Source organism: Carassius gibelio, chromosome B16 (genome assembly GCF_023724105.1).
Source record: "Carassius gibelio isolate Cgi1373 ecotype wild population from Czech Republic chromosome B16, carGib1.2-hapl.c, whole genome shotgun sequence".
NCBI classification, from domain to species: Eukaryota; Metazoa; Chordata; class Actinopteri; order Cypriniformes; family Cyprinidae; genus Carassius; species Carassius gibelio.
Window position 1 is genome coordinate 24,660,333 of NC_068411.1, and position 282,198 is coordinate 24,942,530.

Genomic DNA, 282,198 nt, shown 5'->3' on the forward strand with positions numbered 1-282,198 from the left:
GATGTTTTTGCATGCTTTTTGAAGCTAGACAGCGTCAGTCAGGTATGGATAGTAACAGCACCACATTCGTATCGTTGACATTATTCAATTTGAATAATGTGAACAAAATAAAAATATAACAATTTTTTATTTTTATTTTTAGGGTGAACATTAGAAATTGGTCTTTAAGCTACTGGAAAGCTTTAGTAATGTGTGCGCTAAATCATACTTGGTCTCGCCTAATTTACATCTCAGTGCCATTGTAGGACTACATGTAATAAATAAATTATGAGCAAAACATAAAATTTTCTTCTAAGAGACCCACATTACTCCTTGACTGGCATCATAATGCCATATTTTGAATATTATTTGGAAATAATATTTTAAGTTAACGTTACCTGTTACGAAGAGCTGACGCTGGGTTTTGTGTTGCATTATCTATGACACACCGCCTCCTTGTGGTGTAGGATACTTTCATATATAGAAAATTTTTACTATTAATTTCGCATCAATAAATCTAACATTATATTGACATACACTAAGCAATTAGCTAACCTTCTAAAAATAAAAATAAATTCCCTGACTTTCTGTGGTAATTTAACTGTATTAGTACTGTTACCACAGCTGGCCTAAAGTCACTGCTCCGAGTGCCTTGTAAAATTATTTAATGAAAAATAATCGATTAATAGATTTCCTCTTGATAGATTTATTTTATATGACGAATCTACAACATGTCTTTCCAAATGCAGTCTAGTGAAAACGGTGTATTTTCTGAAGCACGGTTTCGGTCTTTCTCCACATAAATTTGGATAACCATGTCTTATTTTAACGTTACAAGTAACGTTACATTGTTTCAAAGACTATTAAAAACGTGAGTAGTAAAAAAAAAAAAAAGAAAAGAAAGAAAAAACATGTTAAGGACGCTTCTTCTCTGCTACTTGAAACAACGCCATACAGCCACAGCACATCGTAGGAACCATTAAGTTGGGAGGAACCTTCCATCGGCGAGAGTGTTCTGTAGGGAAGGTAAACGGTGTTCGGAACGTCTGCCTACAAACAACACCAGAGAGGTCCATATATACACGCCGATTAGAACATTATGCTTACTTTCTTCAGTGTTTGGTACGTTTATTACAATTCACATAATTTACAATTTTAATTGTAATAACGTTTACTTCATATGTACGCACGGGCCATAAAAGAGATACCCGTGATCGTTAGAGGCAAAGTGAGATTGGTAAAAGGGCATTTCGGTAAAAAAAACGTACGGATTGTTTGCTCATGTTTAATGTAAAAATAGTGTATATTGTGTTTTGTGAGTGGGCACACTCTTTGTCTATTGCACTGGCACTGCGAGCTCGATATTATGTCAAAATGTAATCGTTTTAAATTCTTGTTTCAGATTAATATAAGTAACGTAACGTTAAAGAATCACAAATGAGGGCCGCCATTAACCAGAAGTTAATTGAGATGGGTGAGAGGGAGAGGTAAGTGTCTATAATCATGATCTATGGGTCTCAAAACCCTGCATGTGTAACGTTAATGGTTTTGGGCATCGTATTTCTGAAAAGACATTTGTCATTTTTAGAATTACGCTGAGCTCTTAAGTATTTCACTGCCTACAAATGTTTTTGATAGTAGTCACAGATGCCTAAAAACTCTAAGAAATTATGTCTAGGTAGGGTTCTTGCAAAGTTTTTAGACTCATCCCATTAGTGCATGCTGCATTTCATTTCTGAAATAGTCTTTTTTTTCCCCCCTCAGGTTAAAGGAGTTGCTTCGAGCCAAGCTCATCGAGTGTGGCTGGAGAGATCAGCTCAAAGCCCTCTGTAAAGGTAAAAACACTGGATCCGATCTATCTCAAATCATTGCATACACTTCAGTGGTTGATTTTAGAAGAAGTATCATTGGTTGATTGCAGAGGTGATCAAGGAGAAAGGAATAGAGAATGTTACTGTAGAAGACTTGGTCGCTGGAGTAACTCCCAAAGGAAGAGGTTGGTGGTTCTTGCTCATAAATCCCTTATGATTGTTATACTGAAACCATTTTGGTGTTAACAATTGTCGTCAAGCATGAAATGGTTCAGATTTTTTTTATATGCATTCATTTGTGAGTGATCGACATCGATGCAACACAGAAAAAGCATGATCATCATCAATAACTCTTGTGTTCCTCAGCACTGGTGCCTGACAGTGTAAAGAAAGAGCTCCTGCAGAGAATAAGAGCCTTCCTCTCCCAGCACTCGACATGATGCTCAGCATATCTAAGAATACTCGGGAGTATGTCATTTATGTATTGACACAATGCCAGAAAGCTATGTTGAACTGTTTTCATGATGTGATTTCACTCTTCATTGTGTATTTTTGTTACTGCCAATAAAGGTTGATCATGTTTGTACATATATTACTTTGTAAAGCTTGAATCATTTAAGGAATTTATCTCTGATGTATTGAACTAATTTTAATTTTTTTTTTTTTTTTTTTAAAGTCAGAGTCTAGTACAATATGCAGAAACTCATTCACCAATACACCACTGCCCTCTGCTGGGCAAGGCTAGAAACGTAATGATAAATCTCTAATAACATAATCCAACTAAACTAAAAATTGAAAACAAATAGTGATTATCATAGGATGTAATTATTTAACATTTAAGGGTTTGACGTGGTAGGAACAATGGTTGTGTTTTTTCAGTCAAGGTTTTTTTTGTTTGCTTTTTTTTTTACTTGCAAATTTTCATTGTTGTATTTTTTTTTCTTAATTTCAAACCTAACTTCAAATCCTTTAATAATAGTCTGTTTTTTTATTTGAATATATATATATATATATATATATATATATATAATCTCAGTTCCTGTTTAAGCATCAATTCAGCACAGATAAAACAAACAAAAACATTAAATTGTCTAATTAATGTATAATCAATTCCTTCCAATTGTATTGGTTTATTAAAGCCAAACTGCTTATCATGATTTATTTTAATAATTTATATGTAAGTATTCCAATATTGTATTCTGATTCAAAGTATGTTTAAATATCATTTTGACATTCAAACTGTGTGCATTCTACTCCTCTATTAAAAAATAAATGTATGTTATATTGGCTTAATGAAAACTGATACCTCTTAAAAATTTGTTGAGCAGAACAGAGTCTGGAAATCTCATAATGTTTCAGACGAAAAACAACCCCTTTTTTGTCAGAGACTTAAAATGACAAATTGTTTAAACCTGATTTTGAAATTTCGCGGAACACAAACCACAAAAGATAATTTCAAACCTAGAGCTGATTTGTAATAATTTTTAGTTTTGTCTTTAAATCAAGAATAGACATTAAATGTATATCAGATTTCTAGGGTTCAGCTTTTTCAGCTTTCCCATGGTGTACGCTAAAATCGTCTGAATTCTTTTGCCTAAATTTATGAGACTTAAAACCCAAGGCTTCAGCTCTTATGGAGCTTACAGTTCAAGTCTACATCTGCATGGGTGTGCGTCTGGAGAATGAGTAGGGGAAAATTGGCTGTTCACTTCTGCCTCAGGACTGAGGAGGTTTAAACGTATTTACACCCTGTTGTGCCTCCAGGGAACTGTTTTCCACAAGCTAATGAGACTCTAGAGCAAGGGCAACTCTGTTATTACTGGCATGTGCCTGCCGGTCAAGCAGGCATCATTCTTTCTCTCTCTGTCCCTCCCTCTCTCTCTCCCTCTCCCTCATTTCTTCTCTAAGTAGCCCATTGCAAATTACAAATAAGAGGAAATACATCATCCCTTTTAATTTAAGAGCCAAGGCAAGGTCTGCCAAAGTTAACACAAGACAATCTTAGGTAATGATCAGTGAACATGTATAAAGTTTCATTGACCATGACTTCACATTTCTCTTGTTTATAAGTGTTACAATCAGAATTCACTGTAATTGAAACATATATGAAGTTGAATCTTACTGGGGTAACTACTACAGCAACATTTTATTTTTTTATGTACTAAATAACTAAAACCATAAAAAATTGAATCTAGTTAAATAAAAAAAATAAAAAACAAAACCCCATAAAATTACTAAAACGGAGTATAATTGAGAAGAACCAATTATAAAACTACTTCAAATTATGAATAAAAACTATAACAGTATCTCAATGACTTTAACACTGATCTGAGGTGCAGATTGTGGATCTTCTCATTGCTAACAGTGCAGGTGTCACGCAGGCTATATGATTACTTTGAAATTAAACTTCTTTCATCATTCACTCACCCACGTGTCATTCCAAACCATGTTATAGTTGTTTTTTTTTTCTGTGGAACAAATGTCTCTGGTCTGATTTAGACCACATTCACTTTCATTGCATGGACAAAAACTATTGAATCTTTCTTCTGGGGAACAAAAAAGTACATTAAAAAATGTAAAAAAAAAAAAAAAAAACATGGTTCTTGATCTGTGCATATTTCTCTCCTGTTTCAGGCAAGACAGCTATACTTTCCTGAGGAAAGCAATATCATGGATAGAAAACGAGCATTTACGTTCAGAATTAACTGATAGACTATACATGCTTGGATTTCTGAATGTTTTTCTTAGCTGAACTCTCATTTTAACTGCACCCATTCACAGTCGAGGATACATCGGTGAGCAAGTGATGCAATGCTAAATATCTCTAAATCTGTTCCAATGAAGAGACAAAGACACCTATATCTTCGATGGCCTGAGAGTGAGTACATTTTCAGCAAATTTTAATTTTGGGGTAAACTATTACTTTAATCAAATGCACTGAACTGACAAGTTTAATAATGACACTATTGTCTTTTAAGAGCTGCTTTACAGCAGAATTTGATTGAGCCTCATATTGATTCTTCTGTTTATTACTGTGAAGCTGCTTTTGAAATAAGCAGTGCTACAAATAGAGGTGACTTGACTTAAACAGGTGACAGGGAACACCTAAACAATCTAATTGAGCTGTCATCGGCTCACATCAACAACATTTCAATGAGCAATACCTACAGCGTAGCAGGGATCATCTGGTTTCTTGCTGTGTCCAATGCAGTGAAAGAGAGAAAGTAGGCAGTCAGTACAAAGCAGACATTGTTTATACTGTTTTGAATGCAAGGCCACTTATTGTCTTGGCTTAATTTGCCATTCCCCCCTTTGAAGTGCACTACACATTTATATTTCCTGACTCTAAAGCCCCGACTGTTGGTTTTTACCCACCGCCGCTGCAACTGGATAGCGCTTTTCCATGTGGTGATCTCTCGGGCCCTCCTCTTATGATCGGAAACACAAGCAGAGATCATTTCTCTGGTGGATGGGGCTGCAGAGAGGCCCCCGAGCGGGCCAGACACTGCTGCAGGGGCTTCTGGCACACCCTGGCAGCAGAATGGTTTCAGTTAAGAATTTCAGTAATCACTTTTAGGAGCGTAATATATAGCTGACCTTTGGCAGCGACACACGACCCCCACTCCCCCGGCGATTTGATCAAAGGAGGCGGTGGTGGCTGTGCAAACACTGCTATCAGTGAACTCCAATGGATTTACTGCCTGCTTCTTCTCTCTTGTCTCGGCCCGAGTTGTATCGCTGATACACGGAGGGAGAATGGTTTCATCTTACAGGATCTCACCCTCCCCACTTGAATTTACAGCCCCGATCGGGACCCCACCAACGACACCCCAGCCATCCCGAGACGGCCGCCTCTCTCATCAACCCCAGCGGTTTACTTGTGGGAACTCGGAACACACATGTGCTGTTGCACGCCCCACAAACTTAATGCTAGGTTAAACAGGAAGAATCCCAACAGGAAAAGAGAGAAAGAGAACAAGAATGAGAGAGTGGGAAAAAGAACAGCCGTTAATCATGTCTTGAAGAGCCCCGCTGCAGGAGGGAGAGAGAGTGCATGACCTGTGTATCGCAGCAACTGGCCAGCCCAAAAGCTGGCATGGAACCAGGTGTCATGCAAACCACTCATAACAGAGAGAACTTAATTAACTACATGACTCAGAGATGAACGAGGACACATGGCTTTCAGACAGTTATGTTCACATCCACATGGGTTTACAAAGATGCACTTGCAATTTTAAATGCAATAGTTTTCTTCATATTGTATGCATTCTTTATGAACTCTTTAATGGGCATATGCACTTACAGAATAAAACACCCATTGAAAAATCATTAATTTAACTTTGTAGTTTGAGGTTTCTGGGGTCAGTAATAAATACAATGTATTTTTATTATGTGATTTTTTATTATTATTATTATTTTGCTCTGCTTTCTATTATTTATACTGAAATAAAAAGCATCTTTCATATAACTTAACTATATCTCTTTTTGGGAAGTCGTGGCCTAATGGTTAGAGGGTTGGACTCCCAATCGAAGGGTTGTGGGTTCTAGTCTCGGGCCGGACGGAATTGTGGGTGGGGGGAGTGCATGAACAGCTCTCTCTCCACCTTCAATACCACGACTTAGGTGCCCTTGAGCAAGGCATCGAACCCCCAACTGCTCCCCGGGCGCTGCAGCATAAATGGCTGCCCACTGCTCCGGGTGTGTGCTCACAGTGTGTGTGTGTGTTCACTGCTCTGTGTGTGTGCATTTCGGATGGGTTAAATGCAGAGCACAAATTCTGAGTATGGGTCACCATACTTGGCTGAATGTCACTTCACCTCACCCTCACCTTTAATGAAAATATATGATGCAAACCAATCTGTATGTGGGTGAAGTCACACTGACTCATATGTTGTAATGATCACTAATAAAACACATTAGTATAACAAAATGCCAAAACAGATATACAAAATTAAAGAAAAAAAAAAAAAATGAAATTAATCTGAAAAAAAAAGATTAATAAAAAAAAAACATACACTGTGATCTATTTACAGTAAATGAAAATAAATAAATAAAAAATGAAAAACAAATTCTCAAAATGCTCTCAAATGAGTAGGAAAAGTCAATGTACTTTTGGTCTGTTGGAAATTTATTGTTGGATTTTGAGCATGTGTTCAGAGCATGAAAGGACTATTTATTAGTCATCTTAGTTATCACTATGATGCTCTTATCAAAGCCATTATCAACATAAATATTTATCAAAATCTGCTACCACGTGAAGTTATTTCATTGCATGCAATATTAATGCATGTTCAAGGCTGAAGTTAGAAATAAAAAACTTCATATATGCTGTATTCCCATTCTGTGATCCCATTCATTCTATCTGTGAAAAAGATTTGAGGAAATAGAAATACATGATCAAAACACATTTATCTGTCCTGTCAGTTTCTAATCTTGGCACAGCAGCAGCTCTTAATGCCACTGGATTGTCCGGCAAAATTCAGTTGAACTGCACTATAAATATTCCAGCGGGCAAAACATGAGCACTATACTAAGAAACATAACCATGAAAGGAAAAATGAAAGCCACTGCCTTATTTTTTACACTGCTTTTGTTTGGTGATAAAAAATAAAATAAAATAAAAAAATCCGTGGGAATCAAAAAACAAGTAAAATTCTTGTGATGTGGTCAAATGTTTTTCTTCAGAGATTTTATAAGTTGTGGTCATTTCAGATGTCTTTGCACCATCTGTTGTGTTCAAAATTCCACAGTAAAATATGTAACAGTAACTCATGCAAAAGAGCAATAATACAGATTAGCCACCTGGTGGCGGGGCAACACCAGTCTTCCTGGATCAAGTGTTACCCAGGCCAAACCCCACTGACAACAAAAGCACAGCCGCAGATCCGCGAACTAAAGCAGTTGGCACCGATGATAAAGTGAACCAGTAAGATGATTCAAACCCAAACCAAGTATTTATCATGCTTGGAAAATATCCCCAGGTGGGCCATTTAATAACCTTCGGTACAATGGGATGAACGATAAAGATATATAAAAACACCCATTCCCCAGGTCATGCTTGTTTATTGGTTGACATGACCGGGAGTGTTTATTTGACTCATTTCATTACAATGTGCACAGAGTCATTAAAAGTCCACAGGATGTCCTGTGTTTTTATGAGATTCTTGGGCAAAATGGGGGAAAAAAGGGAACTGCTTCCTGAATCTACCACGAGAGTGTAACCACCTAAGGTTATGACCATCCTGAAAAACAGCAGGAAAAAAGAAACAAAGTAGCTTTAGCGTTGATTCACTTTCCTTCCCAGAGGACACATCTAAAACCAACAACACAACACTAATGGACACACCTTTTTTATAAGGTTGGCCAGATGATGGAAAAGCTCACATATTTCTAATGAAGCTAATATTCTGTAATGATGCTAAGGTTGGAGTAATTATTAGCTAGCCGACACGTATACTACCAAAGAAGAAGGTATGTCAGAGCATTCCTGAAAGGCACAATTGTTTCCTGGTCGTCTTTCCTGTGGCAGCCTTGCTGATAAGCAGCAGTGTTTGGTCGGTAAACTAGAGTCAAGGTGCCTGCAATAAAGTACTTACGAAGGTGTGAAGGTTTTACAGCTTTGTGTGAGGTCATCTGTGTCATGCAATGGGGAAAAAACATGCAATATTGTTACGGTAACGCTGCAGGAACACGGCTTGTTTGGTACGCAGGTGCCAGGCGTGCAGTAAGAGTGATTCACCTTGCTCCTCGTTGAACTCTTCCAACTTAATTAGTCTATTCAACTTCACAGCTGTGAAAGAGCATGTCCCTTGCCAAGAAAAACAATAAAGCAATTATACCAATGATGCATCATGTGCAGCGCATAGAAAAAGCAGCTCTGGAGCTTGCAGAAATCCAACTCAACTCATTTCAGCTCTGTTGACCTGGATATAAGCAAGTTTATTGGCCCACTGCTTCTTTCTGCACTTTAACCAACATCTGGTTGATGTCAATTAAAGCGCAGTTATGTATTTTACACAAATTTTACTTTAAGATTAAATACTTCTGGATTTATACCTCCAATACGGAAATCCAAAGATGCACTATATGCACTCTTGGAAAAAAAGGTTCTTTATTAGTATCTACATTCATGGAAACTTTCAATTGCAAGTGGGAAATGTTCTTCAGACTCAGAAAACTATAATAAGTGTTCTCCAAAAAGTTATTTGGGGAACCCAAAATTGTATTTTGTGGCATTGCTGCTATCTCCCCTTGATACCACCAGAGTTGTGGTTAACACTGGGATCAGCTGAGACTCATGTGGCCGGCCAGGCCGTGCTCCCCGCAACCCAGAAAGGCTGAGCCGCCCGCCAGCCCCCACTTAGCCCACATTCCAGGTTTATTCCCAAAGCTTCATCCTTGCTGATGAGGGCAACGTGCAGTACTGTAACTTCAAGGCCATATGTCAGCAAATGATCACGCATATGTTCCACATCTCCACCCTGCCTATATATCATTGGTTTAACGTAAAGAAATTCGCATACACCTGATATCAAGCTTGCACACAAGTAAAGCACACGCCCTTTTCCCCCAGACCACCATCGGAGTGATCCAAACACAGCTGTCAAAACTCCGCCACTTCCAGTGCAGCAGAGGTGAGACAGGCGGGGTGAGAAGAAAAGGGGAGCACACACACATCAGACCGGTGCTATGTCATGGACAATATTTGAAATGACTCCCCAGGACCTCGCTACAGGCCAGGGACCCACTTTGCCGGGGCCTCTCTCCCCACCAACCAGTCACGATCAGCGGCCCGGGGTCCAGCTCCACCCTGCTCGTCTCACATATGCTGTATGTGCACTGCTGAAACCGCATACATGTTCTGAGCTGCAGACGCTCTTAAGAAAACCTTCTGCAATCAAAGGGAAAAACGCATTTGTGAAAATTTATATAGGCGTTTCTTCAACTATGGGCACTTTCGGGCCTGTGGGCTTAAAGAAACTAACTTAAAACACTTTTCACATGTTCATTAGTTGAATTTGTCTGCTAACAATGCTAACAATGGTTACAGGAGAATTCTGTCATTTTGTAAATTTGTTTTTGAGACATGAATGATCATTCCACCTGTGTAATTTATTTTACATCTCAAATTATGTATTTTATTTGCTTTGTGTCATGTAAATGTGTCATGTCATTTAAAAAAAAATGGCAGTTTGCTTTGTAAAGCTAATTTCATAGAATTTATCTGAAATACACAATTTAATCATGTTTTTATACTTTTTGCATAATTTGACCAAACCAGAGTTGGACTGGGTTAAATTATAAAAAAAAAAAATACTATTAACAAGTGACATTTACATTGATTATCTATAAGCACAATCTTTTGTCTCCATGGTTATCGGGAACACAAACAACCCTTTTTTTTTTTTTTTTTAAGTTTAGCTGTCTAACATAATTGAGATTAATAAAACTGAAAGAATTTAAAATGCTAATTTTTTTAAACTGGTTATGCAGTAACAATACTAGTAAAAAAAAAAAAAAAATCTAAGGCCATTTTAATTTGACAAATTTCTAAAACAGAAATGTTTCTTTTAATAATAACTCATGGTTCAACAACCATATACAGTAGGGCTTAAGAGGCATAGCAAAGTCCATATCGCCACGTGCTTTAAATGTTTTGTTTTAGTACAGACAATTTAGTGTTTGTTATGTCTTCAACGAGTCTTTTGAGAGAACTGAATTGCCCACTGTATATTTTGTTGCACACGTACATATACACACACACAGACAGCTATGGCTCATCAGGAACTACTACAGGAAATGTTGAATTTTATTCTTGTGCAATAACTAAAAGCTCCTCAGACTTGTCGAAAGTTGGACTGAATGTATAATTATCCACTACAGCAGTGAACCCAGTATAAGGTTTCTCAAGGTCACATTGACACTAAATCGTAATATTCATAACCTATACTCCATATGGTTGTGATAACATTTGGACCTTGCTTCCACTTACAGTTCATCAGAGTGTATCAACACAGAAGGTTCCTTAAGTGACTGCCTTGTTGTGCAACCGTGGCCTCAGAGTCAAATCCCTCCCATAAATTATCAGATTCTTCTTTAGGTCAGCGACATAAGTCTAATCCCAAGTAATGTTCCAGGAAGTTCTCGGGAGAGCTTTCTAGCCCGGAGAAGCTCCCGAGGACCACGCGTCATATTTTTTGGACAGTGTTTTATATGTTCTGTGGTTGTGTGATGGCTTGTCTCAAAAGTAGCCTTTAATCCTGCTCCATCCTGTTCTCTTAAACGAGGCGCGAGGAATGCGTCAGCCTCTTCAGCCTCGTTGCTATGCAGGTGAGCGACAAGGCGAAGGATTAGCTCTCAAACTCACACTCGATTTTATCAGATCCACCTGGAGATCAGGTCCAGCCCTCAGGGCTTCATCCTTGCGACAGTCACCGCTATATTTAAGTGCTAAGTGGCCCAAACCTGAGATGTTCTCATCTAAAGCTCTGTACTTTTCAGAGTCTCTTGCAGCCTTGCAAACTCAATGAGGTCAAGTACCTCTTTATGCCCCTGTGTGATTAGCTGCAAGTTTGGATGATGAGCTGGCATTCTCCTGACAGTATTGGATGGCTAGCGTTTAAGGGAAATGTGCTTTTTTCATGTTAGCTTCGGTGAGAGGAAACGGTGTGGTTTCACAATTTCAAGATTATTACGGAGATCTTCGGTTCCTCTACCACATTAAGTGGTTGTGGTGCACACTCAGGTCCATTGAGACCATAGAAACATACACAGTGGTTTAGAGCTGGGCAAACGCCAAGACAAATGGCTGCTTCAGGTGAAAACAAACCTTGGCCAGAGCTAGCTAGCTTTTTTCTGTTCCATCGGAGGGTGTTTCTTTCTGGAACGTTCTTACTGGAGCTCCTCCACCCTGTAGCACACTCAGGGCCTGTGAATTCATCAAAATGAGGAATTAATGTTGAAATGCCACTCTGCGAAAGAAGCGGTTTCACAGGTGCTCGAGGATTTAAAGGGAACAAGCTCTTCAAAGCCACTCGGCCGCACTCTTTGTGACATTAAATGATGGAAACTAACAGAAACTGAGTGAAGATTTGTCAACTATAAAATACGACTTCAGAGGGTTAAAAAAAAAAGAAATGGAAATTACACATCCACATTTCCCCCTCACAACCCCATAGTCTCCATTGCTCCTGGCATTCGTGTACAATTGACCATATCTGGCACAAGACCACAATAAAAGTATTGGCTATACCCTGAGCAGTCATAAATCCTGAAGAGGGAATTTTACCTCTGCTATTTCACAGGGTCATTTCCCTGTGTGCGGGTTCATATGCAAATATTCATATTTACGAGCAGCCAATTCATGTTATGGCCTATTATGGCAACAGCCAGTAAGATGAGGCCCTATATCATTTCTAGGTAAAAAATAAGACCACAAAAACTTTAGCTGGATGTTACTTACTTATTTTTATGTACTTCTTAAGTGTTAAAGGGAAAGCCAACATGAAAATTTCTATTCTCTCTTATGTTATTCCAAACCCGTATGACTTGTCTTCTTCTTCCTTAGAACATAAAAGCAGATGTTTTCCAGAACAACACTGGTCCCCATTGACTTCCATTGTATGACCAAGAAAGCTGAAAAATACACAGATATGTTATTTTGAACTACACAAGTCAAACATTTTTGGAATGATAAGATAGTGACACTTTTCGCTTTTGGTTAAACCCTACTTTACTATGTTTAATGTGTTAATCCTTTTAACAAATATAGAACTCATCACTCAAAAAACCAACCAGTCTGATTGGATGAACCAAGCTCATTATTGTACATTCTCAAGGAATGGCATTATCTCACAGCATAATCCACAGCGTTGCTATGCATCAGGTTCTGCATGGGACTCAGGGTAGTCACCTGTGGCACACCTGAGGGGAGCCTGTTGAAGAGGTTAAGTGGCGTCAATTAAGAAAACAATTGGTTTAGTCACACAATTAAGAGCCTAAGTCTTGCTGAATGCAAAAAAAAAAAAAAAAAGACCCTGAAGGACCACAGCCAAGGATCTCAAGCATTCACTCAATCTGAACAGCCCACCCCCCCTACCGACCAATGGAATACCAGCTTGGGGGCTAAGGGAGCAGCACTGTCCCACTGGGGGTGAATGGTTTGCACTGTGATTTAATGCTAATGAAACGGCCTTAGCTGTAACTTAACCTCCCTTCAACGAGGGCAATAAACAGTCTGTCTTTCAGCACCAGCTCATACAAAGCTGAGTGAAAGCATCATGGGAAAGACTGCCAAATCAACGCTGGTGACACCGCTGACTGATTTTTTTCAGGGATCTAGATGTCTAGCTGGCAGTCAGGAGTTCATCTAAAAAAGGAGAGGCTGAGAAGGGCTAATCGGTTCTTTACTCAACTTGCACAAAATCCCTTACTGAACAAGTTCTTAATCCAATTCAGATATATGTAACTGCATGTATACAGTTTGTTGAATTAATCATCAGATCTGCTTATGGCGAGAAATCCCCATCACATGCAGAGGAGACTCTTGGGTGAACACTTGCTGGCATTCCAGAAGACGCTCTGTAGTTCATGTAACATTACACAAGTCATATGCAACACTTCGTTCATTTAGACAAGGGCCAATGTGCACCAAATGTTCGTATAGCAATGCAGGTGGAACTCATTAACATTTGGCTTGGTGGATTTCTGCACGGCCCAGAGAGGAAGGGTTCTGATATGAAATAATATCAACACGTACATAGATTTAAAGACACACCTTCATTGCTCTCCTAAGGGTTATATGGAGCCAAACGGGCTATTAATTGACCAGCGTGTGCACCGTTATTTCACAGCGAATGAACTTGGGCGAATTTTCAGCGTGCCCTAAAGTTACTGGCCTTTTTGACAGATTTTCTTACAGTCATTTGGAATGTGCTTTATATGTTCAACAGATTTACTTGCACTTGTGTCCATTTTTATTATTGCAAAATATTATTGTTGCGTAAGGAATGGCTGTTTATAATGGCCCTGCTGTATTAGTACCACATCTATATGTTTATGCCGTAGCTTAGTCTAAATTATAACACGTTGTGTCCCTGCCAGCACATATGGGAAAGATATTAGCCAAACCAAGCAATTTATGTCTGTTTATCATGTTCACGGCTCTTAATTAAAGGAATAGTTCACCTAAAATTGAAAAGTTGTCATTTACTGTTCAAATCCCATATGACTTCCTTTCTCAACACAAGATGAGTTGTATAATGAAAGTGAATGAAGAATGGGGCTTTTAAACTTGAAAAAAGGATTCAAAAATCACCATACAAGTGTCCACGTGAGTCATGCAGCATATTCCAAGAATTCTGAATCTATATTATAGCTTTATGTGACAAATGGTTTAAGTCATTATTCACTCCACTATACTGTAAACTCTTGTGAACAGACCACTGAGAGAATCAGTCAGGAACAAATTAGCCATTTAAATTAAAAATGACATAAGGGTGATTAAAGGGTGACAAAATTTTCATCTTGAGATGAACTGTCTCTTTAAGGGGGGGGGGGGTACAATTGTGTTTCATGTATTCAGAGTTGTTCACAGAGTTAAAGAGATGCATTCTCATGCTAAACATGGACAAACTTTTGAAAAATAATTTAGAAGAATGAATTTCTGTGGTGAAAATCTTACTTCCGGGTTGCTACAAGTTTCGGGTGTTTTTTTAGATCGTGGATCTATAATGACCTAGACGAGAGCGGAACTCCTTATATGAGCATTTTTTATGGGAAAGCACACCTGTGCACACGTTGACCAGAGGAGAGCAAAACTGTGCATATCAGTGCGCTTCATCGGAAGCACATAAATGAATATAAACAACATGAAACATCAGTATTATAGCTCAGCCCACCGCACGCCTCCAGGAGCTCGACTTTTTCCATTGAGAATCAGAAAGCTCTATTTTTCTTTTATAAATATGATAAAATTAAAGACTTTTTGGATATATGAAGGATGCAGTACTACTCTATATGTACTCAAGATTAACATGAGATTATTTAAAACTGTGTATGTTATGTACCCTTTAAGCAAGGTTTTTTTTTAAATAATTTTATGTCTAGCTCTCTCTTTGTTCCTACTTCCACTTTTTGGCTCTCTTTCTCATTCATATACATATTCACAAGCACGCACACACAAATAAGATCAAATATCCACAGGGATTTTTGCAATCCCACTTCCTCTAAAACATATCTGTCAGTTGCATTAGTCTGACACTCGCATGCGGTGTACAGGAAACGGTACGAGTCTCCAAATGACCTGATTCCCAACGTTTCTTCTAAGCTAATTATTTCCAGTTGTAATTAGAATAACATGCTTTTTAATAACCCAGCAGGATCAGAGCTCTCCTGTTTGTCTGACACGGCTCATATAAACACTCTCCACCTGGTTGGAAGGGGGCCTTTGCATGGGGTATCAAAACCTAAATAAAAATCATGCTTGATGTGACACCCCTCGTGTTCATACTGCAGACAGATTCATGTTGGATAGGGTTTCCCTCCCTCCTGCCTGACTAGTCCTGGCTGCCTGATTGACTGTGATGGGCTTTTTTACACGCCACACGTGTTGTTTCGATTCCTCGCCTGGGCTGCATCGTCAGTCTTTTCAACACTTTTTTCCCTTCTTTTCTTTTTTTCTATTTGGCTGTGTGTGCAACTACCTCCCTCAGGGTTTATAAGATAATCATATTTTTTTTTATAAAATGAAACCGCTAGCTTGTTTCTTTGGAAACAGTGTTGAGTAGTATGTTATCACATAACACGGCCTCTCCGTTGGAAAATACATAACTTGAATTAAGTTTGGGAGGTAATAATTTGTGCGCTGTGCCGAGTGGAACAGCTTCATGTTGCTTATTGAAATTGTGCTTCTGTGACATCCGGAGCAGCTCCTTTTGTTCAACAACAGAACCTCACCTGAGTCAAAACCGCAAGCCAAAAGAGACCTTGTTAGCCCGTCTGACTGCACACACTCCTTCCAAAAGCGCTTTCCCTGCTGTCAAATATGCGTAAAGCTGCGTCTCATATGATTCATAATAGTATCGGTATACACATCCATACTGTTCTGCGGCTCACTGCGGTGTCAGGTGACCTCTGAAGGAGCGCTGCCATACAGCTGTGCTCTCACATAACCAAACGGAGTGTGAGGCTGAACTTTAACACCAGACACGGGTCCAAGTCGTTGTTTTGCAAGTATGAGTCCAGTCTCTACTCCCAGCAATTTGTGTCTCATGTAAAGTGTCATGACATGATGAAAAAAAAAAGACTTGAGGCAAGGCTGGTATAGTCAAGTTTTGAATTAGAGCCTCCAAAGTCGGCGAAAACAGTAATTTTATGACACGTTTGTACTTTAATATATTGTATTTATAAAATACTTTTTTTTTTTTCCTGTAATGCCAAAGTTGAATCATTACAGTGTCTTCGGTGTCACATGATCCTTCAGAAATCATTCCAATATGCTGATTTGGTGCTTTGTTATCACTGTTCCAAATAGTTGTGCTGCTTAATATTTTTGTGGGACAGGATTCTTTGATTAATAGAAAGTTTTAAAGAACAGTGTTTAGGATGCATTTACAATTTTGCATATTGTATGTATCATACCATTTCACAAATCTAACCAGACTTGATTGATTTGCTTGTACTTAATGAATATCAACTCCATATTCAGAATACAGTTGTCAGTTGTATATAAATAAATAAAACAGAATCTGAGTCAAACAAACAAAAGTCAAAATCGAGTCTCATGTTTTCAACATTTTGAGTCCACACTTACTTTGAACACAAACACACACACACAAACACACACGTTTGTTTTTGTGAAAAGTGGGGACATCCCATAGGCATAATGGTTTTTATACTGTACAAAATGTATTTTCTATCACCCTACACCAACCCTACACATAACCCTAACCCTCACAGGAAACTTTGTGTATTTTTACTTTCTCAGAAAAACTCATTCTGAATGGTTTATAAGCGTTTTGAAAAATGGGAACATGGGTTACGTCCTCATATGTCACCCTCTCCTTGTAATACCTGTGTCATACCCATGTCATTATACAAAGTGGTGTCCTGCAATGTCACAAAAACATGCACACACACACACACACACAGGCCTATAGGGGGCAGTGTATGCATTTAACAGCCCCCACTCAGGTAAGATCCATATTGGTTGGGGTGACCACAACAGCCACATACTTTCCACTCCACCACTTCAGCAACTCCTGCTCAATTACCATTCCTTTCCGTTCTCCCCTGCCCTAACGCAGCCATTACAGCCACTGCATAGGAGGACTTTCAAGTATTTAAAAACACCCAGCTTCAACTAGGCCAAGAGGCATTTGAAGGACACTAATGCAGGGGGCCTGAGTCCTAATATAAACAACATTTATCACATGAAAGTCCTGGTTGGCCCATTAGGAATGACTTGAAGAGCGGGCACTCCTGCCTCTGATCCCTAATGGAGCTGCTTTATTTAGCCAGGCTGTTCTTTGCACCTAACCATCTCCATGCTTCCCACGTGCCAATTTGAGCTTTTTCTGTCATCTTATCTTGATCATTCATCTCCAGCGATGTTTGTTCATTTAAAATTTCTCTTTTAGTCAAGAACATGGCGTTCTTGAATTTTAGAGCTGTGATCCAAGACAGATAATGCGAGTAAATGTTTCCAAGATGATAACAGGAAATAAATTTTAATGTAGCAAAGTTTTATGATGGTCTTTAACACAGGTTAATCGTTAACTAAACTGTTTTCAAGATGCTTTATTTTGCTGTACGAACAAGTTATATTTTTGTCATTTTTTAAACCATTACCTCAAGAAGTTTCACTCGGCCCAGGCCTAACATGGTCAAAAGCATTTTTCCTCATTTCTAGAAACATTTCTGTTTGGAAATATGAGCTTCTCCTTGAGAAAGTGTTGACATAGTGTCACAAACTCTAAATGATCATAGAGGCTACAAAACTTTCTGTACTTGTCCTTTTGAGACTGCATTACACTTAATGTTGCGCTCTAACTATCCCGTAACATGACAGCTGACAGTGATCGGTTGAAGTGTCACAGCAGCTGTTTAAACACATAGTCCAGTTGATTGGGAAATAGCTAAATTCTGTGAAATTTGTTACTGAGCATGTAATTTACAACGTCCAAGAGAATAGTGCTGGACGCAGGTCCAGATTTGACAAATTTATTAGTCCTGGATACACACAGGACAGATAAAATCCTGTATTGGGCCACATCTATCTAATCTATCTGTACTATGAGAAAATAACCTTAAATCTGGACATTTATTTGTTATTATTACAGCTTATATCGGAAAGTGATTTGCAGAGTTGTCACCTTGGGGAGGCACTGGGTTTCGTCAGGATGTCAGCATTTGTATTACTTTGACCGATAAGAGGAGACAAACACACACACACACACACACACACACACACACACACACACACACACACAGATACAGTTGGTGTAACTAAGACTACCAAACCAAAAGTGTTAATCATACAGACTGGACGAATCCTTGAAATAATTAGGCTTTTGCCCGGTATTTAATTGGCTTTAGTTTCTGAAATAGTTTCTATCAGTAGGGATAAAAATATATAAATACATAAAATAAAACTTAATGTTACTTCAAACAGAAAATTTACATTAATTATCATGTACTAATGCCTGAATTAATGCTTACTTCAACACTTAGCTACAACTGGACTACTATTGATTCATGAATGAACAATGCAGCCTTTACTACATATTGGTACAGTATATGTTTGATAGAGAATGCATTAATTAACAGAAGTAAACTAAACCGTCTCTAAAGGAAGGAATAATAAATCATTTGACACTTAAATGTAAACAATTTAATATTGTCATAATTTAAACTACTGATGTCTGCAGTTTCATCATTAACATTACTGATTCTGATTTTCAATGCTAAATGCACTAATAGTTGATATTGAAAGGTCATAATCTGTTTTGTGTTTTTCTCTTTCCTGTCAAACTCAACATTCTGCGACTTCTATACAAAAAATGTCAAATTAAAACCCACAAAGCATCCCAACATCCCTGACGAATTATGACTTTAAGATAAATGAATAGTATATTTAGCATTTTATAGATTTGATAAGGAGGAACAGTTGCAATTAATGTTTTAACGTTTCAAAAGGACAAACAAGTACCATACTTTACAAGTTCCATAAAAGTAGTATGTATGATATTCCAGCTGAAGCAAAACTACAGCTTTGTGTCACAAACAGACCAGAATTTAAGCCATTGTTAATTTATAATCCAGAAAAACTAAATAAACTATCTCTTCATTATCTCTAGAATGTGATCCGTCAGATTCATGGGTGAAGCATTCAGGTCGGTTTTGTACATTTAACCGTGTGGAAGTACACTGTCATTGTTATTCATGTTACAAACTTTTATGAACGCTTCAAAAAAGTTTCAGTCACACAGAGTCACATTATTGTATGGCTTCAGAAGTCTTGAAATATAGTGCACAAGTATTTTATGATAATAGTACTTTCAGTCTATGGGAAAAAGCCAGTTATGCAGTTTTGGAACAACATGAGGGTGAGTAAATAATATCAATTTCCCTTTCTAACTGAACTATTCTATTTAACACCAGCCTTTTTTTTCCTTTTATCTAACTTTATTTTTACTGTTTCTACTATGCCTTTCTGATACTTGTTTCCTGACTCTGACCAGCCAAAGGAGGAAATGCCTTGTGTTTGCCAGTGAGTGACACAATTTTACATGGGATTTCCATGGTGCATTGAGTCATCTGTGTTAAAGCCTGCAGTACCATTCTGTGACCCCTTCCCCAGTCAGTCACATCAGGGATTAAAGGTGAACAAGAGGGCAAATCGGCTATCAAGTCAGAAACACTGACCGTCAACTTTGTACTGTTTCTGTTCTCTCCTCCGTGCACAAACACTCTCCCATAGACACACATTCTCTGACACACACGGGCACAAACATATACACAATCCACCTTCTTAGCATGGGGTCACGGCCCACCGCAAGCAAAAGAATGAGCGAGGATACATAACTTCAAAAGCCATTACCACTCGGAAATCAGCTTATTGCTTCACGGTGACTTGCTTTTGCTAAAATACACTTGGGCAGAAACACAACAAATGAATTCTCCTTTAAGTAGGAAGAAAAGAGGCTGGGGGTTTGGGGCAGGTTATTACATTGTTTATTTAGTAAATATATTTCTCAGGTTAAGTTTATTTCTGGAGGTACATTTCTGTTAGGCACAAACTCAAGTTTGACTACCAAGTTCTAAGAAATAAAAGATAAATTGTCAATGAATTCTGCAATTAAACAGCCTATTACATGTTTTTCAGCAAAATGTATACGATTAGGGCAGAAAAAAAATGAATGAAACACCAAATATATACATATAAAGTAATATACAAAATAGCATATGAAATAAAATCAATTGCTTTGGACAAAAGATATTGCAATCCAATGCAATGTAATGTAATACAACTAAATAAACAAATAAATAAATAATTGAAATTAAGAATTTAATTAATAAAATCAAATCAATAAAATGTGAACCATACAACTTGCCCTGAACTGACATTTATGAAAAATTCACTTGCCTGAATGTATGCTAGTGCAGTTTTATTGTGTTCACTAGTTCATTTTAGAAAACAGAAAAATATGATGTATGGATTTCAGTTTTGAACGTGAAAGAAACGCTGCTAGATAAAACACATTTGTGTAATAGTACTTTTGACTTACAGTTACTGACATATAGTCATCATGTAATATTAAACTCCATTCCCTTTTATCCAAAAAATAAAATAAAACAACAACTTACAAATAATTGCAATAATTCATAAGGCTAAAACGATTCAAATATTTACAACCTTGAATGGCAAAAATGGCTGTATTTTGTTATATAGATTGTCCCAAAAAATGTGAGTCTACCAGCAGGCCTTTCAGTAGGACCTCAATACAAAATAGCCCTGACCTTTCGCCTGTCTCTGCAAGAGAAAAAAGATTGACAGAATATTTTCTTTATTACATTACTTCAGCTGTTGTCTTTGAAGTCCAGTCGTTCAAGATGAATGCGTACGCTTAACATTACTTGCATTTTCAATTTCAGTATGAAAGGTTGTCCTATTTACTGTTTGTATGAAATATGGTCTTTTAAACCAGGCAATAAAACAAGTTTTATGATGGCATTACCCAAACCCCCACAGGGAGAATGCTGCATTTGCTTTCTAAATGAAGCTTGCTGGAGATTTGGTGCAGGTTTGCTGACTCAGAATAATATACCACGTTAACCCTGGCCTGCTGGTCTATCAGGGATCAAGCTAACGTGGATTAGTGAAAAATAAATTCATATGGCAAAGTTTTTATTTTTTAAGACTTTGCTATACAGTACAGCAGACTTATCTGTGCTGTAAATTATAATATGAAAAATATATAATCTTGTCTTTAAACACACACACACATTAGGGATCGTAATTAAAAAGAAAAGAAATAATAATAAATGCAACAACATTTTAGTTTTAAGCTTGAAAGCAACACTTCTAGAGAAACTGACACATAGCCCTTTTGACAACATTTCCATGTGACAACTATCCCCATTCCCCTATATCTAAAAATAAAAATAACACTAAAATAATAATTGCAATAATTCTTCAGTTGAAAGTTCATAAGGGAAAGTCCCACCCTAGGCTCACGGGGAAACCTAATAACAAAATAAATAAGGACAAACAATCATAACCTGCAGGACATCAATGAAAAGGGCTACTTATGTTATTAACATTTGTAACACTGTATAACATTTCAATATATTTTAAAACAGAAACCTGCATCTATGTAAGCCCATGTATGCTTGATATCTCAATTGTCTGAAATGCTAAATCTGTCATAGGCATCAACTGATGATACCATAGGTAACATTTAATGATGGCAACTTTAATACCTAATGGTTTTAACCTCTAGCTAGCCATTCACTGAAGAGAGAAAGTGAGCCACATGCTTTGAGAGCATGCTAGTTGGATTAACGACCATTAGAGTCAAACCCCTCTACAAGCACCACAGAGCTGCTGTGGTACACTGACCTAATCAAGCTTTAGGTCACTCGCTCAGATCAGTTCCAGAGAAAATAGCGATAGAGATGGTGAGTTTGTGTACAGGAGAGAGGGAGGGAGGCTAATCCTTTATCTCTTTGTGTAATAAGTTGTAAGACATGACTCCATAAACCAATCTCTCCTCCTAAACATCTTTTCTTCTCTTGAGACCTTTCTGACATCCAGCGATTGTTAGTAAACACTAAGGAACCACTAACCCCAACAGCGCGCTTCCTCTCGACCTAATCCATGCTTGCACAATGACCCCCCCCCCCAACACACACACACACACACACACACACACAAACCCTTCAAACTCGCCCCTCCTGTACAGAGATGGGGCGCTCTGATAAGCCGTGTTGGAATTCCTGTCTGGGTGTTCTTGTGAGAGACCTGGGTGGCAATGAGGAGCCGATAAAAATCACTCAGCACCGGACTCAATAGTCACCCCACGCAGTCTCTTTTTCCTTATTCATCCACTTTTCCAATATTGTCTTTTCTGATTCTGGAATGAATAATGAAAACTGAACTTTTCACCCAGAATATAAAAAAACTGCAAAAACATGCCACCGGGTTCACCGTGTCTTATTCTCATTAATACTTGAGCGAGATTAACTGTAGAGCATGAAAAAATGAAAGCTCACAAAATCCTATTTCGTAGAAACATTAAAAGGATTATCTAAAAGGTCATATTTACTCACAACACAACGTGTTATTGTTAAGGTATGAATGAGAACATGGCTAAATGCACTATAGTCTCCCACACACCCAAACAAGAACTCAAGATGCATCTTTTCCATAGCACTTTAATCCTTTTAAGACTCCATGTTGCAAGCAGTGGATTTCAGAGAATGATATAAACAAACCATCCTGACAAAAATACTGTCTTTGCCAGGAGAGGCTATTACAGCAAAAGATTATGAAAACATGTTTTTGCCTCAAAGTTTAAAAAGAAGGTGGTGGCTGCAATTATGACTTTATATCTACCATTTTCCAATTTTAATTCTCACATTTGTACCTTCATATCTTCTAATTGTGAATAGTACATTTTGGTCACTTGTTTTATAATGCCGAAGTTAAGCGATTTAAAGTCACATTTTAAGATTTAGTCGCACTGCGAAATTATTTCACAATGTGATTTATTGCTATATTGCACATTGTAAAATATACATCACATATGAGAAAATACATTATACTTCAAATTTTGAAATGTGACATTCAATCCTACAATCTTGACTTTGTGAAACAAATTGCGAAATTTCAAAATATTGAATTTAAAAACACATTTCAACATTACTTACAATGCTAATTTCTTTTTCACAAAATGTGAGTTTACATTTGTTACATTATGACTTTTTGAGTCGCACTGTGAAATAAATAAACAATAAAAAAAAGATACTTCAGATCTTGAAATCTGACTTTAAATTTAAACTTGTGATTTTGTGGAACAAACAGTGATGAATTACAAAAAAAGTTGCGATAGTGCTATTGAAAGACCAAATTAGAAGTTATGCAATTACAAAATTTTGCCTAATTTTGACATTTAAAGTCACACTGTTAAATACAAAATCATGACTTAAAAAATCAAAGAGCAAATGTATACATCACAACATGACAAAGAAAGATCTAGTCACAGTGTGAAATAAATATACATAAACAATTAGATTTCAAATCTTGAAATGTGACTTAATCTTACACTCATGACTTTGTGGAACAAATGGTGAAAAATAATAATAATAATAATAATAATAAATGAATTACAAAAAAAATGTGAGATTGATTATGAGATTTAAAGAGCAAACTGGGAGTTATTCAAATGCAAAATTTTGCCTAATTGTGTCATTTAAGTGCAGACTGTAAAATACAAAGTTGTGACTTCAAGACTTAAAAGAGTGAATTTATATTTCACAGTATGTGACAATAAAAGATTTAGTCACACTGTGAAATAAATATAAATTCACAATTACAAAAACAATGAGATTTCAAATCTTGAACTATGACTAAATCTTACAATTGCGCCTTTGTAAATAAATTGTAAAATAAAATAAAAAAATACAACCATGAAAAAGTGAGATTTAAAGTCTCAATTTGTATATTTAGTCACATTGTGAAGTATAAACTTGCAATTTTAAACTTTCTTAAAAAATCTTGCAAATTCACCTTATATCACCTAATATTGATTTTATTTCCTATCTCAAAATGACCTTTTTTATCCTCTAACGGGCGTTGTTAAGGGGAAAATGAGAGTAAGTTCCATACTGACTGTGGTCTGCATGGCCACATGGCCAGTGTGCACCAGGAGAAGTGGGACCCTGACTGGTTGATAGCTCTCTTTGTTCAGCTCCTAGTCTTACTTTGGAGCAGCCATGAGACAAATGCCATTTAGGAGTACTTCACTTTCTATTATAAACAAATTGCAAGAATGATACATATTATATTTATGAAAGGAAACTGATACAACCTTTGGGCATTTGTGGCACACACTGACCCCCCTGTGTCAGATTCCAGGATTCAGGCACTCTGCCTTAAAAAGGAATAAAAATTTATTTATTTAGTTATTCTGATCATCACTGTACTGTTATATCTTGAGCAGGATATCATGATACACCAAATAAACTAGAGGGATTCTTTGTGTTTATTAATATATTTTTTTTATATTTATTTCAAATGTTTATAATCACATACAGATGTCAACGTGATCATGAACTGCAGAGTTTATTCCAGTCACAACTGTGTATACAAAAATATGAATTATGAAAACATGTGTTAAATGGTTGACTTCATGTAAGTCCGTCTAGGCCAACATTTTAATGGTTATAAATGTCAGCGTAACCCAACCTGGTTCATTCCCCACAAGCTTATTCTACAGGGTACAGCGTGAATGAATCACTATGAATCAAATGAGTATTACGACCATAGTAAGTACATTATATCAGTAGATGACTGCAATATAAATCATAACTTGCCACAATAATGAACCATGTAGGAAAGACTGGGGCTAGTTGTCACACAAGGATGTTATTTCAGTATTTTTTGAGTCAAAAGTTCAATTAAAAATGCTTTTCTCCTGCAGTGTTTTTGGATATTGGTTTCAAACAGCTACAGAGGGGAGGGAGGAATAGATACAGTAGACAGACAGACAGACAGATAGACAGATTGATTTGTTTGATATTTTGGTACATTGCCTTTTACTTTTCTTTGTTTCACCATTTGCTTAAAAAATTGCAGTTCATTTCTGAGGCATGTTTTATCCTCTGGGGCTTTGGCACTACTGAAATTAAAGTTAAGATGATCTTAAAGTACACAGATCATATCAGTAATGCTCACTTTGCCCATATTCACTGAGATTATGTCCATATATTACTTTGAATGCACTTAAATGTTGTCACAAAAGGTCAATTCATGGTTAAAATGGTCAAAAGGTTTTTTTTTTTTTTTTTTTTTACTACAACTTTAAGGTACATATCTATACAGAATCTGACTTTAAAAAATAAATCCTGGCCCTAAGAAATATTCACTGGAGTAAAAATTGTGACAACCTGCCTCAAGTGTTTTGTGGAGCCAAGGATTTAGTCTTCCATTCACCACCAAGCCTTTGCCTCTGACAGAAACTGCACACATCCCATAATGTCATGTACCTCTGCTATGTGTTGTGAGGCAGATGACAGTTTTAATGAAGTGGCACAAACCACAGCTGTGTCCGCCAGCCCATAATCAAGTGGCCTGTGAACCTTTTGGGTTCTCTTTCCACTCTTGCGTTCCTGGTTTGGGCTCATGTGATGGGGCCAAGGCGGCTGGCGGAGGGCATGACACCTGGAGCTCTCACATGTGTGGAGAGAAGGTGTGAAACCGGTGCAGTGTGCCGGTCATATAAAAAAACTCCATGATTACGGCACTGGTTACAAGTGCGCACGCAATTAACTGGGTCCACTCCCCTACGCAGTGGGACTGTAAAAGAGGCACAATGGGGAAGGAGAACTCTTTAATTATGCTCACAATAATATATGAACGTAATCTCAATGAAAATGCACTAAATCACAGAGGTGAGCTTTCTAGGCACACTGTGAGCGTTACTGATACGCTTTGTGTATATTTTATGAGCCCAGTTTGGTTTAAGCTTTAGAAACATGACATTCATTTTTAAGTGTATTTAAGCATGAGTGAGGAACGATTCTGTGCTGTTTGCAGTGCCAAAGGAAACGGATGGTAACAGTTGTGGAATTTAATCATTTTCCTCTCACTTTGTTTAGTAGTCTGTAGTAAAAAAAGACCTATTCAAACCAATTCAAAAATATATAAAAATATATGACCCAACATGACTTACACCAAAACTATGCATTATTATGAACGATGAGTGTTTTTGTGACATTTAGACTCAGGCCCCGTCCATACGGAGACGGAGCTTACCCCAATCCGATCTTTTTTTTCCTCGTCTCAAGAAATATCCGCGTCCACACGAAACCACATAATGATGCAGTATACATGCCAGACCAGTATGTGGTGCTGTAATTCTGCCACAGAGATACACTAAAAACAGAGAAGAAGACTTGGACTATGCTCATAAACCTTGCGCGTGGTAGACAAACGAACATGGAACAATACATTTATTAATCAGTGTTAATGTTAGTTAATAAAAAGACAATCGTTCAGTGTTTGTTCATGTTTTTGTTGCTTTTGAGGTGTCTGACTAGGGGGGAGACATGGGCTGATGACATCATCGTTTCAGAGAATATACGGATTAGCCGTCCAGACGAAATCGCAAAGACGGCATTTTCAAATTTATCCACTCTGGGACCCGGTTTCAAAAAATTGCGGTTTCACCTTCTGAAAATGCCGGATCCGTGTGGACGAAACGCCTATCCGATAAAAAATTTGTGCTTATTCACAGAAACGCGTCTCCGTGTGGACGGGGCCTCAATGGACCTTGAGTGAAAAGGCCTTTATACTTATCCAGAACAAAATAAGAGAATGGTAGAACAAATACGTATGATAGAATGAAGGATGGATAGATAGATCAACTGAACAAAAGATAGCACAATAGACAGAATGATAGATAGAATAGTAGAATGATACTGTATAAAAAATACATCGATGCACTGCATTTAATCGGATCAATGCATGCAAGGGTGCTGGCCCAGACGGCATTCATGGATGTGATAAACTTAGGGGATGTGCAGAGCAGCTTGCAGGGGTCTTCACAGACATTTTAAACCTGTCCCTCACCCAAGCAACTGTGCCAACATGCTTTAAGTCCACATCTGATGTGCCAGTGCCAAAACACTCCTCCCCGACGTGCCTGAATGACTACCGCCCTATAGAACTCTGTAGGACCTGGACATTAACACTTCCCTCTGCAACTGGATTATGGACTTTCTGACCAACAGACCTCAGCATGTTAGGTCAGGCCACACCTGCTCCACCACCATCACACTCAACACCGTCGTACCACAGGGCTTTGTGCTGAGCCCATTCCTCTACTCCCTCTACACCCACGAGTACAAGCCTGTGCATGGATCCAACTCCATCATCAAGTTTGCAGATGACACCACAGTAATTGGCCTCATCAGAGACAATGATGAGACTGGCTACAGGGAGGAGGTTCAGCACCTGCCACATGGTGTGCTGACAACAACCTGCTCCTCCACAACAGGAAGACAATATAGCTCATTGTGGACTTCAGGAAGAAGAAAGGAAGAATGCATGATCCCATCCACATTAACTGGATGGTTGTTGAATGTGTCTCCAGCTTCAAGTTCCTGGGAACCCACATCTTGGAGGACCTTTCCTGGACCACAAACACCTCCAGCCTGGTCAAGAAGGCTCACCAGTGCCTCTTCTTCCTTAGGACACTGAAGAAGAACCAGTTGTCTTCAGCCATCCTGGTGAATTTCTAATGGTGTGCGATCAAGAACATCTGACCAGTTGTATAACAGTCTGGAATGGGAACTGCTCAGATGCTGACAGCGAGGCACTGCAGAGGGTAGTGAAAACCGTCCAATGCATCACAGGGACACCACTTCCTGCTACTGAGGACATTCAGAGAAAACGCTGTCTACGTTGAGCTCACAGCATTCTTAAGGACTCCACACTCCTCATCCCTCTTCATCACACTGGAATATTTTTCTATAAACTTTTTAATGTCCACTGCACTAGTGTAAAAGATTTTCATATGTTCTTAGCTTCTGCTTATAGTGGACATACACTTATTACATAATCCATCTGTATAGTAGGCTCATAGTACATCTATCTCTATATCACACTGATAGTATTTAAAAATCTGTAAATTATGTCTATAGTACTGCCTTATCTATATATTTATTGTACATTTGTAACATTGTAGCCACTGTATATCCTGTACTTACTGCTTATTGAACTTCTGGTTAGATGCTAACTGCATTTTGTTGCCTTATACCTTACATGTGCAATGACAATAAAGTTGAATCTAATCTAATCTAATCTAAGGATGATAAACAGATAGAACAACTGAATTAGAGATAAAATATTAGACGCAACAAACATACAGACAGACATACAGATAGATAGAACAAAAGAATGAATGATAAAGGATAAAATGATGGATATAAAGATAAAGAGATAGAACAATCTAATTACATATAGAACGATAGATGCAATGATATATATAATGATAGATACAATGATAGATACAACGATAGATTGATAGATAGACAAAGCATATGTTCCATTCAGGTCTGCAGAACAATTTGTGGTTAGAGTTCTTAGTCAGTAGCTGCTCTGTATGAGAAAGTAATATCACAGCCAAAACCACATGTACAACAAATCTAATACGGGTTAGACAAATACGCAGTTCTGATGTCATGAACATCAATTACCACAACACTTCAGTGCTGGAAGGGCATGCGCTGGAAAAACTGGTGCCACAATGATTTAATTGGCAAGAACTTGGCCGCTTTTACCTGCACCCACCCAGTTCCTGCAGGTGTCTCAGAGGAGGCCTCCCAAACAAATTACAGTAGGTCAAACCATTACTTCTGACGCTGAGGCACAAACTCACAAGGCTGGATAAGCAGAGGTCCCTGCTTGACCTTTGAGTGAGAGGTCAGGCCACTTATGCCTGTTTTACACTATTATGTCATCAAATTATGAAGCTTAAACCATTGCCAATGCCACAGTCTGATCCAATACACACACACACACAAAAACACATTCACACCCACACTCTCACCCCAACACAAATACATCACAGTGCCCCAGTCTTCAGGCCGGTTCGACATTATGGGTGCCATACCCTGAATCATGCCAATGTGTGTCTGTCTGTCGACATTAAAGTGTATGTCAGTCAGCATGTGTGTGTGAGAATGTCAGGGGTAGTATTTGGCAAGAGAGCCCGTGTTTGATAATGAAGTCATCAGTTTAAGTAAACTCCAGATGGCTTGGTTAGAGAATAGAGCTGTGCCATCTGCAATGCATTCAGCTTCTTGGTCTCTCCCCCTCTTCTAGTTTGGCACGGCTGCTAGTGAAGTGCTCACAGTCTTAATGCCATTACTGAAAGGTTTCAGAAGTCACTGCCAAGCAACGTTCTCATTTCACAATTACCTGTGCTCTCTTAAAGGAATAGTTCATAGAAAAATGAAAATATTCACACCCTCGTGTCGTTCCAAGCTTGTACTATGTGTTAGTGGAACACAAAAGGCTTTTGGAAGAATATACTAGCTTTGTTTTTCAAAATAATGAGGAGGACTGTGGCTGTGAAACTTCTAAATGGCAAAAAAGCACTATAAAACTATTAATATGACTCGTGCCCTATGTTTTAAGTCTTTTGAAACCATATGGTTTTGTGTGAAAGATTGATTGAAAAGAAAGCTCATATGAGTTCTTGAAAGAATTAGCAGATTTGTGACCAATTCTTTCCCTTGAGTCAGATCTTTTCAAATGAATCAGTTCAGTTTACAAAACCAGTCTGAATGACTTAATCATGATTCACTGTCAGTCTTTCCTTCCAGTAAGTTTGAGTCAATGATTTTGGGCCTGTTTACACCTGGTCACTTCATGTGATTCCAGTGATCAGATATCTATCTGATTTGTTAAAATGTTTCCATTTACACTTGGCCAAATAAATGTGTCTTTGCAAAAGGGATATAAATCCGGTCTTCAATTCCTGCACTATACGAGTTAATGTCAATGAAAGATACTAAATACTTTTGATGAAGGTCACTGTGTGTTGAGCATTTGCGTCTTACTTTCGGTTTCATTTGCAACAGTTTTTGCGTCGGTTTGAGATACAGAGATCCGTGCCAATGCATGTTGCATTAGGGCAGTCATATCTGGCTATAACACCAAATAACCTATAACATGCTCTCACAGGATTATTATTTTAACATTTTGGGAGGAGTAAATTTCACATATGTGGTTTCAACAACCAGATGCATTTACACTCGTCCAGTTTTGTCTGGAATGTGGCCCAGTCCAATTCCTAAAGTAAAGTGATTAAAGTGATCAAATTTAAGTCTGTCTTGAAAGTGGTTCTGAGGAAATTTACACCTGGTCTTTTCATGATCGGATAGCTTTCTTATAAGAGAAAACGCATGAAATGACAAGATGTAAACAGGCCCAAATTATTCAGACCAGTTTTGTGTACTGATTCATTGAATTTATTCACAAATCGACTACTTCTCTCAAGAACTTTCGAGAAAGCTACTTTATTGTTTCAGAGCTTGGTATACACCTGAAACAAAACATATGGACTACTTTATGTATTTTTTTATTATACTTTTACTATTATTTTGCATTCTCTTTGAAGCTTCTAAGCTTTTACCCATTAGTTTGACATGGCTAATAATTACCTGCTCTCAACATTCCCATTTTTGTGTTCCACAGGAAAAAGTAAGTAGTTTTTCTATAACATGAGTAATCTTTAACATTTTAACTTAACCTTGCTGGCTATACAGTTTTCAATTTTTAGACTATGAAATCACACTATAAACTGCTGATCGTGACACATTAATGGTCCCGATGTAAGCCAATCCGTAGCAAGAGTTTGTGTGCATTGCAGAAAAACTCCCTGACAAATACCCCCACATCCCTATAATATTCTGGACACTAGATATGGCTCAAGTCTTTCCTATAAGTCTAGGTTTTTTTTTTTTTTTTTTTTTTTTTTGCTTTTTATCATTTGTCAGGAGAAAATACGTCTGATCGCTTAGAAAGGTAATTGCACACCTCTCTTCAATAATCTACACAACTTGAGATATCATTCATGTCTATAGCAAATGACGCAGGACGAATTATGATCATATCACTAATAAATATAATAGTTATACTTGCCTTAGCATGCAGCGCTAATAAAGCATATCCTTATCGACTAATCAAAAGCATATTTGAGTTTTGTGAAATGTATGGTTGGATGTATTGAGCATTAATATCCGATTCCTGAGCATTACTCCAGACCTCATTCGGTGCATTAAAACAATTCACTGGTGACAAAGAACAACACTTGAAAAATAGCATGTATCCACTCTCGCTAATGCATGGCTCAAACCCATTTGGGGAGCTCCTTCATCTTACTTAAAACATGTAAATGAAAAATCAGTTCAGCTGCGAGCCCCCTGAAGAAAAACAGCCCCCGTCTTCTTCAGTGGTGCTGTAATTACCATCACAGCTGGCAGTTCCCATTACGCCATCTCGGCCAGCTAAGAGAATGGCACAGGCCTCTCTACCACTCCACACTCTGCAAGCAACACCTGTACATTGTAAAGGAGAAGTGTGTGGAGGAGCACACACTCTCTCTCTCTCTCTCTTTTCCTTATTCTACATATCTTTCTTCTCCATCACTTTTTCTTGCCTCTTGTTATTTGCTATGTTCTTTTTGTCTTGACCCCCCACAGTTCTTTCACACTCATGCATATTTCACTCAAAAATAGCTTAAAATGCGAACTATTAGGAGGAGTGTCTGTTATCAGGTGGACAGAGGAACAGATTTAGCGCCTTATGAAGATGATCCAAGGTAAATAGTCTGAAACTTCAGTCAACCTCCTCTTTCTGTACCAAGATAAGCCAAGCGACCTCTGAGCCTGCTTTAACAACAGACAGTGACAGTGATAAAACAGATAAACATGACTTGTAAAGAAGAAAAAGTTTACTTTTTGCTTCTCTGCAGCCTCAGTTTGGATGTCATGTTGGTTTTAATATTCTAGAGAGAGAACATGGAATCTGATTCTGCACCTACTTAGGCTGCACACTTCATCATGTAGACGGGCAGCTGAGCACGCTCAGACATACAGATGGGGGAAAGTTGAAGCTGAACCTATATATATATATATATATATATATATATATATATATATATATATATATATATATATATATATATATGTAATTTAATTTAATTTTAATATATATATATATATATATATATATATATATATATATATATATAAATGTAATTTAATTTAATTTAATTTTAATATATATATATATATAAGTTATTTGCTTGCAAAGTGTATGACTATCTTATTTAATTTTGTTTTGTTATTTTCAATTGGTAATATTTATAATATAACCATATTTTTTCAAAATATAATATCAAACTGATAAATTATGTTTGCATGCATTTATGTATAATATCAAACTGATAAAGTATGTATGTATCTATTTATATATTTATTTACATGACATCACTGATTAGATCAGTGGGCAACCCTGTTGCAATTAAATTTTAATTGAATTTCAGTCTTTAAAATTGTATGAGTATCTGACTCTTTCTGACAAACAGGAGACTAAAGGATTTACGTGACTAACAATCATGTGATACAATGAGTAACACATGGTTGATGGGAAGCAACAAAAGAAATGCAGCATTTAAAAGGGAACTAGGCCTACATGTTTTTTTGTTCTTATCTAGTTCTGAAACAACAAAACAACACATCCTGCCCAGAGGGACTGTTGAACCTCACTATCAGAGCCAAATCTCAAGTGAGATCTCTTTTTAGGAGAGGCCTTCATCCGTTTTTAATTCCAATCTTCTAACACAAGGAAAAAGGACAAATTTTTAACTGCATATCTCACATTAATTAAATGTTTAGAAGTACACTAGCATGGATAGTCAAAGTTAACAGCCATGGACTAAAATCCACAAAAGTCTAATTTTGACTTTATAGGGCCTTTCAGGTTCATCCGTTTAATCTGTTGTTATGTAATTACAGTCCTTGCAGGTGCTGCTGATATGACCTCACCGATGAAACACAGCAACCCATTACAGTCCGAAACGGCACAGCAAGGTCACCTTTGTTTTTGTTCCTAGTGGCTCTGTCAAACATAAAAATGAGCTTGCTTTGTGTGTCTGTCTCTCTTTGTGCTGTATGTTTATGTAAGAAATTCTGTCAAAACATGGAAAAAAAGATAAATGTGGCTAATTAAAAGAACATTTCTTTGGTAGTCAGTGTAATAGATCCCTCATTGTGAGGTCTGGGGCCGCAGATTTCTTTAACATCTCAGAGCCCCATCCGAGATTGAATTTGACTCCTGTGAAAGCAGTTGATTTTTTACAGTTTCACAAAATGAGCGTAAGCTTTATGCAGCCAAGGTGAACGCTCTAACACAAACACATCCGCACAGATGAATGCTAACTCTGCTCTTACTTTCATCATGATTTCAGTGTATTTTTTCCCAAATGTTACGTGTCAAAGACAGTTAGGGATGCCTATGGAGGGAGAACACAGCAGTGAAGTATATAGACATTCAGCAAAATTCCAGCATGGAGTGGAAAGTGTGAGGCAGAGGAGCACTGTAGAGAAAAAGACCACCACACCACACACCTGCTGTACCTTCATATACTGGTGAGCGCGAGAGAGGGGATATTCCAAGCATGCTTCTCCTTTCATCAAAACATGACACGCTCCAGCTGAATGCAATTAAACGGTAAACTGGAATTAATGACCGTTGATTTAGTAGTACATAAATTGTTCAGCACACAGTTACAGGGAGGAATCCATCACCGTAGTAAGCAATGAGTGGATTAATCAGGAAATAACTATGTTCTGGCTATGTTCAAAATGGAATACTGGCATACTGTGTAGTGCTGCATGCTGCCTATACCAAAAAAAAAAAAAAATAAATAAAAAAAAAAAAAATATATATATATATATATATATATATAAATATATATATATATATATATATATATATATATATATATATATATATATATATATATATATATATACAGTATATATGTGAAACAAGTGCTTTTAACATGCAAAGCTAAATGTAGTTAGCTACACAATAAAAAGTAGCTGTAAACTTGATTGAAACCATTAAAGGGGACAATTTCTTTACACTAGTTACACTAAACACTTTATTAGGCTATATGCAATTTTATTGTATTGAACTGTAACAAACAACAATATTGAACATTTTGCTATGCCAAAAATAAGTTGTTATATACTACAATGTTATTCAAATCACTTAATGTTTTTTTTTTGTTGTTGTTGTTGTTTTTTTCACATTAACTGAATATATACTGTTGAAAAGTTTGGGATGGGTTCATTACGATTTTTTATACTATTTAAAAAGGACACGTTATATTAGAAAAAAGTGGCTTTTACATTTTTAACTAAATAAATGCTTTTCTTTTGAACATATCTGCTTGTCTAAGAATCCTGAAATATGACACGTTTCCAGAATTACTGTTTATTGAAAACATAAGCTGTTTTCAATTGTAATAATAATAAAAAAAAATTTAAGCACTTAAAAATGTTCCTTTTTTTACCTTACCAAATCGTACCAAATTGAACTTTTCAACTCTAAAAAGAAAAGAGAAAGGAAGATAGTTTAGAGACTGCACACTAAGAAAAGATGTTTTTTTTTTTATTATTTTTTTTTTAACAGTACAAGTTTGATTATTGTCAGAATGTGTGACAATAAAAAAAGCAATAGAAGTGTGTCAGATTAGTTTGTGTTAATTTTGTGTAATAATTTTAGCAGTACCTTCAAAAAACTAGAAAATATAGTGCTTACTTCCAACTCATTTATCATTTGGTGCCTTTGTCAAATTTTGGAAAATGCATATACAGAAAATGTATTTACTGTCCACAGTATGCATCACGCTATAGTACGAGTAGTGTGAAGTTTGTTATTTAGAACATAGCCATCATGTCTGTCTCATTCTCTTTTTCCAAATCTTTCTTTCTCAGAGTAATACTAACCTCATCTAGAAAAACAGGCTGACTCTCACAAATCCAAAGCTGAACAGTTAATCAGGATCTGGGCCGTGAACAGCACTGGGCTTGCTCAAAACAGACCATGAAGAGAAACTTTGAAACGCACAATTTCATAAGTTTTGTTTTCTCTTTTTTCTCTATTTGTATCTGTTGAACATCATTTCACTGGATCAGTGTGAGACTGTGGACCAGACAGCCACCAGCAGAGATTTATTCATGTTCCCAGAAATAATTCATTTTTAAATTCAGGAGTGCAGCCTCAGCTATTTAACACATATCGCACACACACACACACACACACACACACACACACACACACACACACACACACACACACACACACACACACACTAGACTCCTCCACAGCATTAAAAAAAAAAAAAGAAAAAAAAAAAGAATTTGCTGTTGAGGGAGACAAACTGTTAGGATCTGACCTGAGGTTGATGTCTGGAGTGAGAAGATTCAGACCTTTCCCACCCTGGACAGACAATCCGTGGCTTGTGCTGCCCAACTACACTGACAAGGGGGGAATGAAAACAAACATGTTTAGAAAGTACACAGAACAAGAGCAATATTGAGGGGTGAAGAAGGGAGGAAATCCCAAAAGGGGTCAACCTCACATCCACTGACTTCAAAAACAGTGTAAAAGCCTGTTCATAACATGTCTGATGTGATTAATGGAAGCATGTGTTCACAAAGGTTTTTTCATCTCAAAAATAAACATCAAGCCCAATGCCAAATAATTCAAATTGTAGTACAATATCTTTAATATTAATAATTGAGAGATTTTACTGGAAAAATAATCTAACTAGTGTTTAAATGTTAAAAGGACAACCCAGACTGGGGCATCCCAACTTACCGGGAATGATCACAGAACGTTTATTTATTTTATTTTTTTTGAAAAGTTTTAGTTGAACATTTTTAAAACTTTACTAACCACTGTACTAGTATCAGAGCATTCAGAATTATGATTGTGTTCATAAAATTGGACATATCCTTAATGTTTTCTGTAACGTTCACACAACCAAGACAAAAAACTGGACATTTAAATGTTCAAACAACTTTCAGATATAACATTTTCATAGATAAAAGGGGAATGATGAAAAAGCTTGTCTTTTTTGCAAGCTAGGATCATAGTGATGCATTGTTTCTTATTAAAACTGTGCATGTTTTCATGCCATCATTTTAGACTTAGCCTTTTCTGTGATCCTTTATGGGTCAAACAGTTATAGTATCTTGGGCCAAATGGCCAAATACAAAAGATACAACTTTGTATCTGCAAAAATTATGCACAGAAATAATATTTTACTCTGAAGATAACTATGATGGGCGATCTGACAACAGAACCATCTGACATCTATATCAATGTCTCTGCATGTGTGTGTGTGTGTGTGTATATGTGTTTATATACATATGCATATATATACATATAGAGAGAGAGAGAGAGAGAATCCTCCATATTATATCAGTGTACAACTTGTGCAATGTAACTGACTCTCAACTGTGCAATGTTATCATTTGCATTACTAAAACAAATTATTTTACTGAAAACTTTTTTTTAAAGGAACGTAACCCTTGTGGGATGCGTATATAAACTGCCGCTCTATGGTGAGAAAATACCTTACTGGGATTACAGTTCATACCTGCAAATATCATTCATTTTCAGTCCACCCCCAGACATATGAAATTGAGGTGGGAAAAAATAGACAGCACAGTTCGATATAGCTCAGCGGGAGAGAAAACTGGCCAGACCCTGCCTCTAACCACATTAACTGCAGCAAACTTGGATGGAAATCAAGAAAGGCAAGAGTGGGCACCCCCTCACCCCCCACCTTTTCCCACATTCTGTTGTTTTAGGCAAGGGAAAGATTTCACACAATGAAACTCCTCTCAAAACAATCAGCACGCCAGACAATATCCCAAAGTGTACACTCCTCCCGAAGGAAAATAAATGAAAGCTCTTGTTTGGGTTAAGTCTTCAAAGAAAATAAAGTTGAAATCCATCGGAACAGACGGTCACCGTAGGGTTTGCGCGATTGGATAAGGATCGTTTTTGGAGTGTTGCCATTCAGTGCATTTGTAATTTCAAATCCACTGAAACGGAGGATGAAATCCGACCTTAAACTTCAGACAGACTTAAGTCTCTACAACAGAGAGGGAACTTTGCAACTTTGCAATAGTGGTAAAGCGGATCACGAACAAGCCACATCAAAGAGATTCATTCAGAATGGAAATAAATAGGTATAAACTACAATTTCCACAGCTGCAACTTTGCGATACCATTGTACATTACTTATGATATTGAGATTTCATTACCAGGCCAGTGGAAAGTCAGAGAGTGCGCTTTTCGAGCGAGCGAGAAGTCACGCACAGGAGGCAGAATTTAGCGGTCGTTCTCATGTGGTCTTTTCTAGAATGTTTTCTTTTAAATGTCATGTTCTAAAGAAAGTTACAAGCAGTGTGGAATTTCCAGCAGCTGTTTTTCCCTAGTGACTCAGGTTGTTGCAATCGATAGCCCACAAAACTGGGCATTTGTAAATACACCCATAACCACAAAGCTGAGCCAAAGCTAAAACTGGCATATCACAGTCAATTAAACAATTTAAACAATCTGAACAAGAGCAACACTGTACCAGTGTTTCCAACTCAACATACTGAAAATTCAGAGCACAGGAAGACCTTTTTCAGAATGACAGGATTTGTCTGTTTAAAATGGATGGAATTCTGGTTTCGATTCTGCTTACGTAAAACGATTTTTTTATGATACTATTAATGATTCTTTTAGTACTTTTGAAGGAGCAATAAACTGTCTATACACAGAACAAAAGTACAATGCAAAAACAATATTTGTGTCTGCATGTCTAAACATTCGTTTAAAATTAAAATAATAATAATAATATTAAAGAATTAATACATGTAGTCATGTGAAAAATCGGTTTATATAACATTGATTTAAGTCAGATATATATATATATATATATATATACATATATATATATATATATATATATATATATATATATATATTATATATATATATTAAACAGTTTTCTGTAATTTAAATGAAGCTAAAAACCTTAATTTATGAAATAATGTTAAGTACTAAAATAGCTAAAACTAAATCTGACATAGAAATAAATAGGAAAATTTTAAATAACAAAATAGCAAATAACAAAAAAAAAAAAAAACAAGTAAAAAAAGGTTTAAAACATTAAAATATTATTAAAAACATATAAATAACACCAAAAGAGACCTGCTCATGATTAGATAATAACTTGACTTATTTTCTGTGTTCAAGTGACTCATTAGATTGAATCAAAGTTAGTCTTTTTGACCAGTTTTATTAAAAGAACTGGCTTGTTCTCAAAGCAGACTTTACTGCAGATAGTTATTTAGTGTTCCATCCGCATTGCTAGAGAAATCTGCATTGGTTTGAGAAGCGTTAATCAAGTTGAGCATAACGAATGGAATGGAACTGGTTTTAAATAAGAACCAGATCCTAGCTCCAAATCCTAACACTATTAAAACAAATCCAAGAACTTTAATAACACCTCTACTAAATCTGCATGGGGTTAATCGATCTGTGAGGACGTCAAACATGCAGAGGTGGGTGGAGCACAAGGTAAGCAGCAGTGGGGCATGATGGGAAGAGAGTGATGGAGCTGTGCCGTATTGCCTGCAGGGCAGTAGAAGGTCTCTGACCGCGGAGGACCAGGCTAGCAGGAGGCCCAATCTATCTCACAGGCTTCAGTGCTGGTATGCATCTCATTAGGAGAACAGCTTGCCATTTGAAGGCAAGGAGGAAGTTTACTGTTGTTGGATGATGAATAATCTTTCACGCTGTATGTCCTGAGGGCTAATCACCACTCCTACTGTAACACATCAAGGCACAAAATTACAGAAAAGTAAATAGAGATTTAAACCAATTAGCCAACAGGAGGATTATGCATAGGCATTAAGTGTTATTATCTCTAGCTATCAAAAAATATAGGCAGAAAATAAGAAATTAACCAATAGACAAAAAATGCAGTGTTCATGTAATCTTACATTGTTATAATATACTGTAGGATCCCAGAGATAGTCGAATGATGCCGTCTTTAGAAAATTAAAAGCCATTAGCACAAAAAGTGTTTTGCAATTAGGTTGAGGCCATGCAATTTAATTGATTAATAAAGTCTAAAATGTAAGAGATTTTTGGACACTGAATAAAAAAATTATAAAAAATGTATGCTCATCATGGCCGCATTTACTTTATCAAAAATGCAGTAAAACAGTGATAATGTAGTCATATTTTTTTCCAATTTAAAACAACTTTTCTTTTTTATTATTTCAATAATACATTTTAACATGCAAGTGATTCCTTTGAAATAAAGCAAAGCTGAATTTTCAGCATCATTACTCCAGCCTCCAGTGTCACATGATCCTTCAGAAACATTTCAGTTATACTGATTTGGTGATCAACCTTGAAAAAGCTGTGCAGCTCATTATTTTTTGTGGAAACTATTATTTTATGTGATTATTCAAAAACTAGCCTGCACTTGTGTTGTTAAGTATAATTAACAATTCCTGATCATTTTTTTTTTTTTAATCCACTCTATTTTATTACCAAGTTCTTTGTATTGTGAATTGAACTCTCTGTGAATGTGAGCTGCTTTCTTAGGATCTCAGGAGACAGCAAATTTAAAAAATGACCTAACTTTTGGGGACAGCTTGTATCAGGAACACATTTATGATGCCTTTAAATACTCCCTCTGTGGGGTGCTCACTAGATTTTTTGGAACAGAGCAATTGTCTGAGCCTCTTTTGCATTTTTATTAAATGTGTGAATTGTTCCTTTGAATAACAGGTGAATTATGCCCAAAGTTCAAACCCTTGGCCTCTACCCAAACTCCAAAACTCCTTCAGTGTGGATTCCAGCTCCAGGTTTAGTCTGAGAGAAGGACCCTATCCAATCCCTCTGTACTTCACCACTAAAACCACAGGAACGAACCTGGGAAAGGAAATGAGCATAGTGAGCGCTGAAGTTTAATAAAAAATGAATGAATGGGGTGTCCCAGGGACAGAATGAGAGAGAGCACAAGAGAAACAGGCATTTTCTGAAAGAAAAATATCTTTTAGAAATTGTACCTATTACAGTGGGGTTCTGTACATCGCTAAAGCTGGTAAACTGAAACCAGCTGCTGCTTTGGCTTCACACAGGACCTTCTGGACGCTTTGAAACAATAATCTTCTTTCATTTATTGATCAGCTTCAAAACGGACAAACACTCATCTTGAGATAGGAACGTAGATCTCTTCCTAACGTTTTCTCTTCCTCCGACACAATGGGTCTGGATGTGGAGACAAACATTCCACACATGCCAAATGTCCAGGCTACAGGCAAATCATTAAACTCAAGGGAAAAAAGAGACTCCAGGACCTCCTTTCTTCTCTGTGTCTTCCCTTTGTTGCTATTAGCCTGTTAATTGATCCAAAACATTTGAGAGGGTGATCTGTGAGCATTAAACCATGTTGGGAACACTACATTATATCTTCCAAAAACGCATAATAGAGCTATAAATTAGACAGATTAGCATCAAGCGGTGCCACCTGTTTACAGACTCATAGTTACTCATACAGACTCTTTAGAAACACAAAGTATAGGGAAACACATAAATAATCTTGACAGAGAGAAAATAAGAGCTGTTATCTTTTACAAACAACTGAAGGATATTGGAAAAGCTAGCTACATGCTAATATAAACTCCAATCAAGCTACACTTAAAAGTAGATTAAAAGCTTAAAAGCTGCAAGTTAATAGCATATTAAAGCATACATGTACAATAGTAAAAGTACATTGAAGCTATTTGTTATAGGGAAAGTGTGTAAATCAGACTAGAATTTATTTTGACAATTATCAGAGTATTTTTCTCAAAAAAAAGGCTATTAAAGTTAGCATGGTAGCATTGACTAAAATTGTTATATAATCCTTATAATGAATAAATACATTAATACTAAATGCAACTAAAAGACTATAAACACTAAAACTAGCTAAAACAATAACTAAAAAGTGGTGGAAAGAACAGCATTAAAATGAATCAGATGTCACAATGAAGCAGCTTTTTTTGTTGGTCAGCATGGCAAATTCAAGTGAACAACTTAAACCTGTTGCAAACTGTGCATAAAGAAATCTTCAACTCAAACCTAACTCAAAATTCCCAGTTGCGTACTCATGTATATGATGACTGGATTCCCCCTGTGACAATTTGTCGAACAGCAGTAAATGTGACTGCACCTTACACATTAGTCAAAGAGATAGTTCACACAAAAAGCCATCTTTTACTCATCCTCACTGAAGTCTGTTCAGCATATAAAGTGATTGTACCTTTTTAGAAGAATTAGATTAAACTTCTTGATTCATATGATGATTCATATAATTAATATTATGATACCTTTACAAAATTTTGGTTACTGGAAGGAACAGAAACCACTCAGGTTTTACAAAAAAAAAAAATCTCTTTCAGTATGTAGCATTGCTTCTTTCCGTTAGTCACACTGCAACCTAATGTCTGTTAGCATATTCTTGTCTTGTTCTCAATGCAATGCTGCCAAAGAAATAGAAGCCCCAACAAGCTGAGCAGCGGGAGTTAAGCGAGAAAATTCACTACTTTCAGGAGAGTGGAGATCACCCCTGAGCCCTCTTCACCCTCAAGGCATGGGGGTTTCGCCTCTGACATCTAAGCACTTGAAGTGTGAGGACAAGCTACCTATTTAGAGGCAGGTGATCTAGAGAACAAAGGGAGGATTCAGGGCCCTGCTGACACGCTGGGAGAGAAATGAGCGGTTATTAGCTCCCGATGGGACTTGACAGAGTATTTAAAGTCTGTTTCCTTTGATTGTGACAGTGTAATTGTTCGGGAAGATACCATCAACTCACCAAGTTACCTTAAGGCAAGGGAAACTGGACTTTCATTAAAGCGTGGGACAGGAGAGCTGGTTTTCTCTGCCTGTGGTTCCTAATGGGATGTAGATGAGTGAGTTCTTAAGCCAGTGGTGTGAATTGGTTTCTTTAATGATTAATAAGGGCCGTGTTAACACGAAGGCAACTAGTAGGGACTCCTGTTGAAAGTGCGGTGTGACTGATTAGGCTGTCACTTCATTATTCACAGCAGAGATGATCTGCTGACGGTTCAGTGGTCTGAAGATGATGAACTTCAAAACAAGACCACAAACTAAATGCAAAAGTAACACTGACTTGCAGACACATGCATGTCCTTAACTAGACGGCGCTGGATTATCCATAATAATATCCAGGAAATTAACCGTATCAAAACAGTGAATTAAGAGACGGGCACAGCTGAAAGACTCTATCAGTACTCCAATTTCTGAAGCAAATCTTCAGTGATCTCAGTCCTGCTAATAGCACAGTCGACATCAAACACAACTTCGGAACGTGTGCAACAAGCCCAAACAAGAAATCCCAAATTAAGGTCTTCACAGAAGCACAATCGCAATCTCTGATCCCAGAGTGCAACAAAAAGAAATGGAAAACACCGAACCCCTGTTTCCCCTCCTGGTTTCGGTCATACAGTTCATGTCTTTTAAGAGGCAGATTGTAGAAGAAATAAATAGAGCCGTGGATAAGAGCACATTTCACTTGACCTCTGCGCTCCGAGCTCGGCTGCGTACACTCTCACCCTCCCCACCATCTCGGTCGTGGCAGAAAAGCAACAAGAGTGTTTGTTTTTGATTGTGGGGGTTGAGATGACACAGTTTGTTGGGCACTCTATTGGCCATGTCGCTAGGGTCCATTGGCCATGGCTGGCTCTCAAAAGCCTTCTGTGATTATATAATAAACTATACTACGGGACATGAGATCTCCACCATTCAAAATGCTCGTTGCCATTGGCCAAAAGACTGTGCTTTACTGAGAGCCCCAGAACGGCCAGGTCTGATACAAACCAGAGATGGAAATGTAACCAATTATTAAAGCAGATTGCAGTCGAGGTATTTTGTGTAATATCTTCACAGAAGGGCAAACTAATGTGGAATTTATGAAGGCAAGCCATTTTGCCTGGGTCTAATATCAGATTAAATAACAAACATTGGCCTCAGACAGTGTAGATCATAGTAGTGTAATATTATTGAACATTTAAACATTTCTTTTAAATCCACCAGAGGATGTTTATACGCTTTGGCATTTTTATGGCTTACGCTGAAGAAATGTAATTTTGCAAAAGCTCGTGCTGGCCCGCTGCTTTTGCAATTTAGAAGAAATATTGCACAAATCATTGGTACTTATACATTTTTTCCCCTCCGAGGATGTTTGTTTTTAAGGAATGTGTTACAACAAAATGGAAATAAACTGAATGTGCAATTACAGACTGCAGTGTGCTGACAGGAAGAAATGTGGAGACTTACAGCTGAAAATTTAAACAGTGATTCTCCTGACATCTCTGTGTGGGTTGTTTACTTCAACCATACGGGCCTGGTGTGAAGATTTTTCCTCGTAGGAAAACAAATGATTATTAAACTGTTTACATCATTCATGCATTTACACTGGCTTAGCAAAATTATATTTTTTACCTGCAGCTTTTGTGGTATCTCGATCAGTTCAAATGGGGTATGTTTGTTGTGAAAAAAATATATAACAGAAATATATTTTCCAGAAAGAAATATTCTCTGAAAAGCACCCAGGCCATTTCTGCTATGCAGTAAATTTCATATATATCAAGAAACTATAATGTCTGTGTTAATATATTGGATCAAATATTCAACCAAAAGTTTTTGAGATCAAAATCATGCTGGTTAGTTTGCTGTAATCCCAATATCTCAGTTAAGTAAATATATTGGTGAATTTAAAAATAAAAATCACTTTTTTAAACTTTTTAAAAAAACTTTTTTTTTTCACTTTTTTTTTCTGTACATATATATATATATATATATATATATATATATATATATATATATATATATATATATATATATATATATATATATATACACACAAATAATTAGAATATATAATTACATGTATTATTGGCCCCTCCTGTTCATTTTTGAATTCTAATAAACTATATAATTTCTAATCTTTAAATGCTTGAGCGAGAATGTTTGGTACAACCAACCATTATAATACAGACATATTAATTTCTTAGCATTGCAGAGTTGCATAATTAAAGTGCTGTATAATGGCCTGCCACATAAAAGTGAAGCTACATTCATTAGTAAAGGAGTGAATGTGATGGATGGGAAAGACAGAGATAGAGCCCTGTTTATTTGAGTTGTGAAGGTCTGAGTAGACACTTGCCCCGGGTGAGATGCTTTCTCCAGATCAGACCCAAGAAGTTTCCCATCTAATAGTGTCGATCGAGAGCTACAGAGGGCCCTGGGGTCAGCAATGTAGACTTCCTTTCACCTTGAAGGGGTCAACACACAGTCAACATTCTTTAGACTATTTCTATAATTAAAAATTCCAAAATAATAATAATAATACAAATTTTAGTCTTACAAAGTTAAAAGTGGGCATGTCTGCTTTATACCCCCGGGATCTACGCCCCTTGCTGGGGCAGGCAAAAGGGTCAGCTGGTCAGCCGATGAGTAAAAAGACCCCCAGAGCTGTTTAGCTGGAGGCTGATGAGCCTGTCTCAGTGGGGAGATCAGGTCTGCTCTTTATTGGGCCCCGGGCCCCTATCCGCCACCAACCCCTCGTTCGACGACTCTCACATTTGCCATATCAGATTCTCCACCATTCCACTGTGAAGCTAAGGAGCACTTGATCGACAGTAATTACTGCTTCTCTAAGTCAGCGACTGATAGCTGGGATGTGTGTCCTAAGGGGGGCTTGGGTCATGAGAAAGCAGGATGTACATATCTGCGTTTCGAGCATATGAGCAAGTATGTCAGAGAAAGAGAGAGATGGGCCACAATGCAGTGAAGCTACAAGAACCCCCCCACCTCAGTCTCCAACCCTCACAAAATCACTGTCAAACTTAGAGGTCTTTATTCTCTCCCCTTTTTCTCGTTTTCTCTTTCCATGTCCGTGTATAAGTGCCTGAGTCTCAGAATTTAAAATAATAAGATCAGGTTTCTGGACCGATAAGTGCATCCAGACATGTTATCTGTACTATCACAGGAGCTCAAGACCTCACAATCCCTTTCTCTCTCTCTCTCTCTCTCTCTCTCTGTCCTTACTCTCTCTACTGTACAATGATACACTATTCTCTACGTAATATACTTCATGAAAGGTGGTGTATGGTGCATCTTGTCATCATTTTGTATCGCGGGGCTTTTTGAAGCGCTCTCAGGTTAGGAGCGCTGTGCGTAGGAGCTATGTATCCATTCCACAACACCGTATTATTTACCCAGATGGGGTTAATTGCTGAATAAAAGAATGGTTCCTTTCAGTTAACCATTATACAGCCTTTCTCCACCCACCCAACTCACCTCTCAACTCAATCCCACAATGTCCTCTAATGCAGGGGTTTTCAAACCTTTTGATGCCAAGGACCCCCAAATATGATGCTCCTCTTGCAGGGAATGTCCTTTCTAAAATTATTGATGTTTAAAAATGTTTTTAAATAATAATAATACAATTTAAAATAACTGTTTTGTACTTTAATGTGGTGAGGTGTTTAATATGTTATGTTTAATGTGTTTATGAATAAAAAAATATTATTATTATTATTATTATTATTATTATTATTATTATTATTATATAAAATACCTGTAATAGCAAAACATGATCCCTCAAAAATCATTCTAATATGCTGATTTGGAGCTAAAATATTTCTTATCATTATCAATGTTTAAAAAAAAAAAACTAGTTGTGTTGGGCTGCTTACCAGTTTTATGGAAACCAAGACACATTGTTTATCATTTGATGAATAGAAAGTTCAAAATATATCTTTATTTGAAACAGAACTCGTTTGAAATATTATACATTTCTTTACAGTCACTTTTGGTCAAATCATCCTTGTGGAATAAAAGTTCTTTCATTTAAAAATACAATTCACAGACTTCAAACATTTGAAGGGTATTGTTGATATAAATTAAAATAATTTTACAATTAAATATTATACACAATATCTATGTTTTTTTTTCACAACAAGCATTTCTTTGCTCATGCTGTTAAATCACAATTAAATGCTTTATTTCTTATAAGTCTTAAAAAGAAAAAGAGAAATTGATAGTTAATATAACACAATTTCATATTTCAGTAATATGTGCATGTTAACCTTAATATTTTTTTTTTGTAGACTTTATGAACTCCTTGCAGGCCTGGCATTTTAATGGACTACATTTTGTATCATAATGTGCTTATTAAAGTTCCACAATATTGCCTTTTTTTTAAGTGCATTGAAACATCAATTTAGGTTCAGCTAGTCAAACAAATGCACGCACAAAAACCCTTGAGAATCCTGCCCTAAAACCTTGCAGTCCAGGCCTGAATTACTTCTTCAGGAATTACAAAGGACAAAGTTGTTATCGTCACTTTGATTCTTGTTTAGCAGCGTTTCTGAGGTACTGAGGGCTGCTTTGTGTACCTCAAGCCTTGTGAACCTGTGCAATCTCCATGCTGTTCTGATTCGTTTAACCGGTACGGGTTCAGCGCTGAAGCGTTTGCTTTGAGGACGAAAGAGGAGCTCGGTGATATGCATCAAACTCCTCGGGCAGAAGAAAGAGCCTACTAGGCCACTTGTAACTCCACTGAGCGTGGAAAACAGTTCAGCTACTACCCCCCACCTTCTCTCCTGACCTGGCCTTTTTTTAAATTGTTCCTCACAAAGTGCATTGTCTTGCTAAGCTCCAGCAACCCCCCCAACCTCACAGCCACCCCCCAAACACACATGCATTCAGATACAGAAGCGCACACACACGTCTTGGGTTGTATAGCATCTGAGAGGTTTGAGATACAAGTACTGGCTTAGATTTTGGTTACATGAATCCTACAGGGCTCTGAACCAAAGCTTACCATATAATTGCACATCTGAGATTATCTATTGCCTTATTTAGTTCACAAATAGGTCTTGCTAGGTGACATATTGAGCTTTATTTTCAAGGAGATAAATGTGATGTAGTCAGTATTCCCATCCAGCAAGATATTAAAGAGTGTGACAAATGAGAAAACAGCCAAAAAGAGGAGATCGAAAAAGATGAATAACTAGGTTAACTGGATAGGGCATGGCCCTAAACAGTTACTTCCTTCTGTCAAAATAAACGTCCAATCAGCAATGGTGTTGATATGGTGCAAATTTGAGTTTCCGGTGCCATTCTCTTCTTTTTATCTAATTCATTTTCTGTCATCATTCCGCTATCCTGTCAAGAAAGATAGAGAAGAAAGTGTCATGACATGTGGCCAAGTATGGTGACCCATACTTGGAATTATTGCTCTATATTTATTCCATCCAAATTGCACACACACACACTGAACACACACCCGGAGCAGTGGGCAGGCATTTTTTCCTGCAACACCCTGGGAGCAGTTGGGGGCTCAGTGCCTTGCTCAAGGGCACCTCAGTCGTGGTATTTAAGGTGGAGAGAGAACTGTACATTCACTCCCCCCACCTACAATCCCTGCTGGTACAAGACTCAAACCCACAACCTTTGGGTTATGAATCCAACTCTCTAACCAATAGGCCACAACTTCCCAATACAGAATAGAAAAAGACAAAATGTTATTAATGCACCTTTGAAGAAAATTTATTCAGCAATGGTGCTCTTATAAATCCAGCATGTGTCCATTTCCAATTAACAAATCCTTTTCTGTCATCTTTCATCTTGTCAGTGAAGAATGAAAACAAAAGGCAAAAACGCAATTAACAACAATGTACATAAAAACACGACTACAATACAAGTGAAGGCAAGGCTGGCTCATTAATAGATGTGTATAAAATTTTTGTTATCCATTAGCGAGTGAGCACCAAAGAATGAAATTAAATGAAATGAAAATATAGTATGCATACACACAAAAAGCCCTTTAAAATCTTGTCCTAAAACATTTGCGATGCAGGCCTGAATTACTTCGATAAAAAATGCAAAGGATAAAGTTTCATTGTCACTATTTTTAGTAAATAAAATAACAAAACAGTCTTTCTGGAGTACCGAAGATCTGTTTACTTCTAATAATGATGTTAATAGAACTGACTACTAAAACCTATTTGATAACAGATTTGAATCATGGCCATAAACGCTGAGGTGGAAACATTCAACCCAATATTCAGAATAGTGGTCAAATGATATGCTTTAAATTTATGCATAAGCTTTTACATTTGGTCTCCCTAATCTTAAATATATGGTTACACCCTGGCTTAGGGTTTGTGACCGCATCAAAATGGTCTATGCTTGAATAAACAAAGATAACTCAACACCTTGGGAAAAATCCAAACCAAGATGGCCCTCAGATTCCCAGCAACCAAACTATCCCACACAAAAGACCCGACTTGCCTCGACCCCTGAATTCCTCCCTAGAGGCCAGCATCCCATGCCCCCCTCCCCCCCCCCCCCATCCCATAGCCTGCCACTTCAAACAGGACCAGGACTTGCACTGATTAACTGGCTTTCTCTGCCACCCACCTATTAATGCTCCAACCTTCATTAACACTGGGCTGATGAATGGTGGAGTGTTGAGAGGAGGTGTTAACACAGCACCTGCCTGCACTCATGTGGCCATTTATTAACCAACAATGACCTTCCACATCATAAAGCTGCTGGCCCTCTATTTGCTGTCTAATAAACAGAGGGTTGCCCCTCCACCCCACCCCAAACTTTTTCAACACTTCAACCCACTCTAATTATTTATTGTGCTTTAAAGGACAGAAAATGTCTGTAAACTCAGAACACCTGGAATGCAGTAGGGGACAAGGATGAGACTGCAGGTGGTTCAAAGAGGTCATCTGAGCACACAAGCATACGTTACTGCAAAAATATATCCAGGTATGGACGTTCATACATTGTCTGAGATGTCTAAGGGTGTATTCACATTTGTAGTTTGGCCCTCTTGGTCCGTACCATAAATATATATATATATATTCCAAGTACAGTCATGAAACTCTAGATGGCGCAAGCTGAAGGGTTCTTTCCACAAACTGCTGATATTCACAGCGTTAAACTACTTGGCACAATCTGATTGGTTCATGTTGCATATGCCTCCAATAAGCTTGCTGCTTTACATTTAAATGGCTGGTTAAAATTCACTAGAGCATTTTGTAGCATGCTTTCAGAGTTCTTCTGAAACCCTTCACCTTCCCCAGCTCCACCTGTATAGATCTTCCACGGGATATTATATATGCTATTTGTGCAACAGCATATAACACATATTCTTGAATACTCACAGCACCATATCATCGTATTTATTGGCAGTAGTTCCTGTACTTGCTTTGCACCAGCTGCAATAATGAACAACAGCAATAACCAACAGCAGCAGCATTTCAGCAGATTAGCAGATCTACACCACCAAGACCAATTACACATTGTCATAACCATTACCATGCAAAAATCATAGAGCTGTCATGATAGAAAAAATATCTAAAATAGAGCTTCTAAAATATCAAAACATTGCCAGGAATTCCCCTGTTGCACATACAAACAAAGATCTGCTACAAGAAGATGAGGTTTCCGAAGCCTTCACTGAACTGTAGTAGGCAACATAAGGCTCCTATGATGGAGAACCAAATTTTTGTTCCATTTAAATGTATTTATTGCATTCACATTTCAGTTAAACAGCACCAGAGTTTGTTTGGAAGTACCTGTTGGATGTATACCAAGGTTCGAATGCCAGTGTTCACACTTACCCAAATGAACCTCACTAAAAGAGTAACTGGAGTTCATTGTGTTCAAACCAACCCTTCCAAGTGTTGTTTTTTCAATACAAAAAAAGCACAATTTAAGGCCTCATATGGGGAAAAGTAAGTTGATGTGGAGGTTTTCATTCTTTTCACCATTCTTTTGATTAAGAGCAATAGAAGAAAGTGGGAAAGATTGGATCAGAACATAACGCTAATCTCCCACGTGAGCGGCACAACTTATTGTACCAGAGCATTTACGCAAATCACCAGGCCACAGAGGCAATAATAGTCTAAATAACTTTAATATTAGACCCTATGGGTTTCATAAAATGAAAATATGATGGACGGATCACATCTCGCATCTTACCATAGAAGTAAGCCACTTCTGGGCTGCTTCTTTCGAGCTATTAAGTTTGGACTCGGAGCACCATTCCAGTCTCCCCTCTGCGGTGGATCGCAGGGAAACAGGAGAGAGTGAGGGAGATCATAATGGGCCCTAATGTGAGGACATATTTATTTCATTCATTAGAAGGAGTAATTGGGCCCCTTTTTCAGTGTGGCCTAGGTTAAACAGCCGAGTGATGGATGGTGCTTTTGACAGAGGTTAGCCGGCTTCCGCTCTCACTGCCATTCTTTTCTTTGAGAGATGGCTCCTGTCACGGCGTTCGAAGAGAGAGATCAACTGGGAGAGCGGCATTCTGGCCAAAAATCGTCAAAACTAATTTGGGGAAAAGTCAATGAACAGCATAGAATAACACACCGGAGCCCACCGCAACACTTAAAAACCGCCCACCCAAAATGGCCGCGCTATTAAGAAACGACCAAAATTGTCATTCTTTACGATTGCTGGAAACATTTTCCTTGGTATCAAAAAAATAACCTGTTACACAAACACAGTTCCTGTCATTATGCGCACTCCAAACCACAGAGTATCGGGGAGGCATAAAAATACGTCCAGTGACCACAGCGAAACATTTAGTGGACTCAAAAAGATGGATAAACATTTGCATGAGGAGATATTGGCTAATAAAAGTATTTAAATAAATTTTTCCAGCTGAGCAGTGCTGTAAAAAGGAAACCATATTCATCATTCAAGGTTCAGTAACAATACCACAGCTAGTCAGTCGCAATCACAAACTTTCACAGAAGCGGTAATTACTGTAAAATGGATTTAAAGTAAGACTACATTTTAATAATGGCTGTAATTTGAACTTAATTAGCGGTGCTTGCTAAGGCATGAATTATGATAAAACAATATCATAAAATAGACTTGCGGTTAGGCTTGTTTGATTTGAGTAAGCAGGAGTTTTGCATTACTCACAATTTCTTTAATAAATATAAAATCAAGTCGTTAAGTTGCAGTCTTACATGCATAAAGTAGATTAATCCCAAATTTATTTTACACACAATAATGGCTTTTATGAAAACCATTCAGGTACACCTGACTGTATTCACTGTTGCTTTTTAATTCTGTGAACTGACGATCCACTGTACACCCTCCCCATCTGTCTATGATCCTTTCTTTTGGCAGAGTCCCATCTCTGGCAGGTGGATCAAACCATCATCCGAGCAGAGGTGGGACGGGTTCTTAAATTAAAGCGGGGGTGAAGCATGGTTTCACAGCTCCCTCGCCACAATGCACTGCCAGCAAAATAAATGCCATTTTATGCGTTTCCATAAATCCTTTCAAATGAGTACTTTTCCTTGTTTTTTCCTCCATTTGATTTGCCAGAGCTGCTTCCTGCCACAGAGCTGGTCGAATGCCTGCCCAATTGCACAGGCATCAGCTTACTATCATTAACTCTAAAAACACTATAAGAATGTGCTTCAAGATATTAGACATTTTACAACTCAGAAACTTCAGGTAGAACTTTATTTCGATACGGACATTCTGATGACTGTAATTAACTTTACAATTACTGTACATGTCATTAAAGTATTAGCAGAGTGTCTGCTTAATATCTGCTAACACTTTATTTTGATGGTCCCCCAAGAGACATCCTACTGACAATAATTAAATCTGCAAGTACATGTCAACTTATTTGACTAACCACAACTAACTAACAGTCTACTAATATTCTAATGAGGAAACTAGCATGTGGTTGCAAAGTTCCTTAAAGTTAAAAAGTGTAAACAAGCTCTAGGTTTATAGAATAAAATAATAATGAATCAAATGTTTGTACACACACACACAAAGTCATCAGTCATGCATTTATATAAACATCAATATAAATATATAATTCTCAATTAAAAATGTATGTATAAGCACAGATGCACTGAAGACTAAATTTTACATTGCACTTAAAAATACAGTAAAAATAGCAATGTTGTGAAATATTATTACTGTTAAAAATATAAACTTTTGAATTTATTGTACTTTTAAATGTTATTTATTCCAGTGATGGCAAAGCTGAATTTTCAGCAGCCATTACTCCAGTTTTCAGTGTCAAATGATCCTTCTGAAATTATTATAATATGCTAATGTGGTGCTCAAGAAATAATAATTATTGTTGTTATTATTATTATTATTATTATTATTATTATTAAAGTTGAAAACAGTTTTGCTGCTTAATATTTTTTAGTGAAACAGTCATACATTTTATAGTCATAAATTTATATACACATAAATATAAATATATTCTCAATATATTCATTTTATATATTTAATATAACACATTCTCAATTAAAATGTATATGTACAAACACAGATACACTGAAGACAATTTCATTTTGCATTGCACTTAAAAAATTGTAATATTGTGAAATATAGTTTTACTATTTATCATAAATATTTTCTATTTTATTATATTTGAAAATGTAATTTTTTTCCTGTAATGGCAAATATCAATTGAAAAAAAAAAAAAAAAAAAAAAAAAAAATATATATATATATATATATATATATATATATATATATATATATATATATATATATATATATATATATATATATATATAATGCTAATTTAGTGCTCATAAAACATTTACTGAATTATTATCATCATCATCATCATCATCAATGTTGAAAACCGTTGTGCTTTTTAATATTTTTGGTGAAACAGTCCTAAATTTTTCAGCATTCTATTCAGATCAAAAGAAAATGTAATTGAATTTTTGTGTTGTAACAATATAAAAATCTGTCACTTTTGATCAATTTAATGAGTCGCTCCTAAATAAAAGTATTAATTTATTTCAAAAAATGATTTATATACACATACATATACTGATGTAAACGAGTTCAGCTGGCCACAGCATTAACATTTCCAAATGTTCAAAATAAATGAAAGCTAAACAAACTCATAAGTGTGCTTTTGTGTAAGAGCTCTGGTGTGCAGACTGGGGTAACGGTTTTGTCTCTATACCTCTTCCAGGCCTGTTTCACTATATTAGTCAGGACAGGCAATAGTGTTGATTACTCATTGGCCATTAGATTGCTTTCACTGCCATGGCTAAGCCCTCTGCATCATGAGATTGCTTGGCTGAGCACAAGATTAGAACGTACTTCAGCCAAATCCCCCCCTTTTCTGCACCATTCTCTCTCTCCTTTCCTCTTCCCCTCCAGAGTTCATGTGGCTACCCTCAGGTCAACACAGCACACACACATTTACAAGTGCACACACTGAGTTTCAGACAGTTTGACTAGCTGTACAATCACTATTACCTCATTTCCTGTGACCAATTCTTTACCCCCACATATGGCCAAAACATGTTTAATGATAGCTATTACGACTTTCAATCAAATACAAATATCAATTTAAATAAATATGTCATTTAACATTTACACATGCTTTTATCCTAAGTGACATATATTTAAGCAAACATTTTATAAGTTCATGCATTCCTTGGAAATCAAACCCATGACCTAGCACATTGCTCTACTGTTAATGAATCAATCAAACTGACTGCAATTAATTGCAATTAATCAAGTAAAGCAGGGTTATAAGACTTAACTGAAACCATCTGAAACTAAAACTAACACCACTTAAAAAACATCTCTGGGTAACATTTTAGTGTCTCTTAACTACTTGCTTATTAGCATGAATATTACTAGAATATTGGCCATTTATTAGTAGTAATTAAGCACATATTAATGCCTTTTTCGACATCCCTAATCCTACCCAATTCCTAAACTTAACAACTACCTTACTAACTATTAATAAGCAGCATATTAGGAATTTGTTGAGGGAAAAGGTGTAGTAATTAGTGAATAAGTGTTCCCTATTCTAAAGTGTTACCCATTTCTGCTATCTGAAAAAATAAAATAATATTTATGAATATAATTTATGAAAATGAAACTTATTTCAGTTACTTGTCAAGACACTATTTCTTTATTTTAATTTAGTTTAGGGTTAGGGTTAGGGTTAGGGTTAGGGTTAGAAAACTACAAAAAATGACAAAAACAAATTACAACATTACTAAAAATAACACAAAATGAACATGAACATGAAAATGGAAAATATAAAAATAAAATTACACAAATTTGCTTCAAAACCTTAAAAGCTATAATAGTCTCAGGCCTATTCATTAAATCTATTAAAAAGTAATTAAATATGAAATAGTTTTTATTAAATTTATTTATATATTTAATGCCAGTATAATGTGATCATTTATAGATTTTCTTAGAGAGGAGCTAAAATAATTTTTCATAGATTTTTTTTTCACAAATAGCTAACAAAACTAGTTGAGAACCACTGACTTAACATTATTTATATACGTGCAAAATAAGACAACTGCAAAAACAACTCATAAAACTGCAGATTATGAAATAACCCTGAGCAAAACAAGTAGTCAGACAAGAAAAACCTTGTCTTTTTTCATCTCACGCTCACAAAAAGCCCTTTCCCTGAAAAACAGCCGCCCTTTTAAAAGCCTTTCAACATCTCAGTAGATTTAACAGGTGTAAAAACACTGAGCTGGCCGATCATGTGGTGAGCTGAGCACTGGGAAATTCAGAATAACCTACAACATGAAAGTTAGAGGGAGAGAGAGCGAGCGAGCGTAGCATAGCATTGCAGCTTAAAGCTCATTAACTTCCCTCTCTGGCACCTTGCTGAGTTTAAAAGGGCCGGCTGCCTGGCAAAGACACGTCCACTGGCCGATAATCAGGTCAACAGCAGCATTGAGCATTCTTTTAAATTTGGTCACTGATGCTTGCAGGTTGTAAAAATACTTGCTTTTGAGTGTCATTGTAGCTTAATGTGATAAAGTAGCCATCTGTCATGTAGAACAATGGGGGATCTTTTAGACAAGGCCAGCCAACAAAGAAGATGTGGTAGCTTTATTTAGACAAGCCAATGTTAGTTATGAACGTAGTGCAAAATATGTCTTTTAAAAGTCTATTCAGACTATATAGACTACAGGCTCAAATGAGAGAGACACAAATCTTTCTCTATGCAAACAAACTAAAGGTGACATTTTAGCGTGCAGCCCTTTTGATTAATGCTCGAAATAAAGCCATCTCCCGCTGATTCCAGAAACAGCGTAGGCATATAGCAACGATAAAGCGCTTACGGGAAGACCACCGCAAGTATACACAACGAACATAAAGCGAACTCAATCCGGGCCAATTTCCAGCAAACAAAAACAAACCCATCCAGACAAAATAATTTGTCTTATAATTGGATTTGTCAGTAGAGTATGGAAAAAGAGAGACTATGGATTTACCACATGTGTCAATGTGTTCACACACACAAACTCATCTCCGGCAGAGGGCCGCTGGCAGGTTCTCCAACATTAATCTGTCACAGTTAACGCTGTGCCAAAGGTCTGCCATAAACTGATCAAACATAGTAGGATGTGTATGTGCAGTTGTCTATGTGGATGTGTGAAGGAATTTTTACTGAGCTTTGCATCTGGGCACAAATGCACCCCTAATGCAAACACACACACACACATAAACTGACATTTCTTTGACTTATAAAACTGTCACTTCACACCTGCATGCATGAGCTGTTGTTCTGGCTGTCGATCGAGACGCTTCCTTTTCCCATAAGTCTTTGCACCCGGGCAGAAGGCTTTGGATTTATGGCGGACGTGATTGAATTTATTTGTAAATTTGTTCATTAATTCATTAAAATGTATGAATAACAAAATAAGTCCAAAAAAGAACACATATTTCAAATGACGCAAGGCTGAACATACAATGGTGCCGTGTTTAGCGTAGTCCATCGCTGAAAGCTCTGTGTGTGTGTGTGTGTGTGTGTGTGTGTACGGGCACTTACATCCTAACTGTGTGCCACACACCTGATCTCCAGTTTCATGGGCTGAATACCAATGGCCATTTACCAACAGTGATACTGATATACATCATATCCATGACAAGGGGGCTGCTTTGAGTTTTAAGAACGCACACACACAAACACACACACACACACACACACACACACACACACTCACACACACATTATACATACACTCTTATTCCCTCTCTCTTTTTGTCTCAAACCTGGGGCCTTTTCCTTTCTGCAGTCATGCGCATATTAAAAGGGAAGATACACTGGGAATATGGCTCTGTGTTTATGCTTGTATCTGCCATGTTATTGCTTAGTAACCAGAAATCTACAAATCCAGAGTCTTCCACACCAAATAGCACTGGGAAAACTTAACATAGAAGATGATCTACCTGACAGACGTGTTCCTCAAGTCGAAGCTGTGGCCTTGTGGTGGTGCTTATGTAGCGAGTTTGAATCTAGCTTACAGACTCGTTCTCAGGTGATGTTTATGATTTAATATTTAATTCTGTTTATAGTCTAAAAACAACATTTAAAATGATTTTTTTAATGAAACATTTATTTATTTATTTACTTACTAAATATAAGTCAATATATTCCTGTTCATCATATTACCATTAATTCGTTTGAATGGGTTAATGAAGAGTTAAAAAAAATATCTTTAAGGCTGAGGATGAATAAAACTTTCTTTAAATATACTCCAAAAGTATTAGTTACCCAAAAAATGTACTCAAGTAAATGTAACTCGTTACTACCCACCTCTGCACATGATGTAGGTGGTAATACCGACCAAGAGTTTTACAAAGTGAATGTGCATAAAGAGTCGAACGGCCGTTACAAAAAAAAAGGTAAACCAATGATGTCGGACGATTTTGATCCGAAGTATACAGACCAAGAACTAACCGCGTGTAATTTTTCTAATGTGGTAACGTTGTACGTGAAGATGTGCATGCACATCGCAGAGCTAGTGCAAGACAATTTTTTTTTTTTTTTTTAATGACCTGTTGTTTTACTAGGTTAGAGCAGGGGTCTCCAACCTTTTGACATGACACAGGTGTGAGTAAATTATCTGGATATTTTTATTCTGGAGTTGAACTTATCTTTTAAGATGGCGAGTACAGGGTGTTGAGTGAGCTGGGTGAGACACAGCTCAGGAAAGAAAGAAAGAAAGAAAGAAAGAAAGAAAGAAAGAAAGAAAGAAAGAAAGAAAGAAAGAAAGAAAGATAGAAAGAAAGAGACAGAAAAGGGATTCTCCCTCTGCGGTTCTCCCTCATGAACGCACACCTAGCGAGTTCATTCCTAGCATTCCAGTTCAAGGCAGGCACAAGCCCACCAGATTTGTTTGTTTGTTTATTTCTTTACACCATTCCAGCATATATGGTTATCATCAGAGAACCAGTCAATCCATACACAAGTCGATCCATACAAGTCTTGTCTTTACACACACATCCGGGGACATTTTAGAATGTTCAGTTAACCTAACCTGCATGTCTTTGGTCTGTGGCAGGAAACCCTAGCACCCAGCATAACCCACATAGACACACGGAGAACATGCAAACTCCTTGCCCCTTACCTTCTTGCTATGAGACAACAGTGCTAACCACCGAGCCACTTTGCCGCCCTCTCACCATCGGGTCATTTGACATGATTGACATTATTTGCTACCATTAGCCACCACTATATTGTTGCCCTCTAACCTCTGGCGAGCATGTTGTTTGACAGAACTTTAAACAGTACGGTTTAATCTCCATGGGAAAAAAGCCCCTGAATCCAGACAGAGCCACTCAGATCAATCAACTATTAGAGGTGAGATAATAGGGCTCTAATCTCCAAGGTCAATGATTTATCTTTCTCTCTCCTTCTGCTTTCACAATATCATAACACACCCAAAGCATGACCTGCTACCAGTGATGAGTATGTTATTTCACTAATGTTTGTGTTGTGAGGTCTGGGATGTTGTCTGTCGTTTGACAGAGTCTGACATTCCAGGGAAAACTTTTACAAAAAGAGCTTTTAAAGACTGATGCAAGAATAAATCAAAAAGTGAAATGAAGATGAATGCTTTGCAGCCCCGAGCACATACGGCTGATTAAATCAGAGACAATTTCAACATTCATTTTAGCTCCGAGTTTAGAAATATCGAGGAGCTTGACAAAATGTGCTGATTTAAAGGACAGGCTGCTTATACTGGGATGAAATGTAAACATGACAAGATGACTTGTTCAATTTATAATATTTCACTAAAAATATAGACACAGCTGCTCCATAGAAAATAAGACAATACCAATGTTAAAAAGTGAGGAAAAAAAGTCAAATAAAACACTACATTGTACATTGTAAATATTAAGAGCAGGAAACTTTTTTGTCATGACATTAGCCAAGAACCTAGTGCAAATAGTCACTCATTATTGAAATAAATTGAAATGCACATATTTGGTACACACTTGCTGAAAGTGCAAGCTTGTACAGCATAGTTAAAATCATACCAATCAGTCCTTAATTTTTGTCTGGTGGTCATTAGAAATTCTCTATATTCTCTACATGTGTCTCTTTGATGAAAAAGCCTCTTCTGCTGCACACCTTGAGTGAAAGCATTGTGAGGCAAGCGGCCAAAAATTGCTTTTCACAGCTCCTCAGAGGACCGAAAGCTAATATAAAATTGTGAATAATGTTTATGATAAACTAATATTCAATTCAAAATTGCTCCTTCCTCTCACAAACCCCTTGAAAGTTTTCAGTGCTGGAGCCAAGTGCTTTGGCAACTTGGCTGCTACCCTTTGGTTAGATTCAGGGCAGTGGAGGCCTGGTACAGGCACCAAAACACCTGAAGTAAATTAAACTCAGGAGTAGCCTGAACTGTGACCCCCCCACACTGAGCAGCAGGTGTGAAACACAGGTTAACAACAGCACAAATTCCCCAATAGAAGTCGTACCCTGAAGAACTGAGGGGAAGAGAAGAGAAGTCAGGGGCCAAAATAGTTGGTGGGAGTAGGCCTCAGACCTGGTGATAGGGTGACAATGGCTCTGTAGCACGCACCGCAGTCCCCACACTGGGATGTGATTGGAAGTGACTTCTTACAATAAGCAACTGCTTGGGCTCAGGCATGGCCATACATCTTTAAAATAAATACCTTTAATAGAAAGGCTTCCTCTCCCACATGCAATCAATTTGCTCTTGTCCGTCAGTGCAGCCTCGGCCCCCCTTTAACCTGCTAACCTCTCCAAACTCCCAAGTACAAACCCTGAGAACGGCCCCCCGAAAGAAAGTGACTTACAATAGGTCTCATCTGTGTGAAGTTCACAATTCTCCAGCGCTTCCCGCATTTGACACCAACTCAGAATGGCTTCCATTGTTCTTCTTGGATCTGGAAGAATCAAGGAAAGCAGCTGAAAGAACAAGGGACAAAAGTAGAACAGTGCTGTCAGAGCAGAACTGATATCAATTATTTATGTCATGCATAACATGTTCTTTCCTTGAGGTAGCACAGCATACATTTGGACAGTTTAAGCACTGTAATTTAGTGCTGTTCTCTGGGCGCTGGGCTCGTACAGTAGCCTGATAATTGTTTAAATCTGTTTTTCCCCCAGAGAGCCCTACGTGGAGTGGGGAGAGGTTATTAAAGACCCTTTCCATCCTGTGGGGAACGTTGCCCCCAGTCTGGGAAAGTGTTAATAACTACTCTTAACGTGATGGAACAGACTTTCACCACCGATGCGCAGACGGTAAAAACCATTTGCTCTAGAAACCCCCTTTGGAAACTAAACTGTGAAAGCAATGCATGTGCGAGACGCAACAACAGTGATCGAGAAGGCAGGTGCAGCTCTTTTTTGGAGATGTTCCATAAAGCAAAGAGGCCGGGGATAGGCGTCCTAACGTGGCTGATCTCCTTCTCGCTCAGCCAGATGTCTCGACGGGGCCGTGCATATGGAAGCACTCCCCAAAGCAAACACAAGAAGCCTCAGTACTAGCAGGAACCATCCACTGAGCAATAACAAAAAGGCCTCAACCCGAACCGGCCCCCAGTCCACATTTCGTTGGCTCACTTAAACACATGCAAGCTCATACGCACAAAAACACACACGCAGATGTGCAGGTTCATAATGAAAAAGTGCCCCCCACCACACCTCGGCATACACACTTCAACACACCTGCCACGGTGGTACACGTTTGTTCACTTCCTTGCACACATTGGCGAATACATCACCGTATTCCAGATGAAAAATTGATCCCGGCCGGATAAACCAATCTTGTAGCCAGCTGTCCTTTGATCAGCGTGCATTATTTCTAACTGAGGTCTGAGGGCCCCCTTTCGCAACAGCTTTTTTGATTTGAACTAAGACCTGAGGACCGGCCCGGTTCTCTCCTGAGGGAGGAATCTGAGAAGGCTACTATCTGTGCGAACATGCCCCTATATTACACCACTGATTTATCGGTACTGAACACAGCCACTAAAACGCTTTAATGAGCAGACAAGCTTATGAAGATGGACATGTGATCAAGAGCAGACCCTCACCCGCCCAGGGTCATGCAGATGACCTAATGGGGCTGCTGGGCTCCATATGCACTTGGGTCTCTGAGGTATGTGCATAACTGGCGCTGTAACAAAGAAGAGAATCTAGAGATTGCTTCAGACTGTGGATGAACGTGCAAGTGAATGACGAATGTGCAATGTCAGGGTTTAGGCCTAATTTTTTTTTAGTAAAACATGTGGGATTCAAATGGCTTTTACTAACTCAGAAGGATTTTGCACATAAAAGAAGGGATTAATTAAAATTGATCGCTTATGATAACAAAGTTAACATACATTCTGAAAGACAAGCCCAAGCTGTCGGAGAAAGGAGAACTGGCCAAATAGATTGTAATCCTTACAGATGCTCAAGCTTTCTTTAATTGAAAGTCCTCCAAGTTTATCATCCAAACAAAACTCATATCATCACAGCATTAGAAAAGAGTAGGAGGTTTTCAGAGCAGGCTAGTTTCCCTCAGACAGCCCCTGAGTGATAGCGGAGTCCTCCAAGTTTTGCTCCTCCTCTACTGGCTCATCAACCAAGGGCTCAAAGTGGACTGAAGATCTCCTATAGGCTAGGAAATTCAGAAATGAGATCTCTTCAATTTCCAGATACCCCCAGACAGCAATGATAACTTTTTTGGGGGGGGGGCACAAATGAAACCCATGCTGACGATGACAGTCAGACGACAAGCATACCAGTCATTAACAACCAAAGCTAGTTACATAAAAAAAGGCCTAGATGACCTCACAATCATCCCAAGAACCATCTTAACTACTCACCAAAAAGCTACTGAACTCACATAAAAAGAACATGCCATTAAAATCAATCGATTATGAGAAACCCAATAAATCACTTATCACTTTAGAGAGGATATGCCATACTGGATTTGTTTGTGATAATCCCCAAGCCAAGAAAGGTGACTGCTTTGACATGTCCCAAATGAATCATAGGATGGCCAGATAGACATTGCCTGCGAGAAACGAGACTACAGGTTTTAAGTCTTATTACATAAAGAGAGTAGCGTGTAAGAGACTTAGTCTCCAAGCATGTTATTTAGCATTGCACACTGTACCCTCAAATTCACACCAGCCCTCAATCAGGTGGGAACAGAGATGAAAGGGAAGAGACAGCGACAGCTCTGAAAGAATAGAAAAAGAGGAGAGGAGAAAAGTTACGGCCCTTGCAAAATTGGAAAAACATAATTAAAGGGAGACTCCTCTCATGCCAAGCCATTACTGTATTACTGTGATATCCAAGAAATGCTGTGGCACTCTATAATCAAGGCCTGCTAAAACACGGCAGAGTACAAGAGCAGTTTCGGGGAAGGGCAACTGAACAATTGAGAAACGGCAGAATCATTTGCGCTGTTGTTAACAATAAAACCTCATGAGACTATGTGTCAAACTAGGGGGTTTTCACAGCAGATAAAGGTGAAATCCTCATGCAACGGTGGATGATTCTATCAACTTCCGACTCATCAAACACATCAGCGGCTTTTAAAAAGGTGAGTCACATTACCTCAGGTGGTATAAAGGCTAATTACAGGCTGTAAGTTTAGAACATCTAAAATTACACCTCTAAATACTAATTACCACATAAGAAACCACCTATTACCCTTAGCATCATACGCAAATGGACTTTGCGATGTTATGAGAGCACATTTACATCAGGCCAAGGAGGGAGTGAATGAGAAGTGGTATTTTGAGGAAGAGATCATTATATTAGGGACAAAGGGCTACAGTACTGTAGAAAAAGATAACCTAAAGTTATGATGAAAAGGAAGTAGTGACAAATCTTTTCTTCTCCACTGTGGCACACGTCCAAGTGTAAAAAATTTAGGCAGGTACTTGGTTCTGTGTATTGTTCACAATAAGACCTATAACATGAATTTAGAAAACAGACAGAGTGAATTTTCATTTCATGCTAACTTAAAACCTTAAAACAAGCCCTCTGGTCTTATCTAACCTCCTATCACTGTAAGACTAGCCATTCTGCTGGTTTTGGAGGAGATTTGGGACACTTTTCAACTGATCAGCCTGGGATATCAGTTGGCTGCCCAGCTAAACACTGACTTGGACGGTTAGAACCATCTAAGGCCAGCAAACCAATCTAGGCTGGTTTAAGTTGAGGGGTTTTCAACCTGTACAAACTGAGACCCTTACCCAGACATTCAGCCAACACACGGACCCCCTAAACAAAGCTAGATTTTCATGAAAAGATTTTCAAACAGCTACACCCCTTTGACGAGAAAATTCCAGTAACACTTTACTTAAAGCCTTAAAGGGTTGGTTCAACCAAAAATGAAAATTAAGCCATAAATTACTCACCCTGAAGTCATCCTAGGTGTATATGACTTTCTTCTTTCAGACAAATTCAGGTTGTTATTGTAAAAATTGTCTTTGTTCTTTCAAGCTGTTTGATGCCACTCAGTGGGTGTTGCACTCCATCGGTCCACTCCACACCTCATCCATTAAAAAAAATGTAATAATCACTTAAATCTATCTTGCACTCGCAATTGTAAATAAAGCAGTTCCGGAGGAATGATGTATGAGGTTAGCTTTGTGCATGCGCCGCTCAGAAGTGAAGCACACGGAAATGCAGCGGAGAGATCAAAACAAGACAACAGTTACTAATTAGAACCAAAAAAGGAGGATTTGTAAAGAATGTCGGAGGATTTCGATATAAGCCAAGAGGAGACTGTTTTTTTCTATGCTAAAGTAAGGAAACTTAGCTTTCTTTGCTCCTGTTAACAATCGTTTGTTTTCACGAGACTCAAGGCATAATGAATGCAGTAAAACTACTTTTATAATGCATTATACACGGAGGCTTTAAGTAAAGTGTAATCAAAATATTTTATACTTTATCTTCTCTATGGGCCCCCCATAGTATATTAACAGAGCCCTGGTTAAGAAACCCTGGGTTTAAACCATTGTACAATTCATGGAATCTTTGGATCAATTAACCCATTCCCCAGTAGCTACATTCGATCTGCACAGATTTATGTCAGAGAAAGGGCCGCGCTCTAAACTTGTGCAGGTCTGAGCCCGCCACCCCCCACATGTACCACTCACTTTTCTTAGTGATCTTTGGAAACATATACAAATGTGACACTGAGCCTGAGATATACTCCAGAGCTGCATTCAGGCAAAGGAAATCAGCACCGGTCACAGGATGTGACCAAAGCCTTTCACTCCCTCTTTTCTTCCTTCTTTCTTTTTTCACAGATCAATCATATTTCTGACTATCTGAGAAGGGCAGGCGGAAGGGTCCTGATGAGGGCTGTAGGAATGGCCGAAAGGACAGAGGCCCTCCACACACACACACACACACACACAAATTAAAAAACACAGACCTGCAGCCATACTTTTATGTCTATGCACAGGGGGAGGATGTCGGCTGTAAACGATGCTGGCGGGCTGGTAAAGAATGAGCCTGCAACAGGATTCCAGGTCCGTGGTGCTCCGTTTACACTTTCAACTCCTCCTAGCTTATCTCGCAGATTCGTTGGGATAAGAGAATTATGAAACCGCTTCTGGCATCTAAAGCTTCCTGGGGGGTCAATGGCGTGATGAGAGACAGCTATGAGGGGGCGGCTACTCAAGCCTACAGGCCCCCACGCTCTCTCCCTCTGGGTTCTCTCGCCTGAGCGCAGGACCCTTGTGGGCCTTATCAAACTGTAATCATCACCTTGGATGTTGGGCGGCAGGCTGCCTGAGTGGGAGTAGGCTGCGGAGGGGCTCGCGAGCTGATAGCCTCGCTTCCGTGAGCTCCTTCCGGAACATTCCCAGCTTTTTGTGACCCAAGTTAAAGGACAAAGAGCTTCAACTGATTGCAACAAACTCCTTAAAGGGATAGTTTAACCAAAAATGTATCAGTTTAAAACCTGTGTGACTTTCAGTTTTTGACCCAACTGACTGATTTTATACACAAAAATAATCGAAACAGTATGAAAATTATCTTCTATCGTGTTTCTCTTACTGTTAAAACTAAGGGTTTTCTCATCTAAAGGGTTTGTCGCAACCAGGCTCTGGACTTTTTTTTTAGAAAAGCAACAATTCTGAAAAAGGCCTTTATGGAAGCAAAATGGTATTTGGGCCACATAAGCAGTTACGCAAGAATGAGGTATTAATCAAACAGCCATAGTTATATAATTATTGCATCTGTCAGTATAACATATGATGATTATTCCCATTCCAATTCCATATCCGGCTATTTCCATTTGTTTGCCTTTGAAAGAAAGCAGGGGAGCACTGAAACGCTATAAGCAGGAGAAAAGACTAGGTTTTCTGTCATGACTATGTCTGTAAGACAAGTGACAATAGCTGTGATCCAAAATTTTGTGAAACATGAAAGCTATTCCAAATAAGTATGTTGAGTAACAGATTATTCATTTAGGCAACACATTAAGCAAGACAATACCACATGTATCCTTGTACAGAAAAAAAAAAAAATCAAGATTGTGGACAGATCTTAATTATAAACATGCTTACAATTTATTTGATACCGAAAACAACATTAGAAAAAGTGACTATTTTACGCAATACTTGTGTATGCTATGCTAATGTCACACTCATAATATAGAAATCAATTCTGAATATATTTTATGAACTTCTGAAATGTCTGAGCTAAAGAGATTTTTGTCACGATTTACATAACATGGAACAAAGAGTCCTGAGAAGCAATGGGCTGGGCAGTGAGTAATATCACAGAAAATAAATTTGCTAGTCTCAGTGCTTTAAATCTGGGTGAAGATGATTGTCATCATTGGTGGCACTGGACACTGGATGCATGGTCCCCAAAGTTCTACAAATACAATAACATTTAAAAAACTCCAGCTTAGAAAAAAAGCAAGAAAGGAAGACTAGCAGACATTCGGCACTCGGCCATCAGTGATTCACCCTTACACTCTGTCGTCTCCACTCGATGACACGCCTTGTGCCTGGGGCATAATTGTGCAAGAGGAACAGGAACCGGGCCACACCTATGAGTCACCTCTCGCTAACAGAGACCCTTGTGGTCGGGGTCCTCCAAATTCACAAAATCTGCATCATAGACACCCGAGCCAATATTCGCCACAAACTCCAAAGATCAAACCCTCGCCCCAGCCTCCATCATTTTCCAACCCCCACCTTTCCAGCCGCCCGCCAGGGCTACGTTGGTTTAATCCAACAACACTTCCTATAGCAGCCTGTTAACGTCATGGTGGATTTCCTCAATGTTCTCACTGACCCAGAAAGGAGCACCACCCCAGCACTTCGCCAGGACCCTTCCTTGGTTTACTGTTCCCAACAAATAGCAAATATGCTTCAGAACCAATAAATGCAGATCTGATATTTATTGGACTGTTATACGAGTATTCCCTACCTGCTTGGCCAGCCTTTTCTCTGTGAGCAACCTTAACTGCGCACAAGTCTTTGCAATGCTAATGAGGACATGAGATGAAAGGGATGCAGCGTTACAGTGCAAGGCTAGACTTACAGAATGCAGCTGCTAGGTGAGAGGAAGAAACGGACGGGGAGGAATTGGAGAACACGGTCTGATTAGTGCCCTCAGAAATATCTAACCTTTGACTGCATTAAGGCTTACTTAAAACTCCAGTGACTAGATTTCATGAAACACAGCACACCTATGAGTAGTAGCGGGTGCTTCCTGTGAATGTAAATGTGACTGCTAAATATGGAATAATGTATATATATACTGTATATACAGGAAATCTTTGCTTTAGATGTTCAGGAAATTTATTAAATTTTTTAACATTTAATTAAATTTAAACATACACTGCATTCAATTTATTACATTTTAAATAATAATACAAATTATTATTATTAACAAATATCATCACTCATATTCATAATACACAATTATTATGTGCCAAAAGAAATTACATGAACATCAGGAAACTCTGTTTTTGTTCAGCTGTATTCATCATCTCAAATCTAAAGATCTATTTAAAAAGTTAAAACCATCAGCAAAGCTATTTTCAATTTTAAAATACACGTGAAATGTAACATGATGTAAAATGTCATAGTGTAAGATTAATGAATGGCTAGTAGAGCAACTGTGTACTTAAAATAAGTTACTAATTCTGCCTTAGAAAAAAAATGTAATTGTGAAATTAAGATATATAAGTCACATTTTGAAACATACAGTCACAATTCTTAGAAATAAAATTGCAACTGCGATTCTATTGTGAAATATGGTCATATTGTGAGATATAACAAGTCACAACTATGATAAATAGAAACAATTGTAAAGAAATAGTTGCAACTTTCAACGGTGAAATACAAAAGTCTAGAGAACAGTGAGAAACAAAGTCACATTGTGGGATATTAAGATATTACAGATATTAAGTCTCAGTTAAGATTAAGATCTAGAGTTGCAATTATGAGAATACAGTTCAAAAAATGTTTTTATTTGGAAAGTTTTACTATTTGCTATCTCCTCAGCACAGAACTGATATGAGAATGCAAAGCTCTTTTTTTTTCCACCGAGCAACTTTATGACCGCACATCCCAATTTCCTCCCTTTGACCACATACATTGTTCTCTCTCTGCGTTTTCGCTGCTGCGGCCAAAACTGATGCTTATCAATACACTGTCACCTCCATCATCCATCAGTCAGCACAAAGCTCTCGCCTTAACCAAAGACAGTCGTTTCCTCAGGCCTGTAGTCTGTTGCTAGGGCCTGGCCAAGGTTCCTTCTTTTCCTGCCTCTTGGTCTGAGGCCAATAAAAACCTTCTAGTGCACAAAAGCCACCTCAAGGTGTCGAGCTTGCTGTTTGTGTGTAACTTTTACGGAGTGACTTTCTGAGTAAATGCTAAAGATTGGGCTTGAATTCAAAACATGTACATTAATCAGTAAATGAGTTTGCAGTCTAGGCATGATGGATTGAACCTCCTCTGAGGGACAGCACAGATAACAGGCAGCAGCCCATGCTAGTTCACAACAAGTTAAGCATGCACACACACACACACACACACACACACATTCTCGGGAATGGGATCTGGTCTGCGTCACATGCTGTGGGGCAGAGGAAGGGAAGTGTTTCTTGTTTTAGCAGCACTTAGGCCACCTTCATATCTCGCCGTTGCACCTTTATTCAATCACTTATAAAGCATAACCAAACACTTAAAAACTAAACCAGCTGAAATTCTGTTTTACCACCTTTCAACATGTTTACCAGAAGCAGGCTGCACTGTATAAAGTGAAAATGTATTGTTTCAAAGCAGCCAATTCTGTCTAAATGGACCCTTTTAACTATACAGAATCATTTATGTTTAGTTTTTTTAGGTTAGCTGACAAAACATTTATGAGGCATCCTACAAAACGGTGCCAGTTGGGAATGTTTTTCCTATTTTCTTGGTGTACATTTATGTTGAAATATTTCCATTCTGATGAAATGTACATAAAACTCACTCTCTCGTAGATTGTAGATTTTATTTGTAATAATGTGTTATGAAAAATACTTGAAATTTTGTGCCCAAGTTATGCTATTACCCTTTGATATCATACATTTCCTATTCTAAAGTAATAAAGTACTGCATAAATTTAAACTTTCAGTATTGTTATAATATTATTTTAAACTGTAATTATATTTCACAATATTACTGTTTATACAACATTTTTAACCAAATACAGCCTGGGTGAGAATAAGATACTTATATACTTATATACTTATATATATAATATGAATTGTTTTTTTTTTTTTTTATATTTATATAATTATTATAATACATTTTTACAAAAAAGCCTTTAGACTGAGAATAAAATCTGGTTTGTTTTAGAATCTGTGCATTTTGAATACTTTAATTGAATACTTAATTGAATACTGAAACTCCAAGATTGTATGAATTTTTTCATCCATCCAGTGCATGCTTGGCTTTTGTAATCATGACACACAGCTCTAGCATGTGCAGTGTGGCTCTGCTGTGTTTCACGCAGACATTTCTTTCACTGGCTTTGTCGTTTTGTCTGGAGGTGGAGCGCTTGCAGAAATCAATGTATGTTTCTTTAAATGTCAGACCGGGCATGTTTTAGGCCTCGTGTAACTCAATATGCATATATGCTCACTCTCAAACAAACACGCACACACTCCATAATCCCTCTTTCCTCAGACACACATACTCTAAAACAGACACACAACCTGGTTAACCATATCATATGCTTAAACAGCAACCTCTTGGATCATCCTTATGCTTGTTATCTACAGAATTTTTCACTAGAGTGCAATACAACACCTTAATCTCACCGAGGGAAAACTTTACTTTACGTAAATAAATACATACATAAAAGATTAAACAAGAGGAGGCATAAATCTTTGTAGAGTCACGGGAAAGGAAACTTATACTCATGAACAAGAAGCACATGTAGAGCACAAGCTACCAGGAAATTGGTATAGTCTCGTATGATTTTATAGGGATCTTGGGCATGCCCTTCAGATTAATTAGGACGTGGAGTAAGGAGGTATTTTTTACAGGAAGCTAAGAATGGAACCCCTGCTGTCTGCCTTGGGGCACAAATCATGAGTCAAAAACACGAAGGACTGTAACCAGGGTTCAGGTAGCTGGGGGGTAATGCAGGTCATATGCACACACACAAACAGATGCTTGCACCCTCACAAATACGTAAGGGCATGTTCAGCATCTACTTTTAATGATGTGGTCATTGTGCACACAGGTACGGTTTCTAATTTGCAAGCTATTTAGAAAGCCGAGAGCTTTCCATCCACTAATGCTGGTGGATCTACCTGGAAACAGGATTGTTTGGCTTTACTAAACCATGGAAATGTTGCCAAGGTGATTAGATAAACAAACGGCTCACAGATAGTAAATACAGATCAAATGTGGTGAGCACACTTAACTCTCTTGCTCTTTCTCTCATAAGTTATATACATGTATAGTTAAAAATTTGAAGCCTTATTTACTCACTGTCATATCAAACCTAAACAACCAACTTACTTCTGTGGAAATTTTTTTTAATAATTGTATTTTTTTGTTGTTGTTGTTTTTTTTTAATACTTTGAAAAAAATTTGTTTTAATTTTTTCTCACATAAGGTCAACGGAGACTTTAAAAAGTATGTAAAAGCACAACAAAAGTATAATTTAAATTGTTTTAACCTAAACATGGTAACATCTAAACTGGTTTTATTCAAGTCAAAACTATTATGTACTATTGCAAAATTAAAAATGCATTAATTGAACATTGATCGAAATTAAGTATTCTTTGTCCCGTCAAGTAAAAATAGTTATAAATTTGTATTTGTGCGCAACATTTTAAGTCTGTTGAAGTATTTTAATGGTTTTGTGTAATTAATGGATTATGACAAAAAGTGCAAAAAAAAAATTACATACTGATATTTGAAAGAATAATTTAGTTTTGAACGGGATCAAAAAGATTCATTTACATGGTTCCTTCACAAAGTTAATGGCTTTGAAGCATCAGAACGCTTGGGCTGCATCCAAAATCACATGCTTCTAGTAGATGAAAAACAGTAATTTACATTGTTCAGATAAAAGTAGGAAAAAAAGTATTCCAGTGACTTACTATTTCCGGCAAGATTCTGAAATGTGCATCCACTTCAGAACACTTTACTATTCACGGGAGAGGATTTGTGAATGATAGTGAAGTGACGACAACATGTTGCTGAATGTATCCAGATTACATTCATACACATATTCACACCATATAGAAAATACTTTTTTTAATGGTCATTAAGCAATTACTTATTCAAAAGAAGCACCTACTAAGAGAGTATGCGATTTCAGACACAGCCTCAGAACATAGTGCATAGGTAGTATGGATCACTTTTATGGTGATGATAGTATTCCTTTAAAAAATCACTTGTGTCTTGCACAGAGGAGGAAAAAAATCATACAGGTTTAGAATGACATGACGGTGAATAAATTCTGACAGAATTTTCATTATAATCTTCAGATTTTTAACATCAAAAGAGCAAAGCAAAGTCAAGACTGCGGAAGAGGATCATCAGCAAACTCCAGAGCACAGTGTCAGCACTAACTGTGGATGAATGTATGTTTGCACAATCTAATGCAGCGGTGCAGAGGTGAATGGGCCAGGCTTTTAATGTTCGACTGTTTATTTACTTAGACTTGTGCTTGGCAGAGAAACACACACCGCACTGCAGAACTCCCCCACAGGCCGACCACTGATCCTAGGGCAGTATGTGAGATCATAGTGTCCCTTGTAAAATCTCCCCGCTGAGCAGGGGTGGGGGACCCCCATCCCCGGCAACATGACATCACTTAAAGCAGATTGCCACCATCCTGTTCCATGTAAATAGCCAGAGCTGTTTCTGTTTGAAAACACTGTTTACATCAATTCTGTGCGTAATGCTTTTAAATACTGGAAAGTTACCTTTTTTCCTAGTAAGAGAAAAACCATATCACCAGAGTAAGCATCAAGTGCTTTAGAAATTACAGGTTTGCCTTCCCAGAGGAAAATTTTTATTGTTATTTCATTGCTCATGAGACTTTATGTGGCGCTCGACGTTTAAGTATCAACTTTGTGTTAAATGTTTCTCATGCAATTCCTTAGATAAAATAGAAACAAATTCAACTGATTGTTAATATATATCTAAAGCACACCAAAAATAAACCAAACTAATTTGCTGGTCTGCTCTGTTGGCTGATTTCAGAGGGGGGTTTGCTGGTTTATGTGTACATTTCATTAGCTCAAGTTTGAAACGTTTGGTCTTGGAAACATTTCATTAATAACGTTTAAGTTCATATTTAAATCTCTGATTTCTGATTGTAAATTTGAGAACAGGTCTCAAATATGGGAAAACCCGAAAATACATTTGAAATTACAACTTCTAGACTACTGTCTAGAAAAAAAAAAAGGTCTCGTTTGACATTTTATCTTCGTATGGGATGTGGAACACCAATTTTATCAAACACACAACTTGATCCGGAAACATCTTGTCACGCTGGCACTGTTATAACCAAGAGCAGAGTTTTGCCACAGGCTACATAAACACTTGAGCCATTTTATGTGACCGGCGCACAGTAAGAGAAGAGTGTTGGTCCTGCGACTGCCAACTCATAAAATTGACATGTCTGTAAATCCAGGCTTTTATTGACACAGTTCTGTGTGCTGGAAAGCTTTTGTTTGTCTGTTTCAGGATTGTTATTATTCAGTGTTTTAAACGTGAACTCTCTGCTCTGCCGATGTCTCTTCGGATACACAATGGTCTTAATAAAAAAGGGGTTTTAAACCTGGTGACTTGTGGGAGTTTGCTGAAAAGCACAGATTTATACAATTTTGTGTTACTGTTTTGTATACAGATTATAACGGTAAACCACTGAATGTAGTGGAGTAACAGTGAAACATAACCACATTAAATCTCAGGAGCAATGAAATTACTTTTTAAGCAATAAAATATCTTCTGAAAATGTAAAACACACTTAATGCTTATGTGGGTAATGCATCATTTTCACTAGCTTTTAGACATTTTATTCAATCATGTGTGGATTAGAATTTTTATAAATCATAACTTTTTAAGTGATGGTTAACCAGGGCTTAAGACTACAGCTAAAAATGTTACAATTTATAAATTGTGAATTGTCTTTGTAAAAATAAAATAAAATTTCCTAAACTTCCTAAAAGACATCAAACACCACAATAAGTGTAATTTGTTTAATTAAGGAGCAACATTTTTTAGCAATAAAATATTGAATGCAAACACACTCAATGCTTTCATGTATAATGCATAATTTATAATTTATGTTTGTTGTTGTTGTTTAATATGTACATTTGAATTTTTGTTAAAACAAAGTTAATAATCTTCAGGGCAATACTGTAATCTAATGGCTTCAGCTGAAATGTAGCTTTTATGTAATATGATTATGTAATGTATGAATTGTCACTAAAATTAAATAAAGAATTTAAGTAATATAGAATTTTATTACTTCTTAAAAATCTTCTCCAAAGTCACATGAGCAATGAAAGACCAATATTCTAAGCAATTAAATATCTTCTGGGAAAGCAAACAATAAAAAAATAATAAATAATAATAAAAATAAAATAAAATAAAGCTCTGCAATAATTCAGTTAAATCCCTAAAAGGACATTGAACACCCTGCCATATGTTCTTAAGATGCGTCCCGGCTTCCAGAGGTCAGTGGTGCTCCACAGCTAACCTGGCTAATGGCTGTTGCACTAAGCAATGCAATTGGCCCAAGGGCACGTCATTCAGATCAGCAGCCTGTTGATGGAGCCAGTGAGCTGCTTTCAAGCTCATTTTCCTCTTTGGCTGCACATTACTCATTCAGTCAGAGATGCTCATCTCTTTTTACATGTCCTTTCTCGACCTTTAAGTCAACATTTGTTTGTATATTTGCATCTAGTTTGATTACAGCATTGACTATGCCTGAAGAAACGTACTATGCAGACTTGTATTAGGAGTGTTCAGTATGTAAAGTGGCTTCCTTGGGTCGTTCTCTCGTTTTCTCACCACTCACTTCAGTTAATGAGACATGCCAGTCAGGAGGGCATCCTGCTGCTAGGGACCGGTGCATTGCCTCGGAGCAGAGAGGAGGAGAAGCAATCACCGATCAGCCTGGCTGGAACTCTGGAATGCCCCCTCCTCATACCAAACTCACCAGGAGCCCCCCGATCTTTGCCAAAAAACCCTGCACCACCAGCCTGTGGGAACTCAATCACCCCTGCCAGCATCCAGACCTACCTCACTGAGCTCAAACCAGGGTTTCTCTCTCTCAGCTCATCTGAGAAGATCCCCTGAAGTCCATGTGAAGCCACCTTTCACATACTTTCCAGAGCACCACAATGAACATGTGCTCCATCCGCCCTGTTGAGAGAAGCACAAGGCAGAATAATTGAGTGACCCATCACCATAACCGACCATGTAACGGTTCGGCGGCCGCTATGCAGTCTCTCTCTAACCAATATCTTTTAACAAGATTCATAGACGTTTAACCAGTCCCTTGTTATGAAACCTTACCCATTATTGAGGGCTTGTTTAGGGGTTTTAATAAGAATAATGAAAAGATGTTTCACTACTGTTCTGGTATTTTTATGGGTGCTGCATTTTTTCCTCTTCTCTCTCTTTCTTTGCCTGGGTTAGCATTCCCTTTACTGCCTCTTTTCCGGAGTTTGGCTGGAAATGCTCTGTTTCCCCAAAGGCTTTTATTGCCCCCTAAGACTGTGTTAGGACACAGAATACTCCACAGACCTGAGGAAAGAGGAAGCAAGAGAGGAGGGGTAGGTTTGAGATGTCAAAAGGATGTGGTTAAACTCACCGCATGATTTTCTCTGGCTCACATGTACTCTTAAATTTGAGCACAATGCCATGCGGAACATTTCCCGTCCATCTCAGTGCTTTATCTGCTCAGATATGCGGTGACCTTAAACTTAGTTTCTCAAAACACCTTTCCTAAACATCTAATGGTGTTTCTGCCACTTTGTTGATAGATGAGGAAGAGACTGCAATGACTGAATTACATTAATATACATTTTGGATATGTTTCTATTTAAAGGGACTTAGTATCAGTTACTAATAGGTTATAAACTAATGTACAAAAACAGAACACTCAAATTTAAATAAAATACTATACCATAACATGTAACACTACTGTTAATAATCTGGGGTTGGCAAGATTTTTAAATGTTTTTGAACAAAGCCTCTTATGCTTCCCAAAGGCTGCATTTATTTGATTAATACAGTACCATTTTGTATTTCTGTTTAAATATCTTGTTTCATTTAGAAAACATATAAAAAACAAGTACATTGGTTTGTTAACTGCGATCGACATTGACATCAAAGACTTTTTTTGCTATTATTTTGTACAATAAACAAGTTTAGTAGAGCGCTGGCTCGCCACTTAAAGTCTCTTCTATAACCAGAAACAACAAATTCATCTTTGTGACCAGAATGGATTTGAGTTTCCTGCGGAGCTGGCAGCATGTGAATGAGGAATAGTTTAACCTGACCAGTGTACATTTGAAGGCATGATCTGGTGACCTGCAAACGTAAATTAATTGGATTCAGTGCACTATCCCTGCAATCCTAGAAGGCTGAAGGCAAATTCCAGGTCTTAATTTGGACTTGCGTTTCCAAACCCTTATGAAACAGACAAAGAGCCAATTTGCAAAGGCATCTGGTTCCCCTGACAGCATAGACTTGCCCTCCTCCCTGTCGCCCTCTGTCTCTCTGTCTCTTTCTCCTGCCCCCAGCCCGTCCTCGTCTGTTTATCATAGAATCTTGAAAACAGAATCAAACATGAAAGGAAGAGTGCAGACTCAAGCTCTTTAAGACTGGCTGGAAATGTGACATCTCTGGAAGTGTTTAGCCTGTCATAGCTGCCTGTTCTCTTCAAAGAGGAGCTGGAGGAATGAATTAATGTTGCTCCTGTAACTAACATCCTTCCTCTTCCTCTCATCCCCCTCCTTTCCCTCCCCATATTGCCGATTATGATAGTGTGTCTGTGTGTGTGTGTGTGTGTTGACCCTAAAAGAGATCCTTATGAATGGGGCAATCTCTGAGGGGCACATTTGCAATTACAAATTTAAGTATAATTGAAATCATAATGCAGTAAAGTACAATAATATGATTTTAAAGAAAAGTCTTGTTCTCTCATAAACAATCAGAGAATGGCCCAAAGCAGTGCCAGAAAATGTACACTACAATGAAGAAGTTTTTTTTATGCTTTTGAAAGACTTATTTTATGCTCATCAAGACACACAATGCATTCATTTTTATCAAAAATACAGTAAAAACAGTAATTATGTGAGCTATTATTAAAATTTAAAAGTACTGTTTTCTCTTGTAATATAATTCAAAATTTACTTTATTCCTATGATGGCAAAGCGGAATTTTCTTCAAAGCTTCTCATGGCTGAATAAAAGCATTTATTTCTTTAAAGTAAATAATCAAACTTAAAAAAAATCACACTGACCGCATACCTTTGAATGTATTTCAAATGTAGTTCCTTTGAATGTAGTTCTGCACTTAAAATCATGTTGCGAAAGGGTTATAAAAGTAAGCTATGGCCCTGGGTCTTTCGTGGTTCTGAAAAAAATATGAATTAATTAACACACCAATCATTTGGCCTATGATTATTTTTGTGACTTCAGAATTGGCACAATGTGTCTCCACTCACCAAGTTAGAATATGCTTCAGAATACTTGGAATGCAGTGCATTTTTATGCTACTAAAATTTTGTGGTTTTTTTTAGAGCATTCATTGTATGGAAATAGCTGTGTTTATTCTGCATAACATTATTCAAAATTCCACCTTGTGTGTTCCACATAAAAAAAGAACATCGAATGGTTTTAGAACAACATTAGTATCTTTCAGCAGTTTCTCCTTATGTTTTATTGTGGATTTTGGTTTAGCTCTCTCTCTTACTGTATTAATACATTTTGATGCTTGATTTTAAAGTCAACTCTAAAAAAAATCGAAAGTGTCCTTTTTACTTTCTTAATGCACCTTTATGGTCTTAGTGAATGACTTATTGAAAAAAATGTTTATCTTCATAATCTTTAATCAAAACATAATAACCCACTCTTTCTTTTCTGTCACTTAGGTCACATGGACATTTGAATAATGGTAATAATAGCCAAATACGCCTAGTGTTTAATAAACTTGCCCGGCTATATTCTGGAATGTAACATGCAATGTTATCGTCCAATCAATTCTCAATGAATAAAATCAAGTACTTCCCTCCATTTCATTGCATATCCAGTTTCACTCAGAAGAACATCGAATGGCATTAAAATGGATTGTAAACAAAAATTCATGTTGACTTTAAGGAAATTTTTGCTGACATTTTGTAAAATCTAGATGATGAATTATAGCCAGTTGAGAGCAGTGTGTTAGTGGCATTTGACCATTCGCAGCTGGCCTTAGTTCTCTATCTCTGTCATCCTCTGAGCCAATCAGCGGCCCTCCTGCCAACGGCCCAGGGAGGAACAGGATCAAGAAGAGGGAGAGTCTGTCTCCCAACTTCACTGAACCCAAGGGTCAAGAGGAGTTTATTATACCCAAACCAGGAGATTCAGCGTCCCTCATCTGCAGACAAACTTAGACCCACCCACTTACATGCACTATTGAACACTCATTTGACCCATGCAAACACACTCTCATACAAAGTGGTCCACAAAGGAAAGAATTCTGTTTGCTCACGCCACTCATCCATGTGAAAGCACCATCTCAACGGCAAAGCAGACCGTCTGTGTGCATCTCAGCACGTCCAGTCAAACACTAACAGACACATGCACCAACAGACCCCTTACCGCCACAAAGAGAAGTGGCACGACACTTTCCTTTTCACCACAGCATACTGACTCTCTAGCCTCCCTCCCTTTGCACCTTTGTATCAGTTGAGCAGCATATGGTTACTGCCATCTGATTCCACAGCTGAAAGTGCCTTTCACTTAAGAACAGTTCAGAAAAAGGTCAGACTTCTGCAAACAGAAATATCACGCTGGAGGGACACTCGCTCACTCTCATTCCTAGGTGATGTGAGACAGAAAAAAAGACAAAAGCATGAGGAAGATAAAGTTACATCTGCTTAGACACATAGCCCACTAAGATTTTAATGGGAAAATGGGCAAAAATTCCTGCGACCTGTGCAAAAAGTGGCATTTTGGATCTTAGAGATGCATTTCAGATAAATCCATTACTGGAAAATATAGCAACAACAAAAAATGTATTGCATTAGTCCTAAGCAGTGATGGATTACATTATTAGTTGCAAATGACTATAAGAACATGTGACCCAATCAGCATCTGTTTTGGCTGATTAGTGCTGTTGTCAGCCGGTGTTTTATCTAGGACTTGAAGAGCATGTGCACTGGGCTATCTAGTCTCTCAGGTCCCCATTGTATCACGCTGGTAAATGATTAATGTCAACTGTTCCTCCTCTGACCTTGTTGGTTAAAGACTTGTACCTGACATCTCTCACCCTTAGTTGGAAGAGTTGTGCCTCATCAATAACAAAGAGAAACTCTCCTGCTCAAAATAAATTAATAGAATACGAAATAGAAGAACAAGTACAGGTCTTTTCCCCCCTAAAACTAAAATAAGAAAAAAGATAAGAAATTATTAACACAAATTCTCATGTTTATTATTATTATTTTAAACAGTGAACTGATTTTAACTCAATAATGACTGTTTACTATTGTATTTTTAGAGCTACTTTACAGCAGAATGCATCAGAAATAAGAATGAAACCCTAACCACCAATGAGAAAAGTATGGTAATAAGAATATTTTCAAAAGACAAAAAGTTTTTTTTTTTTTTTTTTAAGGTTACATTTTTAAGGGTAAATGACCTGATGTTTTGTTTTTATAATTTGATCACACTGTCAACTAAATTTTATGTCGAGTACACGTTATAAAGTCTGGTATGCACTATTGCAATGAGCTAATTGCAAGTCATCATTCCAAGCTTTTGAGTCTTTCAGCAACAACTTCATCAAATATTTTTCTGAACATATTTTAATGAACACAATGAAGAGAACCACAAGGAGCCACAAAATCATCCATTGCTTTTGAAGACAACAACACAAACGACTTGAAACCCTGTCAGTCACATATGTGGTCTTTCCATCATCTGCTAAACTTCAAATAGGCAAGAGAAGAAACCACTTAAGCTTATCACCACCTCCTCCCATCTCTACCCCTTACAGGCCACATACATTGAGGAAAATCGCATGATTCTGAAACAGCAGCAAAAAGTATCTGATCATACACACACAGCTAGAGATTTCTGATGAAAAACTGCTTTCTGGAATCCCAGTTCATTCTCCAAGTCCAAATTATGTGCATGTGGTACGCTCGCTGCCGAGAGTGTCAGACCACATCATGAATGCACGCCGGCTGACTGTCTCCCAGACGGGAGCCTACAAAAACGAAACACATCCGGAACAACTCATCTGTTTGTTGTTTATGTGTGTGTTTGTGTGTGAGGGGGGAGGGTGCGGGTGTGCTTTCAGAATTGCACTCTTGAATGGCATTGTCAAATTACACCATAAATCTGTCCCTCATCAGGGAGACAAAATGAAAAGGGCTCCCCGCCATAAAACATCTGTAACAGTTCCATCCACCACTAACACGTAATGGGGTAATTACCGAGTGGGGGCGGTTGGTTTAGGGGACAACGCTGAACCCTTTTCTTTAGAAAGGCTCAGAGAATGTTCAGCCTGACATCCCAAAAGTGGATGAGACCCGGCCTCCATCCTGGAGGTGCATAATTGATATCTCATCTTTTTTAGAAAGGATATTCGCTCCCAGCCGGCCGCTCTCCACACCTCCTAATCAAGTCCAATTGAGGTTAACTGTATTGTGCTGAGCTGAAACGCTAGACAGGTAAGCTGCAAAGCCTCATGACTAATGGATGGTGTGAGCCAGCAGGGGCTGTGACCTTTTGAGACACCCCAGGCACCCTCTACAGAGCCCGGAGGTGTCCATCAGGCCGACTTACCAATCAAGAACCAGAGTTCAATCCCCCGGTCCACTCAGTTCGCCGAGGGTCTGTTCTTGCTTTCTCATGCCCAATGTTTGTTTTTCTCAGTGGATCACTTTACAGTACCACTCCAAACGCTCCATTATTCACAGCGGCGCAAGCTTATTTTTATGAAATCAAGCAGGCTCATAGGTCTCCGGCTCACCCGAACTTTACGTCGCATTTTAAGAGTAGCAGTCAAGGCACACAGCCAGCAGCGCAACCAGATGGAGGGTGGCAAAGAGGTCGCGTCCCTGCCCCGCCACTAAACACTGCTATTGTCTGATCGGCAGTGCAAATTTACCCTGCTCTTAGCACACACTCGAACCAAACCCCGAGACAAGACGCACACATACTTAATGACATTAACCAACACCAGACCATTGTCTCTAAACACTCAATTGAGCTGTGAGTCTGACAACGCCTAAATAGTTTCCAGAAAAATAAAGTATCTTGTCAAACAAGTGTGTGAGACGTTTATCATTGCGGACACCCTGCAAATATTTGCGTATTCTCCCTTTCTTAAACTAGAACAACCAATCTCCACACGCTTCTATTAGATTTGAAATGTTTTGCTGTCGTTAACTAAATAAAAGCACCGACTCAGTTTTCAAAATGGCCCCCGGCCTGTGTTGTAATGAGATTAGCAGGTAAGCTAAAGCCAGGTGTTACTTAAAAACATGTCAGGGGAAACTCGACAGATGCCCCATTAGAGGAACTCCACCTTTTTTATCATCTGTCCTTCTACGTCATGTGTTTTCTGGCAAATCATCAGCTGCTAATTGCTTTGGCCTCTATTGATATAAACCTTATTCAGAATTTCATTATTCGGAATAACATTATTCGGAATTCCCATTTGTGTGTTCCACGTAAAAAAGTACATTATACAGGTTTGGAACAACAGAAGGATAATTTAGTTAACTAACAACAGATTCAAAGTCTGTTTTAATAAAACTTTGAAAATATAATTGTGTATAGTTATGTATAGTTATTGTATAATCTTTTATTTTTGCTGATGGGTTTAAATCTCAGATAAAATCTCAGATCTCTCCTTCTCTGTCATGTTTTCCGGCAAACTGATTTTATTTAGCTTCTATTGATATAAAAACTTATTCCGAATTTTCTTGTTCGGAATAACATTATTCAGAATCTCCATTTGTGTGTTCCACATAAAAAAGAACATTATATTATGTCCTGACAGAACCATAAGACAGCAAGGTGGAAAAATATAATTGTGTAGGATAAACACACCCACACACAAAAGAGAGGTGAAAATGCTTACCTTATCTTTATTGTTGATGTCGGACATTGTTCATTTCTTAAAAACTCTCAGTCGGATGCCTCTTTAGAAGAATGCATTTTTTTTTTTCGTCTGTCTCACTCTGTCATGTGTTTTTCTTCAAATCAACAGCCACTAATTGCTTTGGCCTCTATTCATATAAATCCCAAAAACATTTTCAAAGAGAACAGAGCTACAAAATTAGATGAAGGATAATCTGACCTTTGACCCTGAGGCATGGGCACTTGTATGTACTGTTTGGGTCGGCCTTTTGTCTTTGTGTGGTGTCCAGCGGATGAATGCAGGGCTACACTGGGGGTCAGTCAAGGCATCTGCCACCCTTCAAGCACGCTCTCATCCACCCTCCATCTTCCCATCTGTGTTCGCTGCAGTCCTTCTGTCTCCTCAAACACACACTCCTCCTTACTGTCTTTTGATCTGTCTCTCTGCCCATTCAGTTTTATGAGCAAGCTCCTGACACATGTCCTGGCCTTACTTTAAACCTTCGATTTGAATCATAAAAAATAATAATAATAATAATGAAAAAAAAGAAAGAAATGTGCATTTAAATGTGAATTTCTGACATATATTTAACATAGCATTTGAGGTATAATGTTGATTATCACAACTAATCATTTTTCATTGTCCTTATTTTCCTTTAAAAATGTAAAAATCAATGTTACAGTAATATATATATATATATATATATATATATATATATATATATATATATATATATATATATATATATATTATTATTTTTTTTTATTTTTTTTTTGAAGGTTGACTTCCAGTAAGTAAATATAGTAAAAATTGAATACTTATGATGCATTATGGTGCATTGTTTGAGCTGTACAATTATTTGTAAACTTTAGCAGTGAAAGTTGTTTTTAATTATTTACAGTCATTTTAGGGTTTAGGGCACTACACTGGATTGGTGACAAAGTTGTAAAACTGCATTTAACTATGATGCTTTCTTAATATCTATTTGATGAATCCATTATTAGTAAATGATTTGTAAGACTATGAGCTTCCCAGAATCAAGCAAGAATCAAAACTGTATATCTTCGAGCTTGAGCATTACCACAGGCCTCCACAGTCGAAATCCTGTCTGATAGCACCATGCACAGATGTGATGTGTCAAGACTATTTATGAAGAACATTCCCAAAAACTGCGCTGAAAGGTATCTGTCCGTCTGCCAGGCATTTCACTGTATGATTTTATGAAAGAAAACACACACACGCACACATTAGACATAACATTCAAATAAACAGTGATGTCTCAAGAGGCATTCCCGACAGTAGAAGATAGCTCTCCAATGACCAGGAAGAGCCATTTACTTAATGCAGCACTGAGTCCAGGAATGCACTGAGGAACCCGGAATGGTAAACTCTGCATTCCATTTTGCTAAACACCCTCTGTATCTCCTGCATTCCGATCATCATCTACTCTTTCTATGAACCCAGCCATTATTTCATAAATCATAATCAAATAAGAGACGGTCTCTGGTCTGCAGTCGGTCTCCGTTTCTATCCTTTAAAAGTTCACTGATGTCCATTTAGGATTAAGAAACAGATTCTGATCGGTTTCGTGCTCGAAAGTGCCGGAAAACCTCAAATGAGGATCCAAAAGCAAAATACGGTCAGGCTGACATGAAGCCTGTCATATCTAGCAAGGAAATCCCCATTATTTTATCCAAAGTAAACTTATCCCATGTGTGTCTTTCAACACAACTTTTAATTCATGCGGTCCACTATAACGTTTTAGTGAGAAGAAACCTACGAAGCTGGAAACATGTTACAACAAGGTTCTATACATTACGTGAAATAAGAACAATATTTTATATTTAATACTTTTTGATCTTCTTATAAATCTATTTTGATTTACTAATACCTTTTTAGCCTTTAAGTTGTTCATGTACATAATTATATCTAAATATATTAAAAATATATATTTTTACCACAATTATTCAGTTTGGTTAAGATCTAAATTATACTTTATTTTTTACATTTCAAGTTGTTAATGTGAATACTTATATTTTATACATGTTCTAATAATTTTTTTACATTTGAAGTTGTAAATGTGCATATACATGTGTGTTCACACATTCACACACACACACACACACACTATAATAAGTATTGAACACATCACAGTTTTCTCAGTAAATGTATTTCTAAAGGTGCTGTTGACATGAAACTTTCACCACATGTCGGTAACAATCGAAGTAAACAAAACAAATAAGTTTAGAAATTATGTTCTGTTGAAAAAAGTGAAATGACACAGGGAAAAAGTATTGAATGTATGAAGAAAAGGAGGTGCAAAAAGGCATGGAAAGCCAAGACACCAGCTGAAATCTATCAGTGATTAGAAAGCAATCCTGCCCCTTGTCAGTGGAAATTACTATTAGCTGGTTTAGTCCCAACGGATGGCCTATAAACCTATAAAAATAGAGAAAGTTGGTCTCGTGGCCAATGTGTCACACAAGAAACATTTCATAATGGGTAAAAGCAAAGAGCTTTCTCAAGACCCTTGCAACCTTATTTTTGCAAAACATACTGATGGCATTGGTTATAGAAGGATTTCTATACTTCTTAATGTTCTAGTGAGCGATGTTGGGGCCATAATCTGAAAGTAGAAAGAACATTATTATTCCATAAACAGCCACAATCAGGTGCTCCTCGCAAGATTTCTGACAGAGAAGTGAAAAGAATTATCAGAAGAGTTATCTAAGGGGCAAGGACCACTTGTGGAGGGCTTCAGAAAGACCTGGAATTAGCAGGTAAAATTTTTTTAAAGAAAACAATAAGTAATGCACTCATCCGCCGTGGCCTGTATACACGCTCATCATGCAAGGCTCTATTGCTGAAGAAAAAGCACGATGAAGCTTGTTTAAAGTTTGCTGCACAACATTTACACAAGCCTGTGAAATACTGGGAGAATATAGTCGGGTCAGATGAGACCAAAATGAAACTCTTTGGATGCCTTAAAAAAACACCACGGTTGGAGGTCAAATTGCACTGCACATCACCCCAAAACACCATGATGTAGCACTGGAAAAATTCATATAATTGAAGGAAGGATGAATGGTGAAATATAACGAGACATTGTTGATAAAAATCTGCTTCCATCTACCAGGATAATGAATATTATTATAATGTGATTATGTTACTATTATGTTTTTAATATATGTATATTTTATATTCAGCCAGGAAGCATTATAGATTGCGTCATATACATTGTTTAAAAAAAATCAACACATATTATGTATGCACTATATCCCAATCTTAAATAAATATATGCTGTTCAAAATCATGCTACCTAATAAATAAACTAATGTCAATTAACCTAATGTGAAGTGTTGCCAGAAAGAGGATAAATCTTGCAGAATGAGTTCTTGTGTGTTTCCATCTGTTTAGATAGATCTAATAGGACCTGTAATGGGTGATGAGATCCCACCTGACACAGCGCATGCTGTCTCCATCCTCATTCTGAAAGACATTATCATTGTAAGTGTCATTCGCTGAGACAGCTTAAGAGCACATTAGCATCTTTTTCCCGTCCTTGAACAAATATGTGTAGAGTGACACAATACTGTAACTGAGTCTGGACAACATATAGCATTTCAAAGCAATTTCCTAATTGCTTCCAGGCCAAGGCCGATGCCTATATGGAAGCAATCCGTCCCTTCAACCTTCTCATCTGAAGATTGGGAAACATTACAGTGTTAAGAAAACTTGACCTGAGGAGGGCTAATTCATTGGAAAACAGCCTGTTGCTCATACACTCAGATCCACGCTGGAGATGTATTTCCTTAAATCTCTGTGGTCCACGTTTCAACACTATTCAAACACTGAGAGGTGACTGTGAGAGGCATTACTCTACGACATATTAGCCCCATTACACAAGCCTGATTATTGGAGCAGAAACGTATGCAAGGATAAAAACTCTGCTAATAAACCATGGTGAAAACGAGCCACAGAAATCCCATGGGGTTTTTTAAACCGTCTGAGAGCTAATAAAAATGTGAAACAGATCAGGTGAAGAGCTGGATTATCTCAGGAGAGGATCTGTCAGTAGAATGGAAACAAAAGATGGACACATGAAAAGAAGCTGCTGAGTGAAAAAAGAATAGAAATGTTAGACTTCACACAGCACTGAAACGTTTTAACTCTGTATGACAACTTAAATGGAGGGGAAAAGCTAAATCATCTGCACAGGCCCAAAAGAATGGCACTTGTGTGTTCCCTAATTCAAATTGTTTAATCTAATTTATAAAGCATTAGGCTTTTATGCAAGACACTGATATCATGTTTAATTTATGTCGTTGAAAACTAAGAGTGACGTATCATTCAAAATGATGGAAACCAAAATGCAGTGTACAGGAAAACAACAAGCATATAGGATTTTTTTTTTTAAAAAGTCGAAATATGGTTTTCAACAGCTCCTACAGTGGCTTCTATGAGGTCATCATCTCCTGTTTCCCGGGACAATTATTTAACCTCACTAATAAAATTACTTTATCTTTTAAAAAGTTTGAGAGATTGATATTATACGATGTGGAATTAAAGACTCCTACTGTAGTATATGCCATACAGTGTGCTTTTTACCAAAAACTGCATGTGGGAGAAAATAAGAATCATTATTTGTATATGTACATAAAATATTGAGAAATGTTTACATTAACAATTATAACCAAGTCTGATTGTTTTGCTGGCCAGCATGACATTTCATTGATATACTTAACAATTTTAATGATTTAAAAATAAAAAGTATCTGGGGAGTCAGTTGCACCACACAATTCTTGTGAATTAAAAAAAAAAATAATATATATATATATATATATATATATATATATATATATATATATATATATATATATATATATATATATATATATTGAAAATTACATAAAAATAACAAATAAAACACTGGACACTTAGTAAAATGCTATTGATATATAATTCAAACATTACAGAGGTTTTAAAATCAAAAAAATTAAATGGATCTTAGGAGTCAGTGGCACCACACAAAGTGCATTTATTTTCTTTCTTTTTTTTATTAGTACAGTAATAGTGTGGATTATTATCCATTGATATACTGTATATATATATTTATATATATTTGGGAAAAACCTTAAACTCTAACTGAATGCACCTCAGAAAGTAGATTCTATGCAATTATGAGGTAGAGATTGATAATGGTATTTCCACCCTCGGCAATAATGAATACATTTTAAATTAAATTTGTTTTATCAGCGTAAGAAATACACGATTATCATGAAACTCTGTACATCACAAATAATAAAATTATTATAGAATAGAAATTATAGCGATTTGAGTGCATTTATAAATGTACATTAACAAAGAAATGTGGTTTTACATTTCTTCACACGTTGCACTTCAGGTTTTACTTTACAAATATTTACAGCTCATAAAATGAACAACAGTGCATTCAAAGCTAATGTGCATTTAAATATAATCTCGCATTCGAGTCTCTTTTTTTTCCTTGTCAGTCGATAGGAAAAACGCTTCTTCCAGACTACTTGGATAGTTGCGGAAGTGCATTTTGTAAAGATGCAAACGTTGATGGATTTCCATTTTTTGTCTTCTCAGAAAGTACAAAACGACATTTTGTGGATTTTTTGTGGAATGGTCGATCGCTTCTAAAACATTTACTCGAGAACGTTACCCGATGCTCCTCAAAAAAAAACATCAGTCAGTCAGTCTCTCTCTTTCTGTCTGTAGGGATGAAGCAGAATCGCTTTACGTCTTATTTATTTTGGGTACATTCACCTTTGCTCCCAAAAGCTGAAAATGCCTAAAATTACGCACTGATGGTCGTAAAAAGCGTTTCCAGGGCACTGCGTTTTGCTCATTCATCATTATCCATATACCACACGGTATCTTATCCATATAACTAACAGATGAATTTGAACAGGTGCCCGTCTCCACATTCTTCTGAGTCCACAGAGATAATGGTGTAACACAATCCTCAGTGAATCCTGTCCAGACGGATACGCACGAAATCTGGCGTTTTTCTACCTGCCTCGTCCGAGAGACTACTCGTTAAAGAAATATTTAGGGTTTTTTTGGACACGTGATTACAAAAAGAAACCCAGCATGTGTAAAGAAAAATGACGACGAACCTCCTAAAACACAATTTTGTTTCAAGCCTAGAGAAACTGTACATGCGCTCTTGGCACAACTGTGAACAGTGGCCGGTGGAGATCGTTTAAATCGTCAGAAATGTCTGTGATGAAGAATCCCTTTTGCATAGGTGATAATGCGCAGTTTGGGCGGCTCAAGCGCGTCTTTACGCATCGGTCAAGTTTTTTTATGCCTTGGTGCCAAACCCTCGTGTCTGATTCGCTACCTACAGCCACACTGTTCTACCACCATGTCCTCGTATTGTTTGTACACGACGTTGTTGCCGGAGTCTATGTAAAGTATACTGATGGGGCTGAGTTTTGTTGGGACGCAACAGCTCGGCGGCGTGCTGTTGGGGTCCATGGAGTTCATGAGCGTCTGAATGATGGCGTGGTTGGTCGGCTCCAGGTGCGACCTTAACGGGAAGTCGCACACGCCCTCGCAGTGGTAGGCTTCGTAGTCCAGTGGAGCAATGATCCAGTCGTCCCATCCCAGCTCTTTGAAATTGACATGCAGCGCCTTTTTGCTGCATCTCGATTTGGATTTTTTGCCATGCCGTTTCCCATGGCGATTATTGAGCGCAGTTCTCCGTCTGCGCCGCGCTTTGAACTGCAGCGCGCTCTCCTCCTCCTCCTCGTCTCCGCGAGACTTGATCTTCTCTTTCATCTCATTAAACAAGTTTTCTCTTTTCCTAGACTTCGCGTAGACCACCAATATGGCCTTTTCTTGCTGCGTTCGGTCGTGCCGGTGGAAACCCAGTTGCTTTAGGTCAATTTCTGTGTCAGATTTGCCATGCGTAACCTTGAGCTGGAGACAAAGCTGATTCCCTTGATGCCTGCTTTTAAAAATTCCCCAAACGTCCAGAACCTCCCATTCTGCTCTTCGGGAATCCTGAAGATCAAGGGATCTGGAAACCAACGGCCTCTCTGATCGACACGAGAGTAGATGAAGAGTGTAGACGTCTGATGGAGACGGCTGGCCATCCCCGGGTGGTTTGCGAAATATCCTTAATTCAGCACCGACCAGCTCCTCTTTGTCTGACAGAGTTGAGACATCAAACAGATACGTTTGTCTTTGCAAAGGAAAGAGCGTGAGATCGTCTGCAAGATAAAGAGAAATAATTGCAGTCAGATTCACTTAGAGTGCCTCACATTCTCATAAAGGGCCCAGGTAAAACCTAAACCCTTATTTTAGACTCTCTTTTAGTCTTTAAGATGGAAAATACACACACAATTAGGTATAAAAGAGTAGATAGGTTGAAAAAACAACAACGAGAAATAAACATGGTGAAGATGCAGCAGCATCTTTTGAGAAATATTTTCCTGTTTTTCTTTTTCTAAAATGAATCATCGCATGCACAACATTTAAAAAATATGTAATAATATATGGATGCAGATTGTATAGACTAAATAAAAATGAAAAGAATATACACAGTCACACTTTTGGCTCACATTCTCAAGAGATCAGGCTTTATTTTAGTCTTTAAAAGATTAAAAGTGGGAAAGACAGACTCAAAAGAATATCCCTCTAAAATTAGACAAGAAGCTGGAACAGTTGCAACCCACAAATTAACAAGATAATTGTTGACATTTTCAGAGAAATCATTTTTTCTTGGTCAGTGCAGCAAAAATGTATCATTTCTCTAAGTCTACACTCTTAAAAATAAAAGTTATTCAACATTCTACACCTGTTCAGTAAAGAACCCTCTATTCATCAAGAAACATTTTTGATGGCTATATTTTGGGAGGGGATTAAAAATTGTTTGGTCCTGAAGATTATAATTGCTTTTATGGGTCTATAAAAGCACTGGTAGGCTATATCATTTTCTAAAGCACTAGAATAATAATAATAAAAAAGAATAAATAAAAAAAGAAAGATAGCTTACTTTTAGAACGTAAAAATGATCTCATGTGGATCTAAAGCATTTTTTGGTTCTATTGGGAACATTTACGCAACGTTGGTGCTATAGTACTATAGTCCTTCATGCGTTTTTGTAATTTAACACTTTGCAAAATAATTTGTCTTAAGTATGTATACAGGTGACGACGCAAATAAGAGAGATCTGGTAACCATAGCGAGGAAGAGAGAGAGAGAAAGAGGGAGAGTGGGGGGGAAAGAGTGCGCCAGACACAAAGCGACATACTGTACGTGTTGAACAATGCACAATTAATGCATTCTTTCCCCTTCAGGAATCCAGAGGCCTAGTCGCACTTTATCACCGCCTTTTATCTCTCTGACAGACCAAACGAGAAGCATTTATCAGAATTCATGTGAGCTTGTGTATGTAAGAATTTCAGCTGAACTATTAGACTATTATCGTTCCAACTACGCCTGGGGCACAGATACCATTTACCCTGAACAAAATCCCAGATAAATACGTGCATAATTTTGAATAACACCAGGCTAATTTTAATATGGCTGTTCGAGAGCCTATTGCTTTTTAATGCTTAAATACAAAATAACTGCACTGCTCTTAAAACGAAATCGAATCATTAAAAAAACGGCACTGAATTTGTAGTTTTAATTCATATTTACTAAAAACAAAACGAAAATGAATATTATTTTGACTTTCTTCGTCCATGCGTGAACATAACTGTCAAATAATTCAAATTAAATGTTTGTTTTCGTTCCTGTGCACGTATGGTTCACATTAGAGTTTTTATAAGACCTCGAACAAATCGAATACAAGGTCACCAAATAATTAACAGTTCTGAATTCCCTCCCACCACATTAAAATGCACCCCGCTTATATTTCATCCCTTCCGCCAAAAACAACATCCCCGTTCAAAAGTGATTATCCTACATATAAAATAAAACTCCAAGCAGCAAGAGTTGGACGAGTTTACGCGACGGCCTAAACAAGATCACCGAGACAAGGCAAGGCCACTAACAGAAATTCATAAATCACTCCAGCCACACAGTCGCTCGCTTTTAATCAATCAACATTCTTCTCCAATAATTCGATTCTGTAAGACGAGAGAGAGAGAGAGAGAGAGAGAGAGAGAGAGAGAGAGAGAGAGAGAGAGACTTAGTGTGGCTACCGGGGCACCATCTGCGTTTTAATGAGTTACTTACAAGTGCCAAAAGTAATTTTCATACATTCCGTTTGTTCTTGTCTGATCCTGCAACCATAACGATCTAAATTTTGTGGAAATGTCTTATCTGTTTTGGAGGAAATTCCTTCCTGTTACACAAAAAGATTACTGCCTTATCATAATTGAACGGCGCTTGAGTGGAAATGATTCTTGATGACATTCAGCAGCGAATGACGCGCGTGGTTCCTATAGCCAAGACACTGTAGTGCAGCCTGGCAACTGGAACGGTTTGATCTTTGCGTTAAGTGTTGATGGTAAATGTTACAGACCGATTGCTACAGCATTTTGAGACGCTTATAAAACGTTTTGATCTGCAACTCCGCGTAATGCACTAAACTCTCCACAATTTGAAGGTTATAAGGCCAGCAAAATGCCTAAAAAGCAACAGTTGTCCAAACCTAAACACACGTAAGGTCCTGTCCAGGTTTTGCTCTTCTCTTTTGGTGATGTTCCTCTGGCTGAACTAGTTCATTACGGGAGAATAGACTGTGTTTGATATGTTATGACATGGACACTCAATTAGATCACCCAGTTCAAATACTCCAATCAGCGGTTTGATGCAAAGCAACCCTCAGAGGGTCCAGTGAAGGGTCACAGCCAATGACACATCAAATCAAAATCAGTGAGGAAAGTAAAGCTTTTTTCATCATATCGGTTGGCGCTTCTGTTCTTTCTGCGAACCCGTTTGTCTGCAGAGGAAAAGTGCACTGTTTGCGCCGCCTTCCTCTTTTCGTTGCATGTTTTTGCGTTCGTCCCCCCACACATTGTTCACGCAATTATTTGTTGCAAAGAAATCCAATTTCACTGCAATTTATGCGCATAGCATTGTTAAATACAAAATGCAACTAAAAACTATTCTCTAAAAAAAAAAAAAACGAAATAAAAGTCTTAAACGTTTGAACGCAAAATACTGTATTTGTATTGTACAAATAATGTAATTCCTATCGGAAAAATAAGAGCAAATTTATTATTATTTTTTCCTGCATAAGGTTCGAGAGAACAGTCCGTGCTTGCACGCGGGGAAGTTAAGGGAAAGATTTATTGCCTTCATTTAGAAAACGCACCAATTAGTGTTTTATTGGCATGTTACCTTGAGGTCAATGTAAAACTAATATAACTTTATACTGGCTGAGCATTAAATTGTGGCCCAAGCAGGACCCTTAGCACATGAACAAACCCTCGAAAATGATTCATCCGATTTAAGTTATTTTCCCTCTAAGAACAATCTAGGTCTATTTATGGTTTTAGAGCGAAAAAATAAATTAAAAAAAGTATTTTCTTTTTAACCAACAGAAAATTGTTGCTCAAGTCTGAGTTAAAGTATATAGCCTACATATATTTTTCTTTCCTGTTTTACATTATCACAGTAAAGATTTCAAAGTAAAAGAACGGTTCATTACTAAATATTGAAAATGCATAGGCATAGTGCATAATTCAGACGGATAATGCATGTAAGAAGACAAAACAAACCTTTTCCCCTGTCTACAAAACTCGTTATGGTGTTTGCAGACTTTGAAGAGCGGAAAAAACTTGCATTGAGCCCCAGTTTTTCAGCGGCGGAGTAAGTCCTGTATATAGAGATCATGTAATCGTGAGGCACAACCGGGTCCTTTAAATCATCCCGACGACCAGCTCCCGGAGAGGATGCGAAAATCTCTTTAAGAAATTTGGGTGACCTTTGCCCGTCATATGCGCTCCTGGCACCCTTGCTCCTTTTCTGCGACATAAGCGCAGCTGACTGGCAGCACGGTAAACTCCAAAGGAAAATGAAGAGCGTGTAAAAGGCGACTGCTCGCAAGGCATCCATGGTGTTACTGTCCACAAAAATGTGAAGACGAGCCGTGTCTCCCAGTGAACCCGATTTTTTTGGTTTGTTTCACGAGCGCGGACTGCGCGAGATCTGTGTTGCGTGTCTCAAGTGAAGTGCGCTGTAGCTCAAGAGCGCCAGACTGCAGACACTCTCGCTCACGAGACACGCCCACTCACAGACGCTCCTGGATTTATTGGAGAACTTCTCCAGACTCTCTATACTCCTCCTAAGTTGTGTTTTTTACGTCATTATAACATATGTTATATACAATTTATTTAAAAACATCACTAGTAGTAGTAGTAATCGATTTATTATTATTGTTATTATTGATAATGATGCTAATAGCATGCATAATAACAATAGCATAGTATAAAGAACAAATATTGTGTGCTTTCTTGCTTAATCGTTATATTAAAATAATTGTAGAATATAGTATAATAAAACAATATTTTATAAATATTATTATTCTATATAAATGTAATAATAAGCAGCCTATACAAAAAATATATTTATAGAGGTATAATACATTTAGCATATACTCGCTTTCGATAGATAGATCATAAAATATATATTAGAGAGAGAGAGAGAGAGAGAGAGAGAGAGAGAGAGAGAGAGAGAGAGAGAGAGAGAGAGAGAATGAAAGTCTTAAAGATAAAGCTGGGCTTAAAACAATGATTTTAACAAATAAATTATATAAAAGTTTAATATTTAAAAAAAAAAGTCCATATTTTTCCAACGAACTGCTCAGTCTCAAGAGTCTGACCTAAAATAAAATAAGTCCCTGGGGGAGTCTTGTCTCGGTCTCTGCACCAGGCAACACAACAGGACACCAGGCCTTCCAAGTAGACTAACATGTTGACAGAGGTTAACAGGTCGACAAAAATATTCACAGATCTATTGCACTGGCTACAAGCACCTCACTGCAGGGCACATCGTCTCGTGAAGAACTGCACCAATCCCGTAGAAAATAAAAGTTGCATTATAATGAAAGGTCAAAATGAAGAACTTATTTCTAAAGGAAAGAACAGGCAATGTGAGAATGTATTGTTGTAGAGTGTAAGCCCACAAAAACTAACCAAATAACTTGATCATGTGAACGTTTCTTCAAACCATCTTCAATGAGATACAATTATATTGAAATTTATGTTCAGATTAATTCCCAAGCAGTCCTGTAAATCAATATGTTTAAGTCCCAAAGCTGAAAGACATTTATTGTAACTGTCATGTAAAAAGTCTCACTTTTATCCTCACAAAGCTGGCCGCAGACACTCGGTTCATTCTCCAGCTTCACCTGTCCCGTTATCTTGCGCTACACTGCCTCCTCGCGGTCATCAATAGGCTGCGTATTGAAAAATGGCTACATCACACAAATGATCAAAATAACACAACCCAGCAAAATCCATGTTCAATTAGTCGATGTAGGTCGATTCTATTATTTAAAGCTCTTACAATTATCAAATGTAACGCAACAAACAATTATATGGTCTCGGACACATACTAGTGTGAATTCAAGTTAATTGGGATATTTTGCCCAGTCATCTCATCTGCAAAAAACCATCCCACTGATTGGAAAAAGTTTCCCTGAATTTACAGGGAGTAAAGGGAATTTACAGGGAACTTACTGGGCTAGTTGTGGCACTTTATACTCTGATGAATATATATCATGTTCTCTATATTCACATATACCTTTGTTGACACAATCTGTCATTAAACAGACAATTATGGAAAACTAAACTCAAGAAATTAATTAAACATGGGAATGCTTTGAGATCACGCCTGAAACGTAAATGTGAGGGGTTATTTTCCCCTGGTGGCAGCTCCTAGACCTTTAACTTCATGTATGTAATCATTTTGTAAATTTACACTTACATTTAGTAATTTATCAAACACCTTTATCCAAAACGTCTTGCACACGAGGACAATGGAAGCAATCAAAATCAACTAAAAAGCAATGATATAAAAGTGCTATAACAAGTCTCAGTTAGCAAGCAGCTAGTAGCTTTTTTATTATATAAATAAAAATAAAACAGATAGAATGGAAAAAGAAAAGAGCGAGTTAGTGTTAGAGCCCTTTTCTGCTTTTGTTAATTGTATAATAAAAAAATAAAAAAATAGATAGAATAAAAAGATTAGAAAAGCTAGTTTTAGCTGTTTTGATTAGTTTTTTAAAGGAAACAAGCAGTAAATGAACAGAGTGCAAGTCTAAAAGGGACAAGTTTTTTATGAATAGAATTAGAATAGAGAGTTAGAGGGTCAAATAAAGATGGAAGAGATGTGTTTTTAGGCGATTCTTGAAGATGGCTAAGGACTCGGATTGAGTTGGGCAGTTCATTCCACAAGGAGGAAAAAGTTAATGAAAAAGTTAGTGAAAGTGATTTTGTGCCTCTGGGATGGCACAAAAAGCGTTGTTCATTGCAGAACACAAGCTTCTAGAGGGCACATAAGTCTGAAGTAATGAATTTAGGTAAAGGGGTTCAGAGCCAGTTGTGCTTTTGAAGGCAAACATTAATGCCTTGAATTTGATGCCAACGGTAGCCAGTACAAATTGATAAACAGAGGTGTGACTTGCATTACTTTCGGGTCATTAAAAATTAATCTTGCTGCCGCGTTGTGGATTAATTGAAAAAATGTACAATTAGGGATACAGGGAACTGGCTGGAAGACCTGCTAGGAGTGCATTGAAATAGTCCAGTCTGGACAGAAGAAGACCTTGAACAAGGAGTTGTGAAGTATGTTTTCCGAAAGAATAAATAGAATAAAGCAAATCTGCAAGACTGGGCAGTTTTATCAATGTGGTTAAAACACATAAAACAGAAAGTAAGCTGATCATCAATCATGACTTCAAGGTTTATGGCTGTTTTTGAAAGAAAGTGAATATGACAAAAGTTACGTAAAGGCACACACACAGCAGTGAACACACACCCGGAGTAGTGGGCAGCCATTTATGCTGCGGTGCCCGGGGAGCAGCTGGGGGTTCAGTGCTTTGCTCAAGGGCACCTAAGTCATGGTATTGCCAGCCTGAGATTCGAACCCACAACCTTAGGGTTACGAGTCAACCCACTTTTGACACCCACTGTGTCTTTTAAAAGTGCTCTAAAGTTGAGCTGAGAATGTAACTGGTAGCATTGTTTTAGCCAAGAAATAATGTCATTAATCAATGGTAAATCACATGAAAAAAAATCTTCAGTTCAGCACGGCAGCCTATTACATAGACTCATTGTTTTTTTCCTGCAACACAATTAGGCTAGTACTGTAAATACATAGCCTTCTACAGATTTGTATAATATTCACAACGTATATTTTCTCTAGAATAGACAATTTCTAGAAATGCATCAGTTCTCCAGCATAACGTTGCGGACATTTTAACAGTAACACGTAAGGTTGTTTTATCAACTACCAACAGAGGGCAGTGAAACACCGTATTAGAATAACTGCGCGCCCTTCATATAACAAACAGCAGATATACTACTGTATGCATTTATATTCAATGGTCACATGTATTTGCCATAACTTGCACTTTAATTTTTATATCAATTTAAAACGTTATTAAACTAAGTGATATTTAATTTTATTTTGTATTAAATGTGGTTTTATTAACAAAGTTCGGGAGAAGCACGATGAGATAATCATTCAATTTGGCACAGGTGCATCTAGTTTAGCTAATCATCCTAAATAGCACACAAGCGTATATATATCCAGTCTTCCTACCTCCTGTCCCACGACAGTTCTTTCGGCATCCCTCCTCCACCCCAACTCCTCACTTCTAATCTATTTATCCCAAATTGGGGATAGGGGAGTTATTTGGGTTCGGTCTGTGCTCCGGGCCCGGACCCCTCCCCCAGGACAGCACGCCAAAATATGCCTACTATATTAGTAGATTAGATGTAAGGGTGACAACTCACCCTTACATCTCAGATTAGATGTAAGGGTGAACTCGTGAAACATAGATATGATTCGAATCTTAATATACTGAATCGTTTTGAGTTAACACGGAGAACCTGCTCTGGAGAATGACTTGACGCTCATTTGTTGACTTCAGCACCATGGAGAGCTGACTCCTCCACTCGATGCACTCAGACTTTACTGTCAGCAGAGTTGCTCAAGTATGAACCAGGCTGCAAATAAACCTCTCAAACCACACAGAGCTGGTTTTCTTATATTATATGGTCTCCCAGGAATGGTCAACGTGAGAGTTTTTCCACTTTTCAGCAGGTCAGCCTGGGATTCACCCAAACTGGGAATTGTTTTCACTAGTACAATTGACCATGTACATGATTTCTACACTTCAAATGTTAGTTTGAATACTGCATGAATTAAGAATTATCCTACTTCTGTTTGGTATTTTGGAAAAACTTTTGAGGAACCATACTGGGTTCCCCAAAGAACCTTTCAGTGAACAAATCTTAAAAGAAGTTTAACATTATAATCATTTAAGAACCTTTTTTTCCCCATTATAAAGAACCTGTTGTTCAATGTTAAGGTTCCATGAATGCTAAGGTTTCTTCATGGGACCATCGATTCCAAAAAATAAAAAAAATTAAGAGTGTAGGTCCATCCATCAACCATAAATACTGTGCACAAAAACAAGGCTCCACAGTATAGTCAACATTTGAAGTGGATCAAAACCTTTCATCAAACATATACCCATAACCAAAACAATACCCTTTCTAGTCTTAGGACAACTTTGATGAACTTCTTTGATCCACTTCAAATGTTGACTACTGTATAAGTCACTTTTAATAAAATCATAAGGTATGAGTAGAATGATTGTCATCAGTAAACCAAATCAATAAATCCAACCTGTTAAATCTCATTCTATCACGTAAGGGTTAATTTTTGCTGCTCGTTACATAACACACTTGGAACATAGGCAGATTCACGTCGTCCTGGCGATGCCAGTGTCCTCAGCCTCTTCTGCTCGAGCACACACGCACACTGATGCACTGCGATGTGCTGTGTGGAATAATCTGACTTCTCTCGCAGACTGAGGCTGAGAGTCCACCACATCAGATCAAAACAAAGGCTGAGGACCGAGAGAGAGAGCGCATTTTGTTGTTTTGAAGCGATACGGAGCAGCGCATCCTTCACTCTCACTCTCTCACTCAGAGGAATCCATCCAGCCCATCACGAGGCAAGTGTATTTATTTACTGCGTCACACTGTTGTTTACCATAGCGGGTTTTACTAACACATAGATTCATGGAAATGATGTTAGACATTCTAATATTAGCAGATAAAGGCTAGTTTTTTAATCATTATTTTTGCTTTTTTAAGAATAGCCTACGACATGTTCTTTGTATAGCCTCTATTCAACACGTTCGCTCTAAACTTTAATTACGCATTGCTGTACACGCGTTGTGTAAGACCAAGGTTTCATTTTAAGAAAAAAAAGTATATTTTCGATTAGTAATGCAGTTTATGTATATTTTTCTTTCGGTTTTTTTTTTAGTCGTTGTTTAGGTGGGGCAGAAGCGTCATTTGACATTTCAGAGATAGGTACTTGTCTGCAGCTAAACTCTGTCAGTGAGGCACCCTACCGTGTACTGTCAATCAACTTTGTTTTATTAAGGTTATTTTTACGACCTAAAAAAGAATAATATTGCCCTTTGTGGGAAAATCTTTGTTTTTTGTGTGTGTGTCTAGTTTTGACAGAATATTCACAGAACGCTATAAAACATTCTATCCATTTTTAAGTTATTATATTTAAATGATATATTGCATTGCCTTTAATTTAAATATATTTTAGTCATAAACATGTATTTTATATTGTTGTACAGTAAATAAATTACTGTATCAAGAACTGAATTGGAGTTCCTTTGAGAATAAGAGGGCATTAAAAAGACAAATAGTAAAATGCCAACAACAAAAAAATCTAAAATGTTATATATTGTAATAAATAAATAAAATAAATTAATTTGATTCAGAAAATGACTTCATTTTATTATTCATATGTTACCCTGGACCACAAAACCAGTCATAATGGTCAGTTTTTCAAAAGCTGCATAAATAAGCTTTTCATTGATATATGGTTTGTTAGGATAGGACAATATATGGCCAAGATTCAACTATTTAAAAAAACTGGAATCTGAGGGTGCAAAAAATAAATAAAAATAAAGACTTATCCTTTCCTCATCTGGGAGTAAAACGTGAGCCAGGCATTTTTTGGGTTAAACTGATCACATTTTAACTCTTAAATGAAACAAAACCGAGAATCAGTTAAACAAGACAAAGCATTTGTGTGGCAACATGTCATCTATTGTCTTCTTAGAGAAAGTGGACTGAATTCTCCATGGAAATAGAACTTTAGAAAAAAAAAATAATAAAAACCCTATAGTCAGATAAAAATGCTTCACACTTTAGACTGTTACGTACAAGAGAAGGGGCTACAGAAAAAGGAAATGCAAACATTAGTGATCGTGCACACTGATTAATGTACAATGTCGGCCTGTATTTAACCAGCTTCTCCTGTAGTCAAGCTCAAATAACAAAACTGAAACTAGCCAGCAGAGAAAGCACTCAAAGCCAGTAGCAAATGCATTAGCACACATTACTCTCCGTCTCCAGTAGCTTTGAGTCATCACTGCTTTAGTGGACTAAAGACAGAGTGAGGAGTCACTGGTGTCACCATGTGTTGTGTTGACTACATATTTAGCTTGAAGACGTCAGCCTTAGTTACATATCTGTATATCAGAAACTTAAATACTAAAAAGTTGGTAAAATTGTTGATTATAATGGAAAATTACAATATAGTTTGATAAAAGGGCGTAAGAACAAACAGTATGTACACTATTAAAAAAAGGTACAGAACTGTCACTGGGGTGGTATGTACATTTAAGGTACTAATATGTATTTTTAAAACACTAATATTATGTCTTTAATATCGATATTATACCTTTAAGGTACTAATATATAGCATTTAGGTGAAATATAGTACAAAGATGTACCTTTTGTACCTTAAATTATTGCCCCACTCTGTACATTTTATTCTGAGAGTGAGAATGTCATGTTTTGTGCATGAAATCATTCTTCTTAATTAAATATGAGCAGCATGTTACGTTACATAAGGTGTTATGAGTCAACGAGTGTATAACCTCTAACTCTGACTGCACTCCAGCTTTATCACCTCAAGCCAGCCGTGCCATTGGCATATAGGATGGATAAGGTGATTTAAGAGAAATTGCATCAGTAACTTCTAACTGTGTCAGGCTGAAACTAGTCTCAGCTTTTCTATTAGGCTGACATGAGGTAAAAACACTAAGCTTCTTGCCCTGACACAAGGCATCAATCAAGGACTGAATGACTAATGTCACTGACCAATATCCGACTTCTGTAAAAGCAATGTTCCTCTGTGCTCACAAGTCTTTGTTGCTAGGTTCTGTTGCTAAGGCTCTGACTTGGGCTCAGAGAGGAAAAGGTATAGAGTGGCAGTTTGACAGTCAATAATTTTACAGCTTATTGAATAAGTAGAAAAAAAGTACAGTTCAAAAGCTTGGAGTCTGTAAGATTTTTAAATGTTTTTGAAAGTGTTTCTTATGCTCACTGAGGCTCCATTTATTTATTCAAAAATACAGCAAAAACTGTTTAATATTTCTGAAATTAAAATAACTGTTTTCTGTTGAAATATATCATAAAATGTAATTTATTTATTTGAGCTGAATTTTCAGTCAGGTCTTCAGTGTCAAGTGATACTTCATAAATCATTCTAATATACAGAGCTCAAGAAACATTTCGGATTATTATCACAGTTAAAATGATTGTGCTGCCTATTATTTTTGTATTGTATTTTTCAGGATTCTGATGAATAGCAATTCAAAAGAATATTTATTTGAATGGGAAATCTTTTTTAATATTCTAAATATCTTTACTGTCATATTTGACAAATTAAATGCATCTTTGCTAAATAAGAGTATAACTTTCTTTAAAACAAAAAAAAAACTTACTCACTCCCCACCTTTAAATACTAATGTACCCTTTAATTTCAGTTCCCTAGACAATATTGCACTGACGCTGACAAAACAATTGAATCAATTATTTTTTCGTTTCTTTAAACAAAGCACAAAAATCCAAAACAAAAGAATACTTTAATAGTTGAAAAGGATGTGATCACATAAGACACTCAAAAAAAAAAAAAAAAAAAAAAAAAAAAAGCAGCACGTTTTCCATATCCGAAAGGAATAGGTGACCTACATAAAGGATGTCCTTTGACTTTTTTTGTAATTAAGCATGGCATCCAGACAAAAAACGGAAAGAGACAAGAACCCAGCTATGCAACAAGGGTCAATTACGTCACCCGCACTGAGAGCAACCCTAACCCTTATATAACAAACTTCAAAGAGATGCTGAAAAAAAAATGATGGTCTGTTAGTTATGAGCAGACCAGGAACACCCAAAACAGTTAAATAAGTTATTCAGAAGGATGGGGTTTATCATCTCTGTACCTAGACAAGGATTAAATTGAACATATTACTTCATTTTCCAAGTGCAAAGCCTTTTACATAACACTTGGTAAATTCACTGATCATCAGAATAATAATGTTAAATAATAGCATTGGATCAGTTTAATTTAGAATAAGTGTTCCTGCAGTTTAATTCCAAGTAGGAGTGAATTAATTTATATTTCGTGGGTGGCTGAACCTGACGTATATGAAAAGGCACTTTATTTCTAAATTGTCCATAAAACTGAGTAGAAAACAAGATTTAATGACAATTCTTTGCATTTATTTTTTTTATTTATTTAAAAAGTATAAAAGTTAAGCATTAAAGCATTTAAGTATTTTAGCCTGTAAGTATATAAGTATTGTATACTGTACTGGTTATATAATTATATACAGGTATATAAGTTTTGTAGCCTGTGCTCTAGTCTATTTACAGAAACTAACTAGGTTAAACTAGGTTCTAACTAGGTTCTAACTAGGTTCATTAACTAGGTTAAACCAGCCTGGCATCTTGAATGATGTCCTCATTCATTTTAACACTATAATCTTTCTTTGTTCTGGTTTGTTTGTCATACAGAAAAAACCTCAAGTTCAAGCAACCTGTTTTCTTTTTTTTTTTTTTTTACAGTTTTATTTGAAGTATTCCCTAATTAAGAAGAATGGGACCTTTTCAGACATACGAGGTGCTGAATTATCATTAAATTATTTCTGTCTAAACACGTTTTTACTTACTGTAAGACTTATTGCATGTAAGCAAGATTTATATTTGGATACTTTAAGGACCCAAGCATAATACAGCTTCATACCAGCTTTAAACAGCTCACCTCAGATGCAGACTGTAGGTTTTCTGTCGGTAGTCGTAGCACCAATCCATGTTCCCAGTTACAGATTTTCCATTTCCTGCAGGTAAAAGAAAAGGGAAGTATGCGCAGCCGTATCCCTCGATTTGTCCTCCACCCTTTACGTACTAAAGCAAAGGAGTCATCAGCATCCAACATACCATTGTCAGAAGAGGAGAGCAAGGATTTTGACATGAGCTCCCAGCACTCGAAAAGAACCATCAGTCCCAATAGCCTGTCCTCAGGTAGGACACAAGGTTATCAGGACTTCTCTGATGGCTTTTATGTGTTGTTGACCTTATTCATATGGGCTCTTTGATAAGGAAAAGCACACTAATATCAATTTTAATTGGGTGTTATGTCAGTTCCACTTGGCTTTACCTTTGCAGATGATACTGGATGCCCAAGCAGTCAATGTGCATCGCCAACCAAGACCCCCTCAGGCTCTGACAACAGCCCACTGAGTTCACCCACTCTGGGAGAGCGCAAGGTCAAGGTGAAGAGAGTTCGGATGAACGTAGTGGCCGAGTGGAGCGCACCCACACAGAAGCACAAGCGAGAGAAGCAACAGCATTCACCAATCATAAATAAAGGTAATTTCATTTCTGCAAGCTTTGCAACCTTATTATATTCTATTTACATTTTTTATATTATTTTCCTTAGATTGTGTAGGTTTATTCAAAAAAATAATAGCACTAATAAATTATTATTAATTGCATATTCCCTTCCAATGCTCAGAAACACATCAGTCAGTCAGAATAATTGAAAAGGGGAAAATATATATATGATTTTTGATTATGACAACAGGTTAAACAGTCAATGTTTATAGAACTGCATGTTTTCTGCATTCTAAAAAGTAAAGAACCGCTTGGTTTAGTAATCTAACATAAAAAAAAAAACACAACTAGTGTACATAGAAGGAAAGTTTGCACATAGAAGGACAGTTTGCACTTGGGATCTTTATCAGCTTGTGTGCAAGTGTGCACGTACATGGGGTGCAGGTTCAAACACAGAAACTTCTGTTTTGAAACAAGGGCATGTTGAGTAATTCATTTATGCCATGGTCACACTTGCCTGTTTCATCTAAATGTTCTTGGGATTCTGCTGGAATGGGTTTCTCTGAAGGTTTTCTTTTTTTTTTTAAACAGAAAAAAAATACAACACAATCCAGGAAGTAGCAGGTGCCATGTGCTTCATTACACTTCCTCAAAGGGGCCAGTTATTGGATGGCTTGTAAATGGCCAATCAGTGCAAATTAAAGTAGTTGGCTCCTCCCACTGCCTGTGAGAATTCACAGCATTTGAGCTTGATTTGAATTGAGCAACTTGCACAGTTTTGTAAACGTTAGCGATTCACATTTGTTTGGTTAGTTAGGTGGATAGAGGCACGTTTGAAAAAGTACGCACTTTATCATGGTTTTGTCAAAAGGAAAGAGATGCTTCTCAGGTGTGTATATTTTTGGAAAAACACAGTTCTAAATTATTTTACCCCATCTTTAGCGTATCTCTGTCTTTCAATCACCATTATTAGACTAGATTTTTAGATTTTTTTCTTCCTCAAAATATTTTGTTGAAATGTATCTTGATTTAAGTATGTGTAATATAGTTCAGAAGGTTATCTATTTGCTTTCCTACTTCAGTGGTACTTCCAGGAAGTAGGTAATCAGTATTATATCTCTTTAGTCTTAAGTTTAGCAAAAATCGAATTGTATGAGAATATATCATGTTTTTAAAAGCCCTCTGAATAAAATAAAATGTTACAATTTCAAATATAATGATTTTTTTTTTAGCAATTAACATGTTGCAAGATATGATAACATGGCTACTTTTAAATGGCTTTCTGGTTCTGGGATCTGCCAGCAATCTCTTAATGCTAAATCTAACTAGAAAAGTTAATGCAGGTAAGGTGATATTCAAGCTTACATAAAAGTGCTGAGAGAAACCAAATGTGAAGGATTCCTCTGTCACTGAAAGATTCAGTCCCTGACTTTCCAAGCCTTACTACTTCCATAATGGAGTCAAACTATGTTCATCACAGAAGTCTGTAACCCTATATCCTCTGACAGGCCTCTTTGATCTGGCTATACTGGAAGTATGCTAATTGGAAACGTGCTTGGGTTGTGCATTCGGCGGGTTTGAAGTCTCTACTTCCACAGTCTTTTTAGATACCCTTGAATGGATAAGTTTAGCTGATGTTGAAGTCTTTTTAGAGGAAACTTTTTAGACTTTTGATCCCGATTTTTATGCACTGTAGGCAGTGAGACAGATTTCAGCATATCTAGCAGCACTGGAAGCTACAAGACGCATGAAACTCTACCCAGCAACTCTGCAGGGAAGAAATCATCTTCTCGCAGGTATGCTTTTTATGCTTTTTTTTTTTTTTTAGTTTCTGAAGCCTAATCCAAGATGACTGATACTTTTTATTTTTCTCTGTCAGATTTGATATGACATGCTAGAGGACTTATTTTAAATGTGAATGTTAAAGTGGAGGTTAAATTTTTTTTTTTTTTTTTAGGATTGATTTTTCAAGGCTGGGGTGCAGCCTAACATGTGTTAATGCTTAGTTATCTCTTCTGCTATAAATGTGCTGATGATTTCCTGCTTTTATTAAGCCCCTCCCTCAGAAATACACAATGGCTCAGATTGTTTAGCTGGTCCAGTGTGTTGTGATTGGCTAAACTGCCTCTAGTGCGCAACTAAATGTCCCGCCTCAGCGGCATGCACTCAGATTGTATTGTAAACAATGGCATCGTCTATTAAAGCAGTAAGCCCTAAGAAGCCGTGGATTACAGTGAAATTTTAATAGCTAAGAGGCATTGTCAGGCATGACATTAAGCGAAGTTAATTAATGGTATGTTTTTTTGTTTATTGTCTCATACTTTTAGATGCACTGTTATTTGTAAATGCTACTGCTTCTGTTAGCTTTTATGGTTTTATCCTGTTTAGAGCTTTAATACAGCGGGGTTTATCTGGGTTTGTGAAGTTACAAAATCTGGGAAGTAGCTCATTGTAGTCCCTACAAGCCGTTTTTGTAGGCGTTTTTGCCAGAATTTTAAAAGGCATCAAGATGACATTTCCGTTTGCATTGAAATTTCAGCCCTGCAACTTTGCAGATATTTATACTCAAACAGCAACTAACGTTAAAAGTGAAATCTCAATCAACCACCCCTTTAAGTCATTTTTTTATATAGTGTTTAAAATAGTTTGATACAGCATGCAACATTGTTGTCACTTGATCTTATTATGAGATCAATGGCAAACAGTTATGTAAGCATATAATAAACGTCACACACACACAATTTCAAATCATGGTGCAGATTTTGGTAAATCTACAGTAGTAGGTAAACAAGATAATTCAATGTATGCTAAACGATTTGCATGGTTGGTTGTTATTCCAAATATAACCGGCGTGTTTTGCTATACAGTATCACTATACTGTCCTGTCCGATCTCGCTCTTATCTCCCTTAACAGTGGGCCCCACATCAGAAGCCTGCCAGTGTTCAAACCCGCCGGAAGCCCTACTGCCCCTCGCGACGCAGAGCTTTATGCCCCATACAGGACGCCCACCAAAGCCCCCTCCACTACTTACAGCAGTAGCAACTCCAACTCTACCAGAAGGTATGGACAAAGAGGTAGACGCAAACAGATGGAAAGAAGCTGAGAACATGCTAGATGCAATGTATTCTATGCAGGGCTCAGGCGCAATACAGATAGTTATATCATGTCTTCAACCTCTTCACAGAATAAAGGATTAGATTGGTCATGGTTTGGCTGTGCCAGGCTTTGAGGGGATTTTGACAAAATTGTCTGCTCTCATTTTGCCCACGCAGACAGTAAAGCCGTTTGCTAGCTGATAGGAGCACTGTGTTTTTCAGTGCTACATTTTTTTGTAGAGAGGGTTGAGGGGCATTAATATTTAATGTGCACACAGTCACTATGTTTGAAGATATTTAGGCTGTGTTGTTTACTTAATAGCATGATGACGGTTTCTGGGTTTTTAGTTCTGCCTTTTATGTGATTGAGGGTTAGGAAACTAGTGGATATTCTTGTTAACATGGTCAAAAGGAGTGAATTTGGTTGATTTTTTATATTTTATATAACCCACACCCGTTACATTTTTTTTTTATGAAAGTGTGTGCTTTGTAATGCCTTTCTGAGCTTCTCCAGGGTCCTTGTTTGTTCTTCCGTTGTTCCATCTCTAGCACAGATGCAAATTTGACTTCAAAGCAACATAGCAGGTTGCTAGGATATTGTGCCTCTAGTTTTGCTGCCTGGTAACAGGGCCATTTCTTTGACGTTACTTTCATGATTTATATTTCATTCTTTATGTACTTTAATATATTCGTACCTTTACTTTGTCTTTTTTGTACTTGTTCATTATGTTCTTTAAATATTAATGTTAAATTAATAATTACCCTGCTCTCTTATTGCATTGTAGGTTGCATTTTATTATTTGCTTTGCTTTTATTTTATTTTTTATTTTACCTCGCTAACCATGATGCTATCAAAACAGGGTCACGTACCACATGTTGAAAACCATTGGCCTAAACAAAATTGAGTGGACCAAATAAAGGGCAGTTATAGTGATTTTGTGAATTTTTTTTTTTTTTTTTTTTTATTTATTATAATTTTTTTTTTTTGATATTGGCAAATCTTTTAGCTTTTGCATTTGAATGGAAACAGTAGCTGGGTTTCCATCCAAAGTTGCGAATTTAACTCATGCGCAAAATTGAAATATCGCTTAAAACATTTGCGAATAAGCACCATATCTGTGGAAGGAGCCAGAGAGAATAAAATCATAGCTTCCTAATAAATGGCACTAAATGGCATTAAGAAGAGTAGGAGAAGCCATTTGAAAGTAATAATTTTCTTGTATAATAAGTTATTTGCACCTCAAGATCCAAATATAAATGCGCAGTGTAAGACAGTTCTGGCAGGCAATTATACAGAAATACTTTGACAAAAGCATTTGCTCAGGCAATTCAGAATGATAATAAAAACATTTGAGATGCAAATCTATCTGTTATTTAGTCCGATTATACTGTCCCATTGCGTGAAATTTATTAGCAAAATGTTTCTATCTCCCGTTATTTGCATTAACCTTTTATCTCTGAAGTCAAAAAACACCTCGTTTCTGATGCAATACTTCAAATTGCACATAAAAACAGGGTGATGGAAACATAGCTTTTAACTTGTTACAGACACAACAGGCCGTAAAGATGATTACTTCAGCTCTTGTTGTAGCTTTCATATTAGCATGATTGATTACATTTTTAAAAAGCTTGCTTTTAATTTTCAGAAGAACCACTCCTGTACGCTACCATTCTTGCGGAGACAATCATGGCATCAAGCCTCCAAATCCAGAGCAGTACCTTACCCCTTTACAGCAGAAAGAGGTAGCCATACGACACCTCAAGACAAAACTCAGAGACTCACAGACCACAGTTTGTGACCGGTAAGAGTCTGCTTTGAAATTCTTGCTCTAATGCATTACTGAATTGCAGTTCCCTTAAGAGCTCTGACACCATTTGCCAACTGATATTACATGGTACATTTTCCACACTAATGGGTTTCAGGGAGGCTGAGATTGAGGAGCTGAAGTCCCAATTGGGGCGTATGCGGGAGGACTGGATAGAGGAGGAATGTCACCGTGTGGAAGCTCAACTAGCTCTCAAAGAAGCACGCAAAGAGATCAAGCAGCTGCGCCAAGTGGTGGAAACCATGAAGAATAGCCTCATGGAGAAGGACAAGGGCATCCAGAAGTATTTCATTGACATAAACATCCAAAACCGAAAGCTGGAGTCCTTGCTCCACAGCATGGAGTTGGCACAGAATGGCTGCAACTTACAAGATGAGCCCACACTGGACTTTATCTTTGATTCTCCAGAAAGAGCCACTACAGTCAAGTTAGAGATGGAGCTACATGGTGAAGAACAAGCAGTGGAAGAGATGGCTGATAGTGAGCTGCTGGCCAATGATGAGATGGCCAGCAGAGCTGAAATTCTCGAGAAGGTTCTCATGTCCACTGCGGTTGATTCCAGCCAGGATGGTGGCACCAAGATCATTCCCCAACCAGAGCTGTCCACCTTGGAGCCAAGTGTCTCAGAAAACTGCACAAAGGGGCATATCTCAAGCAATCTCTTTGGTGCAGAAGATAAAGGTGTCCAGACTGATGAGATGATCTACACCGCTGATCTCCAAGCCCTCCTTCTCCAGCTGCTAAAGCTCCAAGGTGGTGGCTTCCCTGGTCTTCTTATTTCTTCTACCCATCAATCCCAGGAGTCACCTTCAGCACAGGTTCCCAAAAAGGTTGAGGACTTGCCTGAAGCACAAAAACCCATAAAGAAGAAGGAGGAGTTACCTGAAGCACAAGTTGAAGAAGTCAAAGGTATTGGCTCCATTTGCAACAACACTGCCCAAAACACCATTAATGATTCTAGTCTGGTCATTTCCGAACCCAAAATGAGTCCCCCGTTCATGGAAGAGCTGAATTTTGACCTGAAGAATCCCAAGAACACCTCTAGCATGGCAGTGGTCGGAAAAAGCCACTGGAGCAACAACTTCTTGGTCGATCTGGTTGCAGTGGCAGCACCCGTTCTGCCCACCGTTGCGTGGCTCTACTCCCAGCACGGTTTGGTTGGAGGGGCTCCTGTGTACAACATTGCAGCTTTAATTCGAGGCTGTTGCATTGTTGGATTGCACTCGCTCCGCCATGTCTCTCACGGGCCAGACACTTAGTGGCCCTCACCCACAGTTACAGCAAGAGCACTTAAGCGTCGTCATCAAGTAGAAATTGTTTTTGTACACCTGTGATGATATGCATACACTTATTTTCAGTTTAGTTGCAACATTCCTACTTTGCACTGTGTATTTTTGAGGCACAAAGGATGAAATTAGGTTGATGTAAAGGGACTTGTTTTGTCCTTCTTTGTTTTTATTGCCCTTATGTTTGTGTACATATATTTTTGCATAATCTGATCATCTGGGTGGGTGATTTATGTTGCTCGAGTTTTGTTCTTTGCTGACTGCTATTCCCTGCTTTTTATGAAAGTGTCATTTAGAGTGGCAATAGGGGTTGACTGTCAGTTGACTGTTGTTTTTGTTGTAGTTAAAATGTCACTTGTGTTCCAAAAGAACTAAAACCTTCTGCCAAAGCTTAAATGTGTTCAATGTTTTGTGAAACTGTTTTTCTCTCCCTGGAGTTAGAGCTTTTACATGTTGCTCTGCAAACCAACAATTTCCTGTGAGCTAGCGTTGGAAAGGCAGCACTTGCCACAGTACAGCGAACACTTGTTATGTGCCTGAGCTATGTGCAATATTTTTGTTTATATCAGATGTATATCATTATATTTATTATTAAAGCATGGAAAACCCCTCCAAGCTTGGACTTTTTTTGTGTTCGGTATTGCATCATTACTAAACTTGTATTACTTGTTTAGGCCCACTCTAATCAGTGTCCACAAAAAGCTTTAAAGGCTTCGAATGAAAGATATTTACAATGTGATAAAAATCCCTCACCATTTCTGCTATCATGCCTGTTGAATATTTTGGATAATTTGATAAGGTTTTCATCTACCAATAGAAGTAGAGTATTTTTGTAAGGAGTACTAAAGATTCCCCATTAAATTTGTGCTGAAAATTAAAAACGGTCTAACATCTGGGCCTGCTTTTCAGCTAGATCTCATAAATAAAATGAATGTACAAAAAATCTCCACAAATCTATTATGGAAGGTGTTTTACGAAAAGGTTTAAGGCTGTGATGTTCCAAGTATAGTGAGTTAAATCAGTAAAGTGATCCTTAAACTTTAATCCTAGATTAATAAAATGTAATTCTTTGCTCTTCACAAGATTAAGTTTCTTTGAACCGCTATATGTTAAAGAAGCAGTAGACTATTTTTACCAAGACAGAAAATAGTTTGCAAGTACAAGTGTAGGCTACCTGTAATGTCATTTCACAATTTCACACTTTTTGCATAATTTAACATTACATCCTTTGTGGAAATGGCAGACATTTTGAGAGTTTTACACACTGGTTATCTTCTTTCTAAATCCCTCTTTTAAACCCAGGCAGTGGAACTTTTCACTCCAATAATTCATTAGTGGGGTTAACCCCGTGTTGTGGTTCAGTGTGAAATGACATTTAGGTGTTGGAATGTTACAGATAGATGACACAGACGCCCAGTCTCAAGTCTCATTCATGTGCTTTGGACAATCACAAAAACACCCAAAAGAACCCAAAAACTTAAAAAGAAATACAAAATATATGGAGTATATGAACATAAGTGCTGCTATATTCAGAAGCTGAGACTAAAGCAACCATTACACAGCAAGCATGGACCCCTGGGCCACTTGAGAAACACACAGAACAGTCCATCTGCGACCAGATGGGACTCGACTATTGCATAATCATGCAACCCTGCACGCATGAAATGGCAAGACTGAGCAAATGCTTGCTGCTAGCCCAGTTGAACACTACAGTTACTGTAGCTATTTACTCTGTTCCAGACTATGTATTGTAAATGTTTCAATATTATATTTTGCTGAGGTGCCCCCCCACCTCACCCACGCACCCCATAAAATCAATACAGTGCTTATATACATTTTATTTAATGAACATGGTCCAAAAATCTTGATGATTACAGAGACAAACTCATGTGAATACCATAAAGTCAGGTGTGATGAAGAAGCACAAAGCTGCAGAAGACAGCATGTAATGTATAATTCAGTCAGAGTTTATTTTCCTCTCTCATTCTAAGTGGGTCAGGCTGTGGGAGGGCTGGTTGGACGGACGGGGGCGTTGCTGAAGCAGATGGGGATTATGACATCACATTCTCAGAGCTGGAATATTCCACCGGTCCGGATAATGCGTCTGACCTTGAATATCACAAATGATAGCACATGTATCCAGCTTTATGATGCTGACTGAACATCTTAACAGTCCGAGTACAAACAGATTAAATTACGTCTAGTATTGCTGATTATGTTCAGAGACCCAAAGACGTCATCTTTAACACGACACGATGAGCATGTTTTTTGATGATGACAGTAGAAGATTCCGAAAGCCTCTGAATAAAGATAAACCACTGAACAGATAACCAAAATGTTTATTACAGCTAAGGCTGCACTGTGAAAAAAAAAATGTAAAAACAACTTAAAAAGGGATGAGCATGCACAAATGGAAAACATAAATCATAGCAAAAGGTGTGATTTTATTCAGTTTTTCCATTGTTATCTGTACCTGGGGCTCTCATGGCTTCACGTTCCTTAATAATCATCACAGCATGCAGAGCTTAATTTCAGCATCAGCACCATCCTCCTCCTCCTCCTCATTCTATCAATAAACATGATCAATTTCTACAATAAGAAATTCTTTAATAGCTAAAGAACAAACAGTGAATGCTTTTCTCTTAGTCATTGCTCTTCTCGGTAACACAGCCTTACTAAAAATAAAAGATGGTTTAGTTGCCAATTTGGATATTTTAAAAAGTTCAACGTTTCCATGACGACCAACCCACATCTCTTAAAAGCACTCTCTTCGATCCTCGGTACATACTGAATATCTCTGCTCTCTATTCCCACAGACAATTAACCAGATGACTCAAAATATAAGGATTATTCACAATTAAACCCATCATTTCCAGGTAAAAATAATTGCAACAGATAAGATAGACGGCTAAAAAGAATGTGAGGAGCAAAAACCCAAGGTTGCATAAATTTGATTCTTTTGAAATATTGAGATATCACCCATTTCTGGAGAGGTCCGGTGTTTAAAGCACAGACACAAGACTTTGATGAAGAAAAAGGCAAAAAAGGGAGGCAAAAAAGCTAAATCAAAAATGAACAGAATTCCTGAACTAAAATGGTTCTTCACGAAATCATTCAAGTGATAGAAATACTGAAAGAAAGAAAAAACATTTCATTTTTCTTTTATCGACTGCACCGTAAGAACAGTCCCAATAGCTCAAAAATAAACAAGAGGGACGAGTCTTGGTGCTGTGTTCAATCCAATACAAAAAGAAAACCTGAAGAAACAAACAAAAACAAAAAATCCCCAAGATGGACAGCAGTGTGGCAGGCAGGACAAAACCAGGTCAAATGTAATATGAGCAGTTGTTTGGCTGTTGCTTTGAGTGTCCGGTGTGCTGTATTAATGTTAGGAAAGCTTGACAGCAATCTTCTGCTCTTTTTTCATCATTCTCTGTGCCTCTTTTTCCATTTTCTTCCTCTGTTGCTCTATTGCACGTCTCTCTCTCTCAGCCAGCTTCTGCTGCCTGTATTCACAATAGACAAAGAAAAATCCATTTCATTGCATTCATGATAAGTTTAAATAGATAATGGTTTTGAAAATCAATAATCTTTTTTTATCAGATTATTGATTTACTGTATCAGTAAATACACTAAAAAAACATACCCTTTCAAATATGATGGATAGATGTTAGATAAATGTAAAACAGCACTCTTAAAAATTACAACTGGAGTGGCAAGAATACAAACAGCTCAGTACTTCCATTGTATTTTTTTATTATATATATATATATATATATATATATATATATATATATATATATATATATATATCAACTGAAACTGTTATCAAGAGTGTTCATAATTGTGTCTTTTATGTATTACAGAAGAAAAAAATGCACACAGCTTTGGAATGACATAAGGGGTGAGTAAATGATGACAGAATTTCTAGTGATCTATCCCTTTAGTCGAGATTTGGCACAATGCAGAGGAGGTTGAAAGCAACTGTGCTTGTACACTGACACCTAGTGGACAAAATCAGAAAACCGCCATATTCTACCTCAAAATATTTTGAGTTCAATTATTACCAGACCATCACAGAATCTGCTCAGCTTATTTCTACAGAATTTAAACCTCTGACATATACACATCACATCATCATCATACCAGTTACAAAATATGTAACACGTTGCTTGTAAAACATACGTGACCCTGGACCAGAAAACAAGTTTTAAGTGTCAATTTTTCTGAAAGCTGAATAAATAATCTTTCCACTGATGTATGGTTTAATATTTGGCCGAGATACAACTATTTGAAAATCTGGAATCTGAAAAAAAATAAAAATAAAAAAAATTCTCTAATGTTCTTAGCCATGCATATATATATATATATATATAATATATATATATATATATATATATATATATATATATATATATATATATATATATATATATATATATATATATACACACACACACACACACACACACACACACTGTATATATATACATACACATACACACGGTAAGAAATTTACAAAATATCTTCATGAAACATTATATCCTAATGATAAAATGGCAAACTATTTGTTTGCTTTTTTATGTATTTTTGGCTATTGCTACAAACATACCCTGAGCTGATTGGTTGAATTCGCCATCTTTTTCTGTTGCTTGTTTTGAGTCTTGTCACCAGGTTTTGGCGTAGTTTAGAGTGGGAAATGTCAAAATGTCTAACCACTATGCAAAATGTGTACAGGTTGGCAGTCTTCAGAACCAGAAAAAAACATTTTTATTGCTCAGGACCACCTCATAGTCAGCTGGTCAGGTAGCTCACCTCAGCACATCCTCTGCCTCCCAGGCTGCATCTGCATCATCCTCCCAGGCATTGCTGTCCTCCTGCCAGGTGTCCATGTCCCCCAGCTCCGCCTGTAGCACACAGAGACATTGTGTTTCCTGATCATCATATCAATTGGAGGACTCCCAATAAATCTTTTGTTGCTGTTGATCTAAAGTGTTGATTTGCCTCACAATCGCAACTGTGATTGTTACACTGTCACTCACAGAGGGCTGGATGAAGGACATGTCCTGACTGGCTGCTAGTCGGCTGGAGAAACCTGAGGAGCTGTCTGGCATAGAGAAATTCAGAGGTTCCCTTTTCTTCAACACAATCTGGAAAAAGAGCACAAAATGGCACTGATTTTTTTTTTATGGTTGAAAAATAAGAGACATTTTTTAACCCTCCTTTGATGAAATAAATGTAACGTCTTTAATATCTATTTATTTCAGCCTTGCTAATTAGACTCCAATATTTTGAAAGATATTGCACATATTACACAAAAATGGGATTGAGAAGGACTGCACTAGTGCTTCAACAATATTTGGCCCTTTTTTCATCACAAGGTGAAAGCTGTTATTCTCAAAACCCAAACTTACTTGATATTTTTACATGAAACTATAAAAGTCTCTTATTTCGATAGAATTTAATTTCTTCTTGCCCTAACTAAAGAAATAAATTGTAAAAAAAAAAGAAAAAAAAAGTAGTGTTTTTATTGTTTTTAAGAAAGAAAGCGAAAGAAGAATGTAAAAACATACAATATAAAACTACAGGGCAGAATAAAATACAAACTAAAAGAGAAGTTAGAGAGAAATAAATCAACAAATCACAGTGAACCAGCAGCAGATGAAACCCCTCCTAATAATCAATCTACCTTTTGTGTTTTCCTGATGGTGGGAGCCATGTCTTTGAAGTAGTCTGGCTCTTCTTCTTCATCTCCATTCTGTGGAGGTGGAACCATCCCATTGCCACCTTCAATTTTAATACTTGTTGGAGCTTCCTCGTCCCATGAGCTCCAATCCTCAATCTCTGGCTGAATTGAATTATACAACAAACATTCACTCACTTCATCAAGCTAAGGCCAATGGTAGGAATAGTCATGCCCAGTTTATTTCTACGTGAAAGTGTGCTTTATTTTTGTTATTTTCATAGACGCGTAAAAATGTGTGGCTTCTTTTTGTGAAGGACCTCCATGATCATTTAACCATTCGGACATGGTCGGTTTCTAAAAGCTCTTTCTTTGTTTGAAATAGTGAAAAATGCGGCTTCTGATGCTATAATGGTATTTTTTCCCCATCTATTCTTAAACATATTTTTTCCTGAAATAAAAACAAAAAGTTTTTGCCACTATTAAGGCCAGGACATCATTTTCTAGACAAGTTTGTAATATTTTGAAAGAAGTGTCTTATGCTTTAGACAAAGTATTTATATGATCAATAATACAGTATGTGTGTATATGTATACATATATATATATATATATATATACACATACACACACACACACAATGTGAAATATCGTTAACTGTTTTATATTTTAATATAATTATATAACTGTAATTAAATTTATTCCATGGCAAAGCTAAATTTTCCGCAGCTAGTATAACAGTCTTCAGTCATATTATCCTGTTGCTTTTAAAAATATATATTTTTTATTATTTCTTATTATTTTGGTGGAAACTGTGACACATTTTTTACAGTAGTAAAAGTAGTAATACAATATTATTCAGTATTCTTTGATCAATAAGTTCAAAAGAACATAATTTGTTTAAAATATAATGTTTTCTGACAATGTGTATTTATTTTGAAAATGTATTGCATGAATTTGCCCTTAAAAAAATACTTTCTCTGTGCAAAGTATTTTTCTTATGACCCATTTCTTAAGCAATATTTATTGTAAATATTCATGACAGTCTCCAGCATGATTCCAGAATTTTTTATTTACCTGTTTTGCCCCAGAGGAATAATCAACTGTGGTCGGGAGGCTGATCTGATCCCCACTCAGCTTGCGGGACCTTCCAGTCCTACAGTAACAAACAACAACAGTCAAAACACAGCGTAGCAGAGTAAACTAATCACCACAGCATCAAATCTGTAAGGGACATGCATTCATCTCTGGATTCCCTGAAGTTAACAGGCTTCAGACTGACAATTCACAAGATGAATATGCGAGCAATAGAACAAGAGATTAATACTTACCTACAAATCAATCTTTTCAAGAATGAGAGAATAGATGCCAAGCAGGTGCATATCTTAAAAAGGCGAAACTGTGAGATGGCCATGTTATGAGTGATATCTAAATAGAGACAAAGAATACAGGGAAAAAGTGTATGTATTAATTCATACATTCAAAACAGAAACACATCAAACCTCAAAGAATTAAAATAAGCAACGTCAGCAATTCAGACATGAAGACTAGGCACTATAAGAATCCATGCAAAGTCCTCGGACACTAATTGTTTGCTAATTTTTTTTCCGTTTTGAGTTTTGATATGGTCCATACAGTTATATAATGCTATTTTGCGTCATCCAATTTGCCATATTGACCTTTACTAGCAGCAATCAAGGAAGCATGTAGTACCATAGCAATGGCTAATGTTAGCTACAAGCAAAGCCAGCTAACTAACTAAACATCTATGTTTCCTAATGAGGTTACTTCGCTTAAGTTTATATTCAGAGAGCTTGTATGCGTATATGCGTCATGAAAGGGCAAAAATCAATCTTAGTAACGTTAACTCACCGGTTTGGTCAATTAAAGAGAGTTGATGTGGATAGAATCATAGCACGGGGCTAGCAGATTGAGGCAAACACAACACTTGGCCTTTACAGATGGGATGAAACAGGGAGATTACTGTGTTTTGGCAAAGAAAGCGTTCAGGAAAGCAGAGCCATCATGAAGAGCGGCTGTCAAGTTGGTCATTCTCATCCATATTACTGCAAGCAGCCATCGCGCCTTCATTGTACAACCTCACACCAACAGGGAACTGGACTGGAGCCTGTGGGTTGCCAGGTTGTCCGCATAAAATAATTTTCCTGGGTTAAAGCGTGTAAATATTTATTGGTGTCAGGAAAAGACCCAAATACACAATATGTGTTTATGAAAAAAAAAACACACACACACACAAAAACACACGATACATTAACCATTGTTATTTTGTAAGAGCTGTTTCTGCACATTAAGCTAAATACAAATATAAAATAAAATTGCAATTTAAATACATTAAATAAAATTATCCGTGTGGTTTTGTCAAGCAAAATATTTTGTTTAAATTTAATGGTCATTTACAACTTGGCAACACGCATGCTGGGCTGTTTTGCGCAAATTTGAAGGGACGCTTTACATTTTCTGCCATACCACAAAATAAAAGTCCGTTCTAAAATGTACTTTTTTTTCTTTTCTTTTTTTCCTTAATAATTGCAAAAAAAATCTAAATATAATTAATCTTGCACACATTCTATTAATCTATCCTGAAATGTATAATTATAAATAAGTAATGCATTAAATCTGAATTTATGTATTTATTTATATTTTAAAGCAATCCCTTTGTAAATTTCTCAGTGTCCATAAAAAGTGCCAGATATACAACGATATTATCACGGGGTATCTGTTTACTTTTCTCTGCGCTAAGAGGACGAACCAATCACAGTCGTTTGTGATTAATTGAATGCCTATATTTTAAAGGCATTTTGCAAAGACGCTTTTTCAATGACATTCATTTTGAACCAGATTCGAATTCTTATGAAGTAAAACATTTAAATGATTATACTTTTAATGCTACAAAATATATCCAATAGTATTAGAACAACCTGAGATTTGAATTCGGCTCAATGGGATATTGGGCTGACTGAGCCTCTGAGCTCACTCAAATAAAAGACCTCAAGTTTCAGTCTCACAGGCAACGCCTAGCAATCCACAGATTCGTTTTCTAGAAGTGGTTTCCATTTCGGATCGTGATCCGGTTGCGCCTCTAATGAAAGGGGGTGTGGCGATCAGTTTCTCCAGTGAAGGGAGGAGCTGGCACAGCAAAAAAAAAATGCAGCATTTCTCCATCCCCCATGCAATAATTGGGTAAACCACATTTTTTGTTAAAATACTAATCTCAAACATGTCCCCCTGTTAGCACTGATCCATGCATTTTTGGATATTCTCTGCCTTGAGTGGGCGAGCAAACGCGAGGAGCTCCATCAGTGTCGCCAAATATGTGAGTAACGTTAGTATCGCTTTGGTCAGGTAGCGCTGGTTTCTTTACACAGCTGGTTTATTTAATTCAGTGTTATTAAGTCAGAATCACGTCATTATGAACTCTTATGCCATACACTTTCTATTTCATGAGAATAATATAAACGTTGCGCTTGGATGGTGTATGCGTTATTGGTGATATCTTGGCACACTCAAGGCGTAATTCACACCATTGTGAGATTATGTCACGATTCTGCTGCTTTGACTTTACAAACCAGATTTTGGGCTATTTGGTTAAGTAAATAATTGTTTACACATTTTGAAACGCGTAATGTTACTGCTAAATAATGTCTAGTACTCTTGAACAATGCACGACTGTCTCATTATGGACCCAAGTGGACGGGAATGCCATCAGTAGGCATAACGTTACAAGTTGGATGTAGTATTGATATGCGGGCCATAAATCGAAAAAAAAAAAAAAAAGTGAAACTAAATTGTGTCTTCTAGTGACACTGTTGGTTCTGCTCAAGTGTGTTTATCTGTCAGACCGCATGCGTCCACTAAATATGACCTTCTGTGTCTCCTAAACCAGTGGTCCATGACCCCCACAGTTTACACTTTTACACCTATTTATTTACATGTATTTTCTAGTCTACTTTTTTTTTTACAAATAATTTTATATTTATTTTATCTTTTGTACCCACAAATAATTTTTTAACATAACTAAAAATTATCATGACCTTTTAGAATTTTATGAATTTCTCCTTGGTTGAGAACCACTGTCTAAATACTATACAAGATCTATACTTTGCTCTGCTTACCATGGTTTTATGTGAAATCACAATAGACTGTGCACCAACTTTTGTGATGTAATAAGGTAATATTATCCATCTTTGTCTCTTTTTCCATCATTTCTGACAGGATGGCATCTATGTGTTAGGATGAGAAGTCCAGTGCCGCGTTTCAGGGACGTCGAGAGGCAGGGCAGTGGCCTCCAGCCTGTACAATGTCTTCCTCCCTATCATGAGCGACAGAATAACATGTGGTTCATCCAAGATGTCTGCGGCATCGTTTGTGCGATCATCACCTGGCTTCTTGTCGTCTTTGCTGTGTTCGTTGTGCTGTTCGTCATGCTGATTCCATCGAAGAACCTCACCTACAGCCTGGTGAATGGCACACTCTTTAACAGCCTGGCCTTCCTTGCTGTGGCATCTCATTTCAGAGCCATGTGCACTGACCCGGTTGGTTTTTTACTTGTAATAATCAATTCTTTCATGGAGTCTACTGGGTAGGGGAGAAGATTTCCCATATTATGAGGGATTTCTACAAGTATATCAGAGGAATTGTATGTAATGCTTACGTATTATACTTACTATATCTAATATATATATATACACACACACAAACACACACACACACACACACACACACACACACACACACTACTACTAATAATAAAGATAATAATAATTAATAAAGTTAAGCAAAAAGTGACACAGAGAAACATCCGAGACAAGTTTTACAAAGCCATGAAAAGAATGAAAGGAAAGAGTAAATATATAAGGTGTACCAAATACATGTTCCAAATAAATGTTTCACCATGCTGCTGCTGCTGTTGTTCTTTCAATAAGCACATTTAAAGGGTATACAATAAATGAAATGCCAAACGAACGTACAATAAAAAAAAACTTTTTTTTATCAAAAGTACATCGTCACCACATAAAATATAAAAAGTTGTAACAATTTATCAATTTTAATTAAATAAATGAACACGAAAACATCAAGTAACAAACTGACTCCAATATTGAAAACATTATACTTGACTCTGAACTGCTGTCAATCATTATTCTTTTGTCTATAATATTCTGTGACTATTGGTGCCCGTCTCACACCTAGATTGCCATTTAATCGTTGTTGTGTTAAGCGTCGCGACATGATAACATTAATCTACACCCCTCATCCAGCATCCAGCAGGTGTTGGAATGATTGGAGACAGTATACCGTCAGTCAGCCTTTTTGAACTTATTTTTGCCCCCAAACTTAGAATGATAACAAAGGTGTCATAAATGATTCCCATACTGCTATTAAACTGTTGCTGAAGTTTCCCGATGCTTTCTTAGGGAGCTGTACCAAAGGGCAACGCCACAAAGGAGTACATCGAGAGCTTGCAGCTGAAGCCAGGCCAGGTGGTTTACAAATGCCCCAAGTGTTGCAGTATTAAGCCGGATAGAGCTCACCACTGCAGGTGAGACAGGAGCATATGGAGACATTTCTATTTATCATGGTTATATTACTGTCCATGTTTTTTTCTGCATTGAGATCATTTTAGATGCTTTCTATTCAGTTCTATTGATTTATTACCATTTGTACAGCACATTCCTTAGAACATAGTCATGTTTAGAGTTAGTGTGTATGTATATACAGGGGTCGCACAAAATAATGTGAACACCTAATAAATGGGCAATATTTCATTATTATGTTTTTTTTACCACCATTGGCCTTTAGTACAACTTCCAACCTTAGAATAAATTAATTCAAATGAATAGTCTCCAATGGATTGTCATCATCTGCCAGTCGTTTCAGAAATGTTATAGGATGGAATCAGCGTCTCCAAAACTTCCCACAGTGGTTTGATAATATTCAAGTTGGGGGACTGAGCTGGCCAGGGTGTTCCAGCTGTCCAGGGTTTGTGATAAAAGGCATTCTTTTTTTCTGATTTTGGCATGTGTGTCTGTGATTTATAGTTTCAGCAGATGCAGCTCTTTCACAGATGCAAGTTCTCTGTAGTCTACTGAGGTTTGCTGTCATACTGCGGGAGTTTTTCTGTGTTGTTTGGACAGGATCCTTCTTAGGGTTTGACAGTCTCTATTATTCACTTTCGGGTTCCACCCATTATTCTTCTTCATTATGAAGTCTTCCCATGCTTTATGTATGCAATCATTATCATAAAGACTGGAAAACCAAACAACACTATAAAACATCAAGCAATTGGGCTGGTAAATTCACAGAAGCTCCTGCTAAACAGACTTATGATATGGCTACCATTTCACACACAGCTTGAATTGAACACAATTTATCCACAACTGATATGCATATGACAACAGAAAGGATAAATAAAAGATAATAGCAATGTTTTCATTGTAGTTAAACAAATGATATTAACCCCTGTAATAATAAGTGCTCTCATTATTTTCTCCAACCCCTGTACATGAAGCTGAATGTTTTTGAAATCTTCAAACCATTGTTTAAGTTAGTCTTTCAGTTATTTGGAAGTATTAAGGAGACTTTTTTCATCTCTTTCTTTCCTCCATCCCTCTTTTCAAACTCACTTTAGTGTTTGTAAGCGCTGTATACGGAAGATGGATCATCATTGCCCTTGGGTAAACAATTGTGTTGGGGAAAATAACCAGAAGTACTTTGTGCTTTTCACAGTAAGTATTAAAATGGCTCAATATGCACACTTCTAAAAAAAAACACAGACACTAGGCGCATTTCCATTACTGATTTGCGCAAAACTTTGGCAATATTTTATAAATGTTGCTAAAAAAAGTATTGGGAAAGGACGGCGTTTCCATAAACCAATGTTATGTGACTAAATCATATCCTTTTGCCTCTTGGGTTAAGTCATGGCGATGAATTTTGGTGGGATTTTGACAGATTTTGGTTATATTTATTCAAATTCCTTTTTCACATTGCCTGAAAAACCACCTCATACAAGCTTGAAAAATTTTTGCGATATATGGATGGTTTTGCAAAATTGACGCATCTGAAAAACTCGCAGATCTCGCTGAGAATCAAACGTTTCTTCGGGCTCTGCAGAATAGACATGGTTATCAGGGCTATACATGTATAAGAATAAGGGGGTTTAACCAATGCATTTTCCCCTGCTTTATCTTCACTTATCTTTCCATTTAGCATATTTTCAATTCGCAATTTTAATTTGCACAGGGTAATGGAAAAGTGCCTACTGTTGTGTTAGCCACATGTTATAAGCATTTAATTTCAATGAAACTAAGAAGTTCTGGACTTGCTAATAAAAGTCCATTCAATTACTTCCTTCTGAATTTGAAAGTATAACTACCGGTAATATTACATTGATTGTAATGTTTTCAGCAGGGATTTAATCGTGTTTTATTTAATTATGGTTATTTAAAACCAACACTAACAAACATCTAATGTTGGTGCTGGTGTGTTTTTCAGATGTACATTTCCCTGATCTCTCTCCATGCCTTGGTCATGGTGGTCTTTCATTTTCTCTACTGCTTTGAAGATGACTGGACAAGTAAGCAAGAAAAGCAGCTTATTATTAGCATAGCAAGATGGATAACTTGACCCCAGTGACCTCTAAATGTCAGGGTCAGATGACAGGCATGCAATTTAGAAAGTTATTTACTGGAAAAAGCATTCCAACTTTTGCAAATACAGATAAGTACTTAAAGCGATCCGAAAATGTAAACTCTGTCATTTTCCTGAGCCTCCCTTCAAACGTGTATTTCTTTCCTGTAGACTTTGCTGACAAGATGCGCATTAAATATCGCATGCAAATTATCGTACAGCCCTGTGTGGAACAAAAAATTGCTGCTGAAATTTACTTAACGGTATTATGTAAATGTAATAGAATGTCCTTTTTATTAGGACAAAAAGTGGACAGGTAATGAAGTAGAAGCAGATTCAAATACACATGGTCACTGTTGGAGGACATTCTTATACCCCTGCCACATCTCCAGTGAAATATTATTTATTTACAATTTTATTCAGCTTTGCATAAGTTTTTCAACCTGTGTTTGCTGCTAGCTTATACACGCACCGGCCACTTTTTTAGGTACACATGTTCATTTGCTTGGTAACACAAATTGCTAATCAGCCAATCACATGGCAGCAACTCAGTGCATTTAGGCATCTAGATGTGGTGAAGACGACATGCTGAAGTTTTAACCAAGCATTAGAATTTGAAAAAAAGGGATTTTAAGTGACTTTGAATGTGGAGTGTTTGTTGGTGCCAGAAGGGCTGGATTGAGCATTTAAAAAACTGCTGATCTACTGGGATTTTCACGCACAAACATCTCTAGGGTTTACAGAGAATGGTCCGAAAAAGAGAAAAAAGACAGTTTCTGGCGCTCAGTGGTAGAGCATTGTATTAGCTGTGCAAAAGGTCATGGGTTCAATTCTCAGGGAACAAATGTATAGCCTTGAATGCACTGTTAGTCACTTTGGATAAAAGCATCGGCTAATTGCTGAAATGTAAATGTAAAATATCCAGTGAGTGGCAGTTGTGTGGACGAAAATGCCTTGCTGATGTCAGAGGAGAATTGGCAGACTGGTTAGAGATGAAAGAAAGGCAACAGTAACTCAAATAACTACTCATTACAACCAAAGTATGCAGAATACCATCTCTGAATGCACAACAGATCGAACCCTGAAGCAGATGGGCTGCTCCTGTCAGCTAAGGATTTGGCATAAAGAACATGAAAGCATGGATCCATCCTGCCTTGTCTCAACGGTTCAGGCAGGTGGTGGTGGTGGTGTAATGGTGTGAGGGATATTTTCTTTGTACCAATTGAGTATCGTTTAAATGCCACAGTCTACCTGAGTATTGTTGTTGACCATGTCCATATCTTTATGACTACGGTGTACCCATCTTCTGATGGCTACTTCCAGCAGGATAATTCACCATGTCACAAAGCTCAAATCATCTCAGACTGGTTTCTTGAACCTGACAAAGAGTTCACTTTACTCAAATGGCCTCCACAGTCACCAGATCTCAATCCAATAGAGCAGTTTTGGAATGTGGTGGAACGGGAGATTCACATCGTGGATGTGCAGCCGACAAATCTGCAGCAACTTCATGGTGCTATCATGTCAATATGGACCAAAATCTCTCAGGAATGTTTCCAACACCTAAATCTATGCCATGAAGAATTAAAGCAGTTCTGGAGGCAAAAGGGGCTCCAACCCGGTACTAGCAAGGCGTACCTAATATGGTAAATGGTAAATGGACTGCATTTATATAGCGCTTTCAACAGACCACATGGCCATCCAAAGCGCTTTACAATTTGCCTCACATTCACATATATAGTGGCCAGTGAGTGCATACTCAAAGTACAGGTTCTTTAGAAGAGAAAAGAGTTGTTGGAATGAATTTCAGCATCACAACCATTCAAAAGGTTGGGGCAAGTAAGATTTTTTTTTTTTTTTTTTTTTTTTAAAGATGTTTATAGTTTTAGTCACCCAAAAATGTAAATGCTTTTACTGACCCTCAAGTTGTCCCAAACCTGTATGAGTTTATTTCTTCTGTTGAACATAAAAGAAGATATTTTGAATAATTCTTGTAACCAAACAGCTGATGGTAGCCATTGACTTCCATAGTACAGTATTTTGTTCCATACAATAAAAGTCAATGGCTACCGTCAACTGTTCGATTTGTATTTTTGACAAAATAAGTGCAATCTTGCTGATTATGAGACTTCTTTCATAAATATGAAACAAATCTTACTGACCTCCAAAAATTGAACAGTAGAATATAAATGTCAATCCAAAAAAAAAAAAAAACAGTGTTACCAGTGGCGTTTTTAAACAGGTCACTAGTATATTGTTAACCAAGCTTTGTGAAATGATCAAACCTCTTAACCCACGTCATGATGTGTTTCAACGCTTTCCAAGCCTGTTATGTCCCAGTTTGCACCTACACATAGACACGTGTTGCCAGATACTCACCCTTTTTTTTTTTTTTTTTCATTACAAATAATTAAACAGAGACAAAATGAACCTTGGATTTTATAGTTATGTTGGTATATTGTATAGCTGTATGTGTTCCCTCTCCCCTCTTAACCCTAGAGTGCAGTACCTTCTCCCCTCCAGCCACTGTCATCCTCCTCATCCTCCTGTGCTTTGAGGGCCTCCTCTTCCTCATCTTCACCTCTGTGATGTTTGGCACCCAAATCCATTCAATCTGCACAGATGAGACAGTAAGAGATCGCTTCCTTTCAGCTGTGGGTGAACGTGGTGGAGGTAGTGCTTGTGGTCTGATATTGTTATTTTATGGTTAATGCATGTGGACAGCTTTACCAAAAATGGGCTTGAAGTGAAATGTAACACATATGCAACAATTATAACTAGGTCTCTGTGTATTAAATAATAAATCCAATCTATTTGTTTATGTTGTTATTCTTTTTTTGCTACATTTTTTACATTGTAAGTTATAATTAAAATATGCTGTAAATTGGTGACACTTGACACATGAGTCCAAACTATCCAGTGCTTCTGGTCAACTTATTGCATAAGACATGGGACCCTATTTTAACATTCTAAATGCAAAGTGTAAAGCACACGGCGTTGGTGTACAGGGCGTGTCCAAATCCACTTTTGCTATTTTAACGACGGAAAAATGGTCCGTGCGCTGGGGCGCATTTTTGGAATGGGTTATCCCTTATCTCTTAATGATTAATGGGCATAACATTCAATAAACCAACCAGTGTGTCATCTCCCATTCCCTTTAAGAGCAAGATGCGCTCGCGCCATGGCGGGTCGCTATTTACACAGCGGAATTTATTGGCGGAAAAGCTGAAAGTTTCTCAAGCGAAGAAACCGATCTGAACGTGCACGAAGTTAAAGCGTGCAAGCAGATCATCTACGGTACAAGCAGGAATCCACCAAAGCTCCGTGCGATGAGTCAGTTATATATATATATATATATATATATATATATATATATATATATATATATACAGTATGTGTGTGAATTGGCACGATTGTTCAATTAATTAGCCAATTTCATTCATCATTATAAGTAGTAATGGGCTGAATTGCAAATAGGTAGCCTAATTCTAATACACGCAATGACTATCATTACATTATGTAATAATATATAATATTCTTTTACACTGTAATCCTTTTGTTTTTAATATTTGGCATGTTTGTGTGATGCGCATCCCTATGTCTAATAAGAACTCAACGCGCACTGTGGACCCTCCAGAGGCGCATTTTCTACCAACACGCTTTTTAAATAGCAAAAAAATATTGCGCCATTGACTTTGAGGTTTGAGTTGGTCTATGGCGCAGTCTATTTTCTGCTCCTTAAAATAGCAGTGTGCCAGGAATGCACCTGAACACACCTCTTTTTTGCTCCCATGGGTGCACAAATGAGCGCAAATGCATTTGCTAATTAAACGATGTGGCGCTGGACGAGAAAATGCGAACGGCGCCGGACTGAAACTAGCAAACACACTTGCGCTGCGCCTTGTGTCACATTTTGTCGGGTGTATGATAGGGCCCATGGTCTTGTGAACATTATTATTATTAAGTGCTTTAATTTAATGTATATTTATAGTTTTTTTTTTCTGAAAATAGGATGAATATTGGATGCAGCACATCATCCCAAAATAAAATGCTCTCCGTTTTACATATTTTTCCAATATGATGAATAAACCTGAACTATTATCACCTCTCTTTCTTGAATCCTTATTTGATTGGAATATTGGGAGTAAAGACAGTTTTACATATTAAAAATCCTAAAAAACAGTTATCTGTTAAATAACAGTTACAGTACCATTTTAACACATTACTGTTTGAGATACATACCGTTATATAATATATTATACTCCAAGATATTTTTATAAAAATAAGTGGGCAGTATATACTGCACTGAAAGGACTAAGCAGTATGCTAGTATTGGTATTAGCACGACGGTTCACTGTGAAAATCACTATATATAAACTGATTTCAGATAAACATTTGGATGAAGTTCTTTGTTTTATGGAATGGGTCAGTTGTTTTTTTTCTCTTTTGTAATATCCACACACTCTGAAGTCTTGGTTATCTCTTGTTTTTAGGGCATAGAGCAGTTGAAAAAGGAAGAGAGAAGATGGGCTAAAAAAACAAAATGGATGAACATGAAGGCGGTATTCGGACACCCCTTCTCGATAGCATGGTTTAGCCCGTTTTCCACCCCCGACCACGGGAAAGCTGACCCCTACCAGTATGTGGTCTGAGCTCAGGAAGCTTTATGCTAGAGACTCAAATATGCCTGGACTGCCCTTATAAACAGTATCTTTTAATTTGTATGTAATCCCAACTCAAACAGAGCATATACCAATGAGAATAAATCCCCTTCATCTTTCAGGGAACAAATCATTGCATATCCAATTATCCTTGCCTCTATTTATTTTAATTCAGAACAGAAAGTGGATGCTTTATCATGTCATAATCTCAAGCATCTCTGCCTAGCTACACCCAAATGAAGATGAATGTTGCGCAGATAATAGAAGCCAATTTATGCTAATATAATCACTATTGTAATCTTGCCAGACTGTCCAGAATGATAACCTACTTTCTGAAGGTACTTTTAAACAATGTTTATATATATATAAAATGTAAAAGGCTATTTTACCAAGGATGATAACTGTAATGATAACTATAAATAATTCTGGGAGAATAGTGAAGTCCACACGACATCTACTTTTTAAACAACAATGACATTAAGGAACAATATAATTTGAATCACTCTGAACTATTTTTTTCCAGCTCATGAATTATTAAAAACAGTGACAGCCAATCAGATGCTTTTATAAGCACTGCTATTAAGGACATATAGTTATAGTTATCCTTATATTTATCATTTTTGGTGTAAACAAGCCTTAAAATTATTGCCACTGGATGTGTACAAAATATAAAAAGTATATAAACAATATAGGAAGTTTAACAGGGGTGTAAATATGTTCTGACAGCTTGGATTCAAGTGATTCTCAACTAAATGATGCACTGATGACATCTGATCATAAATTGGTTTGATTATTTTTGAAAACGGTAATAAGCAGGAATGTAACTAAAGAGACCGTATTGATAAATACCGATAAAGCTATACACAATTTTCTTTTACATTCACAAGTGACAGAATTGATCTATTATTAAATTCCATAATCAGTGCATTGTCAGCTCATTTCTACACCCCTGATTCTTAACATTGAAAATTAATTCCATTTAAATTATAATTACTTTATAAATGTAAAGAATGTGATTTGAGAAATTATGAGTACATTTGCTATTACACAAGATTTTGATTAATAACAGTACTGATGTCACTCAGCTGCCCTATAAGAGTTACTTCCTGCACTCAATTTACACTCTGTACTTTTTTAGATCTGATTTATGTTTCCATAAACTTGGCTTGCAGAAATGTTTAAGAAGGGAACAGACTTAAAAAAAAAACTGTTATTGTAGTTAAAACGTTGTTGATTTACCATTGATGCCATTGTTGTGATTAATTGCATTTGACATTTAATTAATATACATTTTTTTATGATGAACAGGATGATATGTGCTTGAACTTTTAAGTGTGTATGAAACAGACACTCTGTTCTTCTTTGACAAATGGTAAATAATTAAAAACCTGAACACTCTTCATTAGTGCTTTATGTGACAATGTGTCAAAGTTTCTGACAATATATTTCATATGTGAATCCAGTCTAATGACATGAAAATCAGCAGCTAAAATGCCATTCACATTGCAAAATCACTGTTTTGTTGTAAATTAGTAGTTCCCTTGTTCAGAAATATATTTGTTTAAATAAATTACCTGTTTCATTGGTGTGAGATGGAGGTAAGCTTTGATTGCTACTCTTGTTCTTTCGACACAATGCATGCTATTTAAGATGGTCTGTTTTTCTTTTCCTTTAGGTACCTCATTTGTAATGTGAAGGCATGCTGCATGCTCCATGTGTTTTTAACTTGTGCCATAAAGTGAAAGTCAAACCATTTCTTCCAGTCGGGTTATTTTGTATTAAAGATTGAACAAGCATGCAGGTGCATGAGTAAAAGTAATCGCTCCCCATGCCATTTTTTTTTTTTTTTTTTTTACATTTATTTAAGCATGGTAACCATTTGCTTTCCTTTTCAGTTTAATCAGTGAAATTTAATTACTTTTTTAGCCAATATGGATGTTGTTTTCTATGTATTTATGGAGTCTATTTTTTTTTTCAAAAATCACAGTGTTGTTGTTTTTCTTTTTTTGAGGGCATTGAAAAATTTAAGTGTGAAGACCCTACAGGGAAGAAGACTCCATCCTGGGAAGCTATGAAGTCAGCGTTCGGAGGTCCTCTTTCTAAGGCCTGGTTGAGCCCATTTACAGATCTCTCATGCCAGAAAGGTACTTTGGATCATGTTCTCATGTTCCCACAAGGTTAAATCATTGAGGAGGATGTGATTGAAATACTTTTGGAGCCAAAAACCCTGAGACTCTCACATTTCCTACCTTGGACTTGCAAAGAGACTACTGAGGACATTTGAATTAGACTCTTTTTTTGTTTTATTTTTTACCTATGGAATAAAACCTTTACATACTGTACCAAATTGCCTTAAAGCAGTATTTAAACCCAAAAATACAGCTAGCTCTTCTAAACTTATACTCTGCATAGAGAGATTGAGTGTCATGATCCTGCCCTCGTGTCCTTGATTTTTCCTAGTCTTGAGGCAGGATCATGACAGACCCATGTTTTGTGTACAAGCACATGGCCTTGTCTTTGGGCCATGTGCTTGTGTTGTCTCGTTCCCTTGCCCCGCCCCCCTTGTTAACCTAGTCGTGTCTTGATTGTCCCATCTGTGCCACCTGTCGTGTCTTGATTGTTCCCCCTATTTAGATCTCCTAGTGTGCTCTGTCTTGCGTCGGTTCATTGTCATTGTGATATGTGTTTCTCAGATGTGTTCCACACTTGTGACTGTATCCTGTATACCGTGAGTGTTTGTTTATAGTTAGTGTTTAGTGTCTTTATCTGGTCAGCCCTGTCTTGTTTGGTTACTTAGTCCTTACCCTAGGAATTGTTTTCCCCCTCGTGGGTTTTTGTTTTCCCTTTTTGTCTAATAAATCCTGTGTGTACCCAATTCCTGTCTGCACCTGAGTTCCTCCCTTACCAAAAACCTGACATTGAGTTCCTGACAATGTCATATAACGTGTATTTTATTATCCCAGCTGTTCCTGGAGCAGTGATGTCTTTTAGACACTATAAACACTATAAAATAGCTGAAAACCAATGAATATATAAATTCAGGTGCAGAATCTGACAATATAAAAACATGGTCCTCAGTAGACCCTTCGAGCCTTTACCATAATTAGCAAAAATGCATGTAAGACTTAATGTATCATCCAGGGATTTTACTGATATTTTACAATTTTGTTGTTCTAGAGCATTGTTCTTTCTTTTTATTGTATTTATGGGCTTTAAAAAAATCCATAACTGTGCATCTTTCCATTACTGGCTACATTATTGTTATTTGTAATGTTCTGGATTTTTTCCGTTACCTGATGTTTCCCATGGGTGCACACTAACGATTTAAGCTTCTTCAAATGAATTTGCCTGTTTTTACAAGTCTATTGCTGTTTGAATAAAAATGTATGGTTGCATGTGGGCTGTTATACACCCACATAGTGCCAGGTCAACTTTCAGATGTGATTTCTGAGTAGAATATATGTTAATATCCTGCTGCGCTCAATAGATGCTGCTTTTGTGGTTGAGTTTCCCTTTAAAATAGAGTCCAGGTCAGTGGTTTGACACACAATAGACATTTAATAACCAAAAACATTAAAACACTATCAGTGTGTGCATCCTTTTGACTACATTGTTCTGACTGGAGTGCTGGTTCAAGTTTTACTTTGGAAGAATGTTTCAGAGAAAGATGAGAGGTGAAACAAAATTTCATTTGAGATCCACAGCTGCATTTGGTCAAATATCCAGCCAATTAATTATTATAAACTTGTAGGTAACCGACCATATGATTGAGCCAAGATATAGAGCAAGTTCTTTGCATTACTATAGGCTCAAAAGTCATACACATTTCAAGGCTTTGCATGTTGTATTATTTCACATTATTTTCACTGATGCATCCAAATAAATTGACTACAAAAGCAATCACACAACAGAAAAAAAAAAAAAAAGTTTAGCATAGATAATTCTAGCATACAACTTTGCATAATTCTTATTAGCTCTTAGTACTTTTCACAGCCTTTTCTCTTGACTGATTACACTTCAAGCTAGGACAAGGAATTTATGCTGCCTGTATTCTTCTGTCAATCATATGTCTTATCCATATTTTCCTGTGGAGCCTGGGGAGTTGATCCATGCAAGACATAAAGCCCTGTCAGGGTCAAAATGATACCAACCCACCACAGCATGGCATGAGTTTCACCAAAAATCACATGTCCAAGAAAAGTCTGGAAAAAAGACATTATTCATAAGGATATTATCATAAAGATATTATGATAAAAACCATTCAAAACTATACGTTTAATTTAAATGTAATAATTCTGAGCCAACGAGCGCCTCTAGAGGAAATAAATTGTACCGATAAATTGTTAGCAAGTAATATTTAGGTTCCAATGTAGAAACAGACAACGCGCCGCTGATTGGTCGTTTACAGACGCGTATTGATGAGGTTGCATGAACGCAAACTTTACGCGCCTGTTTCTTGAGTGTTTAGTGTTTGTAAGCGCATTTAGACTGATCTGAACTGAAACACGATGAATAAAAAGGCTAATGTATCATGGGTGAAGCCAGCCGAGCCATCTTTTCTCAAGAAATTCAAGAACGATGTTGGTTTTAAAGAAGGGCCGACAGTGGAGACTAAAGTAAGTGTTTTAGTTACATTACTCGTTCCTCAGCTAAAAACTGCCTGAACGCAGGTCTACATGTTGTCTCTGTAGGCAGCTCACTAGGTTTTCATTCGAAACATTTATTGCATTAATTTGTGTTGTAGGAAATGGAATACCAAATAAATGTTGTTGCTGTTGCAGAAGCAGCAGATGCCGCAGATGGATGAGGACAGTGGTGGCAGTGATCGAGAGGACGAGATGCCGCAGGTCGTGGTCTTGAAAAAGGGAGATCTGAGTGCTGAAGAGGTTATGAAAATAAAAAATGATACAACTGATTCAGACAAAGGTAATGAACAGATATAAAAAAAAATAGCGATCAAACCATAACTTTCATGCAGTTCTTGAGTTTCTCATCATCGACCCCATATATGATGCGTGACCAAAATACTCAAAATGCAATAATTATGTCAATGAAATGACTTTTAACATTTAACATTCCATAAGTAAAAACATTTCAAAAATCTAATACTCTAAATATTGGTACATTATTCATATTAATATGTTATAAATAATATGAATAAAAAGCTTAATTTTAATTAAACTCAACTATTTTGGTATTTAATCTTAAAATGTATTTAGTTAATCAAATATGTTGGTCCTGCAGATTTGGTGACTGTTACTCTGAATGTGGTTGGTGAGGGACTTATAATACTTGAGTAGCAATGAAAAGATAATAATTATGCAACCTTTCTGGTCTTGCTGTGAAATTGCACTCATTTTGAATATTTAAACTGCTTAGTGGCTGTTTTTAGGAGTTATGAAATAACTGTTTCCACTGTAGATTAACTAGTAAAGACTACGCTGATACATTGAACCAGTGGTTTGTATTATTTGGTTTAGTATTATAAATCTATAATATTTAACTTCTGATTATATCTGACTTTTTAAATTTAATACTATTTTTAAATCTGTTGGTGATGGATTTAGGTTTGACACACACAAAGGTTTTTTTATTGTATTGTGTGTGTGTTATATATATATATATATATATATATATATATATATATATATATATATATATATATATATATATATATATATAATTTTTTTATTTTTTTGTACCAAAGGATGGCAAGTAGATTTTATGACAAAGTAAAAATCACCCCAGTCTTCCCTAATGTTCTGGAGTTCAGCAAGTATAAAGTCATTCATTTAAAGTAAATATTTTCATTTTCTCCAGATGATCAGCCTCCACCGGATGGGAAGATCGTCTTTAAGAAGCCTGTCAAACGCTCCTCTGATAAATTTGAAGGCATTACTGCTAGCTCTAGCAAGAAGAAGAAAAGTGAGGATGGTGAGAAAAAAGAGTCAAAAGCTGGTGTCAAGGTGAAGAACAACAGCCTGCTGTCTTTTGGTGGTGATGATGATGATGATGAAGATTAGTTTGACAGGGATCCAAGCATCTATTCTAGTCAGATTGTCTTGGACTGCTTTTTGCAAAGACTAATCTGTTCTTTTAAAAATATATATTTCTTTGTGCGTGCGTGTGTAAAAATAGATGTTTGTGGGATTGGTTAAATCCATGCATCTTATTTGTTATGATATAATTTGATAAAACATGACTCATTATGAGCATCTTTATCAGCAGGTAGGAAGTAACAACATTGATTTATTTTGCATTTTCATAATTGTCATTAATGATACTTTTAAAAGGCTATGGTGATGAGGGATCGAAAGAGAAACAAAAACATCTGGGTCAATTAGAAATGCGAATAAGATTTCAAAGATGCTCTTAAATGTTTCATAGAAATCCCTATAAAAATCCAACAGGATGTACAGATATGGCTTCTATAAAGGAGCTGTTCAGTTTCCTTTTATTGTTTTAGGTTTTTGTTTTGCACACTGTTGACACTCAAAATCCCTGATTCTGGGACATTTGAGGTTTTTTATTATTAAATACATTTTGAGGAAAGAAAACGCATGCATTCTGGAATAAAATGTTTTTACCACCATTTATCTTGAAAACGTTTTTTGAATATAAACCATGTGTCTGTTCAGGAAGGAATGTCAATAATAATGTAAATAGGGTACTTTATAAATCTTATCAGGCTGAGTAAAATTACACTTTAGGGACTAAATAGAGCCAACAGTAGTTGGCACATAAGAGATACACTGATATATATGAATAACTTCCTTTGTATGTTGTGGTTCTCTATACAATATCAACTCTTCATATAATATATAGGAACCGTTATTTCTTTAGGTACATGAATTAACCACTATTCATTTTGTGATTCCATAAGTCTCAAACATTTTAATGGAGTTTTCAGTTCCTTATGTTCATTACTTGTGTGCTACAGCTTAACATGGGACTATTTTATGATACTTTAAGATCTAAAAATGTAACAGTTACAATGATGCTTCACATTAAAACCAATATACATACTTAATCGAACAAATATTTAGTACAGAGATTTTTTTAATTGGTTAATTTTAAAAGCAGCATTTGTTTCAACGTTCAGCCTTGTTGACATTTGTTAGAACACACAACTTGCAAAAACAGTCACATTTAGAGAAGAATAAAAAAACAGGACGGGTTCATATATCAACATGAATACATATATAGTTAATCCACTGGAGTGTTAGACTCAGTACACTGCAACTTTTCCACAGCTGAATACTTGGATGAATTAAACTCTTAGAATAAAGACAACAGTGTAACAGATTCATGCTAAGAGCTAGTCTTGAGTTAGGTATGACCTAACTGTAAGCACAATATAGTGCCCAAAAGAAGGCCATTATGGATCTAAACACTAGCTGCTCTTGTAATACACTCCCTCATTTAAAAACCACAGATCTTACTAAACTCATTTTTTTTTTTCATTAGTACAACTAAAGATTTCATTAGTATTTTAATGCTAACCTTCATAGAAATGTGAGTTATTACAACAAGAACTGTAGTTATGGTAGTTGATCAGAATGCTAAAACGGTCACTATTTAGGGTTTTCAGTGATTGGGGGTTTCAGTGCATTCTAGAAGTTTACATATGCAACACTATTATTTTTACTGTAATATGATAACATTCTATAACATGTTTTTGTAAGTGCCGCTGTCTTGAAAGCACTTATGTCTTAAGAGGGGGTTGCTGGGAAACTGAGGTGACTGAGCCCCTTTCATAGAATATGTTGTCCTTTAAAACAAAACAAAACAAAACAAAACATTTCCATTCAAGTATTGGTTTACCTGTGACAACTGTTCCTGACCAGTGAGGAGTTAAAAGGCATCTTCACAGAAATCTAGTTTTACTTCATCTACCATGACCCAAAAAGTTCAGTTACATTTATCAGAATGAAACCAAGCAGTTAAGAACTAAAACAATGAAAGTGTTGTAAACCTAGCTTTTATCCTTGTGTTAAACGCTGTAGAAAAGTTTCCAAAACTGGTATTATGCTGGTTCTACAGAATCTTGAAGATTGTAACAGAGGTGTTCTAGTCGTGTCATGTTGCTCTCAATATGGATGCGTAGTGAGCCTCAATGATGAGGTCTCTATCGTCGTTTAAAAAGAGGCATTTCATCTCTTCTGTCAGTGAGGTGATATTGTGGGCATTCCACAAGAGGGCAGTCAGACAGAGAGAAAAAAGTCTCAAACAGGACAGATAACAACACAAGGCTTTTCTGAAAAACCTCTTCGTGTACATTGTCATGTATGATAACATCAAAACCTGCTGGGTTGGAAACAAACCCCTGAGTTCAAGCCTAAGCATTAGTATAGAATTGGACCTGGGATAAAGAGAGAACTTTAAAATAGAACATTCTATGAGTATATTGAGTAAAATTAAAAAGGTGTTGGAGGTAGGACCACCTAACAGAACATAAGAGATGACGGTGGAGAAGGGGGACACTGTGGTACTCTCACAGGTGCTCTGGATGGCTTTGCAGGCAGGTGATCATGTCCTGAACTGGTTTGCCCTCGAAACAGATCTGATAAACAGCCGTGAACAGGGGGAACCTGGATAATAATGTAGATTTGAGATGTCACCAATATTGTCCTGACTTACAGCAAGTCATTTAGCCCCCAGGATGCTCCAGGTGGCACTGCTGTAGAAAAGTCAGTCGGAATAAGACACTGTCTGCTATATTAGGAATGGTGCAATGTATCCAGCACTTTCCATAAATAGGATACAAATTTATGTCCTATTGATTTTTCAATCAAGATTCCTGTGAATTTTCAGCAGGCATTTCTCCAGTCTTCAATATCACATGACACTTCACAAATCATGTTAATATGTTGATTTGGTGCTTTCTTATTATCAATGTCGAAAACAGTTGCTCTTTTAAATATTTTTGTATAAACTGTGACATACATTTTCATTCAGGTTTCAATGATGAATATAAAGTTCAAACAAACAGCATTTAAATAGCTTTGTCACTTTTAATCAGTTCACTATGTCCTTGCTAAATAAAAGTATTAATTTCATCATCTTCTTCCCCTTACTAACCCCAAACTTTTAAATGGTAGTGAATGCTAGATCATTTTGTTATCTAAGAAAGCATGAACATACCATTAACTAAACATTAGCATTATTAAGCATAGCATTAACCAATAATGTTCTAATTTTGAAAATCTATTTAATTGATACAAAATCTGGCACCCTTTTAATATGTATTTAATTTCTTTGTTAATTTTTTTTTTTAAGTCTTACCGACCCCAAACTTTTGCAAGGTAGTGTCTCTAAAATGTGTGTTTTGTGTTTTTAACTTAACATTTTTATTGGACACTATAATTTGTTATTTATGGTACACATAATCTCTACACTCCTTAAGCAAATCCAAGTACATTGACCAAATACAAAGATATTGAGAAATATAGAGAGAGATCTTTACTCTGTAAATGTCTTTCTTCTTTTTTAATGCATAATGACAGCCACAGGCGATAAACATATGCATTAAAAAGAAGATTATTTAAAAAAAAAAACTATTCCAGAGTCAGATCTCTTTTGTACAGATTATTTATTTATAAAATCATGCTATTCAAATCAACAGAATCATGCAAAACAGAATCACCTTACCTGTAATCAGTGTTTTAAATGTGTAAAACAAAATAAGTTATTTATTTTATTTTAGGTTTTTATTTAATAGATAAAGTGCCATAATTGTTGGGAGGTGGGTGGAATTGTGACTTAAAGCCGAGTCACCTACCTGAGCATAATTTCAGTAGCTTGTCAATTGACAAAGGCCTATTGTACATATATAATAATATATGATTATGACTATTAGTTATAAGCACTGATGAACAAAGAAACGTTTACACATACTTATCCACCAGGCCTTTCTGTTTGAGGATATGATAGACCTCAGCAGAAGTCAATGGTCCCTGAAGCTTTTGTCCATTTAACATCTCCTTCTCCAGTTCCTCGATGCTCTGAAAGAAAAGGAAATCTGTATTGATCTTTTCTGCATCAGCAAATGTGCCAAACGCTCAGCGTCTTCCTTCAATCCATAAAACATTACATGCCATGCCATGAAAGGCTCAGATGGATCGGTTTTCTTTTTACCTTCCCTGTCCTGGCAAAAGCCTCTGCCACGCGCCGGTTTCTTCCTCCGTAGCAGGTGGTGATGAGGTCAGCCACGCCACAGCTCTCGAGGAATGTGGCAGAGGATACAGAACCGTCTTTGCTGAAGAGTTTGGCAAAAGCGATCATCTCCATCAATCCCAGACGAATGACAGCTGCTTTAGTGTTGTCTCCACACTGCAGACCATCACAGAAGCCTGCACCCACTGCAACAATGTTCTAAAACAGAGTGAAATAAGGATGTAAGGGTTATTACAAGAATTGCAGAATGCTGGAATGTATATGGCACCTTCCATATATATATATATATATATATATATATATATATATATATATATATATATATATACAGTGGGGCTCGAAAGTTTGGGCACCCTTTACAGAATCTGTGAAAATGCGAGTAATTTTCAAAAAATAAGAGAGATCATACTAAATGCATGTTATATTTTATTTAGTACTGTCCTGAGTAAGATTTGTACATAAAAGATATTAACATTTAGTCCACAAGACAAAGAAATTGCTGAAATTATTAAAATGACCCCACTCAAAAGTTTGGGAACCCTTGGTTCTTAGTACTGTGTTCTGTTACCTGATGATCCTCGACTGTCCTTCTGTTTTGTGATGGTTGTGCATGAGTCCCTTGTTTGTTCTGAACAGTTAAACTGAGCAGCGTTCTACAGAAAAATCTTTGAAGTCCTGCAGATTCTTCAATTTTCCAGCATCTTTGCATATTTGAACCCTTTCAAGCACTGACTTCATGATATTGAGTTACATCTTATCACACTGAGGACATTTGAGGGACTCAAACACAACTATTTAAAAAGATTCAAACATTCACTGATGCTCCAGAAGGAAACAAGATGCATTAAGAGCTGGGGGGTGAAAACTTTCACTATTGTAGTGAAAACTACAATATCTTACTCAGGACAGTACTAAATAAAATATAAAATGCATTTAGTTTGATCTCTCTTATTTATTGAAAATTACTCACATTTTTCACAGATTCTGCAAAGGGTGCCCAAACTTTCAAGCCCCACTGCTGTGTGTGTGTATATATATATATATATATGGTACAAACTGGTGTCCAATCATTTTTTAAGTGACAAAAGCACAAATCCTACATTCTAATATTAGATTCACTATCATTCAAATGTTCTTGAAAGAAGTATTGTATGCTCACCAAGGCTGCATTTATTTAATTAAAACAAGTAACAAACTGTAATATTGTGAAATAGTATTACAGTGAATAATTAATGTTTTCTTAAATTTGTAAAATGTCATTTAGACTACGTTACATGTTGTAATGGTGCTTTTCTGTTGGTTTTTGGAGACCAACAGCCCAAATTCACATTCAGTTTCATTTCTTCTATTGTGGCACACATAGGTTTGGAACAACGCCAAGATCTGTCACCATTTACTCACTTTCATGTTGTTTGAAACATATATGATGTTTTTATTTTTCGCTGCAAAAATATGTTTTGACTAATAATTTTGTCTACTGCTGATTTTTTTTATATGGGCAAAAATTAAACCACGGAATCATTTCTCAAAGTCTTTTGTGTTCCACAGAAGAAAGAGAGTCACACAGGTTTAGAACGACATGAGGGTGAGTGAACAAAAACTGAATTTTCAGTTTCAGATGAACCAAACCTTTAAGCTGTAAATAACCCAAACTATTTGTCAAAGCCTGTCAATATTACAACAATGTATTTACGAGGAAGACAGCAGCCTTATAGAATCTATTGTAAATTCAGCCATGCAAGCGTTTCTTTACACAGAGGTCTGAGTCGTGCCCAAGAAACCCTGCATCTCCGGTGCCAGAATCAAGATATTTCCTTGGGGATAAGCGACGAGACAAGACTGATATTTACCTTGAGGGCTCCACAGAGCTCTACTGTGTCAGCATCATCCACCACAGTGATTCTGAAGTTAGGCGTCTGCAGGAGCTCTTTGAACAAGAGGCCGTTCTCCAACACCTTGCTGCCTGTGGATCGAAGAAAATATCTGTTGAGTTTGCCTCTGGTGGTTTAGTTGCTAGAATCCAATGCCACCTACAGAACACTTTTCACTCACCAATGGTGCTCTCGCAGAACTTCTCATCTGCCACTTCATTTGCAATGTTGGCCCCCATTAGGACACTGACATCAATGTCCATTTTTTCCCGAATGATATCAGAGATGAGCTTCAATCCTTCTGGTCCTTCATCAATGCCCTAAAAAAAAAAAAAAAAAAAAACGAGTCCATCAACACCAATGTTTCTTTTTTTTTTTTTTTTTTATGTAGCATCACACTATTTCCCCCTCAGTAGATATAACTCTGGAGCACAGCTGTTTGGATCTTCTTTGCCTAATGACTCAAAAAATGAGGAGGAACACCAAAGCAGAACAAAAATAATAAAGGGGGTCAAATAAGTACACAAGAAATGGGTACAAATCCAAAAAAGAGAACAAACGAACCAAATCTTTTATAATTAAACGGGTAACACTTAAAGAAACTTGGTTATGTTTCAAAAAGAGAAGTGGAAAGGATAAATCTAATTTGGTGAGGTATAACTGCAAAGATGCATCGCTGAGCGGCACAGCCAGTAAGAGAGGAGACAAACTGGCACCAGGAGATAAATTGCATACGAAGAGATTGCCAGCAGGCCAGAGGGCCTTTTTTACCCATGAGTCACTTCACATATGGTGCACTTAAAAAAATAAATAAAATTCCAATCAAAGACGTCTCTGCATTGTTCATTCCCGAACATCCTGTCTGCATGAATGAGGATGCAAAAACAGCCATGGGAAGCATTTTATAGGCACATTAAAGAAGGTATACTATACAGCAATATTATTTTATTTAGACAAATGCTTGATTTGTCATTGATGGACATTTTGTTCCATTTTGTTTGTCCGACATAAAAAATTATATTGTGTAAATAAAATGTATTTGATAAAGCAAGTTAATATTTTTTGAACCAATTACTGCCTAACTGACATCCACTATGTAATTTAAAACTAGGTTATCAAGTTGGTTTCAAAGCTGCTATAAAATCCACATCAGGTTTTAATTAAACAATGACAAAACCTTACCTTGTAAACCCACTTCAAAAAGCATTACAATTATTTACTGTAAAATACAGAGCATTTTTACTTTGATTAATGTGATTCCACGAGCCTTATCCGAAACACAGCCAACTATCTCATCGCACAGTTTCCGGATAAACTGATGAGGGACAACGAAAACCAGGAGGTCGGCTCCTTCTGCGGCTTCCCGAAGCTGCGGCACCGCAACCTACAAGAGAAATCTGACGCTTATATCCACACCCTAGCAGCTTGACCAAGACTATATTTATGCAGAATGGTATGCAAAAGATGATTTGGTTTCAAATGATAGTAAACAGATGGCAAGCATGCAAATGTTAAAGACTAAAAACTATTTCAAGTGCAATATTTAATCTACACATGGATCTTATATCTATTATTATCTCAAGCATTATTAAATAGCAAAAAAAAAAAAAAAAAAAAAATGCAAAAGACACTTATGTACTATTTACTTACAACTACAAGTGAACGGTCTTACCACATTCTCTGGGAGTTTGTAGCCTGGAAGGTACTTGACATTTTCGTGTTCTGTGTTGATGATCTCAGAGAGCTTTTTCTCGTTGACCATTTCTTCATAAACCCACATCTTGACTGTGGTGGCAAAGCACTGGAGTTTCTGTGCATTGGTGCCAATAATTCTTGCAATTGCAGAACCCCTTGGCACAGAAAAACACAACAGTATCTTTAATCAAAATGTCAGTCTGTTGTTAAACAGCAGTTCACTCAGGCATTCCAAGCAGGGGTTACAACTCTGAGAAGCTGCTTTGCCAGCTGCAGTAAAATGACGGTTTTACAGCATGCAGATCTTCAGATCAATGCAGTTAAGTAATTAACCACTTCATTTTTCCCAGAATAATAATGCTTAACATATGGATCTGAATATCAGCTCGCTGTAACTGCTGTTAGTTATAGGGAATTAGACTTGTGCTCCAGTCTAAGCAAGTCATGTCTGAGCTATAACAGTTGGACCACGCCATATGTTCTGTATATTAATCCCATTACCAATCACATATTGATCATATATAATCATTACACGTTCATACTCACCAGTTTCCTGAACCGACAATACATACTTTCAACGGAGCAGCCATAACCACTTTTGCTTTCCACAAGTGGATAAGTGTTTCAAGTAAACAATTTAGGTAATAATACTATAAAGTCAAGCAGTTACTCAGTGGGAGGGAACGTGTTGGTCGCCTTTTGACTGCGTCATCAACGATAGCAGGGGACTCTGGGAGTTGCAGTTTTTCTTTTGGTTCCACAGATTACTTTTCGCTGCCTAAAATAGTCGCTGTAAAAACAGTGAAACAGACAAGTTTATGTGTATACCGCGATTCATTGGGTGTTGAACTAATAATTCATTTATGATTAATTAATTTATGATATTTTATTTATTTATTTATGAGTAAGGCTTATAACTGAATATATTATGAACAGTATTATTCAATAGCGCAATATATTAATATCTATAATATTAATGCATACTCATAGAAATACGGTATCGAGGACAAAATCTGCATAATGGGGTTTTCTTTATTCTATCTAATCGTCTCCTTTTTTTAATGTCACTGTTCAAATGCCTTTATGCAGACTTTATTTTAATTTTACAAAATGCCCACCCTTTTAATCATAATTTATTATAAAAACATGAATTGTTGAAGGTTTAAAACTGCGACAATATTAAAAACACGTTATTAAAAAATATTTTTCATGTGTAAAAAAAGAAAACAAAACTTATTACAGTAGTGTAATTTCCTCCTTAAAGAACACATAACATAATACAGAAAAAAAATAATTAGGTAGGTAATCAAGATATCTGCAAACGGATAAATATAAATATAAATATTTATATATTTGTATTCATTTATGTATATAAACTGTATTTGTTTCATTTTTAATCTAATATATGTATAACTTAATTTCATATACTTCTGTTTTTTTTTTTTTAATAATTAAAGCTGTTTTTCCGTATGTATGATAATAAGGGGGCGTGGATTTACGTTCAACATCATATTCACATTCACGAGCGCCTTTCTGATGTAGCGGCAGCATTCCTGTCGGTGGAGCGCGGGAGGGGAGTGACCACACACTGCTTCCAGAGAAGCCCACTAAAGAGTCCAAGGCAAGCCAGCAAGAGATAAATGAGAGTAATCTCCAGTCACATCCTCTCCATACGATGAGCATTTTCAGCGGTATCTTTGTTTTGCTTTTGAAATTGCTTTGGATTTTGAACCGTCACATTTTATGATCCAGAGTTTGGAAAAAATCATGGAAAAAACATTGAACGTGTCGCATTCAGGAAGCAGTAAAGGAAAGTGGTCCGCGGATCTGGGGAATCCCGCACACAGGCAGGCAAGAAGCGGCTCGTATAGTCCCGGAACAGGGGCTGTCTCGGAAACTCACCCGTCTCAGACCCAAAAGAGACACTTGGAGGGGGTTTTGAACAAATACACCAATTTATTACAAGGCTGGCAGAACAGGTAAAGAGTTTCTGGCGCTTGCTCACACTTGACAACTTTTAAACCCACTGGGGATGACAGATGTTTTTATGATAGATTTAGAGTCTAGAGATTTAGAGGGAATTTCTGATCATATCATTCCATCATTTCCATGACATCCAGTATCTGGATCAAAGAATGAAGACGTCATCTTCCAGCAATAAACAGAACGCGGGTAATTCCAGTGCTTTATGACGCTATAGTTACATGAATGAAATCATGTTTCATCGCTTACATTTGTTACATTTTCTGCCTCTGTTGATGCTGAACATCTGGGCAGCTTTATCCACCCACCTAAAGATCGTGTTTGGTTTTTGTCAGAGATAGCAGTATGAAAGAATGGAATTAATATATTTACATCCATTATGACATCATGCATGAAAAAAATGTGTGGTTAATATATATATATATGTGTGTATGTATATGTGTGTGTGTAAAGTAAAAAAAAAATATATGTTTTTGAATCTTTCCATTCACAAAGTGCAATATTTTAGTAATGTTGCACTTTGTATAATCTGATTAAATCTGTTGAGATGGAAGATGGAGATCTCACCCCTTAGTTTGCCTACCTGTTATCTAAGTTCTGCAGTTATGTAATATTCTCTTATGATTTGATTTATCCTACAAGCTCATTGCAGATTTTTATAGTATAGTAAAATTGCATTAGTAGGAAGGTTATTTCTCTACATAATAACACAAAATCTAGTCTGAGATAATAAAGGTCTCCTGCAAGACCAACATTAGTGATCTGAAAGGTCATGATTTCATGATATTGTCCTCTGTTTTAAAGCACCTTCCCTTAATGAAAGTGTCTATTTGTAGTCAGGAATTTAAATGTACAATGAGCTCTCTACCAGCTGAGCTATGCAGAAACACTCCAAAGCAAGAGGCTTTCGTTGAAAGCGGGAGGATTTTTGTTTTTGTCAGATTTCATGGTTGTGTGTGCTGCAGTGTTGAGTGCAGCACAGCCCACAGATAAGGCTTTTTCATCTGGGAGAGACTATGACTCATCCGTGATGGGAAATCCCTCACATCCATAATGTTGTGTTCATTCTGTTGCTTAGTCCAGCGATCGATGGAGGAACGGGCCAAGCATATAACGAGCATCAGGACCGTAGGGTTGCCCGCTCTCCACAATTGCTCAGAAATAGCCCTCACGTTAACCTCAGCACTAGTCACTGTTTAGTGCTTAATGATTTGTGGGTGTGTGTTTGAGAGAGAGAGAGGTTTCCACACCACTCAATACTTTGACCTGATGAGAATTGGACCTCGGAGAGAATGACTAACTGAATAGAACCGCTAAGGGAATGACTCTCACAGATTTCATTAATTCACCACTGAGCATTAGTTACATGTTAGCACAGTTAGAGATTGATCATGTCACATAATATGCCAGGGTATTCTATGAAGTAGAATGCATTTTGAAATAACACTGAAATAGTCTTTACTAGTGTTTTCACGGTACCAAAACTTCAGTATTCGGTACCGATACCAGTGAAAATCCACGGTTCTCTGTACCAATTTCGGTACCAAAGCAAAACACAAAAATATGCTAATTAAAAAAAGAAAAAACACTTTTTATCCCATTAAAATAAAACCAATGCCATTCTTTATACTTATTTGCAATTATGTTTAAAGTTTTTCTACAAGTAATATAATTATGAAGAACAGTAAACAAGTTTTACCCAAATTTAATTTGTCTTTTAATTAATGAAATATAAACTTTTTTTAATAAATAAAGGGGATTTGCTATTAAAATGTAAACATGGAAGAAATATTGTGTGATTTATTTCTTTACAAAATAAAGAAAAAAAAATTCTGTGACTGTCCATATTAAAATGTAAGTTTCATTTTCATGACTGGATTTTGAGATTCCGTCCACGTTTTCTGCTTTGTGGAAATCAAAGTGTTGTATGCATCAAGAACCGGGTTGACTGGGTTCTCGGTACCACCGGTACTTACAGAAACCTGGTTCCGTCACATTTTCATTTTTTTAGTACCGACTTGGTACCGAAGTACCAGGTCTTTTGACAACACTAGTCTTTACAACAGTTTTATTGTATTATACATTGTGCCATACCAGCATATATGAAATCTGACCACAAGTAAAAGTTTATGTCCCCTTTAAAAAAAAATTAAGTTGATTAAAAAAAAAATGTTATTAAAATATACAAATAAATTAAACAATTTATATTTTTTATTTAGTCATTTAGTCAGGATTATTATATTAATGTGTATTTAATATGATGTTGAATTATTGTAATATTATGCTAATATTTATTCATTTTTTTTCTTCTTTTTTTTTAAGGACGAGAGGAGATATAACACAATGTCTTTTTTTGTATAGAATCATACTGGGGGATGAGGTTATGTAATCAAATGTCACCAAAGGTCCACAGTGATCGTCTGTCCTCCGCCATCAAAAGCAATGCATTTGCTTCCTCTTTGATCTTCATACTTTTAGCTGCTTTTTAAAATAATGACGTGTCTACCTTTCAGAGACCCCATCAGAGAGACCCTGGAAGTGAAATAGGCAGCACATCCATTTTTTACTAAGAGAGGGTGACTGCTGTGTTATAGCACCCAAACTGCATGATTACAATCCATTCCCTGCAGAGTTACGATCCCATATAAAGCACCTCTCTGGCTCTGAAAGTGGGGAACCAGAGGTGGCATGTAATGCATCACAAATAATGAGGAAGGAAAAGAGAGAGATAATAATGGCCACCGTAAAACTCTCATGTGCTTTTTTGATTTTGGCCAGTTTTACTAGCTGTCTCTAATCATGTTTTCTAAGGCAAGCATCATTGGTACTATTGCTCATAATTTTAAACAAACCCCTTAAGTAGAAAATGTTGTCATATATTGTAACTCTCACATTTCTGTTATGGACATAAATAAAAATAAATACATAAAAAGACTTTGTATTTTCACCTGGCATATATTAAAGTGGATGGAATCCACAAACTCATAGCTACACACTGGCAACCAGCAAAAGCATGGTAGTAACCCCATACCGACACAGTAAAACCACACAGATAACTTTAGGAACTGCACAACAACGCCCTGGCAACCAACAAGAACAGTGCAGTTAGTGCTGAAATGATTAGTCGACATTACCAAAAAAAAAATACATATATTTTTGTTGCCGAACAGTTGCTTTATTTAATATGACCTATTGTAAGGGCCTGCAGTAACGCAGTTTGACCACTGTGGCACAATACTGTAATTAAGCCTTCGCACATATAATCCAACCCCCCAAAGAACACTGTGCTTTTGAAAATATCTTGGACGCTGTTGCCAAGTCTATAATTACTAGGGGGAGTGGGGGGTATGCTTTTAGTGGACAGTAGAGAATAAAGCAAGGGGTGGAGAGTTGGGAATGGGATTAGCAAAGGACCATGAGTCGGGACTCAAACTTGAGTTGCTAGAGTTGCAGCTGCACTTTGTGTCAGTGCACTAACCACTAGTCTGTCAGCACCGACGGTATTACTCAATATTTGAACTAATTGCAAAAGCTGAATAATTGATTAAAACCTACCGATTAATCACTGAAATAACATACAATTTATTGATTAATTGTTCTAATAAACATCAGATTAATATTATCAAAATAATATTTTGTTACGGCCCTAAATCCAGTGCAGCCAATCAGAACATTTTAGAGACCGGCTAGCAACACACTAGCAACTAACAAGAGCACGATAGCGACCACATAGCAATGCATAATAAAACCACTCTGAACACTTTAGCAACTGAATAGCAGCACCCTGGCTATCAAAAGAAACACCTATCAACCACAAAGCTATGCAAAACAACCACTAAGAACATGTCAGGCGTCACACGCTGTCAAAATCTAGGTTTGCTGTAATGTAACCCTCTTCTCCTTTCTGTTTTCCATCATGCAGGTATTTCGTGTTGGACCCTGAACTCGGCCAGCTTCAGTATTTCATCAACGAGCACAGTAAGAACCAAAAGCCACGAGGGTCCCTGCCCCTCATTGGCTCCTCAGTGGCCCCAAGCGATGAGTTTCCTTATATGTTCACAGTCTCTGCTGCAAATGGAGATTTCTTCAAACTGCGGGGTGAGCATCTTTCCTTTTTATCGGGGGTTTCAATCCTTTGCTTTTGCTTTTAACGTGGTCATTTGATCCCTTCCATCTCCATTCTCCTTTAACATGAGTCTCCTCACACTCTCTCGCACAACATCTCTTAAGGAAGCATCTCTGATACATGTTTTTTCCTTCAGGCACCCCCTTTATCTGTGATTTAGTTGTCCACGTTCACTCTTTCTTTTTCGCCAGCAACTTCCTCATCAGATTAGATCTCTATACTTTCCCCTCTTTCTGTTTCTCTCGTGTCGTATCAAGTATGCCAGGAGTCTTTTCATGGTTGGCATTCAGTGTATGCCACAATCTTTTATGATGGTTTTACATCAAAATTCACTTTTGGTCCGAGGCGGCTCTGAGAACTCATTTACACTGTGTCAGGAGTTTACAAGCAAAATGCCACCAGCCAAATCGGCCATTTGTAACAAAGGCAATTTCGGAGAGGTTGAGAGAGGATGGATTTCTTTGGGAAAAGAGCTGTCACCTCCAGCGTTATTCCCAGTAGTTTGACAGCCTTGCCGCAGGCGGAGTCTCGTCCGCTCCCAGTCTTCCAGCATTCTGAAATGATAATCTTCAGGTGCTATTTTCTCATTTCACACCTTCTCAGTCTTACCCTGGGTTACAGACAAACCACAAATTAGGTTTTTCGGTCTTGTGTTGATAAAAAAGCTTGCATTTGTTCTACCTGGGTAACTATACCATACCTAATGACCTTAAAACTAGATTTGCATATGTCATATAAAAAAACCTTTTTGGTTCTTCTTTAGGCAAGAAAGTGCAGAACAGATTTGGGGCTGTTTTGCTTCCATAATTTGACTTCTTTCGAACTAGTGGAAAGAAAACATACACAAAACAAATTAAAGTGTTTATTTTATTACATATTTCTCTGTGTGTTTCTGTAGTTTTTAATTGAAATGCATATCTTTTATAAGATGTTTTCTCAAAATGAATTTCACCAGAAATTTCCAATTCAGTAGCACTTATGGTGATATTTTTTTATGAGTGTTGACAGTATTTTACTGTATTTGAGTAAATAATGAATTTAATTTATGGAGTGATCCCATCAATAAAATACCCCGCTGTAAAAACATTAAAAAAGTATTTTATGACAAGAACATTAAACCTTGCTTTATCCAGAGTTCAGATTTTAGTTTTGGAAATGTATGCAAACTCCTGTACATTTAATTAGAAAACACCTATTTTCCATATTTAATCATAACATTTCAGAAAACATGTGTTGTTTTACTGTGATTAATCAACTGGGGATTTATGGTGATATGTATTAGTTATTTGTTTTTAAATTTCTTAAATTTAAAACAATGTTAACCAAAAATTTAAATTAAAAAGTAAAATGCATTTCTCATAATATGACTGCTTTAATATGCAGGACTATTTATAAGGATTAAACAAACAAACAACTTCATTATTTTTAATGAACATAATCAAATTCATTACTTGTTATGTTATGTTATGTTATGTTGTGTTGTGTTTATTGAATTAAATAAGCTGTAGATGCAGCATGAATGGATGTTGCCATTTATAGTTGACATGTCTTCTTTTAGCTTGTGATGCTCGTGAGCAGCAGATGTGGATGACCCAGCTTCAGCTGTGCACCCGTCGCCACTCAGACGGCAGTGCCAAGGTAACCCAGTTACATTTAACTCAACACACTCTGCTCTCATTTCCTTCCTTTAAATCTTTTTCACTCCCTCTTGCTTTAGAAAGCAAAATGTTTGTCTTGAGGCTGTCCTCCTTTGATTTTGTTCACTCTGTCATCGATGATGTACTAACTGTCCTTTAAGTGTAAGTGCATTTTCTCTTGAAATCCTTCCTGTCTTTGTCTCTGTCTCTCACATTCTGTGTACTGACTGACTCGCTCTTCATTTCCTCTGACCTCTCCAAACTCTACTTGGATGAAAAACAGCCCCTGTAATCTTGAGATTTGTCTCTTTTCAGTAGAGAATAAAGTTCATCTCACTGCATGTAAGGCTTATTGTTATGGCTGGCATTTCAAATGAGGTCATTAACAAGTTTATACTTGTAAGTCTTGTAAATTTGGCTTAATTTGTAGAGATGTGCTATTACTTTTCTACACAGTTTAGCTTGATGGATGATAAAAGAGGTAAATAAAAGCCATTGACTTAGTGCACTGAAGGAGTATATTTTAAATTCAGACTTTCAACTATCGTCTCTTTCGTGGTTACAGGCTTACATGGCGTTTGTTGTGCTACATGGTCCCAAAAATGTAACATTTACGCGCTTTTTAAGCATTGCTGTTTAGAAAAAAGGGATTTTTAAGCCATTGAAATGAACTTATTTCGTTATACTTATATAGGAGTGTTGTCAATGAGGCGTCGCGCACGTGAAGATGGTGTATATACCTTATTTTTCGGACTATAAGTCGCACCTGAGTATAAGTCTAATCAGTCCAAAAATACGTCATGAGGAAAAAAACATATATAAGTCGCACTGGACTATAAGTCGCATTTATTTGGAACCAAGAACCAAGAGAAAACATTACCGTCTACAGCCGCGAGAGGGCGCTCTATGCTGTTCAGTGTAGACTACAGGAGCACTGAGTAGCATAGAGCGCCCTCTGGCGGCTGGAGATGGTAATGTTTTCTCTTGGTTGGTTAATTTCTCTCGGTTCATGTCAAATTAATTTTGATAAATAAGTCGCACCAGACTATAAGTCGCAGGACCACCCAAACTATGAAAAATATATATATATGTGTGTGTGTGTGTGTGTATCGTTACCGTGAAATAAAATCACTCATACCGTGATATAAGATTTGGTTTACATTGCCCATCCCTATTTTGACCTTATAATCATGCACATATGTACAGACTTGCTAGTGTTATCCACAGATTCAGTTATGGCTATTATAATTCATTGAGCAATAAAATAAGTAGCTGTATGGAGGCATGTGATCTATACATGTAACAGCTCACCTGACATGATCATATACTGTAAGTGTGGTCTTATTTCTCTTTTAACCACATAGCATGGTTTATCTTCTTCCAAATGTATTAACAATTGTTTGATACTAATTGGAGAAACATTGTGTCAGTTCACTTATCATGTGACAAAAACACACTGCATGTCACACGCTGTTTCCCATTATTGTGTGACTCTGAACACTGATTTGTATGTTTAACCTTTACAGAGTTAAACTTTAAGCATTCACCTCCATTAAGACATGTCATTAAATTATGCCTCAAGATGCAAAATGTTTGTTTTGCCGTCTGAAAGAGATTCAAATGGATGTTTAAATGCAGTATTATGCATTCGGCAGACTGTTTTAGGCAGATGGTGTTGTGTCCAATTATTTATTGTAATTTTCAGCGCTTCTGAGTGGCAGAGTAATGATAACTTTAGTCAGATCTGAAAATGAGTGTTTACAAATGGGAGAGACTAGCATTGGCCATTAATTTAGAGCACGGATTTAATGGAAATGAATTTAGCCTTGAGGCTAAAACATTGTTTGACTTCTATTAGCATTCATTTTCAATATATGACCTACAAATGACAGTCTAATAACACAAGCCAGCATTAGCTGCTAATGTATTCTTAAAAAAGGGAAAAACCTTGCAGTCTTTATGATTATTCCCATTATAAGCAAAGTAATTTGAAACCACACAAATCTGGGCCTGGTCTTCATCATCGGCCTAAGGCCAAATATATTACATTACAAGTGTGTTATATTTATTCATTTAAAGACTGAATCCGTAATGCATGCAACAGATGCTTCATGTATTCTCTACACTTGGCATGCTTATTTCTTATTTTCTTTTTTAACATAACTCTGAAAGTAAGTGTACTTTATGTATTTCATAATGCACTGTACTGATTGCCTGCTGCAGTGTTAGCAGAAGGTTTATTTATTTATTTATTTTAATTTTTTTATGAAGATCCATTATGCAATTATGTCCGATTTCAGTGTTTCTACTTAAAAAAAAGAAAAAAAAAATATTTTAGAAAGAAATTAAAACTTTGATTCAGTAAGGATGCACTAAACTGAACAAAAGTGGCAGTAAAGACATTTACATTGTTACAAAAGATTTACTTTTCAAATACATGCTGTTCTTTTTCCTCTTTTCTGTTCATCAAAAAAATCCTGAAAAAAATTATCATGTTTAAACAAAAATACTGAAACAAAAATGCAGCTGTTGTAACCAATAATAATATATGTATTTTTTAACACCGAATCAGTATATTAGAGTGATTTTTGAAGGATCACATGACACTGAAGACTGGAGTTATGTCTGCTGAAAATTCGCCACAGGAATAAATTACATTTTTTAAATGTATTAAAACAGAAAACATAAATTGTAATATTATTTTACAATATTGCAATTTTACTGTATTTATCAAATAAATGCCACCTTGGTCAGCATTATATTTATTCTAGCTTTGTATACATTTATATGTATATGTATATGTATATTCTCTCGAAATATCTGAATTGTAATTCAGATTTCCCAGATACGTGCTGTTCTATGAACATCTCTGCTATAAGGGAGTCTAAGGGTCCGTATAGACTTATGTAACTTGGTATTCAGTGCTAAAATCTCATATGACTGAACAATGGACTGCCATTAGACTGCGAGAATGCAATTGCATGAAGTCGGGGGAGCTCCATCAGACCTGAATAAAATACTCATTGTCGCACATACAGAAAAACCTCATAGTGTGGTCTCATTTTGGGTCATTTCAAAGAGTGCGATCTTCCTTCAAGCCTAAGACTCCATTTAGCAGCACCCAGGGGAGCAATGTTCTCTCGCATTTCTCAAGAATGCACAGGTGCCTTTGACATGTTTTTTGTTTTTGTTTTTTGGCCTAAATACATCCTCCTCTGTTTGTTTGATATGAATCATTTTTTTATAGAGCATGACTTTGGGAATGTTGCTGTTCTGGGACTGATTACTATGTTTTATTTTGGCAACTCAGATCTTCTTATGGGTGTTTGCTAAGGCCAGTATGCTGATTTAGAGCCCAATAAAACATTGCTTATTATTCATTATTTTATCAATGTTTACAAGTTTTGCTGCTTAATACTTTTGTGGAAACTGATAAAAAAAATTCAGGATTTTTATTTTTTGTGTGTTTGTTTATAAATGTATTTTCTGTCACTTTCAAATTTAATGTTGAATAAAAGTATACATTTCTTTAAAAAAATAAAATAATAATTAATAAAAATCAGTGTGCCTTAAAGAATAGACCTGAACAACAATTGTGGTCAAAATTATTAGAACACCTGAAAGATCTGAAAATATTGACCTTTTTTGCCTCCAAAACATGATTTAATTTCATAATGTTCATGAAACATGCAGATGGTTCAGCACAACAGATATCAGATGTGTGTCTTACTGTTTTTATCCACTTTTTACTTTAATAATTGGTATGTCAATCTTTTGCAGCAATAAAAACAGCACATCTTTCTGGCATTGTGCCAGTATATTTCCTGAGAACCTCAAGCCAAAGGCTTTCCTTTAAAAGTACAGTAGATCTGTCCAGTTTATTTTCCAACTCGCCCCAAATTTGCTTGATAGGGTTGAGGTCTGGACCATATTCATCTTTTTCAATGTTCCAGCAGATTACTTCCATCGCAGGTAGTTCCAGCAATAGTTGATTTTATGGGTATTGCAATGACCATTTCAACCAAAACAACTGAAACCTCTTTAATATGCCATGTGTTCTAATAATTTTGCCCACCATGATTTCCATGACACCCCAGAAACCATGTTGCTGTGCTGTGTGGTAAGAAAAACACCCCAAACTCTACAGAAATTATGGAAGAGCAGTTTTGCAGTAAAAAAAAAAAAGTTAGACTTAGACTAGATCTAGTTAGACTTGTGATTTTTTTGTAAGAGCATGCATTAGACACTTGCTTTTGTGCATTTTTTTTATCAGCAGTGCCCTAAATGCTTTTGTGAATCACAGACAAATGATGTCTCTGATTAGTTGTGATGGAATGAGATTGCAGTTCTCAGGTTGTGCTGAAGAGCTTTTAGAGATGAAAGCATTTCAAACGAGTGACAACCTTTATCTCTCTGCTGTGGAGAACAGTACTCTACAGGAAGCTCTCTCCTTTTCTCTCTGCCGTCTCATATTGCACTTTTTCCCACCATGAACTGCCCTTGCTTCCCCTCCCCCTCCCTGCCTGTATGTGGCTGCTGTCTTGGTGGTGTCAGGCCGATGATGCTCTTTTGCGTGATGGCAGACGGTGCTGGTGGCACAGGGCCGGTGTCTGTTCCCATGGGGAAGCGAGGCCTGGGCACCTGCTCTCGCTCTTACTCCTGCTGCTGCCATTGCTGCTATCTCTTTCAGGGCTGCACCTCCTCCTCCTCCTGCAACACCTCCTCCTCTTCCTCCTCCGCCGGCCGGACCCGCAGCTTCTCCCTGCATCCGCACCCCATCCCACAGTGCTCCTCCATCTCCGCCCAAAGACAGACCCCCCAGCACGGGACGCCTGCCTCTGTCATCACCATCACCCACCACAAGTCTCCCCCTGCCAGCCAACGGGCCTGCAGTCAGCATCCTGCAGGACTGCACCAGGTCAAAGAGGTATGGACAGTGCCAGACAGAGCCAGCTAGCCACTGTTAACATTTTGCAGTGCCTGTCAGGGTTTTATTTGATTGAACTCTTTGATGAAAATTTAGAATTTTTGGGGGTCGGACTAGTAGTTTGGATTTTTTGGCCAGTCAGTATTTTCATTAGTCATACCATATATATATATATAATTTGCTTTATATTTTAGATTTAACATATTATATGTGACCCTGGGCCACAAAACCAGTCATAAGTATATTTGTAGCATTAGCCGAAAATACATTTTTGTATTACAAATACAAAATTTATTATTTTTCTTTTATGCCAAAAGTCATTAGGATGTGAAGTAAAGATCCTGTTCCATGAAGATAATTTGTAAATTTCCTACCATAAATCAAAACTTGCTAAGCTAAAAGCTTTATTTTTTTATTATAACTTTAAAGGCTATTTTCTCAATGTTTCGATTTTTTTTCAGGTTTTCAAATGGTTGTATGTCGACCAAATATTGTCCTATCCTAGAAAATACATAAATGGAAAGCTTATTTATTCAGCTTTCAGATGATGTAGGAAAAAATTTACCCTTATGACTGGTTTTAAGGTCCAGGGTCACATATTAAATATTATATTATATTTTAACTTACTTTATATATTTCATATATATGCAACTTTATATCTAATTTTATTTTATATGCTTGTTTTTTATATTAAATGCATTTTCCTATAAATGTTACATTGTAGTTACATAAAACTTTTATTGGATTGCTCATTTGTTAATTTAAGATTTCTTTTAAGCAACATGATTCTATAAAAGTGAGAGATTAAACTATAACACACACACACACACACACACACACACACACACACATAAAGTCATGATCAAAGATGGCTGGGAAAATTAATCTACATTGTTAAACCTTTTGATATTTTATTTAAAAAATTCACAAAAATCTAACTTTTCATTTGATAATAAGAATTTAAAATGGGGGGAAATATCATTACGAAATAAATGTTTTTCTCTTATACAAATTGGCCACAATTAAGGACACCCTTTTATTGAATTCTTTCAAACCTCCATTTGCCAGTTTAACAAGTCTAAATGTTCTCCTATAATGCCTGATGAGCTTAGAGAACACCGGACAGGAGATCAGACACCATTCCTTCATCCAGAATCACTCCAGACCCTTTAGATTCCCATCTCCATGTTGGTGGTGCTGCTCTTCAGTTCACTCCTCTCATTTTCTATAGGGTTCAGGTCAGAGGACTGGAATGGCTATAGCAGAAGCTTGGTTTTGTGCCCTGTGACCCATTTTTGTGTTGTTTTTGAGGTTTGTGTTTGGATTATTGTACGGTTGGATGATCCAAACATGGTCCATTGTAAGATTTCTAACAGATTCAGTCACTTTAGATTTTTTATCTGTTGGTATTTGATAGAATCAAAGATGCCATGTATCTAAACAAGATGTCCAGGATCTCCAGCAGGCCCACAACATCAAAAATATTTCACTGAACACATGGGGTACTTTTTATCACTGTGTTCTCCAAACCCATCCTGAGTGTTTGCTGTTAAAAAGCTCATTTTTTAGTTTCATCTGACCTAAGAAGCCAGTCCCATTTGAAGTTCCAGTTGTGTCTGATAAATGAATATGCTGGAGTTTGTTTTTGGATGAGCTAGGAGAATTTTTCTTGAAACCCTCCTAAACAAAATGTGGTGATGTACGTAGGTGCGGTTTGACAATTTTTTTTAAGGTTTTCTGACCCCGAGACTCAACTATTTCCTGCAATTCTCCAGCTGTGGTCCTTGGAGAGTCTTTAGCCACTCAAACTCTCCTTCTAACCATGCATTGGGATGATATAGACACACATCCTCTTCCAGGCAGATTCGTAACATTTTCTGTCGATTGGAAATTCTTAATTATTGCCCTGATGGTGGAAATGGGAATTTTCACTGCTCTAGATCTTTTCTTATAGCCACTTCACTAATTTGTGAAGCTCAGTTATCTTTTGCTGCACATCAGAAATATATTCTTTGGTTTTCTCATTGCGATGGATGACCCTGGAGTATTCAAAATTGTGAATATGAATGGGAATATTGTGGCCAATATGTATTAGAGTAAAACATTTATTTTATAATGATATTTCCCCCCATTTTAAATTCTTATTATCCAATGAAAGGATAGATTTTTGTGAATTTTTTAAATAAAAGATCAAAAGGATTAACAATGCAGATTCATTTTCACAGACGCCTTTGATCATATTTACCAAGGGTGTCCATATTGTTTGGCATGACTATATATATTTTTATATATAGTTACAAAAATAACATTTGTCAGGTATGGTGTAAAACATTGGTTTGTAAATTTCATTTTAACTGATGCTTCCAGGTCTGTCAGAAATCAGTTGTGCTATTCCTACAAAACCGTTATATGTAACTTTACATTGGTAATATATTTACAGTAAACCAATCCAGTATCTGCAACCATATTCCATTCATTAAAGTATAATGTTACATTAAAGTTAGCAAGATACTGTGTTAATGGTCTGTCCACTATAGTAGATGAAAAGCATCAAAGGGTTAAGCATTAAATATTGTTTGTCTGTTCTGCCAAAAGGTTTTAAATTGTCAAGTTAGTATTTATTACACATAGCACACAGTCTTTTGTATTAAGCTTTGAAGGTTGACGGCGGTTCAGTATGTAGTCAGCAGCACTGCCAGTGTTGAGCTGACTCCCTTATGGAGTGTCTCAACCTCGGCTGGCCTGTGAGTGCTACGTCAGCATCAGAAAGTGGCTGTTCAGCAGGAAGCTTGTGTCATCACATTGTTTTGACATTGTTGCAATTAACCCTCAAAGTGGAGTGAAAATGATAGAAATAGTCAGTTTTGACTCAAAACTACAGGAATTGCACTCATTCTCATTCACGTATGAGTACTGAAAAAATGACTGCCAAACCTAGCATCACTATTACTATTGCTCATAGATGAATCCTTATGCCAAAGTATAATAGTTAAATAGTTTGAATAGTTCACCCCAAAATGAAAATTTGCTTAATATTTACTAACTTTTAAGTTGTGATTATTTAAGTTGTAGAAAGCTGATAAAACATCACTATAATGCTCATGTAATCAACACTGTTCCATCAATTGCATTATTAAGTGATTATGGTGATGTTTTTATCAGATATGTGAACTTTCATTCTGTCTGCACCCATTCACTTCAGAGGATCCATTGGTGAGCAAGTGAGGCAATTCAAAATTTCTCCAAATCTTTACTGACGAAGAAACAAACTCATTTACACCTTGGATGGAGTACATTTTCAGCAAATTTTTGGTTGGACGATTCCTTGAAAATTTGGCATGTAGCTCGGGTAGTACTGCTTGTAGTGTTGGGCCTGGGTCGAGTTTTAGTTTTTAACCAACTGAGTTTGAGTTGGAGACATTTATTTGTCTTTTTATCTTAATTTTTAGTTTAATATTTTATACAACATATGATGTGGATTCCTCTGTATGCTGAAAAAATTCTGTATGCTGAAAAAATTATTTAAAATGTCCAAGTCCAATTCCATTAACAATTGAAGTCCCAGTCCAGAACTCTGACTGCTTGTGCTACAAAAAATGTACACCACCACAAACTGCTGTTATAAGCAACCCAACCGAAGAGATGATCAAAAAACTAAATAATCCTATAGACGTAAACTGAATCTTATCTAAGAAACTAGCTTTTGCTTTGTTTTAAACCGTCAGTTTGTATGACCCTAATGTGATTTTTTTTTTCTGACAACCAGCTGCTTTTATGCCATATTTTTTGGCCTCGAATTAGACGACACTGTCACTTTCGCTGACAGTCCAAAGGAAACATGCAGCAAGTCATTGGGAACCAGCTGAGATTCATACAATGCACTTTCAAAATGTGTGTGCATCTAAGCAGTGAGGTGAAAATTATTATTAGCAATCTCTCTGAATATCTTGCCAGCGTGATAGGCAGAATATTTTACTGGTATATAAAGCTGGCATGCGTGTTTAAAGGGACAATTCTTTTAAACTCATGTCATTGTAAACCTGTATGACTTTCTTAGGGATGAGTAAATACTACAGCTACATTACAGCTACACAATACTACATTTTTTGGTTTGACACTAAAAACTTAACGACATTCTCTTTTTATGAAGCATTTTGTGGGGCATTCAATTCTCCTCTCATTCATCTGTCTTCAGTCAAGCCCCACTAAATTATCTTTCTTGGCTGTGGAGCCAACCCACCCCCATACACCTTTTTAAACTCATCCATGCCCATTTACACCTGCTGATATGGAGCTCAAAAGAGGTAATCTCTGGGCTGTCAGTCAAAGATGTGGCTAGCGCCTGTGCTTTTGAAAAGACAACTTCTCCTTTGCCAACTGGAGATAGCCGAGACTCTTTTTTCATATTCACACCATTTGCTTTCATCTCTGTAATACCTTTCCTAGCAGGTGGAATTCTGTATATTTTGTAGTGTATTTTGAGGTTTTGCTAAAAGTTTTTTCCCCTCCATCAGCACTTCATATTCGGTAAGTGTATTAACTTGGAGTCTCTAATATTCATATTATTCTTTTTAATTCCACTAGCATCACTTAACTTCAACAAATGTTGAAGTATTTATTGTCACGTTTGATTCATGTAATACATCCTTGCTGAATAAAAGTATGAATTTAAATCTAATTAAATATAGTGACCCTGAACTTTTGAATGGTAGTGTGCAGCCTGCAATGTAAGCTGGAATAGCAGAAAGTGTTGTAAAACTGAATGAAAGGACACACTTTACCTAAAGAAATGGTTTTGAAAGGCTCCATATAGTTGCACGGAACTGTTGGCATTTTAATTATTCTGCTGTGTTTATTTTTATCCATGGTTTGATGTGCAATTAGTCACACTGTTTCCCCTCAACAAGTGTGGAGGAGTGGAAATTGCATTTACACAGAAATCATTAGTGAAGATTAGAGAGGATCATCTTTATAGGGATGTGTTGATGTGTCTGCTGGAAGGTTGACAGGACTTGGTCTTGTATAATTCTGGAGGTATTCTGAAAACAATTGACCCCAAACTTAGTGATTTCCAAATGTATTTATTTCGTAGCCAAAGTTATGTTAAAGTGACATTGCATGTCCTTTAAGAGCCCATGCAAGAAAAAAAAAAAAGGTTGTGTGTGCGTGAAAGTGACAGTGATAGAAAGTGACTGAGAGAACTGTAACCTTTCTGACTATGAACATTTTGATGGTAAAAAAAAAAAAAGATGTGATAAGAAAGAGGCTTTGTGAAGAAGGGAGAGGGGGAGGAAAAAAGAGCAGGAGTACAAGGAATTGATTTTCTGTTCATTCTACTATATCGTTTCATGAGTAACAACTTGAGAGGTGTGTTAGAATTATCTCTGCTTTCTGTATATAGAATATAGTCAAAACCTTAGGAGTATAGAAGATAAACCATTATACTCTTACTTACTCATAAATAAATATTGGATTGCTACATATTTTGAATGGAATTATGGGTAAGGCCAGACCCAAACCTGCATTAGCATTATTATGTGCTATGTATCTGCAAGAATCTAGCGATATGATATGTATCACGATACATGGGTTACGATATGATATGTTGCGATACATCAATTGTTGTTAGCAAGGCGACATATTGGGATATTTCTTATATTAGGAATAGGAAAGCTGTCATTAAGAACACTACAACATATGCAAACTTTAAAAAAAAAAGTTTTTTAACCAGAATACAGTGGGATCTTTTGCATTCATTAGTCCCTGTAACATTCAACATCATTGAACCACTTTTTGTGCAGTACAAGTAAAGGGGAAAAATAAAGGGGAAGTCATGGCCTAATTGTTAGAGATTTGATTCCTAACCCTAAGGTTGTGGGTTTGAGGCTTGGGCCGGCAATACCACGACTGAGGTGCCATTGAGCGAGGCACTGAACCCTCAACTGCTCCCCGGGCGCCGCAGCATTAATGGCTGCCCACTGCTCCAGGTGTGTGTGCACTTTGGATGGGTTAAATGCGGAGCACTTGGCTATAGGTCACTTCACTAAAATGCTTGCAGGATTCTTTAGTTAAATTAAATGTACAAACCCGATTCCGAAAAAGTTGGGACACTGTAAAAATTGTGAATAAAAACAGAATGCAATGATGTGGAAGTTTCAAATTTCAAAATTTTATTCAGAATACAACATAGATGACATATCACATGTTTAAACTAAGAAAATGTATCATTTTAAGGGGAAAATATGTTGATTTTAAATTTCATAGCATCAACACATCTCAAAAAAGTTGGGACAAGGCCATGTTTACCACTGTGTGGCATCCCCTCTTTTTTTTATAACAGTCTGCAAATGTCTGGGGAGTGAGGAGACAAGTTGCTCAAGTTTAGGAATAGGAATGTTGTCCCATTGTCTAATACAGTCTCCTAGGAACTTTCTTAGGTCTTCTTTGTCGCATCTTCCTCTTTATGATGCGGCAAATGTTTCAAATGGTTGAAAGATCTGGACTGCAGGCTGGCCATTTCAGTACCCGGATCCTTCTTCTACGCAGCCATGATGTTATAATTGATGCAGTATGTGGTCTGGCATTGTCATGCTGAAAATGCAAGGTCTTCCCTGAAAGAGATGACGACTGGATGGGAGCATATGTTGTTCCTGAGCATATGTTGATTTTTAAAAAAAAAACATAAATATCAATATTGCGTACAGTATCGCCAAACAAAATATCACGATATTCAAGTTTAGCAACACCCCTACTGATTACTTTCTTAATATGTTCGCTTTTCATGTTGCATGTTAGAAAGAAAGTCATACAGGTTTGGAACGACATGAGGCAGAGTATATTTTTGGGTGAACTATCACTTTAATTCTATTTTAGGCTTTTTCTCTCAGCATTATACAACAGTTTTGAGTTTGTGTGATCTCTCAGCTCCTGAATCTTGATCAGTACCAAACCTGTGTGCAAGGGTCCATGGGAATTCTGTGCTGAGAGCAGGTGACAGCTGTGATGCCTGTCTCTTTCCTTTAATGCTCAATAAAAAATAGAAATGGATCAAGGAGAGAGTATAAAGAGATTGATCATTTTTTCATGAGAGCTGGGTTCTGAGCAACCACAAAATCTCTTCTGTACTCAAAGTTTGCCATGATGTAGCAGACAGACAGGACAGTTATTATAGAAATCCCAAAAGTAGTTTGCTCGTGGCATAGAGAGCTGGCAGTAATATCCCTGTTTCAGTGAATTATTTAAAGATGACGTCAATGTATGTGAGACCAAACACATAAAAACCACATTTAAAAAGATAGTTTACCTGAAAACAACAGTTCTGTCATCATTTATTCACCTTTAGATTGTTCTAAGCCTGTATGATTTAAAAATGATTTAAAATTACAGTAAAGACTAGCAATGTTACAAATGATATCTAAATAGAAATAATGTTCCTTTGAACTTTCAGAATCCTTGGAAATGTGTGTCCCAGTTTACACTGTAGATATTAAGCGGCACAACGGTTTTCAACATGGACAATAATAATAATGTTCCAAAATTAGAGTGATTAATGAAAGTTCAGGTCACTAAAGTGACGGAGTATGGAGTAATTCAGTTTTCACAATATTTTTTTACTGTATTTTTAATCAGATAAATGCAAATTTTTGAGCATAAATAAAATGTAATACAAATCTTAGACCCGAAACTTTTGAAAAGTGTTCTTCTTTTATATAATCTTATTTGTTTCTGAGTGTTTATTATTATATTTAGATACAATCTTAGCTGTTTCAGAGAGGCAGATGTCTTGAGTAGACACTAATGTTCCTTTTAAGAGTTTAAGTTTCCTCCGTTAAAACTACAGCTGTGCTGTAATAGTGTTGCAATCACTAAAGTGTTGGAATGGAGGAAGGAGAGAGAGAGAAATATGTGCGTAGTGAGCGGCCTACTGTGATGAGTCACATCCTGCAACTTTCTGCTCCTCTTCGGCTATCCGTCTGCTTTTCATTAGAGCTGCTCAATATCCACACCACCACGAAAGCCCATGGTCATTACCTTCATGACAGACTCAAACGGAGGAGGCAAACACTACAAACTTTCCCTCTCGACTCGCTTCACAATCACAAAACATCCCGTATTCAATGCACATTAGAGTTTTCACAAACACCTAATAAGGGGAAACTCTGCAACATACACCCAAATATGTCATATATTCTCTGTCTCTGGGATTTGCAGTTGACAGCATGTGGTTTGTTTGAACATTTGTACAGCGAAGAAGATAGGATTGAGCTAATCCTGGAGATTATTTTCACTCCGCGAGGATTACAGGTGTCTCAATCTGCTCCAAATCAGACACCTGCAATACAATCCCCTGGATTAGATTGTTGCACTACACTTCTCATTTCTTCTTTACCTCAATATGTATTATTTTATTTCTTTGAGATTTAAGTCAACTTTATTTTCATTTTAAGCACATCATGTGACAATTGATTAAAAACAATTATGTGTGTATATGTACACACGGAGACAGCATGTATTAAAAAAAAAACTGTAAATAATACTACAACATTAACCATTTGTCACATTGTTAACAATATATGCTATGTTAATATATTTAAAAATGTATTTTTGTCCCTGTGCTGGCAAAGCTCAGTTACTCCAGTCCATTACTCCAGTATTCAGTGTCACATGATCCTTCAGATATTATCAGAATATGTTGATTTGATGGTTAAAAACACCAACCTTGTTATTATTATCAATGTTGAACAGCTGTGCTGCATACCATTCCTCTCCAATATATGTGTATTTGAGTGTATAAATGTATTAAAGTTTCCACAGCCACAAAATTAATAAACATAGATAGATAGATAGATAGATAGATAGATAGATAGATAGATAGATAGATAGATAGATAGATAGATAGATAGATAGATAGATAGATAGATAGATAGTCATTATTCAAGTGGCAAAACAGATTGGTTAGTTTTTTATCAGCAGCCAATGAGCTTTATGCTCAACAATCAAATACTCGGCTAGTGCTTGCTGTAGCAGCTGCAGTGTGCTTCAGAAACCCTCCACCTTCCCCAGCTCCACCTGTATAGATCTGCTACGGGGTGATCCATATATGGCAGTTTTCTTATATGTTATATGTGTTATACTCTGCCAAGACCAGACACATTAACATTGTCATGTACATTACCATGCCAAACCCTTCAAGGGCTGTCATGATAGAACTAATTTTGTACAGTTTTTAAGTGCATTCTAATCAAAGATTAATTTACTGGAGGGCTGTTCTGTGGATAATAGAAAGCCCAACTCAAGTAGCTCTAAATATAAATGTGGGCTGTTCAAATTGATTTAATTAAGATGTTTTAGAAGTCCAAATGGAATTGATGAGAAGGCTTTTTGTTGATCTGTTTTTTTTTTAGGTCATGTCCCAGGCAGAAGGCCAACAAAAGAACCTGGTGAATTCCATTGAGTCGCTGCCGAGCCGAGGGCCACTGTCCTCCTTGGACCAGGACCTGCTCCTGCTCAAAGCCACGTCTGCAGCCACACTCAGCTGTCTGGGAGAATGCCTGAGTATCCTTCAGCACAATGTGTGCCAGGCGGCCCAACAAATCACCCACAGTCACATCCAAGGATCAAATACAGGCAAGAATATGGCACTGGCTGTCTCTTCTGAAATGTGTGATGTGTGTTAGTGCGGTGTGCCAAAATGTGTCCTCTTGTTACATCGCATATAATATTATTGTTTGATTTATAAGCTAAAATAATTTGAAGCCCAACGTTTTTTGTAATGGTGAATTTTGTAACACATTTGAATTGCTGTCTATGATATCAAATATCGTTCTGTGTGCAGATAATGTCTCTAATTGGTCAAGGCCCAAGACCGCCTCAGAAGGCCATGTGAAGATTGGAGAATTGACTCGTAACAATACCGCAACTATACATCAGCCCCACTCTCCACTTCACAGGAACAAAGAACGGCTCAAAGACATGGAGGTACTCACAAACACACATATAGTATTGTATAGTGTCATATAGTATAACATCTTTTACATTCTATATAGCAGTTGCCACTGTAGATAGTATCTTATTTTATTTTAAATTATTTTACTTTATCTTTAATTTATTTTTAAGTTATTTTACATTTGTATTTAATTTAACTTAAATTTATTTTACATTTGTATTTAATTTAATTTAAATTTATTTTATTTTATTTTTAATTTATTTTTCTATTCTATTCTATTCTATTCTATTCTATTCTATTCTATTCTATTCTATTCCTTGCCTGAAATTTGATTCATTGCTGTTGGACAATGTTACTGCATAGTTTATTTGGTCTCATATATGATATTGTTTCATTTTATTTTGTCACAGAGATTCTCAGAAATGCAGATATATTATTATTTTTTCATAACATTTTCTTTTATTTATTTTTTTTTTTACTTTACATTTTCTTTAATTCTTTTTTTTATTTAATTTTTTAAATTGAATAAAAAAAAATTATGGATTTTATTGTTATTTAATTATTTTATTCTATTCTATTCTATTCTATACCCTGCCTGAAATTTGATCCATTGCTGTCACTCTTGGACAATCTTACTACAAAGTTTATGTACTATTTGTCCTCGTATATGGTCTTGCATTTCATTTTATTTGGTCACAGAGGAACTCAGAATTGCCAATTTATTATGTTTTATATCTATAACACTTTCTGAAAATGTATCTGTTACTGTCACTGTTGGGCAGCATTACTTTAGAAAAATGGGTACTTTAGACACTATGTGGTCTTGTATTTCATTTTACTTCGTTTTTGCACTAGACTTCTCATCCAAATTTCTGAGGCGGCACTTTCTCCCTCGCCTCCTCAAAGAAAACGCCCCTGCAATATAGTCATCATTACACCCATCATTATCATTCTGAAACTGGCAGCTCTGTGACACGCTACTTATCACTTTAAAAGGGAGATGATCTTTCAGGGGTAAAATCTGTCACCGGGATCCGTTCAGCTTTTCTGATAATAGCCTAAAAAATCAGAATGGTCTCTGACTCATTTAAAGTCTCCCGTAGAGTAGACACGTCTTTGAAAAGTTTCAAATATGCGTCTGCGCTATTGTGCGTGAGCCTGCCAGGCTTCTACGGTGAAGGAGTGGAAGAGGAGCGCTAATTGGACGTGTTCTAGTTTTAGCGTCTGTGGCGGGTGACTGAGGATACCCACAATCCCTCTGGAGCCCTGAATGAGTCAGCCCTCTTGGAAACCTTTTATCCGCCTGCGCTTCTCTGGAGAAATGCCAGAGCTGCTGTTTCTTGGACGTAAGCGTGTGCAACTGTTTGTTTGCGCGCACACGGTGGCGTATGTATAAATACACGTTAATTTGTGTGCGCGCGTATGCCTGAAGGGAGCTAATTCATTTTGCGTTTGCTTTGTGTGTGCTAGTCATTAAATCGGCTCCCTGTGAGGATGAACATGCTCCCAGAATGCAACAGACATTTTTCTGTTTTTTCTCTGATATAATCGCGATAATCAATCTAATTAATTTAACTTTGTGACTCATGCCATTAAACCTTTAAATGACTCAGTTCGCACTGTAGAAAATTAAGATGATGATGGCATGATGCTGAAGTGTAAAGCAAATGCATGGCACATGTGTACTTCAGCTTCTAGCACCGAATGCAATTTTAACAGATGCAACATCAGCATCGACTGCATGGCTCATCATGGCTTATCTGGGCATGAAACTGTGCCAGCGCAGACAGTGAAATATGCTGATGTATCTGAGGTCTGAAATGAGTTTGTATGAGCTCCATCAATCCCATCATACTGCATATGAGATCTGGCTCCATGCGCCTCCTTTTTCGGGAGTGCAGTTTGTTGCTAAATGGATTCTGAGTGGCACAGTGGATAGTGCTCGCGTCACGCAGGAGTGCTCTGGTGATCTTTTATCACACTGTGTGTATTGTAGCCCTGGAGATACATAATTACCTGGAGCTTTCGCGCTGCATAATGTGATTGCCAGCTGCAAAAAGCCACTTCAGCTGCTGTGGGAATTAAAGGAATAGTTCATCCACAAATGGAAAACCTTATCATCGTTAACTTACACTCATGTGGTTCCAAACCTGTATGACTTTCTTATATCCATAGAGACTTTTTGCTCTTTTGAACTATAATAACTATCGCTCATTCAGTGCCATGGCCGCTGACGTTATTTATTTGCTAACATCTTTGTGCTCTCTGCTCTGCGTTGAGTCTGAATCTGACCAATAAAACTTTAAGATTAAACAGTTAATTTATATCATATAAAAATGGGAGAAAATGTAAAGCGCGGTCATAGGCGAAGTGTCCCTCACTGGTTGCCATAGAAATATGAAACACACTCGCGACTGCACATGCGTGCTAGCTGGATCAACCTAAAATATACTTTAACGCAATTTGAGCATCATAGAAAACATTCATGTGAAAAATATTAAATATGACTGTGTCAAGCCTGCAAGCATTATTACCGTGCGTGCACTTGCATTAACTGAGTTTCTAACGGCAGAGAGAGAGAGAGAGAGAGGGAGAGGGAGAGAGAGAGATCACTTTTTTTTGGCTCACTCTTTTCTTTTCCTAATTTTACAAGTTGCAAGTTACAAAAAACACAAGCAGTGTTTGATCACGGTGGGTATTCTCCGAGTCTATTACACACAATGTTAAACAGACCCAGGACCCGAGGTAATAGATTCAGACTCGACCCGGACACAGCTGATCATTTAAAATATAGACCCGTACGGGTCCCGGGTCGGGTCCCGGGTTGACGGGTCTCGGGTGCACTGTGAAGAGCTCTAGTATAAAGGGCATCAAACTACTATTTACACTTATTGCAAAGAAAATACTGCTGTTTTTGCATAGTATTAATAGAATACATCGCTATTTGTGTGTAGTGTAAATTGCATCAATTAGCTGCTGCCAAAGTTTTATTTTTGGGTGAACTGTCCCTTTAAGTCATTATTCACTGAAAAAAAGACACTCTAAGTGCTGATTTACGAGTCTCTTTTGTTTAATTGATATAGTTTACAAAACAATTCTGAATTATTTGTTAACAAATCAGACTGATCTGATTTTTGGGTGCAACTATCTGTAATGGTTAACAACCCGTTTAAGAGGAAAGTTATCCATGAATAACAACTTAAATTTAAGTCTTTTTATGGCACGTGTTACAGCATGCACCCCTCATGGATCACTTACAGTATATCAGGGTTTTCCAAGCTGGGGTTTGTGAGCTTATAATTCTAAAAGCTCATTATTAATTAAAAAATAAAAAATATGCTGTATATAATAAAAAGAGAAGATTAGGTTATGTGCATGTCATGACTATTAACCGTCATCAGAAAAACAAGAAAATGAAAATGTGTCATTATTGTTTGTTTCAAGCTTATTTCAGGTCATCCCTGATTTATATGAAGCTTCCCCTTACATGACAATTCCCCATTGTAATTTAAGTGAGAGCAAATTATGACATAACTCATTTTAGATAAAACATGTTTCGATATTTTATTTTTAATTAAAGCAATCCAGTTCTGTTATATGAGCAGCTGCCCGGAACTAACTGTTGTATAACATTTATAATACACTGACCTTGACCTAGCAAGTGGAATATTTATTGAAATGTATATTCTAGAATTCCAATCATGTTATTGAAGCAGACTCATCAGAATGCATCATTACTTATTCTGCATGAGTTTGGGATATTGTAATTCATTTTGACAGACAGGGCCATGGGTCGATGGTGTAGCTACTCACCCGATGAGAAACGCCTGGCCGGTGGTTCAGCCGGAACAGTTTAAAATTCACGGGGATTGCTCAAGGATAGGTGGAACACAACAAATGATTAGCCAAGCGATGTATTCAGCAGCCGTTACAGTGATTCTTCTTGTCTGAATGCAGAAACAGTGAGACATGCTGTAAAACAACAGTGCTGCTCGAAAGGTTATAAATCTTGGAGCGAAAGGGCTTCTCCTTTATGACCGCTGGGCCAAAAGCCAAAGCATTTGTCTGAATGTGATACTGAATCTCAGAATTGACAAACACGTACCTTTGCACCTGCAGATTGTGTTTGCTCTCATGTAAATGAAACTTAATAAGATCTCTTGTGGCAGATTGCCTATTGTTTTCATTATTAGAATAGTTGTACTTCATTGCAATCACCAGTAGAGGAAAGCAGAGAGCAGAAAGGATTGCAGTGATTGAAGATTACAAGTGAACTGCAGAGAAAAGCAGTCACGACTAGCAGTCACGACTGTATAAAGCTGTCTGTGAAGAAGTTTGTGTAATGTACACAAAGCATTTAATGGTTCTTTTTTTAAAACAATGTTTTTATTGGCTTTTTGGACAACTGGGATTGAAATGAGGCTATCAGCAGTCTCAAGGAGAGAGTGTTTCTTTCCTGTCTGTTCATGGTCTGACAGCTCGCTCTTCTGCACTGTCAGAGGAAAATAACAGCAGCAAAACTGCAGGGAGCAGAAAAACAAACCCGAGCTATGAGACATGGCCCATCAAGCATACATATCCCAGATGTTTGACAGGAGAGGCAGCGTTGCAAATCCTTGTTGAGATTCAAATTGGTGTGTGTGTGGCTAGAAGGCAAACATCTGTCTTCGTCTCTCCTGGGGATGAAAGGTAACACTCTCAGAGGCACCACACTGAGGGTTTGGATTGGTGTGCCTGGAAATGGAAAAGATTTCAAGGCGATCAGTTGACCAGTCATACAGCTAAGGCAGGGGTTACATGGGGATCATGAGGAATATATTGATTTCTGGTTCAGATTTTGATTCACTAATTCATTGTGTGTTGTTGTATAGATGAGTATTGCACTAAAAGAGAAAACAGACATAAAACATTTTTTTTTCTGCAGTTAAAATTGCGCTCGCTATTAAAGTTGTTTAGTTTCTTAAAAAATAAAAAAAGCTAAATGTGACTTTATTAGTTCAATTGAGTACATTTTCTTATATTTTTTTCTTTAGTTTGCCTGTAATTTATCACTACAGTTATTCAGTTTATGTATACAATGGCAGTAAATAAGCTAAATGTTATTATTATTATTATATCAATGTAAAATCTAATTATTTAATAATAATATTTTAAATTGTGTAATTTAAATATAGTTTGTACTGTAATTTGTTAAGCTACTACTCATAATATAAATATTTTGTCAATGTAATGTACAATCATATTTTAATACCATTTTGTAAAATCTCATAGTTAAAATTTTTACAATTATTATTTTAATGATATAATGTAAAATATATAATGTAAAATTATATTGTAATAATATGTAATAATTTAAAAAGTAACTGTCTTTAAAATACTAGTATTATTAATATTTTATCTATGTAATGTAAATATTTTAATACATTTTAAAATTAATAAAGGAAACTACATGTACTTTTTACATTTTAAAATGTATTAAATTATTTTCCTTAACATTATTAATATAAGATATTAGTAATATAGTGATGGTAGTAAAACTTTAATGCTACAAGCTACATGATAAACTACATTAAATTTTTTTATATAATTTTAGATATAATTTGATACAATTACATTGTTAAAAAAAATATTTATAAAAATACAAACTTACAAAACCTATACACACACAAAACAAAAAGTACATTTTACTTACAGGGTTTCTGCGGGGTCTTAAAAAGTGTGTGTACGATATGTGTGATCTGCGATTAATATCGTAATTGTTGTTTTAATGACGTGCGATTTGATAGTTTGAGTATATCGCGAAAAGCAAACACAAAATACACCTAAAAAGTGCATGCATACATAAGGTGATTAAGTCTATTAAGTTATTAGGTTTTGTTCCTGAATGAATCACCCGTTTAAATGATTTGGTTCAAACACAATGACTCACTTATTAACAGTGACTTACTGCCGCCTACTAGCGGTTTTCATTTTTTACATTTAATGTACCTTTGCATTTTTTAAATAATTTCAAACATCATTTTTCAATGTTTTATGTTTAAAATATCCAAACATTATTTATATTTTCTATTATTTACATTAAGTATTTCATGTCCCTCAGAGCTACATTAAACAATATTGTATAAAAATACAATATTGTTGTATTTTTTAATAAGATTGGTGAATTCAAATGGTTGTGTTTATTCATTATCATTGTATTTTCTGCAATCTGTTTGTTTCTGCAGACTATTATAATTTGATATGGTAGAGTTCATTAAAGGCTCTTTGTCACAGGAACGTGGTTTCGTCTTGTTCTCAGTGCGTGGGCACTTCGGTTAACCGCGTCCCTGAAGACAACGTGCTGCTGCTGATTATTAATTCACGATGGTGGTGCTGTTTTAAACACTCCTTTCCCACCAGCTCATGCTGTTCTCCCAGGAGCTCTAACATGATGTCACGTCACCTGACCAAAGTCAGCTGATTTTTTATGATCAGTCCTAAAAAGGAAGGTTTTACCAAACAGTTTTCACACATATCTCACAACTCCTTTGAACCCCACTGTATTTCATCTGGAGTGAATACTAAAGCTAATTGCATTGTGCACAAAAAAAAAAAAATCTCTGTATGCTAAGCTGAAGCCTGGAGCCAGAGCTGTACTTTGAGCTGTTTTTGTGACCAAAAGACACAGCAGAGTTAGTTTCTTTATTGTTCAAACTGAAAATTGGTCTTAGGTCTCACTTACAAACAACGCCAGTACAATTCACATAACACATCAAATAAAGAAATAAAACAATTCTCTAAAGAAAATGTAATTAAAAATGCCTTTTTTCATTTTCTAAGTTTGTATAATGAGGTCAGGTGACTACAGCAAACTACTGTATACCATACTTTGTATACTTTACGATATGCAGCATTCTAGTGTTCCATAATGAAATACCATACACGCACACACACATCTGCATGCACACACTAGGTTCAGGAAGTTCCCGTGGAGTCATGTGTGGATCAGGTCTTGTCATGGGACCGCATGAGGATTAAACACATCATCTGAAATGATACTGAACACATCACAAATCATGGCAGATCATTTTTTTCTCTTGCTTTATTGCATTTATACATTACTGTTCAAAAGTTTGGCCTTAGTGAGACTTTTTTCATTTTGAAAGCATTTTTTTTTTATTCTGTTAGGATGCATTCAATTGATCAAAAGTGAAACTATAGATATTAATAATGCTACAAAAAGTTTCTTTTTCAAATAAATGATAGATAAAAAAGATATCAGCGTATTAGAATGATCTCTGAATGATCATGTGACACTGAAGACTGGAGTAATGACTGCTGGAAATTCAGAGGAACAAATGTAATTTTATAATAAAAAAATATATTTAAATTGTAAAAAAAAAATATTTCACAACCTTTTTACCGTTTTTACAGCATTTTATTTTCTATAAAATAAATGCAGCTTTAAAATAAAAATACAAAATTTCACCGACCCCAAACATTTGAGCTGTGCAGTATATTTATACTTTCATTACTTAAAAAAAAAAAAAAGTGTCTTTGAGAAATCCTAAAATGTAAAGCATTACTCTCCTAATGCACCAAGGGTTTGTTTTCATACGTATGTTTACTAGTGCAGGTGTGTTAACTAGTGTTGGAGCAGTAACTAAAGTGGATGTTTGGTCAACTGGGAGTGACTGGACAAGTAAATTTACATGCCCTTAGATTTTAATAATTTGCCTTTAATCTGACTGAAACCAAATTTCAGCTAACTACACTTGTCCTCCAAATTGTGTGTGTGCTTGCTCTGAGAAACAGAGGTGATGCTCGTTATATGTGCATTAAAACATGGACGAGACAGATGTGGAATAGGTGTAAATGCTCTAAGAAAGTGATTTACAGTGGCAGCGGCTTTGACAGATTGAAGGTCATCGGGAGGACCTAATTTTAATCTCTTCACCGGTCATGATCTCTCTCTTTCTCTACTATAATGTCAACTCCATCCACCATAAACCAGAGCAAACAAACCTCATGAAGTTCAGCTGTACCTAAGCAAGCTGACTGTGGTGAGTCGAGGCAACATTACAGTGAGAGAGAGAGAGAGAGAGAGAGAGAGAGAGAGTGTACAGGCTGGCAGAGTGGGAGGGAGCAGCACTTCCTCTGCTCAGGGACAGCTGGGCAGCCAGATAAAAGTGTCAAGAGTTAGTGAGAGATCGTGAAAGAAAGAGTTTTGTGGATACCACCACAGTCAAACTATGTGAGGAAAACCCGCGTATTTCTGAACCAGCCCTGAAATGAATGTAAGTTTGATGCATGCTTATCCTGTTGGTGAGAGGCAGCGGTGACTCACTGGAATGCTGGGAGTGAGGGAAGTTGGAAACTTCATTCATTGTTGTGATGTTTTTATTGGCTCATGTTGGTCATGTTTTTGTGCCTGTATTTTTGCATATTAAGACTAGCAGTGGAACTAGACTAGAAAATACCATTGCTTAGAGGTTGCTATTTAGATGCTCAGGTGACAACGTTGTGTTCATCACATCACCTCATATGTTCTTCAAAATTGCATTATGAGGAATAAAAAGAACAAAATGAGACCATTTAACTTCGTATAGAGCTAAAGAATCATATGGATCACAAAGCTTTGGTCATGGTAGAATTTGATGAGAAATCTCTGACTTTTGATTGCAGACACAGTTTGACACATTAATATCTCTTCTGAAACTTTAAAGGAGAAAAGTGAGGTTACTTGAGTTATTTCCTCTGACAGAAAAGTCTTTATTCTCTCTATTCAATCTCATTGTTTTCTAGGTGAAAAATATTTTTTTTCATATTTTTCTCTATTCTTTCCACTGCATCTCTAAAATCGCTGGGTATTTAATTAGCTCTGATGTGATTTGCATAAGCAATCTTTACACACAACTTTTGCTTAGTAGTTACTGGAGCTACCAAACACTCCCACCCAACTGAGCGTACACAGAAAAAGAAGGACAAAATTGAATTGTTTTGAGTGTCCTTGACATGGTCCCTTGCGAATCATACAAGGACACTACTGAGTACGTTATCCAGAGTTAATTGAGCAGGATGCCAGCATGGAACATTGTATTTAGTATTGGTGATGCATTTGTGTTATAGATCTGTGGTCACGCTGGATGTGTGACCTTACATGTGACCTCATTCGCATGTGTTTATTTAATCATATCTGTGATGACGTAAAGGGAGAGAGAAAGTGCTTTGCTCTTGTTCTATGAAATATTCAGGTGGATCGCTGCAGCTCTAAATGAGGACGTCCCATCCAGCTCGATGAGCTCCTGTACTTTTTACAGGAACACAATATTCCCTTTTTACCGCTAAGAGAGAACTCTGAATGAAAGGGATATATGATAAATGGTTTGCAAGAGAATCTAATAAAATCGAGCCATAACGCCACAGGCAATGGTTTGTGCCCAGCTATAAGCATTACCTTGGGGATTACGGCTTGTTCACAAAACCCTACTGTTTTACTTTACAGTCTAATCATATTGTAACCCATTTAGATCCCATCTGCTGCCCCTCACTTAATCACATTCGTGTGCCTTAGAAAGGAAAAAAAGGAGTGATCCACCGAGAGAGGATCATGTGATCTGTTATGCTCATCTGTTAACATTATCTACATAGAGCCCTTAGAGGAAGGGGCTTTTTATACGCTTCCCATGATGCTTTGGGGCAGGCGCTTCTGGACCACTTCTTTACATTATGCATTAGGAACAATGTAATGTTTTTGCATGAGCGATTGCAGGAGTTACCAACTACATTAGCCACCCCAGACTGGACACACCGTTGCCTTGAAACCAATGAGCATTTGTCACTATAAGAGAGAAAAAAAAAGTTTGATATAATATACACACATAAATTATATGTATATGTAGCTCAAGTGGTAGAGCATTGGGTTAGCAAGCAAGCGCAAGGTTGGGGTTAGATTCTCCGGGAACACAAGATAGGTAAAAATGTATAGCCTGAATGCACTGTAAGTCACTTTGGATAAAATCGTCTTCTAAATTCATCCATTTAAATTTAATATGTATATAATTTTTTTTACATACAAAAATGTTTTAAATATAATGAGATTTTACATATACTGACAACCTATAATGCAATGACAACTTTTATATTTTACAACAATGACATTTACATTATAAATGAAATGATTTAAATAATAAATAGGGGGGGAAAAGAAAAGTTAAAAAATTTAGCTTGGTAAATTTAAATAATTTCATAAAAAATATAAATCATAATAAGTCAATTATGAGATGGTATGAGATAGTAATGGTTATGACTTGAGTTTTTATGACATATTTATGATTTTTTTCATAAATTTGACTTATCATGACATCTCTTTTCATGATATTGTAATGAATACATTTAATTTTTATGTAAATTATAACTCAAGATCTTATCATTTACACTGTCTGTGTCATAATTTGATTGTTTTTCTTCTTGTTTTTTTTCTTATGTGGTGGATATGGGCTTTCACAGCATGCCATGTATGTGGTGTAGAGAAATTAGGTTTAAAATATAATTAATAGTAAGTAACAAGTGATATTTGTTCAGTTTGGAACATTTGGAAATTGTCCTGTGTGTGTGTTTGCAGAACTCCAGCTCAGAATCGGTGGACTCCAGCGAGGAGATCACAGACACTGAAGATAATGAGGAGGAAGACCTCGGAGTCTTGGATGACCAGAGGAGCATCATCCTGCATCTGCTGTCTCAACTCAAACTGGGCATGGACCTCACACGGGTATACACACACACACACACACACACACACACACACACACACTTGCTGTCCCACCCAAACTTATCGTGAAGTTGAAATGTTTGTGAAACAATTTGGCCATTCCCAACTTGTGTATATTTGCTCTTCCTTTTCATATACAAACAGAAACCACACAAGACTATTTATATCCTCTTGATCTCGGGGAACGAAGGATGGTTTTTCTAGCTTTTTACGATTTGGAAATCTTTATTATTAGATTTTTATTATTAGAACATTGTGGCATACACCCACATCGTATGCCATAAAAGTTTTTTTATGTATTTTTTTAATTATTACAAATGTTTTAGTGGTGGGTTAATGTTTATCTGTAACTCATAATTTGCTTCATATAAAAAAATAGAGGTGTATGTTATGTCCTTATTTAGAATTTAGTTAAATACCGGACAATGGTTTTTTCATGTTTTTTTCTTTGTATTAGGTTTACATGGACATTGTCTAGCTTTGGACAAAGATTGAGCATGTGCTACATTACATGAAGATGAATATAATCAACATAATCATAGCTCAGGGCAAACTCAGTTTCATAATTATACTTTACATAATCAGTTAACAGGAAAAGTTATCTGATTCGATGTTCCTATTGGTCCTCGTGATTAGGAATCTAATGGACTAATTAAAGCTTGTCGAGAGGTGTGGTAATATTATTGTCCTAACTACGCTTCATCAGCCTGAGGAATATTTCAGAGTTGTGATATATGTTTCTCTCTCTACTACCTACCTCGTCTTTGTTTAGTCTCTCTGAGAGGAACATTTCCTTCTGGGCTTGTGTTTATAGTTGAGCAGGATTTGAGCAGTCATTTGGAGAGCTCAGATGATGAAGTTCAGTGATGTGTGTGTGTGTGTGTGTGTGTGTGGATGTGTACTGTAGGCCTCAGGGGGACCGGGCAGAGCATTGATCCATGGAGTCAGAATCTGTGATACAGAGACTAGCATTCAGTTATTATGTTATTACATCTTTGAGCATCAATATTACTGTGTGTTTACACTGACAGCAGATCACGTTGCATAAAGTTGAAAAATATAAAGTAATTTAAGCTGGTGTGGGCGGTATGACCAAAATCTGATCACGATCCGAGTTAATTTTATTTCACGATAATGATATATATATCACAATTGAGTTATTTTTGCTTTAAATAGGGTCTTTGATATCAACATTTTTGATAACATAGACATTTCTTAAATATAAAAAAAAAAAAAAAACTTGAGGTCACTGAAGGCAAGTAAACAGTCATTAATCAAGAATAAATAAGAATAAGAAACTAATTACAAGTAATGGGGTAAAAAAATAAAACTACAGTATATAAAATAAATAAAGCATTATTGGTGCTCCCCTGCCCACCCTTCAAAAACTGTATACATCCAGAGTGAGGAAAAGGGCTCAGAAAATCTGGGTACCTCACATCCAAGTTACTCCCTTTTTAAACTTTTGTCATCTGGCCGGTGCTTCAGAGCCGCAAATACTAGGACAGTGAGGAAGAAAGAAAAGTTTCTTCCCCCAGGCAATTAATCTACCTCATAAACAGTTAAATGTTCCGCACTTATGCAATAAAAATAACCTTATATTTATTTGTTACCACCTCCATCCCAGTACATCCCATTATCATCTAGAGCACAACTGTTCATACAATTTTTTGATAGGATAGAAGGGAATGGGTCAGTGTTATTGGTTGAGTGAATTATTCATTCATGCTAATCAATCAGTGAGATTTTTATGATATTTGAGGATTTAAACCACAGAAACACAGATAAGTTATGCGATACATATATAATATAATATGTTCCCTGCTGCTTAAGTTTCCTCAAATCAGCAGCTATATATTGGTCAGCTAATGCATGCCAATATTATCAATTCTCAGGTGGTGTTGCCCACGTTCATCCTGGAGAAGCGCTCTCTTTTGGAGATGTATGCCAACTTCATGGCCCATCCGGATGTGTTTTTGGCCATCACATCTGGAGGTACAGCAGAGGAACGTATGATCCGGTTTGTGGAATACTATTTGACTGCTTTCCACGAGGGTCGTAAAGGTGCTGTGGCCAAGAAGCCTTACAACCCCATTCTGGGGGAGAGCTTCCAATGCACATGGGACGTACCCCAAGATAAGGTGCGTCCCCTCAGGACTACCAGCTCAAGTCCAGCCCCTGCAGCTGCTCATTCCACCCAGACCGCCTCCAATGAAGGGTTAGGATCTTACCGGCTACGTTTTGTGGCTGAGCAGGTGTCCCACCACCCCCCAGTCTCTGGATTCTACTGCGAATGCAAAGAGCGGCAGATATGCGTCAACACCCATGTTTGGACTAAAAGCAAATTCATGGGCATGTCCATAGGTGTGTCAATGGTTGGAGAAGGTGAGTTTGACGAGTCTCTCTTAACACTAGTTTCAGTTTCAGTATGCTTTATTGGTGTGACAAACATTTTACATAAGAATGCACAGTACATTGGTACCATATCGACTGATAGCAGTACATTTTTGATTTATTGGTATCAGTGGATATTAAGTATTTAATTATTTGTGCTCATTTGACATAATTTTATGCATATTTTAGGTATATTTTTGTTATCCAATGCTTACATAAAATTAATCTTTAAATTATAAGAGTGAATATACAAATAAATCTAAATTTTTCATGATGCATCACTTTATGATGTGATGAGATCATTTCAGTTTGTATCATTCGTATGCTTTTACAGTTTTTGTTAATATTTTGTAATATTTTTTGTATGTGTGTGTGTTTAAGTGTATAGTTGTAGTTATTTTAGGTCAAAAATGAGAAATGTGGCCTTGGCAACTAGCTGAAATAAAATAAGTATTTTTTTAATTTAATGATCCATTTATACAAATCTGTATCAAAATAATGATATACCCATAGCATGAAAATAATGATAGTCTTATAGGTAGTAGTCATAATTTTAATATTAAATGATAATTATTATTTGTATTAATTATTATTTAATATTAAAATAAAAGTTGTGCAGAACACAATACATACGTTTGTTCAAAAATAATACAGTGTAGTGACAAAGAAAGATAAAAGAGTTTTGTACTGTGCTTTTGCAAATTACTTCACCATGTGAAAAATCACAGCCAAACAGAATGTGTTAAGTATAGAATTTTGGACCAATGATATTTCACAGTGGGCGGGGCTATATAGTGCAACAAGATTCCAGTTCATTCAGCTCTCAAGATTCCTCCATAAGATCTTACCATGAGTCAGGTTTACATACTAAACAAAACATGTCTGGAAAAACTGCTAATATAGTTTCTTAGAAGCATTAATTTATTTATAAAGTTGTGTTGTGTTTATGGCAATCATTTTTTTTCTGTTGGGAGCGTTGAGTTTTGTTCATTACAGTTTGATTAAAGCCTGAGGGTTTGCTCATTCAGGCAGAGCTGTTATTCCTGCATCCTCTCAAATGTGTGTCCAAAGAGCATAGCGTTTCAGATCAGCTGATTGTGGTTATGTGAGTGTCGGCCTCGGGGCCTGTGATATTTACTGGTGCTTATATCACAACTCCATCTGTCTCAGAGAATAACAGCAGAAACGTACTGCCGTTTGAAAAACTCTCCCCTTGATGTTTCACTTCACTCAGTCGCTTGATGTTTCATTCTGATTCTAAATCTGGTGAGCTGCCAACAAAGGCAGTATTTTAAGGCATTGTCATCTCGCTCCCTGATGCATAGACTGTTCCAGAATCTCCGCTTTAACTGTTATTACATTTTTTATTTTTTTTTAATGGTTTAACTGTAATAACACATGCATGGCATGATAATTTTCCTCTGTGAAACAGTAAAATGCTCACTATTCTAAAAACCCATTTAAGTTTCCTGATGGAAGCCGTAGTCAATTAGCATTCCGGGCTCGCTACAAATTGACATAATGACTGAATTAAGGGTGTGTGCACAGCCTTAACACAGTGAATGTCCCTCCTACTGATCAGCCATGTCGGCTCCATCAAATGTAGTTTCCTGACGTGTCAGCACAGATGAATTCAACTGTCCTCCACTGGGATCTTCAGAGAAGCTCTGCTCCAGCAGCACTGTTTCAGGCCGCGGCACGCTTGACCCTTCTGGAGCAGAGATCCAGAGACAGGGAGCCGAACCGCACCCGTCCCCTTCAGCTCTCTCGTCTCTGGGAAACAGATGTGCTGTTGTCAGACCTGGCTGAAAGCCCACAGAGATTTTGCCACTAGACAGCTGTCCGTTATGTAACCAGAATAAAAAGAGGCCAGGCCCACTGAGAGAGCTGCTGTGGACATGCTCGCGCTCTTCAGATGTTACCCGAGTTACACAGCTAGACGCGGTTCATCATTTGAATTAATAACTTCCAACTGTAGTTCGAGACTTGCATTATAATATAGTATATTAAAATCAAAGTTCACCAGGAAACTGATTAAATTATTGAGGGGGAAAAAATCTGTCACCCTGACTACTGATGAATCAGAACAGGTCAAAAGACATGACACTGGGCTGTAGAGAACGATTATAGTGGTAATTAAGCTTGAATTTCATTTTTAAAAACTAATAGTCTTAAATGCATGCTAATGAATTGAACCAATTCTAATATGCTCAAAAAAAGTAGTTTTGCTTTAGGATCCAGAGTTTATATTGGTAATAATGTGTCGGCATTAACATAACTGTTTATCATACAGATATAAACAATGTATTAAAAAAATAAAATATTGATCTTAATATTAAACCTTTTAAATTTTCAGCTCTTTTAAATTTTTCCTAATTTACTTTTTTATGGTTTGTTGAGGCTTCCATTTTGCTCATTATTTCAAAGTTTTTTTTATTTTCAATTACTTATATTTATTTATTTTTTGTATTACATTCGCTATAATTATTTTATTGCTTTTAGCATTATAGTATTGTAGTTTTTTAATATTTTATATAAGCTTTTATTTTATTTACTTTTTAGTTTATGTGCTTTTTAGTATATTTCTCTTTTTAATGTATTTATTTGTTCATTCAATTATAGTTTCAGTAATTTAAGTGCTTAATCTTAAACATTTTAATTTAGCTGGTTGCCTTTTTTTTATCTAATATTTATGTGTCAGCTTCATTTCAAATGAACAAAATGTTAGTTATATATATTTTTGTTTTAGTTAACAATAACAATCACTGTCCATAATCCCTCTTTTCAAGCATTTTTATGTGTATTTTTGATTTGTTTACCTATTTATAATGTGGATTAAGTAGCAAAATGAAACCTTTGGAAAGTTCTTAAAACATTAAGTTGCCAGTCAAAATGAATTTTGAGTTATTTGTTAATTTTGACAAAACAATTAAAAATCCTGGATCAACTAAACTAATATTTTGAAATAGGTCATATTGGTTTATATAATATTAGGATCTGATTTCATTATTTCTTTGAGAATTCTTACAGGACATTTGATTTCTTTAGGATTGGTTGGGACTGATTTAGAATTGAAACAGATTTTGGACACAGTCTCATAGATGAAACTGTTTGACATTCAAGAGACCGTTTTTTTTTTTTTTTTGTATTAATGCAAAATCACTGTTCATGTTTTAATTTGATCATAACCTAAACATCTAGCATAATACATTTCTTGCTTTTTGAATTTCTCCTCTGGATGAGTATCGCTGCCAATCTTTTATATGGAGTTGAACTGAAACCATTCTGTACTGTATCTACGGTTCCTGGTGAGTGTGTGACCTGTGTCCTGTGTTTTCCGTTAGGAGTGTTACATCTCTTGGAGCATGATGAGGAGTATGTGTTCACGCTGCCGTCTGCTTACGCCCGCTCCATCCTCACAGTGCCCTGGGTGGAGCTGGGCGGGAAAGTTTCCATCTGCTGCGCCAAAAGCGGATACTCTTCCGCCGTCACATTCCACACCAAACCCTTCTACGGAGGGAAGGTCCACAGGTTAGAGTGCAGAGACTTGTCTTTGAGAGCCTGTTTCATCTGACATCAGGTCAAACCGTTTTTCTTTTGTCGTTCTCCAACAGAGTCACAGCTGAGGTGAAGCACAACCCCACCGGCACCATCGTCTGCAAGGCTCAGGGGGAGTGGAACGGGACTCTGGAGTTCACCTACAGCAGCGGAGAGACCAAAGTGATTGACACCTCCAAACTGCCAGTCATTAAGAAGAAGATCCGGCCACTGGAGAAACAGGGCCAGTACGAATCCAGGTGAGGAGATGCTTTCATGAATTTAGCTTTAGTAATGACAATGCGAGAATTAACAAAGGCATTCCTATAAGCACTTATTCCATTAATTTTACCATTTTATATTTATTTTCATTAGTAGTAGACTTTACATATTATATGAGTAGCAGATTTAAACCTTTATTTAAACGTTAAAAAGTAAAGTTAATAACCATTAAATATTGCTTCAATTAATATTAATTATTGCTAATTGTTGTTAAAATTTCCTCAATTTGAAAACTTGCTAAGTAACTCAATTTTGTTTTGTTTTGATCCCATAAAATCAGATTAGTCAGGTCTGTGTGACAACCCACATATTTACCGTATTTTCCGGACTATAAGTCACACTTTTTTTCATAGTTTGACTGGTCCTGCGACTTATAGTCAGGTGCGAGTTATTTATCAAAATTTATTTGACATGAACCGAGAGAAATGAACTAAGAGACATGAACCAAGAGAAATCATTACCGTCTACAGCCACCAGAGGGCGGTCTATGCTGCTCTGTGCTCCTGTATTCTACCACTGAGCAGTATAGAGCGCCCTCTCGCGGCTGTAGACGGTAATGTTTTCTCTTGGTTCTTGGTTCTAAATAAATGCGACTTATAGTCCAGTGCGACTTATATATGTTTTTTTCCTCATCATGACTTATTTTTGGACTGATGCGACTTATACTCAGTCCAAAAAATAAGGTAATGCTTTTTATGCCTTTTCAAGTTTCTTTAAATTTGTAGTCTTGCTGCTTTTTTTTAAAAGGTGACTTTTTTTTTTAGTTCATAACCATTTAAAAAATACCTCAATTTGGCAATTTTCCATCTTACCTTATAAGCTGAACTAATAAACTAAAATATTTATTTCATGAATTACATTTAGTAGGGATTTAATGTACAACTAGAGAGAGAGAGAGATTTTTCTTTAACCTCTTTAAAAAATTATTTATTTTATGCAGCCATTTGGGTGTAGTGTCGAGAAGGCCAAAACGGTCTGATTGCCAGACTTGCCAAAATAAAAAATGGACTACGGTAAATACATTCATATAAATAATGTGTATTTATTTAGTTACTTTGTTTTATTACTTTAGTCCATTACTGTCTATTTTCATTATGCTTCAAATGGGAGCATAGTGAAACCTTCCTTTTAGGGAAAAGAGGCACTCAGACGATACTAATAAATAACGAGTGTAGAAGATCAGAGCTCAGTGATCCAGATAATACCATGGAGAATGAGCATCCTGCATTTTATTTTAATCCTGCCCCTCTAGAGCTCTTCTAAAATACTCGTGACCCTCATGCTCCGCTCTGGCCCTGAGCGAGCTGCAGGCTTCACTCAATAATCTCTAATGCTGCTTATTGACTTATTGTGGAGGAGAGATCCAGCCGGACAGGACAGAGCCCATCAGAGTAGTCTAATGCTCTCAACCTGGTGTTACCACACACCTTTAATGCAATCAAAAGAAGATACAGAGCGCCAGAGAGGTGCGTGGAAGCAGTGGTATGCAGGCAAAAAGGTTTGGGGTCTAATTTAATAAAAGGTTTAGCTGATTCATCATCTGAGGTTGCCTTTCTTATCCTGATCAATATGGCTAGACATAACACCATTGACGAAACAGCTTTAGCAAGTTTTGCAGCCAGACATCTTTTAAACCTGATTCTTTCCAGACTGTGCACAGTGTTCATGCGACGGTCAGTGAATCGAGCGTTTCCCTGTCTTGTGACAATGATTGACAGGAGGCTATGGCAGCGCGTGACAGCGGCACTGAAGGCCGGCGACATCGATGCGGCCTCTGAACACAAACACCAGTTAGAAGAGAAGCAGAGAAGAGAAGGGAAGCAGAGAACAGCCAGCAGCACCACCTGGAAACCCAAGTACTTCATTAAAGAGGTGAGGCTTTCTAATCCTGCACTAAATAGCATACTTTATGAGGACTTACGGTCTCATTTTTCACATTTACATTTGTTAATAAAACCCCTTTATATTTAGACTGGTTTCAGTTTACCAGACCTCGATCAGGTGTGTTTTTAATGAGACGTCCAAAATTAATAAAAATAAAAGTTCAACCATTCAAAAGTTTAGAGATGCAAGACATTTTTGTGTGTTTGAAGCCTAAAGCTCATCAAGGCTGCGTGATCATAAATACAGTAAAAAGAATAATATTAAGAAATGTTTTATATTATAAATATATTATTTCTCAATGAAAATATTGCTTTTAATTTTTTCAAAATATTGTATATTTTCAAGAATTTTCACAAAAAGTTATTGTAAATAGACTTTAAATTATAGTTATTGTAAACAGAAATATATATATATATATATATATATATATATATATATATATATATATATATATATATATGCTATATATATATATATATATATATGTATATATATATATATATATATATATATATATATATATGCTATATATATATATATATATATATATATGCGCACACACACACACACACACACACACACAGTATATATGCACTTATTTATTAGTGCTGCCAAATCAATTAATCATATCCAAAATGTTTGTGTATACGTAATACATACATTTATATGTATATATGCAGTGAAAACACATACATGTGTATATTTAAGAAATATATGTAATACATATTTCTACATGTCATGTGACTAATTGTTCTGGAAAAGTATGTCATATACAGTACATGTAAAAATTTCTTAAATAGAGGTATGTGTAATTTTATATATATATATATATATATATATATATATATATATATATATATATATATTCTTATTAAATTTCGCACTTTATGGAACGTTATGCGTCATGTCAGTGTATTTACAATGGGGCCAAATATTAATTTCCCTTCACTGTCCTGTCTTTCACGATTAGCTTTAGAGTCATGCAGGATATTGGTTCTCGTATCAGATCTAGCATATCTATTATTTGTTTCTGTCCTTAAATGGGCTGCAGGGGGACGAATGGGTGTACCACAGTCCTCTGTGGAAGACGAAGTGAAGTCAAGCTGGAGCCACATGATCTGGGTCCGTCACAGACCTCCAGCCCTGCAGATGGGAGCGTCCATGTGAGCGAGGGGCTGGCCGACCAATGGGACTCGAGCAACAGGAAAAGAGATTGATCCATTTCTCCAACTCAACTCATGGAGAATGCAAGGTGCCAAAAACTAAAAATGAGCTCGAGGGTGGTTTAAAGAAAAAAAGAAAGAAAAAAAACTCGAAAGCCCCTTTGGATAATGAAGATTTGAATGTGGAGGCCTGAACTGTGTGACCCGGTGCAATATCTTTATATTTGTATATTCATTCTGGTAATCAATACTGAGTAAAGTGATTTTCCACACAGGAGATGTAGCATCTGTATCAGAGTATAAATGTTATATAACTATTTTAGAACACCATAAAGGCAGATATTGATGCAAGCAGCATTCTGGGTATTCGAGAGCAGTGATGTATTCATGTTCAATAGAGCTCACCTCTCATGATCTTACCATTTTATTTGAATGACTGAATCAATCTTTCAATACGAGGACAGTACTGTGCTTGAACTTCCTGAAGAAATAATAAAATGGATATTTAAAGGAATAGCTTTTAAAATCATGTGCAAATGTATGTTCCCCTCATGAGGATTTCGTAAGGTCAGTGATATGCATGCATTAAAGTCACTTCACTTTAAATTCAAGTTGGTTTCTAAAAAGTAGATCTTCAGGAGTTTGACCTTTTCACACGGTTTCATTTTTAACAACACAACTATTTTGTTTTGTTTGTTTTTTAAACCAAGAATCAAAAACTGTTTCTGCAGAATCAAATGCTGTTGGTGTTACTTGGCTCACATGGTCATATATATATACACACAATAAAAAAAAATAAAAAAAATGCATATTGTATTTAATGCTAGTTGTTTTCAAATAAATCAGGAGATTAGACTATTTTTGCGCTCTGTCTAATTAGTAATTGTAATTTTTCAAATTAATTTGAAAATGTCCAAATATACATGGAAACATCATATAGTAATTAACAGGGTCACATGTAGACAACACTGAGCTTTTTCAATAGACAAGTTAGTTTGAGACCAAATGTTGGTTACTGAAACATACATTTCCCATAAAGAAAAATATTTGATTCTTGAGCAAGTTTAATGCAACCATGTGGTTAAATATATTAAATAATGCCAGTGTTGTATACAGACATTCAATGTTTAAAACGAGCTATGTAGTTCATTGTATGTTAGATACTCATTTATACATCATAATTCTTACAAAAATGCATTTAATTTACGATGTATCTAATGTAGTAAAGAGCAGTTGTCAGTTGCACATCCAAATCAGTTGATGTAAGAGTAAAGCCACAAATTCAGATATCAATAATCAGCTTCCCCCTCAGTATTTTCATGACTAGGACAAATGTGTGTAATATTTTTAAAACCAGCTGAACCACCACCAGTTACATAACTTGCTCCTTTTGTAACTTCCATAATAGGCTCAAAGTCTGGACTGAATGAAGACGAGTGCCTCGGAGCGTCTGACAGAGACTGATAATGCTGCATTAAAGCTGCTCCGGTCTCTGTGCCACTGAACACTGAGCTTGGATCAGAACACTGGCCATCAGCACACACACGTTATAGATTATTAAAGTAGATTTCGGGTATATGAAAGCCAGTTTAGCATTTTTACGTGTCATAATTTGCCCATTTTGACTGCAATTATACTGTGTGGTTGTAAAAAAAAAAAGAAAAAAAAAAAAGAATTCCATTTAAAAGGTATTAAAATGGAATTGTATTCAGAATAAACGTGAAAATCACATATTTCGTTTATACTATATTTTACTAGTTCTTTTTTTTTATTTTTATTAATTTTTCTGAATGAATTGTGACTGCTCAGTGTTATGACGTACTTTCACCGAATGATTCGACACGTGACGTAGAGCTCGACTGATTCGTTTAAAAACTTGAAGCTGTTCTGAAAGACGGCAGTCTTGAGCTGCTCCTCGATGTAATGTGCTGTGGCTGCCACCTAGAGGACACCTGCAGAGCAACACCGATGACTTACAGATGGAGAGGTTTTTACTCTTTCTATTAACAGTAGAAAAGATAATCCTTGACAAAATAAAAAAAAAAAGGTTGTGAGATTGCAAGCATGGATAAGGCAGGTTATTTCATCGAGTCTTTTAATCACAAATGGCATCAACTCATTCTTACAAACAGCATCTTTGACTTTCTCGCTCTTTTTTAATATTTTTATTTTATTTTACAATTTATGGAATAAATTTTCACTTGAAAAAAACAACAAAAAAAACACAACAACAGTTTTTGCTTTTCAGGATGAAAGGCTTCCTCTTCTCAACTTCAAACGCATTCTTAATAAATACCTTCCCCTAAGCTGCAGAGCCCTCCGAATAATATGGATATGTTATGGAGAAGAGGGTGAAAATCGATCAAATTTTCCTTCTAAATTTCTTACAAAAACAGATGAAGCAAAAGCAATACGCAAGGATGAAAACCAGAAAACAAACAAAGAGGGAAGTTTAAATGGCAGCCCAAAAGAACCGAGGAAAAAACCCACTGGATGTTTCCTTTTCAACGTAAAATAAAAAAATGATCGGAATATTCATACTAAAAATACGCACTCTCCACCTGCATGCTACTCAGTAGTGGATCCACATTAAGGTGAACTAAGACAAAGTGCATTCAGGCTAGTAATGCAGCATTTTATAAACCTACAACTAATTCAATTCACTCTTTGTCCTGACAGACAGTCGTTTAGGAAGGGGAGACAATTTTGATTTATAATTGGCCTAAGAAAAACATCCATAAGCATCTGTTTTTCACAAACGTGTGCACAGGAGATGCCAAACCACAGCGGCCCTCTGGACAAAACACATGAGCGACACAGGAAATAAAAGCCGATTTTCTTCATTTGAATTTAGAATTATTGCATAAAATCTTACAACCAATAGAAAACGAAACATAAAGCAAAAAAAAAAAAAAAAACATTCAAAATGATGTAACAAACAAAATCATTTATATTCAAAATCACCACAATAGTTAAACGTTACTAATAATCGCGTCCTTTGCGGTGACTGCCTCAGAAAAAGAGCCACAAAGAGCCCACTGCATTCTTTACATAGGAAACCGGGTTTATCAGATAACTGTTGAAACCAAGAGAGCATTTTAGGGGCTGTCGCACTGCAGACTGCTCCGTATTCCTCCGATTTTTACATATCTTTTATTTTTAAACCATTTTTTAGTCAAAAGGTTAACCATTTATTACAGACTCTGACAAAACAAAAAAAATCTCTTTGGTGCTCCAAGGTTCACTGAGCTTGATGAAATTCATATTTGTTGGTTGTTTTAGAATTCGGTTATAGATTATATTAAACTGTACCAGAAAAATAGTGCGTGCCGTTTGAGACACGGGCAGAACTCTCGCTTCACCAGCACATTCAAGTACGAAAGAAAACTAAACAAAACAAAAAAACAGAACGCAAGAACAAAACTAAATCCAGAGTTGTTAGATCCCCATCCTCGAACCCATCATGGAACCTCCGTGTCGTCGTGGCGATCGCCGGACCAAAAGCCTCCAATCAAATGTTCTCAGGTGGGCGGCGCCAGACAACATGTTTGTTCTTCTTTTTTATTGGTGGATTACTTACTAGTTGCATTTGTCCTTGTCTTTTGTTTTCCTCTTTTTTTTTTTTCTCCGTTCTCAACGTTTTCATTCAATAGCTAAACAGACTTCTTGCTCAGTTTCTTGCCTTTTTTCAGAACCAGTTTGTTTTTGATGTATCCCCTCTTCCTCTTGGCTGTCTGTGAACCAAAGGAAACAAGTATATTTGAAACAACATACCCGAGTCATCAACATTCATAATGACAATTTGCCATTGGACACAATAGTACTATATCTCAAACAGACTATTGTGAAAATCGAGATCCAAGTAAATAAATGGAACTTTTCCTCAAATACTTGTGGTATTTAGTATTTAATTGTCATCTGGCTATTATCTTTCATAAACAATAGTTTTCTAAAAACAAGGGGGGAAAAAAAACTTATTTGTTGTTTTCTTTGTGCATGGATTACTTGGGTTGTTACAGACATCTGCTTAAAATTGTTATTATTATTATCATATAAATATGTATTATTATTGATATGATTAAAAAAGCTACATGGACATGGAAGCCCTGAAACATGCGCTTTGTTCTTTTTAACATTAAAATATTTGATCAATTAATCCTTTGTGTTAACTAAGAACATTCCTTAAAACCGACCTTTTCAATTTACTATATACAATTTAATATGGTCTTAATACGAAATACCCCAATTAAGCTCTTTAAACGAACCGAAAGAACAGAACAGATGTGAAATGATTGAAGTTTACACAGACACATCACAGATGTTTAAATGGAATCTAGAGGGAAGAACCTTTTTTGAGGTGTACTTCTGCTTGGCTGCGATGTTGCGGAGCTTGTGGTCCAGAGCCTGTCGGTTCTCCTGCTTCTTCACCCTGTAGATGCGTACCAGCCAGTGCTCGGAGGTGAACGCCTCCTCCAGGTGCTTCAGACGGATGTCCTTGTTGCCGATCTCTGCGTTCCGTGTCCGGTCAAATCCAGGAGGTGTGCGGAAATCCAGCTGGGGAAGGTGTTTTGGCATTAAGCGAACGGCAAGGTTTTGTCTTTATGTTCATTATTACACTATCAGAGATAGCGACAGCTCAAAGATCAGCCTGTTGTCCACTGCTGTCAGAAAACAATTACAACACTCTTGTGTATAGACCTAATGATTTACAGGGTAGCAACACTCACTTGCATTTCCCCGAAGCGGTAGTAAGACATCTTGTACATCAGGCAGTTGAGCAGGGTTGGAGAGCCGGCCTTATCCACTCTAAACTCGCCCTGCGGTGTGAAGTAATCACTTTCCTACAACAGAACAAAAAGATGGCCGTCTGAGGACTCACCTCTGACATATTTTACAGCAGAACACATCGTCACTATCAAATGATCTCGGTTAATTTTTCAGAAAAAAAAAAAAAAAAGACATCTCAAACAACAGAAAAAATGAAAAAATCACAAAAATAAAAGCATGTAAATGATGTATAATAACAGGAATATTTCTCATTGTGGGTGACCTGAAGCCAAACAACAGTAACGGTCCAAGACAGTGACAGTGACACAAAGCGCTGCATTCGTTGCTTTAGGAAGGATTCATTTCGAGTTCATGTGACAGCACACTAAAGCACAGAGCACCATCAGAACGCTAAAATCCTGTCAGAAAACCTCATTCCCTCTGTAGGACTGCCAAAACTTCTTTGGCTATTTTCATTGGGAAAAACACATTACAAATTCAGCGAGAGAATAAATTGACACTGACCCGGATATCTTTAGGGTGCTCTCCCTCAGCAATGCGCACCATCCACAGGAATTTGTTAATGTCGTCGCCTGAATATCCAATCACTCCCCCAAAAATGATCAGGACGTAATCCACATCCAAGGACTTCATAATCTCATAGGCTGCACTCTCATTGGAGGACATGGCTTTACCGACCTGCAGAGGGAACGAACACTGAACGTGAGCTTTCATTGTCCTCAAGATGGCACTCCTGAGCTCAAGATACCAAAACAAATCAGTTACATCTTAGCGATTTAGAAAAAGCCACAATTTATTTCTAAAAAACAGCAAGTTGGACAGTTGTCTGTCCTCACCAGTGCTATGTGGCTGTTATTCCATGTGTTGTTGTCCACCAGCGTGGTGCGGTTGGCCATGCCTGCGATCTGATACCCGTAGTCCCACCAGGACATGACTCGAACATGTTCATCTGTATTCTGCCTGAGCCAGTAATATGCTTCACGGAAATCATCCAGGATGTTGCGCGATCTGAGGGTAATGAATGAAGAAAACCTCTAAAGAATTCTTCTTTTAAACAAGAAATAGATGAGATAAAGGTGCTCTTACCCATCATGGTTGTATGAGGCCAGCACTACACTAGGACTGGAGTAAGCGTTGCTGGTGACCCACGTGCAGTGCACAGCAAACATCATCAAGAGCATCAGCATTAACATGGTAACGATGCTTTTGATGTTGGGGCCCAAACCCTCCTCTGGGCGGTCCTGCTCCGAAACATGCTTTCGGACTTTGCCGGCCTGCAAATGAACAAGTACATACCAATTAGACCAGACTGAATACAGATGAGCTACAAACAAGCTACCCAATCAATCACCAAATCCTTTTTCACTAACAACAAAATAAACCAACACAGGGTCTTCAAAAAGGGTCTGTCAATTACTGGAAAATAAAATAAAAATAAATAAAATTACTACTAAAAACAGCTTGAGATATATATATATATATATATATATATATATATATATATATATATATATATATATATATATATATATATATATATATATATATATATATATATATATATATATATATATATATATATAAAAAAACATTTGATTTAAAACCAATTTGATTTAAATATGATTAATTATTAAAAAGATAAAACACTAGGTTTAATATTACACAACATCTCTCATAACATTTAAATAAAATTTTATTTAAATATATATACACACATTATATGTGCATACATACACACACACACAATCTCTTTTTAATAGTATATAATATAATTTGTAATTTAATCTAAGTTGCATTTAAATGGTACAGCATGTGTTACTATATGGAAGGCCTTAAATGCTAAATGTATTCACCAAGCTGTACTAACCTTTGCCCCTTCACTGACCTTATCATAGAGGTTCCCCTGATTCCTCTTGTCATCCTCATCACTGCTGTCCTCAGCCGGCGGGTTCTCACGCTTCATGTCATCGCCCAGGTAGTGCTCGAACACACTGGAGAAGGCGATGGCTGAGAGCATGCACACCACTGGGGTGAGCGTCAGCATCAGACGCACCATCACACCGGCAAAGTACACCGCGCTGATGGCGTACAGAGCCACTAGAGGGCAACAGAAAACATTTATGATTCCAGCAGACAATGTGGAAGTGCAGTGTAGAATGAACCTTAATGAACTGCAGTGTAGTGTTTATAGTTCTGTACTGAATAATGACTCTAGAGAAATAATGAAAACACAGAAGTGGGCCTTTAAACATGTTGCAACATGTCGCCTGTTCACGTTCCCTTGTTTATTCTAGTAAAAAAAAAAACTCAAGAACGCCATGACAGCAATTAAAAAATAAAGCAAACTCTTCTGGGGACTGAGACTAATTCAATGCATCCTGTTCTCCACGAATAAAAATACTCATAATAGACATCAAAACATCAGTGAGTGTTCTCAGGCATAAACAGGATACAACTCGAAATTGTTCAAAATAAACAGCCTGCTGGCAGAAATCAGCTCAAGGATGTTTAGTGGCACTTCTCGAACAACTTTTTTTTTTTTTTTACAGAAAAGCTAAAGACATTTCAACTGACAACACTACATAAATTTTCAATTCTATTAATAATTTTTTTTTTATAAACTAAGGCTTTAAATGATTCCAAAGTAACTTGAATAACTTGAAATGAAAAAGACATTAGCTTGATTAAGCAATTTTATTTACCATCTCTAAAATGTATTTAGACATGTAAGTCACAAAAGTTTGAATGGCACTGCATTAGAGATGTAATTTAAAATAAATTTTCATCCGGAATCAAATAAAGCTAAAGCTTTTCTCAGGACTTTACATTTCTGAGTCATTTTTGCAATAACTTTAAACAATGAACTGAACTAAACGCAGACACATCATCTGGTAACATCAAGGATGTCAGACATGCTCACCAAAGACTCGCTCATCGTTGATGTTCTTGATGCAGAACCAGAGGCCTGCTGGGAAGGTGCAGACGAGGATGTGCAGGTCAAAGAAGAAGGAGACCCAGGTGGTGGGCTGGTGCTCTGACACAGAGGCGATTATAGGGATGTGGATCTTTGCGTATCTGAGCATAGGAGGCAGGGAGGGCTTTGTTAACTAACTTACTTTGTTAAAAGTTGCAAATAAAACGAACCAGCATTGAAGGGATAAGTTCACCCAAAAATTCTATCATTAATTGCTCATCCTACTGTTATTCCAAACCCATAAGACCTTCATTCATCTTCGGAACACAAATTAAGATATGTTTGATGAAATCCGAGAGCTTTCTGACCCTGCACAGACAGCAACACATCTACCACGTTCAAGGCCCAGAAAGGTAGTAAGGACATCATTAAAATAGTCCATGTGACATCAAAGACTGACACTGAAGAGAAGTGTAAAATAAAGTTATTTTTGTTTTCTTTGCATACAAAAAGCATTCATGTAGTGTCATTAAATTACGGTTGAACCACTGATGTCACGTGGACTATTTTAATGATGTCATCACTACCTTTCTGGGCCTTAAACTTTTCAGCTGTGTTCCTGTCTATGCTCTCGGATTTCATCAAAAAATATCTGCATTTGTGTTCCAAAGACAAATGGATTTGGAATAACATGAGGTTGAGTAATTAATGACAGAATTTTCATTTCTGGGTGAACTATTCCTTTAAATTACTGCATGAACTACTGCAAAGCTGCCCTAACAACTACTACTGGGTAATACGATGCCTCTTGCTATTTGACTAGCAGCTGACATAAACTGACAGGGCCTAGGTGACATCAGACAAAAAGATAAGTCATATCAGAGGAAGAATGCACTTTTAATGAAAAATTATCAAGACAGTCAACCATTGTATATTTCGATTTCATACTGACTTGAAATCAGTTCAGTTCAGTCTGTGTCAGTTTTGAGTGCAAAGCGTCCACAACATCCACATCAAACCAACACTTTGAAGAATAAAGCCTATTATATATCAGCGAATTGCATTTCCAAAAAAAGTTTAACTCCCTAAGGGCTAAAGTTTGCTTTATAAAAAGAAAACAGATCCCAATAAGTGAAACAATGTCAAGACTCTGGACGGGCAGAGCGCAGAACAAGGGCTCATTTGTTGTGGAGTTGCTCTGCTGTTCGTCCTCTCAATTTTGCTGCATTACTGCGCTCAATTTTGGCGACTATCAGTGCTGTGATCATTATCTGGCGACCTGACCTTCTGTATCTGTGCGGACTGCGGCGCAGATGGCTGACTGCGCACAGTGAGAGCTCGACAGGACTGTGGGTCTCCCTGCAGAGCTGCTGCACCGGGGGAGTTACACATTTATGATTTTATGATGGGTGACGTATTACTGAGGGCAAAGAACAAGAAGCCGGCAAAAAAAATTAAATGGTTTATGGCTGAGAGGTAAAAGCGTAAAACCCACCTTTTTAATTTTTTTTTTATAGTTAATAGAAATTACGATACAAGGCTTATCACTAAACAAGAACCTGCCCTGTTGAGTGTGTTTGATCCACAGCTGTAGGATTTGTTTCACTGTGCACAGAGTCCTGAAAAGTTTTGTGCTAAATGTTGCATCAGTCGGGTTCACCGTACTTGGTGTACCACCCAATATACTCTGCCAGTGAGTGATGTGAGCTTATGCTGTATATTAATTTTTTAAATGAGTAGTTTTTCATGCTGCTCAGAGACCCAATGTGAAGCCGGCTGTTAATAAAACAGCAATACAATTACTTCAGGAACATTTCAGTGTTCTAGTAGCCTACATAAAGAATATGACATACAGTCCATACAAAATAAGTATTTACATGTAAATATACAAGTCTCAAGACATCTATCGAGAAAAGTTTGGGTCACCTTGAGTAACTTAAAAATCAAGAGAATCTTTACCTGTTTTAAGGACCATTAAGATTTGCATTTTAACAAGTTTAAGTACAAGCACATTTCTTCTTCAATAATCTATTTAATGCAAATAAATAAATAAATAAAATACTATTTGCACACGGTATTTGTTATACAATTGCTTATGCTAATCTGCATTCCCATTTAATAATAATAATAATAATAATAATCTGCCATTATTGATTCATAACAACATCTATAAATATTAATAGTAAAATATCTGGAATTTGTTTTTAAAGAATATCAATTATTTATTTTTTCACAGAATTACATTGGTTAAAGTTTGCAAGAGTGTGATAGTCAACTAGAACGCTTTGTTTAAAAAAAATAATAATAAATAAAATTTCATTAAAATTGACAGAATGAATGAATGAATGACATGAACAAAAAAAAAATATTTTATTGTACATCTAAAAAAATAAATAGTGTCACTATTTTAAGGTCAAATTCTCACTTAAACCATTAACAACCAATTTTGCTTCAATAAACTCCTAATTTGCTGCTTATTAATAGTTAGTAAAGTACTGATTAAGCTTAGGCATTGGGTAAGATTGAAGTGGGTTTTCAATGGCGGCGTGAATTAATGTCAACTGAAGGCAGCTACCGACAAAATCAGGTATTTTATTGTTAAGCCGCTTTACAGGGTGTGCTAATGACCTATTAGCAACTTGCTCATACGATGGAACACACACACACACACACACAAATTAAAAAAGTATATGCAAAGTAAACTGTACGGCATACTTACCCTGTGTCCCAGAGAGAGTAAAAACGCCCACTCCAAGGAGCAATGTACCCTGAAAGCACATTAACATAACGGAGTCATTAAACGCAAACACACCGCACGCAAACCACCCAACCATTACAGACTCAAGAGCACTTTCAAGCAACTTCTGAGGAGTTGACGAGCTTGGATTACGTCCAGTGAACCTTAATACCACACATACAGCCGGCGACGTTTTCAATTAATCTACACCGCGAGTCTGCGCTCGGTTTGAAAAGCAGCGTGGCGAGCAGAGGGAAGTGCTTAATGAGATCTCAGAGGCCTGCTCCAGACGAGGCCCTGCAGCAGAAAGATTAATGAAAGCCCCGGGTGCGACGGGAATACAAGCAAATCACCCGGACTCCATATATACCGGCTGAGGTGCGGTGTTAAGAGGCTGAGGTCATAGAGTCACGCTGTATTCAGGTGAGAAGGCAGAAAATTGGATGTGATGGTGTGGATGGGTTTTTCTTTTTTCTCCATTCTTACTGAAAGATGTTTGGTTTGGATGATTTAGTCAAGGGCAAAATATAATTGAAGAATTTGCTATTCAAATGTCAGAATAAAATAAAAAGTGTTTCATAGTTCATCAGCGTTGTGTCCTCTACGTGACTAGTAAACAGCAATGAAGCTTTTTAATATCATGTTGAGAAAAACAACAGCAGCTTATTATTCCTCAAATCAGTCACGCAGTGTGACAATTTATTATGGTGCAATCTATTTACTGACAATCTAGCAAAATAATAAAACATCTTCCAGTGACCTTTTGATACAGAGTGGGGTAAGAAATATCAATGGCTTAAGTTGTGACAAACCTTTAAACCAGCAAACAATACATTATTTTTAGTACATAACCATATATTTGATATATATGATGAACATGACAAAAGTGATATTGTTAAGCAACTAACGTTTATGCATGTTAAAGTAAGATTTATACATATAAGGTAAATGACACTGAAGCAACATTTTATTTGTATTTAAATAAGTTACTTTTATTCAACACTTGATTAAAAATGACTTAAGACAATGTAACAATATTTGATTTCAAATAAAAGTTCTTTTTTACCGTTGCATTAATCAATAAATCCTTCTAAAAAAAATTAGTTGCTACAAAAATATTAAGCCACATAACCATTTTTAACATTGTTAAGAAATGTTTCTTGAGCACCAAATCAACATATGATTTCTGAAGCATCATATGACACTGAAGACTTGAAATAATGTCTACTAAAAATGTAGCTTTGTCATTATAGGAATAATTTAATGTTTACATGTTATAGATGCCTTCTAATTTCAGACAATAGCAAACATGACATATAATTAATAAATATCTATTTTTTTCCTCTCTCACTTGTTTTTGTCCAGAGGACATCTCAAGTGAAAATTGGAACAGTTTATCCCACTAGGACTAATTGAGGTTCAATCAAAGGCTTATTTAAACCAAGCCTAATTATTGTCTGGTCAAGAAAACTGTTGGTGGAATGGAATGGATTGAATTGTTGTGTTTTTGCACTCACCTGTGTAAGTCAGGTAAATGACAGTAAGGAAAACCACCCCCGCTGCCAGAGAAACGCCCAGAAAGAACAATGTCTGGAACTCCTGCCTGGTCAGTCTATCCTTCAGATACTGCAGAAAGGCGTAAGCCTGAAGCAGTGCAAATACACCTGCAAACACACATGCACCATTAATCCACATACTCAACTTTGTCAGACTCTTTCTCAATGGTCATAAATTTCTGCTGCTCATCTAATGGCACATAAACCATTGCTCTTATGGGATGAGTTTAAGGATTTGAGTTGATAGAGATGATCTGAGACCAGTGTCCAGTCTTACCTGCAGCAGCCATGTGCTCACTCGTCCTGATGGGCTGGAAGCCAACGAAGGGGATCTGCATGGACAGCACCAACCCCACTATATAAAAAGTGCTGTAGGCTGGAATAAAGAGAAACAGAAAAAGAAATCAAGATTTGTCTAAAGCAAAGATGTTTACCAGAACTATCAAACTTAGTGTCCCTAGATGGCCATTGTGATATGTCTCAATAAAAAGGGCTCTTACGTGAGCACTTAAAGGGATGGTTCACCCAAAATAAAGATAGTCAATATTGTCTCAATGCAATTATGTTCAACCCCATGTGACTTCAGTGGAACACAAAAGGAGTAATTCTGAAGAAAAATGTCCTCCAAGGAATTACAATGAATGGTGATAGATTGTCACACATATGTAAGTACACAAACAATGTAAGTTGTCTTTGACTTGTGCACTTTATGATGTCAGGAACAACCCAAGGTCGAGTAAATCAGTAAATGTATTTTCTCTTATAAGGTGAACAATCCTTTATCACGGTGATGAACTGCTTATGAACGTCTATTTTAATGTTATTACAATGAAAAAAATAAAATCATCTACTAATCCTTAAATGTTCCCTTTTTTTCTTCTTTTACAAAGAAATTATTATTTTTATTCAGCAAGGGTACATTAAATAGGTAAAAAAAAAAAACAGTAAAATGTATTTACAATACTACAAAAGTGTTAAATTAAGTTTTTTTTAAACTTGCTATTCATAAAGTGATCATGAAAAAATAAAAACGTTATGGTTTCCGAAATAATATTTCCACTGTTCTGTACCACTTCGCACTCTCTCAAAATCTGCATTGAGGCACTCTTAATATTGTTATTTTCCCATGATTAATTGCCTGGGCTTTTCTCCCCATTTGCAAATTGCTGTGAGTAAAAGAGTCTGCTAAGTAAATGAATTTAAAAAAGTCTCTTTAAAGAACCACCACAATTTGACTGCAGAAGAAGCTATTGAGTTCATTGCAGTTTTGTTCTGGATTTACAATTGTCCAATGACAGCAGTGGAATTTGGGTCTGCCTGAAGCAGAACGGGGTTGTGTAGGGAGACTAGAGGCCTCGAATGTCCCCAAATGCCATCTAATCTGGGCTCCCGTCCCAGCAATACAAGTGCAGTTGAGTAAAAGAGTCAAACAACAACAAAAATTGTACTAAAAGATGCACACTCTTATTTTGGATCAAGAAACGTCCACTTTGAAAGGAAGCGGTTATATATCACAACAAATAAACTATTTTAATGCACAATATACATACAGTATTATCCTCTTTTTCTAAACCAGACATCAACGTTTTCTACCTGTCTTTTCTTATTAGCCAAAAATGACAAATACTGCACAATAAAACAAAACGGAGAGAAACGCTGACACGCCAGTGACGGAGAGCAGTCATGCCTAGAAGAATGACAACCGTAACAGTCTGTCACCTGTGCAACACTTGACTGACAGATTCGTGAAGTGGACCCCTACCTGAGAGACAGGTGTTGACAGCCTGTCAGAAGAGAGTGTCCAAAACACAATGGTGCGAGTGTGTGTACATGAGACGGTGATACAGCTGCGCAGTAGAGGAAACTGAAGCCGCTTGTGACAGAGCAACTACATGAGCTGTCAGCCTTTGAGAAGCATCAATTAAGGGCCAAACCAGACCATCTTCACTCTAAAACGGGATGCTCTAATAAGACAGTACACACCTAAGACTCCAGACATGCACACACACACACAAAAAAACAAAACCATAGCATTTTCTCATCCGTGGACAGTTGACGGGCGGTTTTGTAAAATAAACTCTCAAAAGGAATTGGAAAAAGAGCAGAGATGAAGAGAGTTAAAAAGGGCTGATTTAACTAGTGACGAAAATGAAAGGTCTGGAGTCCCAAAAATGGCTTTATGAATATCTAGTTCTGGTACTTACTACCTGGAAGTGGAACTACACTACTTTTCCTTTCGCATTGGCACCTACAGTAGGAACCCTGTGGTGACGCAATCTAGTAGTGTCGTTTCTGTGCACCACACAATAGCAGCAACAACAAAGGACAACGATGGAAGATGCCAGGATTGGAGCTGCGCTTTTGTTACTCTTTGGATACTGTTGGTTTTATGTTGTCAACATGAAGGATGGAGAGGAGACATGCAAATCTGAGATGATAGAAAGAACAAAGAATATTCTGACAACTCCAAATCTCTCTGGATGTCGACTACGCGAGTTTCAGCAACTTCAGAAATATTCTGACAAGTTGGACTACTTCTGAAGTTTCTGAAACGTGCATTACTTCCTGCAGCGTGAAAGCAGCTAATATATCCATAGTATCGGACTAAAATCTGGCCTACATCTCCGCTTATTCTAGCCAAGAATCAACAGTTCTTAGTTCTACGCAAAAGAAAATAAAACCAACAGCTTTAACCATGTGTGTTCTTCATGTCACCCTGGTGCATAAACAATGTATGTCAGTTGCACCATGCAGATACATTATTTTGATTCAGATCAAAGTGTAAACAACATAGAAAATGTTGCACGTGGCGCAGCTGACTCAGAACAGCATACATTGTTTATGTTCAGTGGATACTCTCCGAAATCCACCAGGGTGATGCAGAAGAGATAAATTGTTGAATAAGAATTTTTAACAACGAGAATAACAATAGAATTTTTTGCGTACAAAATGTCCTTACTACGTTTCTGGATCGTGGTAATTCCATTGCTGTCTATGGGAGGGGTCAGAGAGCTCTTAGAATTCATCAAAATTATCTTAATTTGTGTTCTGAAGATGAACGGAGGTCTTACAGGTTTGGAAGGATATGATGGAGAGTAATTAATGACAATTATCATTTTTGGGTGAATTATCCCTATAAATGAAAGTCTGGGTCTCAATTAAGGGTTTGTACAGTAAATATCCTAGAAATCAATAGACAATTTTTTTGTTTTATTTTGATGTAATGGACAAAGACTACCGAACTTCAACTTCAATACACTACATTACACTTGAAAAGCTGGGGGTCAGAAAGAATCTTTTTCCAAAAGAAATACTTTGATTCAAGCAAGGGTGCATTAAACCGAGTACAGAGATTTACATGGTTAACAAACATCTCCATTGCAATACTGTGTACTTTAAACTTTCCATTCAAAGAATCTTGAAAAATATTCCACAAAAATGTTAATCTGCATAACTGATGCCCTGATATTCAAGAAATGTTTCTTGAGCACCAAATTAGCACATCACATTCACTTCTGAATGATCACGTGGCACTGACAACACTTGTCCGATGCATTCGGCACAGAAAATTGGAAACACTTCAGGAGTTTTGAAGTCATCATTGGATTGGTTGAATTATACGGGACCTCCGGGAGACGTATGTGTTGCGTTCTTTAACATTCCGCCTGGAAACAAAGATGCTGTGATGCAAAACCCCATCGTCACAGAAGAAAGCCGTAGTGTTTACAACTACGACAATGAGCACTTTTCAGGATCAACTAAATGCTGGATTCTCAAAATGATGTCCTCATGGGCAGGCTTTAGCCATTCAAAGCAGCCGAGATTCCCAGACCTTCTTCCGTCCGTCTTACGGTCTGACTACGCGACACGAAGTAAAATGGCTGCTTGCAAATCAGCTTAGGCAACCCTTGAAAGTTATTTAATAGCTAGCCAATCAGTTCAGACATGATGACTTCCAGATAGTTCTTGCCATTTTGTGGCCAAGACATACATTAACAGTCATTAAATAGACTTTTACCATTATGTCTGAGGCTAGCAAAGCAGATGTCACTCCAGGAAGAGACAGCAAGGTGAAACAGAAACGCAATAACCAAATCCCACTGGTTTTAAACCATTCTCCATTCATCTCTGAACATGACTGCTGTTCTTTGTCCAAGCCCCGGCCCCATAAACCGAGAGCAGTGCTACTTAATCTAATCACTATGATCTATTAGGAGAGGTGGCAGTGATCCTCCATGTGGAGTCGGGCCATGGCAAATGTGTAGTGGGACCTGCGGCAAGTGCAAGAACTTTCCAGAACGGAGTTAATACCCAGCATCCATCAGTAGTGCACTTTGCACAGGGCAGCTGCTGCAGAGTGGGAGGGGCTAATAAAGATTTAAACAAAATCAGCCCAGTGGCACAAGGCCCCATTCTTTTATCAGAGTGCTCACTCAGAAGTCTCACAAAAGCACTGCACCTTTAATTATTCATCCGCCTAAAAAATAAATGGCGTAACCCATCAAAGTGAACAAAATTACTCTTTGCTCTTGAAGGAAAAGAACTGCTGTCTTTTTGCGCTTTGCAGAAAGCTTATTCGTGCTATTAGAAGTCCTAATTGACACGGTTAGCATGTTGTTTTGGCGTTTAAGTCTGGATTCAAAGGCTTTTCAGGGACATGAAGATCCATGCATCCTCAGATCAGCATTGCATATGTGATTGGTTGTGAAGGCAAGAGTGAAGTGGGCGGAAAAAATGTATCATTAAACATCAACTTTAAATGCTGCTGTCAATGCAATGAGAGACTCATGCTGTCAAGCTCTTAGCGATCACGGCTGCGCAAGCATCTCTGCATGCCCAAATCAAAAATCAAGTGGGAAAAAGCAGGTTCACGCTTCATTGCTGTATTGGAGAACATGCACTACGTGGCGTTTTTGTGTGGGTGGTGATGTGTGTACTTCATACAAAAAGCAGAGATGCTCACACAAACATACACACAACACAGGTGACTCACCGATGTACAGCCTCCTGCTGAAGCGCTGCATAAGGAGCAGGACGAAAACATGGAGAGGAATCAGGTTGATGATAAAGACATATCCTCCCCACGCAGACACCTGCAACACAAAAACACGTCACGTTATACACAAACACACAAAAAACCCAGCTAAATACTGAAATATTTTGACTCCTGATACTGATTAGGAATCAGATAATACTTCAATATGTTAATTAGAAGGTTATTATATCTCAAGGATCTGGGTTACAACAAAGACAGTGTTGTTCATGGTGTATTCCATGTTGGTTGTGAATATTAATCATCATTATTATGTGAAGTTATTCATATTTTGAATAATATAGTAATATAAAATGTCGGAGAAAAAAAATGTTTGGTTTGTTAAGAAGTGACATTTCACTTTCATTGAATACAATTAGTTCTTTCTTTCAAAAACTGATAAAAAATTTATGACATTTATTTTTGTTAACATATAAAACCTAAACTTGCCAATACATTCATTTAAGTCAGTTTTACATCAAGACTAAAGGGTCAGAGTATAACAATATTAAACCAAACAAAAAAATAAATTAATCAAATTAAAACTATATTTAACAAGACAATTGTCAAAAAACAGAAAAGGCTTATATACTCAACCAAAAAAAAAAAAGTTTAGAAAAGAGAACCAACTAAATTTTGCGCTGGGCAACTAAATATCTGATATAAGCCACTGGTTAATAAACTGTTAGCTTTCACTCGCCTGTTTATATTAATAATATATTTTGACTGCATGTTGTATCTTATAACTGCTTTAGTTCGCCTACACCACTACGACACTTTGACAGAGCATTTGACAAGAAAGATGCATTTCGTTTATGCCATGGAAAGAGGTGTTCTAAATGTAAATAAAGCAGAAATACAGCAGCAGAACAACAGAACACTATTCCCATTTATATCAATGGATTTGCATAGTTATCTGATGCATCGTAAAAACGGCAGTGTGTAAACGGCCTAACTCACTGTCGCATGGCTGGAAGCTCTCTCTCATTCTTTCTCTAACACCCATATACACACAATATACAACTGTTCTGAATAACCAAACACTGAGGGTAAAGAAACGCAGTGTGTCATGACCAAGTTATATCATATCGCCCAGGTCTCTGCTGACTCTCAGCCCCATGATACACCACATTTACCAGAAAACTCCATTAGCACACTCAGCCTTTGGAACCTCTGCTCTTTTCTAGGTCACTTAGGATGTCCCATTCAAGAGATCATCTCTCAACTCATACCCTCGGTAGCGTCTCTGGGCCATATCGGACCGTACTGGACCCCAAGGTCTCAATGCAGCAGATGGCTCCGATTGCACTGGTGTCATTTATGTTTATGAACACATTTGGAAAGCCAGAGACTATTGGGGGCTGGGCAGGGCTGTAGGCTTCCATTATTAATGAGCGCTGCCTTCCTCCAGGGAAAGAAGCTCAAGTTTCAGAAATAGCTGATATTCATAACCGACTGGCACATGGCTCCCACCAGGGTGGCGTGATGGATGCATGGTGCTGTTTGCTTTTTCATTTATTTTACATATCACATTAATGGGTTGGAAAAGAGCAAGAGAGACCTGCAACCAGCCCCAGAACATCGAACTCTATGGATGGAAATCATAAGAATTTAATGACTCTGGATCAGCTTACGATTCCGGATCCTTAACTTTATATAACGCAACAATATTTCATTGGAATAACACTGTTTTACATCTCATGAAACTTGCTTAAAACAAAGTTCATCAATCAATTCATAAAACCAAGTGATAACTTGCGATTTATTGAGTGAATCAAATGTTAATTCTGAAAGCGTGCAATTGGTTCAGTAGGTAAATGGGCCGTTTCAGACAGATGAGTTTGTTTGCAACTCATCTGATAGTCATTTTGACAGATTCAGCAAAAATTACAATTTCACAACTCACTTAATAGCAAATTGGACTACATTGGTCACATTACACATTGCTGTTCAAAGGTCCATGATAAGCACATTTTCTTAATACTTTAAATATATTTCTAAAGTTACAAATGATTGGCATTTCAAATAAATGCTATTCTTTTCTACTTACTACTCCTTTCTAGAGTAGTAGTAAGCTTGTTAAAAAACAACAACATTTACAATAAGAGATATGCATCTGAGCACCTAATCAGAATATCACGCTAGACATGTGCTGGTATTTGGTAATGTGATACATCACAGTAATAAATATGCACAATATTGTTATCGTGGACACTTCTAAATACCGTTTAGAATTATACATTCAGAATTTGGGATGCATTTTAAGAATACTTTTTTCATCAACTTGTCAAAATACACAACACAGCTGTATGCTGCATTGAAAGACGGATGTGGACTCTGATGTAAACAAGCACCAACAAGCACATGGGGAACACGTGAGAGACTTGCTGAATGAAAGCAAAATCACTCTTTGACAGCAGATGGCGCTAAACTGCAGCTGTTACCCTGGAAACTCCATAAATAAAGCAGCTGCTAAAATGTATTTAAATAGATTTAAATAGTCATTCAGATTTGAATGCTATTCATTTTCAAACTTTTTTTTACATTTTAATCCAGACTACAACATGCCCTAGATATTGTTTGAAAATGTTTTGATTGTTTGCTGTTCATTCACACACATTCATTAATCTTAGGTATTCCAATATTTAATAACACGTTTATAAAATTGAAACTAAGAGTGGTATTTTTTAACAAAGTTTAATAACTTCGGTAGTAAATGTATCTATTGCTCATTGTGAATGTTAATGCATCAATTAAGGTCAACTAATGAGGTTTTATTGTAAAGTAATACCCATTGGTCTAACAGGTATAACATAACAGAATATCCCAAATACAAGTCTTCATGATCTCTCTCTCACACACACCTGTTTACTGTACAAACAGAAAATTTGACTGTTTGCATTAGTACACAACCCTCTTTCCTTAGCTGAAGTATGTGTGTCTCTCTCTCTCTATTTATATATATATATATTTATATATATATATATATATATATATATATATATATATATATATATATATATATATATATATATATATATATATATATATATATATATATATATATATATATATATATATATATATAAATAAGGGCTGCTCGGCCAATCGTTAATGCTCATCTCGTCAATAAGCCGGTTCTCTAATGAGCGGTAAATTCCCTTTGGTGCGTGATTTCACATAGAGCAGCTGTTACTTTCACAGAGCCGTTGTTAACTGAAAAGATGCGCAAATAAACGCTGAAAATGAATGTGGATTTGCGCAACTTCTCAGTTAACAACGGTTCTGTGTAGTAACAGCTGCTCTATGTGAAATCACGCATCTGATGGAATTTACCGCTGATTAGATTTACTGACGAGATGCGCATTAACGATCGGCCGATCGTGATGAGAGGAGCATACATATACACACACACACACACACACACACACACACATATATATCAAAGCTAATAAACTACATTTTAAATACACCAAATTGTAAAACAGTTTACGGTATTTTTGCTCATTACATATAGCCTAGGTGAGCATAAGAGACTTCTATTAAAAATATATAAATATCTTACCAAACCTGAACTTCTGAAAAGAAGTGTAGAAAAGTAGAAAAGTAATTCCCTATAGGCAGTGGCAGGAAAAGCTGTCCAGGTCATTTACTACGGTATTACCAAGCAACATTAATAGAAATGAAATGGCATAAACCACCCAAACATAAAAAAATCCAATGAAAACTCACCATATAAAAGTACGAGAGGCAGCAGCCGATGGTCCAGAAGACAGAGCCGGTTTTCACTGATTTCACCTGTGTGGAGAGGACGCACTTAAGTTAATTCCACTAATCCCAAACAAAGGGTCTGATACCATCACCTCAAACAAAGCCAAGATGACGAACACTCAGAGATAAGAAAGAGACCAAGGAAATTCAATGTTTAAGCAAAGCTTGATAGCAAAGTCCTTGGCGTTTCAGCTGACAGTGAGCTCCAGAGAGAAGAGATGGGCTAAAAATCACAAGTGCCAAAAGAGACAAAGTATGCTGCCACTGCATCTGTTCCAGCTGTCTCGACATTCAGCTGAAAAAACCTGATGAATGTCTATCAAGGTTAATTCATCATTTCAACAGTGTGGGACAGCGCAACACTTGCTGAAATGGGTTTTTAGTCATTTTAGAACAGTTCTCAATGGACATCATATAACCGGTCCTCATGACTCATGCGCTATATTCAAAAGTCCTTTGAAGACGATAACTGTTATAAACAGCCAAGTTATTCACTGATAATCTTTTCTTCCACTGAGCCGTTCCCTTGAGGATCACTGTAAGAAAGAATTTAACCAGAGAAACTTGGAATATACAGACTCATGAACAAATAATTCAGATTTTTCTGACTAAAGAATTCAATAACTAGATTGGATCAACTACAGATGTCATAATTAACAGTAAATAATGATAAATGGCTTCAGAAGACTTGACACAAAATTTGTACAGTTTAATTATTATTAATTTCATATTAAATTTGTTAGTTTTGATGAACGAAGATGAATAAATGTACTAACTCACCCATAAGTAGTAGGTAAACTGCAAGGCAAAAATGGCGATGCCCTCGTTGTCAAACGAGCCGGCCACAGAGCGTGATATGTAGCCTGGTACGATGGCGATGAAACACGCCGCCAGCAGGCCGGCACCCTGGTTCCACAGCTCCCGCGTCAATAGGAAGGTAGAAACGGCGGTCAGGCCACTGAAAACCGGGGCCAGAAACACGCAGACATCTCGTATGTGCACCGTCACATGAAGCAGATTCAGTATGTAGTGGATGAGGCCCGCCGTCACCATCAGACCAGGATACACCTGCAAAAGACCAGATATGGGAGATGCTATCATTTGCAAGTGAACAAAATTTATCAACTAGAAGTTTGCCTGTAGCAATTTGAGAAAAAAAAAACTAATAAAATCAGGATCTGTAAGAAAGTGTGTAAACTTCCCTAAATATTTGATTGCCCCCAAGACAGAGATAATGAGAAGTTTAGCTCAAGCTCACTCTTAGGAGCCTGGTAACCAATCGTATTATAGGAATAGTTCACCCAAAAATGTCTCTCAACCACCCTCAGGCTAACCAAGGAGTAGATGCGTTTCTTTTTTTATCTAAATAGATTTGGATAAATTTAGCATTACATCACCAATTGATCCTCTGCAGTGAATGGGTGCCATCAGAACAAGCCAAGAAGCTGATGAAAACATCATAATAATCCACATGACTCCAGTCCATTAGTTAACATCTCGTGTGAAGTGAAAAGCTGCTTGTTTTTCCCAACAAATCCATCACAATGTTTTTTACTTCAAACTGTTGGTGTCCTCGATCCATGATATTTCTTTTGCCAGCGGAAAATGTTGTCTGAACCAGGAGAGAAGTATTCACAGATCAAGCAACATTAACAAATCCGCAACAATTATAAACTAATCCATTTTAATGTGACTTGAGGATAACAGGGGACGTGCTTTTTCACTGTATACTGGTAATGATTTTAAATGAAAATGCTTTAATTATGGACCGGAGTTGGATTACGGTTTACTGCAATGTCAGTCCGATCTCATTTTATCAGCTCTCATTCTGATGGCACCCATTCACTGCAGAGGATCAACTTGTGATCAAGTGATTTAAATTTGCTACATTTCTCCAAATCTGTTCTGAAGGAACAAACTGATCTACATCTGAAGTTGTGTAAATTTACAGCAAATGCATTACATTTTTTATTACTCCTGTATTCATTCTAAACCTGAATGGCTTGCTAAACCTAAAAGAAGAAATTTTGACAAATGTCTTGGACCCAATTGACCTTCCCTGTATGACCAAAATATAGTTCTTGTGCTCCGCAGAAAGTTATACAATTTTGGAACAACACGAGGGGGAGTAAATGATGACACTGTTCATTTTCGAAGCTGAAATTATCAGACAAACAGCAGTGAGAAAGGAAACACCCCGTTCTTTACCTCCACATTCCCACCCCCTCTTTCATCTCTCATGCGATGAGCGGCATCTGAAGGCTGTATAACGACTGATTGAACTGTACACAACAACAGATGCTGTTCTCTGCCTCCTGCAGCCCCCCTACAGCTCCAGAACCAGAGCTGTCAGATGCCAAAGGCTAGCCAAACTTTCTCCAGCCGGGGAAAGAGCTCATTAGGTTCAGCAGCATTGCACTTCTCAGTGACAGGGAGTGTTAAAGGGGGTGGCCTTATTTAGGGATGAAAGATGCTGTTTTCAAGCAGAAATCATCTGGAGGCTGTCTGTCCATAGGTGCTTGCACATAAACAGCCTTTGGCACGAATTGAACCGCATTTTTTTAAATATAGGAGGTCATAGGTTTCCACGAACCGTTGTCAAAATGCAGACAAAACACATCTAGCAGTTTACAGAGTTGAAAAGTTGGAAAAGTTCTGCATTGATGCTATGTGTGAACAATGCTGCAGCATTAACGGTTGGAGGAACAAGATCAGAGTGCCATGATGCGAGAAGTCTCCTGTCAAAGAAATCGAGCTAACCACAAAGTTTGGAGGAGGCTGAATTATTTCATACTGTTTGTGATGCGGAGTCACAAGCGATTGTATAAAATACGAGCATTAGGCATGGGAATTCATCAGCAATAACGTGGACATCGTGCATTCAACTACAAAATTTTTGAATAGTAATTCTGGATTAGGAAGTGAAAGGAATTGTCAGGAAATGACAATTGATTTTAAATGATAGACAGAAAAGAGGTATAACAGTTTACTTGTTATTTTTTTATTCATAAATTAAGATGCACCAATCTTGATTTTAAATGAAACCGTGTTAGTCAAGAACTGAAAACGAAAAAGATAATATGGTAAATGTACAATAAGATTCTAGTATTATCTATATACATATATTATATGGATTGTATTTACATTAACTTCAACAAACAGAAAAATACTCCTACAGCATTTATTAATCTTAAATTAAACATATTTTTTTTTAAATAAAATGTTGTGTAATATGAACAAACAGTTTGAGATATTATTTTTGTTTTAAACAATAAAAGATAATAAACTATTGAACAAATAATTGAAAAAGTCATAAGAAGACCTTATTGCAAAGTGTTGCCAGAAAAAATAATTAAATAATTAAAAAAACCTTACCGTCCCTCCCACTATTCTGCCCAGTGGGTACCAGGCCCTCTCATCGAACCAGTTGAGAAACTCGTAAAAGCCATTAGTTGAGAGATGATGAGTTGATCTGTAGTTGAACCTGTAGACAAAAGAACAGAATAGAACATATTGTCACTTCTACTGGGGGATAAAAAACATTTTATCAATACTATTCTGTCAAGGTGTTTGATGGCTAGAAGAGGTGCGTGTTAAGACACTTCCTAAATCACAGATTAAATGCCCAACTGTCAATCATCACTGGTGCCAATTCACAAAGCCCACAACAAGAACATCCACTGGGAAGCACTTAAACGGTTAACAACCATCAGAAATATAGATTATTTAATGAGAGGGAAAAAGACATTTCAGTTATTTAATCTTGAAGGACAAGTATTTCCAAGGACAAGAACTGTTGACTCACTGTGTTCAGTGCACGCAGACAGAAAGACACCTGTTCAATCAGTCATGCATACTTGAACAAGGATTTCTGCTGATATTCCTTTAGGCCAGTTTTCTTATGCAAGATGAATAAAATAAAATAAATACTCAATGATAAAGAGTTGTATTTTGGACACTTAGAACAAATGACTTGCTATTTTTTTTATGTGACCTGTGCAGACAAAATTATTCACAATGAGCACATTTTAAGATTTTAAGTTTGACCAAAATAGACATTTCAGTTATTTTTTTATTTTGTCCGTAGCTCAAAATTAACCTGTGCTCATTCCGACTAATTTTGCCAGAACAGGTCACATATTATATATACTTACTACTACACATTTCTTTATCAAAAACACTACTTATTCTTTGGGTGTTTTATAAACACTTTAAAACTCCAATGCTCAAACTAATACATTTCCTGGCAGTCTTTATCAACTTGGAAGTTATAATTTGATGCACACCTGATTAACAAAAACCTCAAACAAAAGCACCATAAACATGGCTGCAATTAAACTGTGTAATCCTCTCTAATGCCTTTATCAGCCCAAGTTCAGCAAACTGTGTCCCGCTATCTCTCCAAACTCCACAGTACTCAATCTGAACCTTTTCTTTACTACCAGCTGAATATAAGACTAGCTTCTTAAAAACACCCCTTAACCACATAAGAAGAAGAAGAAAAAAAAAAAAGTAATTGCTTTATATTTTAACTAAACATTCTATTTTCAGAAAAAGCCCAGGACTAAGCAAAGCCTAGCTCACTAAAACACACAAGTTCAATAATATATGCAGGAAGAAGAAATTTTAATAACTTCGACAAATAATATATTAAAAAACAGGTGGATGAGTAAATATAATTTCTACGTACTGCATTACCATAAATGTTTAGTGAGAGAACATTCAATGACCATAATCAATAATAATTCATTTGCCCAAATGAAAATTGGGAGACAATCGAAGGCTAGTCAATCACTCAGCCAAAACACCAAAAATAATGAAACCATTATACTGAAAAAACTAATATGTTATTGGACCTCAAGACAGAACAACTTATTAAAACGGAAAACAGCAAACCCTCACAGCCTCAGTTTTATTCACGTAAAATATAGCATCGGCCTGGGCTAGGCTCCATCAAATACTCCTCTCTTATTGGAAGTTTACAGCTCCAGTGGATTCCTGATTGCTGCTATTGTAATGCAAGTAGATTGTGTCCAGTGGGATAGAAAAGCATTACTTCTGGATTTATCTAATCAGATTCTGCATGCATGGCAAGTGTCACTCAGCACACAGCCTGCCATCAGATTAATGTCCTCACTCTTTTGTAATACAGCCGTCTCACTGGCAAGAAACGCTCAGCGTTCACAGTAGAATCTGGCAACCCGATGCTTGAGTGGAAGGAATGGCAGAACTGTGAATCATGCGTATTTAAAGCCCCCTTTAAAAGCACACAACCCACCCATCAGTGACCCTGGCTGCTAACTGACACCACAACCTGTTTCCATTCCTGCCTCGTGACCTTTCTTTCCTCTCTAGACAGGCTAAATATTCGGAAACCTTTACTGGCATGGTCAAACTCTCCATCACGATCTGATATCTGAACCGGGTCCTTGGCATTCACGGAGCACTGCAATGTCCTTTCTGCAAGGAAACGTTATGAACACACCAGCAAAAGCAAATGATACCCTTGTTGGCATCAGGTGTTATTGCAGATTTGAGACATTTTATTGAAATGCAATCCTCTGGAGATATTCGTTTCCATTCAAGCAGAGATAAAATGTACACAAATAGCTGCTCTGGATGCTGTTATGAAGAATGCCCATCGAGGGGGAAGTCATAGCCTAACAGTTAGAGTGTTGGACTTGCAATCCAAGGGTTGTGAGTTCGAGTCTCGGGCTGGCAGGAATTGTAGGTGGGGGGAGTGAATGTACAGCGCTCTCTCCACCTTCAATACCACAACTGAGGTGTCCTTGAGCAAGGCACCGATCCCCCAACTGCTCCCCGGGCATAAATAGCTGCCCACTGCTCCGGGTGTGTGTTCACAGTGTGTGTGTGTTAACTCTGCTGTGTGTTTCACTTTGGATGGGTTAAACACAAAGTCACCATACTTGGCTGTATGTCACGTCACTCACTTTCAGACTTGCATTAAAGAGACTTTGGTTATACATTGCTAAAATTTGAATATTTATTAAACTGATTGCTCTCTCTTCAACTATGGGCATTTTGGCCCTTTTGAAAGTAAACACTTCTAGTCAAAATCCAGCATGTCCAATAAAAGTTAACAATTGCATTGCAGAAGCAGCAAATCAAAAATTAAGTTATGCATTCTGGTGTGAAAATTAAACTGACATAAATGACACTTTAAACACTTAAAACTAAATTTCATTGCTAGCATTTAGTCAATTCTGCACAAATAAAAAATACATTTTTGTATGATTTATTAAAATAATTGACTGGACATGATGCATAAAATAATCTGTTTAAATTTGATTTGATTTAATTTAATTTGCGTCACGCATACACTTCCATTCAAAAGTTTGGGGTTAATTTTTATTTTATTTTATTCCTTTGAATGAAACATATACTCAACATGACTGCATTTATTTAATAAAATTTTTATTTTAATGTACAATTTCTGCTCAGCATGTTTGTGGAAAACGCTACATTTTCCAGTATTCTTTGATGAACTTGAAAATGAAATGAAAAGTTGATGAAAAAAAGCTTTGTGTTATCACTTTTGATCAATTTAACAGATCCTTACAGAAAATGACTATTAATTTATTCCAAAAAATCTCGCATATCATTTCAGGCATGCTCTTCAATAGCACAATTGTCTTCTTGGCAAAAAAGTACAGTGTGGGACAGGCATAACTGAATCATTTTCATTTTCATTTTTAAATCTATTTAGATGATCAGTTTAATGCATTCAATAATACAACAAGGATAAAACAAAACCTACTAAATGCAGAAAAATTAATTAAGGCACAGGGAACATTTTATAACCATAGTTTCTGACCTTCATTACCAAAAAAAGTAAATAAATCAACCCCTGGGACATAAGTTGAAGAAACACCCTAACGCTTCCTTGACTTCAGTGACATACTCTCCTCCAAAAATAATCGCCTGGAAACACAATCACAGGGAAGTCACCCGGAAATGACCCGGGGCAACGACTAAGTCTGTTATTTTAAGGTGGGGTAATCTCAGCAGACAATGTGTAAGACTATCACATTTCGTGACAGTATTATCAGCTGGATACATAGAGATGTCTTTGAGCGCAGTGAACTGGATTTCTTTATTCTGCAGTTTAACCTCCGTGACACGTGTTCTGTTCAACGTTCCCACCAACTCTGAACTCCGCACTTCATAAAACTCAATTTCACACAGCGTGAACATACACGAAGAGCTTTGAAAAGGTCCAATTCAATGGCGTGGAGCAACCTAACATTTATTAATGGCCACTGCTGAGGGTATGGGAGAAATTGCTGCTGAAAGTATGGCTGGGATTGCTTGACATAAAGGTTGCCTAAACCATGGAGTTTCTTGTAGACAGAGTGGCTAAGATCCAGAGTTGAGAAAGCGCTAAGGCACTTGGAGTAAGTTGAGTAAGTTCATTATAGACTGCAGTAAAGTCTGGGTAAGGTTAATATCTTGTTGCTGAGCAAATGTAACCGAAATGGAATAACTCTAGGTAAGAATGAACCAAGGAATCGAATACTTGCCTGTTCAGCCTGAAAGAGCTCAACCTTGTATCATAAAGGAGTGTTCACACTGATGCGGATACTGTGGGAGGTTGACAAGACATTTATACTTCACTGAAGTATCCAAAGTAGGCAACAAATTGAGTGAGCTTCACTGTCTCAAACGGTGAACTTCAAACCTCCAACTATTATTGAAAACAAATGACTTCCAGTCACACCGTCAGTGCAAATCGCTCTCCATGTAAGTGCCCATTAAGACTGGTATAAGGCATTACGGGAGAAAAAAGGAAGAGAAACATGTTAAATCTGGAATGTTTTACAGCGACTAAGAGTTTCATAATGAGACTGAGGACTGCCTGGACCCAAGGATTGGTTTCTTGTAAGTCTGATTACTTCTCTCCATCACACCATGTGCATATCAGAGGGTAGAAGTCAGACATTTCATACTTCTAGATTGCTGGTAGGATATCAGGGACACATTTCCCTGAGATTGATAATGTGGAAAAATTATTGTAATAATTTACCCTGAGTCTTCAGGATGGGTAGCTTGTCATATTAAATTTGATGGCTGACATTAAGCCTGCATCACCTTCATCAATTTAATCAGGATGCAGGCATGGAGCATACAAGGAGTTTGGACCCTGGGGCAGATGGGAGTCTGAGGTTGATGAAAACGGAAATGGTTGCAAAGATGGAACATGACAAACTTGGTAGGAAGGACCGTTAAGCAATTCTAATCATAACTCACCCTTAAATTTACAGCAAATAAACCAGTACAAAAACAGGCTAAAGCACAGAAGATCTCTCACAGCTCGACTAAATCACTTTTGTAACTTTAAGAGAAAAAAACACAAGATTTACACCGTAAAGAGCATGAAGTGTTTTTGGTTCATATATACAATGTAAGGGTGGGCGATATGACCAAAATAGTATATCACGATAACTAATATATATTTATATCATTATGATGAAAATATTGGTAAAATGTAATTGGTTTTCAATGCGAGTCACTGAAATTCATATTCATTTTGTTTTCAACAAATATTTTGTCCAACTGAATACTGATTTAATAATACAGTATGTGGTAAACTGGGGGCAGCTGTGGCCCAATGGTTAGAGACTTGGACTAGTTATCTGAAGGTTGCTTGTTCAAGTCTTTGTGCTGGCAGGAGTAAGTGAATGAACAGTGCTCTCTTCCACCCTCAATACCCATGGCTGAAGTGCCCATGAGCAAGACACTGAACCCCCAGTTGCTCCCCGGGCGCTGGATCTATAGCTGCCCACTGCTCCGGGTGTGTGTTCACAGTGTGTTCACTTCTCACTGCTGTGTGTGTGCACTTGGATGGGTTAAATGTAGAGCACCAATTCAGAGTATGGGTTATCATACTTGGCAAATGTCACGACATAAGTGTAGAAATCCTTTAGCATGCACTTCTTAATGCAAAAGTGCTTGTTTTCTACATTTTGTTGTTTAACACCTAGTGTTGTTTGATTGCAAGCAACACGTAGGTTCAGGTATACCTGAAACTAGCCTATTACACAAGGCTCCCTTATTAGTCAACGAGACATTCAGACAAATCAGACAAGTGGATTTTTGAAATACAGTTTTGCACATCCCTATTTTCTGGACAAAAATAGAAGTAGCCTCAGAGGTAAACAGTCCGAGTATATTCCTCGGGTTTTTATAGCTTCACTAACCTTTTCTTCTCTTCAAAAAAAAAAACAATTACTGTGATCTAACAAGGCAGTCTTCAACCCTTTAAAGAATTAAAAAGAGGTTTTTATGCTTAATGTGCTCTAAAGGTGGCCAAAGGGCCAATGCATCTGACCTCAATCAGTACAGCCCAAACGACACACACACACACACCTCAAACTCATTAACATCAGATTCTGGTTCAATCGTACCACAAGCTTATTTCGTGACCCATACCAGCACTTGACAAATGCAAAACAAAAAAGAAAACAAAAGCTGTACCATCGACAAGAAAATGCCAGCAGCACCCAGTTGAGAAAGTACACAACTTGGTACAGCACTTCAACCCTTATACTGCCTGTGTAAGACAGTCACAAAGACCAAACCTCAACAACACAGGTGCTCCGTGAATCCATGGATTCTTCTGTATAAAAAAAAAAAAAAAAAAAAAAAAAAAGGTGAAGACTGCAAGTTCAGGCCAGGTTGGAGGTTTGATGGGGCTTCAGCAAGGTTTGCTCTTTTTAACTGCTCCATTAAAAAATGGGTCTGTCGAAGCAAGACTGCTTCAGACTGCTACAGAGCAACTGACGGCTGAATAATATATGGAAAATGGAAAAGAGTTATGGTTTATAAAATGAGATGCACTGCCTCCATGTGCATTAAATATGTCAGGCAGGGAGTAAAAGTGAGTGCTGGTGCTTTGCAGAAAACTCAACACTGTAAAAATGACAATAAGAATCCAAGTGTTTAATTTTGGTAGAAACTGACTGTACATTCTCTTCCATTTCAAAAAGAGACATTAAACAGACATTAAACTGACCAATTCAATAAACTGTTAAATGTGTTTATGTTCAGGCTCATTACTAAACTTTAAATTCTCTATTATTTTGTCAAAATGAATAAAGGAACACTAAATTCTGAAGTCAATTGCTGTAAATGCTATAAGTGAATTCTAATGTACAGATTGGATGTTAATCAGTCTGATTTAATTATTTGGACTTGCTGGTGTTTTAAAGTGTTAGTGAAAATGAGACTATTAGACTATGTTAGTAATAATGATTGGCGTATTAGGCAGCCAATACAAATTCATGGTAACATTTTACACTTTAGGTTACATTTATTAACTACATATTTATTGAGAATGTAATGTAAAGTGTTACCTAATTATTCTGCAAGTAAAAAAGTGCATGCGATGGTCTGAATACATCAAATGAGAATGTAGACTTAGAAATTTAGCAATTCAAGTACATCCGTTTGCATCAATGGATCCGCTACTGACCCAAACTCTGTGACAGAAAAACAAAAAGGATATAAAGATTTCATAACCGAACTGGCTGGATCAACAGATCAGTCAGCTGTAAGTGATTGGGCGACTGTTCTTTTTAAAGAAGAAATTGGGCTTCAGAAACTCATGAAACGCCTGACTAGATTTAAGAATCCCGATTCACGCGTCAAGCTCGTCTGGTCAAAGCAATCAGTCTGAATGATTTAAGCATCGATGAAGGCTCATACTGAAAAACCTTTAATCTTTTTAATCGCTGATGGGAGGAGGAAAACCAACAGCAAATGTCAAATTCACATTTCACTTCCTTTGTGTTCGTTTCCTGGAGATTTAATCCAACATAAAAGAACTGATTAACCTTGAGGAATGATACAGAAGGTTTTCCGGATGAGGACAAGGAGTTCGTCCCGCCTGACACAAGCACATCAAAGCAACGCTCTTGGAATAACTTTGAGGGCCCGTAATTGGCGAGGGGAAAAGCTTGTGCTATGAATGCAAAGCAGCTCGACGAAGTGAGCACATCTTAATTAAACCATTCCGTTTCGGCATACAAAAACGCCTGCGATGCATTGTGTATCACACAAACAGAGCAAATAACTTTACCCAAGTGGGCCGAAAAACCACTGTGATTAATATTTAGCATATCACTGTGTGATAACGGATTAGAAAACCTCCATCTGCAATGTGGCATAATGCTACTTTGAATCTTACATTTCATTAACCAGAAACCGAGACTGATATGTTTTTCCTAAACTAGATTTCTATGCATCAGTCCTCTGGAAATTGCTATTGATCCCATATTTAAGCTTAATTCTCACCGATAATTATCTGGCACAGAGTTAATGAACAGTGTTAAATTCATAATGGCTTAAAAAGAGGCCTTGGTTACACCAGTTATTGAAGAATTTGTTTAAAAATTACAATCTTTCATCGAATACTTATTTTTATGTTGTTCTGATCTACTTTCTTCTGATATCACAGATTTGTGTACCGATTCTACTTATTCTTTGGAAAGAAAATACTCAAAAAGGAATTATTTATATACCTCTTTGTTTGAGCATTATAAATATATGAGTTTGTACATCTGTGAACTATCATATATCATCAATGGTCAGGGTGGAACATTACATTGCAAGCAACTTTATGGACCACATGCGGATTTCAATAAGCAGGAGAAGCTTAGGTGAGAGTCTCCTACAGTATGGAGGAGTAAAAACAACCTGTCCCTGTAATCATGTTTTCACAGTATATCAGTCAGTTGGACAGTGTTAACTACTCCACTTTGACCTCAAGCAGAGATGACACCGCATGAATGAAACTTGAGTGGGAGAAGGCTACAGACACAACTGATCAAGCTACAGGAGCAAACAACAAACTAAAACCTAACTTCCATTTCAGTGTGGGCGAAATACCAGTTTTAAGAATAAAGCAGAGCTTAACAACAAAGATTTTGTTCCGGCAGGCCAAGTAGTTCAGATTGATATATGGTCTGCCAAAATGTTCACCAGCTCCAACAAAAACATTATTTTCTGCATAATGTTTTTGGCAGTCAGAATGATGATTTGCATTTTATAAAAATAAAAAAAATTCAATTCTTTACAAAAAAATTTAATGTACTAATTATTAGTGGTAGACTGATATCGCCAAGGCCGATATATCAGCTGATATTTGGCATTTTTCAAATATCACACCGGAGAAAGGCAGCGCCTGAGCGCGCACAGCTGAGGTCACATTCTCCCTCGTTTACTGTCATCGTTTACGGTTCTAATACGGATAGAAGTCAGTCTAATAATCAGATAGAACGTTTAAACAAAGGAATTAATGTATACAAAACTTATCATAATGATTGCTTTTATATTATTAATAACAGAAAGGCAAACAATATAATACTTTCTCGTTTGCCTGTCAGCATTCAGCAAAAACGCATTTAACATTTAAACAAATCTTTGAATGGCTAATGAACATTTAATTTCACAAACCTAGCAAACTTAGTCAAGTCCAGCTTTGTGATCTTGTGAAGTGTGCATTTTTATCCAAAGTGTAAGTATGTTTATTTTACTCATATTGTAATTAATATTAAATTGATTTCAGATTTCTAAAATAACAAACATTGGTTTCATATCGGCCCCCTACTTTCCAAGGTATTGGAAATGCATCTCTTTTTACCAGTACCTGTGTTCCCTGGGAATTGAACCCACAACCTTTTGCGCCGCTAACGCAATGCTCTACCACTGAGCCACAGGAACACCTATTTGACAGTGATTTCACATTCTCCTAAAATAAACACATTTTTCTTGGCAAATTCATTTTTCATAAGTTTGTATGCACAAGCATCTGTTGTGGGTGTTCTTGGCCATTTTTACAAGGCTTTTTTATAGTGTTCATATCGATATCGGTATTATATTGTATCGACCGAAATTATTCTATAAGAGCAGAAAAAAAACATTAAAACTCCCTACATTTATCCACCTCTTTTTTATAACTACACAAACAATGGTAAGACTTTCAAAAGCAAGTGAGGTGAAGGTCACCTTCCACAGCCTGACAACTCCATCAGGCATGATCCAGGCTGCTAAACGCTCAAACTCTAAAGACGAGGTCAGCTGGACAGGAAGTAATAATGTTAATAAGCTGGCTAATAGAGACAAACATGAAGAGGTCATGAACCTAGACTGAGTTGCAGTGGCATCAGCGATGCTAACTAGACAGATAAACAGCACTACAATAACTGGTGCCATTTTAAGCCATCCTAATTATCACAGCACTTCCCTCTATTCCTCCAAGTGATACTCGAGGCCTGCCACATCATTTTATGTGTCCCGTGAAAGCATAGCTGTATGATCGTCTTAAAATAAAAATCGAAGCTTCTTTAGATTGTAAATTATGAAAGTGCATATCAATACCAAACGTTTCTTTCTATTTTGTGTACGATTTATACGGAGAAATTGACTTTGGTGTGCATTACAAATCACATGCAATGGTTAGGATTAGGGGTGTGGGATTTTTCTGTTGATGATGACTGCATGGACGACTCAAAGGAATAAGTGCAGACCTCAGTGCTTGAGCACCACCTCGAATGATCGAGCAGCACACACGGAAAAACACGATATACTCAATTCATTAAAAAAAAAAATCCAATTGCTGCTTTCAGACATGATTGGACAGATCGTTTTAATAGTTAGTTTGTGGCGGTTTCTATTGAGTTTTTGTAATGCCCAGAACGCATTACATAGCCTATGCAAGAGCGCATCAAATGTGCTAGCGCAAATCTTTCTGTTTGCAGCTGGATTCCCATTCACTCCCACAGAAAATGGACAAGCTTTCTATCGGTCAGACATGATAAGTGCGCGCGCTCAAATTATATTCTCTCCTGAGCTTAATAAAACGCAACCTGGAGTGTGGGTATGCACTGGCAGAAATAAATTGGCGCATATGCCAACGAAATGTAAATCAGTAGTATTTACATAGCATAACCGTAATAAATGCGTTTCGCACATGTCCCGCATTTTCCCGTAAAATCACATCTACTGTCCTGCAACAGATCTATAGCCAGGTGGTCACCCTAGCTTAGAGCAATAAAATAATAATTACTAATTTAAATCAGTAAATTTGAACGAAAACAATACATTAAAAAAAATTAAAAGCAGTTTTTTTTTTTCGCGATACGACCAACTAAGGATCCTGTAAGCGAATGCATTCAAAGAGCAAGTTCAAAACAGCGCTAATGAAGAGAAAGCATGGCCGATGTCATCGGAGGTGGTGGAGATAACAGTTCTCGCTTACAAAAGTCACAAAAAAAAATTATAATTCAGCAAGCTATGTGGCTTAAAAGCAAGAGTGTTTTAAACTGGGTGCTGGCTGAAGGTGCTTTAGTTTACGTAGCAGTCAGTGGTTTAGTAAATCTGGATCAATTAGGTCAAGGTAGCTCGTTTAGTGGTCTTTTGGCGTCCCTCTGTGTTCCTGTTTGGTATCGCAGATTGCAATTTTTGTTTATTAAAAATCTGGTAAACTACTAAATGCAATGTAGACATTTTCATTTTCCGTGAAGGTGCTTCGCGACAGTGTATCATGAAAAGTGCTATACAAGTGAATTTATTAAAAACAATTATTAATTAATTTATTTATTGTGGCACAATATACATTCATTGCGAATTATGAAAAAGTACTTTAGTTTGTATCTATTTATTTTTGGGTGGGGGAGCGGGGTTGAGCACCACTTCTTTTTTTCTACTACAAGCATTGATTGTGTATCATATGCACACCAAACATGTGTGTATCATATGCACATCAAAACCAATTTCCTCATATAAATCACATGCCATATATAAACAGAAAATCATGCTATTGATACACATCTGCATGAGAGCGGGCTCATGCCATATCGGTCACACATTCTTAGCAGCTCACAATTATTTGTTGTGCCATAAATGTTATAAAGTTTTTAGTTAATTTAATGACTTGTGTTTTATGATACTTGCCTTTATTATTTACTCTGATTTATTAATAATAAATAATAATAAAAAAATTATAGTGTGATTTGGATTTCTTAAAATGATAAATTAAAAAGGATGTTAAAATAACACCAAGCAATTGCATAATTTTTCAATCTACTCAAATGCATATTCAATATTTTTAAGTTAAATAATTATTTAACAACATGTTAAGGAGTAGTAACATTTGTCTTAGAATTACAACTGGCCCTTTGTTGGCAGCCATAATGTTGAAGTGGCCCTCAGTGAAAATGAGTTTGACACCCCTGCTATATTCTCTAACAATGCCTTGAACAGGTTACGCCAATACAGTAAAAAAAGATGGCCGGTGCTTGGCCTCTTCTACTCCTTTTAAAGACTAATTAATACGTAGACTTGTAAAGGCCAGCCAGAGGCAACAAGGTCCCTGTGGTCCCTGAAACATTATAATTCTCCTCATATCCTCCAATAAAAGTAGAATCTCATTCAGATATACAGCTCAACTCCACAGGCAGCTCAGAGATAAGTGGCACTCAAATGCTTCTTCAGATCAGAATGCCTGTCACAGACACTGCAGCCCCGGTCAGGGAGATACAGGATGAAAGCTCAATTAACACAGGGGTGGATGGATAATGCCATATGGATTGAGAGAGCAGAGATGGGGATAAGAGCAGGATTCAAAGAAAATGGGGGAAAGGTAAAACAGAAATATGAGCTTTGCGTTGCAGCTCTTATTTCTGTTGCGCAAACAGAACACAGTCAGGGTTAGACGTGGGCAATATGATCAAACTCATTTCACAATATGATTCATTCTATATCACAAGAGATGAGGGAAGAAAGAGAAAAAAAGAAAAAGAAAAAAGGACTTCACTGTGGGGCAATATTTTACCTGACAATACTGCAATATTCTCTCAAATCTCTCCACTCATTTATATTAGGTCAACAAACAATGAAAAGACATGAATTGAAAATCTCTAAACGTGCGTGATTATATATATATATGTATATATATATATATATATATATATATATATATATATATATATATATATATATATATATATATATATATATATCGCCCAGCCCTACTAATTACAGAAATGGTTTTACTGACAAGATGCGCATTAAATATTGCATGCAATTTATAAGTGAAGGGATAAATGTATACAGAAAGTATAAGGATTGCTTTTATATGCCTATTAGTAATAGATAGCCAATCAAAATGCCTTATAATTTGCTGTCAGCATTAAGCAAATACGCATTTATATGATTTAAACTAATCTTTGAATGACTAATGAACATTTAATTTCACAAACCTTGCAAACTAAATCAAATCCAGCTGTGAGATCTTGTGAAGTGTGTATGGTGTATCCAGCATGATCACATGCTCTCTGTGTGACAGCTGGTCCGTGTGAATTGAATGCTTTAAACTTTAAACTCGTGATTTCAAATTATATTTTGCTTAATGCATTTGTCCACTGTCATATTCATGTAAGTTTTACTGTGTGCTGTATGTTAAATCAGGGTTACCCTGGCTTTATTTGAAAAATATGATTCCCAGTGCACACAAACTTCCCAGAATACTGAGTGCCCCATGGATTACAGTGTTTACTTCCTTTTTATTATATTTGTATTAAATATTTGTGAAAAATACCTTGTCATCTAAAGTACAAGTATGTTTAACACATTTATTTTTAATCCATTGTCAAATGATTTCAAATTTCTTAATTATTATTATTTTTTTTAACATATACACATATATACATATACACATATATACACATACACATATACACATATATACACACACACACACACACATATACACATATACACATATACATACATATACACATATATATGTATATGTGTATATATACACATATATATATATATATATATATATATATATATATATTTGCCGATCACTATCAGCAAAAGCTGATAACACCAAAGCTTTCAAATAACTAATAAATATAAATATGTCTGTGGCACCATAAGCACATTCATTTTCACTTAGACTTATTCAGATCTTTCTATGTATTTTTATATTACTCCTCAACTTTTGTTACATGTAAATAACGTAAAATGGTTCCCGCCCCCTGACAGAAGCAAAAATACCCCTTCCGCGATATATACAGCATACCACTTGACACATTTCCTCTTTCATTCCAGCCCTAATTGCATGCTTTGTTACTTGCCTTAAGAGGTTAAAAGAAGCGCACAAGCCAAAGCAAGAGAGAAAACCGACAGACAATACACTAGAGGAATTAAGAGTAGAAAAGCAGAGCAGGAAAAGCAGCACTCCAGCATCCAAAAATGAGAAAGGACAGAGCAGGCTCGGGGCAGTGTGCTGGATCTAAATGAGACACCCAGAGAACCAAAGTGTGTGTGTTGCACTGAAATTATCTGGACATGAAACAATTACTCATTTGAGCTCTCAAATCAATGAAGCTGCTGGCTGGAAACAGAAGAAAAAAAAGTGTCTGAACAAAGCATTTTAAAATGAGGTTCTCTGAGTTATTGCAATTTGCAAACACTTATGATGCTCGGTCAGGCTCCAAACCATTTGAAATGGTTTTATTTACAGGGACAGGTTGAATAAACTTCCCTTCAGTATTTGAACCCAGCATTCAGACAAAACTCCTTCACCTGGTGTAACTGCAGGTAACATTACATTTCAAAAGCCTTAGGTGTTCATTTCAACATCTTACAAGTTTTCTAAGGTTGAAGTCCTAGAATATATTATCAAAATATTTTGCATGCTGAATGACCACTGAATGTCAGCGGGCTCGGATCCAAGACTGAGCCCAGGAAACCAATAACCCAGAGGGACCTGCATCCCAACCTCTACAAAGGGACTTGAGCACTCACACTCAGTTAAAAGCTTCTGAACATTCATATGACTAACAGAGCTGGAAAATCAATCTGAGCCAATGCACGCCTGCCAGCGAAAAAGAAAAACTCCTCCTGCATGTCAAAGTAGATTACTGAAAGAGAGCACACAATAGCCTGAGAGGTGTCAATGCCACACTTGAGAGGACAGTCGCATGTGTGCATGCAAACTGAATGTAAGCACTATGAATCACAAGAATGCAGTCTCTTATTCACGGACAGAATGATCTAGAAATCAAAATCAGATGGATGACAAGCTTAAAAAGTATTTAATACACACAGACAAATGGAATGCACACTTATTCATAAATTAACACATTGGACATTGCTCGGCCAAACAGATTTCTCAAATATATGCATTTGTTTAAAACATTTCTATGGTGTTATGTACCTCAAACAAGCAGGGACAGGAGAATACATTTAAAAGTTAAAAAAGCACACAAAACACTTCAGCATTAACAGATGCCAACAGCCATGCCCAAGTGTGCAACAGCATCACAAGGAACAAAGTGGCATCATGCTAAATAAATGATCATGCCATTCCAGGGTTTGCTGTGTGATTTATGAATGCTCTGAACGGAAATGGGCTAATGACACAAGCACACTTGGCTGAGCCATTATTGTAAATGGTTAGAAAACTATGCTAATAAAATTTAAGAAGCCCATTAGCAAATAGAAATGCCCCGTTTGCTAATTAAAGCTACTCATGCAAGTGGTGCAGTGCATTTATGTATGAGCGCGCTTTCTTGAACATGCATATCAATGTGTACCATGTGCAGATTTAAGGGGTGTTCTCACATATAGATATTAAATGACTGGAGGTCGTCAAGTCTCTGTGCTGTTGTTTGCTAGTAGACGTTCCTACTGGACTGCAGTATCTAACTCTGTCAGGCGGACTGTGAAACCTACTTCCTACACAAACAAGCTGTCTGGGCAACACAAAGCAACCAAATACAGTTTATTTTGCGTTTATGTGCTGTTCAGGGACCACAATAATAGACCACACAGAGGAATTGCAGTTCTGCTAATGGAGGTCTAGTTAGCATGCAACTAGGTGTCTCAAACCAATTTCTGTATATCTTTCAAACATCTCAAAGACACAAATGTTGCAAAATTTGGCCAATACAGTGATTGTGTCAAGCTTAAAAAGGGCCTGTTGCGTCAGCCATGTATGCTGAAAACACATTTCATTCAAGATGGACAGAAAAAAAACAACAACAACCCTTATCCTAACATCTCAGATCAAGAAAGCACTACGACACTCAGGATACGAATACCTACAAACATAAATCAGTATAATATTGAATTGTAACCGAATATTTTACATATGCATAATGTAATACAAAAAGGTACCAATTCTATGACTATTTCACAATAGCGGAAGTAGTAACCAAAGCTAAAAAATAGATCTTGCCACATGATGAAATAATTATTTATTTTTTTTACTACCCAAAGAAACCTCCAAAATCATATTAGCTTTTTTTCATTTCTTAAAACTAACTGTACATGAGAGTTTGTGTATTCCATGACTAGTGATGCACCAATATATGTTTTTTTTTTACAGAAACACTGAAACAAAAGTTTTCATTAAGCTGGAACCTTTCTCTGTATTTAAACAATTATAATCTTTCATTGAACAAATTAAACAATTAATAGCAATGAGCCACCTCTCAGTCAGTATTTTAGCTTATTTTATTTTATTACACAAATTTCTACTCTAGAATTATAAAAGTATTCAATAAATGGTCAGTGATTTTGGCACTATTAAACTGTAACCAGTGAGCTTGAGTTTTGTTTTTTAATTTAGGCTAGTAATATTTGTTTGTGATATTTAAACTGGTGACTAGCATTACAAAATTTCTATGGTATCAAAAATTAAACTGGAACTGCATAATGCATACTTTTTGGGGGGGTGTTTCAGATAAATATTTTTAGTTACATCATTTGTAATGACCAAGTTTTACCTTTGTGCACGCTTAACCTAAAAGAAGCCCATGACTGGCAGACAACCAAAAAACTATACTCTAGCATGTTCACCTTCTTTGCATGAAGATGTTCTTCCGTTGAATATCATTAGTTTCAGCCTAGGAGGTGAGGTTAAGCACATAGATAAGAGTCTTTGATCTTCCGTTCAGACTAATGAATGCAAAGCACCATTACCATCAACATAAGCAGAAAATTTGGACCATACTGTGAAAGGATGGTCCTGCTGTTATTCTCTTTATATGCTAGCCATGGTATAACTGCTGAAACGCAATCTAACACATGCCTGACTATACAATTATTGTTTTTTTTTAAAGAATCCTTCACGGTGAGATGCGTGACAAAGATTACTATCATGATAAAATCAGAAGTTGACCTAAATTCACAAAGCCTCATATACCAGTTTGAGACTTTTTATCACAGACTTTCATAAACAGTTCTTTGCTGCTCTTAACAGGGGGCATGAGGAAATGAGCTATACATTAAACAAAAGGGAAGTGAATGCTTTTGAGTCTCAACTGGATGTAACTGCTGCACAAGGGTTTTAATTCATACCTATGATTCAGGAATGGATTAAACATTTTAGTGCTAAAAATAAACCATTAATTCTAAAGCAGTAGCCATGCGCTTGCATTTGACATATGTGGATAAAGAGAATTACACTCATCTACAAATCTGACATTGTTATAAAACACAGGGATAATTTATGAATACATAACATATGCACACATTAATAGTATCATGAGGTGGGAACACTGCACGGACAGCCATTTTAACATTTAAAACTTTAATATTGCTACTAAAACTTAATTACCAGTGACCCACATAGTACCACATAGTGACCAACCATTTTTACCGGTAAGCTTATAGTCACTATTGAGTTACATACTAGTAATTAACAATAGGTAACATTAACTGATCCATATTAAATGTAACCAAACAGTAAAAATATCTTTGATCAGTTCAACCTAATATAATTTGTTAGATACCAGTACTTAAGCATTTGTTTCTATTCATTACCCAAACAGTTGCTGCTAGGTAGTGCAAATTTGTCAGAGGATACTACAGTAATATGTGATTCAGATAAACCTTTCACTTCTAAATAGAACCAGTTTTACCATTTACTTATAATAAAAACATGTACTTGGTTACTAACTTAGTTCCTGTTCTCCCAATACTAACTTACTAGACAGTCGTAGCGTTGTGTGTTACAATTAATAGTTAAGAATTTACAATTATGACTGACTATTGAACTAGTAGGCTCTATGTAATGAATGAAGTGGACAGATACTAGGACTAATGACGCTAGTTAGCTAACGTTACTGAATAACCTACAAACTTGTAATTAACAACAAGCAACAGTAGCAAAATACAATGTAGGACATTTTAAGAGATAAATGCTAAAACGACTTGCCATAAACCACAATTTTAAATAAATGTAAGTTACAACAGTTAATTTTCTCATTTGGAGTTAAGACACCTTGTTGTGATATTCAATATACCTCAACAGACTGACAATTAACAGCAGTGCTAAATTTAAATAGCACGTTTCTAGCGAAGGCACTATCACAATAAATTTTATTCATCTGGAAATAAAGAAAAAAAATTGAAAAAAAGATGGAGGGCAGCTGCCATGCGATTACGTGTCAAAATTGTAAAGCATGGACGTACCGCAAAAAGACAAAACGCTTCCTGAGACAATTAACGTTACGCTGAGATGAATGGAGGGTCGCAGGGGCTTTGTGCATTACGCACTGACACTCCATTCACAGCGAGATTAACCGTGCATTAGTTACATCTCCAAACCTCAAATTCAAAATGCGCCACAAACCCTCCCGCCTTTACACTCACCAAGGGTCAAACTCGTGAATGATGCTCTCGAAGCGAATAACTGCGAAAAGTCGCGAGCTGAACCCTGCCAACCAGGCCAGAAAGAGAATGGTGAACGAGAGCAAAGACTGCCATCCCGCCGGCTGCGTCAGTCCCCCGGACAGGCCTCCTCCGCTGCCGCCGCATCCAGCCGGGGAGCTGTGCCGTCCGTTGCCCGAGACCGAACCTCCGGCGTTGGAGCTGGCTTTGTGCTTACAGTCGGAGGCGGTGTGGTGCTCCGCCATGTTCTGGAGAATTTGGTTAGAAGAGCACTTCCCACCGCCACGCACCCCTCTTGCCACCAACCCGTTCCCTCCTCGGCGCCAATATTTCTGCGCAACCAGGCCTTTGCTCCAACTGCAGGTATTTGGCGTTGTGTATGAACAATCTGGATTTATTTGCAGTAGATTCCGCGTCTGGGTTGCATGCTAACCGGCTTGCACACGAGATCCGCTGTAGGAGGAGAGGGGGGGATAGGGCGGTTCTACTCCATACAGCAGGAAGAGTCTTTCAGCCTCTCATAGCGAGACAGGTAGAACAAGGCTGGTCATACTTCAGCCAATCCGCTGCAAGGAAACCACTAACAGAAGCTGTGGATCAAGCCAATGAGAGCACGCACAGCATCGAACGTTGACAAACACAAACGGAAAAACGTTGACAGGAGGTTAGCCAATCGTGACTCTGGATTTCAATAACGGACACTGGTTTGAGCCAATCAGTATGAAGAACCGTCACGGCGCTCTACGCGATACACCAATGAAATAAATGAATTTTGCATCGAAAAAATGCTCACTTCACAGAGGCCACTACGCAAACGAAATTTTCATGCGGATGTGAAGCGAATCGATAATAAATCATCAAAAAAAAAAGCCTTGTTTTTGAAGTTGTGGTTGCTTATTTATCTTGAGAGAGTTGGCAACAGTGAACATGTTTATGCCTGAAATTTATTGCGTTTTATGTAGAAAAGGGCGTATGTTTCACTCAAAAATGCCATTTTCTCACCCTCACGCCGTTCCTTCGGATATTTCACGGTCAATAACTGCCTTGGTGAGAAGTAAACTCATTATAATAATAAAGATGCAATGCAATTAGAGAAAATAACCACTTTTTTGTTTCACGGATGAAAGTTAAAAGGGTTTGAAACGATATGAGGATGACTTAATTTAATATATTTAACATGTTTGTCATGGCAGCTATTTGATGCCTGCTATTGAACACAATATGAAAAAATATTGCGCAATAATCATTGAATTGAATAACCCGAAGCTGCAGCAGTCAAAAGATTTAACATGGCGTAAGAAGACCAGCTAAACAAGAACACCCTGAGATCACCACAAATAATGTTCTTAAACTATATTTATATTTTAGAACATGTAATCATCATAAAACAAAGACAAATGTATGTGATAAAAAAATTGCATAATATTTTAGAGAGTTAAGCTGCACTGAAAACAATTAAATTGAACTTTATTTAATTAAATCTGTCATTAAATCTGAAATACTTAACCAAAGCCAGGCTTTACAAAAGCCATATCAGCTACAATTTTTTTCTAAAAGTCACTGAAAGCAAATCATTAAAAGAATATGGCTAAATTAAATAAATATATATTTTTTATGCTTAATTACATTTTCAAGCACCTGCAAGCACTATTCTTCTAAACCAGATTTATAACCTAGTGCAAATACATGATGTTTAATTCATATAAATATTTAAGTGCATACCTAATGCTTTAAATGGTTTGGAGATAAGAAAACATAACCTATGATAAATCTAAATTCTTTTTTATTTATTTTTTAATGTAGGGTAGTATAGGAAAGTTACTGCTACATTACCGTACATGGTGATCTGAAATTCAGAAATTGAATTCTTTACCTTGGTCAGGTTCTCTTATATTCCCCTGGATCCCCCTAAAACATGATCCCAGTTTTAGACTCAAGCACTGCAAGGTTATGTTTGCTTGAAACACAGTTTTTCAAAAGCCACATGCAGTATAGATCATACAGTTTTTTTCAAGGTTTTTTGCAGACCAGCATGCAGAAAGCACTGCATGAGATATCACAGGCACCGTGGCAGAATATATCAGCTCCAGAACATCTTCTTTTACAGCGTAGCAAGACCAGATTTAATGTTAAAAACACTTTTTACGCACACATTTCCATATGAATTATTTTTGTAACTTCACTTAATTAAGCTTGAATGTCCTGTTTAAGAACAACAAGGTTTTTAAAAGCAACCTTCATGAGTCAGGACATCTCTGATTTGATCTCTGAGCATATTCAAGTTATTCATTAATGTGACATTGCAGTCGTGGGGTTTAACAGTGCCCACTAAACCAAAAGTTAAACCTTCAGTTTATTTAAACATGACTTTATCTACAGTGCAAGGTATCTGTCTCTGGAGACAACATCCAACATTAAGCACGTCAATATCACTGCATTTAAGCCAATTGATTTTTGTATTTTCTTAAAGCATCTGGAAAAAAATAAGTCTCTTTTTTTCCCTTGCACATGTGGCTTTGGTATATTGTTCACCCAACAGATGTTAGTATGTTTCCTCTCTGGAAGGAAAATATGTTTTGCTTATTTGAATATAAAGTCCTTGTTTTCTTTTCATCAGCAAAATTACAGTGGACATTTTATTTGGATAGATGCTTAGCATGCTAAAACAAATCATGCATCGAAATGCTTTTTCAAAGATGTCATGTCTTTTTCAAGTACAGCCTCAATGTGCCTCTGCTGACACCCACAGTTTCCATAATGCCAGTGCACAGCAACCTCCTGACTAAAAATAATATAAATAATCTTTCATTTAGCTATCAGTCCTTTGCAAATGTATGCTGAATGTTGAATCCAGAGTAATATATCATTAAAAGTTGTTGCTGTTAAGACTATTGCATTTTATTTATTTAGACACTTATTGTCTTCAGTAGAGTTTAAAGGGTACCACTGAACTCTTTTGCTTCCAACTTACCCTGGTTTTGGGATGTTTACATATTTCTACTAGAATGAAAATACAGTTTAAGAACATGATATTTTTGTGTTGTGCTCATAGTGTTTTTGTATCACTGGTCTTTTTAGTGCCGTTATTTGATTTTAAAAGTAGCTGTAATCCCATAGAGGACCAGGCACCAGGAACATTTCAGTAATTCCAGAAGATCCATTCTTATTTAAATGCAAAGGCAATCATCCGCTGCAGTCTGACATCAACATCCAGTTCTAACATTTGTTTCTTTCACTTTTATTTTCTTCTGTGGTTTCTTTTTCTCAATAGGTGAATGAATGCAAAAAGTTTTGTAAAAAAAAACAAACAAAAAAAAAAACCTGTGTACGAGGAGGTTAGAAGTGATTCGATGGTTCCTTTATGATGTGACTTACCTTCTGGTGACTCATATCAGTTTTTTGGGATGGAGGCAGATAATGAGGCTGAGTGTGTATCTGTTCGACAGAAGAAAAAGAATGCTATTCTCGTGTGTGTTTATTTATTGGGTTGTTCCATTTATTGTGAATGATCCAGCAAAGATCACAATGCTTCGGGCCTTTATTTCTCTGAAGACAGCTGCAGCTATTGGCAGAAGAAACTACTGATGCTGGCGTCTCACTTTGATTAATCATTCATTTGCTTGTTTATTAGTGGTTCATAAGTATTCACATTGTGCTACAGACATAAATGGCATAAATTGCAGGTTGTTAAAAACAGATGTTTCTGTAATAAATCAAACTTGCAAATTATTAGTAAAACAGGTAGGATGCTGGTGCTGTTGGTTCATTTTTGGACGAAAAGTGTTATGTTTTGCTTTTTTCTGAATTTTTAACTTCGTCAAAATGAAACAAAACTTGTGACTGGTGTCATGTGAACAAACACACACACACACACACACACACACACACGTTTACTTAGCTAGATCTAAATGGGGACATTCCATAGGCATAATGGTTTTTATACTGTACAAACTGTATATTTTACTGCCCTACACCAACCCTATATAAACCTAGCCCTTACAGAATTCTTTCTGAATTTTTACAATTAAAAAAAAAAACTTTGTTTATTTTTATCCCAGTTTAACAAATGAGGATGTCCCCAAAGGGAGGTTTTTGTAGATTTTTCAGGTTTAGCTCACTTTTTGTTATAAATGTGTCACTAAAATATGGTTCCATAGGTTCAAACACACACCTAACTTTTTTTGAGACTGAGAACATATGTTTTTCATGCTGTCTTAGAGTAAAATATGATTTGGAAAATATATGTCATACTAAATTTTAAAAACAGTATGGTTCATAATAAACTAAAACTTCTGTAACTGTATTTTAGTTTACCTTTTTTCATTTTTTTTTTTTTTTTTTTTTGTTAAACTACCAAGTGCATTTATTTAAAAAGAGTCCAAATTACATGCATTCAAGATTAACAAAAGTTTGAATTGGAAAATTAATTTTCAGGTCTATGCTCAAAAAGTGGTTGACACGTAATTAATGAATCATAACTATTCCGTAAATATAATTTAGTACAATGTAGTATAAATTAGAACATTATCCAACTAGATTAAACGTCACCGGCCACTTTATTAGGTACACATGTTCAATTGCTTGGTATCACAGATTGCTAGTCAACCAATCACATGGCAGCAACTCAATGCATTTAGGCATCTACCATATTTTTCGGACTATAAGACGCACCTGAGTATAAGTTGCACAGTCCAAAAATACGTCATGAGAGGAAAAAAAACATATATAAGTCGCACTGGACTAGAAGTCACATTTATTTAGAACCAAGAACCAAGAGAAAACATTACCGTCTAAAACTGCGAGAGGGCGCTATATGTTTTCAGTGTAGACTAAAAGAGCACTGAGCAGCATAGAGCGCCCTCTCGTGGCTGAAGACGGTAATTTTTTCTCTTGGTCCATGTCAAATTAATTTTGATAAATAAGTCGCACCTGACTGTAAGTCGCAGGACCAACCAAACTATGAAAAAAAGTGCGCCTTATAGTCTGGAAAATACGGTAGATGTGGTGAAGACGACTTCCTGAGGTTCAAACCAGCATCAGAATGGGTAAGAAAGGGGATTTAAGTGACTTTGAATGTGGAATGGTTGTTAGTGCCATGGCTGGTCTGAGTATTACAGTATTTACAGAGAATGGTCTGAAAAAGAGAAAATATCCAGTGAGCCGCAGTTGTGTGGACGAAAATGTCTTGTTGATGTCAGAGGAGAATGGGCAGACTGGTTAGAGATGATAAAAAGGCAACAGTAACTCGTTACAACCAAGGTATGCAGAATACCATCTCTGAACGCACAACAGGTCGAACCCTGAATGAGGTTGGCTACAGCAGCAGAAGACCACACTGGGTGCTGCTCCTGTCAGCTAAGAACAGGAAACAGAGGCTACAATTCACACAGGTTTACCAAAATTGGACCATAGAAGATTGGAAAAACCTTGTCTGGTCTGTTGAGTCTCGATTTTTGCTATGACATTCAGATCGTAGGGTCAGGATTTGGTGTAAAGAACATGAAAGCATGGATCCATCCTGCCTTGTCAGGCTGCCGGTGGTGTAATGGTGTGAGGGATATTTTCTTAGTACCAATTAAGCATTGTTTAAATGCCACAGTCTACCTCAGTATTGTTGTTGACCATGTCCATCTCTTTATGACTACGGTGTACCCATCTTCTGATGGCTACTTCCAGCAGGATAATGCACCATGTCACAAAGCTCAAATCATCTCAGACTGGTCTCTTGAACATGACAATAACTTCACAAATGGCCTCCACAGTCACCAGATCTCAATCCTATAGAGCATCTTTGGGATGTGGTGAAATGGGAGATTCGATTAATTATGATGTACTCATTAGTAACTAAATTATATAGGCCTACTCTCATTTCAAAGAAATACTAAATGTGACCCTGGACCACATTTTTAGCAATAGCCAACAATACACTGTATTGGTCAAAATTATAGATTTTTCTTTTATGCCAAAAATCATTAGGATATTAAATAAAGAACATGTTCCATAAAGATATTTTGTAAATTTCCTACCGTAAATATATCAGAACTTAATTTTTTTTAGTAATATGCATGGCTAAGAACTTCATCTGTATAGCTTTAAAGGTTATTTTCTCTATTATTATAATTTTTTTGTTTTTTTTTGTTTGCACCCTCAGATTTCAGATACCAGCTGAATGTTGGCCAAATATCATCCTAACAAACCATACATCTATGGATAGCTTATTTATCCAGCTTTCAGATGTTGTATAAACCAAAGTTTAAAAGAATTGACCCTTATGGTTTTGTGGTCCTGCGCTATTTGACTGCTAAGAGCAGAATCACAGGGTTAAAGGGCTAGTCCGTCATTTATTCACCATCATGTCATTCCAAACCTTTATGGCTTACTTTCTTCTACGAAACCTAAAAGTATTTTAAAGAATGTTAAGGTCCAAACAACACTGGACCCAATTAACTATACTTGCATGGGCAATTTATTTTTTTCCAAAACATATTCTTCAGAAAAATATAAGTCATCCAGGTGGCATGAATGGGAATAACATAATTTTTTTGTGAGCTTTACTATTAAGCTAGTATGCAACCACCTATGGCAACCCTCAAAACCTTAGCATTATGGTGTGATTTTTGAATGGATAAAAACTAATCAAATTACAAATGTAGTCCATGTTTCTTCTTAAATTTATCAAACTATATTAATATAAGCTAGTTTATTGACTTTTTCATTTATTTAACACTTCATTGTCTTTTATTTTTATTTTTTTCCCAAATCGTTCTCACCATTAGATGTTGGTGGCCAGACTGCAGTATTGTGTACTCCATAATCTACTCTGCCACTACTCACAGGCATTGATCTGTCTCTGTATCTGCAGACACGTCTCACAAAATAACATACCAGGCATGTGGATAGGCTCTGTTTGTCTTCATTAGGTGGCCTTCTGCTGTAAAACTGCTTTCCAATTTCTCATCGGCTTCTCCAGTAACACTATAATGGACTAGAGGAGGGGAGTGCTGGAAAAGATGTTAGACTGATCTGTAGAGACAGTAAGGCACTTACAGCGACAGCCCCGGAGCTCAGCACACAGGCTCATAATTACTAATGATCACTTTGATTTGGCTTTCTATCAAACTGGAATTGGGCTCTAATACAGAAAGTGACTAATTACTTGATAATGTTTTTAAAATGTTTTCTACTCTTAGCAAATGCATCATTTCCAAATGAATTTCCAGAGAATTTACTATTGTTAAAGCACATATTTTAGGACTGTGAAGCCTGTCAATACTGCAGTGAGAATTTTTTTTATTTCAGTGGTCAGAGAGAAGCTTGGCATTGTGGGAATATCATGAAATCTGATGTATCTACTTAAAAAAGTAAATATAATAAATAAATAAACAGGACAATTATCAAGGTCGAGGTCAAAAGAATAGAAGGATTTCCTCAATTAAGACTCAGAATAAAGTAGTCACAATACATTAAGGAAAAACTTTAACCACACATATACAAATTTAAAAAAAAAGTGTATTGTCACCATGATGTTTCAACCGTAATACTGTTGGAATTCAACATAGGCCTGTATACACTTATACAAACAATGACCACCAGAGGGCAGTTTTCACTACAGCGTCAGAAACTATTGCTCCCATACACAGATTTTTTCTCAGGAACATCACTCACTGGAGTAAAACAGTCAAACCCTCAGATCTCTGACAACAAAGGGTTGTAGTGGTTTAGTCTGGGAACGGAAGAGTTTAGTAAACAAGCAATGTCTGTGGAGCAGGCCACAGATGGCAGAAATATGAGTTTAGTATTTGAGATTTAGTTGTGAGAAGTTTAAAATAACACAGAATCCTCTGTTACCTGTCTGCTGGGTGATCTGTGTTGAACTGTGCCAACTATTCATTCCTTGTTTTGATTTGGTTTTGATGGTTTATCTAATTTGTACTTGATTCTCCTTTTAACCTGGCTTGATAATGTAAATCATCAGATAAACGAATGAGTAATTAATTGTAACTTTTATTTTGATATTTTGCTTTGTTTCATGTTCCTGTCATGTGTTACTTGATATGTGATCATCTCATGTGCTACTCTTGTCTGTGTGTCATGTCGTGATTGGTTGCTTTAGTCTTGTGCCTTGTTTGCCATTGGTTGGTTCTTGTTATGTGACATTTATTCATCTTCGGAACACAAATTAACATATTTTTGATGCATTCTGAAAGCTATCTGACCCTACCAGCTGTGCCACGTGGATATGTTTTCTACGTTGTTTGTGCTGTTAATTGAACCCAAGCTCCTGCGAATGCGGACTGATGAGACTGATTAGCAGTGTGATGGATCTATGATGTCAGTGCAAGCTGGCGGCTCTAAATGAATCCGCCCCAGAGGGCTCTCCTGTTCACGAGTCCACCCCAGAGGCCTTTCCTGTCCACGAGTGCCTCTCCTGTCCACGAGTCCGCCCCAGAGGCCTCTCCTGTCCACGAGTCTGCCCCAGAGGGCTCTCCTGTTCACGAGTCCACCCCAGAGGCCTCTCCTGTCCACGAGTCCACCCCAGAGGCCTTTCCTGTCCACGAGTGCCTCTCCTGTCCACGAGTCCGCCCCAGAGGCCTCTCCTGTCCACGAGTCTGCCCCAGAGGGCTCTCCTGTTCACGAGTCCACCCCAGAAGGCTCTCCTGTACACGAGTCTTCCCCAGAGGCCTCTCCTGTCCACGAGTCAGCCCCAGAAGGCTCTCCTGTACACGAGTCTTCCCCAGAGGCCTCTCCTGTCCACGAGTCAGCCCCAGAAGGCTCTCCTGTACACAAGTCTTCCCCAGAGGCCTCTCCTGTCCACGAGTCCGCCCCAGAGGCCTCTCCTGTCCACGAGTCCGCCCCAGAGGCCTCTCCTGTCTACGAGTCCACCCCAGAGGCCTCTCCTGTCCACGAGTCCGCCCCAGAAGGCTCTCCTGTACACGAGTGCCTCTCCTGTCCACGAGTCCGCCCCAGAGGCCTCTCCTGTCCACGAGTCTGCCCCAGAGGGCTCTCCTGTTCACGAGTCCACCCCAGAAGGCTCTCCTGTACACGAGTCTTCCCCAGAGGCCTCTCCTGTCCACGAGTCTGCCCCAGAAGGCTCTCCTGTACACAAGTCTTCCCCAGAGGCCTCTCCTGTCCACGAGTCCACCCCAGAGGCCTCTCCTGTCCACGAGTCCACCCCAGAGGCCTCTCCTGTCCACGAGTCCGCCCCAGAAGGCTCTCCTGTACACGAGTCTTCCCCAGAGGCCTTTCCTGTCCACGAGTGCCTCTCCTGTCCACGAGTCCGCCCCAGAGGCCTCTCCTGTCCATGAGTCTGCCTCCGAGGTGGCGGCGTCCATTGCAGAACCTCCCGAGGCACTGGCATCCACATCTGAACTCTCTGCCTGTCCTCTCATGGCCATGGAGCCCATCTATGAACTCTATGTCAATGCTGTTATGGCCAAGGAGGCCGTTCAGTGGGGAAGTCGTGGCCTAATGGTTAGAGGGTTGGACTCCCAATCGAAGGGTTGTGAGTTCTAGTCTGGGGCCGGACGGAATTGTGGGTGGGGGTAGTGCATGAACAGCTCTCTCTCCACCTTCAAAAGGTGCCCACGACTTAGGTGCCCTTGAGCAAGGCATCGAACCCCCAACTGCTCCCCGGGCGCCGCAGCATAAATGGCTGCCCACTGCTCCGGGTGTGTGCTCACAGTGTGTGTGTGTGTGTGTGTGTGTGTGTGTGTGTTCACTGCTCTGTGTGTGTGCATTTCGGATGGGTTAAATGCAGAGTTCTGAGTCTCACAAATTCTGAGTATGGGTCACCCACTTTCACTTTCCTGAGCTCTCTGCCTTTCCTGTTATGGCCATGGAGGCTGTTAAACTCTCAGTATGCTCTGTTGTGGCTATAGAGGCTGCTCAAGAACTCGCTGCCTGTTCTAACATGGTCAAGTGGTCTGTCCATGTCTCTGCTTCATCATGGCTTCATGCTCCATTTAAATCTGCCCTGGTCGTCTCCTGGTCTACGGCTCTAAGACCTGCCTCTGCTTCACTGCCCAGGTCCACCATGGCTCCACTGCCTAGGTCTGCCATTTCCCCATAGTCCAGGTCCACCATTGCTCCACTGTCCTGGTCCTCTGCCATGCCATGATCCTGGTTCTGTTTCACTGCACGGGCTTGGCACTCCATCCCTCCCCCAGTTCCACCTCCACTCCACCACCCTCCTGGATGTTATGTTAGGGCATCTGGAGCTGCCCTTAGCAGGGGGATATGTAACGTGGGGTTTGGCTTTTTTTTTCTGGTCTTTTATTTTGATATTTTGCCTTGTTTCACGTTCCTGTCATGTGTTCCTTGCCCCTCATGTGATCATGTCATGTGCTACTCTTGTCTGTGTTTCAAGGTGTGATTTGTTGCTTTATTCATGTGCCTTGTTTCCCATTGCTGCATTTTTTAAAGGGGTCATTGGAAGCAAAATTCACTTTTCAAGTTCTTTGAACATAAATGTGTGTTGGAAGTGTGTGTGCACATCCATCCTATAATTATAAAATTAATATTTTTTATGAATCTTTGCAAATTGCCTTTCCTATCCTAATAATGTACTAGTTAGCCAGTTTCACGGCTGAAGATCACAGTCTGCTCGTCATCCAACGGAATAGAAGGGCGGGGTCAGCTGAGCTTATTAGCATTTAAAGTAACGTGGAATAAAATTGCATGCTGAAAACAGCTGATTTTGACAGGTTTAAAAAGGTGTCCTTTTTACTCTTCCATTGAGAATGCATGGACATTTTTTGGCTAGGATATGCTGCGACATGGACCAGACCTTATGTTGTTTACTCCATGGGTTTGACTGCAACGACTATGTTAAATGTGCTAAATGCATGAAAATTATGTCACGAAGGCCATAAAATAGGCCATTTGACAGTTTGCTTTTTGGTTTTACTTGTACTTTTACAGCCAAGAGATCATCAACAATACAATGGAGGCACACTGGTGCTCAAACTGTCCAGCCCATCATTGTCCCTGCTCCTTTTACATGTGTTTATTCTGAAGCAAGCATGATCGTATGTTGTGTTTGGGCCGCGTGCACTGTGTTCCCCTTGCAGTGTCTATCTCTTATCTGATGTTTGATCTCTGTACCCTCGGGTGGCGCCAGCGATCAAAGAGCATGATGAAACGCAGCCCGATAGTGGCTTGCTACCAGACATGCCGGAAAAAAAGGTGAATGTCTTCAAACAGATAGTTATCAGTCAGCCTGGCCTGCACGACATCAACCTGCACATGGCCCAGAGCCCTCCTCTTCAACTGAACTGGTGAAGAACTAGAGACCTTCACGACCTTTGGTACAAGTGTCTCTGGTCCAACATTTAAAAAGATTTTGTTTTTAAAAGTTTTGTTATGGTGGGGTATGTGGCACTCAAACAAAACGTGATGCTTTGTAAGTTTATAAAAGAAGCAAACAACAGGGGGAATCAAGAATAAATAAATCAAATGAATTAAACGAGGCACCTGAATCAGAACTTTAGAGACAGTATGCAGGACATTTTTTTATGTTTATTTAAAATAAATTAATACTTTTATTCGGCAACGATGCATTCAATTGAACAAAAACAATATTAAAAATAAATACATTTCAAATAAATGTTCTTTTTGACATTCTATAATGAAATAATCCAGAAACATGTTTCCACAAGTTTCCACAGAAATATTAAGCAGTAAAATTTGTTAATAATATAATGTTTTTGATCACACAATAAGCATATTTAAATGATTTCTGAAGAATCGTGTGACACTGAAAACCGGTGTAGCATGCTGAAAATTCAGCTTTGACATCACAAAAATAAATTACATTTAAACGTATTCAAATACAACAGTTAACATATTTAGGGGATTAAAAAAGGTAACCAAAGTTGTCCAAAGACAAGAACACAATTTGCCTTGACAACTTTGATGAAAGGTTTTGATTCACTTCAAATGTCGACTACTGTAGAAAACAGCCATTTCAAATTGTAATAATATTTTACAATATTAGGCCTACTGTATTTTCCATCAAATAAATGCAAGCTTACAATGTTTTGAGACGTAATTCTTTCATTATATATATATATATATATATATATATATATATATATATATATATATATATATATATAAGAAAATAACTAAAGACAATAGGCAATAATACAATGTTTTAAAGCATTTAGAGCATGGATTGTGTCTGTTGTATCAGTGTTTTCAATAAAGTGGCACAATTTTAATGAATTAATTTGTAATTTAGGTTACTTTGACGATTAACTAAACTGCGTAGGATAATCTTTAATGATGAATTTAAATATTTAGGCTACTCTGCTCAGTGAAGTTGGTGTAACCGCAAATTTACCGTATATGTACTTGTGGTGAATTCTTCTTCTTATTTTCCCCCCACATGCACATATTTGAGGTCTCGTAAATCTTTTATTGTAGCGTATTATATTTATAATTTTAGTACTCACGCTATACAGCCACCTCTGAAAATGGAGACTAGAGACTAAACTGTTTACGCCACATCTCCCGACAGAAAAATGTGGATGCACAACGGTTTCCTCTGGCCAGCTCTGCTCTCTATAGAACACCACAACAACAACAAATGCCAGGACTCAGAACGGGCCCATAAATCCTATTCTGAGATCAGTGCCACAGAGGGATATTTATAGCCATCCAGCCCCGCAGATACCGGTTTATTCCCCCGTCTGCTTCTCTCCCCAGACGTTCCAGCGGTTTAGGGGCTAAAATAGTAAAGAAACAATAGACACTAGGGAACAGAGGGCTGGTGAGAGGAACGGGTGTGTGAGACTGACGGGGATAAAAATGACCCGTCTGAGGGACTCGCGCAGTCTTCGTTCTCTCTGTCATTATGGTCACAGTTGTTCCCGGTCAGGAATTTCAAAACTCTTACTCTTACTTACCAAACTGCTACTGACTCCAGTGTGAGAGCTCAATTTAAACAACAGTCAAAGACAGAGATTATTTCCCTCAGTTTGACAGCCGTCTGCCCCATCTCACGCTTAAGGACAACTGAACTGAGCATGCTCAGTTGCTCGGCTTGATTTCATTAAAAATAAAATATATATTTCTTAAATGAAGCATGAGTTTCATGCCGATAATTGATAAATAAGAGATATTAAAATGTTGTTTTGTCTGAATAAATTAAAATAAAAATTTTAAGGCGAATAATTGATATTAAAACTGTATATTTCATCCTAATAAATGAATGCAACATGTTTAATACCGATACCCCATTAATTATGATATTACAAATCTATATTTTGTCTGCATAAACTAAAAATACATTAGTCGATCATTTTAAATACTATTAAAGCAACATTATATTGAACAGTTAGATGAATAGATATGTTTTGTAAATTGCAAAAAAAAAAAAAGAAAAAAAAGGAATATTAATTAGTTTTTAAAGTATAATGTATAAGGTAAATTATTCTTTTTAAAGTATAATGTATGAAGTAAATGAAAAGATGACTAAAAAGTAATATAAATGAAAAAAAGGGTATGAGCATGGAAAATTAAATATTCAGTATAAGAACCACATCAATGATTCAACAATTCTGTTTTTATTGAATAAAATTAAAACTATTAAAAATTATTTACTTTAACTGAAAAAAAAAAGATGTCTCGTAACTAAATGGTATAAGTTTTCGAATTAAAACTAATTTAAATAAAGATAAATAGAAATCTAAAACAATAAAAATAAAATTGTCTCTAAAACGAATTAATACACATTATAATAGTATATAAATTTGTCTTAAATAACTTAAAAATCTCCTTAGCAACACTATCAGCATGGTTTGGATGGGCAAGCGCTTTAACATTTTCTTATGAATTTGACAGAAATCTAGTAATCTCAGAAATACTCTGCTGTTGTTCTAAAAGATGCTTTCACACAAAAATGTCTTGATTAAACAACAGCTTAAGGTTTTCTTGGAATAGAAACCCTGAGGCTTATGTACAGAAAAGCGAGGCATATTTGACGGCTGACTTTCAGTTAAGAGGTTTGTTTCCCAGAAAACACTGAACTGGCGAGCATGCATGACAACTGTTAATGGAATGTTTGTTAAGGTGAACTGAAAACATTGTTGCAACCAGCGGCGGTATTACAGGTAATTGTCAATCATCTTTGATGTGAAAGGAGCCTTCACGAATTTCCCAGGCTGAGAGCTAAAACACTGTCTAACGATGAATCCCACTCATAATCCAAAGAATTATACACAACAAACAGGCTGTATTAAAGAAAAAGAAAAACACGACCATTTTGTGTGTCAATACTGTACATAAATGTATTTTAATCCTCAAAGATTTACAATATATTACATAAAAAAGTAGTAAAAGAGAGGCACAATTTAATATCCAGGATCTGTGAACATGAGGCACTTTGTGAACTTAAAAATACTGTTTCATTTAACACATTTTTTAGGAATGTGCAGCATACACTCTTCCCTTTTTTGGCTCTCTCAATAGTGTGGGTTGATTTTTATGTCGAAAGCTGTATTTACAATATACTTTTTTCTTTGGCTAACAAGCACAATACATATCTCGATAAAAGCAACTCCAAACACACACACACACTACTAGTCTTAAACACACTCGCACACACAAATCTCTCACTGAACACATTCTTCCATGAATCCAGAAAATCCTGAAGTGATCTGTAGAAAGTCTTACAATCTCCTATGAATCTTTAGTGTTGAGGCGAAACATTTTCCTGATTACATTTGGCTCTCGGTCAGCTGTCAAGAGGAGAAACCCAGCGTCTGTCCAGCTCCTCTTGCTCGGTAGCCTGACCTTCCTCAGTGTGAGCTATGCATAATCTGATAAAGTGCATGAAATCTTTGATTATGAAACATAAAGCTTTATGGAAAGGCCACATTCTTCCACTCCACCTTACTGGAAGGATCCAAACATTCAGTTTCTGCAGAAAGAGAGAGTGAGTGACCCTTTTCTCCCTCTCTCTCTCATTTGTCATCGCTCACGCTCACAGAGCAATCTTCCGGAATCTTCTCCTCGGAGCTGCTGCAGGTGGACAACTTGTCTAGGTCGTCATCCATCTCGCTGAAGCGTTCGGCCACACAATGCGCCGTGAGCCGGGCCTCAGGATCGTGATCCCAGCACTCGTTGATGGTGGAACAGACTGCAGCCACACCCTGGAGATAAAAAAAAAAAAAAAACTAGTTGTCTGTGCATGTGTTGTGATTATTTTAATCACAGTCAATGTTTACATGGACATCAATAATCAAATTATTTACCTTATTCTAAATAAGACAACATTACGATTAAAGTGTTTACCATATTTTCCGGACTATAATTCACACTTTTTTTCATAGTTTGGTTGGTCCTGCGACTTATAGTAAGGCGCGACGTATTTATAAAAATTAATTTGACATGAACCAAGAGAAATGAACTAAGAGAAATGAACCAAGAGAAAACATTACCGTCAAGAGCCGCCAGAGGGCGCTCTATGCTGCTCAGTGCTCCTGTAGTCCATAGACAGTAAAAGAAATGGACACAGCGACCCCATTGGAACTCAATTGAGACAAGTGAAGCCCATTTTTAGCTATTTTAGCACTTCCGTTTCTGATGCGCAAACTCAAACTAAGCTTGATGACGTCAGCAACCTGTCTGACAGATGTAAATCTTCTAGTAGCTGTGCGTGCAAACTGCCATCGTTAATCTTGCAGAGACGGCGAGCTTGAGCGGGGAGTTCTTTGGCGTGATTGAGCAGGAGTAAGTATTCTGATTAATTATTTTGTATAGTATTTTAAAATGTTAATATTAACACATTAAGTTAATTGCCTGCGAGCTTCTCCTCCTGTCTGTACGGTAATGTGACAGAGAGTCGGTTATGACGCAATCGTTAGCCTATTTTTACAAAAACTGTTTTTACGGGGCCATAATGTAACATAGAAGGTAATGGAGCCCTTTATAAATTGTTGTGTGTCTTTAGAAATAAATAATGGACAAATGGAGTCTTTAAACCACCTCAGATGTAAAGTTATTCGCTGTCAAAGTGACGCCAAAATGAATGGGAGTCAATGGGATGCTAACGCAAGTGAAGTTCTGCTACAAGATGGCGGCACGCGGCCGACTTCAACTTCCGGTTGACTTCCTTCCCGCCTGCTGTAGTTACTGAAGACATAGAGCGCCCTCTCGCGGCTGTAGAAGGTAATGTTTTCTCTTGGTTCTTGGTTCTAAATAAATGCGACTTATAGTCCAGTGCGACTTAAATGTTTTTTTTCCTCATCATGACGTATTTTTGGACTGATGCGACTTATACTCAGGTGCAACTTATAGTCCCAAAAATACGGTACATGAGTTGCTTTTAGAATATTCCTTTTATGTTCCCGTTTTATGAAAAGTCCAACACAACGGTAATAATGTGATTAAGATGTACATGTCTATACTGTACTTCGATAATGTGGCTAAAATAGGAGTACTCCACATGCGTTTACTTTGAGTAAACTTAGACTTTAGCAAAATGTTTTGATTTTTTGAAAACTTCGATTAAGGTAATCAAAAATCTGTTAACACGGCAGATTCTTAATCAGAGTATTTTCTTTCCTGTGTAAAAATCACAATACTGTTGTCCATGTAAACTTATACTTACTATTTAGTTTATTACTCACTATTTCTTATCAACATCTTCATATTCCTGGTGTTTTTTTTTATCTTTTAATTTCTCTTTTTGTCAATAAACATTAAAATTCTGGGATTCAAGGTCTGGGATTGGTTTGACAGTCAAACCAATAAAAATATCGAAACATCCTTAAAACTAGACACATTAACATGGGAAGCAAAATGACATAATATATTCACGGTTTACAGAAAAAAAAAAAAATAGAAATGTTTCATTTTATGGAAAAAATAAATCAATTGTTATTCAAAAAATTGAATCTTAGGCATTTTATTCAAGATTCTTTGATGAATCAGAAAGTTTGAACATAAGAACAGCATTTATTTGCAACATTATAAATGTATTCACTCTCACTTTTGATCCAATTCACTGCTTCATTGCTTTATAATATTATCAATTTCTTAAAAAACATTTCCCCCCCCCCCCCCCAAAAGCTCCCCAAAGGAGTTGCTTGTCTCTCTGCTAATATGCTGTCTTTACTATGTTCTGAGATCAAAATACAACTCCACACTGATTTACCTGGTGTTTCATCCAGCTGTTGGGGATCTCTGGCCTGCCCCGGTCTCTCAGAACGTTGTCTTTCATGCTCTCCACACAGGGGTGCTCTCGGACTTTCGAGCCAAATGGAGGTTCGTAATCCTTAACCTCTGCAAAGACACACACGAGACTATCAGATAATCTGACATATGATCTATCCCCTTACGACAGCATGAAGAATCATTGTTGGAGAGCATGTGGTCGTGACTAGTGAGAAGCACTGAGTTTGGAAGCAGGAAGAAAGCCTTGAATGGGGAAAAGAACGCATGTTTCATATGCTCTGGTTATTATACCCTGAAAAAAACATAAATACGGCATCTGGAGAAAAATGGGACGAAATCAGTTTCTCCATCAGAATGGCAACAATAAGCAATGCTGAGTTAGTGGGTCATTTGTTTTGTTCACAAGAACAAATTGATGAAATATGAGGCTAATCACTGGACTGTGCCAGCGAGCTCCGAAAACAGATTTTCCAGACCTTGTGAAACTTGCAGCTGCAGAGGCCCAATCATATATCTGTCCTCAGCCTCCATAGCCAAGTACTTGACCAGAGCCAGCTATAGATAACACACAAACACACACAGGGCGCTAAAAAAAATCTGCAAGAAACACCAAAACCTCCACTTTCCCAAAACAGTCGGAGATGTCATAAAACAGCAGTTATTGTCCTCTTCTTGGCCAATATAAAATCTATTACTGCAAATGATGGTGGATGAGTTAGTTTACTTTGGAGCAGTTGGCTCTTGATTGCAGAGTGTGTTTTGTGGTTCTTGCCCAGCACTCTGGGCCCACAGGAAGGGGCTAGGCCAGCGTGCAGCCTGGGACAGGAAGTGGAGGACTGTGATTGGGCCCCTGCGGAGAAGCTGACTCCAAAAGTGAATGCATCCTGTTTTTGACAAGTGGACTTCCCCTGTTTCAGCTCTTAAACAAAATACTCCCGCCCGTACAGTGCTATTTCTGCTGTCCTCGGTGCCCCGTGTGAGGGTCAGACCTGATGGTGGTAAACTGGACTAGATCAGAGCTTAGCATGCATGCAGTCCATAGATAAGGACACATTGCTGTCTGCAACATTAAAGCGTTATTCCACCCAATAATAATAATATTTTTCATTAATCACTTATCCCCATGTTGTTCCAAAACCGTAAAAGCTTATTTTGTCTTTGGAACACATTTAAGATATTTTATTAATCAAACCATAACGTTACGGTTGAACCACTGATGGTAGATGGACTATTCTGATGATGTCTTTTATACTTTTCTGGACCTTGACAGTGTAAGTTACTTGGCAGTCTATGGGATTGTCATAAGCCTCCCAGTTTTCATCCAAAATATCTTAAATTGTGTTCTGAAGATGAACAAAGCTTTTATGGGTTTGGAATGACATGGGGTTAATGGATTAATGACAACATTTTCATTTTAGGGTGGAGTATCCCTTTAAGACCATGCAGGGTGGAGTATCCCTTTAAGACCATGCACATCTTTCTTTTTGGGTCTTTCTTGCTTTTTCTATGTGTCCTGATTTGCACAAGGGGCTGAGCTACTCAAATGCACTCGCTATGTGAGGAATGCCGTGGTTTTCGGGAACAGATGTCCTGCCGGCAGAGGCCTCACACCCCAGGCCCAGCTAGAAGTATCCAGGGAAGCACTTTTTTTAAAAATAGAGTTTCCCCTTCAGATTAACCGTCTGCTACCTCCACAGACCTGCCTGTCTGAGTCTCTGTCTGGGAAAGAGTCGAAGAAGAATAAAGAAAACGCTTTATGAGTGCTTCTTCATTCTTGAGTGCTTTAATGTCTCAGAGATAGATTTTTATGAAAATGAAATAATATATACATATTATTTTATTACATTATTTTATGTATGTATTTATTTATATAATAAAACGTGACCTTAAAAGATATACCATTTATTATGTTTTTTATTGTTCCAGACATTGACTTATGAAAAATATGAAAATCCATCATAAAAAAATGTATGTTTAAAACCATACTAATCTAAACGAAAAGTGAAATAATCAAACCCTTCCAGAATTGACTGTGTGAAAATGTATTTAATTGAAACTGTATTAAAGCAAGCTAATAGATAATTTATAGAATTGTTTCTATAAAACTGAATGTCCAACAGACATGTCATGACATTAACCAACAATTCTGTCCTCAATAAAATACTTTTTGAACATTGTCGTTTTATTTCAAAAGTAAAAAAATAATTTATTAACATTATATACAGTATATATATATATATATATATATATATATATATATATATATATATATATATATATATAGTGAGAGAAAGAGAGAGAGTACAAATTATTATTTTTTAAATATTTGTGGAATAAAATAATGCTAATTTCAGTTAGTATTTGTATATACATGTACACACACACACACACAATCTATCTATCTATCTATGATTTATGAAAATTGCATAGTTAATAATAATAAATAAATGAATAAATTATTTCTGAAAAAATGATACACTGACACACAAAGAGAGAGGGAGGGAGAGAGAGAGAGATTTAAGAGTTCATAAATCACAGTAAGGAGCTGAGATTCCTGTTTAAACACTAGGGCCTACTTAATTGTCCCCTAAAGAGGAATGTGACAGCAATGTTGTCAGACCGGATGATTTTTCAGGCTTCAGTCAGAAAAATTTGGGGTGGATCATGAGCGCACAACACCCTTGGCTCTTTTATGTGTTTGTGAAGAGCGTGACGGCAGTGAAACAGAGACCTGTACTGATGGATGGCCACCCTGCATGGGCCTCGGCCACCTGCTAGCCAACTGCTGTCCTCCATTTAGTTGTGTTCCCGTCTTCCTCTGAGGACAGGAGGGAGTTCTCCTCGGCTGGCAGGGTCTCAAGTTTGCTCTACTACTCCAGACCAGGCCACACCCCGAGCTAATTCAGGACTTACTAGCATACACAGTGAGCCACAGCTTTCCATTTCACCATCGCCCACACTTGGGCTTTCTGCAGCTGCTGTCTGCAAGTGCTACATCCCTAAATGTTTCTTATCCCCCTTTTTGAAAGAGATCCCAGGTTTTTCACATTGCATTCTTAAGGTGCTACTGGAACAGAGGAGACAGACCCTGGGATGTCTGTCTCAACCCCCCTCGACACAGACAGTCTGGCTGAAAACAGCTCCAGCTCTGCAGATAAGCTCCAAGCAGCATGACAGGAGGACTCAGCCACAGAGAGGCATGCTGGGGCATGTGGGTAACACAACTCAACAGGCACAGTGACAGTGTGTGAAACAATATACAGATGCAAATACACTGCCACTCATATTACCAAAGTTGATTAAAATAGTAAATTGCTGCACCTTTATTCAAACGCGAGCAGAATTTTGAGATGCACCTTCTGATCTTCACATTCTTAGCATTTTTGTCTCGTTTTCCAGTAAATTATGTAAACACCCTTAAACCGAGATACATTTACATGGGAAGCAGAATTACATAACACCAGATTTTCAGAGAAATCTAATAAGATTTTGCTTAATTTATGTTCAAAAGTTTAAGGTTTCGATGTTTAAGTGTTTTTGAAAGAGGTCTCTTATGTTCACCAAGGCTACATTTATTTGAGAAAAATACAGTATTACAGTGAAATATTATAAAAACTTTAAATAACAGTTTTCTACTGAAATATATTTTAAATTGTAATTTATTCCTGTGATGGCAAAACTGAATTTTCAGCAGCCTTGCTCCAGTCTTCAGCTTCGCATGATCCTCCAGAAATCATTCTAATAAGCCGTTTTGGTGCTCAAGAAATGTGTTTTATTATGATCATTCTTCTTCTTATTATTATTATTATATGTAACTGCCAAAAACTATTGTACTGCTTAATATCTTTTATACTGTGGAAACTGCAATTTTCTCTCTCTTTTTTTGTTCTGATGAATTCAAAAGAACATCATTTATTTCAAATATAAATAGTTTGTAAGATTATAAATGTTTGTGATATTTTTATACAACCTTTATTAATAAAAGTATTAATTAATAAAAAAGAAAAGAAAAGAAAAACTTGGTGACTTAGAGAATGTTTTCTCCATTTTTCCACTACAAAACACAAATTAAGATTTATTTAGCCAGCTAGTTATTGCAGTATAACATTTTATTTGTATATATATAAAAATTAGAACCAAATAAGATGTTTATGTAATATAATATAATATATAAAGTAACCCTGTCTGATTATTCCCGTGTAAGAAAACAAACAAATCCATTTTTTCCTCTATCATGAGATGATAAAAGTTGGAAAGAAAATCCAGTAGGCTTCATCCATTCTGTTCAATTAACCCTTACCAGGATGAATACTCAGCAGACTGACTTTTTACTGGGCAGTAACGGATCATTTTTTAATGCAGGAAAAAGCCTAAACAGCAACACACTCCCTCCCTCTTCCTTAATTTTCACATGCATCAATGTTTATTATATATATCCATAACTAATTGCCGTTTCTGTTGTTGTATTTCATACATATGAGAGCATAAATGCTCAACGACAGCTATGTGTATACTGTTTTTAACTCCGATATGTCAGTATGGCAAAAATACACTAGCATCTGTCTTCCCACCTGACCAAAGAAGGGAAAGTTCTTAGGAAGCACTTGACATTTCACACATTCCTTACATTCCCCAAACAGAGTGAGGAGTATGCTGTACCATCTCTGCTCTTGCTGAAGAACGGCTAATCCAATAACAGGAAGCTGCAAATCGCTCAAAACACATTGTGGGCCGCAGTGGGCTTTCCATGCAGTCTTCACAAACAATAGCTCAACGATGGCAACAGTAAAAACAAAGTGCCACTAACAGAACCAGACAAAAAGCGAGCCTATTTTCATCCCTGTTCTCCTTGAGGAACAATTCTAGACAGAATAGAAACAGAATAGCATTGTCTCAAGTTTACTAATCATATTGGTTTGGGAAATGCCAAAATAAGAGTTTTGTTTCAAAGTAAGATCTGGCTGATGTTTGTGTACTCACCTCCGATGGCGTTACACCTGGACGTGATCTCCCAAAGCACCAGGGCCATGGAGTAGACATCGGTTTGCTTGAATGACTCGATGTTCTCAAGGTTGATCCTTGATTCCAGCACTTCTGGAGCCATGTACCTGGCTGTACCCACCTGACAATCAGATACAAAGGACACCTTTTATCAATTTTATATTCCATTTTTCTGAATGTCATGACCATGTGAACACAGCATTTAGTAATACACTTCTTTTTCTACTTTTATCAGTTATATTATTACTTATTATTACTCATTATAAATATATTCCTTATTTTTTTGTAAATCTGAAAATATTATAACTAATAATTATTATTAATATACGATTATAATGACACATTTTATTTATGTATTTAAAAAAAATCGTATGATTGTTATGACAATGCAAATATAGCATTATTATCATCATCTAAACTATTATAATGATACAATTACTATGATTATGACATCACGTTTATTTATACATTTATTAATAATAAAAAATAAATAATAATGAAACTTATAAAAATAAAAATTAATTATTATAATTCTCATGACAACACAACTATATCATTATTACCTGGAAATCGAATTTATTATTTACTAACTTAATAAATTTATCTATAACAAACTATTTCAAATATGTGTATTGAAACCAGAAATATATTTTTGTATTATTATTATTATTATTTATGGTTTTATCAGTGTTGTTGTTGTTGTTTTGAGGGTACCAAGCTATTTTCATCTCTTTTTTTATTCCTTTAACTTTAAAACACTTCAGCTCACTTTATTACTTGACCTCACTTTAAAAGTAAAAAGGTCACACCAATCAATCAACAAACCTAAACAGTGATAATTACACATAACCTTAGCATTGAAGTTTAAACTCCCTTTGAACTCTGTCTGAACTGAATGTTGACATACATCACAGAACTCTGGTATGGAGAGACGTCAAAGAGTCAGGTGATTGTTAACTAGTTTATTACTGATTCACTCGCTGCCTTTGTCTTTTCATTTTCAGCTCGTGAATCATAAATCTGAGCCGACTGTTTGAACAAAGGGCACACATACATAAAACGCACACATCTGCACATGGTGAGATGCCTGAGGGGACTTTCCCTGCAAGTTATGACCTGACGCACCTGCCACTGTAAATCTGCACAATTCTAGGTATGGAACACGCCAACGCTTCACTTGACACTTACCAATCAATAAGAGCAAGTGGATCTAGGTAGTCTTGTGCTGCACTGGGGTTGATGGAAAGTTTCAGTTAAGCTTTAGGGGATAGACTCAATTAAAGTATTAGGTTTAAAATTAAAAATGTATTTAAATAAAATTGTTTTTAATTGAGTCTCTTATGCTCATCAATTTCTGTTTTAATATACTTTAAAATATAATTTATTTAGTTGAATTTTCAGCATCAATACCCCAGTCTTCAGTGTCACATGACCCTTCAGAAATCATTCTAATATGCTGATTTATTATCAGTGCTGCAAACAGTTGTGCTGGATCATGTTTTATTTTTAGCAAACTGATATTTTTTTCTTTTCTTTTATGAATAATAAATTAAATTATTTTCTAACAATATGAGCCTTTAGTATAACTTTTTTGTATCCATTTAACACAATAAAATTATTCATTACTTTAAAAAACAAACAAAAGAAATAAAGAAAAAACATATACTGACTCCAAACTTGTGAACGGTAGTGTATATTGTAACACAAGATTTCCATTTTGAATAAATGCTGTATTTTTTTTTTTTTATATTCATAAAAGAATCACAGGTTCCGAAAAAGTCATGAAGCAGCACAACTGTTTTCAACACTGATAATAAATCAGCATATAAGAATGATTTCTGAAGGATCATGTGACATGAAGACTGGAGTAATGATGCTGAAAATTCAGCTTTGCATCACATGAATAAATTATATTTTAAATTATATTAAAATAGAAATTGTTATTTTAAATTGCAATAATTTCACAAAATATTTTTTCCCCTGCATTTTTGATCACATAAATACAGCCTTGATGAGCACAAGAAACTTAGGTAAAAAATATTTTAAAAATCTTACTGATCCCAAACTTTTGAACGGTAGTGTATATGTGTGTGTGTGTGTGTGTGTGTGTGTGTTTGTGTGTGTGTGTGTGTGTGTGTGTGTATACAAGAAGCCTGTCTTAATTAAACAATTCACAATATTTCATGAAAGTGGACGTTGGCTGCTGATCTCTTTCATTCTGATGTGTTAGCTGATTAGTGGATCTTAAGTTAAAATTAAATTCATGGTAGAAAAGTCTTGAAATAAATTATACAAATCAATTGATTTCTCAGTAAAGAGAAAGTATCTGCCTTTAAGAAACCGGAGTGATGCACTCTATTGCATACTAGCGCATTTACATTCAATCTGAAGAAACTGAATTTATATTCTATACATGCAATGAAAACTACTGGTCAAAATCATTTTTGGAATAATTAAATTTTTTTATGTTTGTGATTTCAGACTGTAATAATGGCTCCTGAAAATTCACCAGGAATAAACACCATTTTCAGAAAACAATTATTTTGAATTAGTAGTATTTCACAATATTGCTCTTTTTACTGAATATATCATCAAATAAATGCAGCCTTGGTGAGGGTCTTCTTTCAGAGACATAAAAAAGGTGTTTGATCGATAATGTAGAAGCTCTTTATTTGCTGTATAAGGCCTATGAAGATGAAATATTGTTGCATGACCCACCTGTCCACTGTTGGCCAAGTCATCCACTGACAGAGAGTTGTCAAGGCGGAGGCCAAGTCCAAAGTCACAGAGGACACAAGTGAGGTCATTCTTCACCAGGATGTTAGAGCTCTTCAGATCTCGGTGGACGATGGGCACTTTGGGCCGCCCGCAAGGGGTGTGGTCACTATGCAAATGAGCCACACCCTGGGCCAGCGAGCCCCCGAGCAGCCGCAGGTCCTCCCAGCTGATGAGGTGTCGAGTCAGGTACTCCTGCAGGTTCCCGCGTGGATGATAGGCGGTGATCAGCCAGTACTGTTTCTCCACCTTCCTCTCCTCGGCCGTCAGGAAGTGTAGGATGTTCTCGTGCTTCAGATCGATGTCCGAGAATATTTCCTTTTCATTCTTCCAGGACGCGTACTCTTCATAAGGGAAGATTTTCACCGCCACCGTCTCGAACTGTTCTGAGGGGCTTTGTCTCAGCTTGGCTTTGTACACCTCGGCGAAGCGGCCCTTGCCCACCTGAAGGTCCAGCTCGATGGGCAGAGGTTCTGTGTTGTGGTTGATGTTGTTGGCGTGCGTGGAGCTGCTGTCGGAGCGGTCGTCGTCCATCATGATGGCACAGGCGTCGCTACAGTCCAGCGGGCCTTTGGGGCCCTTGCGTTTGGACGGCTTCTTGGTCTCCCACTCATCGAGTTTGCGGCGACGGTACATGCGGTACCAGTAGAAGGAGGCGATGACCAGCACAGCCAGAACAAGGAGGGGCAACAAACTGACCAGGATCACCAACACCACCTGATTATTTGTGGGGTCCGGACCTAAAGCTGGTGAGAAAGCAGAAGGATGTCAACATTTGCCACAGCTCAGCACAGGGCAAATGCATATCAAAACAACTTATTTGCATACTTATGAACCAAAGCACTGTCTAAAAAAAATAAAAAAAATATTTTGCATACAGAAAATTCAGATAAATTTGAATCGATTATAAAGCAAGCATATTTAGACAAACAATATTCGCCCAAATGTTGTCTCAATTATCCTAAAAGAGTTGTCTGAACAAACAACGCCATTATAGGCTTTCCAAATTGGTTTCCTTCAGGAGGCGAACACTTCAGAGTTGACCTCATATTAACGGTGTAAGACAGAAAAGATGAGAAATCAATATTTGTTGTGTTGCTAATCGATCATTTGCTAAACAAGAAATCTTTAGTTGACCTGACAGCAATTTATTGGATGAGGGCATTTCGCTGATATTTTGTATTTAATGAATGAACAAATTCAAATTAGCTAAACAATGTCGTATTACTGGAAACATTTCTAAATGTAGGTAAATGAATAAAAAGTAAATAAATCAACTAAAATGCTGTGACATTACAATGAAAGTATTAAAACAATAAACAACTAATACTATTATTATTGTGATCAAATCCAATTTGACTGAACAAAGCGACCACTGGGAACATTTGGAAAAGTAAATATAGTGATATATGCAATCTAGTCAAAGGTAGTGATGCTTTGTGTCCTCGAGCAAAGTATACTGGAAGTCACTTTGGGAGGAAGGATCTATTAATTGACTACTCAGCAGAGAAGTCCAGAATTTAGAGCCATTTGAAATAGCAGCCATAACCATCTAGTTATCTAGTACCCAGGTTGACTGAACTCCTAATCATTAACCCAGTTTGTGAGCAGACAGTTGTTTTCTGCCACACCAGGGAGCTTGAGCCAATCTCACACAGTAAGAGTCTGTTCTGTGACTTCATCTTTCAAGGCAAAGTTTACACTGCTACGACGTGCGCCTGCCAACCCGAGGACTGGCTTGGAAGCCCGAACACTGCAGGTTCAATCCAGAGACGAAGTGAGAGTTGCCAACTACGTGGGCAGAGAGTGGAGTCAGTGTTTCGTCTGTCTGCATTCTTCCATCAAACACACAGACACGCCTTATCATTGAGACACAGACATAAAAAGAACAGAAATGGACCCACAACACTGGGAGAAGAAACCCGTCAAAAAATGCCAATGCGTTTGGCAGACAGAACAGACAGCAAACACATGCAAAAAGCATAGACGTGTGGTGCAGAGGGAACACTCAACTCTTCACATACAGCGGCAGAAACCTCTTCTCGAGCCAAACAACCAATATAAACATGCATGAAATCACAGCACCTTTTCCAGCCATATAAAACAGGATGCCAGTCACACTGCTCCGGTCCATGACATTATCAGCTAATAAGAGGAACTTTTCTGCAGGCTCTACTGTTAAACGCATCACTGTACATCTGTGCCAGGGTCTTAACAAGAATCAAGTGGATTACGCGTTCCAAAACCTCTGACTCACAAGTTAATCTATTAAAATGTAATTGCTTCTCGTGACCAATAGACATGTTTCTCATTAGCGCATTAGCAAACACCGCTATTACTGCCATTACTCACACTTACTGGAAAAGGATTCATTAAGAATGCAGAACTTCTCTGCAGCATATTGGGTTTTTAATTTCAGAGTGTTGGTCGATAGTGGATATTTAATTCATGTCTGCCTATGTTTACATGACCTTTGCCTTCCTATAGCTCAAACAGTAAAGTATGGTGCAAATTAAAAAAAAAAGTGTGGTTTGAATGCAGTCCAAGTGAATGTGCATCAGCCAAATGCATAAAAAATAAAGCCATGAAGAGCAATATGGCTTGAAACATCACTGTTGGTGAGAACTTACATATAAAATTTTAGAGTTTTTTTGTGGAAGCCCGTTTGCGCCATGTGATATAAACTCGTAATTCAGAGAAATTAAGTAAAAACTGCACGATATAAACTCGCAATTGTGAGTTATAAAGTCAGTATTGTGTGAAATAAAGATGCAATTCTGAGAAATAAAGTCAGAATTGCAAAATAAAAACACAATTGTGGCATCTTTTCACAGAATTGCGAGTTTATGTCTTGCAATTCTGACTTTATAACACACATTTCCGATTTTATGAAGTAAATAATAAAGTTTGTATCTATTTTATCCAATTATTATTCTGACTTAATTTATTACAATTGCTAGTTTATATACTGCTATTCTGACTTTATAACTAGCAATTGTGAGTCTATATAGAAATAGCGATAGAAAATTTAGAATTATGAAATAAAAACTTTATTTAGTGGCAGAAATGGGATTCGATATTGGTGGGTCAGCTTTTTCCTTTTTATTTATTTATTTTTTTTGCATGCTGATGTGTGTGCTTTTTACAAACAAATCTGCTTTTTTTATGTTGTATTACTAAATTCCCTTTTGGCATACAGTTTGTAGTGTTTTTTTGTTCATTATTCTTTGATAAAACATAGAATTTAATTTTTGCTTTCAGCTATTTTCATTTTTTAAATGACATTTCTTTCTTTTTTTTCTTTTTTTACATTTTTACATCATGGCACTCATACAAAACGATTTCTCACCAAAAACTTCAAAAGCTTTCCATGACTTTTCCAGTTAACAAACTCTCAGAACATGAGGTTTCACATATTCCTTAAGCTTATCGATGCAGACAGGCCAATTCTCTCCACCCTCTTGCGTACTAACGATCAATGGCAAACAAGCTTCGAACTGCTTTCATTTGCTGGGCACATTGTGTACTTGCTTTACTTTTGAAAAATGTCACAATTCAAAGTGAGGATTCCCATATGTACGTTACTGCCTTTTGGATCCCTGTCCTGATGTGAGTTTAGAGTACTGCCAGACTCCGATTGGTAACATGCTCTACATGAGAAACACAGACCTATTACTGTTTGTTTGTTATGGCTACGACTTTGTTTTATAGAATGGCTCATACCGCAAACAAGTATTTATTTTTCTCTCACTAACACCGTTTTGATCTGTTGTTGGCTTTCTCGGTGTGACTCAGACCTTTTAACAATCTGCTCTATAACTGGAGGCCAAGATTCCTTAGCATGTGAGTGTGGATGTGTTTGCGAGCCAGCGTGTATACGTGCAGGTCAGGGTTGGATTGAAAGTAAAGTCGGCACAAATCCTAAGTCTGCTCTCCTCCTCCTTTCCTTTATGTTCTTCTTTCCATCAAAATAACCTATGATAAAAAATCAACTGAGTAGAAACATATTGCCAGGTTGGAAATATTCCAGTGAGACACAGACACATGCTGCTGCTTATTTGTCCTGTCAGGCAAACGGCCTGGATTGTCATCCTAGGAAAGAATAAGGAGTACTTTCCACAAGATCTGAGAAAGAATATTTTGGCATCTTTCATTTTTGTGTGACAATAAGATGATGACACTGATATCAAATAAGCACGGCATTTGGGTAAACAGCAGTGTTGGGAATAAAATTCAGGGGCAGAGGAGCTACATTTTTTAAGGAAAATTATGACAAACTGTATCTACCACAAAATATGTACCATTTAATTTTGATTTAATTTAAAAAAGGTTCTTCTATGGCATCGTGAAGCACCTTTATTTTTAAGAGTGTACATCATGGTGTATTCTATGCGTCACTGCACTCAAAAAAATAAATAAAAATAAATAAAAAATTAGAGTACGTTTAACATGGTTAGTTACTTTTTTATCATGACTGAGTAATGCAATTACAAGTTATAGAAACATTTACTAACACTGCCAACCACAGTTTCAGAAATAATACAGCACATGCAAACAGGAAATCTGCTAAAAACGAAGGCTACAGCAATAACAACCTAGCTGAGTGTGAAGTTTGCTCATTTTCCTACTGTGATGGTAATGTATATAAATGGATTCATGTTGTGATAAAACCACAACATGCTTCCAGGACCTCTAAATCAAGACGCCTCCAAGGTTCCATATTCACTTCATGTTCCTTCTGATTGAGCCAATCACGTTTACAAGTAGAAAAACAGAAAAACATGTGTGCAAACCACAATGAAAAGTGCAACACGCTCCTTCTGACAAGCTTTATGAGTTGCTTATTAGAAACAAATGTACTATTGCTGGAGTGCTTAGGCAATAACGGCCATCACTGTGAAGAGAGTAGCAGCAAATGTGCCTGCTTCAATCATTGACATCAGTCTTCATATCTCAACATCATCCCATTTCAGAGCCAAATTTAAACAAACTGTAGAACATCAAGTTACAAAATCTTTTTTTTTTTCTCAATTAAAGCATTAAACATTTCAATGTTTTTTTTTTTTTCACTCAGTGGCTGCTTATTGAAATGTTTTCACAAACTCCATTTTGAAGAACAGCACTAATAGTCTGCAGGCCAATTACATAGATTTGAGCAGGAACTAAATTTTAATTTTCTGGTACTGTATACTAATGACAGTAATCCTCGGTTAACCACAGTTTCTCCATTTCCCTTCTTCTAGATGAAACTCCATTCATTTATCTGAAGCTTCGTTTAAAAGGCATAATGACATCTTCATGCAGTCAGACTGCTTATGCCATAATGCCTCTAAATGTGAAACTGAAATCTTGCAGGAATAATCTACAGGATGAAGACAGTGGATAGACCAATACATCAGCCACTTTTTATTTTAATAATCTGTTCATCAATGACAACCAATAACTTTATATACTGTATGTTATAGTTATCGGTGTGTGTATATGCATATTAACTCAAATCAATGTTTTGAGGGAAGTAGGTGTGTAATAAGTTAATAAATTAAAATAAAAAAAAATAAAAACATTTAGGACGATACACACCTGATTATTCTGTTGGGGTTTATTCTGTTATAATATAACAAAAATTTTTTTTTTTTTTTGAAGTTGTGGCCTAGTGGTTAGAGAATTGTGACTCCTAACCCTAGGGTTGTGGGTTCGAATCTCGGGCCTGCAATACCACGACTTAGGTGCTCTTGAGCAAGGCACCGATCCCCCAACCGCCCGGGCGCTTTGGATGAGTTAAATGCAGAGCACGAATTCTGAGTATGGGTCAACATACTTGGCTGAATTTTGCGTCACTTTACTTTCACTTTCATACAGCTATAATAATTATTCAAAATAATGGTCTTTAAAAAAAACATATAAAACAATATGGCAGTACTGACACAAAAAATGAAAAGACGCTCTCTGGAGAACATCTAGACACCCTCATGAAGTACATTCAAGGGCAGTTCTCGAAATATCTAGAAAAATATACCATTGTACCTTCAGTAAACTAAGGCACCTTTAGTTTTCAGAGTATTTCCACCTTAAAGTCCACCTAGGCCAAAATTAGCTGTAGCTTGCCTTTCTGTTTATTCGATTCAGCATAAAATGTGTGTGAAATTGCTCCACAACAAAGCCCTGCTGTGGAGTACGTAATTATTAGCTGGTGTGTACACTCTGCAGCTGCCATAATGAAGTCCAAAGAAACGGCGGCGTCTCCAGCCGAATACAGAATAGGGAGCTTATCGCTGGACCCTGCAGGCTCTCAGCCACAGTTAATGTCATAAAAATGTTATGGTCCGGGAAAACAATGCCTGGCATTTTTGGAGAAATATGCCATGGAACCGTTCCAATAAGTAAACATGGACTTCCTGCAATACTTCCCCACTCTGGCAGGGAATGAGGCCTCCTTCGCCGGATGGAATTACAGCCTCCCTCAACTGTTCTTACAGAGCAAACACTACAGGCATCAAACACCTGCTCAAACATCATCTTTCGCAACATAACTCCACAATTTATCAACGGTAGAATCCGTCTTCAGTAGCTTATGATAAACGTGTTTATGTACTGAAAGAAGGAAGCAGACTCTCCTCAAGATAACCCACACCTAAGAAATCCCCACGTACTGTTTTAGGTTTATAAAGCATACAATTTGGATATTCCTCGTTTAAAAACGGAAATGTGGCTCTTTGAAGCATACGAAACATGCAATAAACTTTCAAAATAGTGGTAAATAAGGTTATTTTAGTAAATGCCTAGTGCACACAGCTGTTTTGCCATGTGGTTGTGATGTCTCTGCTTCAAGTTACACAGACAGGAAACCACATGTCTGAGATCCTCGGCCGTCCACTCAACCAAAGCCAATAGAAAGTCTGTCTTAGACAGCACAACCCGGCCAGAAACAATGCAGCTGCTTTAGAACGTTACGACAACCTGAGCTCACATACCAGAGCATGTTACACGCTACGAGCCAGTGCTAAATAGTTAGCATTGTACAGCTTGTGCGTGGGAGATAAACATGTTCTGCTTGGGTTTGGTTTATCAGCTCAGTTGAGTGCTGTTTATCTAGTGCGCTGAAGTGTAGCACTATCAAAACCAAAACTAGCTGAAACACGGTTCAGTATTTACACACTAACGCAAGTTTCTATAGTCAATGGAAAACCTCAGAGAGATATGATGTAGGCTACATCACATGAGAAGCTTCAGAGGTTGAAATGCTCTGGTTTCACTTACCAATTTGCAGGCCCACACGGAATCTTTGACTGCAGAACGCCAGATTTCCACCGATTTGGAATGTCTGTCATTCATAAAATTCTACAAAATTCCTGACCTTTTCATCAGAGTAATTTTAGCCTTATTTATATACTATTATAGCATTTATTCATATTTTTAACTAGCTTTAATTTTTATATTTTCAGAATATTTTTTTTTATAATTTTACTACATGCTTTTGTCATTTTTATTAGTTTTTTCATATTTAAATTTAACTAGTTTTATTTTAGTTTTAGTAGCCTAATCATAGTACAGTTAGTTGCCAAAAGCAACCATTCTAATTAAGCTTTATATTCTATGTTATTTCTAATAAAAATTGTATTTTAAATAGTTTTTAGTAAACAATTAAAACAATGCCTGGCATCCGCATCCATTTCAATTCTAAAATCAACTATTTCAGAATAAAAAATAATAATAGGGCTTGGCTTGATTTTAGGTTGGATTGTGAAAGTTGGTGTTACCAGAATGATTGGAAGAGAAAGGGTTTATTGCAATTCATTTTTTTAGGTCAGTCAATAAAGAAAAGTCATTTTTGAATCAAAGCATCCATTCTGATGAAAAATCTTCTGATGAAAAAGTTGTGCCATGTTTAAATCCATTCAGCAGTTTTTCCTTCAAAATCAGCCGGGAAAAACATGATGCCGCTGATTCCATCTGGGCCTGTCAGCTGGATCAACCTGAAGTACCTTGCCCAAGGACACAATGGTTGGAAACCACACTACTATAAAGCACTACTACCAAAGACACTAATAGGGAGGATACACAAAATTTGAAAGAAGAAGGAAATGAAGAGGGAAACTTACGGAGTGTGAACATCAGCATGTCATTACACTCCTCGTCGTTGCAGGAACAGATGTGGAATGGGCCTATATTGGACATCCTCTTTTTCATTTCGCACTTGGTGTTGGTGTAGTTCTCCAACATGATGCCATAGAGGGGTTTGGAGGGGTTGTGGCACAACGTCTCGATCGTGTTGTTGGAATCACTCCTGACGAGCACAAACACATACACTATTATTATAGGGATTATGATATCAAATGACAGTTCTTTTGTCAATATAAAAAACAATTCAATTGTTATTTTACATTCTCAGGTGACATTGACAATAAAAAAAATATAATGCATGTTCCCTTGTTGCTATATCATTAAACATAATAAGCACTTCGATACAGCAATTACTTGTTGCTATATTTAACTGCGCTTTTTCCATAATTGAAGACAATATGAAATGACATCATTTTCATTTCAGAGCAAAACTTGCTAGTATTTACTGGTATTGAATTGGATTATGAAGTGTTAGGCCTTTGGATAATATAGGATCATTTAATTTCTTCTCCTCACCACTTGACCTTGGTTATGTAAGCAGAAAAGAAAAGTTCCCTCAGAAGTGCTGAAAGTTCTCACATTTTGATAAAACCCACCAATATGTACTTAAACTTAGCATATTAATTAAGGCTCAATTTTGTTTTAAATATGATAATAATACTGCAAGCTGTGAACAAGATTCATTGGTGATTTTTGACTGTTGTGCAAAGCAGATGTTTTACACTTGCAAATAACAGATGTTTTACACTTGCAAATAACAGATGTTTTACACTTCATAAAAAGTTGTGGAAGAATATGACTTGAACAGTGACATACCAGATAGCCACACAGACTTCACCAGCAGAGGGACAGATGGATGTGATGCTGCAGTTGCTTTCACAGGTGCCGGTGCCTTTACAGTTGGATGCCTCCACGTCACAGAACTTACACAGTTGAGAGAACAGAATTGGACTTGAAGGATGCATCCCATCTAGGATAAAACAGAAACAAGGTAACCTATTAAACCAATTTACTCTTTTAATCAACATTTCTGATCCAATGTTGCATCTACTGCCCTTGTGTATTGTCCTAAGGGACCATAAAAGAGTGTGAGATGAAATGCTGGCGGTTTCTGTTATCAGATATACACACTGCTCGCTCTTTTATCTGCTTTTCAATGCCCTGTTTAAACGTGCCTTCATCTCCAGCTCCCTTGTCAAGTTCCTGAAACTCTGACCTAAATGCACTGATGCGATCAAGCAAACACCAGCACAAAGAGACCAAACGGCATCAAACTCCTGTCTCTGAGAGTAAAGACTGACATCAGGACCTCAGATCAGTGGAAAAGCTATACTACTGCCACTGGTTTAGTCTGTAAATCTAGACACCCGAAATGTGAGTTCAAGAACACGCAAGGGGTTGCTAGTTTGGTGCTGCATGAGTCATGTCTAAGTGTGTATAGTTTTTCAATTTCAGCGAGACTGTATTTGGCCAATCCATAAGAAGTCGTTAAACTGTATTACGTAATTTGTTAGTTTAGCTGCTCTTTGGAGTACCACAAACCTCCTTTCATGTGATAAAAGGCCACTTTGGCTCTCTGGGACTGAAAGGGGCACCGGTCATTCAAACACACTGAAAGACTTCGAAATCAAACGCAGAGCAAAGCCCAAATGATATTTAAACACATTAATCACATTGCAAACTAATTAATTGTGCACAGTTTTGTTTTATTGCTCTAATGGAAACATTTTAAGGGGGTTCTTTGAGGAAAAAAAGTGCAGTCTTGTTATTGTTAAATAAAAGTTTAAAAAATGTTTTTCTAAACTAAAATAAAGCTGAAAAATGTATAATTGATATTTGTAAAATAGGTGAAAAACAAACTTTTAAACTAACTGAAGTAAGCTAAAGTGGAAGTATCAGAATTATTAAAAATTAAAAAATAAAGCCAAATGGAAACATTAAAAATATAAAACTGACAAAAAAAAAAAAACACACACACAAAAAAAAAAAAATTTACTAAAAATAAAGCATGCATTACCCTTTTTTAACTTTAGATTACATTTTCAATCCTCTAACACCCACTTAATCAACAAAAACACTTGTCATTTCATTTTTAACAAAATGAACATCTAGGCCCATGTTTCATATTGTAAACTATAATGTTGTGATGTCTATTAACTTGTAGCATTTAAATGATTTATTTTAGTTTTAAGTGTTTTGTTTGCCATTTATTTTGAAATTAAATAATATATGATTTTTATATCAGTCATACCATGAAAATAATTATCAGCTTATCTGTATCAGGTTAAATGTAATATTATTGCATTCCTAGTCTGAATTGCTGGAAAGCGTCCAATTGAAATGTGAACTCCACTCTCTGCTCTCTCATTGGTTGTTGGCATATTCACATATAATAAAGTTTGACTCATCTTCAATGGTCTGTTGTCATTCATGATGTTGCTTCAGATTTCCAACTTTCACTGAAAATGAATGATATGTTCACTGTCACTGTGAGTGTGAATGCCTCTTAAGATTAAAACAAGTCACTTGCAGTTCAGTCCAGCAGCACTAATTCCAAATGTTCAGGTCTCAATGATGGGTAACTGTTCTGATACAGAGAAGGCAGTACCATAACATGGTAGAGAGACAATCACAAGACCTCTGACCCCCATTTTCCCTTAACTCAGCTATCGCTCCTCGTCTCCACCGCTCTTCTGGAAAGGACGGAACAGGTGACCCGACCAAGGAAGGAAGCACAGATATGGCGGATGTGTGGCTTTCCTTCCACTGACAGAATAACAACCAAGACACTTCTACTGAAGAAACAACCAACCAATCACTAGAAAAGATCATCTTTGCTAATATTCAGCGTTGGTTTAAGGTCAACACAGTTTTGTAGCATAATAGGTTTGTTTTGACTGCATAAATAAAACCTACAAACCGATACCATCTTGTCTTAAGATCAATCCACTGTCATTTTTTGGCTGCTTTAGCTCTGTTTTTCGAGCTGAGCAGATAAGCAAGACTATGTGCTCTTTTAGTCCCTGGTTCACTGGAGCGAGCCAAGAGGGGATTGTGTCGGACACGAGGATATGAAGACAAATACGGTCAAATCAGATGCAGCCATTTTGAGGTTATGTGACCCCTCTTCTCATCCCGAGAAAGCTATTTTTGAGTTCTTGGCACAGAGGGCCGGAGAGGCTTCGGTAAACAACCTACATCCACTAGCCTGGGTCTCACATGGCTTCAAGGGCCTACAAAGGAACTTTTTTTTTACTCCATAAGTATTGCTCACTGACTCTTTATCTACAGCCCAGCCTGACTGAATAACCGTATATACTGCAGAGCCATTACCTCACACTATTTCATTTGGATAGTATTCATAACACACCCAAAATTATTAAATTCTGTCATTAACTAGGGGTGGTGATGGCGCAGTGGATAAGACGCATGCCATTGGTCGGAGAGACCTGGGTTCGAATCCACTGTGAGACACCAATGTGTCCCTGAGCAAGACACTTAACCCCTAGTTGCTCCAGAGGCATGCGACCTCTGACATATATAGCAATTGTAAGTCGCTTTGGATAAAAGCGTCAGCTAAATGAATAAATGTAAATGTAATTAGGTCTACTCATGTCTTTCCAAACCCCAAAAATATCTTAATTTGTGTTCGGATGATGAACGAAGGTCTCATGGTATTGGAACGACATGAGGGTGAGTAATTAATGACAGAATTTACATTTTTGGGTAAACTAACCCTTTAACTTAAAATATGTGATTCTTTTTCAAAGGGCCAAATGGAAATTAGGTCCTACTTACTGTAAGTAAACAAGTTTGGTGTATAAACAGTTTTCAGATCAGTCGTTTAAAGACTCCACACTCCAGATAAGCAGAAAGAGCTCTGGCAGTCCACAAAAACATCTGATAAGGTACTTCAAAAATAACTGTACAAAATGCAAATGCAAAATTTTGGACAAACTGAGCACCATTAGTTGCACTTTAAAATTTCCCTTTTTAAACTTGACAGCAGAGTGACTCAACAACAACAAAACGTGTGAGTTTAAGTGCATGATGCAAGAAAGGATGAGCTCAAAATGACCTATTTGGCCAGATGATTAATAAAAGTAACATTCTAGAGACACAAACAGGGAGGCAAGTGTCAGACCTGCATACAGGAGCGTCTGATGCTATTTGCAATGCCAAAAACAAGCAGGGCGAAACTCTTGCACGTGGCTCAAACGCAGCACACACAGCCCTAGTGTGTTTCAGCAGCAAAGTGTGCAGAGCTACATGCAGCCAAGCAAGGCTGGAAACAGGAAGTGGCAAAGATGTAGCCGGACATCTGGAAAATATGATTTCTGTAAGAAATATCTCTGTTGCTCCACCAAACACAGCGCTGTGTGACAAACATATGCTGCTGTATAATCACAGGCGTGAGGTGAGGAGGAGTTCAGTGAGTGTAATTAGTGTCTAAAGTAACCTGTAATCACAGAGGCTGAAATTAATGACAGGCCAGAGAGAGATAAACAATTTATACCAATGAGAGAAAGGACGCGGGGCTGGTTGAAATGGAAAAACGTCCTGCGCAAACTGTCAAACACTTCCACTTCAACCGTAAAGACAAACTCGTAATGTTTTTCAGCTGTCAGCTCATAAGGGCGTTCCCTTGTGCACACACTCATTTGAGGGAATAACAACAGAAACAAGTCGATGTATTAACATGATGAAATGTCATGCACTCAATTAGAGGAATGTGTTTGATTCCCATGTCTTTCAAAGCTTAATGAGACAGAATAAATATTTCACTGTCACTAACAAATGTGCCCAAAGTGTGCCACTGTATTACAGTACTCGCAAGATTTCATACTGCTACAATGTTTTTTAAGGAATTGCATAGTACAAATAGGCTATTTTTCTGAACATTTATGCGTCCTTTTTTGCATTTCTTTCAGTTACTATAAATTATCATTAAGGCCATCTTAAAGTAGTTTATGACATGAAAAGACATGGTTCTAAACTTCTCACATCATGGCAATATAATGAATTATTAGTTTCCACTGATATGTAATCATTCAGCATGGTTCCCAACCCTTGTCCCTGAGGCACCCCAACACTGCACATTTTGCATGTCTCTTTTCTGTGACACACAGATCTTGGATTCTCTACTCATGAGCTGATGACCTGAATCTGGTTTGTTTGATAAAGGTGACATGCAAAAACGTGCACTGTTGGGGTGCCTCTAGGAACAGGGCTGGGAACCACTGGTTTACATCAAAGCACCACAAAGTAAAACCCATCTGATACAATCCCCATACCATGCAAAATACTTTATAAGGTGCCTATAACCTACACTTTACATTACATGGCCCTATACATATATAAAACTGACGTCAATTAGACCTATTTCTAATAAAGGTTTTACAAACAAAATTATCACCGTCAAGTCAGTTGTATCAAAAAACAGATGTGGAAAGTTTAGTCTGCACAGGACAGAACAATAAAACTGCATTTTATGTTGACTGATGATGTCAAACACCTGAGCAAATATATGTTGCTTCTTATTTTTTCAAGAAAAAATAACGCTGAAGCTGGCGTTCACTGAATGCGATCACCTGTTGCACGCCTTTAAAAGTAAGCAGTCAAGAAACAAACGCTCCACTATGAGAAAACGAGCCACAGGAGATGATTAATACACGGGTCTCCTGCATAAAAACACACAATTACACTCGTAGTCTATATACCTGCCCACTTCAGAAAAGCGCAAGAGATGTCAAAACAGAAACTCACCGTCTCTGCTCCGATCCATGACAACCGAAGAAATCAAAAAAGTCCCCCAACAGAGCAGAGAAAGCCAATATTGCTCCATTAGAATCGCGATCATGTCCGTATCCCTCGCATAAATGTGAACCAGACCCAGCTGGCGTGGTTTGACCAGAAAGCGTGCTGATTTTAGCGTCTGATCCTGAGGAAAGCAGAGCGTCTCATGCTGCTGAGGTGAACAGTCACTGTGAGGGAATGTGTGTGCTCGAGTCGCTTACTGTTGCTCGCCTAGTGAAACAGGAAATCTTCAGAAAGGGCAGGACTTTCCTCCGTCTCCCTCCCTCTCAACACAGTCTTTTCTCCAGCCTGTAATTACACATGTGCCTTCTCTTCTAATTTTATTGTGTAGGACTTTAAATAATATGTTGACGATATTATTATGGGATCCGTGTCGTTTAAAGCGATGGACGCCTTCGTCGCGACGTTTTCACTTGTGATGTGGTTTCTCTATGGTATTTTTGAGGTGGAAATATCTAAGTATGTCTTTAGTGTTCACGAGTGTGTGTATACTTGTTTTATGTGCGCTTGTTTATATATTATTTAATATAAATGGTGAACCGTAATGAAACAAATTGTCCTAAATCACAATATACTCACTAGTAGGGCTATTAAACTTTTTCACATCTAATTACATATTCAATGAATCCATACATCCTCATTTTCTCAGAGAGATATATATTTGTTTTTAGTTAAGTCTGTCCCCATATAGCTCCAAACTTTTGTATTGCCTACTTGGCTATAGCTATATTAAATTAGTAATAGCTGTTTTTGACCGCCTAAATGCTTTCATAAATATGACATCTCTTTTAACAGTCACATAAATATTGGGTTAACCGCTGATCTATATAATTTATATTATGGATCAATGGGTTTAACCCGTAGTAATCATAATTTGCTTAAGGTAAAACAGAAGTCAGTGGGACGTCCTGACAAGTATATGGTATTTCTATGGCATGACTTCACATAGCTAAAGTGCATTCATATGTGTTTGTGTGCCCCCAATGCCTTATCCTCTACAGAAACAGTTGCTGCCCTGTAATCATTATACCATAACACTTGTTAGAGTGGACAACATAAGTGATCATTAGCTATGTCAGGCATCAAGTTTGAACCTTACCAAGTTAGAATACAGCTGTCTCTGTGATTTAAATGGTAGGCCTACATAAGCTGTCTCTTTCTCGATTGTTACAGTGATCCTTCTGATTTTTTACATCATTTATTTATTTATTTTGAGAGAGAGAGAGAGGAAGTCAGAACAATGTGCTGTCTCAGTATTTAAGTTCAAATTGAGGCTTGGATTGAGTAGATAGTCAGGTCTGAACATGCACAAAAGTGCCCTGCCTACCACAGATGATATGCATGGAGAGATAGAGAGCAGAAGAAGAGACAAAGAGCTCCACTTTAAATTCAAAAACAATCCAGTAAACACACGTGATGCTGTCACAGGGGTTTCAGGCCAACATAGTGCAGCATGCAGAACTTTTACAGTTGGGGCTGCCAAGATCCGAGAATGAGTATTGTTGTTGTATGATCATAAAATCTTTCTCTGGATTTATTTAACCACACTAATAACACAGCCAGCACTCTACAACAAGCATATCAGGGCACTTTATCTTCTCCGCCGATGTCATCACTTCTTTAACTCATAGCCAATATTTATCACATTCAGTGATTTGAAACCACAAAGCAGTTGTAAATCATTAAAAGAATGATTCACCCGAAAGTGAATATTTGCTGAAAATGTACTCACCTTCAGGCCATCCATGATGTAGATGACTGTTTCTTTATCAGAACAGATTTGGTGAAATTCGGCATTACATCACTTGCTTGTCAATGTATCCTCAGCAGTGAATGGGTGATGTCAGAATTAAAGTCCAAACAGCTGATAAAAACATCAGAATAATCCACAACTAATCCACATGACTCCAGCCCATCAGTTAATGTCTACATGTTTGTAAAAAGCAAACTAAGATGTTTTAACCGGTTAAAACACGAGACTGCTAAAAGATTGCTTTCTCTTGTGAATATGGTGGGCATGTTTAGAAGTTCAGCTATATGCAAATGATCAATGAACTGCAACTACTGTATAAAATGATGAATTGAAAATCTTGTCAGAAATCACTCGTTTATGCATTTATAATTGTTCTTCATGATGATATGATACATTATGCATTGCTTTTTTTATTATATATAAAATAACTTTTTCTTTAAAAATCTTTTTTTTTTTCCATTTAGAAATCTTTGTCCCTTGTCAAATTAGGATGAATAAATTTGAAAGTCTTATTTTTATAGGCAATGAATCTATCTGTTACGAGATCTGACAAGATTTTAAAAGGTATAACCAGTTGCTTAGTCTGTTTGGGTAAGAAAATACATCACATTTTCATTCCTGATGCACATGTGAAAGGAGAATGACATCTCTCAGAGGTCAAGCATCCTCTTGGGAAGAGCATAGAGACTTATGAAAGCACTGGAGAGTGTGTTTGAGATCATATTGCTCAAGTGCTCCTTTCAAAAGGCAGATGATGATGCCTGAGGGTAACAAAAACAAAAGATGAAGAAAGTGAAAGCAATTCACTTGCAGAAGGGGACATAAATATGGAGATTAAAACAAACAGATTCTGTGTGAGTGGATCAAATAGCGTATAATTGTAACCTAAAATATTTTACATCCAAATTAAATGTTTAAAGTTACTTTTAAAAACTATATATATATATATATATATATATATATATATATATATATATATATATATATATATATATATATATATATATATATATATATATATATATATGACTTAACTGGACCTATAATTACTTATATCACTTACATGAAACAATTACAGCAATTAGCAATTGACAACACTCCTATCTATTTACAATGGACAAAATCAAGCGCCACTCTTTTCTTATTCAAGAAGCCGTTCCACTTGTATATACGTAACAATTGGGAACAAATATCAGTCCCAATTTCTGTTTAATGCCAATTTGCAGAAATTAAAAGTTGTGTGTTCCAGCCTTAAAGTGATTTAGAAAAACAATAAAGCAATACTAAAGTAGTATATAAGAGCACGCTTTATACACCTGCCCTGCTGGCATCATATCACTCTGACAATAATCTAACATTTCAGAGTTGACAGGTGTGTGGTCAGAATCCCTTCTCAGAAACACCTGAAACATCTGTTCTGACATCCACCGGCTCCACCACAGGCCTGAAGCCATAAACGTAAACAAAACTTTACTGCGGTTAGATTCATCTGTTATTTCAAAGAGCTTAAGTGTGTCTTGATGACTCTATTCTGAGCATACAAAAGCTCAGGAGAGGAGAGGAGTTGGGTTTCTGTTGGCACGCTTGCTGTGACAGGCCTGCCTCGTGTATCTCTGCTCTCCTGTCACCTGAACCCATTGCTGTGGAAACCAGGGGAGATGCCAGAGATGCAACAGGAGGGTGGACACAGTCAACTGAAAAAGAGGACATATTCTGAGTGTTTTTTTTTATTGCTTAGATATTCATAATGAGGTGAGTAAAAATGAAAGGTCATCTAAAGAGAGCAGGCTGCTAAACTCGCCACATGGCTTTATGTGGTGCTCAGTATGAGTCAGATCCTTACTATTCTACTCTATACAAAGTTTACTGCAGTTCTCGGTGAGTTTTAGATGCAAGTCATGATCCAGATTTTACATTGTGCTAAAAGTGTTTATCAAACAAATGTAAACAAAAATGAACAATTTTGAAACATGATGCACTATATTATATTAACCCATGCATGTCCAATCAAAATACCAAATAATTTGACTAGAGGCACAAAACAGGATGTCAGCAGCAAAATAAGTGGATTTTGTACATTTTCAAACTTGGTAAGTCCTACATATGCACAATTTGCAAATATATATGTCACTCACTGTTTGTCAGTCTGTGACAATATATCGGACTTACAAACTGTTTTGGGGCTGAAGAAATATAGTTCTTCATGTGAAGTTGGAAGTTTCCTGTACAAAGTTCATCTGACAGATTTATTGTTTAAAGATCAACATTTCCAGTGCAGTGATGCAGTGCCACCCAATCCCAGAATACAATGCGACAAGCTCAGTAAAAAAAAAAAAAAAAGTCATCCAAGATGACAGATGGAGAGAAGAATAGTAACTTACTTTTGGCTTATTTCATTAAATACATACATACATACATACATACATACATACATACATACATACATATATATATATATATATATATATATATATATATATATATATATATATATATATATATATATAAAGTCATTAGCTGTTAGAAAACAAACAAAATATTCCTAATAGACTGAAATGAACAGAAAAACTAAATAGTTTTATTGATGAGGAGAGAAAATGAGTGGTTGCAGACAGTTAAAGTCAAATCAGATCTAAATGACAGTTATTCAAATAACTGGTTCCCTTAAAAAAACCAGACCTTTACAAAGTAGGCTATGATGATATTAGAATGGGAAAATATTGTTATAAATAACATATTACTGAATGTTTACTGAATATGTACATTATATTCACGTACTTTTCGATAGTTAAATAATCTGAATAAAGACATTCTTCTTTAACCAAATTATATTTTTTTTCCTTTTGTTTTTCGGTATTTCGATTCGAAAGTATTGTGATCTTGTATGTATTGTAAAACATGAAAACGACTTTCAAGTGTGTGTGTGTGTGTGTGTGTGTGTGGAATCCTCCAAATGACTGAACTATACAGTTTGATTTGTTGTAAGGAACTGACTCGAAAGATTCATCAATTCTTTATTTGGTTAGGTCTGAACACCACACCTTTCTCTACATCAACTTAGTCAGAACCAAATCCCAGATAAGTCATGTCTCACACATTTTCCCATTATCCCCAAGATTACAGGGATGTGCAGAGTATACAAATGCACTTGGAAAAAATAACACAGTTGAAAAGGGGGCAGGGATTAGGATGGGCCTTTACATTCAGTATATACTGACTGATCTAGTGTATTTAAATAACAGAGCATGACAAATAACTCAGAGGATTAATGGAAAACTTTAAAGTTTTAGTCCAGGACAGGCCGATGTATCTGATCATATAACACTCCCAAGAACACCCAGCATACACCCAGGCCTGTATACTAACACAGACTAAATATGAAGTACACAATCAGACTGGAGATAAACACATGCACATGCTCACAGCAAGCACTCAGTGTTTGTTTAAACATGCCCAAAGGCAAAATAACTGAGCGTTCAACGTTTTTAAAAACAGGATGTGAGTCACCACCGATAGGCTGAGGGTTTCTAGGCAAAACTCACCAAATGTAAATCACTTGCAATGAGAGGTGACCCAATCACTCTCAAATGCCTGGATGAAAATCCTGAATAGCTTATGGGAAGTCCGTTTGGAGTGAATTAGACTGAGTCAGAGCATTGAATCAGTCCCAGGCTCCAGGCCTGTCTGAGCACTTCCTGTGGTCTTAATCCCCTCGGAAGGGACCAATCGCCCACTCACTCATGCTCTTTTGCCAGCTGCTACATGACACTTCCTACATTCAGTCACACACATGGCACTGGGTGAAAGACATGTCTGTTGACTTAATCACATCCAGAGTTGCACACGTTTGGGCTTGTATATGAATGTGGAGTATATCTATGCAGACGAACAGAGAGGATCATGAGCTGATCTGTTCAGAGATCTCATTTATTTGCATCAAAACCCTCAAAAAGACTAGTTTAATATGGGGAGATGGGGGGTATGTAATAATTACCAGAGCTTCTCCATGATTTTAATCCCATCAGAATCAGGCTTGTCATTAAACTTCCAATGCCGGAAAATATTACTGTCTTCTATAAAATACACTGAGAAAATTAGACACCAGAAAACAAAAGATGAAATGTATTAAGAGAAAAGCTGAATGATGTATTTTTCCCAGGTGTTTTGTGCGGTGACTCCAAGCATTTTATAAAAAAAATGTGATGCTGAATACCATTTATGAGTTGTTGAACAACAAACAAAATAAATATACATTTATATTTAAAAATAAAAAGAATAAAAAAATATTTTTAGGAATAGGAAGAGGAAAAATAAAAAAACGTGAATAGATTATGTATCTAAAAATGTATACTTTATCCAGATTTTGATTAAATGTCTTCAAAAAAGTTTTCTTCTCATATTTAATATTTCGCATATAATTACGTGTCTTCATCTTGTAAATATAGGCACTCCTTTAGCAAATATACCATCTTGTACTAATTGACAATAAATATTAAACACATCCAAATGAACAATTACTTTACAGACATTGTCGAAAAAACCTTGTCCAAAATGTGCTTTAGCAAAGACCCTTTAAGGGTATTCTACAGTGTTTGGCTTTAGTCACCAAATTAATTTTCAATCTTTACATTTTTTTTTTCTTTTACTGAAGCCTTGCAAAATAAATAAATAAATAACATTCACATGAAAACCAGCCAATGTCATAATTTTGACAATGCACATATCAGGTTTGTGTGTATGAGAGAGTTAGACAGAATTCAACTACATTATTAAGTCCATTAGATTCCAGTGCCATTTTCTACCCACTTCAAAAAAAGCCTTGCACACTTATTCACACAATTCCTCAGGCTTACAGCTAATAAAAAAAAATGTTTAATGGTTTTTTACATTAAAAGCAGAAGCCACGTGAAAAAGATGAGAAGAAAAAACAAAAGCACTCGCTGTGTCTTAAACACAAAACAGGAGGCCCAAAACACAGATTTGCAGAAAAGACAAAAAAGCTCTCATTTGAGAAAGAGAAAGAAAACTAGGGTAGCTATGAATAGAAGCCAATTACAATGAAGTTACTTGAGAGGATAATATTTTTAAATATACAAATGATGAGAATATGGAACATCCAAAACTGATTGTGAAGGACACACTGTCCTGTAGATGAATTGTGGGAGCGTTCAGGCGAGAAGGAAAAGGAAATGAAGTGTATATCACACACAGCAGTATCACAAAGTGTTTCCCTGCCTCCTCATATCCAAGCCATTGTGTTTAGTGAACTCAAGCTGAGAGCCACAAGATGCTTGTGTGAAATATAAAAGGAGGGCGAGTGTGTGTGTTTTTGTGTGTTAAGCAACTCTTCCTTTACTAGCTGACCTTATTTTCGTACACTCTCTCTTCTTACACACACACCATCACTCCTGCTGCGGGCAGAGACTTGCTTTCCAAACAGTAAGCAGTTTGGAGGACCAGAATGTTGCTCGGAATGTCGCTGACAGGAAAGCAGGAAGAAGGGTCCCCCCACCTTCTGATGCTGCAAAGTATGCCAGCATCTCTTCCTATCTTTTACATTCAAGCACACGCACACAACCTGAACAACTTTCTTCACAATGAGGGCTTGTTTCAGAGGTATGTGGGATTTGATCTCCAAAAGGATCTCTAAGGTTGATGGATGTCCATGCCACGCAAAAGCAGCACTTACTCTATTAGAAAGTAATGGCTAGACATCATTTTTAACAGCTTTGCCCCCATTAGCTCCACTTAAGTGCAAAACTTGCATGTTACTTGCCTGACAGGAACTGAAAGCGGTTTAATGGCAAATCTTCCTTAGATGATCATGAAATGATGAGGCTAATGGTTAAATCTCATTTCCAGAGCTGGGTTGGATTGGTCTGCGTGCATCTCTGGAGCGAAACCAGCCATCGACCACCCCGTTCCCCACACTGAAAAGCTCACAAGAACAGACTCATTTGGGTGGAAGATGAGGCTGCTTGGTTTTGGGGTCTGGCAGGGTTTTAATTTCTATAATGAGGAGCAGGTCTGTCATTAGAAGATCAAAGGAAAATGATGATTTTTGAGAAGACGATTCTTACCATCCAAAAAACAGAAAAGACTTGATTACAGGGCCCGCCGATGATAGAGATACATAAATCTGTAAAATGTAAAAAGTGGAATTTTACATGTTATTTAATTGAGAAATATGTAAGAATGAGGGTTGGCCTTTTTTGAATTTAAGTATTAGGTTTGAATTGGAATTTAATTGGCCACATCCCACAGGAAGCTGAATTCGAATTGAAGACGTATTTGAATTATAGGAAGTGAAATTCACCTTTCAGAGAAATTCAACAATAAATGGCATTCTGGAAAATGCATTATGTTCAGAAATGCAGTTGCAGTGTACTGGCCAAGTGTTCATGCCAGCATTTATTTGTGATTGAATATAAAAAAGACTGCTGTCTGAAATTGCTTTGCGAATGTTAAAATGTATACAGTATTCTATATAGTATGAATATGGGTAATATGAATGAAATACGGATGCACTACATCTGTAATGTTGTTGTGATCTACCATGTGACCTACCAGTGTCATTTGTGTTGCTTCACAGCCATTCATAGATCTTCTCCCGTGGTCTCATGGGATAGGGTGTCCATTGACTGCACACTGGAGAATCGAAGTCATCACTTCGATTTCTACAAGTTGATTTCTGAAGTTGCTAGTCCACAGGCAGCCATCAGGCCGTAATGATTTACATCAAGAGCCTTGTGTGTGGCGGTCTTATCAATGACATGAGAGAGAGGAGGGGACGCTAATCTCGCCCTGAGAAGAATAACAGCTGATAAGTCTTTTGGTAGTATGATATTTGTGCGTGGGATGTTATTCAGTAGAGGTCTGGGGGCCACATAAATCATGTGTGCCACTGTGTCAGCATGAATAGTAATGGGCCGATGTGGTATGGTGTTAATGTGAACAGATAATTATTCTCACCGCAGCACAGATGAGAGAACTAGGGAACTTGAAAGGAAAAGGATTGGTTTAGCCAAAACTCCATGCCATTCCTTTGTCACCACAGTATTTACTGCAAACCGAGCAGCAGTGAGAGAAAGCGGAGAAGGATATTAGCGCTTTGAGAGAACGTTTTAGTGGAGCACACAATGGAGCTTATCACCCATTGCAGAAGTCATGATTAGGAATTTATGGGATCTGTTCAAACTCATTAAGTGCTTGATGTCGACTCAGTTGATGGAGTCGTTGCTGTACAGGGGTTGTTAACTTTACTGCTAGTCTTTAGTGTTGTAATTTAACAGTCAAGTGAATAATATATTGATGTTTTTTTTAGACAGCCACCTTATTTCTTAATTTTTTAAAATAATTTATTAACAATTAATGTAATTAATATTATCTACTTGTATGTATGTTTATATCAGTCCGTTATGTGTGTTTGTGTGTGTGTGTGTGTGTGTGTGTGTATATATATATATATATATATATATATATATATATATATATATATATATATATATATATATATATATATATGTCATTATCAACATTATATATATAAACATATATCATTCATATTTATTTATTTTGAATAAATTAAACATATATAAAATATTATTTTTTATATTTTTAAATATATTGAAAAATAAAACAAAATCTATCTATCTATCTATCTATCTATCTATCTATCTATCTATCTATCTATCTATCTATCTATAACATTTGTTACTTTTGTGTATCTTTATGTGATTTTAAAAAAAATAAATACAATAAATTTATGCATTTAGCTGACACTTTTATCAAAAGCGACTTACAGTGCATCCAGGCTAACTGTTGTTACCTAACATGTGTTCCCTGGGAATCGAACCCACAACCTTGCACTGTTAACACAATGCTCTACCACTTGAGCTGGATCTACTTTGTTGTTTTAATTACAAAAGCATATGTTACTGATTGAGAAATGTTACATTACAGCCGATTACTGGGAAGCGTGAAAGTTAATGTACAGGAATCTAGATACAACATACGTACAGGCCAGGTTTGAACTTGTATCTCCTAAACAAGTACTCCAGCTCATCACAGAGAGAGTCATCCTTTAACCAAAATGTCACGCATGGTTTTAGCTGTATATTTGGTTTGATGAGTTCAACAATGATGGAATAATAAGGCCTTATAAAGAAATGGCAGATGAACATAAGGTTTTTACTTACATTCAATGACAATGCGGTCAGAAAACTGTTGTGTTGAGGGAGGAGGAAAGCTGGGTGGCTCACGTTGTTCTCTCTGAGGAAATATTTAAACTGGAATATGTTTACAATCTCAGAAGATGCAGAGTCAAGGACAGAGCTGCTGTCACAGAAATAAGCAATATTAACTAACGTTATACACTTGGGAGGCTAAACACATTCTTTAGCGTAATATAACACACAAACCATTTAAAGTACTATAAAGAGAAATATGTAGCCTATTACACACACACACACACACACCGCTTTTATACACAACAGTTCAACTGGGTCGGAAAGTAAAAGGAAACTGAAGTATGTCTTACCTTTATGCAGTTGTGTGTTGTAACAAGAGGTTATAACAAGAGGTTAATACTGCTTATAACAAGCTTATAACAAGAGGATAATACTGAGCAACTTAAGTTACATTTTAGACGCGATATTCCGTATTCTGCTTGGCCGACTAAATTACCGGCAAACAAAGCCAGGCAGATTTTATGTTGAGGAAATCCGAGAAACTATAAGTGTTTTGTTCCTGAATGAATGAGTAATCGTTTGAGAAAAAAAAAACAGTGACTTGTTTTTAACGAATTTTATTAATGAAGAGTTAAATGGCTCACTCATTAACACAGTCATGTACCGCCACCTACTGGCGTAATGATAAATCTGCAGAACTTTGTCATTAGTTTCTGTAGTTGCCTGTAAATGGTTCAATTAAAACATTTAGAATTATGCCAGACCGCAGATTGAGTCTGGTCGACTTTTTAAAAGTTTTTAAGTGGTTTGTTTAAAGCCTGCATAAAAGCCAAAATATCTGTGAATCACTCTCAGACCATTGAAATGAGAGCATGGCATATGTTAAACCACTCCCTAATCCAAAAACACATTTCATTCAGTATTAAATGATCCATTAATCCTTCATGTACTGCTGTGCACTTCACAGCAGAGTGGTAGTGGTTTAGCTGAACAATGACTCAGTGACACGTATTGACATTGCATTTGTGCAAAACACGCCATTTGGGCATGTCAAACTAAACTTTTTTTGTGATTGAATCACTGTTCCTAATCACGCAGATCCAAACAAATCACACACACCAATGGCTACGGAAAAGAGCTTGAAACATAAGTTATGTCAGAATGTATTAGGTGATTTCTTTGAAATGGGGCGTCTCCTCGATGAAGCAGTGAAATAGTTGAATGCATGCCTGTTCGGCTCTTTGGAGCCCCATCAAGGGATTTTACTGATTATGTGGTTGTTATTTGCATGGAGATTTACTGAGATTTTTTTTTTTTTTTTTTTTTTTTTTAAGAGAAAGACATTGATGGGAAAATATCTACTTCTAGAAGAAATAAAAGCACACAGATGTCTGGTCAACAACACTAGAACTTTATCAAACTAACAACCGTTCAAAAACAAGCAACAGAAGACAAAAATGTTTACTAGATGACTATTTTGAGATGAACCTAAAATTGTGCCTTTATGAATAATAGTTATTAAATGATATTTACATCACTTTTGTTGTAACATAAAGAAAAACAATATTAAAGGAAACACATATTTACCAAATATTTATTTTTGGAATCTAGTTGCAGTTGTAGTACAGACTGAATAGGATCTGGATAGGATGTTCAGGGTTTAAATAAATAAAAAAAAGGACATAAGAAGAAATATTTAAGATCTTTAAATTTGCGCTACTGATAATGTGAACTCCTATGTAACAAAAAGTTCAGTTTAAGAGGTTATTAAATTACTTTTTATATTCACATTGTTGTTCTGACAGTTTAATTAGCATTGAGAAACATAAAACTAAATACAAACTAGAGGCATTTCTTCTATTTTTGAAATGCCACTGTATGCTTTGATGAATGACCATGAATTTTTACTGTTCATTTATCACCACATACATTTCAAGGTTGGGTGTGAGGTGTCTGGGCCTCCCAGACTGCAGTGTAACTCTACCTCTCCTCTCCGGGTTCAGCTGTTGAAACAATCAGAAGAAAAATAGAGAGCATAAAATGCCATCTGCTTCACTGCTCAGCGCTTACAGGATGGTGAATAATGAAGGGAAACCAAGAAAAGCTTTGGCTACAGAATTTATGTTGACTCAACAAAGCCTTGCTTAAATCTGAAAATCTGAGCGCTCCAAAGCTTCTTTTCAGCCGCAGCTGTAACACCAACAAAATTAAGAAGTGTAAATCACCTCACGTATGAGTGAAACAACGATCGAAGAGAGGAACAAGAGAGCAATATGAATAAATTATTGCTTATTAAATACTTAAACATTCAAAATCAAAATTACTGAACCATGAGATGTTGGAGAATTATACCAAGGAATTGCTTTTTACATGTGTAATACCAGTGAGAAAGCAATGTTACGGATAGAAGACTCAGGTTTTAGCCGGAAGGAACAGAATGAATGAAATGGATAAAGAATAAAGTGTTTGAACATCTGGTCTACGGCTTTCTAACGTTATCCAATGCCACATACAGTTTTAACAGACAGCCAAAATAGTTGTATTTACAGTAATATAACCTCTAGACATAAATACAGTTGACATGACCGGAAGAACCACACTTACTACTTGTAAAAACAGCAGTGAAACAGCAACATACAAGACAAAGGTTACACTATGTGCATCACGGGAGAAGTCCGTATTAAGCTGGTAGTTGAGTTTTTGAACATGGTAGCTGGTTTTCAATTGGTTCAGGATGGTCACTGATTGTTGTAAGTTGCGGCCTTTTCATTAAAAACAATAACAAACTTAAAAATACCCAATATAACTGGAGAAGCTAAAACAAAACTAAAGTCACTTTTAATGACTCCAATGCTGAAATAAAAATGGCAACAAATTAATTTTACTTCTATATAAAGATTATGTAAAGGTTCAAAATATTATTGACCGCCTTCATTAAATAAATAGAATAAAATAAAAATCACTAGCAATAACACTAGATGAGAAATTATTTGACATTAGAGTATATACACACACACACACACACACACACACACACACACACACAACATACTGAAATAGACATAAAATTAAAGGTCAAATTAAAGACAAACTAAGCTCAAAACTATAATAACTCTGGGTAAGACCATCTGCTTGATGGCTCAGGGTGGTCTACCTCCTTGCACCAGCTAAAAACCAGCTACCATGTTCCAAAACACACCTAACAGTTTAAAGCTACTTCCCAGCTGGATATAAATCTGTATCCATGTATGAACCCTGCGCAGCGGCATTTAAACATTGTAATGTTCAACAATACAGGAGTGAGCACATTGTTTGTGTTTTCCAAGCTGAGTGCTATGTGTTTTTAAATGATCCTTGTCCTCTCTACATGCTCGATCTCACCGCTCTGGTATGTAACACACATGGCATCCTCTTCCCCTCCCTCCCTCCCTGCTCCTTCCTTCACTTCACGCATTCATACTTTCACCAGACAATTGGCCTTTTAAAATCAGTTTATTCCACTTGTGTTTTTATTGCCCTGTAGAGAGTGCTTGCGGTCTGCTGCAGACAGGCGGTTATGCTGACGGAAGTGGCAGAAGGTGACATGCGCTTGAACGTTTTAATGCATCAGTCATGCAAGGCAAATTCTCTGTGGTGTCATGTCTGTCTGTTTGAGAATGTACAGGTCACCCTGTAGGAAAAAAGAATGACAAATGGGATCCATTAAAAGTGTTTGTTTTTCTAGAATTTGTTAGACAGAAAGAAAATGCGTTTTGTTTCTCAGATTTATAAAACATATTTCTCATTGAAATGACCTAATTATCTGTGAAATGTTGTCCATATTTCTTTTATTATAGAGCACATTAAATCAGTATCACACAAGAAAGAAGAAAGAGCACTGTTGTTCCAAATGTCAAAATATTCACATCAAGCAGCATGATGGCAAGTGTGATATTGCTATAACAGTTCATTAATATTATTATTAACACTAAGTATATATATAGAAATTTACATTTTATACAGAATGTCACTACTTGGTCTATTTTTGCTTGTTGGTAGAATGAGTGATTTAATTACTCCTTACAGACATTCAGTTGTTTAGATTGTGAATTACAGCTGTTTGATTGACGGATTCATTGACTCCCATATAACAGCCATGGATGTGTATACATCCGTGTCAAGAAATGGTCAGGTGTTTAAAAATTACCAATAATACGAGAAATCCTAGTCGACTATGGCTGACACAGGTTCTATGTCAGAATGCCGGCTCACACATGCGTGGTACTCTTGTGATACATAAATGTGTATAACTATGGTTGCGGACACCCAGTGAACTTGCTCTTGTGTTCAAAGACCAGCTTTAAAAACTTCAGTATGGCGCTGGTTTACATATAGCAAACCAATAGAAACATTTTATGACTCCCTCATAAAGACAGTCACTTGCTGTCTATGACAGTCACCTACTGGCGTATACTTGCAACTTGCAGAAAGAGTGAGTGAAAACCCCCACTACTAATTCACAAACTGTCACTAGAAAGACAAATGGAGTGAAACGAACAATGAACATTTCCAGTGCTTTTGGACTACCACAGCAACGGCATAGCAACACCCTGGCAACCATCCAAAGTCTCCAATCTACCTGAGCAACCGCTGAGCAACAATAAATGTGTTTGTGATGAACTAGCGAGGCCTGCACATGGGGAATTGACGAAACTATAGACCAGAACTCTCCAAACTAGTTTTTATGATTCTTTCTTGAACAGGCGCAACCACCACAGTCTAGACTGTACGCATGTTTAGAGTGTAACATAACAGCTACACAGACAAATGTGAATTCCTTTTACACCGGAAAGGTAGTAAAATTAAAAAGAATATTGAGGGAGAGAGAGTGAGTGCAGAAAACCAAGAAAAGGGAAGTCTGAAATCCCTTTTTTCAACCACAGAGCTGACCTCTGACCTTTAAATTTCAGCTCGCGAAGCTTAGGTGAGACCAAATCTCCAGCTTAATTTAGGAAGACAAATCTGCTTTAATTAGTGTCAGTTCTTAATGATCAGGTGGCTCCTGCGGTTGTCTGGGAGACTCAGGCTGCTAATTAAGTTTTTTTTTTCTTTTTTTCCATGTTGGAATACATCACTCTCAGCGGGGGCACAGAGATAGTGACAAAATGAGGTTTGGCAGGCCAGGACCATTGAGAGTGTTATGTGTACACAGCTAAGTCAATACGTGCTGCAGAGACCCTGAGGCCTGAAACAAACTCTGCAAGCTCAGTTGGTTCTGCGTGAGCAAGATTATAGATTTAAGATCAAATTTTGCACTTTCATATACAGTAATGCAGGATATAATACAGGGCACCTGATCCCAGTGCTAGATATTCAATGCAATCATGCCATGATTGTTTATGAAAGCAAAAAGAGTAAGATATGAGTGGTTGAGGCACTTTAGTGTGTATAAAAATGCCTGCTTCAAGACTACCTACAACTGCAGTGAATCATAGAAATTCCTAACAGGACACTCTATGGAAATTGTTTAGTTGCTTCCTTAGTGCAATCGTTGTGTTGTGTACCAGAAGTTAGCAGTCACACTGACTTTGCATGTTGTTTTTCCCCAGCCATACCATTCTGAAGACTCAACCTCAGGCATGATCTCACAGAGTAAAACATGCCTGTGATTATGTGTGATTAACACTAATAACTGCTAAAATGTTGGAGGTGGGGATGTTGGAGTCGGTGGAGCTCAGAGCCGAATGAGGTGGAGATGATGATCTGATGGTCCATGTGACATTACAGGCCTAATCGGGTCCAGATGTGCCTGGCTTCCACTACAACTAAAACACAGCCAAAGAGAAGGGCCCCTCAGACGTCCCAGGATAATGCAATCCTAAAGGACAGAGTGAAAGCTGTGCAATTCTAAAGTCTGGAACACAGGGTCAAGGCGTACAATGAGACAAGGTTTTAAGATAATCATTTTATCATATATTATTAAATATATTTTATTTCAGTCCATGTTGCTGGTATTAGTTTAGCATCTACTGTATATAAAAAGTGATAACATTATTATATAATATTTAATATCTGAATACTTAAAAACTATATATTTTTTAAACATTTTAATTTGATATTTTATAAGTCCATAGCTGCATCTGAAATCGCATACTTCCGTACTATATAGTAGGTGATGTGATGTGATGCAACTGCTGCTGGCCACATGACAAATGTGGTACGTATGGATTACATTCATGAATAGAACATATTTGTTAATGGTTGTGAAGTAATTACCTATTTGAAATAAGTACCTACTCAGAGATTATGCGAATTAAGAAGCAGCCCATGTTAACTATAATTATATCTATATGTGTACTCCTATAAAAGGTCACAAAAATAACATTTCTAAGATATTCAAGTTAATTGAATATCTAAACAAGGTATATACTGTGGAATATATTAGCTTAACTAACTAAAAAAGTCGCAAAATAAGCGTTTAGCATTTATACACATTTAAAATTGACACTTTCTTTCTCACACTTATTTAGGGTACTATTCTGTGCCTGACCAGATTGGTGAATCTACACATTTGTCTTTCTCTGTGCTTTCAGTTGGATCACAGTTAGCAACCTGATGCTAACTGGTTAGCCTGTTAACCCTTTATAGTTTTCACACTATTCTTAGTTTATATAAGATACAGCAGGCTAATATTGCTACAAAAGACTGACAAGTAAAGTAGTTTGCATACCTAAAACAAAATGTTGTGACAACAAGCTTCCGGTTTTAGCAAGAAATAGGTCAATTGCATATATATATATATAATGCTGATAAACTTGACTGAATTCTAGAAATACTGCTGTATAGTGTGTGAGACACATGGCCCTGATCTAACAGGCCAGTGTGCTCTCAGCAGGCTTTAGCCAATATTCAACTTGTCCGTGGACTCAATTTAACATTCCATTCATCAGTCAGCTTATTAGTAGGCTTACCAAAACCCGTTGCCATCGGACTATTACATCTTTGCAGAGATAATCCGTAATATGCTGAAAGCCGATGGAATTCCCTAACAGCACATGTGCTTAGAACTCACACACATACACAGAGCGGCAGTGACCCGTGTGCTGTTAAAACATAAGGATGAGGTAATGTCCCATCCTGCTCCATAGGAAAACAAACAGGGCTTTGAAAAGAAGCTATAATTCACCAATTCTTTACCTCCACCATATGTATCTGATTCACTATCCACCCACCGGCAGCCTAACCTGCCTGGAAAATAGACATTCCTCTCTCAGGAGGGCCTCAGTGGTATCAGAGAAAACTATTCCTGAGCTCAGATCAGCAGAAAAGCTTCCTTGTATAAAGATAGGTACAGTGAAACTATTGCCACCATTTCATGTGACTTCTTTTGACAAAAATGGTCTAAAAATACTTTGTCTTGTTTGCACGTAAATATCTACTAAACATAAAACATGATTAATTTGCTTGAAAAGCAACACTGCACATTACAATAATATTGTACACATTTTGTATCTTGATTATAATTTAGTAGTAATGCATTGCCAATACTTTAGACAGATTACATTTAGCAGTGCACACAAATCGTATGCAGTATTGCATCTCATGTGATTTAATAAATATATTCTAAATTGAAAATAAGAGAAAAATAGAATTTAGTTGAGTGGGCAGTTGGCAGTATATATAATACAAAAATATTTATTATCACTAATATATACTATTATAAATACTATTCCTATTTTGAATAGCCTTTATTATTTTATTTTAATATATATATATATATATATATATATATATATATATATATATATATATATATTTTGCTTTTAGTACTTCACCTTAAATAATTTAAAACAGTTTTCAAGGAAACATTTCTAATTTTCTATCAAGTTTTTAAGTTTTTGACTAATATTAAGATTTTTGTAATTTTTATTTTATTTTATTCTAGCTTCATTTCAAATAACAATTTTCATTTTTTTTATAATAATAACAACACTGATAACTGACTTGTCAGTGCAGTAGGCGTGCAGACCTCAAGAGTGTGCAGAACTTTTGATCACTCAATGGGACACACACATAGTAGTAAAAAAGCATGTAAGTTTTACAGAGCTTTATTAACACATTCAAATTTTCAGTTCTCGACTTAAATTCTCGAACATGAGTCCTTTAACATAATGAATGATAGGATTAGCTGTATATAAAAAGGTATAGATACAGAGTTAAAAGCACTGAGCTTTGGCATTATTCAAAAGTCAGACTGTCTTGCACACTTAGGCTACTTCCTTTCGTGTGCACATGCTCTCAAGTGGCCAAGACCGCAAGTGTGGTTATAGGGACAGGCCCGGAGTTTTTTATATTTCATATTTCAGTTTCAAGATCAGATATGGGCTGTTGACCTAAAATGCTCTGACAGCACTGTCAATCTTGAATAAAGTTTTAGCTAAGAAGTACAGCATGCAGTCTGACGTAAATGACAGTCTCACAATCTGCCTTGGCTTTAACCCAATGAGGTCACAATCTTACAAGGAACAATGGTAAGGAGAGAAAAAAACCTCTCACACAGTGTGCACTTCATGTAGTTTGATTCTCCAGCAGTCAGTGCAGTGCCCAGCTGAGCTGCTCTGGGATCTTCAGCACATTACACACTGCCACTGTTTATGGCTGTTGTCGGCACTGACGCCATGGCAACTTCTCTGCCGCGGAGTTCGTCATATCTTGAAATGAGGAATGGAAACAAGAGAAAATTCTGTCTGTGTGATATTCCCACTAAAGCTCCTGGAAAACTCTTGTGGAAAAGGCAGAAAGAAGAGTGAAGAGGACATAAGCTTGGATCAGAAAAGACAAAAAATATTGTGAACTTATATAACTTAAGATAGTTTACAGATTTCGGGAAAAGTCTGGACTTTTTAATGAATTGAATTGCAAGCCTTTTTAAAATAGAAATCAGCTAAATTGTAAAAATATTTCACAGTATCAGAAAAGAAAAGAAAAGAAAAGAAAAGGAAAGGAAACACTACTGACCCCAAGCTTTTGAGTGG

At 36.9% G+C, this 282,198-nt stretch overlaps 10 protein-coding genes across 21 annotated transcripts; 5 read left to right on the forward strand and 5 right to left on the reverse strand.

Moving 5' to 3' along the window:
* The first annotated feature begins 932 nt into the window (after positions 1-932).
* On the forward strand, positions 933-2,382 carry LOC127975107 (transcription and mRNA export factor ENY2). Its single transcript, XM_052578903.1, has 5 exons — positions 933-1,101; positions 1,382-1,466; positions 1,744-1,814; positions 1,901-1,975; positions 2,157-2,382. The coding sequence occupies exons 2-5, from the start codon at positions 1,417-1,419 to the stop codon at positions 2,228-2,230; spliced, it is 270 nt and encodes an 89-aa protein (XP_052434863.1). The 5' UTR covers positions 933-1,101; positions 1,382-1,416; the 3' UTR covers positions 2,231-2,382.
* Positions 2,383-85,322: 82,940 nt separating this feature from the next.
* On the reverse strand, positions 85,323-91,577 carry gdf6a (growth differentiation factor 6a). Its single transcript, XM_052578953.1, has 2 exons — positions 91,100-91,577; positions 85,323-87,634 (listed from the first exon to the last, which is right to left on the reverse strand). Exons 1-2 carry the CDS (start codon positions 91,434-91,436, stop codon positions 86,757-86,759), a joined length of 1,215 nt encoding a protein of 404 aa, XP_052434913.1. The 5' UTR covers positions 91,437-91,577; the 3' UTR covers positions 85,323-86,756.
* Positions 91,578-96,315: 4,738 nt separating this feature from the next.
* Positions 96,316-108,092, forward strand: LOC127975131 (syntabulin-like). Of its 9 annotated transcripts, none has more exons than XM_052578945.1 (8): positions 96,316-96,570; positions 100,502-100,556; positions 100,780-100,957; positions 101,078-101,305; positions 102,966-103,065; positions 104,181-104,330; positions 106,015-106,167; positions 106,289-108,092. In XM_052578945.1, the coding sequence occupies exons 2-8, from the start codon at positions 100,533-100,535 to the stop codon at positions 107,448-107,450; spliced, it is 1,995 nt and encodes a 664-aa protein (XP_052434905.1). In that variant the 5' UTR covers positions 96,316-96,570; positions 100,502-100,532; the 3' UTR covers positions 107,451-108,092. The 9 variants fall into 9 exon arrangements, with proteins under 9 accessions (XP_052434905.1, XP_052434909.1, XP_052434903.1 ...); XM_052578949.1 differs by having other exon boundaries at positions 96,317-96,570; positions 101,102-101,305; positions 104,184-104,330; XM_052578943.1 differs by having other exon boundaries at positions 96,318-96,570; positions 106,012-106,167.
* Positions 108,093-109,796: 1,704 nt separating this feature from the next.
* LOC127975136 (receptor-binding cancer antigen expressed on SiSo cells) lies at positions 109,797-115,300 on the reverse strand. The gene is made up of 7 exons (XM_052578958.1): positions 115,032-115,300; positions 114,491-114,587; positions 114,237-114,315; positions 113,167-113,325; positions 112,520-112,627; positions 112,293-112,384; positions 109,797-110,983 (listed from the first exon to the last, which is right to left on the reverse strand). Exons 2-7 carry the CDS (start codon positions 114,571-114,573, stop codon positions 110,866-110,868), a joined length of 639 nt encoding a protein of 212 aa, XP_052434918.1. The 5' UTR covers positions 114,574-114,587; positions 115,032-115,300; the 3' UTR covers positions 109,797-110,865.
* Positions 115,301-116,250: 950 nt separating this feature from the next.
* LOC127975135 (palmitoyltransferase ZDHHC3-A-like) lies at positions 116,251-128,898 on the forward strand. 2 transcript variants are annotated; one of them, XM_052578957.1, is made up of 7 exons: positions 116,251-116,493; positions 117,393-117,637; positions 118,592-118,716; positions 119,806-119,902; positions 120,672-120,753; positions 123,306-123,436; positions 125,300-128,898. In XM_052578957.1, the coding sequence occupies exons 2-7, from the start codon at positions 117,413-117,415 to the stop codon at positions 125,456-125,458; spliced, it is 819 nt and encodes a 272-aa protein (XP_052434917.1). In that variant the 5' UTR covers positions 116,251-116,493; positions 117,393-117,412; the 3' UTR covers positions 125,459-128,898. The 2 variants fall into 2 exon arrangements, with proteins under 2 accessions (XP_052434917.1, XP_052434915.1); XM_052578955.1 differs by having other exon boundaries at positions 116,259-116,493; positions 117,393-117,712.
* Positions 128,899-129,872: 974 nt separating this feature from the next.
* On the forward strand, positions 129,873-132,059 carry kiaa1143 (KIAA1143 ortholog). Its single transcript, XM_052578959.1, has 3 exons — positions 129,873-130,083; positions 130,249-130,393; positions 131,288-132,059. Exons 1-3 carry the CDS (start codon positions 129,976-129,978, stop codon positions 131,488-131,490), a joined length of 456 nt encoding a protein of 151 aa, XP_052434919.1. The 5' UTR covers positions 129,873-129,975; the 3' UTR covers positions 131,491-132,059.
* Positions 132,060-132,508: 449 nt separating this feature from the next.
* gpd1l (glycerol-3-phosphate dehydrogenase 1 like) lies at positions 132,509-139,911 on the reverse strand. The gene is made up of 8 exons (XM_052578954.1): positions 139,756-139,911; positions 139,187-139,364; positions 138,758-138,898; positions 137,696-137,834; positions 137,494-137,606; positions 135,605-135,841; positions 135,365-135,471; positions 132,509-134,058 (listed from the first exon to the last, which is right to left on the reverse strand). The coding sequence occupies exons 1-8, from the start codon at positions 139,797-139,799 to the stop codon at positions 133,962-133,964; spliced, it is 1,056 nt and encodes a 351-aa protein (XP_052434914.1). The 5' UTR covers positions 139,800-139,911; the 3' UTR covers positions 132,509-133,961.
* An 835-nt stretch (positions 139,912-140,746) lies between these two features.
* osbpl10b (oxysterol binding protein-like 10b) lies at positions 140,747-182,444 on the forward strand. 3 transcript variants are annotated; one of them, XM_052578941.1, is made up of 13 exons: positions 140,757-140,900; positions 141,008-141,188; positions 145,115-145,290; positions 146,877-146,956; positions 151,646-151,882; positions 161,287-161,509; positions 161,718-161,860; positions 172,432-172,578; positions 174,474-174,963; positions 178,317-178,503; positions 178,587-178,769; positions 180,510-180,663; positions 181,727-182,444. In XM_052578941.1, the coding sequence occupies exons 1-13, from the start codon at positions 140,885-140,887 to the stop codon at positions 181,769-181,771; spliced, it is 2,262 nt and encodes a 753-aa protein (XP_052434901.1). In that variant the 5' UTR covers positions 140,757-140,884; the 3' UTR covers positions 181,772-182,444. The 3 variants fall into 3 exon arrangements, with proteins under 3 accessions (XP_052434900.1, XP_052434902.1, XP_052434901.1); XM_052578940.1 differs by having other exon boundaries at positions 140,747-141,188; XM_052578942.1 differs by lacking the exon at positions 151,646-151,882 and having other exon boundaries at positions 140,747-141,188.
* Positions 182,445-183,916: 1,472 nt separating this feature from the next.
* LOC127975128 (dolichyl-diphosphooligosaccharide--protein glycosyltransferase subunit STT3B) lies at positions 183,917-224,842 on the reverse strand. The gene is made up of 16 exons (XM_052578939.1): positions 224,330-224,842; positions 206,012-206,120; positions 203,417-203,704; positions 202,598-202,663; positions 198,827-198,926; positions 194,111-194,209; positions 193,795-193,941; positions 192,260-192,308; positions 189,547-189,701; positions 188,512-188,723; positions 187,713-187,900; positions 187,463-187,634; positions 187,131-187,304; positions 186,566-186,679; positions 186,186-186,392; positions 183,917-185,572 (listed from the first exon to the last, which is right to left on the reverse strand). The coding sequence occupies exons 1-16, from the start codon at positions 224,590-224,592 to the stop codon at positions 185,492-185,494; spliced, it is 2,424 nt and encodes an 807-aa protein (XP_052434899.1). The 5' UTR covers positions 224,593-224,842; the 3' UTR covers positions 183,917-185,491.
* Positions 224,843-238,611: 13,769 nt separating this feature from the next.
* On the reverse strand, positions 238,612-263,529 carry tgfbr2b (transforming growth factor beta receptor 2b). Its single transcript, XM_052578641.1, has 7 exons — positions 263,192-263,529; positions 258,242-258,395; positions 257,404-257,588; positions 249,248-250,050; positions 246,509-246,650; positions 241,509-241,636; positions 238,612-239,502 (listed from the first exon to the last, which is right to left on the reverse strand). Exons 1-7 carry the CDS (start codon positions 263,283-263,285, stop codon positions 239,314-239,316), a joined length of 1,695 nt encoding a protein of 564 aa, XP_052434601.1. The 5' UTR covers positions 263,286-263,529; the 3' UTR covers positions 238,612-239,313.
* Positions 263,530-282,198: the final 18,669 nt, after the last annotated feature.

What these genes read in the sequence shown, in the direction of transcription:
- gpd1l (XM_052578954.1), bottom strand. Translation starts at nt 139,799, where the DNA reads ATGGCTGCTCCGTTGAAAGTATGTATTGTCGGTTCAGGAAACTG. An exon ending in ACAAACTCCCAGAGAATGTG is followed by an intron (nt 138,899 to 139,186) that starts GTAAGACCGTTC and finishes TTTCTCTTGTAG; the next exon opens with GTTGCGGTGCCGCAGCTTCG. An exon ending in GTGGAATCACATTAATCAAA is followed by an intron (nt 137,835 to 138,757) that starts GTAAAAATGCTC and finishes TTTTTTTTTTAG; the next exon opens with GGCATTGATGAAGGACCAGA.
- LOC127975128 (XM_052578939.1), bottom strand. Translation starts at nt 224,592, where the DNA reads ATGGCGGAGCACCACACCGCCTCCGACTGTAAGCACAAAGCCAGCTCC. An exon ending in AGTTTACCTACTACTTATGG is followed by an intron (nt 202,664 to 203,416) that starts GTGAGTTAGTAC and finishes CTCTCCACACAG; the next exon opens with GTGAAATCAGTGAAAACCGG. An exon ending in CAACGATGAGCGAGTCTTTG is followed by an intron (nt 188,724 to 189,546) that starts GTGAGCATGTCT and finishes GTTGCCCTCTAG; the next exon opens with TGGCTCTGTACGCCATCAGC.
- kiaa1143 (XM_052578959.1), top strand. Translation starts at nt 129,976, where the DNA reads ATGAATAAAAAGGCTAATGTATCATGGGTGAAGCCAGCCGAGCCATCT. An exon ending in GGCCGACAGTGGAGACTAAA is followed by an intron (nt 130,084 to 130,248) that starts GTAAGTGTTTTA and finishes TTGCTGTTGCAG; the next exon opens with AAGCAGCAGATGCCGCAGAT. An exon ending in TACAACTGATTCAGACAAAG is followed by an intron (nt 130,394 to 131,287) that starts GTAATGAACAGA and finishes CATTTTCTCCAG; the next exon opens with ATGATCAGCCTCCACCGGAT.
- LOC127975135 (XM_052578955.1), top strand. Translation starts at nt 117,413, where the DNA reads ATGAGAAGTCCAGTGCCGCGTTTCAGGGACGTCGAGAGGCAGGGCAGT. An exon ending in GATAGAGCTCACCACTGCAG is followed by an intron (nt 118,717 to 119,805) that starts GTGAGACAGGAG and finishes AACTCACTTTAG; the next exon opens with TGTTTGTAAGCGCTGTATAC. An exon ending in CTTTGAAGATGACTGGACAA is followed by an intron (nt 120,754 to 123,305) that starts GTAAGCAAGAAA and finishes TCTTAACCCTAG; the next exon opens with AGTGCAGTACCTTCTCCCCT.
- LOC127975136 (XM_052578958.1), bottom strand. Translation starts at nt 114,573, where the DNA reads ATGGCCATCTCACAGTTTCGCCTTTTTAAGATATGCACCTGCTTGGCA. An exon ending in TGTCCTTCATCCAGCCCTCT is followed by an intron (nt 112,385 to 112,519) that starts GTGAGTGACAGT and finishes TGTGTGCTACAG; the next exon opens with GCGGAGCTGGGGGACATGGA. An exon ending in GAGGCAGAGGATGTGCTGAG is followed by an intron (nt 110,984 to 112,292) that starts GTGAGCTACCTG and finishes TTGTGAATACAG; the next exon opens with GCAGCAGAAGCTGGCTGAGA.
- LOC127975131 (XM_052578943.1), top strand. Translation starts at nt 100,533, where the DNA reads ATGGGACCTTTTCAGACATACGAG. An exon ending in GACCTTTTCAGACATACGAG is followed by an intron (nt 100,557 to 100,779) that starts GTGCTGAATTAT and finishes CATTTCCTGCAG; the next exon opens with GTAAAAGAAAAGGGAAGTAT. An exon ending in TTCACCAATCATAAATAAAG is followed by an intron (nt 101,306 to 102,965) that starts GTAATTTCATTT and finishes TATGCACTGTAG; the next exon opens with GCAGTGAGACAGATTTCAGC.
- gdf6a (XM_052578953.1), bottom strand. Translation starts at nt 91,436, where the DNA reads ATGGATGCCTTGCGAGCAGTCGCCTTTTACACGCTCTTCATTTTCCTT. An exon ending in TTTTGTAGACAGGGGAAAAG is followed by an intron (nt 87,635 to 91,099) that starts GTTTGTTTTGTC and finishes TTTATCTTGCAG; the next exon opens with ACGATCTCACGCTCTTTCCT.
- osbpl10b (XM_052578940.1), top strand. Translation starts at nt 140,953, where the DNA reads ATGATCCAGAGTTTGGAAAAAATCATGGAAAAAACATTGAACGTGTCG. An exon ending in TTACAAGGCTGGCAGAACAG is followed by an intron (nt 141,189 to 145,114) that starts GTAAAGAGTTTC and finishes TCCATCATGCAG; the next exon opens with GTATTTCGTGTTGGACCCTG. An exon ending in TGTGTCAATGGTTGGAGAAG is followed by an intron (nt 174,964 to 178,316) that starts GTGAGTTTGACG and finishes GTTTTCCGTTAG; the next exon opens with GAGTGTTACATCTCTTGGAG.
- LOC127975107 (XM_052578903.1), top strand. Translation starts at nt 1,417, where the DNA reads ATGAGGGCCGCCATTAACCAGAAGTTAATTGAGATGGGTGAGAGGGAG. An exon ending in GAGATGGGTGAGAGGGAGAG is followed by an intron (nt 1,467 to 1,743) that starts GTAAGTGTCTAT and finishes TTCCCCCCTCAG; the next exon opens with GTTAAAGGAGTTGCTTCGAG. An exon ending in AGTAACTCCCAAAGGAAGAG is followed by an intron (nt 1,976 to 2,156) that starts GTTGGTGGTTCT and finishes TGTGTTCCTCAG; the next exon opens with CACTGGTGCCTGACAGTGTA.
- tgfbr2b (XM_052578641.1), bottom strand. Translation starts at nt 263,285, where the DNA reads ATGATCGCGATTCTAATGGAGCAATATTGGCTTTCTCTGCTCTGTTGG. An exon ending in CATGGATCGGAGCAGAGACG is followed by an intron (nt 258,396 to 263,191) that starts GTGAGTTTCTGT and finishes GTTTTATCCTAG; the next exon opens with ATGGGATGCATCCTTCAAGT. An exon ending in ACTTGGCCAACAGTGGACAG is followed by an intron (nt 246,651 to 249,247) that starts GTGGGTCATGCA and finishes TCTGATTGTCAG; the next exon opens with GTGGGTACAGCCAGGTACAT.